This window comes from Lynx canadensis, chromosome B1, assembly GCF_007474595.2.
Source record: "Lynx canadensis isolate LIC74 chromosome B1, mLynCan4.pri.v2, whole genome shotgun sequence".
Classification (NCBI taxonomy): domain Eukaryota; kingdom Metazoa; phylum Chordata; class Mammalia; order Carnivora; family Felidae; genus Lynx; species Lynx canadensis.
In genome coordinates, this window is record NC_044306.2 from 138182980 (window position 1) to 138388693 (window position 205714).

General features: G+C 43.9%; 1 protein-coding gene and 1 pseudogene across 1 annotated transcript; one reads left to right on the plus strand and one right to left on the minus strand.

Moving 5' to 3' along the window:
- Positions 1-1456: 1456 nt before the first annotated feature.
- SCD5 (stearoyl-CoA desaturase 5) lies at positions 1457-155272 on the plus strand. The gene is made up of 5 exons (XM_030313585.1): positions 1457-1964; positions 94077-94207; positions 116414-116619; positions 150482-150714; positions 154576-155272. The coding sequence occupies exons 1-5, from the start codon at positions 1733-1735 to the stop codon at positions 154764-154766; spliced, it is 993 nt and encodes a 330-aa protein (XP_030169445.1). The 5' UTR covers positions 1457-1732; the 3' UTR covers positions 154767-155272.
- Positions 155273-161407: 6135 nt separating this feature from the next.
- On the minus strand, positions 161408-161822 carry LOC115513038 (annotated as a pseudogene).
- Positions 161823-205714: the final 43892 nt, after the last annotated feature.

The window sequence follows — 205714 nt, forward strand, 5'->3', positions numbered from 1 at the left end:
CTGAGCGGGGAGGGGCAGAGAGAAGGAGACACAGATCCAAAGCAGGCTCGAGGCTCTGAGCTGTCAGCACAGAGCCCAACGTGGGGCTCCAACTCATCAACCGTGATGAGATCATGACCTGAGCCAAAGTCTGACGCTCAACCGACTGAGCCACCCAGGCGCCCCATAAATCAGACGTTATTGTAAACTGGCTGATTGGACTGTTTCAGGTCTGCTAACAGTAAGATGCTCTTGTATGGCCCTTTCATGCAGCCAGTTCTTTGTAATTTTTCCCCCTCTCCTGGAATCTTGGAAAGGATGGGTAACCCCAAAATCAGCCTTATTTGTCAACATAATGGTACTCCTTCAAACTCACATTCATAGAATTGCAAGCTGGAAGAAAGAGTAAACATTAGTTCTGTTTCCCGGGTAAGAAAATTTGTGTCTGGAAAGCCAAGACGGGTCACACGACTCAGAACTAGAACTCAGAGCCCCTGATTTCCAGTCCTGAGCGCTTTTTCTTCGGCTACCACACGTGCAGTCTCACCTGCTCAGAACACGACCAGCTCACCCCGTCAGCATTTCTGTGCAATTAGGGCTCCCTCTGAACAGCTCTGAATTGTCTGCGAGAGAGGAATGAACAAACACAAGTTTTTCACGGGGTAATTTTCCTTGGAACGTTCTGGGTGATTTTTCTAAAGCCCCGTTCACAACGGTGCTGACTTTACGGTACTGTTCCATCAGCGGAGTCCGGAAGGGCGCTGATTAGTCCAGAGTTAGCCGTAAGCAGAGCTCCGCCGCGGATGGGCTGCGCGGTGGGCAGGGCACTGGTGGCTACTAAATCACGTATCATCTAAAAGGCACTAATTGAGTACCTACTGTGTGTGTGGTTGCGGCTGCCTGTTAAAAGTTGAGCAGCTGCCTCCATCCCTCCACTGGCCCAAGGAGCCAGTTGAACCTGCAGACGCGTGCGCTTCTGATTCTCATCTCGGATATGGCCTTAACCTGTGTTGCGAGCCCAGGCAAGTATTTTAAATCCGCCAACACGAGTGAACTGTGGCTTCAAAAAAAAAAACAAAAAAAAAACAAAAAAACAAAAAACAACAAAATAAAACAAAGTATTTTCAAAAGGGAAAGGTATTTTTTGGAACTGGAGAAGCACACAAAAACGACAAAAGTGCCGTGAGCCGCGCTGCAGGCTCCCTGGCGGGGGAGCCACATGCCCCCACCCTCGGGCGGAGGGGCCAAGCGCCTACCCCGCGCGCCCGCCCGTCGCGCTCACGGGAGCCCGGGGCAGCGGAGGCCAGGAGGGCGCCTTCCTCTTTAAGAGCCCCACAAGCCGTCCTGATTGGCTGTAGCTATGCAGGTCTTCCTTCCTCGACTCCCTCCTAGGGCTCCCTCCCGCTCCCTCTCCGCGCGCCCTCCCCCAACTCCGCGCCCCCTCCCGCCCCCTGCGCTCGCCTCCTCTTCCTCGCAGCGGAGTTTGGCCCCAGCAGCCGCCGCGGTGATTCGCCAGCAACAGATGCCGGGCGCCCAGATTGGCATCCTTAGTCCCCGCTGAGCGCCCGAAGAAGAGGGCAGGAACCAGAGAAGGGCCGAGAAGGCGGGGACGGGAGTGCAGAGACCACCCCTCCCCAACCCCAAAAGGCAGAAGCCCCCGCCCCCACCGGAGAGCTCCGCGCCGGCCAAGCGCTTGCCTGCTGCCGCTGCCGCTGCCGCTGCCGCTGCCTCGGGCGCCCACCTCTCCCCAGCCATGCCCGGCCCGGCCGCCGACGGGAGGCAGGTCCCCTTCCGCAACGCCAAGGAGGAGATCCGTGCGAGGATCGAAGTCTCGGAAGGCGGCGGCGACCCGCAGAGACTGGGCGGGCGCGGGCAGCGGCAGATCGTCGTCTGGAGGAACGTCGTCCTGATGAGCCTGCTCCACCTGGGGGCCGTGTACTCCCTGGCCCTTATCCCCAAAGCCAAGCTGCTCACCCTGCTCTGGGGTAAGTCCCGCCGGCGCCCCCTGTGCCCCGGGCGCCGTGGCGAGGCCACGGCGGGGCGCGCGGAGTCGCCGGCCGCCGCTCCGCTGCCGGTGGTGCGGGGAGCCCTGCCCGCACTCCGCTCGCTTCCCCCACGCGCCCGGCCCCTTTGCCCTGCAGTGGTCGGCCCTTGGGACGGGCTGCTATCTCAGTCCAGGTCTTTGCAACTTCTCCCTTCTCCGCTGTCTGGCTAAGTGGGCGCATTTGCCGACTCTTGGTCGACTCTCTTGGAGAGCGGGAGGGACCCGGAGTCCGGTCGGTCCACCGCTGGGTGCAGAGGCGCGCCGAGGGACGTGCTGGGCGCCGGCTGGCCGAGGCTTCCGGGGAGGGAGGACGGGCGGGATTGTTGTGTCGTCCGTGCTGGTCCCTGGGGTCCTCCTATCTGCCGCCTTTCAGGTTCTCAGTGTCCTCCGCGGGCCGCGGACCTTGGGGCCGAGTTAAGGACAAGAAAGGGAGTGGAGGAAGGTGGAGAGATCCGGCATAGGAACGGTCTTGATTCTCGCGCGTGAGATGGATGAAACCAGTTTCCCTCCTGTCCCCGCAAGGCTCCTGCCTCTGCCCCCTCCGTGATCTGCTATGTCCAGTTGCACTTACACGGTCCCAGAAGTTTCTTGGCGAGCAAACCGAGACCTTGGCGAGATCGCTCTGTCGCCAGCACAGAGCTCTGTGGCTGGGGAGAGCCTCCTCCAGGCCCTGACTTATTCTGGCAGGTGCGGGGCTGTCGCCGCATCTGTGACTCTCCCACCGCCGTTCTTCTTAGCCAACCCCCCCCCCGTACTTGTTGGCAGGGGAGGGAGCCCAAGAGTGGACCAGGGCACCCACCCACTCCTTGATCTCCTGGGCCCCTGAAACTCAGTGCCTGCCTTACACGACCCAAGTTGCTGGCCTCTGAACCACCTCGCAGAACCCCCCTGGCCCCAGTAATGGGTTTTGACTTCAATCACCTCAGAGGCAATAGCCAGGACAGAAGGTGCAGGCATTGATATCCCAGGCTGAGAACTTGATGAAGTTATCCAAGAAGCCCTTTCAGCTCCCATTTTGGGCATCTCCAAGGATCAGGGGCAGGAGAAGCACAACCTGCTTTTATTTCCAGAGGGGAAAACGAAGGAAGATAATAAGAAGACTTCTTTCTGCAAAGCTTATTTGGTACAGTGCCAGCTTCAGATGCCGAGGTTGATAAAGGGCCACTCTGGTTGCAAGCCTTCCCTTGAAACCCTATAGCCCCTGTTGGAAGCGAACCCATCTAGAATGGTGTAACTCTTAGGGGGTGTGACTGAGAGAGGGATGGTGAGAGGGGGGTCTTTGGGAATCCATGGAGCCTTTTCTCCCCCCTTTAAGTAAGCTCCACACCCAATGCACGCCCTCAGACTCACTACAAGGGGTCAAGAGCCACTTACTCCAACAACTGAGCCAGCCAGATGCTCCATGAAGCCTTTTGAAGTTCCGCAAAAGCCCTTGGCAACCCCCTGCTCATGCCTTCCCCAGTCAGTGCACCTCCTCAGTTCCTTCTTTTTCTTTCTTTCTTTCTTTCTTTCTTTCTTTCTTTCTTTCTTTCTTTCTTTCTTTCTTTCTTTCAAGAGAGAGTGAGCAAGCAGGGGAAGGGCAGAAGAGAGAGGGAAAGAGGGAATCACAAGCAGGCGCCATGCTCAGCTGGACCGGGGGTTAGATCTCAACCCCGTGAGATCATGACCTGAGCTGAAATAAGAATTGGATGCTTAACCAACTGAGCCACCCAGGCACCCTGCACCTCCTCAATTCTGTGTCCTTTCCACCATCGTCTTTGTGATCATGTATTGGTTTAATTCTCTATCCTCCTTCATCCCTTATCTCCAAGTGACTAGATTGTAAGATGCTCAGCCATTGCTTCGTGAACATACCCCCCACACTGCCATTTAAAGCCCTTACAGCCCCAGAGCCTCTGTGGAGCTCCTCTCTCCCTTTCCAGGGGTTCAGATTGTGCCATTGGACTTCAGAGTCCACCTGCCTCCAGGGGATTAAAGCTTAGTCTTAATAGCTGCAGTGTCAGAGCTCAGAGAGAAGTGAGCACTTAAAACATTTCCTTACATACCCGGAGCTCCGGAGGACCCACAGGCTCCACCCCCTACAGCCCCCAAGGCCTGCTGACCCTGGCACCCCACCAGGAGCCACAAGGACATGGCCTCCTCTCCAGGCTTGCCAAGTCACTTCTGCCTTTTCTAGGCTCTTCTCTGTAGTGAAGACAGAATCTTTGTTTCTGAACGACCTTGGCCGGAAGATGCCTCCCTCAGCCCCAAACTCCTTCAGCTTCCCCAGAAAAGCCCACACACTGCAGGAATCTGGTTTCCCTCTGTGGGTGATGTTGCCAACCCCACTCTTGTACCTTCCTGCATTGTCTTCTGCCTTAGCTACCTTTCATCAGCTCGGTTCTCTGAATCTTGATTCTCTCCCTACCTGTGCTTCATTGCATCACTAGAAAGAGAGAGAGAGAGACAGAGAGAAAGAAAGAAAGAGAGAGAAAGAGAGGGAGGGAGAAACAGAGAGAGAAAGAAGGAGGGAGTGAGGGAGAGAGAAGGATGGGGGGAGAGAGAAAGAAAAGAAAAAAAGGGCATGTAGTGGTGGCTGTTGTGGTTTCACAGTCCAAAATTTTGACTTAGAAACGTTCTAAACAAATGAATCTTATCTGATGGACATTTTGTGAGAGAAGAAGGAGAGACAGAGATGAGCTAAGATTTGTTGTGCTGATCACTATGATAGATAGGGTTATTTTCAGTGAAAGCCCTGGGGTCTTGAGCCACAAATTTCCCCCACTGGATACCCTGTTTCACCCACTTCTGCTACTGGCTCTATCCAGCTTTAGGGCTGAGTTCATGCGCTAACGGGCTGCTCATCGGCTTCAGGGACCTAAGTTGTCAAGGAAATTGGCTTAGCCCATCCATTGCTTGCCACCCTTCATCCCAGGTGAGGTTGCCCTGGGAACAAGAGGCATTGATGCAGTGCACCCAGCAGGGACTGTATGTTAGGTGTGCAGCGTGATTTGTGGAGTGGGAGAATGTCCTCCATGAAAGGTCCATCCAGTTATCCTGCCCAGCCTCCTATGTTGCCTAACCCCCTACCCTTTTATGACTCTCCTTGGGACCAGAGCGAGTTGTTTCCCTTCTTCTCCTTGCAGTTTCCTAAGTGGGCAGCCTACCAGGACAGAATGCTCTTGGTGCCACAGGTCCTGAGGGATGAGTTAACAAGTTGATTCAAGGACAGAACACAAACTCCAACTGAGTTGGAGAAAAATCTTCACCTGCAGGCCTGAGCTCACAAAAGTGCCTGCTTTGAGAGTTTTTGGCCAAAGGCGCAGTTAGTCCATTACCTGAGTCCCAACATGAGTGGGACAGAAGAGTGAGTGGCAGGAGTCATGGTATTAAGAGTCCCGGGCTCCTTTCCAGAAGGCTTTGGCTTCGCCTGTCTCTGGGCATTCTGCTGTTGGTTTCTCTCTAAGTGTCACTGAGTCCCCTAAGTGTGTTTCATGGTGACATCATAGCTTTTGTGTCCTCTTGGGACAACTTCAGTGGAAGTATGAGGCATGCGAACAGTAATTAGCCCTGTAACCCTGCTCCCTTCCTCCATCCAGTCCTGGGGCAAACCATTGAGGCTATTCCGGATTCCCTGGTGCCCTTGCTGGAGCTTCTGGACTCTCTGAAGTGGGGTTTAGCCTATGGGGAGGAAGCTAGCCTATGGGGGGGAAGCTGGGAGGGGGCAGGGATTAACAAAGCACTCCGGGGGGCGGGGCGAAGGGAGCATTGGGAGAGGCTGGGGTTTGGAGAGTGCTGGTCCACCAATCAAATTCTGTGCAATTCCGAGAGTTGCCCAAAGATGAGCTGTCTTCTGTCAGGCATTGAGTAAACTCACTCCACGACTTGGGATCCTCTTGATGTCTTTGTTGGGTTGTGCTTCTTTTTCTATCAAGTCCCTACAGTTGTCACAGAGCCCCAAGAAGGTGTGACTTCAGACTTCTGGCTTGCCTCCGTATTTTCTAGGGGGAGTGTGTCTCAGGAGAGAGAGACCTATCTGAGCAAGAATCCTTGCTTTCCTACTTACCAGCTACATGACCTTGGACAAATTAACATCTCTAAACTCCATTTTTCGCACCTGTAAAATGGGTATATTAATACCTCTTGCTCTAAATTTGAGAGGCGTGTAAATCATAGCATGGTACCTTGCTCTTGGTTGGTGTTCAATAATTATTAGCTGCCATTATTATTGGTCCTGATATTGGCTCTTTTTCTTTAATAGAAGGGAAAAAGGTCCTCCTACAGCACAATGAATTCTGCAATGCTGGCACAGAACTTGGCTTTGTTGCCTCTCTTGTATGGAAAAGAGTGCTTTGGCTTTGGAAACAAAGGTTCTTTCTCAAAATTCCCAAAGAGAAATGAACACATCCCTTCTAGTCTTTCCTCCCTCCCCCATTCCCTTCTCTTTGATTCTGTCTTCCTCCTATTTTCCTCCAAAAGGTCACTATTCTGTAGATAAGAATCTTTTTGTTTAGCTGACAACTCACCTGGTCTTTGGCGTTTTCTTTAGGGTTTTTTGAGCACAGCCCAATCATTTCTAAATCTCTAACAAGTCTCAGTTTTGACTTGTGTTTTTTTTTTCCCTCCCATCCCGGTCTTCTTGAGTCATGTTAAAAAAAAAAAAAAAAAAAAAACTTTAATGCTCATTAAACTACTAAAAAAACGAAAAATGAAAAAGAGTCTTCCTTTTTTTAAATCTGTAATTCCCAGCCCATTGTTGCAACTGTTGCATTTTTAATAAATGGGCAAGCTCTAAGAGCCTTACCCAAGGCTGGCGTGCAGCAAAACAGGAGAGAAGACAGTCTGCTTTTGCTGGCTTAATAGTCCCGCCAAGTATAAATATAGGTTTGAGGTTAACATTATTAACTCAGTTTTTTCTAAAGCTGGTCAAGGTCCCTGCAGACTGTACTGTGATCTGGAAATGAGAAAGAGTGCTACAGAGTAGAAACCAGGGCTGGAATGAATGTGCTGCCCCTAGTTCAGCCTCATACATGTCCCCTTCCAGTTTGTGAGCCTCGGCTTCCTTGTCTGTGAAAGGGGGGCGGTGATACTGAGCTGAAAGTTGTTTTCAGAACTGGGGCACATAGGAAAGTGCCTGCCAGAGAGTAGACACTCAGTGCTGCCTGCTGTTATTACCTCCCACGATGGGGGCCAGTGTCATGAAATCTGCACTGGCTTCATCGTCTGTCTGGGACTTGGAGCACTTGGGGCTCAAATGTAAAAAGCACATCCTTTATTTATTTATTTTAAATTTGTTTTAATGTTTATTTTTGAGAGAGAGAGAGAGAGAGCACAAGGAGGGGAGGAGCAGAGAGAGAGGGAGACATAGATTCCAAAGCAGGCTCCAGGCTCCGAGCTGTCAGCACAGAGTCTGACGCGGGGCTCAAACCCATGAACCGCGAGATCATGACCTGAGCCGAAGTGGGACGCTTAACCCACTGAGCCACCCAAGCGCTCCACGGCACAGCCTTTAAATCCAAATGTTCCATCATGACCTTGCTGTAACATTTTTGTTCTTGCCTTGTCTAGTTTTGTGTATGATATAAAATTATAATAATTGCCTGGAAAAGCCATTGATGGATTTACAAAAGGATGACATAGCCATGGTTAGGATTTTGCAAAACACAGTGATGTCTTTGGGTGACATTATTCTCAATGAGTGTGTATTTTGACATTCTTTAGTTTCTGGCATGCAGTCTACCTGTCCCTGCTGTCTCATGTATGGTTTCTTAGCCCTGAGGTTAAGAGTATGGGCTTTGGAGTGAGGGTCTGGGATCAAAACCCAGCCCCCAGGGGCACCTGGATGGCTCAGTTGGTTGAGTGTCTGACTTTTAGTTTGTGCTCAGCTCATGATCTCACAGTTTGTGGGTTCAAGCCCTGCATTGTGCTCTGCGCTGACAGTGCAGAGCCTGCTTGGGATTCTCTCTTTCCCTCTCTCTCTCTGCTCCTACCAGCCCTAAACATAAATAAATAAACTTAAAGAAAAAAGCCTCCCAAGTTCAGCCTTGGGCAGATGACTACCTTCCCGAAGCTTAGTGTCCCCAGGTGTGCAGTGAGGTTAATTACTAGGACAACAGTATTGCAGCTGGAGGGAAATGAAACAATGCAGTAAAGAACTTGGCCTGACCTGTGATGAGCACAGGGTGATGTGTGAAAGTGTTGAATCAGGGGTGCCTGTCATGATCTCACAGTTTGTGGGTTTGAGCCCCACGTCGGGCTAGCTGATAGCTTGGAGCCTAGAGCCTGCTTTGGATCCTCTGTCCCCTTCTCTCTCTGCCCCTCCCTCCCTCCCTCCCTCCCTCCCTCCCTCCCTCCCTCCCTCCCTCCCTCTCTCTCTCTCTCTCTCTCAAAAATAAATAAACATTAAAAATTTTTAAAAAAAGAAAGTGTTGAATCACTATATTGTATACCTGAAACTAATATAATGTTGTATATTAACTACCGGAGTTAAAAAAACAAAAAGAAAAAGAAAAAGAAAAAAAGAACTTGGCCTGCAAGCAGCACAGAGGAAATGTTATCCCTGTGCCTGGGCCCACATTCCCTTACTGCTTCCCTTATCTCCTTCCCTCTGTTTAGTTCATCCTTTGGAGGCTGGACCTTGTTCCAGCACCCTCATTGTCAGAAAGCCTTGGTCATGGGGTCAAGGCTGTTGCCTCTGATTTTATTTCGTCAGGCAATGGGGTGGTGGCCCCACAACAGGTACTGGCTGTGTCCCCCCCAGAAATGCCCATCCTTTGTTCATTATGTGTGCCAGTGGCCACGAGAGAGGTCCTCACAGTTGTACATGCAGTCACATACTCATCCATCCACGAATTCATTCATTTTTTTCCATTCCAGTGATTGTCAAAACAGGCTGCACGTCAGAATCACTTGGGGATCCTTTGCAATTTTTGGAAGCCTCAGCCCTCACCCAGAATTGGAATCTCTAGGAGTGATGCCCTGGCTTCTTCCTCTCCTCTCCTCCCCTCCCCTCCCTTCTCTTCCCCTCCCCTCCCCTCCCCTCCCCTCCCCTCCCCTTCTCTTCTCTTCTTTTCCATTTGGATATTTCTGATGCACAGCCGGGCTGAGAACCATTATTTAATTCCCTTGTTGGATAATGTTTATGACTCACCCATTACCTACCAGGCGTTGGCTCTATCCCTGACTTCATGGCACTTAGAGGCCAACTGGAGAGACGGACAGGTGCACCGTATGCCAAGGCAGCATTAGTTACAGAGTGCTGGCCTGGGGAAGCTGGGGAGGCTCCCCACAGGAAGAGATGGCTGCACTGAGCCTGGCAGGAGGCCCAAGGCTGGGGCTGGCTGGTGGAGGGGTTTGGGTGAGATGGCATTGGGGGGAGGGGTGAGGAGAGACAGAGAAGGCCGGTTCAAGGACCTGATGGTCCAGTGAGGCTGGAGGTGGTCAGGGGCCAGATGCAGGGCAAGGAAGATTCCTGGGGATTAGCAGGATGGGGCATGTGGAGAGGCTGCCCTCAACCTCTCCCTGACTTTCGCCTTCTCCTCTCAGCCCATCACACGCACCAACAATTCCTGCTATGATCGAATGGTCTGGAGTGAAATTTTTAGGCCAGACACTTGCCGGTGGGATAAGTGAGTCTGAAGTTTTCCAGGAAAGACCCTGGGGCAGCCACCTAGAGCAGGTGGGCAGTGGAGCACGGCTGGCCCTCAGGCTGTCCAGAGCTGAGGGGAGGCAAGGAGTAACATCTCGGCTGGGCATCTGATTTCAGACTCAAAGGTACTGTTCCGAGACTCGTTTACGAAAACGCCTGAGTACAAGAGTACAGGCAAACCAGACCCAGCGTGCCGTCCTCCACTCCCCTCCCTGTTCTCTACTCTTCCTTGTTTCTGGAAGGTGCATATGTATGGGGATGGGGGACGGTGTCCTTGCCTCACTTTCTCCCTTGAAGGCGAGTTTAAACGGCTGGTTCTCACTAGCCCTCATTTCAGGTTAGTCCTCTTTCTGACATCCTGCTCCCCATTTCGCAGCTTACTAGGATAGGTTAGAGGGCTCTGTGGGCCAGCAGCAGGGTCACCAGGGGCTTGTTAGAAATAAAGTCTTTGGGGCCCCTGATGGCTCAGTCGGTTAAGCATCTGACTTCGGCTCAGGTCATGATCTCATGGTTTGTGAATCTGAGCCCTGTGTCGGGTGAGCCCTGCTTCTCCCCACCACCCCCTGCCCTTCGTGGGATTCTCTGTCTCTCTGTCCCTCACTCACTTATATCCTCACTCTCAAAAAAAGAAAGAAAGACAGCTGTTCAGACCCCATTCTGGACCTACTGAGTCAGGACCTGCCTCTTTATCTTTTTAATTTTTTTTTAATGTTTATTTATTTTTGAGAGAGAGAGAGAGAACACAAGTGGGGAGGGGCAGAGAGAGAGGGAGACACAGAATCTGAAGCAGGCTCCAGGCTCTCGGCTGTCAGCACAGAGCCTGACACAGGGCTCGAACCCATGAACCGTGAGATCATGACCTGAGCTAAAGTCGGACTGACTGAGCCACTCAGGTGCCCCAAGGCCTGCCTCTTAATAAGATGTCCAGTTGATTCATCTCCACGCTACAGTTAGAGAAGTGCGCCCTTAAGTGCAGCCACAGGCTGAATGTCCAGAGGAGCCGGATGGACGCGAGTGGGATTTGCCAGCTCTTCCTTCTTCCTCTTAATGGCCTCCTCCCCTCACCCTCTCCTCCTCCCCTTCTGCCTCCTTGTAGCTTATTTTAGAACATGTCAGGATCCTGCTTCTCTTGCCAACAAAAGGCTGTTGCTAAAATCTTTCAGCCGGCAGAAGCAATGTTTAATTCATGGGCTAGAAAATTAATTTTATTTTCATGAATAGAACTGGGGAAAAATAACAGGAAGGCTCTGTGCACAGCCCTTGGGGATTCAGCTTGTCTATTTAACAGATGAACTGGTAAAGGTGAAGAGGCCTCAGGGGAGGGCTGTCTTCCACAAAATTATGAAGTAAATCGGATCAGTTAGGATGCTTTTGGCCACAGCACAAAACTCAAGTTTAAGTGGCTTAAATGATAAGGAAAATTTCTAATTTCAACTGATAATAAATCCTGAGGTAGGGTACTTCTGAGGTAGGGCACTCCTGTCATCAAATGGCAGGTTTTATTTCTGCCATGGTGGCCATGTCAAATTTAGTTTTCCTCCTGGTTACAAGATGGCTGCCAGAGTGCCAGGCAGCACATGGAGTTACAATGTCCTACAGAAGAAGAAAGAGGATATCCCCTCCTGATGTCTCAACAGAGAGATCTTTCCTGGGCACCTCACACCTGATGTCTCCTCCAGTCTCACTTGCAGGATTGTGTCCCAAGTCCCTTGTTAAGCCAGTCATTGGCAGAGGATTACTCAAGGTTGGCCACCAAGCCACATGTGGTAGGGGTGGAAGGAGTGGGGATTAAGAGGCAAGCAAGATCCAGGCCCTGCTTGAAGGAAGAAGATGGCTTGGCTGCTCGGACAGCCAACACCTTTACTCCAGGGACTTCCTTCACCTTTTGTCTTGACTTTCCCTCTTTGGTGTCACCTCCATTCCCTGGAAAGGCTCTGGTTTCATATGGTAGCCTTTTCTCTCTCCTCTGTTTCCCACCCCCTGAACTTTTCTCAAATCCTGCTGTCATTACAGTGATTTGTAAAAGTCTGCCTTTTCCGTGAGGCTTTGACCTCTTCCATGACACCCCTGCCTCCCCAGGACCAGGCACACAGCCTCTGCTCACATATCAGTGTTGGGTGAATGGATGAAGGAATAAATGAAGGAGTTTAGGCACTGTGTGGCCTTTCCTTCTAACAGAAGATAAAGTTTTATCCTTTAACTTTAAAAATGTCTTTTTCCCCAGGGGCGCCTGGGTGGCTCAGTCGGTTAAGTGTTCGACTCTTGATTTCGGTTCAGGTCTTGATCTCACAGTTCGCGGGTTCGAGCCCTGCATTTGGCTCTGCGCTGACAGTGCAGAGCCTGCTTGGGATTTTCTCTTTCCCCCTCTCTCTGCCCCTCCCTGCTTCTGCTCTTTTTCTCTCAAAATAAATAAATAAAAATACATGTTTTTTCCTCTTGATGCCTGGGTGGCTCAATCAGTTGAGCATCGGACTCTTGATTTCGGCTCAGGTCATGATCTCACGGTTTGTGAGTTTGAACCCTGCCTCAGGCTCTGAGCTGACAGCGTGAAGCCTGCTTGGGATTCTCAACCCACCCCCTCCCTCTCTGCCCCTCCCCCGCTTGTGTGCTCACACATGCATGTGCACATGTGTTCTCTAAATAAACAAACTTTTTAAAAAAATGCTTTTTCCCTTGTTAGAGAACTTTCCCTGTGATTTGGGGGTAAGGATTGTGAAGCAAGAAGCCTCTCTCAATGCCCCAGAGGTCAGCCTGTCCCCCTGTACGTGTGTCCGTGCAGTGAGTCACCCAGACCTCACTCGGAACTCGCAGAGCTCTCTGTTGCTGTGCTGGATTTTTATGGGGGGTGAGGTGGGGCTGGGGAGATTTTCTCTGGGCATGGAATTGTTAAATCCCCCCTGAGAGAACTGAATTAAAAAGAAGATGGAAAATGCGTGATTTAGAATGTTTTTTTGTTTGTTGTTTGTTTTAATTTGAGAGAGAGAGAGAGAGATCATGAGCAGGGGAGAGAGAGGGGGAGAGAGAGAGAAAAATCTTAGGTGGGGCCTGATGCAGGGCTTGATCCCAGGACTCTGGGATTTTTTTTTTTTTTTCAACGTTTATTTATTTTTGGGACAGAGAGAGACAGAGCATGAACGGGGGAGGGGCAGAGAGAGAGGGAGACACAGAATCGGAAACAGGCTCCAGGCTCTGAGCCATCAGCCCAGAGCCTGACGCGGGGCTCGAACTCCCGGACCGCGAGATCGTGACCTGGCTGAAGTCGGACGCTTAACCGACTGCGCCACCCAGGCGCCCCTGGGACTCTGGGATCTTGACCTGAGCTGAAATTAAGAGTCGGACCCTCAACCAACTGAGCCACCCAGGCGCCCATAGAATGTTTTTTAACCAAGGTTTTCCATGGTGACATACTTTCCCCTGAGAAGTAGTTTTCTTGGTTGGTTATTTTCTTCATCTTTCAGGTGACACAGAACCTCAGTGATGAAGTCATGTCCAGATTTCTGTTCTCTTGCTTCAGATTTTACTTAAAAGGGCCTTTAAAAGTCCACTTAACCTCACCCAGCAGGTACTTTGTATTTGCACAAACAACCTAGAAAGAACTATCTTACACTTAAGGAGAAATTGCTCACTGTGGGATCAAGGAAACAAAGCCATAGCTTTTGGCTAGAGATTTTGGAAAACCATGTTTTAAAGTGCTCCTGGGGAGAATGTCTAGAGCAGGGATGCAGTGTAGCCATTGTATAAAACCCGCCGAACACTGCATGTGAAGTGCCTACTTAAGGTAAGTGCTCAATCGATGGTCTGCGGGTGGTTTTTGGATGTCTTAGAAGCTGTGTTAGAGGCTGGCTGGTCATTACTCTCCATACACGTAGGTGATGCTGATGTGGTAATCAAGGTCTTGTGGGATTGTGGACGTTTTCTGAGATTGCCCTTAAAGTGGGGGGGGGGGGGGAGGGGAATCCAATACCAATGGACTTGGAGATGAAATGGGACAAGAAAAGAGTTTAGAAGTCAGGTTTAAATTTATTTTCTTCCTGTCATCCAACACTTGCAATTTGATTGTGTTGATTTTAGCTTGGTTCCCTGAAGAGACAATGGCTTGTAAGTGCAACCTGTGACTGGCACAAACCCTTACTGGGAGAGGCATAACCCTTGTACAGGGGCTGAACACCCTGCCACAGGCACCCATCCGGGAAAAATAAGTAAATACTACATGAGGTCTGCCATTATGTTCACCTGCTAAGAAGACAGCTGTCTTATATTAAGTAAAATAATTGCTACAGGAAAAAAAAAAAGCGACCTGTGACCCAGATGGGAAGGTCACCTCCTTAGCATTCTCCACCTCATCATCAAAAAGCATTTATCAAGCAAGCGGCTAATTACTTATGGTCTTGAACCAGGCACTGTGTAAACCAAAACAAACCAAAACAAACAAAAACTAAGTTTCTACCCTCATACCTTTTATAATTCAAAGGAACAGCTGTGATTTTTCCCAGTACAGTAACCAACTTAATGTTCTCTCAGCTTGGGTATATAATGGAAAATACTGTTACTTCTTTAAAAGGCCCATGCATGAAATTACAAATAAATTTCTAAAATTTAACTGTTTCATGAAGTAGCTTGTCATTCACTCCTCTAATAAATATGTTCATGAGAAGCCTTCGCAGATGGTTACACCATAGCTCATCCCTATTCTCAGCCTATGACTCACTTGAGTGTCCCCGAAAGCATTTGTTTTGCCCTGAAGGCTCTATAAGCAAAAGGAGATGTTTATTAGCAAGTGTGAACAATGCCCACATGTCTCCCCTCTCTATCTCCCACCCCCAAATCCATTGTGTGGGGCTCAGTAGTTCTTGAGAAGTGGGTGAGTCATTTAACATTTTTGAGCTATACTCCAATTACTCCAGTGTCTTGACTCCATCTGACTCTCTGGGAAGAGTTAAGTCACTACCCTCTGAGTATAGACTGGCTATGAACCCAAATTTAGAATACCCCCATGAAGATTGGAATACACAACAGTTATTAGAGCTAAAATTCCTTCAGTTGGTATTCAGCTGGTATTCAATAAGTGTATACTATACTGAGTACTGGTGCCTTTTGTGGTACTCCTGGAACTCCCAACAATCCAGGAGCTTAAGGGTCAATGCCTGGCCCAGCTGCAGGGCTGAAAATCTCTGCCCATTCTGATTGGTTGGGCTGGTTGGTGCCATGTGGCCTGCCCAATATTTTCAATATTACCTCTGCATGTGCATCCTCTTGTTATATATCACATGATCCATATAATCTCTTGCTTCTTTCTCACAATTCTATTCTTTTTTTTTTTTAATTTTTTTTAACGTTTTATTTATTTTTGAGACAGAGAGAGAGCATGAACGGGGGAGGGGCAGAGAGAGAGGGAGACACAGAATCAGAAGCAGGCTCCAGGCTCTGAGCCATCAGCCCAGAGCCCGACGCGGGGCTCGAACTCACGGACCGCGAGATCGTGACCTGAGCTGAAGTCGGACGCTTAACCGACTGAGCCACCCAGGCGCCCCTCTCACAATTCTATTCTAACTGAATGAGAACTTTAGAAAAATCAGTCTGTCGCTATGGTTTAAATTTATATCCCCCAAACCATGTAAGGACAGGCGTTCAAGCCCAATGTAAATTCTGGAGTTTTAAGTAACACACCTTTCCTAATAAAAAACTCTTTTCGGGGGCTCCTGGGTGGCTCAGTCTGTTAAGCATCAGACTTCGGCCCAGGTCATGATCTCACAGTTTGTGAGTTCAGGCCTCATGTCAGGCTCTGTGCTGAGAGCCTGGAGCCTGCTTCAGATTCTGTGTCTCCCTCTCTTTCTGCCCCTCCCCCACTCATATTCTGTCTCTCTCTCTCTCTCTCTCTCTCTCTCTCAAAAAATAAACAAAAATTAGAAAAAACCCTCCTTTGGTAATGAGGGCAATGTGTGTCTGAAAGGCTATTTTTCTTTTATTTTATAACTGCTTCTTTGTAAGATTTCTCCCCTAAAAAATATTAATTGTACTATCAGAAAAAAATAACATTGCCAAACTCAGATTGTGGAGTCATTTCCTTTCAGTGCTGGGGGTTGGCAGGACAAGACATGCAGGGCGGCACCACAAATCCAGGGGGCACCTCCCAGCTCATGCCTCACTGCCCACAATGTTGTAAATGGTGCTAGGCTCTCAGGCTAGCCTGCTGGTGCCCCTCAAGCCATACCTGGGACAAGGTACAGGGAATTGACTCCTTCTCGCTGACACCCCCTACTGGCCTGGGATTTTTTTTTTTTTCCATGTAACTTTTTGCTTTGATATGTGATGTCAGACACACTGAAGAGTTCTAAGACAGTGCAGGGAACTCCTGTATACTCCACCCAGACTCAGCAATTTATGTCTTGCCTCTTCTTTCTTTGTCATTTTCCATATGTGTTTGTGTCCACATATATGTGTGTGTTATTTCTCGGAGCCATTTGAGAAGACTTTGGAGGCATCATGCCCTTTTATCTCTAACTGCCTCAGCACGTATTTCGTACGCATAACAAATATAACCACAGTACAGCTACCAAAACGAGGAATTTAACCTTAGCATTATCTCACCCACGGTGGATAGACAAATGTCATTAGGTCCTAGTAATGTCCTTTGTAACTTTCTTTTTTCCTTCGGATTAGATTGAAGCAAATTTCAGACACTTGTATGTATAAATATCAGAGTATTGAGTATTAGTTGGGGTAATTCTGACTACATCATCCACATGGAAAACTGAGGGAGCTACTCTTCCCCTACCTACTGCCCCAGCTCTCTGGGGGAAGACAGCTTTGAGAGGCTGTTTTCAAAAGCAGAAAGGGGTAGAAAGTGAGACACAGGCATAGGAGATGGGCCTTTCAGTACTCTCTGTGTGGTCTGCAGACTGTCTGCATTGGAGTCCTGTGAGTTGCTCACTGAATGTGCAGATTTGGGGGCTTCACCAGACCTGCAGAACCAGGACCTCTGGGAGCTGGACCCAGGGGTCTGCATTTAACAGGCACCACAGGTGGCCCTTACACCCTGTGGGTTGGAGGTGCTGTCCAAGGGGCAGGTGGCCCGGGGGTGACGCACTTTAACATCGCATCCCCCTGCCTCAGAGTTGTCGTGTGGCCTCCCTATTGTATTGCTTGAAATTCCACTAGCCCAAGATTCCTTAGGGTTGATAAGAGGCAGCATTTTAGGAATGTGAATAGCTTGCAGACAGCTCCCCCTAGGAATCCACACGTTCCTGTGAATTGCTTTCAGAACACGTCTAACATGGGTCAGACCGCCTAGGAGAGCTGGGTTTCTCCACTGGGAGCCTAGAGAGGAAGGAAGGCGGATATAGAGGATATAGTACCTGGAAGGCTTGGTGGGGGTGGAGCAGGCTTGTGTTGTGGGCCGGGGTGAGGATAGGTGCTTTGATCCTGCCTTAGGTGCCTGGGGGAAGAGCTGTTTGGAAGAGGTGAAGAAAACCCCTGGAGAAAGACCCAAACAGCCTTAGGCAGACACCTTCACCTGCCCGGGAGTGCCCCAAGCCTCCTTTTGTGGGGACTCCTGTGAGGACTCAATTAGGTGCAGCAGCGGCCTGCCCAGCATCAGTGCCCCTGCAGCCCCACCCCTACCCCAGGCACCGACCACCATCACTCCCAGAACCAACAAGCACGTTGGGGCTGTGAGTCCACTGTACAGATATGTCTGGGTCGAGCACGCTTGTTCATTCCTCATACAGAGGCCACAGGAGCCCCTCAATAAGACCCCTTTCATCTCTGAGGGTCGGCAGCTTTACCATCATCATTTCCGGAAGAGCACACACTTCTCAGGTCCGTCATGCCCCTGCTTCTTGGCGGTTGGAGACACGGTGCGGCTGTCCTGGGGCAAGACACGTTTTAGTGGACATCCTGGACCCAGGCTCCTCTGCTGCCTGAGATACAAGGACCTTGGTAAAGGTTTCAGACCCACCAACAAATGAGAATGAGGGGGAAAGACACTGGGCTCTCGATGTTAACAGTGCACCTGAGGGGGGCCGAGGGGTTAATCCTAACCTGCATCCTGTAAATGTGGCTGCGTGACTTAGGTGGTCTTACTGGGGGTGGGGGTGGGGGGCGGGCAGCAAGGGCCTGTGACCTTTCTCACCGAGGACCCTAATCCAAATGGATATTTCAGTTCCTCCTGCTGTTGGATCTTCCCCTTCCTTTCTCTTGGAAAGGAGATGTGCTTTCCAAATCCCTTTTTCTTTTAGCGTGAGTGCTTCTCAGGAAGCCGGTGCTGGTTTAGATGTCAGGGCTCACTCAGCCTTCCATGAGCGCCCCCACCAGTTTCTCTCATTCAGTGATGCCAGCGCAAAGAGGCAGGCAGGAGCTTCCGAACTCAGCCAGGCTGGCTTCTCAGGACTGAGTCTTCCTAGGGAAGAACTGTAAAGCACTAAATGCAAATCTCCCCTTGGCCCTCTGCCCAGAGTGCACCTGACGTATGGCAGCGGTCGCTGGGGAAGCGGAGGCCCACGCTGGCCTCCCAGACCTCCTGGGTCTGCCAGGTGCTTCTTTAGTCTACAGGTTGGAGGGAAGATTTTGGACTCAAATAAAATAAATTTTAGCTGAAGGGCTATCTCCTAAGTCTCCCTGGCCAGCGCCATTCCTAGTGGATAACAATTGGGTTTTTGAAAAAAATGTATTTTGAAGTGCAAAAGAGGTTCTCCAGGCACCCTTGTGAGGATGCTAAATATGCACATTAGCGTTTTTATCTGTGCTCAAGTTCAGGAACAATGAGGGAATACTTCTGAGATGTCCTTTTCTGCACCTGCTTGGAGACGGTGGGCTGGGAGATTTCGATGTCTAATTAAATTCCATTTCCCACACATGTGGGGACATGGGCCTAGGGCTGGCCAGGTGCTCGGAACACAAAGGTTAGCAAGCGGTCCTTCCTACCCATGGGATGCTGGGGATCTAGAAAGGGAGAAGACCTAGGCCAGCTAAGATTCAGAGAGATGAATGCCAGGACAGAAGCAGGCCGGGATGCAGGGATGAGCTGTACTAGGGGGCGCTGTAACTCTTAGTTCACACAGCAGAACCCTAGGGAGTTGTTTTTGTTTATTTAATTTATTTGTTTTTGAGAGAGAGAGTGCAAGCGGAGGAGGAGCAGGGAGGGGGGGCAGAGGATCTGAAGCAGGCTCTGCCCTGTCAGCACAGAGCCCGATGTGGGGCTGGAACTCGTGAACCACAAAATCATGACCCGAGCCTAAGTCGGACACTTAACGGACTGAGCCACCCAGGCACACCAGGGCCATGATGTCTTAACTGCAGTTCTGAAGAACAACAATAACATTTTGAAAACAAAGTTCTCTCACAACTGATGTGGAGGGATAACTTGATCCAATGAACTCATTTGGTAGCAAAATGTGACCTAAACTATGTAGTCTGAATACTCACGTTCTTGTGTTTGATGACAGACTCATTATATGCCTTTGTGCTCTATTACTTTTCTAAAATCTGAAAAATTCTGAATTTTGACGCACGTCTGACCCTAGGGCTTTGCTAAGAGACTGTCCACTTGTCCTGGTATCATCTGTATTTTGGATTTGAGGAAGCAGAATGTAGGGAGGACTCATTTGCCCAAGATCACAGAATTGGCAAGGGGTGGTAAGGGCTTGTGCGAAGGTTCTTCTGACTGCCGAGCCCTGCCGGGCACCCCCAGGTGACACTATCTTGAGAAACACTGACTTCCTACACAGCAGAGATTTGGGCGCCGGACGTGGGCACATCTCTGGAGCGGGGGTGGGTGAGGATAGCAGTGCCCACAGGTACATGCCTGGTGGCAGAGATCTGTCCTCTTGGTGACAGTGACGGGGATATGGGCTTCCATCTCTCCCCTTGGCCGGGGCTCAGCCACCCTCACTCCGGTGGTAGTCAGGCACTACATAACAGGGCATGATGCTTTTGTGTCTCTCTGCCGGCAGGGCTGCTATTGCCTTGTCCAGAAGCCACCCCCTGCTCATTTCTCATGTCTCCTTTCCCCAGTTCCTCATTCGTCTCTCATCTTATTCCCATCACTGGCTTCTGGTCTATGACCCTGAAGGTCTCTTGGACCAGTGGGAAGGAGGTACAGGTACTTAGAAGTGATTCTGGAGTTTTGTAGGTCGGAGCCAGGGTCTGCCTAATGTGCGGCAGGAAGTAGGTAGCCCATGGTGAGAAGTGATTTTAGGACACAGGCCCGAAGCGGCCCTCAGATTGCCTCCCTCAGCTGGCCTAGCAATTAGAGCGGGGGTTCCAGCCTGGGGCTGGATGCTTCAGGGGCTTCACGAGCTGAAATAGATTTTGTGCATGTTGGATTCCCAACGGAGCCTGTGACTTTAAAAAGGTTAAGTGCTGCTGGTTCTAGAGTGAGCCACATTAAACATGCCAGCATTTCCTAAAAGGATAAATAGTATGTGTTTATGTATTATCATCCATTATTCCTCTGTGTATCTGTAGTCAATATAATCACTTTCGTGCTATATCTAATACATAGAATCATTTAGCTTTGATAGGATGAAGGGAAAACTTGGGAGCTTCTGGCTTTAGTAGGTCTTTACAGGGTAGGTCTTAATGGAGTCCCTCCCAAATGAGGGATCTACTTGGATTGTGGGACAACCCAAGGACAAAGAACAAAGGATGTTTTTCATCTTTTCACTGAATTCACACTTTTGCCATGGTGTCCTCATTGTGAGGGGAGCAGCGATGGTACTCCTGAGGGCCTTTCCCTGCCGCTACTTAGCTCTGTTTGTTAAAAACACTCTGGTGATGGGGCGCCTGGGTGGCTCAGTTGGTTAGGCATCCGACTTTGGCTCAGGTCATGACCTCTCAGTCCATGAGTTCGAGCCCCATGTCAGGCTCTGTGCTGACAGCTCAGAGCCTGGAGCCTGTTTCAGCTTCTGTGTCTCTCTCTCTCTCTCTCTGACCCTCCTCCATTCATGCTCTGTCTCAAAAATAAATAAACATTATTAAAAAAAACCACTCTGGTGATAAGAATCCTAGGGACCCAGTGTATTAACTCTTTATGTAACAAATTATCACAAAGTTGATGACTTACAGCAGTACAAATTTACTGTCGTACAGTTCTATCGATTAGCAGTCTAACCCAGGTCTCACTGGGCTAAGGTAAAGAAGTCAACAGGGCTGCTTTCAGAAGGCTGTATGGGAGGGGCGTCTGGGTGGCTCAGTCAGTTAAGCAACTGACTTTGGCTCAGGTCATGATCTCACATTTCGTGAGTTTGAGCCCTGTGTCGGCCTCTGTGCTGTCTGCTTTGGATTCTGTGTCTCCTTCTCCCTCTGCCTTTCCCCCACTCTTGCTCTGTCTCCCTCTCTCTCTCTCTCTCAAAATTAAACATTAAAAAAATTATTTTTAAAAAAAGGACAAGCTCTCCTCGAAGGAAGGTCAAATATAACTGAACATTTCTGTCCAGGTGGTACCTATAATAACCAGAAGAACGAATGCAGATTAGTTTTCTTTGGTGTCTGGGTGTGATAGGCAGACTAATGGCCTCCCAAAGATGTCCCCAGGGATATCCCTGTCCTAGTCCCTGGTACCTGAGAATATGTTACATTACATAGCAAAAGGGAAGTAAGTTTGCAGATGGAATTAAAGTTGCTAATCAGGTGACTTTTTATTTTTAATTTTTTAAAGTTTATTTATTTTTGAGAGAGAGAAAGAAAGAGAAACACATTGTGAGCAGGGGAGGGACAGAGAGAGGGAGACACAATCTGATGCAGGCTCCAGGCTCTGAGCTGTCAGTGCAGAACCTGACACAGGACTCAAACTCACGAAATGTGAGATCATGACCTGAGCTGAAATCAGACACTTAACCAACTGAGCCACCCAGGCGCCCCTAGGAGAGCTCGTCCTTGTGATGGGCATATCAAAGGGTCATTGAAGTTGCAAGTTCCCTCCTTATCCTCAGATGGCCTGCAGATGGCCTGGCCATCTCACAGATTATGGCCCACTTGCTACAAACAGCTCCCAGCCCTCCTAGGGACCTTCCGGAGGACATCTGCCAACGCTAATATTTGACCATCCACCTCCGACCAGTCCCTGGGGTGACATATACCCCAGGAGCCAGCTTAGGGTATTAAAGCCATCTTTTTTTCTTTTCTTTTTTTTTTTTTTTTAAATTGGGGATGGGGCTTGGGAGACGTTCTTGGCCTGCCTGGAATATCCCTTATGATTGTGTGCACAGTTTGTTAGCAGGCATGAGAGGATAGAGATGGGAAAACAGAACAACTAGCAATGACAATAGCAACAGAAATAGTTGCAAAATTATGCAAGAAAATACGGGGGGTGGGGGAAGAGCCCCTGGTAATTTACCCATGAGTCACATAAAAATGATAGTAAGTAAGACCTTGAGAGAGAAAAGGGATCTGTCTCAAGGGGGCAGTATCAGCTTGGGGGGAGCGGCTTTGTCTTGATGAGGAGATATTATTGGCTAATTCCATGGATTTGAGGCTTTTGTTTTGGTTCCGTTGGGTTTCAAACACTTGTTGGGAAAGCATCCTTCACTGTGACTGTGGAGTCGTGGCCCTGCATGAGGCAGTGAGGTGGGGATAGGGAAGATAGGGAGAGGTGGCCAGGAAGCTTTCCTGGAAGCAGGACCAGCTACATAATTTGCAGGGCCCTGTGCAAAATGAAAATACAGGGCCCACGTGCAACACTTGTTAAGGATTTTAAGATGGTGACAGCTAAGTGTTTAACCAAGCATGGGACCCATCTAAGTGTGAGGCCTTGTGTTCTTGCACTGGCCATGCCCCTGTCAGGAAATAACATACCCTATGGATGTCCTTGGCACTCTGATATCACGAATGGTGTCCGAAGCCTGTCTCCCAGGGAACCACCAGGACCATGGGCCTTGGCGCTGAGACCTCACTTTCTTATCACACAACTTGTCTTGATTGAACTGGATATTTATTTGGTGCTTTTGAAAGGTTCCATTTTGGGGAGAGCTCCCGTTTCAAGGGCGGGAAGGGAGAGGGGGCTGAGGAGGAGAAACTTGGAACCCAGAGCCTTCCTTTCCTGGCTGTGGGACCAGCAACTTAGATCCTCCCATCTCAGTTCTTCATCTGTAGAGTCGTGATCACCTTCCTGACTCCAAAGTGACATCGTGAGGCTTATTGCTTAAGGTGCTCTGAGAGATATTCCAGGACTGTGCCTGGCATCGAGGGGTTACCAGGAGGACCCTCCAGACTTCTGCTCATCAAACAGGTCGCTGGCCAGAACTAATGGTCGAGAGGTCTGTAGAAGAGCCAGGGCACAGCAGCTGAGCACCAACCTGGTTCAGTATGGTTAACTAGATGCTCCGGTTCCCCAGATTTCCCTTCAGAGCCCTCAGCACACGGATACCCACACCTACACCTGTGGATGCGCTTTCCTCTGCAGGACCCGAGAGCTGCTGAGCCAGACACCTGAGCTTGCACAGCACCTGCCCACCCAGAATCCATGCCTACAGGTAGCTCCCAACCCAGCCCCAGGGAGACAGGGAGGGGACCGGGGGAGGGAAGCCATGTGGGAGGAAAAACAGGCAACTGTGGTCCAGTGAATTCAGGGGATGGCCACAAACTCACCCCAGTCAGTGCTTGCCACCCCTTTTCCAGCAGTCAGGTTACCCAGGCAGTGCTGACAAGAGGCAGACGCCATGGCTCTGTCTCTATCTCTTCTGCCTGCCCTGCCCCGGCTCAGCCTGAGGTGCTAATGGCCAGTCAAGAGGCAGGCTGTGGGAGGGAAGGAAGGAGCCAAGGGTCCAAACCCTTTGGCCTAGAGAATTTGGAATGTGCCAAAGGAAATACTGGCTGCTGCAGAGAGCTGGCCCATGGGGGGTCCAGGCAGCCAGGCTGCGCCAGGGGTGGTCAGGGCACATGGCTTTAGTGACCTCCCCATCCCACTTGCCACCTCTGAAGCTGACAAGTTCTTCTCTTCTCAAAGCTGATATCCTCTCTCTCATTCTCTTTTTTTTTTTTTTTATGAGTAGGCTTCACACCCTGACACGGAGCCCAATGCAGGGCTTGAACTCACAACTGTGAGATCAAGACCTGAGCTGAGATCAAGGGTCAGATGCTCAAGTGACTGAGCCACCCAGGCACCCCTGATAGGCTGATTTTTAATTGGAATCCTGGGAGGACAGAGTGGATAGAGAAGTAGGCAGGGTAGGAGAGAAGCAGAATACGAAGACCGGTTCTAGTTAACAGTTGCCTCAGGCAATAAAATTTCTTTTATTTACTGGGAGAAGCAAGGGAGTGCCTGAGACCCCTGTGTTTCTGAAGCATTTTATTTTACATCTAATAAATTAAGCAATAACGCGTTCATTGGAGGCAGCCTAGAAAATACAAGCATGCAAAAGAAAAAAAAATTGCCTGTATCCCCCTTCCCCAATGTAGAGATGTGAACATTTGGGGCCATATCCTTCTAGACTTTTTTCTCTATACAGAGCTGTAGTCTCACTCTCAGCAATTATACCATAACCCTGTTTTGTCATGAGCTTCTTTCACTTGTTGACGTGTCATAGACATATTTCATGTCCGCAGATGGGGATCACAGATTATTTTAAATGGCATACAGTATTCTGGAGTTTGGATGTACTTATCCCCTATTGTTGGAAATTTAGGTGATTCTCTTGTTGAAGCTGTTCCTCTTAACAAACTCCATGTACATCCCCAATTGTTTCCTCAGAATAAAGTCCTAGATAGATTTCCATAGGATACATTTCTAGATGCATTTTTAAAGCTGTAGACCAAGAGTTCTCAACCAAGGTGACCCCTCTCTCACAGGGGACATTTGGCAATGTCTAGAGCCAGAGGGGAAGTTGCCACTAGCATCTAGTGGGTGGAGATGGGGTACCACAATTATTGGACAGCCTCTCCAACTATCAAGTCCAAAATGTTAGTTAGCACCAGGATTGGGAAACTTTGCTTTAGACACATGGATATTTTCTCCCAGCTTTATTGAGCTACAATTGATACATAATATTGTATAAGTTCAAGGTGGACAGTGTGTTAATTTGATACATGTATATACTGCAGAATGCTTATCACCATAGCATTAGTTAACACCTTCATCCTGTCACCTAGTTGCCATTTCTTTTGTGTGGTGAGGACATTGAAGATTCACTCTTAGTAACTTTCAAATATATTGAGAGTATTTTTGTCTCTAATCACTATGCTGTACATTAGATCCCCAGAACTTGTTACTGTTATAACTGGAAGTTTGTACCCTTTGACCAATATCCTCCCCCAACCACTCCCCCCAGCCCCTGGTAGCTACCACTTTACTGTCTCTCTGAGCTCTGACTTATTTCACTTAGCATCATGGCCTCAAGGTCCATCCAAGTTGTCTCTAACAACAGAATTTCCTTCTTTGTCATGGCTTAATAATCCTCCATCATGCACACACGCACACACACACACACACACACACACACACACAGATATTTTTATTCTTGGTAATATTTGTGGTGCTGGAACATCTAAGTCTCAGAGGAAAATGAGGTCTAGGTATTCAGTTTAATTGCAGCTCAACCAAAGCCAACCCAACCCATCCTGTCTTTCACTTGGAAAAGGAATTGAATACTCAAGCTGTTTTGGAGTAGGAAATAACTAATGTGAGCCACTTGGAGCCTGTCCTTGCATCCAGGAGAGAAAGGAGGGCAAGATGCCTTGGGAGGAGGTGTAGAACAGAAAGAGAAGCCGAGAGGGAAGGAATGGGAATGGGGGTGGTGCAGTGCTGGACAATGCACTCCTTGTTGCAATGAAAAGAGGATTGTATGCAGCTCTTTGGGGACCTGAAGGCTAGTTCCGGGCACTGAAGACCCAGGCAGGGAGAACACATGCCTTTGCAGAGTGCAGGAGGAGGGAGCAGCTCAGAAAGCCTCTCTTGTCTCTCTTGGAGTGGCATAGAGAGTGTGAAGTCCTGTGTTCCGGGGCGCTGGCCAGGGCCCACCCCACCAGAAATGAAAAACATCAGTGCTCCCCACACCATATATGCTGTGAGCTCTGAAATGTTGCCCTATCTATGAAGTCTCTTTCTCAGGTAAACGCCTTTGATTGAAACAGGCTACTTCATTTATTCATCTTTGGAAAGTCTTACAATCATTCATTCATAATACAAATACTTACCAAGTACTTACAAAGGCAGGTGCCATGAGAGGCAATGAATAAAATAGACACAGTCCTTGCCCTCATGGAGCATAGAACCTCTAACAATGCACCGAGCAGTATAAATGCTATGAAGAGGGACCTACAGGTGCTGTGGTGGGAACACAGAGTGGGAGCACCCCATCTAATGGGGGTGTGGGAGGTGGTGGAAGGGACTGATGTCAGGGAAACTTCTCATAAGAATTAATGTCTAAGTCAAGAACTGAAGGACCTATTGGAGTTTGCCAAAAGCAGAGCAATATAGATTTTGTCTGGAACTCTTTGAAAAACACAAAATGTTCTGGCCTCCCCAAGGCCATTACAATGTGGTTCTCCCTGAAGGAATGCAGGTGGAATATGCTTTCAAAAATCAAGGTCTTTCTCACTCATCTTTTTATCATTATGAATATTTCCATCATATAGAAAAGTGAGTTGAATAATAACAGCAAACCCTTTTACAGCTGCCACCCTGGTCCAAGGCCCCCTGGATGATGGATCCTCTCACAAAGTCTCCGAGCTGCTGCCCTTGACCCTTTTAGTCCATTCTCCACACAACACCCAGAGTTGTCCTGTTACAATGTAGCTCTGATCCTGTCTCTTCTCTGCTCGGAACCCTCCTACCCCTCCCATCTCACTCAGTCCCACTCACTCATAGTCCTACACGATGCCCTTCCCTGCGTGTGACCTCTCAGAGCTCAGTTCTGCCTCATCCCACCGGGCTTGCTGCAGTCTTACAGGCATTACAGGCACACTAGGTACAGTCCACTAGAGCCTGTTCCCTCTGCCTGGAACACTCCTCTCCCAGGTAGTGACAAGGCTTCCCACTCTGAAGTCTTGACTCCCTGTCACCTTCTCAGTGAGGTCTTTCTGGAAGACCGTGGAGGTAGGCAGAAAAATGCCCCCCACTACCAAGTCCCTATCCTAATCCCTGGAACCTGTGAATATATTCCCTTACAGAGCCAAAGGGACTTTGCAGATGTGGCTAAGTTTATCTTGAAATGAAGAGACTCTTCTGGGTTGTGTGGGTGGGCTCAATGTGATTACACAGGTCCTTATAAGTGAAAGAGAGAGACAGGAGAGTCAGAGTCCAAGAGATTCCGTGTGAGAAGGACTCAAACTGCTGCTGGCTTTTAAGTGGAGGAAGGACTATGGGCAACCTCTAGAAGCTGGAAAAGGCAAGGGAATGATTCTCCCCTAGAGCCTCTGGGAGGAATTCAGTCCTGCCAGCACATTGACTGTAACTCAGTGAAATCAGGTTGATCCTCTAACCTCTAGAAATATAAGATAGTAAATTTGTGTTGTTTTAAACCACTATGTTTGTGTCAACAACAGGAAACTGCTATAACCAAAGTACTTAAAACTGTACCCCAGTCTGCACCCTGGCACCCCTTATCACCCATCATTTCTTTATTTTTGTCCATAATACTTTTTACCAGTAAACATATTTTGTTTATTGCTTGTCTTACTACCTCCACCCCTAAGAATGTAGGCTCCATGAGGGCAAGAGTTCCTCTCTCTTTTGTTCACTATTGAGTTCTAGAACAGTACCTAGAACACAGTAGATATTCAGTGACATCCAGCTTTGTCATCCATTCATTTCTTAATTCAACCAACTTTGTTCATGATAGGACCTGGGAACTAGAGGCAGTCAAGATAGGTCCTTGCCCTTGAGAAGATGACTATCCGGGGAGAGAGACAGACACAGAAATATCTCTAATAAAAGGTAGTAAGTGCAATAGTTGAGTGACTACTAAGGTACTGTAAAAAACTCAGGGAGGGAATTAGTGATACATTCATGGATGGTATAGAGCAAGAAGTCATTCAATGGGTACTTATTGAACATCTACTTTTCATCAGCCCCTATGCTAAGTCCTGAGGACAGAGCAGTGAACAAGACCAATGTGGGCAGTCTCTAGAGGCATGTTGAGCAAATCATTTCTAAGACAGTGAAGGAAAGCCATAGGGAGCCCCTGAAGGATGAGTTCATGAAGGAGGGACCAGCATTCCAGATATGAGGAATGGCATGAGCAAAGGTATGGAGTTATGGAGGTGTTTAAGCAGTGGTGAGGGATTTGATCTGGTTCCAGGGAAGGTTTGTGTGGAAACTGAAACCAGAAAAAAAGGCAGGTGCGAGACCATGAAGAGCACATCATGCCCAAGTGTTTGGATCTGAAGAATGGGATCATTGATGTCATGAAGAATGGGAACCATTGAAGAAGTCTAAGCAGTGGAACCATATGATCAGATTTACAAAGATAGGTATGGTGGTAATGTGGAAGATGGACTATATTGGATGGAAAGTGGGAAGAAGGAAGACTAGCTAGGAGTTTGTCCATTTGAGCCCATTCTCGATTCTTCCTCACCCTAGTTTAAGCCCTGGAGACTGACTTGGATGGACTGCAGCAATGGTTCCTTTGCCTGTGGGCTTCTGGCTAGGGCCATGCAATTTCAAAGACAGAGGGAAGAGAGAGAGAGGTCAGGTATTTATTCTGATGGCTCCCGCTCTCCTGTACTGCACGATGGCTGAGGCTGTGGGCCCTTCTTGTAAGGCTACAGCTCCCAGCAGGCAGCTCCTCTCCTGGGCTACAGTGGCCTATGCCTTTCATGATTAGGCTGCAGTGGCTTCCCACCTTGCTAGTCCTTATGGTGCTTCAGCACCGTTGTTGGCTCTCTTGGCCCTGCCCACACCTTTGTCTTCTTAGTCACCCCTTTTAAGTGCACCATGTGTTTCCTGCTTGGACACTGACTGACCGACAAGTCTGATTCAGTGATCCAAGTAGGAGATCAATAGAGCCGGAGGAATTGTAACAGTAATGGGAGTGGAGACGAGGAAAAGACTTGAAAATTACAACTTCCTTTTGCTGAACCCCTACCAGATATAGGATACTGTATTAAGTGTTTTACATATTAACTCATTAACCTTTACAAAATGCCTTTGGGTTGGTTTCTATTTGTCAGCCCTATTTTACAGATAAGGAAATTGAGACCCAGAGAGGTTGCAAAAGTTGCCTAGGGTTCAACATGACAGATTGGCTCCAGCACCCTTCATCGGTCTACTGATCACTCTTTAGTCCTGTTTGTTCTGCCTGTGCAGAATTGATAGAAGAAAAGAGGATGGATCTGAGGTTCTCGGTTGAGGAAGTTGGAGGATTGTTGTGCCATGAACTGAGAAGTGAAATGCAGGAGAAGGAAAAGCTCTGGAGTGGAGACTTGAGTTTTGAAGTGTGAGGATGTTATTTTCAACCTAAGTGGAAGGTGCCTTTGAGACATCCTGCCCTGAGGGTATTGCTGACAAAATTGAACAAACCTCACAAAAGAGGCCCAACAAATCCCCTTGACGTCAGAGAATTTGGGGTAAGTGGCCTTGGTGATGGCAAGAGCTGTCACCCACTGACACTGCCTGCTCCAAAACCAGAAAATGCACCTTAGATGACAGAGGCTGGGCTGCCCTCAGAGCAGGACATGTTGCCCAGTGTTACTGGTCTTCCAGAGTGGCTTGCCTGCACGGGGCTGCCTGGCATGGTATGGGGGTTACCATCAGGGAGGAAGAGAGATTAGCCTTCTGGCCCCTCACATGTCCTGCTCCATCCAAGAACTATGGGATCATTCGACTTTACAGTCTGAAGCCAAGATCTGTAATGTGATTTTTTTTTTTATCAAGTCTGTGTCTAGACCTCCTGTCTACCTTCACTGGGCCTCATTTGACAAGTGCTCCAAGAGGAATACCAGGAGCCCTGAGATGGTGTCATGAGGGGCTTGCCTCAGGAAAACAGCCTTAGGGAGGAAGGGTTGGGGAAGATACTTCCCTTCATCAGAAGCAGCTGAAGGAAGGTGGTTGAATTAGTCTGTTTCCATGGGGCATAACAGAAACCAAAACAAATCAATTTCAGAGAAAGGTACGTATTAGCTTAAGTAGCTGGGAAGGTCTCATGGGAGAGATAGAAGAACTTCAGGAACCAAGATTTGAGACCCTGGCCACCAAGCCCCCTCTCAGGTTTGGTTGTTCCTGCCTGATTTCATCCTGCAGACAGGTACTCTCTGTGGGGTGGGAAGGATGGCCCCGATTTGCACTTTCTCAGCGTATTAACCTAAGCAGAAAGAGAAATCATTTTCTCAGAACTTATGTTTCATTCCCAGGGAAGGGCTCTGACTGCCATTTTAGGGTCATGTGGTAAAATGAAAAAAAAAAAAAAAGGCCACATGTTGCACTTGCCCTATTTCTCTGTCTCTTGAATCTGGGCATGGCCATGTGACTTGCTTTGGCCAATTGGTAATATGACACAAGTAGAGGCTTGAAAAGTGCTTGTGCATCGGAAGTAGGCTTTTGCTATTGGGAACCTTTCTGCCTCCATGTGAGGAGACATAGCCCAGCCTGTCAGAATATGAGAGATCACATGGAGAGAGACCTAGACATCCCAGTGGAGGCCCCAGACACAAGTGACGCCATCCTAGACCAGAAGACCCACCCAGACAACCCCCAGAATTGTGAGAAATGATAAATGGTTGTTGCTTTAAGTGGTTGAGTTTTGGGGAGGATAGTCTGTTCAGCAGTCAAAGCTAACTAATACAGGTAAGGTACCTGCTCAAGCATTATTGACAAAGGTGTGGGGTGCTACAGTTGGGCAGCTCAAGAGCCCACCCCAATGGCCAAGAAACTGTGCTCTGAATCCAAAGAAGGACTGTGGGAAAGCTTGCCTGGCTGGCCCAAAGGATGCCTCCCACTGTCCATTCTAGTGATGCATGAACAGAAAAGGCTTCAGCATCTTCCAACCTGCTCTTTCTCTTGTATTCTCAGTCTTTGTTAATGGTACCACCATCCACCTGGACAATCAAGACAAACTCTGAGAATTATCCTAGACTCTTTCCCTTCCTCAGCTTTCACCTTTGGCCACTACATTCTGCTGATTTTACCATCAGAATATCTTTTGGTTGTGTCCCTGGACATTCTTGCATTCTTCACAACCCAGGCTGGACTTAGATTCCTAGGAAACTTTTCTGAAACCCCAGGTTGAGCTAAATAATCTTCCTGAGTGCATATCTGTGCCTTGTATCTTAGCTCCTTAGATGGCCATTGTTTATTATGGGCATTTCTGCCTCCCTGGACTGGAAGCTTCCTGAGGATAGAATGTGGCAGGATGTGGTAGTGATCATGCAACACATGTGTGAACTGAATTCTCTGTTTTGTTTTGTTTTGTTTTGTTTTTTTTATTGACTTACTCAGACTCCAGGAAGAGTGAACTCAAAGCTTTTTGTGTCTGGGGGACTTGGGGGAAGTTGGCCGGTAGAGGACTGGCAATTAATGAAGAGCTTCAGGAACCATGATGTTGAGGTAGTCATAGAGCCATGCAATCTGATGGGCATAGGTTTGAAAGCTAACTCCTCCTCAGCCTCCCCAACCTGTGTGATCTTGTACGAGATATTTACTTTTCTGAGCCACTAGTCCCATATCTACAAAAACAGGATAATTGTATTTTCCTTTGGGGTGGTTGTGAAAGTCAAATGAGATAACAGCTATAGCATCTAACACATACCTATACCTATGTTATACCTCAGTGAAACTTAGTTTCTTTTCTTTCCTTCTGGAAATGTCACCTGCCTTGCAGTGTATTCCCCCAGAAGCAGAACCTGAAAGAAGGAGTTGAGCCCAAGTAGCTTATTTGGGAAGAGAACCCAAGAAGGGAGGTAAGTGAGATAGGAATGAGAAAGGAGTTAATGCAAGGTGTGTTAATAAATTGGCTGTCACTGTGGGAGACTGGGGCTCAGTCTCTCGGGTGAGAGCTGGAAGATTGTGCAGATTAGAACATGCTTGGAAGGGAGAAGAAGTGAAGGGTATTTATCCTCCAAACTCTGTCCATTTCAGCTGAGGGCTGCTTTCACAGACATTAATACCCGGCACATCCGTTCTGCTTTCTGTTCTGGGAAAAGTGCTCGGGTCAAAAATCAGAGGAGTTTGCAGTAAGAAGCCACGGGCACCTCTGTGGATGGTGAGAACCAAGGGGGCTCCGACCATGCCAGCTACCTTTCCCCTGAAAGAATATTCTTAATTCCCATATTTATTCTCATCCTTGCTCTGTAATCTTCTATAATGTAGTGAAACATTTATGGGTCTTGGAAAACATTGCCTACTTGGTTAATATCCTTTCCCCGAAATAGTCTGCTGCAATGCAATGGCATTTTATTAATTTATTAACCATCACATTCCTAGTAAGAGACGGGGTTGGAGCCGGAAGGTATCTTAGATATTCTTCTGACTCCGTTTTACAGTTAATCAAACTAGGGACCAGAAAGACATTGCCATGACAGCCTTAGGATGGTGGTTGGTAGTGGAACCCAGGAATGCTCACTCTAGACTCAGAAGGCCCTTCAGATAGTATCAGTCTAGTGTGAGTGAGGGGAGCCATTGGGCTCTTTGGAACCAATCAGGATCGAGAGGGTGTATGGTAAGCAGGAAGCATGAGACCCAGCCCTCAGCCTCCAGCTTCCATCAGACATCCTGGATTTCTCCTCTGTTTCATGCATTGAGGTTCTGCATAAGATTTTCTGTGAAGGACATTACTACTTAAAATACATAGGCCTAGTGAAGTTTAAACATGGACTCATTATTACCCAGCAAGTTGATTAAGAGTTGGGGTGAGAGCCTGAGCCTTCTACCTCTGTCCAGTACAAGTTCAGCTCTATCTCCACATCACACAGCCTCCTCTCATTAATCTTGCTTGACCTCTAATTTTCAAAAGCAAAACCATTGCCTTGGTGAAGCTAGGGGCAAAACTCATTTAAAAAAAGGTTTTGGGGCATCTGGGTGGCTCAGTCAGTTAAGCATCCGACTTCAGCTCAGGTCATGATCTCACACTCCGTGAGTTTGAGCCCCGCATCGGGCTCTGTGCTGACAGCTTGGAGCCTGGAGCCTGCTTCGGATTCTGTGTCTCCCTATCTCTGACGCTCTTTCTCTGTCTCAAAAATAAATAAATATTTAAAAAAAAAAAAGGATTCATCTTATCAAAGGATGACTTCATGTATCCAAAGCCCTCTCCCTACCATTTATTCTTCTTCCAAATGTACCTTTATTTTTGCACTTACCAAGAATCCCATGATACGCTTCTTGAGTCAGGATGCTAATCTTACTCTTCCCAGATTATCACAGTGTCTTCATAAAAAATACACTTCATTACAGATAATTCACATAACTACTGCTCTGATTTATAATGCCAAAACCACCAACCTTTGGAAGCCTTACCTTTAGCTTCCACCAAATAGCTTTATAAAAGATGACATCTTATTTTTTATTACTGTACTCTTCCTAATTATTGGTCAGAGTTTTCTATCTACTAGAGAATACCATTCCTTATTTGAAATGTTATTCCAATAGTTATTTTATGCCAATGTTAATTTTCCTCCATCAAGCAATAGTGTTTCCAGTTTGCCACAGCACTGCCATATAGAATGGGCCTTAGTGTCAAACAGATTTCAGATTCACAGATTTACCATGTAGATCTGTAATGTAATGTAATGTAATGTAATGTAATGTAATGTAATGTAATAATGTATAACCAGATATGGTATGTAACGAGTATCTATAATGTAATGATATGTATTCACTAGTTATTTATTTATTTATCTTTTAGAGAGAGAGAGAGAGAGAGAGAGAGAGAGCATGTGTGCAAGCAAGGGAGAGGGGCAGAGAGAGAGAGAAAGAGAGAGAGAGAGAATCTCAAGCAGGCTCAAAGCTCAGCACGGAACCTGTTGCCGGGCTCAGTTCCATGACCCTGGGATCATGACCTAAGCTGAAATCAAGAGTTGGATGCTCAACTGACTGAGCCACTGAGGCACCCCTCACTAGTTATTATTTTTATATAGGAGCAATTTTTGGTTAATCTCATTTAGCCAAATAAATGAGAAAAGTCTAATCTTTAAAGTATGGGGCTCTTTTCCTTGTAAGGTTGGCACTTGAGTCATATCATATACTAGAATTATTTTTCTTTCAAAAAGTGGACCTATGGGAGAATGTTTATGCAGCATGCTGTGGGTAACTGATGGAACTAGAGGGTCCTCTCTAGCCACGCATGTGGAGTTTACAGACTGATTGTTGCTGCTGACCTTCCTTTTGGTAAATTCCATCATTATCTTGTGCTGTGGGATTTCAGAGTGAATCTGTCATCCACGTGTCATTAGTTTTTAGTACCCACCAAAGAATGAAGAGGAAAAAATAATGTATCAAGGACTATTTTCACAAGAACAGAGAGAAGTAAGGGAAAAAGACAGAAGCCAGAGACAAGACCAAAATATGTAGAAACACTCTACCCAGCAAATCTCTGGAGAGAACGAACGTAGTAAGACTTCTACTTTCAGTCAAGATGGAGTAAGAGGAACTGGATTTACCCACCTGACAGAAACAAGTACAAAACCAGACAAAATATATGAAAGGGCAGTTTTCAGCAATTGGACATCAGGTGGCACAGGACAGAGGTCCCTGAAAAAGATACACAAATGAGGTGGGCCCTACTTCCAGAGAGAATTTTCAGGCTGTGGGGTAGGGAGTAGGGAATCTAGCCTAGCCATCTCTTTGAGCTGAGGATATGAAGCTAGGAATTCAGGGAGGCCAGTGTGGCCAGAGTTCACAGAGAAAAGTACCAGGGAGAAGAGTTCCACAGAGGGAAGATGAGCTCTAGAGATGTCAGAAAGTCTTCTCCAAATATTCTAAGTAAGTACTGATTAGTGCATGCATGTGAGGAAACTGCTTGAGGTCAGAGAAAGACCACCCCAAAGGGAGCAGAAGGAACAATCCCCAGAGCTCGCACAGGGCTGGGAATAGTTTGTGTTCCCACCAGCCGCAGTGGGAAGCCACATAATTCATGGGTCATTGGGTAGATTGCTCAGAGGTATTGCCACCTACCAAAGCTTCAAAAAAAAAAAAAAAAGTAAGACTTCAAGTATAGAGTTTCAGTTTTGCAAAATGAAAAGAGTTCTGGAGATTCATTGCGTAACACTGTACATATATTTAAAACTACTAAACCAGGGGTGCCTGGGTGGCTCAGTCAGTTAAGTGACCGACTTCAGCTCAGGTCATGATCTCACAGTTTGTGAGTTTGAGCCCCACGATGGGCTCTGTGCTGACAGCTTGGAGCCTGGAGCCTGCTTTGGATTCTGTGTCTCCCCCTCTCTCTGCACTGCTCTCCCCCACAGGCTCATGCTCTGTCTCTCTCTGTCTCTCAATATAAATAAATGTCAAAAAAATGTAAAACTACTAAACTGTTGTTAAGATGGTAAGTTTTATGTTATGTGTATTTCACTAAAATTAAAAGTAAACTAGCCCACACGAAACTAGCCCGCTAGGACGAAACTGTTTCAAGTAACTCAAGAATACTTATAGGACCATGAAAGTATCTAGTGTCCAACAGGCAATATTTGAAATGTCTGACATCCAATACAAAATTATGGGGCATACAAGAAGAAGGAAAATAAAACCCATAATGAGGAGAAAAGATAATAAAAAGAAACAGACTCCAAATGACCCTTCTGGTAGAATTATTAGACAGGAACATTAAAACTACATCATATGTGTTAAAGAAGATAGAAGAAAGATTGAGCATGAAATGTAGAGACATGGAAGATATTTTTTAAAAGACTCAAATTTCTAGAGATAAAACATACAGTATCTGAGATGAAAAATACATGAGGTGGGATTTATGTCAGAGTAGATACTGGAGAAGAAAATCTGTGAATCTAAGGACATAGAATAGAAACTATTGAAAGAATATAAACTGAAAGGAAAAAAGAACAGCAGCAGTGAGCTACGAGACAGTGTCAGGTGGCCTAATATGAGTATAATTGGAATCCACCAAGTGGGAATGGAAAAGAAAAATATTTGAAGAAATACTAGTCAAATTTTTCAAATTTGATCAAAACGAAAACCCCACTGATTCAAGTTTAACACAAGCTCAAGAAATATGAAAAAAATCCTGTATAAACATCAAAGCGAAAAATTTAAAAACCATAACAATGCAAAAATCTTAACGGTATGCAGTGAAAACATATCACATACCTAGGAACAAAGACAAGAAGGACAGCAAACTTCTTGTTGGAAACTATGCAAGACGAAATATGGTGGAGCGTCTTTAAAGTTCTGAAAGAAAAAAAAAACTATCAATTGAGAATGCTATATCTGAAAAAAAATATCTTTCAAACACAAGGGTAAAGTACTTTTATAGACATATAAAAACCTAGGGAATGTATTTCCAGCAGACCTGCACTACAGGAAATGTTAATGGAAGTTCTTCAGTTAGATGAACAATCTACCAGTGTGAAATCTGGATCGATATAAAGGAATACAATATCAGGTATGCTAAATATATGGGTAAATATAGAAGCCATTTTTCTTCTTTTATTTTTTTAATGTTTATTTATTTATTTTGAGAGAGAGAGAGAACAAGCAGGAGAGGGGCAGAGAGAGGGAGGGAGGGAGAGAATCCCAAGCAGGCTCCATGCTGTCAACACAGAGCCCCATGCAGGGGTCAGTCTCACAGTCTGTGGGATTATGATCTGAGCCAAAATCAAGAGTCAACTGCTCAAGTGACTGAGCCCCACCTTTTTCCTTATTTCAAAAATATTTAAAAAATTTTTTTAAATGTTTTTTTTTTATTTTTGATAGAGAAAGAGTGCAAGCAGGGGAGGGGCAGAAATAGAGGGAGACACAGAATCTGAAGGAGGCTCCAGGCTCTGAGCTGTCAGCACAGAGCCTGATGCAGGGCTCAAACCATGAACCGTGGGATCATGACCTGAGCTGAAGTCAGACACTCAACCGACTGAGCCACTCTGGCGTCCCTTGTTTCAAAAATATTTTTAAAAGATAATGAGTATTGAAAGTAAAAATAATCACAATGTTTCTGGAGTTTTCAACATATGTAGAAGTAATTACACAAAGGCCAAGAAGAGGCAATGCAATAGACTGTTTAAAGATTCTTCTATAATATGTGATGTTAATATTATTTAAGGGTAGATGAGGATAAGCTAGAGATGTATACTATGAATATTGAAAGAAAAAATCAAAGAGTTATTACTAATAAGTTAACAAAGAAGATAAAATGGAATCAGGAAAAATGTTCAATTAATTCAAAGTGGGTAGAAAAAGATTAATGAGAGAACAAAAAGCAGCTGCATAAATAGAAAATAAATAACAAAATGGCAGATTTAACCAGCCGTATTAATAATAGCACCAGATGTGAATGGTCTAAAGCAGGCTGTCCAATAGAACTTCCTGTAATGATGGAATGTTCTTTATCTATGCTCTCTGATACCTGGTCACGTGGCTATTGAGCACTTAAAATATGGCTCATGAACTGAATTTTAAATTTTATTAAATTTTAATTAAATTAAAATATCCACATGTGGTTAGTGGCCTATCAGACAGCACAGTTCTAAATAACTCAGTGAAAAGGCAGACATTGTCAGATTGGCTAAAAAGCAAAGCCCAGTCATGTGCTGGCAAAAGAAACCTTAAAATATGAAGACAAATAGTTTAAAAGTAAGAGGATGGAAAAAGATATATCATGCAAACATCAACCAATAAAGGTTGATTTATAATATCATAGTGGATATCAAGAAGACATAACCTCTCTGAAGACAAAAATTTTAGTGATCCTTAGTATTATGTTGTTGCTGTGGGAGCAGCTGAGGAAAAAATGTTTTAGTTTGCTAGAGCTTCTTTTTTTTTTTACTGTTTGTTTTATTTTTGAGAGACAGAGAGAGAGCATGAGTGGGGAAGGGGCAGAGAGAGAGGGAGACACAGAACTGGAAGCAGGCTCCAGGCTCTGAGCTGTTAGCACAGAGCCTGACGTGGGACTTGAACCCAGACTGTGAGATCATGACCTGAGCCGAGGTCAGACGCTTAACCGACTGAGCCACCCAGGTGCCCCAATTTTCTAGAGCTTCCATAACAAAATACCACAGACTGGGTGGCTTCAATGACAGAAATTAATTTTCTCACAGTTCTGGAGGCAGAAGTCCAAGTTCTGGGTGCCAGCAAGCTTGGTTTCTCTTGAGGCTTCTCTCTTTAGCTTGCAGATGGCCACTCTTTTGCTGCCTCTTCACATGGTCAACCTTCTATGTACATGCATCCCCGGGGTCTCTCTGTATGTCCAAATTTCTTCCTTTTATAAGGACATCAGATGGATTGTATTAGGGCCCACCTAACAACCTCATTTAACTTACTCAGCACTTTAAAGACCCCCCCCGTCTCCAAATACGATCATATTCTAAAGTACCGGGGTTAGAGCTTCAACATATAAATTATTTGGATGGGGACACAATTCAGCCTATATCAGCCAAGGACATTGCTTATCATAAATGTCCTTACAAGCACAGTATCTTTGGGCTTTCATGGTGTGGTATAATTATCTGGAGAAGACAGTGCCCTCCTGGCCTTATGATGACTACGAGGCAAGAATCAACCCAAGAGAGAAGGGGCCAAAGTTGTGGGGCTATGGTTCACCTCTCAAGAGAGTCACGGAGGACGCAAAAATGAAGAGGAAGGGAGTCGGGTCTACCCAGAATCTTGTGCTGCCTCTCTTGTTTCTCTTGAACCTTCTAACAACAAACTGCCTCTGAGATACTTTTGTTGCTGTTGTTGTTAAAATTACCATATATTTTCTCCTTCTCAATTAATGAAAAGAAGGCTTCAAGCAAACACTGTTTCTTCTGATGTGCAGAAGAAGAACCAATGAAAATGCTGATCCTTCCATAAGCCCACCAACTCTCCCATCCGTGGCAGGCTGCCTCCTGTTGCCATGACAACATTCATTCTCCGCTAGTGTGGAGATGATAGTTCTGGCTTCACTTCGTTATATGTTAGGAGACTGGAGCTAGTTCATCAAATTCAGCCCCAAAGGTGCAAGGTTTCTAGGTGAGGTTTGAAATTTGAAGGAGAGGAAAGAGGCTGCAGAAAGCTTCTGTGGGAGAGAAGGCTCCAGGGGCCCTGAGCTCCATGATCTGTAAAAGAAGTTAGAGCAAGTCTATAGAACAATTTAAAACCAGATGGTTTTCCTGAAATCACCATTGTGTTTCCATGGCAACCTCTCAGCTGACTCTGTCGGTTACTATACAGTGTTCTCTCTGTGTGGACAGAATCTTGGTGTCAGTTGGAGGGAGGGGACCCAGGGCAGAATAAATTGGACTAAACTTAGAAGGGAGAACACAAAATCTGGGTTAGCTATTAAGGAAGATTCTCCTGAGAGTCAGGCCTCAAGTCACTAGGGGGGGGATATCAGCGGTCACCTGCTCTCCTGATCTTTGTGGGAATCGTGGCAGCAGCTCTTTGGTTAGAAAGACCATGGCAGCTCCCCTCCTGCCTCCAGGCTTTGATAACCAGAGGCTGTAATTCATTCATTTGATAAAATATTTATAGATTACCTAGCATTGAATTCTACCAAAAGCATCCATCACGCTGGTGAAATGCACGCCTGCCACAGTGAATGCTGATTGCTTACATTTCCGGGGGTAGATCTGCAGCAAATAAAGGCTAATACTTCAAATCCTCCAAAGGGCCACTTGCTTCTTTTCACCCACACTCTTGTGGTGTGTGTGCTGTGCTTAGAGCACTGTGTTAGGTTTTGAAATTAGGAAAAGGAGTGAAACCAGGCAAAAGTCCTGCGCCTTGGGAGGCTTGTGGTCCAAATGGAAGGATGAACATTGGCATGACAAGAATAAATGGTAATGCAAGGTGGCATGGGCTTCAGATCACTGGTGCAGTCAAAAAGCTCCATAGGAACTCAAAAGGGCAGCCTTTCTTCTGGGGCTGGGGTGATCAGGGACAGGCTCAGGGACTTGATCTGGGCTGGAATGAAGGGCAGGGCTGGGGTCACGGGGAGGATCTTGAAAACAAATGAGTGAGGACAGTGGTGGGAGCGCCCAGTACTGAGACAGGAATGAAAGTTGATGGTTGTTCAGGGAAAGCGGCAGACTTCTGTGAGGACAGTGAAAATAAAATTGACAAGGGAGAGTCGGGGCTCAGGTTTTCAGGATTCTGAGGGGGCATGGCAGAGTGTAGACTTTATCATGTAGGCAGTGAGGGATTGTCAAAGGTTTTAGAGCAAGGGGGGTGTTGTTTTTTGCAAAGTAACGTTGCAGGATTCTTAATCTGGGAGCCCTGTATAGGATGGTTTGAAGGACGGAAGGAAGAGGCAGAAAGATTGGATGGGAAACTGCTTCAGAGGTTAGGATAGAGGTTGCGGGAATGGAAGAAATGAGTGGAGGCATGGATGGACCCCAGAGACACTGAGAAAGAATAGCTTCTCACTGACAGCATGCAGCAAAGGAGGCAGAGGAGAGTGTGAGGTTCAAGTCTGAGTCGGTAGGAAAGGAGTTTACACCTTGAAACGAAATGATGCTCACCAAGCCCTGTGTTAATCAAAAAGGTAAGAGGAAAATTCTTGCCCTAAAGTAGCTCACACCCTAGTTGGAAAAGATGAGTGTGATTAGGGGGTCTAAGATAAAAGCCTGTACGAAGTTCATTGAGGGGCTCACAGGAAGGACTTGTTAGTTCTGGGGAGGAGGAAGGACAGGAATGTCTTCACCAGGGAGGGTCTTGAGCTGAATGTTGTGGGGGGAGTTTGAGGAAGAAGTATACATTATATTTGACTTCAGAGTTTATTTTGAGGAGAAGCAGAACGCATAAGTGGGAAGCATCCATTCACTCATTCCTTCTTATGGAGGGACCTCCACAGGAGGTGGCCCCAAGGCAGGAACTCTAGGAAAAAAGAGGTGAATAAAGCTGTCTCCCTGTCTCGAGAAAGTGTTCATCTAGCAGGGGAAGAAACTGTTCATTCCAGGGGCATCTGGGTGGCTCAGTTGGTTAAGCGTCCAACTTCAGCTCAGGTCGGATCTCATGGTTCATGGGTTTGAGCCCCAGCTCAGGCTCTGTGCTCACGGCTCAGAGCCTGTATCTGTGTCTCCCTCTCCCTCTCTCCCTACCTGATTCATGCTCTGTCTCTCTTTCTCTAAAAAATAAACAAACATTAACCAGAAAAACATTTTTTAAATAAATAAACATTTTTAAAAAGTTAAAAAAAAAAAAAGACCGTTCATTCCAACATTCAGATTTCATGTGTTGAGACCCTCCTACTCATCAGGTGCTACCGTGGGTGCTGGAAATGCAGAAGGGAACAGAATGGACTAAATTCCCCCTCCTCACTGTTAAGAACTTACTCAAAAAGGTGAACCTGGGTGGCTCAGTCCATGAGCATCCGACTCTTGATTTTCGGCTCAGCTCATGATCCCAGGGTCATGGGATCGAGCCCCGAGTCAGGCTCTGCACTGAGTGTGGAGCCTGCTTGGGATTCTCTCTTTCCCTCTGCCCCTCTCCCTCACTAGCGCACTCTCTGGAAAAAAATAAAATAAAAATAAGAAATAAAAAAAAGAACTTACTCAAAAAGCCAGCAGAATTAGGCTAAGTAGTGAAAGACAGGTTCAAGGAAAGTGTAGAGGAAAAGAGCAGGGTTCTGCTGGGGCCATCGCCGAGAGGCCTGTGCTGTTGGGAAGGGAGAGGTGAATGGCAGTCTCATCACACAGCTGTTGCAGATGTAGACGTCGGTCGGGAGCAAGGGTCAGGTCAGACTGCGGAAGGAGTGCAGACATCCGTGTGTGCCTCGTGATTGTGAGGTGATGTGCTTGCTATTTCACAGTGGGGGCATCTTTGTAACTGTGGCGGCTGAAGCCAGGCATGGGCAGCCCTGTGTGTTCTGTGCCCATCGGGACCCCTCTCAGCGGAGCCTGGGGCTCTAGAAGTGCCGGTTCGTCTCACTGTGTTTACTCGGATGCTGATGGAAACTAGATCCTGTCACACTGATCCCAAGGCGTATTTACTGGTGTTACGGAATGGTCCCTGGAGAGAGAGAGTGGGGGTCTGATGGGTTGAATTGCTTCCCCATAAATTCATACGTTGAAATCTTAACCCCCGGTGCCTCAGAATGTGACTTTATTTGAGCGGGGCGGGGGGGGGGGGTCTTTACAAGGTCATCAAATTAAAACGAAGCCATTATGGTGGACCCTCATCAAGTATAATCAGTGTCCTTATACAAGGAGGAAATTTGGACACGGTCACACACACAGGGAGAACACGATATAAAGATGAAGGCAGAGGGGGAGGAGGACGCTTGTGTATGCTAGTGAACACCACAGATTGCCGGCAAGCCACCAGGAGCTAGGGGAGAGTCACGGGACACAGTCTCCCTCAGCGCCCTCGGTGGGACCAGTCCTGTCCACGCCTTCATTTCAGGTGTCTGGCCTGCAGAACTGAGACTGTAAGTTTCTGTTGGCGAAGCCCCCCAGTCTGGGTGCTTGGAAGGCAGCCCTTGCAAATGAATACAGAGGGTCAGTAACTATGAAGTCTTTCAGACCAGGAGCCTTTCGGGCCTGTTCCCACTGCTGACCATGCCACTGTCACAGTCTGTGAGGTCCCTTCCCTGATGTCGTTGAAATCGGCGTTTTCAGTATGGTCACTGAGAGTCTCGCTCAGAAAGTTTAGCTGTGACTGACTGGCCCTCAGCTCCTTCAGAGAATTGGTCAACATCTGTGTGTCCCCCTTTCCCAGCTCTTTCCTTTTCGGAGGATTCTTATTACTGAAAGTGGTAGAACCTCAGGATGTGCTCCGCCAGACAAGTGTTAGATTTGTGAGGAGGTCAGTTAAAAAAACAAAAATTCAGTACGGGTTCATGGGATTTACAAGGGGATATAGCGTTTAGTGAGCCGTGAGGGTTTTCACTTAAATTCCTGGCATGAAGGGCAGAGAATCATCTCCGATTACCATCAACAGCAGCTGTCTGTGCTGGGGCTGAGGTACAGGGAAGTCATGGAAACAGAGATTAGTTAAGCAGGTCTTCTGGGCAAAGTGCAGATCAATAACCTGTTGTTTGAAAGAGTTTGGCAAAGCCTGGCTCTGACAAGTTGATCTCCTGTAGAGACTGGCAGGTGGGTCCAGGGTTCTGTTGACTGTCTCCTCACCACCCCCACCACCCCCACTACCCCCCCCCCCCCCCCCCCCCCGCTCTCTGGCTTCTGCAGCGGGTGAGCAACTTGCTCCAGATTCACTGTTATCCTCCAGAATCCTCCAGAATGTCTCCACTTGCTCCTCACAGGACTGCTGTCACTAACCCTCTTGGGAATGGGACTCTACCTGCTGACTCAACTGTTTTCTCTTGTTTACTATGTTCTCTTGGTTGTTTTTTGTTTTTTGAAGTCTCAGAAGCAGCCAGATGAACATCATATCCAAGATTTTCTTGGCATTATCCGTTAAAGAATTCTGCACTGCAAAAGTGTTTGAAGCTGGTGGCCATCCCTTTTTTTTTTTTTTTTTTTGTATCCTATTGCTATTTTTTATTTGTCAGGACTTTGTTGCCCTGAAGTTTATATTGTTGCATCCACACAACTCCTGAAACAGAATGCTACCGGCACCAGTGACAGTCACAACAAAGTTTATTGCAATGAGAGGCAAGGCTGACCGATCGGGACCAACACTCTTGATAAGAGTGTGACCTCGAACAGCCGGGGTACAGAGTTTTTGTGGCCGATCACATCGTTTTATCATCACCTGGGAACAGAACAGAGGAACAGTTCCCAGATGAGTTAGAAACAGTTGCCGGATGAGGTGATTATTTTAGACTTTCTGCCGCTAAGTTGCAACCAGTGGATCTCCTTGACCTTGCCTCTGATGCTCTTTTCTTTGAGCTTTTGTTTCCTTCATTGGTGAAGCCTGATTTACAAGAGTATGAAGCGTAATTTACAAGAGTAAAGCAAGGCTGTTATCTCTTGACCTTCAGTGTCAGAACAAAGCTGTTATTTTTCAAGCTACAGTCTAGCCTTATACTACAATTTAACCCTTACAATATGTGTGCTTAGGATGTGCAAGGTACCGAGCTAAGGACTATGTGTTAATTGTGTCCATTCTTCATAATATCTCTGTGAAGGAGGTAGTACCACATCCCCATTTTGTAGATGAGATTCTACAAGGTAAGTGGCTCGGCCAAATTAGCCAGTACATGATGGTGCCAGGATATATGCCCAGCACTCTGGCTCCAGAGTCCATGCTTTTTTTTTTTTTTAATTTTTAAAAAATGTTTATTTACCCTTGAAGGAGAGAGATAGAAAGTGAGTGGTGGAGGGGCAGAGAGAGAGGGAGACACAGAATCCGAAGCAGGTTGCAGGCTCTGAGTTGTCAGCACAGAGCCTGATGCGGGGCTCGAACTCAACGATCTGTGAGATCATGACCTGAGTGAAGTTGGTTGCCCAACCAACTGAGCCACCCAGACGCCCCACCAGAGTCCATGCTTTTAACCACCACACATCAAAATAAGCACTTTGGGTTTGGATGGTTGTGCAGGGGGCATAAGGGTGCTTGGGATGAGTCCTGCCCTCAAGCTCCGGAAAATTTTAGTATGACTTGGTGGATGGACTGCAGGAGAAATGCACCAGGCTTTGGGAACCCAGAATGAGGAGCTTTCCCAGGGTTGGGTTCTGGAAAGCCTGTCTGAAGGAAATGATGACTAAACAGGGACCTATAGGACTTTCCCAGAGAGGATTCACCCAGACTAAGGCATAAAGACTTGAGACATCGAGATTGGGGCTGAGAATCAGTTCAGTGTAACTGGTTTGGAAGACAAGGGGATGGGAGGGAAGGTGGGGAGGAGCAGGATGGGGAAGGTGGTTAACATGACACTATAAGAAATTTGGATTTCCCCCATGTGGAGGTCGAGGTGCCATTGAAGGGTTTTGAGAACAAGAATGAAATGTTCGATTTCATGTTGTAGAAAGATCAATGAAGTGGCTCTGTGGAGGGTGGTTTGAGGGAGCAAGAGTACAGACAAGTATAGATAAGAGACCAGGAGGAAGGTGTTGTATGAATCCGTGTGAGAGGTGGTAAGGGTTTCAAGTAGGAAAGAGTGTGGGGGTGGGGAGGATTCTGAATTTGACAGATCGTGCATGTTGAGTGGATATGGGCTAGAGGAGCAGGAAGTCTCAGTCACCACCGAGTGTTTAGTATGTGTAAAATATGGTTCTAAATGTATGACATATTTTAACTCATTTACACCCACCACAACTTGGAGGGTTTATAGACGATGAAGATGACATACAAGGAGGCCCAGTACTTGGCCCAAGGGCACTGTCATGACCAGCAAGGAACAAACTGGGGCTGGGGTTGGTATTCTGGTTCTGTCACCTGCTCTCTTCATCACCATGCTGCACCACTCCTGAGTGAGCCCTGGGGGTAGGGAAAGGCATCTGGATGACAGGCCACCGCCACCACCGCCATCGCCTCCAGATGACCAAATGGATGGTGGCGCCATTGGCCAAAGACTCCAGATGGGAGCAGAGAAAGACACTGGACTCCATGCTACGCGTGTCTGTTGTGAGGTGCCTGTGGAGCTCCCAGTGGAGGAATCTAGCTTAGGCTCTTCCTCCAGGAGCCTCTCATCACTGAGCCATGGGGCTTAAGTCGTTATTCTGCTTTACATTTAGATGACAGGCTGATAAGAAAAAAATAATTCGGCGCTTCAGGTCCTAAAATCTCTCATAATCTAATGTGATTTCTCTCTGTTTCCAGTCTACTGACAGGATGGCAGATTAAAATGTGAAGGTTTGACAAAAAAATGATTTAGCTGTGCCAACCTTCAGTGTGTCAGGCATAAAATTACATTTAACATTGCATTACGCATTTGAAGACTTGTCATCATAAGGCTGGCCAGACAAATATGATTTAGAGGGTTAGGTTTTGAGAAATGAATGGGAGAAATAAAATATGAAATAAATTAATTGTAGAGATGACACATTAAAAAAACATATCTGATGGTGTTAAGCAGTCCTTTTATCACATTGTTTAAGATTGTCTCTCTTATTGGGGCACCTGGGTGGCTCAGTCTGTTAAGCATCCAACTCTTGATTTTGGCTCAGGTCATGATCTCTCGGTTTGTGAGTTCGAGCCCTGCATCGGGCTCTGAGCTTACAGTGTGGAGCCTGCTTGGGATTCTCTCTCTCTCACTCTCTCTCTGCCCCTCCTCTGCTCTTGCTTCCTCTCTCTCAAAATAAATAAATAAACTTAAAAAAAATTGCCTCCTTTATTGCCTATTTAACCAAGGGACTACGATGTGTTGGACAGGTTCTCCTCCTGAAATCTGGAAATTCAGTTGACCCCTCTATCCCCATCCTGACCACTCCTTTTCATCTCTTTCACATCCTAATTTTCTCCTTTCCTGAGCATTTGATCTGTGCAAACTCCACCCCTCCCCCCATTTTTCTTGTTAGCTGCATGGTTCGGGCTGGCTATGGACTACTTTCCAAGCTGTGAAGTTAAAGCTAAGATCTGGTTCTTTCCCTCCGGTCTACCTGACTGCACCCCTTACTCAGACCTGCCGGATCCTTCTGTTTTAGTCCCAGTCTCTGTCCATGGTGGAGTTTTGGTGTCTTACCCCAACCGCTCCTCTGTGCAAAGCCTTCAGAGGGCATCTGCTTGGATCTGTGTCCTGGCCTTCGAGGCTTGTCATGTCTGTCAGTATAAGGAGTGAAATATAGGTCAGCCTCACGGAGCCCGGTGTTAAAAATAAAAGCTTCATCCCTAGGCTCTGCGGGTTTGTAGGTTGGCGGGGGTTCCTGTCTTCCCACCACCTCCACTTCTCAATTACCTCTTGGAGCTTAGTTGACACTACCCTCCGTTGAAGAGGGAACCGGAAAATAGAGGAGGAGCTGAAATTCTCTCCTTTAGCCGACTCCATTCCAAAATGTGACAATGGCCTGAATGGAAGTCGTAGGTAGAAGCACTGAGCCTGTCTCCTCCCTGTGGTGAGGGGAGGAGTGCTGGCTGCTTCAGTCCCAGTTTCTGTGAAAGTGGGTCTGCAGTGGAGCCCGGCGAGGAGCCCGCTCCCTCCATGGACCACCCAGGAGGCTTCCTGAGCCGCAGCCATGTCACCAGGCCTTCCAGTGGAATGCCTCCAAATCGTTCCTAGTCCTTGCATTTGAGCTATCTCAGAAGGTTCAGCCGTTTCTCTCGGGTATCGAAATTCAGAAAGTGAAAAGCAGGGCCTTTGTGATTTATTTTTAATAACTACACATTTCTCTCCCCCTGAATTCTTGTTCTCTCTCCTCCTCCTCCTTCTATGCTGATTTTTCCATGTAAGTCCTTTTGCCTTCGTCCATTTTGCCCTTCGAACTGCCGGGAAGCAGGGAGATAAGCCTTTCCTCCACATGAAAACCCCCCAGCCTCGGAGAGTCTGAGTCTTTGAATAGATTTCCTCACGCCTGCCCCTATTCTTAGGTCTCATTTTTCAGGCTGGTCTGTGCTTGATAAGGAACTGCATTCTCTGTGAGAGGATCCCAAGGAGCAGGGACATTTGGGCTTTCCATATGCCATCTCTGCAGTGCCCTGGCAAAATCTCATGACCAACTTTTTTGCCCTCCACCTACAGGTGGTAGTCCACGGCTTTTTGAATTAAAGATGGCAGGCCCCAGTCATCCTCCAATGGAAGCTTTTCCCCAGGGCTTCGAGGAAATGGAGTATGCCCTGTCTTGTCTTTTAATTCCCCTGAGCTGGGTTTTCTCAGAGATTTTTGTCAGGGTGTTGTGTACTGGCTGCTTTGCCAGAGTGGGGGAAAAGAGTGAGCCAGCCAGGAGGGCAAATATGGTTGTTTCACACACACATGTGGTGGGTCAGACAGAGATGTAATGGTCATGTGGTTTTCTATGGCTATACTCCAAGCCAGAGTGAATGATTTCTCTGAGAGTACAGGACGGCTCAAAAGAGTAAATTTGGATGACCCTCTATGAGTGTAGCCTTCTTCACATGTCACTCAGCCCAAGAAGAGCCAGACTCCAGAGGGCACAGAAAGGAGACACTCCCACTGTGGGAGTCCAGCCTCTTGAGGAACCCTAGGGCACGTGGCTTGGTAGATTTGAATTCAGCCCTCCTACTAGCTTACTCTGTCACCTTGGCCTCTCTTCAGTTCTGTGTCTTCATCTGCAAAATGGGAGATTTGGACAGGAACAGTGCCACTCAGCCCTGGCTGCGTGACAGAACCTCTGGGAGCCTTTAAGCACACCAGCCTCCTGACATTGCTGATTAATTTGCTCTCAGGTGAGGGGGGGCCGACTGGGTAGCTTTTGAGGCTCCCTAGGTGATTCTCACGTGCAGCCAGGCCTGAGAAGTGCCACCTAGACCAGCGTCTTTCCCACTGGAGTGTGCTTGTGAGTCACGTGGGATCTTGTTGCAGGCACACTCTGATTCTGCAGGCTCCAGTGGGGCCAGAGGGTCTGGCCCTCCAGCAGGCTCCCGGGTGAGGCAGCTGGTGCTCATGCCCCATCCATCCACCCTCTGGTGGTAAAGGCCAGGTGGCGGCGGGGTGGGGTGGGGTGGAGGGTGGTCCTTCAAGTCTTTGCAGCTCTGATACTATAGTGTTTCTTGTGTGTGTGTGTGTGTGTGTGTGTGTGTGTGTGTGTGTGGTGTAGAAAAGGCAGGGAATAAGTGAAAGACATTTTGATGGTAGTGGGGAAGAGTTCCCTTTTGTCACTGGGGCAAAATGACATGGTCTTTGGGAACATGTGACTCAGTATTTGGTGGTAGAGTTCAACCATATCCATTTTCAACACTGGAGCAGGTGTATTTAGGGAGGAAAAGGAAGACAGAAATGGCAGTGTGCTTGTGTGTGTGTGTGTGTGTGTGTGTGTGTGTGAGAGAGAGAGAGAGAGAGAGAGAGAGAGAGAGAGAGAGAGAGAGACACGTAGGGGTGCTCACAGGGTGAATATTCCATCTTGAATGAATCTTAGGGGTTGGGAAGATCAAAGGGCGACAAATGTGTAAGCTTCTCTCAGTCCAGTTATGGTGAAGAGATGAGAAGAGGCAGTTTTATTCAGCTAGGATTTAAGGTAAAGCTCTTGCTTTTCAGAACTCAAAGCCCAAAGATTCCATTTCCTCAGCCCTGTCTTTTTCCTGTGCTAAGCAGCCATTTGCTCCAATTATTCTTGATTTATAGTGACAGCTTTTGGTTTATGCTGGGCTTCAAATCATCTGAACCTAGGAGCAGAAATAAAAGTTTGCCTTTCTTGGTCAGATCATTTCAGCTGGCTGCTTTTAAAAGGCTGTCTCCTTCCCCTCCCCATTCCCCCAGCCTTCCACCTCCCCATTCCCCCAGCCTTCCTGTGAGCTATAGATGCCATCTTGGAGTTGCAAGATTCTGTCTGACAGGGGCGTCTGGGAGGCTTAGTCGGTTGAGTGTCAGACTCTTGGTTTTGGCTCAGGTCATGATCTCACCGTTCAGTTTGTGTGTTCAAGCCTCGTGTCAGCTCTGCCCTGATAGTACAGAGCCTGCTTGGGTCTCTCTCTCTCTCTCTCTCTCTCTCTCTCTCTCTCTCTCTCTCTCTCTCTCTCTCTCCTTCCCTTCCTCCCTCTCTCTCTCCCTCCCCCTTTCTCTCAAAATTAATAAACAAAAAATTAAAAAAAGATTATGCCTGACTTCTGCACGATTACCTATATATTTTAAAGTCAAAGTCAGCCTCAGAGAATGTTGCCTACATTCTGTTTTCGGGGTGTTTTTTTTCCTAATTTTTATAGAGCTACCAATTGCCAAACAGGAGCAAATTCCTCTGGGTTAAAATTATGTTTAATTAAGATTTGATACTTCAGACTTTGCGGTGGTGATTCCCTTGCCCACATAATTATGGGGATTTCTTTTGGTTTAGAACAAGTCTCTAACAGAGGAGTATTTCTTGCTAAAATCCACACAGTCCAGGTTTTTGTCATTGTCCTGTTTTCAGTGGTTCCTCCAACTGGTGGTTTAGGGAAGAAGAATGTTTCTCTAATGAGGACATTTTCCAATTTTCCAATCTAGAGAAATAAGTGGGAATTAGCCCGGCAGAGAGAACACAGTAGTGAGAGAACACGTGATTTCAGCCAGCTAAAGATAGTTTGGGTAGTTTTTATGGGAACCAAGCAATCAATAATGAGATTTCTCCCAGGTAGTATTGTCTTTCATGTGGTATGAGTGGTTTCCTGACCCACTGTGGAAGGATGGGTATTCTAAATTATTTGTTCCAAAAGAATAAGGGATTTTCCTCCTGTCCCATCCTGCCCATGCCAAGGATGGGCCCTGTTGAGATGACTGTCTAGAGTTAGGCATTCACTGATGGCTCAGGACCTCAGAGTTAGCAGGGCCCAGTGGGGCAGAAGCTCATGGTTACAGGAGCCCAGTGCTCTGTCCAACTAACTCTGGACCGACTAACTCTGTCCAAGCTAACACAGTTTCCTCATGTTGTTTGCCATGACCTTAGAATTTGGAAGTCACAGAGGTAGTCCTTTATAGCAAAGTTCTTGTATAGATTATAAAATCAGTAGGTTGCCAGCGGCATTTTGAAAAATGAGATAGAAGAGAAGAGAAAGTCAGAATACATCACACAAATACGGGCTAGTGTTATTTAGTGAAACTTTGTGCGTGTGCTTCATGTGAATGCCGTATTCAGTGCTTTAGAATATATACTTGTAGGCCGAGGAGGCAAAGCTATTTCATTTTGTATTCCAACACTAATTGATTTGTAGTGGCTGGCTAGGATACTGTATTGAAAACAATTCAGAGGCAGTGTCTAGACTCAGAGAGAAAGTGCCATCATGGATTAGCAATGTTTTATATGGACTTACAGCAGGGGCATGGGGTCATGTGGTCTGTGTGTTTGCCATCCCTGTGGAAAACACGACGTAAGCAATAAAAGTAGCTGCCAGCAGGTGAATTACGGTGCTTAGTTATAACTGAATGTGCCAATAGGCTGGGTTTTCTTGGGTGGGACTAACCCCAGGAAATGGGAAATATGCATATGGGTGTTTGTGTATGTATACATGTATATGTGTGTGTCTATGTGTGTATGTATATGTGTACATATACTTAAAGCAATACTTTAAGGAAATACTTAAAGCAATACCAATAATCAGGCCCAATGTAAACATCCCCATAAAATATTGTTTTAAGTTTATTTATTTGAGAGAGAGCGAACAGGGGAGGGTCAGAGAGAGAGGGAGAGAGAGAATCCCAAGCAGGCTCCGTGCTGTTAGTGTGGAGCCCCACGTGGGGCTCTGTCTTCCAAGCCGTGAGATCGTGACCTGAGCTGAAATCCAGAGTCACACGCTTAATGGACTGAGCCACCCAGGTGCCCCGTAAGCATCCCCATAAAGAGCAGAATGCAGGTGTTCAGTCCTCAAGCTACTGTTCTCGCTCACACATTTGCTCATCTGCTTATACGTTAATTCTGCAGGTATTTGTTGCAGGCTTATTATATGCTTTATGGTATGCTTACATAGCTCTTAGCTAAGCAGTTAAGATGCTATGGAAAACATAGCATCAGACATCCTGAAGTCTGAAGACTGGCATGGGAGACCAATAGTGGCAGCGATGAATGAGTGCATGCAGTGGAAGGAGGAGAGTACAGAGCTGAGAGCACCGAACAGAGGCACGGACCTGGCCCCGGGCTTGCTGTCCACGCATGTTTTGCCACGGCTGGGCAACTCTGAGGAAGGCATATTCTTTGGTATTTGCTGCAGAGCTTTAGAAGAACCCGGGCCACAGAGCCCTCGGCCAAGAATAGCACTTGGGCCTGACACATGAGATCAGCACTGAGTGTAATACGGGCTTCTGAACGTCCACCCCCCCAGACCTTTTTATCAGAGCTTCCTCTTCTTCGCCTGAAATACTTTTCTTAAAACAGACTTAATTAACAGCCTTTTGATTTCACAACTTCTTTGCTACAAGCAGTTCTCTGGCAGCGGGCGGAAATAAAGCTATTCTCTGAGACTCAGGGGGCCCTACATGACTTCCCTGGATCTTTAACAACATTTTTCTAGAGGTAATTTTATTGGCTTCAGGGAATACTCTCACCCATTGTGCCCATCACATTCTCAGTCCTCACAAAGTGTGCTTATTTGCTTCCAATTCCAAATTTCTTCTTATCTTTTATGTATATGAACCAGTAATTTTTCTTGAGGGAGGGGAGGGGCAGAGGGAGAGGGAGAGAGAGAGAATCTTAAGCAGGCTCTGTGCCTAGCATGGAGCCCAGTGTGGGGCTTGATCTCAAATGACCTGAGCCAGAATCGAGAGTCGGACTCTTAACTGACTGAGCCACCCAGGCACCCCAGAACCAGTAATTTTTAAGCAGGTGTATTGGATATAATATTTCCTCATGTGTTACTCCCTCAGACTGTTACGTGCCTCTTCCTTGTCTCTGTGCACGCACCTGCCTTTAAACACAGAGAATGGGGAGGTGGGGCTCAGAGGTATCAGTGTGGGAGCCCACGGTTGTGCAGGGCCCTGGTCCCTTCTGGGTCCATCATGCACCAGCTCTGGCTCTCAGCCACCTCAGTTGACAATAACAACGAAAGGAAAGATTCTGTGGGCTGTGTGCCATCCTCTGAGCTGTGTGCTATTTTATGAAATCCTCACTATGGCTATATGAGGCAAATCCTATTGTTATTCCACTGACAGATGAGGAAACCAAGGCTGAGTGAAGTAACTTGCCACACTTACACAGCTAGTCAGTGTAGAACTGGGATTCAAACCCAGGAAATCTGATTCCGGAGTCCTTACTCTTAAGCCACTCTACTTGTTGCCTTCCTAAATAAACATAAAATATGCTGAAGGTCTAAAGCCTAAAGTCATTTTAGATGAGTAACTCCCAAATCAGCATGAGGCTAAAATGAACAATTTTAAATTTTTTTAATGTTTATTTATTTTTGAGGGACAGAAAGAGAGAGAGAGAGAGAGAGAGAAAGAGACAGACAGACTGCGAGCAGGGGAGGGGCAGAGAGAGGGAGACACCGAATCTGAAGCAGGCTCCAGGCTCTGAGCTGTCAGCACAGAGCCCTATGCGGGGCTTGAACTCACAAACCTAAGAGCGTGACCTGAGCTGAAGTCAGATGCGTAACTGACTGAGCCACCCAGGTGCGCCTAAAATGGACAGTTTTAAACAGCACATAAGGCAATTGTCTAATGTGTTCTCAGGCAGTGATTCCTAATATCTTAACATCACAGCTCTCCTGTTAAGCATGGGTCTGCTGCATGGTTGGATGGCTTAGAAGGATGATCAGTGTATCCTGTTGGCATTTGGGGCTTTTCCTCTGAGTCTAGCGTCACCTGCTGGCTTGTGCCCAGCAAGGTGGGTATATATTTTTGTAATATGAAGATTCTCAGCAGCTTCTAAGAATTGTTACCTTACTCTTCTGTTTATGTACATGTTTTGTTTCCTTAGATGGACTGTAAGCTTCGTGAGAACAGTGTCCTTCAATGACACACACACTGTAGCGAATAATACTTATTGACGACGGTGCTGATAATGACAGAAGCTACTGCTGTCTCTTCCTTCTGCCTTTTTTCACTGAAGAGTGTTGTTCACTGAACATGTGACCGTCTGCCCACTGTTCGGCCCACTTCTGCTGTCTAATGATGAAGTTAGCACCCTGAATTCTTCTTGTTTCTTCCTGTTTTGTTTTCTCCTCCCACTAACCTCTGTAAACTCACTTACACTGTTTCTTGGGTCTTAGAGTTGTTTGGGACCCTCTATAGCAGGGTTCATAGTATATATTATATCCAGCCATCTGCAGATTCAAGACCATATGTCTAAATTCCACATTGCTGGGATAACAAAGATACCTTGCAACTTTTTTGCCTATGTACCCCAGGGATTTCAGCAGATGCATTAATTCTCAGACGGGCAGATATTAAAAATAAATGTCATTGCCTATTGGTTATTTAAACTTATGTTTAAAATCCTGGCATCCTTGGCCTGGCAGAGCAGAAATGAATACAGCTGAATCTGATGTCCTCATCTAGCTGATCCCCTCCCCGCAGAGAATGGAAATACTGACAGTTCATCTTTGTGCCCTCTTACCCCCACTCCCTCCCCATGCCCTGTGCTTGCAGAGTCAAATTAGCTCTTAAACCTGAACTTGGGCACTTCTCCCACAAGCACATGTTTTCCTTTTGTTTTCTGGAAAGTGAATGAGTCTGTCTCCTCTTTTCTCTTCCCCTGGTTTGATTCAGTCGGAATTCTGTTTCCCATTTAAGACTTTGGAAATCAAATCCTTCTCTTTTACGTTAAAATGGGCTTGTGAAACTGATTAAATTCTTCCCAACCCTAATCCTTTAGTTCTTCTGTGGGACTACTCCTTCACATGGTAACATGAGCAAGAGCTTCCCCTCAAATCCCCAAGGAAGTTGTTTTTCCCCAGTAGTAATCTTCCTGTCTTCCACAATTTATTGAATTTGTCTTTTATAAGACTAGCTCCACGGTGGTCTTCGATAGCAGCTTTTCTTGCTGTCTTCCTGATTCCACAGGCGGAAACAGAACCTTTCAGATGGGTGCTGGTTTCCTTTTTTTTTTTTTTAATTTTTAAAAATGTTTATTTTTGAGAGACAGAGCATGAGTGGAGGAGGAGCAGAGAGAAAGGGAGACACAGAATCTGAAGCAGGCTCCAGGTTCTGAGCTGTCAGCACAGAGCCTGGTGCGGGTCTCGAACTCACGAACTGTGAGATCATGATCTGAGCCGAAATCAGACGTTTAACCGATTGAGCCACCCGGGCACCCCCTCTGGTTTCCTTATTTTACCCTGCTACTCCATGCTTCTGTCCTCGGTGCTGTCTCGTTTCCTCCTTGTGCCAGTGGCAGGAACGACGTGCCATGGGAAATGCCTTTATAGAGAGAGGGGTCCAAAGGCAGTTGGCCAAATGGCACATTGTTGGCCAGCCCGGTCCACTGATCATCCATATTTAATGTTTGCAATTGCAGGCAGCCTCGCAAGGGCTGGCATGACAATAATGATAATTGGCATCTATTTGAACATTTACCGTGTGCCAGCCACGATGTGAAATACTTGAATAAACATCTCATTTAATTTTCACGAAATCCTGTGAGGAAGCTAGTGTTATCACCCCTGTTTTATGGAAGAGGAAATTAAGCGAGGTTTGGAGAAGTTAAATAGCTTGTAAGTGGCACAGCTGAAATGCAGACCCAGCGGGTCTGGTTCTGAAACCCTTGCGGTAGTGAGTGAGTGAAGAGCCTGAGTCGGGGAGTCCAAGTTGGAATGCTGCCCTACCACGTACTAGCAGTGAGCCTCAGACGGTCCTTGATGTTCTCCTCACCTGTCATCGTAAATAGTACCATCAAGCTTTCTGAACCGTTGTGAAAAGTATGATTCATGGTTATGAAGGGCTTAGCACTGTGCTTGGCACGTGGTAGGTACTCAGTCTATGGTAACTATTATAACTACTCTTACTTCTATTTGGATATCATTAACTCTTCCCCATTTACTGTGTCCTGTCTTCCTCAACGGTATCTTTTCTTCTTGAAATATATTTTAGTCTCTTGCCTCTACCTTACCAGTCACCTTTTGTTTGTCCAGATTTCTGTGGAACATGAAAAAGTATATGAAAGGAGGACTTGTGGTATAGCGTGGAATCGTCAGTTGGTATAGCTGACACTCTTAAAAGCGAAGATGGGAATTCTGATTGATCCGAAGAGAGGAAATTCAAGTTCAAGTTTAAATTTAAACTGATGATCCATTCTAGTGAACCAAAATATGTCATCACGGTCTCAGATGAAAGCCAGAAGGCAAGAAAAAAGGCAAAGCATACAGCAGAGAATGAAAGTTCTCTCCAGGAAAGAGGTATTTATAGCATCTCGATGCAACAAAAGCACTTTCAATTTTCATTCACTGAAAAGTACTCTTCGGCTTAAAGAGAGCTCTAGCCTGGTCATCTGCGATATCCTTTTGGATCATTTCCTCCGGTTCTCATTTTCCTGAAATTGGCATTGCTTCCATAATGTTCTGATCCCCATACAATGGCAAACACTCCTTCCCCCCATTCTCCTCATGGACTGCTCAGCACGTCTGACTCCAATTGTCGTAGGAACTCTATTCTGGTCTCTCAGCTTGTGGGCAACAGTTTCACAAAGCAATTCTTACCAGTAATGAAAACTCATATAGCCAGGCATAGTTCTATGCCCTTTGTAGGTATTTAGCCATTTAATTTTCACAATACCCTTAGGAGGTATGTACTGTTAGCATTCCCATTTTGCGCACAAACTGAAGCATAGATTTAGCAACTTGCCTCGGGTTGTATGACTGGTATTTGGTCCTATGGAGCCTGTATTTAGTGCCTACCTTCTTAACCACCACTTTGTACTGCCTCTTACTTATCTCATTTATATGCAATACTTTCTGATACTTTCTATTCTACTCTATGTTTTATTATTTTATTTTATTATTTTTAAACTTTATTTATTTTGAGAGAGACAGAGGCAGTGCAAGTGGCGGAGGGGCAGACAGAGAGAGGAAGAGAGAGAGAATCCCAAGCAGGCTTAGCACTGTCAGTGCAGAGCCTGACACTGGGCTTGAACCCGTGAAACCCCAAGATAGTGACCTGAACCAAACCAAGAGTCAGACGCTTAACCGCTTAACGGACTGAGCCATCCAGGTTCCTCTATTGTTTTGTTTTTTAAATGGTGTCTGGGAGTGGCTCGCAAAATGCTTTTACAATTCTAATGGTACGAAGTTTGAAAACCCTTGGCCGGACCTCCCCTGTTGTGAGATGGACACATCAGGTTGTTTCGGCTGGGTGCCTGAAACATTCTATCCGTATCTCCCCTGGTTCTGGTGCCGTGCTCACCCAGCTACCCAGTGCTTAGGATTTGGACGCTGACAGAGGTCTGCCTGCCGGGAAAGAATGCATTGATTCTTGAGTATCCTCATGAATTAGTAAACTGTCATTTTGGTTTAGGCTGTGAGGCTGGATAATGTGAATCTGCCCCCAAGAAACGGGTCTTGCGAATGGAGTCGCTGGATCAGAGTCGGTGCCAGTGAGGCTGAAGACTGTGCCTTGAACCTTGACAAAATCTTCAAGGTCCATGCTGTGACACCTTTTGTAGGACAGCCTGCAGGTTTCTCCCAGGGGTGGTGGTTCCCAGCACTGAGCAGGGTTTTAAGCTTCCATGGCACCGAGCACTGTCTGTTCCGTGGTCAGAAAGAGAGCCCAGCACCCTTTTCTTCATCAGTACACGTCCTCGTTGACTCGCATATTTGTGAGAAAAGAAACTGATGCTCTTTTCCCACCTGAGCTCTATTATACTACATGAATAAATGCAGTGCATCCCCTGCAAATAATTGATTGAAATGTGATCCCTTTCTCTCTCAGCCCAGCCAGTCTCCCTCCTAAGACGATATCCAGTGGGGCCATGTCTTCATATATTATGCATCTGTGTGATTATGCATTAATTTCTTGAGAACTAGCAAGTGATACCTAAATTTTTCAAGCATGTTTGGTTATGCTAAATAATTGATTGCATCTTTTATTTATAAAAATTTACTTGCTGGAAGTTCTGACATAGGTTCTGCCAACCCATCTTCCCTATTGGATTTCAGCTTCCCGGCATGAAGTCCAAAAACTCACCAACAGATTTCAGTCTTTGAAAGCTTTTAGGCAAGTAGCCAGATGAAGTCCTGCATTCCAGACAAGTGAGACTGGCCTTACGCCAACAGACACCTGTGCTGACCTCTTCCCACGGTCATGGGGAGAAAGCTTGCCAGGGCCTTAAGCACCTGGAAAGACCTGTTTCCAAGTTTGTAGCCTCAATGTCTTCTCTGTCCTAACCGATGAGCAGCTAGGGACTTTCTGGACCTGGTTGAATGTAATCACATGATGAGATAAGTTATAAGCCCACATAGTTTGTACGAGTAGGAGGATAATGTGATCAAAGAGACATATGGGTAACTGGGAAAAAGAGAATTGCACAAAGATAACTTTTTCATCCCTAGGAACTGTATTCCTGAGAAACGGTGAATAGACAAAATATGTAATTAGCATGTCCAACAAATACAATTAACGAGTTAATAAAAATATTATTCCCCCTCCATTGCCGTTTTAAATTTTATTTAATAGGGGAAGTTTGATGTGAAAACTCAGTAGGCCTATGACTTTTCAACTCATACTTTAAAATTTTTTTTTAGTATTTATTTTTGAGAGAGAGAGAGCATGAGCAGGGGAGGGGCAGAGAGAGGGAGACACAGAATCTGAAGCAGGCTCTAAGCTGTCAGCAAAGATCCCGACAGGGGGCTCGAACCCATGGACCATGAGATCATGACTTGAGCCGAAGTCATATGCTTAACCTTAACCAACTAAGCCACCCAGGTGCCCTGACTTTTCAACTCATTCTTAGGAAATCGATAGGACTTGTGTCATTCTAAGTTGAACTCTGTCTCAAGTCAGAAATCAGAACGTCTAGCCCAAGATGAGGGTTAAGCCTTGAACCTGATTTAATGTCAATTCCCCTCCTCCTCCCCATCTCTAGCCCGCATCAGGCTGGGGGGCTGGTGTGGGAAGGGGTGGTGGGTAGCTGGTGGCCTCTCTGTGGTCTCTGCCTTCTGCTTTTCTCCTGCCTGTACTTCTCAGTTTGCTAGCTAGTTTCTGGACTTCCAGGATTGGGGGGCAGGTAGGGAGTTCGGGACAAGGGAATTAGCAAGGTGGGTTTCCCACTCTCCAAGCCTGGCCAGTGTTTGATGTGGACCCTTTCCCTTGTTGGGTGTTGTGGTGGGTTCTTCAGAGACCCCCACTATTGGCCATCCCTCCTGCAATTCTCGGGGCATGTGAAGATGTATCTTTATTCTAGGAGGTCCCTCTGGATTTCTTTCTAAGACCCTAGCAATCCAATGCCCACTTCCAGTTTTTTGCTGCTGGCATCTCTCTGCCTCTCTAGGTGGTCCTATGAGACAGCACCCAAGCTGACCACATGCCAGCTCTCTCTTCTGAGTGACCACAATTGGTCCACAGGACACACTCTACCCAAGAAACCCCACAAAACCAGATCAGTCCCCCGTGCCCCTCCACCCCACTGTCACAGCCCACTGTCAGTGTCAAAAGCACAAAGCTGGGACCCATCATGTGCTGTTTCCTGACTGTATTTCAAGACACTCCAGATGGTCCACATAAGCCTGCTTCACCGGGCTTGAGATGAAGGAGATGCACCTGTAGCCCTTCTCTCCTTGGGGTGTTAAGGGGACATTCACAGCTCATTAACAGCTCTTTACAAAAACAAACAAACAAACAAAAAAAAAAACAACCTCTTTACCTGTGTTTCCCCGCCACATCACCCTCCGACCCCTTTTCATATCCTTGAGCTGAGTGAGGCATCCAAGAATGAAGCAGCCAGGTCTCAAAATGTCCTTTGTGAATTCTGGATGAGGGGGCTTGTTCCACATTCACGCGGGTATCTGATATCTCTCATACTGGTGCCTTAGCTAAAGCAGAGGCAGAAAGAATCCCATCCTAGTATCTTATTCCATAAACAATAGAGAAAAAGGTAAAAGTGTGCATTTCAGTTGTCTAGTGCTGCTTAGCACCCTGAAACTGAGTGGTTGAAAACACCACTGGTATATCATTTCTCGTGCTTCTGTGGGTCGGCTGGGTCACTCGTCCGCTGGTTTCACGGCCTGCTTCTGCAGCTGCACTGAGCTGGAGGGTCAGCCATCACTCCCGTGGCTGGCATTTAGTGCTGACTGGTGGCAGGGTGCCTCAGGCCATGTTCTTATGGCTTCTCATTATCTGGTAGGCTAAACAAGCTTCCTTTCATGGTGATCTGGGCAACATTTCAAGAGACCCGAGCAGAAGCTCTAAGGCCTGGAGGCCTCGGCTCTGGAAATCACACAGCATCACTATCATACACTTTGTTGGCCAAAGCAAAACCACAAGACCAGCCTAAACTCAGTAGGTGGGAAGAAAAGACTCTGACATTAGCATTTACAGTCTTTGGCTCTCCCCGTTCACTCACTACAGGGCTTTCTGTCTCGGCCAGCTCGAGCAGATGTGGGGTGGAGGGTTAGGGGAGGGATTAAAATCAGTCTCCGTTGGTTTGATGGGCTTCTATTTGAAAGGATGGAAAGGAAGGGAAAAGATCCAGAAGGTAAGAGCCAGGGGAAGAAAGCAGAGCCAACCGAGGGGTGCTTTGGGGAAGCATTCCAGGGGGATGGACCACAGGCTGGGAACCAGGAGCCCTTGGTGTAGAGAACAGGCCAGGCTGGTTTTTCCATTCATGACGGTAGAGGCAGTCAATATCTCTGTGTGAATTGGGGGAGGGGGGTGAGATCTTCTGGAACTTAATGTGAAAACGGACTTTACCATAGATTGGATTCCTCCTCTCCCACCTGCCCTCTTGGACACATTTTCCACCCCCCATTTTTCCTCTCCTCTGATATGTTCATAGGGAAGGTGAGTCCCAGGAGAGGTGCGGGGTACTGGCAAACAGCCCTGTCCTCAGGTGTGAGGCTTCAGGAAGAGGTGAATGGGAGAAGCTAGGAGACCCAGGCGATTGGCTGCCCTATTGCTGTGCTGGGGGCTGCAGATTCGATGCTCAGAATTTTCATTTTTTAAAACCATTTCTAAAGCCTTGAAATGTCATTGTGTTATGTGTGTTTATCTAGAGTCTAAATGGAAAGGGCCTGTGTTTCCCATCAGATGCCCCAGGAGGAAGGGAACAGAGGCTGATGACATTGGAAGGGCAGGTCACTTTGCCGAGAAGTGAAGTGCTTGGGGCTGGTTTTTCAGCTACAGAGGTGAGCAGGCCCACACAGCACATAGCTGACGCTGATAAGCATCCTTGGGGGGAAGCACAGAACCTTTACCTGCCTTATATTTTAGACGAACACACAAAATCCATAGAGTTTATTTTTCACTTTCAGAGAATGGATATATGCCTGCCTTTAAGAGACTATACCTTACTTTAAAAGAAAAGCATTTTTTATGAAAAAAAAAATTGTGGCTTTTCATGATCACACAGGCCTTGATACCTGCCCCAGCCCCCACCACCTGACTCTTCCCTAAATTATTCTGTAATCCTCCTGCCCTCTGTAAAACCTTTGCCTCTCTGAATCTTAAGCACATTTCTCTCAGCGGACACATGGCGATACATACTTTAGAGAAGAGCTGGGTGAGTGAGGGGCATGCATGAACCGCGTCCCCCTTTGCTAGCCTTTCCCACAGTCCCCACAGCCACCGCCCCCGCCCCCCCCCCCCCCCAAGGACCAGCAGGCTGGAGTGCTGAGCCAGTGACCACGACCTCACTGCCAAGCGGCTGCCGGTAGGGGGTATTGTGTCTACACCTGTAGCCACGGGTATGCTGACACCACCAGGCTTCTTAGATTGTTAGACAATTAAAGTTGGAGTGGATGTTAGAAATCATGTCAACCACGGGTTTTCTTTGCCCATGAGGAACTTCTGGTTCAAAGAGATGAGTCAGTGGTAAAGCCGGGCCAAAACACAGGCCTCTTGACTTCCACGCTGGGATCCCTACCCTCTGTCCTCCTCCACCTCTGCCCCTGGTGTGATCTCAGGTATCTTACCAGTGTTGAAAGGAACACAGCTTGCATGTGGAATTATTAGAAAAGAACAGGAGATGGTAAGGTGGTTGGTGCTGTTTGCCTGGGAAATCACAAGTTAGGGCTTTTTGCATTTGGCTTCATAGGAATGGTCAGCTTTTAACTAGTAGTTGTTTGTTTTTTTTAATAGTTAAAAATAGCACACTTGTGGCAAAAGTTATAATTTATTACAAACAATCAAGACGCATACCCATACTATGAGAGGCAAGATGTTAGAGAGTGTCAGTCCGGTCTGTTATCATCAGCTGGGTGACCATAGCCAGGCTTTTAAACATCACTTTTCCTCATCTGTAAAATGGGATAATAGTGGTAGTGAAAACTAAAAGAGATAAGGTATTTAAGTGATTATCTTAGGTCATGGCATATTCTAAGTGTTCAGTAAGTGTTAATAATAATAGTAACAATAATAATGGTAACTCTTTGGCACCTCAACTTTGGAACTACAATGTAGTTGTGTCTACCGCAGAGGAGAAATGCCCCTTCCCCTCACCATGTGTATGTAGCTCTTCAGATATGTAGCTCTTCAGAGTAGCTTCTCTACCACCAGTCTGTCCTCTCCAGAGACCCAAAGTTGTGGCCAGGAGTTAGCCTGGTTGGGAGAGTGGGGATGGAGAGGTGGGGGGCATCAGTGTGTGGCTGCATAATCTAAGCTTGTGGTGAGAAAGAATTGAGTGAGAGAGGAAGCGTGCTGAGACGCCTTCTTCCTCACCTTGGGATCCTTCTTATAGGTAAAAAAAAAAAAAAAAAAAAGCCAAGGGATAGACAGCAACAAATTTTTTTTTAAACAGAAATCTTTTGGCCATTTTTAAAATTAATTAATTAATTACTTTTTAAATTTACATCCAAGTTAGTTAGCACATAGTGCAACAATGATTTTAGGAGTAGATTCCAGTGATTCATCCCCTATCTACAACAGTCTGTGCTCATCCCAACAAGTGTCTTCCTTAATGCCCCTTACCCATTTAGCCTATCACCCCTCCCACAACCCCTCCAGCAACCCTGTTTGTTCTCTATATTTTAAGTCTCTTATGTTTTGTCCCCTCCCTGTTTTTATATTATTTTTGCTTCCCTTCCCTTATGTTCATCTGTTTTGTATCTTAAATTCCTTATATGAGTGAAGTCATATGATTATCTGTCTTTGACTGACTAATTTCTTTTAGCATAATACCTTCTAGTTCCATCCACGTAGTTGCAAATGACAAGATTTCATTCTTTTTGATTGCCGAGTAATACTTCACTATATATATATACCACATCTTCTTTATCCATTCATACATCGGTGGCCATTTGGGCTCTTTCCATACTTTGGCTCTTGTCGATAGCACTGCTATAAACCTTAGGATGTGTGTGCCCCTTCGAAACAGCATACCTATATCCCTTGGATAAATGCCTAGTAGTGCAATTGCTAGGTCAGAGGGTAGTTCTATTTTTAATTTTTTGAGGAACCTCCATACTGTTTTCCAGAGTGGCTGCACCAGTTTGCATTCCCACCAGCAGTGCAAAAGAGATCCTCTTTCTCCGCATCCTCGCCAACATCTGTTGTTGCCTGAGTTGTTCATGTTAGGCATTCTGACAGGTGTGAGATGGTATCCCATTGAGGTTTTGATTTGTATTTCCCTAATGATGAGTGATGTTGAGCATTTTTTTCATGTGTCTGTTAGTCTTTTGGCCATTTTTGAAAATCAAATAACTTGTGCAATGTTTAGCATTTCTTGTACAGTTCTTAATTATTGTTGTTGTTTTACAATTTTGTGTGATGCCCGCAAAAGGTAGATATATTCCTAGATGGTGGATATCCTTTGAACCAACTAAATTGGCCTTATGTCCATTCTGTAACATATTTCAAACACGTAAGTTTTGTTTTAAGTTAATCTTATCCTGTCTATGACCTGGTTTTCTTCCCCTGCCATCCTACCCCCGTGTGCCATAGATTCATCTTCACTTTGGTTCTTCTTCCCTTTTCAGAATCTGACCCAGTAGTCACAGAAAGTTTTGCAATCAGTAAACGATACCCTACCAGAAAGGTATCGTATAAATCAGAGATGCCCAGAAAGGCAAATATGAAAACAGTTTCTCTGATTTTTTTTTTTTCCTAGGAGCACCTGATACAGCATTGAACAATTGCTGGGTATATTTGACAAATCGGGAACTGAGTTCATTAGGGAGTTGGGGAACTTAAAATCAGGCTGCCTGCAGGAAAATGTATGAAGGGATTATGCCATGCAGCCACCAGTAATTAAAGCACCAGGAACCCGGGCTGAATGGACGATCTTCCGCCTGAATGGAACCTGCATGGACTGAGCAAAACTTTCTTGAGTCACAGTGACTTAGGAGGGAAATCGTTTGTTATAAACAGAATGGATGGAAAAAAATGAACATCCAGAATCTCTAGGGAATGAAACTAAATCCACAAGGGCAATACTATTTCTACTGCATTCGTGGTCAAAGAAAATCTGAGCATGTCCTTCACACAAGAGGCAATAGAAATAGAAAACAAATCTGTGGAAAAGAATTCATCCTCCCTAGTAATTATAGGAACTTAAAGCACAAAGTCACGCAATGCCAGTTAAACTGGTAAAAGCAAATTATGATTACAAAATCAAAATCTGGCAAGGCTTTTGAGAAAGCTGTATTCTCCTAGTAACATAAATTAATACAATATTTCTGGAAAGCAACATGGCAAAGCGTAATGAGCCATGAAATATCACATCCTTGGGCCTGGTAAACATATGCTTGAGACCGTATTCTGAATAAATAACTAAAAAAAAAGAAAAATCATGGGGCAGAGAAGAGACAAAAAGAAAAAAATGGAAAAAATACCAAAAAATGATGAAATAAAAGCATATTATGATATATAATGAAACATAGTATTACTATTAAGAATGTTACATTTGTGTATGATGAAAGGAATAGAAATGTTGATATAAAATAATGCTAAGTGAAAAATAGTTAAGCCCAAATTTTGTGAATATTGACTATAAGTATGTTAAAAAAAAAAAAAGACCAAGCAACAATGAAACTAAAAAGACATTATTCACTTTCGTTACATGGCAGCGTGAGAAGTGAATTTGATTTTTCTGTTGCTTTGACATTTGTGTTTATCTTTCTAAAAAAACAATTTTAGGGGCTCAGTTAAGTGACTGACTTCAGCTCAGGTCATGATCTCACAGTTTGTGAGTTCGAGCCACACGTCGGGCTCTGTGCTGACAGCTCAGAGCCTGGTGCCTGCTTTGTATTCTCTCTCTCTCTCTCTCTCTCTCTCTCTCTCTGCCCCTCCCCCACTAGTGCTCTGTCTCTCTCAAAAATAAATATGCATATAAGAAATAAAATAAATAAAAAACACAATTTTAAAGGCTGCTCTCTATTTAATTTCTATTTAATATAAGATTTAATATATAATTTATCAAGGACAGAAGCACAGTAAATTCTTATCCCTTTGTCATGTGGTTTCTGACAGCTGCCCAGATCTTAAACATGAGCTGGAATAGCACAGAAACTGCATCTCCTCACTGCACAGATCCTCTGCTGATTACACAGAGGGGGTATGTGATTACCAAGAGCCTTGAGTGACTGTAGGAGAAAATCACGGCAAATTAGCTATCTGGTTGGCTCATCTGATGCCAGAGCCTTATCTACTTGGACCCGGTGGTTGGATCATTTTGGCGTTTCTGGAAGAGAGGGAGGCCAGTCTGGGAGAGAGGAAGAGGCAAAGTGTTGGCTCCTTTCTCCACTTGTAAGACTCTCCCTCCTTAATTAAGTCAATACATTTCAGCATCCTAGGTGCCCTTTACCTTTGCGCCTGGTCCTTCTTGCCCCACAGGCTTGGCATCCTCTGATGGTTATTTTTGCTGTCTTATCCACCTTGAAGAGCAACAATAACCCTAATAAAATAGAGTCACATATTTCCTCTAAATAGCTAGATGTTCTTAAGGGTTTAGATTCAGACTTCATTTTATTGACTAGTGGCCGTTTTTCTTCTTGTCCTTGCTCCTGTGTAAGCAGGGCACTGAATCTCGTAGGTCCCACTTTATTTGCTTCTTTGATGCAGCAAACATCTGTGATTCTCTGTACTTTGACATAGAATTCTGCTTACACCAGGCAGTTCTCAGAGTTAGAGGTGGTGGCCTAGGTCAACACCATCTGCTTTCACGGGAAGATGAAATATGTGCCTGAGACCCAGAATGAAGAGATTCACATCTCCTCCCTCAGTTGTGCACAAAATGCTTCATTAGTGTGTGCTTTTCCAGCAAAGGGGAGAAGGGGCAGGGGCCTGAATGAGTGTTTACCTGAGGAGTTGTCACAGAATTCTCAGGCTGGTGTTCCCAAGTTCTTTTTCTCCCTCTCTTCTCCTTCCTATATGTGTCTTGCTTTTTTCCACCCCTCTACAAATTAGAGGCCTTCAAGATAATAAGGTGACATTTACTGAGTGTGTGTTATGCATCAGGCACAATTATGTATATTAACCAGTTTAATCTTTACGACTGCCCTATGGGGTAGATGGGCACAGTTATTATCCTCATCGTACAGCTGAGGAAACAGACACAGAAAATCTAAGTTACTTGTCCAAGTTCACAACGTGGTGGAACCAAGCTTTAAACCCAAGCATTTGGCCCGAAGTGGTTTTTGGCCACTGAGCTGTATAATGCATTGGGAGAGTGAGCCAGGCTGAGCTTGCCCATATTCCGGGAGGAGATCACTGAAGCCAAGTGAGGAGTCAGTGAAGGGGTGTGTGTGTGTGTGTGTGTGTGTGTGTGTGTGTGTGTGTGTAGCCTGACCTGTCATTCTGTTATTTACTCTGACGACACCAAGTTGCCTAACCCTCTGTTCTCAGTTTTCTCATTTGTAAAATTGCAAGAATATGAATAGTACTTAACTCTGCCGAGAGTTGTTGTGATGAGTAAGTGTGTTAATAAAATCCTTAGGGGCCGGTGCAGAGTTACTATGCTTAACGTCAGCCATTATCATCACCACCATCATCGTTCATGCCGGTGTTTAGGACCCACTGCCCCACCTCCCAGACTAGTGGTGATGAAAGTAGCATTTCTTTTTTTTTTTTTTAATTAAAAAAATTTTTTTTTTCTAACGTTTATTTATCTTTGAGACAGAGAGAGACAGAGCATGAACAGGGGAGGGGCAGAGAGAGAGGGAAACACAGAATCTGAAACAGGCTCCAGGCTCTGAGCTGTCAGCACAGAGCCCGACACAGGGCTCGAACTCACGGACCGTGAGATCATGACCTGAGCCAAAGTCAGACACTTAACTGACCAAGCCACCCAGGCGCCCGGAAAGTAGCATTTCTAACAAGCCCAGGTGCTGCCGCTGCTTCTTATCCGGGAACCACACCCAGAACGAGGAGGAGGATCTGTTTCCCAGTGACTGGAGTTCTGTTTCTCTCCAGGAGCTCAGTCCCTGAAGTACTTGCGCTTGCTGACTGTGCCTAGAGTGGGGGGACCCGGGGACTGTGCCTCCGCTGGCAGGGCTGGCGGTGATCAGTGAAAGATGTTGTCTCTGAACCTAGCCAGGGGCCCCGGCTTCAGCAGGATCTGACCGTGATATCTCAGCCAGAAGGGGACTCGAGCCGGTGAGATGACCGGGCTATCATTTGTTGAGCACGTGAGAGGCATGGAGACCCCTGGACGAGTGGCTCCATGACTGAAATCAGCAGGTCACTCTGGAAGTAATAGGAGAGGGGAGAAAAGAATCTTCCTCCTGAGCAGAAAATGTTCTTGGAGCAAAAATGGAAATGAGGAAGGTTGAGTGAGGAGAGGAGGGGGAGGGGCCCTAATTTACAACACTTACTGTTGGAAATGTGGGGTTTGTAAGAAGCAAAAGCTGGAGGCACCTTGGTCTGAACCAGGGAGATGACAGCTCTTCTTTTCCGAAGTCAAAGGGGTACAAGAGAGGAAGGCGGGAACTGCAGTCATTTTGCTACCAAGGGAGGGAAGGGAGTGAGGAATAAGTTGGCGTGTTTCGGGCCGGGCGGAGGGCTTATGTTTGTGTGGTTGTGAGGTCTGAATTCTCTCCAGCTCACTCTGTCTTGGTGGATAGAGTGTGACAGGGCTCCCGGTCCAGGGCTCCGAACCATGGAATCCACCCTCGTGGAACCCGCGCTGCCTCCTTGCACCTGGAGAGGCTCTGCGTGGGAAGCGGATGAGCTTTGAAAATAAACGTTCCACTTGTAGGCTGCAAGACCGGAGCTGGGATGTGACTCCAAGTCCCAGACCACGTGTCCCCCAGATGCATTCCCTGCTTTTAGTTGCTGCAGCGGTGCTGGCAGCTGCAGTGAGCTCTCACAGCCCCAAGCCTGTCCCACTGTGCTCACAGCAAGTCTCATTGCACTGAGGCTGAAAGGCTTTGAGAAAGTTACCTCTGGATTAGGAGGAGGGAAGGGGAGGGAGCTGGTGCTCTCTCCAGGTGACCTGCTCTGCACTCACGGCCCCTGCAAGGTTCCTCAAAGCTATCCTAGCCAGGCTAGACCCATGCCAGGCCTTGGCCCAGGAGCTGTGTCCTGCACCTTGGATTCCTGATGGAGGCAAAAGAAGTGCTGGTGCCAACTACAACCAGCTGGCCAGCAGAAGTCGCCCAGGAGAACTCTGCCGTGTCCTCCACATCCTGTCCCCCGATTTTGTTCTCAAGAATGGCAGGCTTGGTGGGTACTCCGCATATCAATCACGGAGCTGAAAATGAAAATGAAATGAAAGGGTTGAAAAGCACCGAAACATCCTGATGGAGTGAGCATCCCAGACTGGTAGTCAGTGGGTCTGGGGGCCTCCTTGCACCCCAAACGGGAAGGGTAAGCTTGCTTTGAGGAACCTTCCCGAGAAGAAGCAGTATCTCTCAAGAGAGTGAGCTCTTTGTGTACAATCAGACAGTGGCGTGTTGAAAATTCTTTCTCTTAAACATATCCCTTCCGTCCTTCCTACTTCCACTACTTCCAAGAATGCTTACTATTCCATTGGCGAACTTTTCTTTACTTGGACTTGCCAGATGTACAACTGTGTGCTGCTGCTTTTGGAGGTGGGGTGAAATCCAGAGCTGACCGCTGCTTTCAGGGAGCTTACAGTGGAGCTTCTCAGACGAGGTTATAGATGCAAGGAAAGATACCTGACTAGGACTCTCTGCATTCCTAACCTGGTATTCAGCAGCCACCTGCCCAACCTCCAACTTGGCCCAACCTCCGTGCTCCCCAAAATGATCCCCTTGGTTCTCCTCACCCCCTGAGGTGCAGCTTCTCTCTTCAGGAAACCCTACTCCACCCTTCCAGCCTCAAACGAATCCCTCTGCCTTCTGAACAGCAACCTGCTCATCTTCACAGACTTGGCCACTTATCACATCTTTGGGATGGATACCTCTTGGTGGATTGGATTCTTTAATTTCAGTGTGACAGTGTCAGCTTTTGGAAACTCAGAGCTGGTTCTTTCCCTTATGAGGTGGACTGGTGAGGTCTGGATCAAAGAGCTGTGGCTCCCTTGGCCCTTCTCCAAGTACTTCTGTGCCTTTCTCCCTCCCCTCTGCCTGGGAAAGTCCCATTCGTTATCAAAAACCCAGGTCAGAAACCACATCCTCTCTGCAGCCTCTGACTCCTCCTCCTCCTCCCTACAGGAGTCACTACTGCCTGTAGCGCTTCTTCTTCCTTTGGGTTTGCCATCTTAATCCTGGGGCCCTAAAGGTCTCATCTTGAGAGATGAAATCCCCCTCAGTATTTCTTCCTGGGACCGGGGCTTCTAGAGCTGGTGAGCAAGTCAGGTCCCCTTTGGCATCCTCACATCTGTGTTGTGCTAGGGAATAACAATTGGCTTTATTTTTATTTCAAAGACTGTTTCTCTGAGATGCACCTTTTGGCTTGAGATGTGACCTTTGCAAGCGACATTTTTGGACAATGGGGATGGAAATAGTCTTCACTCTGGAAGCTGGAGCTTATGTCCTACTGGCTACAGAAGTGTCTTAAACATAGAAACATGCATTGTAAATGGGAACAATAAACAGTGGTTGTCAACCTTGCCTACGCTTTGGAATTGCCTGGAGAGCTTTAAAAATATCACGGCTGGGCCCCACCCCCAGGTCCTGATTTAACTGGTCTGGGGTGTAGCCTGGGCTCCTGAGACTTTTGAAAGCTTCCTAAGTGATTCTGATGTGCCACCCAGGTTGAGAACAACTGCTGAGCTGGGCCGCCTGATGACTATTTGCAGGAAGAGGAGACTCTTAATTAGCATCTATAGGGGGCATGCAATGCCAGGGAAGAATTCTGAGAATTAAAATAAGTCATTAAAGGGGAAAAAAAGGACAGATAGGCAAAACAAGACCTGCACAAGTAAATTCAGGATAAGGATTCCTTTTTTTTTTTTTTTTTTTAATCTTCGTGTCCAACGTGGGGCTTGAACTCATGACCCAGAGATCAAGAGTCCCATGCTATACTGACTGAGCCAGCCAGGTGCCCCTGGGATGAGGGTTCTTAAAACAGCCTATTCTACTAGACTAGTGGAAGACAGGGAAAAGATTTAGAGGAGACAAAGGAAATAGGTAGTTTTGCTCATCGAAAAGCTCAAGGCTGAAGAGGGGAGGCCCAAGGGAAGCTGGACCTTCCAAGACACAGGGAAACACAAGTTGGTAAGGGATTTACCTGTGAAACCAGAATGGTTTTGACTGGCTGTCCATGGGGATGTCCAAGGAGCAGACAGGAAAAACCATTACTTCTCAAAAGAATCAAAAGGGAACCAAAGCCTGGAGCAGCCCCTATCTCTGGGAGATGAAAGTAAAACTGTTCACAGAGGCCATAACCCCTGATATGGGGGAGACCACAACCCATGGGTGGAGCCTGTGCACTCAAAGAGGGTAAGGACAAGGGCCTCAGAGCATTTGAAATATATTCAACTCCTTGCCAGTGGGCCAGGATACACAGCTCTCCAAGGGTGCCATCCTCACTGTGCTCTACGTGGATGGCATCCCTTCATGGAATATTCCAGGTTGTACCTTCAGCAGTTGGGCAGCACTTGGCCTTGTCCACCACATGTCATTCTTGCACCCAAATCCCCACGTCTCATAGCGGAGCTTGCGGTTTCATTTGAATCCAAGGATCAGGAATTCAGAATTGGGTGCGTCTGCCTGATGGGGAAATCTCTCCTCCTTGGATGGGAACCCAAGAGCCTCAAGATGTGAGATGGGGTGACCCTAACACACCCCTTTGTTATCCTTTGATGATTGTGAAGAAAAATAGACCTTACTCCATTAGAGACAGGATACCCTCCACCTAGTAGGATGAGCCTAGCAGCAACAATGCGTGCTCTTCCGAACTTTACAAATGCAGGGATGCCTGGGTGACTGTTGGTTGAACATCCGTCTTCGGCTCAGGTCATGATCCTGTGGTTCGTGGGTTCAAGCCCCATATTGGTCTCTGTGCTACAGCTCAGAGCCTGGAGTCTGCTTCCGATTCTGTGCCTTCCTCTCTCTCTGCCCCTCCCCTGCTCACAGTCTATCTCTCTGTCTCTCGAAAATAAACAAACGTTAAAAATAGAGCATGAAAAATAGGCAGAAGGTTTATTTGAACAAATTAGCTGAGAACAAATTTGTTTATTTGAACAAATAGCTGAGAACTTCCTAACCTGGGGAAGGAAACAGACACCTGAGTCCAAGAGGCACAGAGAACTCCCTTCAAAATCAGCAAAAACAGGTCAACACTATGACATCTCATAGTGAAACTGGCAAAATACAAAGAGAGAATTCTTAAAGCAGCGAGGAACAAACAGGCCTTAACCTTTAAAGGTAGACACATAAGGGTAGTAGCAGACCCTTCCACTGAAACTTGGCAGGCCAGAAGCGAGTGGCAGGAAACAGTGAATGTGCTGAATAGGAAAAATATGCAGCCAAGAATCTTTATCCAGCAAAGCTGTCCTTCAGAATAGAAGGAGAGATAAAGCCTTTCCCAGAGAAACAAAAACTAAAGGAGTTCATGACCACTCTGCGAGTGGAATGCTACAAAGACTACAAAGGATCAGAGACATCACCACAAGCACAAAACCTACAGATAACAGAATGGCACTAAATTCATATCTTTCAATAATCACTCTGAATGCAAATGGACTAAATGCCCCAATCAAAAGACAGGGTTTCAGAATGGAGAGAAAAACAAGATCCATCTATATGCTATCTACAAGAGACTCATTTTAGACCTGAGGACACCTATAGATTGAAAGTGAAGGGATGGAGAACCATCCATCATGGTAATGGATGCCAAAAGAAAGCCAAAGTAGCCATACTTATATCAGACAAACCAGATTTTAAAACAAAGACTGTAACAAGAGATGAAGAAGGGTATTATATGGTACTTAAGGGGTCTATCCATCAAGAGCTAACAATTATAAATACTTATACCCCCAATTTGTAAGCACCCAAATACATAAATCAATTAATCACCAACATAAGCAAATTCATTGATAATAATACTATTATTGTAGGAGAATTTAATACTCTACTTACAACAATAGATCATCTAAGCAGAAACACAACAAGGAAACAAAGTCTCTGAATAACATACTGGACTAGATGGACTTGCTTACTTTCATCCTAAAGTAGCAAATACACATTCTTCTTGAATGCACATGGAGCATTATCTAGAATAGATCACATATTTAGTCACAATTCAGTCCTCAACAGGTACAAAAAGATTGAGATCATACCATGCATATTTTCAGATCACAATGCTATGAAACTTGAAATCAGCCACGAGAAAAAATTTGGAAAGCCCTTAAATACATGGAGGTTAAAAGAACACCTTACTAAAGAGTGAATGGGTTAACCAGGAAATTAAAGAAGAAATTAAAAAAATACACGGAAGCAAATGAAAATGAAAACACGACAGTCCAAAACCTTTGGGATGCAGCAAAAGTAGTCCTAAGAGGAAATTCAGGCCTGTTTCAAGAAGCAAGAAAGGTCCCAAATTTACATCTTAACTTTACACCTAAAGGAGCTAGGAAGAGAGCAGCAAATAAAGCCTAAAGCCAGCAGAAGAAGGGAAATAATAAAGATTAGAGCAGAAATAAATGATATAGAATCCAAAAAAAAGTATAACAGATCAATGCAACTAAGAGATGGTTTTTTGAAAGACTAAACAAAATTGATAAACCCCTAGCCAGACTTCTCAAAAAGAAAAGAGAGAGGACCAAAGTAAATAAAATCACAAATGAAAGAGATCACAACCAACACCACAGAAAAACAAGCAATTATAAGTGAATACTATGAAAAATTATATGCCAACAAACTGGACAATCTGGAAGAAATGGACAAATTCCTGGACACTCACACACTACCAAAACTCAAACAGGAAGAAATAGAAAATTCGAACAGGATCATAACCAGCAAAGAAATAGAATCAGTTATCAAAAATCTCCCAAAAAGAAATTAAAGAAGAGTTAATACTCTTTCTCCTCACACTGTTTCAAAAAATAGAAATGGAAGGAAAACTTCTAAACTCTATGAGGCCAGCATTACCTTGATTCTAAAACCAGAAAAAGACCCCACTAAAAAGGAGAATTACAGGCCAATATCCCTGATGAACCTGGATGCAGAAATTCTCAACAAGATACTAGGACATTGAATTCAACAGTACATCAAAAGAATTATTCACCATGATCAAGCAGGATTTATTCCTGGGCTACAAGGCTGGTTTAATATTCACATATCAGTCAATGTGATACACCACATTAATAAAGGATAAGAACCCATATAATCCTCCCAATATATGCAGAAAAAAACATTTGACAAAATACAACATCTTTCTTGATAAAAACCCTCAAGAAAGTAGGGATAGGATGAACATAACTCAACATCATAAAAGCCATATATGAAAAGCCCACAGCTAATATCATCTCAATGAAATAATTAAATAATGATATCTCAATGAAATAATGATATTTCTCAATGGAGAAAAACTGAGAGCTTTCCCCCCGAGATCAGGAACATGACAGGGATGTGTACTCTCACCACTATTGTTCAACATAGGACTAGAAGTCCTAGCCTCAACAATCAGACAACAAAAAGAAAAAAAGGCATTCAAATCGTCAAGGAAGAAGTCAAACTTTCACTTTTCACAGATGACATGATACTCTACATGAGAAACCTGAAAGACTTCACCAAAAAACTGCTAGAGCTGATACATGAATTAAGCAAAGTCACAGGATATAAAATCAATGTACAGAAATCAGTTGCATTTCTATAAACCAATAATGAAGCAGCAGAAAGGGATATTAAGGCATTGATCCCATTTACAATTGCACTAAAAACCGTAAGACACCTAGGAATACACCTAACCAGAGGTAAAATATCTGTATGCTGAAAGTTACAGAAAGTTTATGAAAGAGATTGAAGAAGACACAAAGAAACGGAAAAGCATTCCACCCTCATGGATTGAAAGAACAAATATTGTGAAAATGTTGATACTACCCAAAGCAATTTATACATATAATGCAATCCCTATCAAAATAACACAGCATTTTCTACAGAGCTAGAACAAACAATCCTAAAATTTGTATGGAACCATAAAAGACTCCAAATAGGCAAAGTAATGTTGAAAAAGAAAACCAAAGCTGGAGGTATCACAATTCTGGACTTTAAGCTGTATTACAAAGCTGTGATCATCAAGACAGTACGCTTTTGGCACAAAAACAGACACGTAGATTAATGCAATAAAATAGAGAACGCAGAAACAGACCCATAAATATATGGCCAACAAATCTTTGACCAAACAGGAAAGAATATCCAATGGAAAAAAGTCTCTTCAGCAAATAGTGATGGGAAAACTGAACAATGACATGTAGAAGAATGAAACTGGACTACTTTCTTATACCATACACTAAAATGGATGAAAGACCTAAATGTGAGACAGGAAACCATCAAAATCTTACAGGACAAACAGGCAGCAACGTCTTTGACCTCAGCCACAGCGACTTCTTACTTGACATGTCTCTGGAAGCAAGGGAAATAAAAGCAAAATGAACTATTGGGACTTCATCAAGATAAAAAAACATCTGCACAGCAAAGGAAATAATCAACAAAACTAAAAAGCAACTGACAGAATGAGAGAAGACATTTGCAAATGACATATCAAATAAGGAGTTAGTATCCAAAATTTATAAAGAACTTACCAAACTCAGCATCCCCCCCAAAAACAAATAACCCAGTGAAGAAATGGGCAGAAGACATGAATAGACCCTTTTCCAAAGAAGACATCCAGATGGCCAAGAGACACATGAAAAGATGCTCAACATCACTCATCATCAGGGAAGTAGAAATCAAGACCACAATGAGATACCACCTCACACCTGTCAGAATGACTAGAATGAACAACTCGGGAAACAACAGATGCTGGTAAGGATGCAGAGAAAGAAGAACCCTTTTGCACTGTTGCTGGGAATGCAAACTGGTGCAGCCACTCTGGAAAACAGTATGGAGGTTACTCAAAAAGTTAAAAATAGAACTACCCTACAACCCAGCAATTGCACTGCTAGGTATTTATACAAAGGATACAAAAATGCTGATTTGAAGGGGCACATGCACCCCAGTGTTTATAGCAGCACTATTGACAATAGCCAAAATATGGAAAGAGCCCAACTGTCCATTGACTGATGAATGGATAAAGAAGATGTGGTATGTACACACACACACACACACACACACACACACACACACACACTGGAATTCTACTCAGCAATGGAAAAGAATGAAATCTTGCTATTTGCAACAACGTGGCTAGAACTAGAGGGGATTATGCTAAGTGAAACCAGTCATAGGAAGACAAATATCATATGATTTCATTCATATGTGGAATTTGAGAAACACAACAGATGAACATAGGGAAAGGGAAAGAATAATAAGATAAGAACAGAGACGGAGGCAAACTGTAAGAGACTCTAATACAGAAGACAAATTGAGGATTGCTGGAGGGTGTTGGGTGGGGGAGAGATGGGCTAAATGCATGATGGGCATTAAGGAGGGCACTTGTTGAGATGAGCACTGGGTGTTATATGTAAGTGATGAATCACAGGGTTCTACTCCTAAGGCCAAGACTACACTGTATGTTAACTAACTTGAATTTATAAAAAAAAAAATAAATGTAAAAAAAGGCACCTGATGTCAAGTTCTTCCACTGTTACTGATGCTAAGTTTCATCTCTTGGTAAAGTGCCAGATTCCTCCATGGTAAAATGTGATTTTCCCCTTCACAGCTAGTAGGCAGTCTGGAGGGTGATGCTTTGACACAATGGGAATATCCTGCTTCCTGGCAATCCTTTGACCTAATGATTTTAGCATCTGTATTCATTCGCAAGTGCTGCTCTCATAAGTACCACAGATTTGGGGGTTAGCCAGCAGGAATTTATAATTCATGGTTCTAGATGGTAGCAGCCTGAAATCAAGGTGTTGGCGGGATTGGTTCCTGCTAAAGGCTGTGAGGGCAGCATCCGGTCCAGGCGCCTCTCTCCTTGGCTTGTAGATGACTGTCTCCTCGTGTCATCTCACATCCCCTTCCCTCTCTGGGTGCCTGGTCCAAATCTCCTCTTCTTATAAGCACCCTGGTCCCATTGTACTAAAGCCCACCCTAATGAACTCCTTTTAACTTGAATCTGTCTGCAAAGACCCTATCTCCAAATAAGGTCACATTCAGGGGGCAGTGGGGGTCCAGACGTCAACATAAGAATTTGAGGAGGAGGGAACACAATTCAACCCACAGCAGCATCCATTGATGATTCTCACTGGAATCCATTATTTATTGGGGTCTTAGTTTGGGTTCCCTGGGAAACAGATTCTGGGAGGCAGATTTGTGTGCTGGCTTCTCAGGGACTGTGCTTGGTGACATCCATGAGAGACTAAGAGAAGCAAGACTGGGCAGAGAGAGAAGATGACGTTCACCACAGCTGCAACAGAGACCTCAGTCTACACTGCAGGCAGCTGTATATCTGGATGGGTCTTCATGGATATTACAAATTGAGGCAAAGGGCCAGGCCTTTGTGCCCCTTTATCAACTAAACATTAGACACAGCCTCCCACCAGGGAAGGACAAGACCTTGGGCTTGCCAGCTTCCTCCATGAGGGCAGTGCCCAGAGAAAGGCTCAGCCGTGAGCTTTCGGACACCAATAGTGCGGGCAGTTGGGGGTTGAGTGTCCGGGCCATGAAGCTGAGGCAGGAACCACAGTGCCTGGACAACTGGGGATGGCAGAGGGTGATTTTCCTCCAAAATCTCCATTTGTTACCTGGCGCTTTTCCAAAAAGAAGAGCTTTTTCTCATCAACTGCAATGAATTATATACTCCTTTCTAAAAATATGGGGAAAATCTTAAATGCTTACATTTTTCCCGTTTAATCACCATTTTCCAAGTAAGGAGTTGATATAATTCAGCTCTGTTCAGAGTGGCATTATTACTTTTGCCAAGGTGGACCCCCTTCTGCCATAAAAACATCAGAAGTTACATTTTGCAACTGTGTTGGTATAAAGAGAAATACAACCTAGGTCTGGGTTCATTATCATGTATTTCATGTTATATTCTCTTGTTTTCCTTTGGAAGGAAATGTACTATGGGCTTTCAGCACTGTGTCTACTCTACCTAATGCATAACTTAGTCCAGGTTATGCTCCATCCAGATCCAGATCAGGGGCCAGGCAAGCAGTAATTGAAGAAGGTTGATTCTGAGTGCATATAGGTGCATGGGGTCAGTGGGGGTGACTGTTTAAGGGGAAGGGGCATTTAGCTCTAGTAGAAAATGGCCATGTAGGAAAGTGAGGTGGCCTGATACATCTTTCCATTTTTCCAGAGAAGCCAGAAATAGAGACTTTTGAAAATTTGAAATTATTTATTTTTAATTGTTGGCTCAGTTTTTTAAAAAAGTCTTTGGGCTGATTGTAGCGGAAGGAGTTGGCTAGCCATGGGCCTCCCTGGGGAGAGATGCTGACCGTTCTCATACTCGGTACCTTGCAGAAAACCCGGTACGTGGAAGGTACTTGTTTGCTCAGAAACAAGTGAATGGATACTTACATTTTGCTAAGGCAACCTGTTAAAATCAGGTTGGCTTTTATGCATCAAAACCAGGGAAGATCAGAAAACCAGGTCCTGGATTATGCTGCAAAGAAAAAACAAATCTTTCCTGGGTTATTCACAGCAACTTACAGACTTGCCAAGAATAAAAATGTGTGAAGAAAACCCTTGAAACCAGAGTTCATGAACTAGGTCAGGCTGCCTCAGTGATGCAGTCACTAACCAGACAATCAAAGGGGATTTCTTACTATGTTGATAGAATGCTTTATTATTCAATTAAAATTTTTTTTCCTACTTAAGGCAGATTCATTACTGTGGTAAAAAGACTGTGTTTTGTTATTTTTTCCTTTGGGGGCACCGAGTACACCTTACCACCAGGAGTTTTTCATCTATGTCCTTGGCCTGTGGTTGCTAGGTGGGGGAGGTTGGGTCAGAATCCACTGGGTTCATGCCAAGCCCCGGGAAGGACCCTTCTCTGGTCAGAAGAGAGCATGAGGAGAATGAGGAGAGCCTTGAAGGGAATGGGGACAGAAAGCAGTACCTCCCAGGGGGCTTTCCATTGACTTTTTTTACCAGCTCTTTTGGCTTAGACATAAAGGCAGCAGTGGCGCCCTGTCAGAGCTTTCCCCCAAGATGCTCCTCCAGGGCTCGGCCCTCTGAGGGTCTGGGTCTCCCAGTCTTTATGCTTCATTGCTGAGAAGGTGCCTAACTCCTGCCTAAACTTCCGGGTCCTAGGCTCCAACCACTAGCTGTCTTGATTTCCTTAGAGAAATTGCTTGTTAGGAAAAAGAGAGAGAGAAGGATGATGATCCATAGTTACCCAGATATTTCAGACGATGAGGGCAGAAATTATCCTTTTTTTTGCCACTTCCCCCAAATTGATTAGTTTGGGTCATGATTTTAATCTTAGTCTTCCTTCAGAAGGACCAACGTTTTTGACATTGTCCTTGCTCATTTATGGTCAGAGACATTAATGAGCGTGTACATAGCTATAGCAAAATGTATGTATGCACACCTCCCTCCCCTCCCCCCATAAACACACTTACTGCCCAAGAGAAAATCACAACCAAATAATTAATGGAAAAGGAAATTCAGTGTATCCATAGTGCAGTAAATTATTCTCTTTGTGCGCAATTATCTGTAATTCTAATTTCAGTAATTGTGTTTGATTTTAATTGTTTGAGAGAAAGAGAGATGGATGATGGGAGTTATCCTGAATCATAAACCCCGAATGAGTTTGCTCTTCTAAATTCACCTCAGAGAACCTGGGAGGGCTGAGGATCAGGGTAGGAAAAAGAGTCTCTGCTGGGACCTGAGGCATTCTTTCCCCTGAAGTCCCTGCTTCCTGGTCACCCAGCCTCAGCCTTGCAAGGGTAGCCTAGTGATCAGAGTAATGGTGTTTGGGGGAGCTTGGGTGGCTCAGTTGGTTAAGATCCAACTCTTGATTTCAGCTCAGGTCATGATCTCATGGCTTATGGGTTCCAGCCCCACGTTGGGGTCTGTACTGACAGCACGGAACCTGCTTTGGATTCTCTCTCTCCCTCTCTCTCTGCCCTCCCCTGCTTGTGCTCTCTCTCTCTCTCTCTCAACATAAATAAATAAACTAAAAAAAAAAAAAGAATAATGGTGTTTTCAGTAATGGTTATTGAGATATTACTGTTTACTAAATGCTTTATATACATTTTCATTTGTCTTAAACCGTTTGAGATAGTCTTTTATTTTGTTGGTTTGTTTGCTTCACAGATAAGAGAGCTGAGACAAAGAAAGTGTAAGGTAACATCCTGCCCCATCCCCCCCACCCCCCAGCTAGGAAATGGCAGGTGGGCAATTCAGTTACCTGTGCGTCTCCTCACTTCGTGAAAGGAGCCCGTACCTCCTCCATGAGTTGTTCCAGTGAGCTCTGAGTCTCACGCCTAATAAATGATTCCCACCCACCCCCACACCGAAAAAAGCTTTGCATCAGTTGAGGGAGAGGAAGAGCTTTGAGGAAGAGAGCAAGAGGACATAAAGGAAGCAGGAAGCCACTTGGAAGGGTAGAGAGATCCAAGTCTAAATTACTTTGTGTTCTTGAACAGCTGTCTCTCAAGGATTTGCTTTGGTGTCATACTGAATACTTATAGATAATAAAATAATAAAATAACTTTGATTTTTGCTTGTTTTGTGGGTTTTTTTTGCATTTTTACTAAAATATTAAGCAATTGACCACTCCAGATAAAGCTCTTCTAACACTTGTGTGGCCGCTCCTACTAGACGCCAGACATTTTCAAAAGTGGACTGGAAGCAGAACGGTATAAGTCTGACATTTTCTCTCTTTTTAAAAAAAAAGTTTTAATATTTATTTTTTGAGAGGGAGAGACAGAGTGCAAGCGGGGGGGGGGGGGTGGAGAGAGAGGGAGACACAGAATCTCAAGCAGGCTCCAGGCTCTGAGCTGTCAGCACAGAGCCTGATGCGGGGCTCAAACTCAGGAACCGTGAGATCATGACCTGAGCCAAAGTCAGAAGCTCAACCAACTCAGCCACCCAGGCACCCCATAGTCTGACATTTTTTTAAGAATAGAGGAAAATAACTCATCCCCTTCCTTTCCCCAATCTTTCAGTTTGGTCAACTTGTTTTACAGACTTCCCTTCAGGAAGAAGGCTGTCAGCACCATTCTATGATGATTAAGAGCCATTAACATTCTGTTTAACAAATGCTTACTCCTATCAAGGGATATTTTTGCTTTAATGAGACTTCTTCCCACACTGATATGTGAAGGTAGGGCCCAAAGGCACAAATGATCTTCAGTCTTGGTTCTTTTTTTTTTTTTTTTTAAGTTTTATTTATTTATTTATTTATTTAGAGAGAAAGTATGAGCAGGGGAGGGGCAGAGAGAGAGAGGGAGAGAGAGAATCCCAAGCAGGCTCTGCACTATTAGCACAGAGCCTAATGTGGGGCTTGAACTCACAAACCGTGAGGTCATGACCTAAGCAGAAATCAAGGGTCAGACACTTAACTGACTGAGCCACCCAGGCACCCCTTCAGTCTTGGTTCTTTTAGCAGCTCAGTTCTTGTGTTTTTATATTACAGAACTGTTTTTGTGATGCTTTGAAAGCAATCCTTGTCTCATCCTTTAGTACACTTAAGTATACTTTTCTCCACTCCGTACCTGAAAAAGACAGAAAGCAGGAAAAGAAGGAAGGAAGGGAGGAAGAACGTGTGTAGGGCATGCTTCCATCTGGGCTCTGTCACTAGAAAACCTTTTGCCCACATCACTAAACCAAGAGAGAAGCTAGGTTTCCTTGGTTGTAAATGAGTCTCCGCAGGGATCCCCCCTGCCTTGCAACTCAAAGTGTGGTCCTCCGGGCAGCAGCAGTGGTGTCACCTGGGAGCTGGTTGCACGTGCGGAATCTGTGGCCCCACCCAGACCTACTAGAGTTGTATCTGCAGTTTAACAAGATCCGCAAGTGATTTGTGGGCACATTGATTTGAGAGGCGCTGTCTTTGTCCATCGCCCCCATAGCAGGCTATGTAACAGGATCACCCAGGGGGAGCCCCCCGAGTTGCCTTGTCAGTGTGAGGCCCTAGGATACATGTATAGAGTTTAGAGCTCTTCGGGTAATCTGAGGCAGCTAGCCCAGTCCAGGAGCCCACCGTGCCTCATATAGAGGCTAGCCCCCCAGGGCACAGGGCAGTGTGAGAGGGGAGGGTGTGTCTGCCTTGGCACATGGAGGGAATCCTGCACATTTTCTCTACTCTCACCCACTAGACCATCTTCCACGATGATTTCTTGTCTGTCTTTCTAAATTTGATCACATGAAATCCTTTCTGGGAACCCTACTGTTCTCGTGATCAGATATATTCTATGTCTCAGCATCATACATAAGTCCCTTTCTGGTCGGGCCCCTGTCTGATTTTCTTTTCTTTTCTTTTTGTTTCATTTCTTTTCTTTTCTTTTTTTAAAAATTTTTAATGTTTATTCATTTTTGAAAGACAGAGAGAGACAGAACACAAGCAGGAGTGGGGCAGAGAGAGAGGGAGACAGAATCTGAAGCAGGCTCAGGTGGGGCTCTAACTCACGAACAGTGAGATCATGACCTGAGCCAAAGTCAGACGCTCAACTGACTGAGCCACCCAGGGGCTCCTTTTCTCTTGGCTCCTTTTCTCTTCTCTTCTTTCTCTTCTCTTCTCTTCTCTTCTCTTCTCTTCTCTTCTCTTCTCTTCTCTTCTCTTCTCTCTCCTCTCCTCTCCTCTCCTCTGCTCCCCTCCCCTCCCCTCCCCTCCCCTCCTCTCTTCTCCTCTTCTGTTTTCCTCTTCTCTTCTCTTCTCTTCTCTTCTCTTCTCTTCTCTTCTCTTCTCTTCTCTTCTTTTCCTTTTCAGAGAGAGAGCACGAGTGCGAGCTGGGAGGGGCAGAGGGGGATGGAGGATTGGAGGCAGGCTCTGTGCTGTCAGAGAGAGAGGTCTGACCTGAGCCCAAGTCTGATGCTCTACTGACTGAGCCACCCAGGTGCCCCCCTGTCTGATTTTCTTATTTCATTGTACTCCCCCAACTCTCCTTCCCACCAGGAGCCAAACCAAATCCCTCTGCTTGAATTCACTGAGCCTTCACACCTCCAGCCTTTCCTGGTGCCATTCCTCCTACCCTCAGGAGCTGCCATGGTACGGGGTGCCTCTCCTTCATTGTTCCCCTCACCCCGTGATGGTGTGTTTAGTACCCATCTAGAAACTGCCCACAAGTGAAGAGACCAATTCTGTCTTGTCTGGACCTGGGTAAGAACAGTTTTGGCTGGGGGTGGGGATGGGGAAGAAGGACAAAAACTTAGTGGGCGTAAGAGAGAATGGGCAGTGAAGAACTATAATCTCCTATAAAGAGACCAATCTATCCAGTAAGCTTTTCTGGGAAGGGAGCAGGGAAATGGAAAGGATCTAGGTGGGGAATTGGAGTCAAGAGAAGTGTTTTGGTGTTTTGTACATGAGAGAAATAGCAGTGTGGTTGTAGGCTGGTGGGAATGATGTAGAGGGAGGGTATTTCTTGATGACACAGAGAGGAGAGGAGAGTTGCAGAGCAACAGAGTAGAATGGAGTGGATAAGATGCACAAGGAAGGCCAACCAGCCTTAAAGGGAGTGTGGATTGGCCTCTGTAGTAATAGAGAAATCTGGGGGTCACAGGCTGAGATGCTGGAGGGTGGACTGAAGAGATTTTGGTATTTTCAATGAAATCAGAAGCAAAGCTATCAGATCAGGGGCTGGGGGGAAGGGATGTGTTGGGGATGAGGGGATTGGAGCAGGTATGAAACTGATGTCCAGGCAAGAGACAGCACATATGGACCAGGGAGATGTAATGATCGCTGAGTAATATTACATCCAAGTGAAGCTAGTGGTCATGAGTTTTAAAGTGAGACCAATCAGCATGGTTGTGTATCTTTCTCTGGCTAAATTAGTTGCACAGGCACGAGAACACATGTTCCCTGCCCTCCCGGAGATTATGTTTTAGAAGGGAAGATGGCATTAGATCAATAATTCCTTGTTTATTACAATGTGATGGCTGCTGTATTGAAAAACACAGAAGGCAAGAGAGCATCCAACATGGATACCTGGCCTGGCCTGAGTGCCTGAAGTGAGTCCTGTATGTTTGGAATGAGGTACTAGAAAAGACTTAAATTCTTGCCTTTTTTTTTTTTTTTTTTTGGGAGAGAGCGAGCGATCAGGGGAGGAGCAAAGAGAGAGAGACACACACATAGAGAGAGAATCCCAAGCAGGCTCCGAGCTGTCAGCACGGAACCCAATACAGGGCTTGAACTCACGAACCATGAGATCATGACCTGAGACAAAACCAAGGGTCGGACGCTTAACCGATTGAACCACGCAGGTTCCCTGTTTTTGTTTTTGTTTTAAATTACAAATAGTGTGGTACAGTAGCAGAGTCATAATGAGTTACCCAACAATTTTGTGTTTCTTAGTGATCTGCTGTGACTGTCATTCTGTCATATAAGCCATAAACCAATGAGGAAAAGTAACATTTACTCAGAACTTTAGAGCATGTTAAGTGGGCCTAATTGAAGGCAGGAAGGATACTTGAGGAAAATAGGCAGTACATGTAAGATGCATGAAATATATCTTCTCTCTCTTGTTCCATTCGCTTTCTGTTAAATCTTCCTAGAAGATGCTGGCAGTTGCTTAAACATTCATGCCATGGGAAGAGAGAACATATCTTCTTCCGGTCCATGTGGAGCACAAGAGAAGGAGGTTTAGTGGAGGGAGATGGGAATTGCAAAGAGGGGCTGGTGGATATTGTAAATCTAACAGAAGTAGAAGGTTTTAACAGTAAACAGAAACCTTTTGCTTTTCAGCCTGTAAGACCCTGTGAAAATGTTCTGCTTTCGAGAGAGCTGTTGAAATAGCACCTAGGAGAAATTTGCCTCAGGATCTTGAAACCTATAAACCCAAACCTTTAAGGGAAGATGTCGGGTCTAGTTGAAATTCTTTGTTAATACCATTTGGTGAGATGAGTGGCCATGGAGGGCCTTGTTCTGTCCCTGGCAGCCCCATATCAGGACCTCTCTCTCAGGGCTTGGCCAGTCAGCAAAACACGCTGGGACCCTAGACCAGTAGCATCAACACCGCCCGTGAACCCTTCACAGACCCACTGAATCAGAATCTCTGGGACGGGGCCCAGCATCTGCATGTAAACATGATCGCCTGGTGATATGTGTAGCACATTAAAGTTGGAGAAGCAGTGACCTAAAATACTATCGATCTTTCATCCCAGTCCTTTGTTGTCAGCCTATTTGTTAAATAATTTCAGAGATAAATTACTCCTACAGCTCCCAATGAAACCAAAGAGGTTTAAAGAAGCAAGGGCAGGTGCAGTCACACCGGGAGAATGAACAAGAAGTCTTCCAGGATCTCTGCTAAGAGTAGAGCAGGATTCTCTACCTTCGCACTGCTGCCATTTGGTAATGATAATTCTTTGTTGGCGGGAGAGTCTGGGCACTTAGGCAGCATCCCTGGCCTCTATGCACTGGATGCCAGGAGCGCCCTTCAAGTTTGGGTTTGTGACAACTAATAATGCCTAAAGACTTTGCTCAATGTCCCTTGGGGGGTGAGGAGACAAAATCACCCACCCCCTTGAGAAAGCACGGGCTTAGAGTGATAAGGAGTGTAGGTGTCTTCGGAGGGGGTTATCAGGAAAGGGAATATTTTACAGAGGCAGTGGAGTGGCGTTCCTAAGAGGGGCAATAATATGTGCCAGTGCTCACTGCTCACCAGGCATGGCGTGCATTTTGCATGCTCACCTCTTTTCATCTTTATAACACGTTTGTTGTGAAGCAGGTACTATTTTACCCACTTTATGGATGGAGGAACCAAGGTTTAGAGATTGTCACACTGATAAGTGATATGCAAGGGATTCGGTCCCAGGTTCATTTCATTATTTTTTAAAATGTTTATTTATTTTTGAGAGGGGGGGAGGTTCAGAGAGATGGGGGACAGAGGATCTGAAGCAAGCTCTGTGTGGACAGCAGAGAGCCTGATGTGGGGCTCGAACCTCTGAACCATGAGATGATGACCTGAGCTGAAGTTGAACGCTTAACTGACTGAGCCACCCAGGCCCCCTCCCAGGTTCATTTTAACCATAATGCTACCATAATTGCCAATCGTATACATGTATGTGTACATATATGTATATGTATCTTTTATATGTATTCCTTATCTGTGTCTCTGCATCTATGGGTCTGCTGGCCTCTTAACTATCTTCTGAATCTAGGAAGGACTGGAGAGGAGAAACAGCCATTTACTGGCCAGAGCCCCAAACTGACTTTCAAAGCACTTGAGCAGGCTGGCAAGGCAGGTATCCAAGCACAGTATCTTCTCCGTGGCAGCTTCCGCCCCTCCCCCAGGAGCCTTCACCCTGCTTGTTTGCTCTGATTGCAACCTCTCCCCTCCCCTTGGTGGAAGTCAATTCGTTGGTGCTAATCACATCTTCCTGCAGCTTTCTGCAGCAGGAGCCCTGCTGTACACCCCGCCCCCTAGCCGGGTGCCTAGATATCAGAGTCCCCACTGTCTGGAACCTGGTGGGGACAGCTCACACCATCAAAGGGAGCCACTGGGAGGGGAATGCTGACAAGACCAGAGTTCACATGAAAGGGCAGCCTGGGCTTGCCTATCCTGAGAGTCACTTAGAATTTATGGGGCCCCGAGGCCCCTCTGGAGCCCCTGGCTCTGCATAGGGTCAGCGTCTGGGTGGGTTAGAGAGAGCACCTAGCCCTCACTGGATCTCAGCTGCTCCATTTGTAAATTGAGGGGATGGGACCAGATGGTCTTCTAGGGTGTACCTCATAGGGCAGTGGTTTCTCAGCTCTGGTTGTGCATCAGAATCACCTCTGGAGAGAGATGCTGGCTCTCCTGGCCTTCATCTCGAATTCACTCTGCTCTGTGGACTGCAGCATGTAAAAGCCCAAGACACTGCAATGCACAGCCAGGGCTGAGAACCACTGCATCAAGGGCTTGGGGCTGGACTGATGTAGTGTTGGGGCCCTAGCTCTGTCCTGAGATCCCCAGGCATTTACTTAACGTCTGGGCCTCAGTTTTGCAACTCTGTAAAATGGGGGTTATGATGTCTACCTCGTGGAAGTAAAGCAATAAAATTAGGTATATTGGCAAAGTGATGGTCCATGGCAGGCATTCAGTGTGAGCAGGCTCCCTTCTCCAGCCTCCTTCTGACACTCTGTTAGACAGTGCTATGCATTTGTTTTTAAAAATTTTTAATGTTTATTTATTTTTGAGACAGAGACAGAGCGTGAACAGGGGAGGGGCAGAGAGAGAGAGGGAGACACAGAATCTGAAACAGGCTTCAGGCTCTGAGCTGTCAGCACGGAGCCCGATGCGGGGCCTGAACTCACGAACCGTAAGATCATGACCTGAGCTGAAGTCAGACCTTAACCGACTGAGCCACCCAGGCGCCCCTGTGCATTTGTTTTTAAAGAGGAATTTTTATTTTTATTATTTTTATTATTTTTATTTTTTAAAAAATGTTTATTTTTGAGAGAGAGAGAGAGAGAGAGAGAGAGAGAACATGTGTGAGCAGGGAGGGGCAGAGAGAGAGGGAGACAGAGGATCTGAAGTGGGTTCCTCACTGACAGCAGAGAGCAGGATGAACTCACGAACTGTGAGATCGTGACCTGAGCCAAAGTCAAATGCTTAACTGACTGAGCCACCCAGGTGCCCCTAAAGAGGAATTTTTATATTGTGCGTTGGTTTAGGAAATTAAGGGAACCAAACTTCCTTCTGCACTCTGTTCCCAAATATTGATCTTTTCATTCGATCACTGCTGTAATAGGAGTTGTAATGATCTTATGTATGCAGAGTATTTGAAAGTGAACAAAGGAAGATTGTTTTAAAGGACACCTGGGTAGCTCAGTCAGTTGAGTGTCTGACTTCAGCTCAGCTCAGGTCATGGTCTTGCTGTTCTTGAGTTCGAGCCCCGTGTTAGGTGCTGTGCTGACAGCCCAGAGCCTGGACCCTGCTTCGGATTCTGTGTCTCCCTCTCTCTCTGCCCTTCCTCCACTCACAGTCTTTCAAAAATAAATAAACATTAAAAAAACCGAGAAGATTGTTTTAAGAAGTATTAGAGGGACTGATCTGGTGTGGTGACTGGTTTACCCTCCTCTACTCTCCATGCATTTTCTAAGTACTTCATGCTGAACACCCTTTAATAGCTTCCCTTGGCCTGAGCCCAGCGTCCAGTCACCTCAGTGCAGCAAATAAGACCTATTTGGCCCTATATTTAAATCTCTTTAACTTTTTTTGACCTCCCCTTCCCCTCTCACCCTGGACTTCAAACACATGCTTTTAAAAATTGTGGTAAAATATACATAACAAAATTTATTATTTTAACCATTTTAAGCGTGCAATTAACTGCATTCGCAATGTCGTGCAAACACCACCACTATCCATCTCCAGAACTTTTTCATCATCCCAAACTGAAACTCTGTACCCATTGAACAACTCCTCATCCCCCCCCCCCCCCCCCCCCCCGCTTCCTCCATCCCCTGGTAACTTTTATTCTACTTTCTGTCTTCATGAATTTGCCTCTTCTAAGTACCTCATGTAAGTGGCTTTATAAATTTCTTTTTGTGTCTAGTTGATTTCACTTAGCATAATGTTTTCAAAGTTCATCCATGTTCTGTGGCATGGGTCAGAATTCCATTCCACTTGACATTCAAATAACATTCCATTGTGTATACGTCACATTTTGTTTATCCATACATCTGTTCATGGACTTTCGGGGTTGTTCTCACCCTTTGGTGAAAAAGTACCTGTTTTCAACTCTTTGGGGGTATATACCCAGAAGTGGAATTGCTGGACCACTTGGTAACTTTATGTTTAACTTTTTGAGGAACCACCAAACTTTTCCCTGGTGGCTGAATCATTTTTCATTCCCACCAGCAATTCACAAGGGTTCCAATTTCTCTACATTCTCCGCCAACACTTGTTATTTTCTGTTTTTGTTTGGTTCTAGTAGCCATCTGAGCGGGTGTGAGGTGGTCAGATACAGGCTTCTTGTCAGAGCCCCTTCCCCAGCCCAGGTCTGTGCATTTGTGGGTCCCCCTGCCTGAATCTTGCCTTCTCCTCATCCTTCAGGGGTTAACTTAATTTTCGCTTCTACTGCGAAGTCCTGTCTGATCCCCCAAACTAAATGATCTCCTATCTATCTATCTATCTATCTATCTATCTATCTATCTATTTATTTATAATCTCTACACCCGATGTGGGGCTTGAACTCATGACCCTGAGATCAAGAGTTACATGTTCTTCCAACTGAACCAGCCAGACACCCCTGAATTATCCGTCTTTTAATCTCTTTTTACATTATGCTGTTTGTGTCCTCTGCAGCACTTGCCATAATTTATAATTATACAGTAAGTAATTTACTTTTCAAACTCCTATTGACTCCAGGAGGCAAAAGCTCGTGTTTGTGGTCACCTTGTAGACCCAGTTCTAAGCTCAGTGCATGGTCTATAATAGGAGCTCAATAAACTGTCTCATGAAGTCTTGAGTTGCCTGGAGTTGCCAAGGCAAGATGAGGCTGAACTGGATGCAGAATTATGGTGAGGGTGATTTTAGAAGTGAACTTGCCGGTTGGTAAAGGCAAAACACAAAGCAAGGGTCTTGACTTTCAGCTTATTTTCTGAGCTAAGAAGTCTTGATGCATTTAGGCTCCTCCCATTAGAATTAAGGCAACCCTGAGAAGTCAAGCAGCCAGCAGGGGTGTGGAATGTGGGCTCTTCCTGCCTTAGATTGTGTCCTGGCTGCATCACTTTCTGTCTTGTTGCCTTCATCTGTAAGATAGAGATCATATTACCCACCCACTTGAGGTGAGTATTCAAAGACTAACTAGGTATAAATTTAGAAACACGGAATGGCACCTGGAAAGTTCTTGGTCAATAGTAGTTGCTACTATTATTTAGTAGCTTTCACTCCAGTGCTAGAGGGACATAGATCATGCACAGTTAAAGAGTTCCGCTAACTGCCTCCTCTGTCTAGTGCTCACAGATGGGTCTCAAAGGGAGCTGTCCACCTCTCCCTCTGGTCAGGTCCGGAATTAAGGGAGTTTTAATTTTTGGTTCTTAACATCTCTCCAGGACTGTTCTCTGGTTGTGTGGTCCAAAGGGGGTCACTACAATAATTCTCTAAACATTGTTCCAATAGAGTACTCAGGATAGATGGGAGGCTCTGCCTTCCACCCTGGAAACCAAAGGGGCTGCGGGTACTCTCTCTTTTGTTGCTGGCAGCTGGGGCTGGCCTTGTGATCTGAGCATGGACAAATAGGTGCTTCTGCCTTGGAATCTTGGGTCTTGATATATTCAGGCATAGGCCAAGGGTCAAATAGGGACTCTTCTTGGCAGCTGTGGAAGATTTAAGAGACCACAGTATGACATGAGTGTCCAGTGGTGCCCAGTGTCCAGGGGTGATGATGCCTGTGGTGGCATCCTAGGCAAATGGTTGATATTTGTTTGTTTTGTTTTGTTTTGTTTTGTGTCATGTCTATTTTATTCTGCATTTAGAAAATATACATAATTACAAAGTCTATTAGGAATTCAGTAATAGTTTTTTTTAATGACTGCTTTATTAAGTTTTTACTCATGGCATACAACTCATCTATTGGCTTTTAGTATATTCACAGAATTGTGCAACCATTACCAAAATCAATTTTAGAACATTTTTATCACTCTTCACACCAATCCCCCCCATACCCATTAACAGTCACTCCCCTCCTCCCTCCCTGCCCTCCCAGCTCTTCACAACATGAATCTACTTTCTGTCCCTATAGACAGCAAACTGTTATTTTTTTTTAAAGTTTATTTATTTATTTTGAGAGAGAGAGCATGTGAGCGGAGAGGGGCAGAGAGAGAGAGAAGGAGAGATAGTGAATCCCAAGCAGGCTCCACACTGCCAGTGCAGAGCCTGATGCAGGGCTCGAACTCAAAAACCATGAAATCCTGACCTTAGCTGAAATCAAGAATCAGGCACTTAACCTACTGAGCCACAGACACCCTAACAGCAAACTGTTCTTAAACCAGGATTTAAAGTATACCTTCCTTCCCTTGAGGTAAGGTTTCTACTTAAGTCTTGCATTACTATTGCCACAGAACAAATCACCCCAAAATTTATCAACCTAAAGCAACATACATTTATTTTATCACAGTTTTTGTGAAGCAGGAATCCAGGTACCACTGGTGCTGGGCCCTCTGCCCCAGGATCTCTCACAAGGCAGCAGTGTGTTGACCCAGGCTGCTGTCTTATCTGAACGCTTGACTGGGGAAGGATCTGCTTCCAAGTTCACTAACACTGTTGTTGAGAGGACTCAGTTCCTTGAGGATTATTGGACTAAAGTCTCATTTCCTCACTAGCTGTTGGCTGGAGGCCACCCTCCCTTCCTTGCCACATGGGTCATCCCAATGTGGTGACTTACTCTATCAAAGCCAACATAAGAGATAATCTGCTAGCAAAACAGAAGTCACAATCTTCTGTGACCTCATCATGGAACTGATGTTCCCTCAATGTTTCTACATTCTATTGGTTAGGAGCAAGTTACTAAAGGGGAAGAAATTACGCAAGGCGTGAATATCAGGAGGCAGGGAGCATTGGGGCCATTTTGGAGGCTCTGTACCAAAACTGTCCTGCAAATGTCCTGCAACCCACCCCCCCCAAGTATGAGATCTGTAGGCTATTTAATATCTTTTTAATACATTTTTAAAATTATTTTTAATGTTTATTTTTTGAGAGAAAAAGAGACACAGGGTGCTAATGGGGGAGGGTCAGAGAGATAGGAAGACACAGAATCTGAGGTGGGCTCCAGGCTCTGAGCTGTCAGCACAGAGCCTGACACAGGGCTCAAACTCACGAAAGGTGAGATCACACCTGAGCTGAAGTGGGATGCTTAATGGACTGAGCCACCCAGGCATCTCTACATTCTTTTTTTACTTGAGATAGCCTGAATTGGTGACTCTTCTTTCCATCCAGACCAATATAGGTGTTTGCTACTTACTATTCTGTAATATTGTGATTCTGAATTCTGTTGATCTAGTTCCTTTCTCTGTGAGGTGTGAGCTACTTGATAAAATTATTGACCCTGCTTGTTACTCCTTTTCCCCCCAAAGTTATCAACTCTGTTTCTGAGTAGTTGACTGTCTCAGAGCCAACTAGGCAGCATCCATCTGAAAACTAGTTTGGATATCAATCTCCACAAAGATCATAGAAAAGAGGTTAAAAACCTCTTAAATTAGCCCTATCAAAATAGGAAAACTGAGCCCTGTCAATATAACAGTCTCATATTCAGGTAAGGGTTTTTGTAGTTTGTCCTCATTTGGGCTATGGCCAGAGGTTGCTTTCTTCCCCAGAGGTTCTGCAGAATTTTAGTATCAGAAATCCAGGGACACTTGGGTGGCTCAGTCAGTTAAGCGTCTGACTTCTGCTCAGGTCATGATCTTGGGGTCCATGGGTCCGAGCCCTGTGTCAGACTCTGTGGTGACAGATCAGAGCCTGGAGCCTGCTTCAGATTCTGTGTCTCCCTCTCTCTCTGCCCCTCCCCTGCTCATGCTCTGTCTGTCTGTCTGTCTCTCTCTCTCTCTCTCAAAATAATAAATAAACATTAAAAAAAAAAGAAATCCAGAGCAAACTAGCAACAAGAAAAGGGAATTTGTCACCTCACATAACTAGGAGAAATACCAGGGAGGCTCACAGCATCAAAAGAACTGTAGAGCTCTGGGGGCTGCAACCAGTGGCCCGGGGCAGGCAGCTCTCCTCTCAGCTCTTATTGGCATCTCCATCATCTTCATGTCTCACTTACTTGGCCTCATTCTCTACTATTGTAATCATGCCTGGATATGTGACCTTTAGTCTTTGAGCCAGAAGAGAGAGAAAGTTTAGGTCAGCTGTTTATTCCAGGGCCAGGAAGATAGAGTCATATGCTAGGCCAGGCCTGGGTTACATGGCCACATTCTTGTTGCCAGAAGAAGGACCATGAAAAACCAATAGCCACTACTGCCCAGCTCAGATCAACCATGTAAGTGATCCCTGAAATAGTGGAGATCCCATACTGGGAAACATTGTCTGTGATAAGGCCCTGTCTGGGAACCATGCGTTGAATGGATTCTTTTTTTGGCCAATGTTTTTCATTGTCCAGTGTCTTAGTCCACTGGCAAAATAGAGTCACATTGAATTTTTCTGTTATATTTTCTTATTCCCTAACTACTTGACAGCTGGGAAAAAATTATTGGTAGAGACATGAAGGCCAGGGATGACATGGAAAATAGCTGTCTGTTTCATAGACTCATGACCAAGATTAAATTATAATAACAAAAGAGGCCACAACTTTTTATATACTGTTATTTTTTGTGATTTATGGGCAGATTGTCGTTTTTTGTTTTTAACCTTTCAAGTAAGGAATGATTTGTCAAGTTTATGAAAAGCACATGCATTCAGAGACTCATTAATCTTAGTGCCAAGGGTAAGTCTTGTTTTTAGACCCATATAAATATGGATTGAGGTCAAGATCAGACTTGACCTTTGGGAGATGTAATATGGTTCTACTTTTGAATACATATATTGACACTGAAGTTACCCTAGTAATTCTTCTAGACAAGTGCTATAATAGTCTCCCTAAAAACTCGTCTTGTCCTGGTACCATTCACAGTTGATCAGGGATGTTCTGACAGCCACTCACTTGTTCTTTGCCAGATCTTTATGGAGGGCCTTGTATGTGCTAAGTGCTAGAAGCAATTGTGTGGGATAATATGCCTGATCCTACCTACTTATAGCTAGGTTTAGAGTTCTCCCCTCAAGTAAGGAAGAAGCTCACTTTTAAATTTAGACTGGAATCCAGTATTAAGGATGGTAGTGGGGTGTAAAGAAGTAAAGATAAAACTTACTTGATGTCTCCCAGAGGGATAGGGGAGTGTGGGGTCAGGAACTTGGTTCTTGGTTCAGACAGACTAGAGATTGACTCTTAGCAAAGACACCTCCTAGCTTTGTGACACTGGGAAATTAGTTAACTTCTTTAAGCCTTGGTTTTCTCATCTGTAAAATGGGATTAATAATAATATAAACCCTATAGGATTGTTTGATGTGTTTTTAATAAGATAATCCAAGTAAGACATTTAGCATCGTGTGGGCATATTGCTTTAAAAGCACTAAAGTAGTTGTAATAATCTCAGGAATAATAATTTATTGGGGGGTCCCTGTGTCCCCTTTATACCACACTTTTTTTTAACAGTTTTTTTTAAGTTTATTTATTTTGAGAGAGAGAGAGGGAGGGAGGGAGGGAGGGACGGGCAGAGAGAGAGAGAATCTCAAGCAGGCTCTGCACTGTCAGCACAGAGCCCGAAGCAGGGCTTGATCTCACAAACCATGAGATCATGACCCGAGCAGAGATCAAGAGTTGGTCGCGTGACTAAGCCACCCAGGCACCCCTACACAGGCTTTTATAAACTCTCCCAGGTCTTGGTATAAAAAGTAATCCACCCCCACCACTGGCCAGGCAGCATGGGGTCTCTTGGCAGAGGCTTTGGAACAAGGCTGACTTGGGTATATAGGCAGGATTTAACTCTCAGAGATCCGGTTCCTCAACTGTAAAATGAGACATTACAACATGTCATGAGGATTAAAGATAATATATTTAAGTGTGTGGTAGATAATAAGCTCCACTGTAGGCTGGCTTTAAAAAAATTCCCCACCTGGCCATCTTTGCCATCCCGGGTCATAGCGATGGTGTAAGTGGGGATCTCTAGAAGGCAAATCTCAGTTGTCCCTATTGTCATTTTTATTCTCATTTTCACTGGTCCTGAGCCAGACTTCACTGCTTTTAGATCTGGCCTGATTTCCTTCAAACAAAGGCCTATGAAGCCATGATAATGGCACTGCCATTTAGAAATATGGTCTTCATATAACACACTTCCTAGCACAGGTGCCAGTCAAGAGGCAACATAAACATCAATCTTAGCTCTACAGAGAATGAGCATGTAAGACTGAGTTACAAATACACACTAACGTGATTAAGACTTTGCATCAAGACTGGCAAGAAACATTAGCAAATAAAAGATTTGTTTGATAGAGAAAAATTAATGTTCAAAGGTCAAAGTTTCCTGAGGAAAGTTTTCACCACTTCTGCCTGGTACTGAAAAACTACAAATCAATAAAAAGTCTGCATTTCCCCAAGTTATCGATTCTTCCTTCACATTGCAGATTGTTCTAACACCATTTCCCATGGGTCTATGCAGAAGAGAAAAAAGCATAGGGGAAAAAAGCTTGTGTAGGAGCTTGGTGACATTTACTGACATTTTCCCTGCTTGTGTCTTACAGCGTACTTCTGCTTCCTCCTATCTGCTCTGGGTGTGACAGCTGGTGCCCATCGCTTGTGGAGCCACAGGTCCTACAAAGCCAAGCTGCCTCTGAGGATATTTCTGGCTGTTGCCAACTCCATGGCTTTCCAGGTGGGCAATGGAGGGTCCTCTCTGCCTTAGGGACCCAGCACAGATGGCACTGTGGGTGGAGGCACAGACCTGCTCCCTGTGGACTGATCATTCCTTCACTTCCATTCCAGGCTCAGTAATCAGGTCCCTAAGCATTCCCCTTCTGTCCCAAATTTCTATCTCCTTGTAGCTTTAGATATGGTAAAATGTTCCCTAGGGGCTTTGTGCCCCTAGGAATACTAAACCACAGAGGAGGAATGAGATTCCTCCACCCAAAACGCATGCCCCGAAACCCTCAACATTTGTCCGGCTCTACCCATGGCCAAGTTCTGTGCTGAGCATGCTATCTGCATATTGCGTTTGACCCTCATAGTAACCCCATGAGCTAGGTGTCATATGTGTCCCCATTTTACAGATGAGGAACTAAAGCTTAATGAGGTTAAAGAACTTGCCAAATTACGTGGCTGAAAGTGGTATATCCTGGATATATGCCCTGGATGCAAATGCAGATCTGACTTGAAAGCCATTCATTGCTCCTAGAAAACATACCCTATCATTTTGTGGTAGAGGTCTATTAAATTTGGTGCTGGAAGACAGGATTTTAGCCCTACTCTGATGGTTGCTGGCAATCACTTACTCATCTTCAGTTTCTTCATCTATAAAAATAAGAATATGACTTCACTCCCATAGTTGTTATGAAATCATTAAAAATTGCAGGGAAGTATAAAAATGTAAGAGAGTCATCACTGCATTAGGATTGGGCCATATCCTTTAGGACTATTCCAGTTGTAGAACATTCCCCACCACCTTGGGCACTTTCTGAACTGCTGGATTTTGAGTTGATTATGAATTTTTGTTTTCCCAGCTCCTCATCTGATCCAGGTAGGGTGGATGGGAACAACGTGCTTTCAAAGTTTCTGCCAATATATGAATACAGGTGATTCCAGGCTCCATGTATTTTCACCCATTGGGAAGAAATGGTGATTTGCAAAATGGCTTTAGGGTTCAGGGAAACAGGCAACCTTCAAACATGCAAGTCACGTGGCTATCTCCGCAGTGGGCCTCCCATCCCTACAAGACAACCTGACCCTGAGCATTTCTCCAAGTTGCTCTCATGTCTAAGGGTTCATTTCCCTATTTCCCTCCCACAGTTTGAGCCTTCATAAAGCACATAGGATATAACACAATAGACCTTAGGGAACACAATTCATATTATGGATATCTCTTGGTTATAATTCAAGCAGTCGGGAATTACTACCAGGTCCTGGAGAAAAAGCTATTGTGCACAGAAGAGCATTTGGCAAATTCTTATTTTCATGTTCTTTTGTTCATCATCGGCAATATGAACTACACCACACTTTGTTTTGACTTCAACCATCTTAGTTTAATGTTGTGCTTTGTTTATCATAACAATGAGTTATGATAATGATAATCTAGAAACTCATTGACTTGGGCCTTAGATGCTATTTAGGACTTAACTCTGTAATTTTCATTTGTTTTGTTTGAGCAGTTTATTATTTCTAACCTTCAATTACACACTCATGTAGTTACAAAGCACCTCCATTATTAAAATTTTTTTCCAACCTAAACAACCTGAAATTGAGAACATAAAATTCTTATTTCCCTTTTCCCAATGAAACTATTTACTTACAACTCAATTTTTGATGACCTGAGTTTCCTCAGCATAACATCACATAACAGAACATCACACTGTGATTTTAACTTGACATTGGGGAGAAAACACATTCTAGAGGAAGTACCCAGGTCCTGGAATAAATTCTTGGCACTGCTATTTGCTACATGTGGGTTTTTGTGCAATTCCCTCTTCCTTTGTCTGTGAAGGAGGGGGGAAATAAATAATATTTACCTCACAGTTTGTTGGAAGGATGAAATAATGAATAAAAAATGCCCAACTTACAGTTGCATTCAGTGAATATTGTTCTCTCTCTTCTTTATGAGAATTGGTGTACTGTCTCATTCATTCATTCATTCATTTCTGTGTTATGGTGCCTGGCACATAGAAGGCACTCTGAGAGTTTGTTAAAGAAATGAGAAATGAATTAATACTTTCAAGAAGTATTTTTGGAAACAATCAAATTTGAACTGTGCCTACTTCTTTCAGGCTCACATTGTGGTGGATTCCCCCCCCCCCCAATCATTTAACAAATATTTATTGAGTACTTACTCTATGCCAGGCACTGAGCTAGGCACAGTGGGTATAATGTTAGCAAACACAGTCCCAAGCCTTGTCTTCGTATAGCTTTCCATCTAGTGGAATATTAGAATTCCCACAATTTCCCGGTGGAAATGTCAGTACTTCATGGGTCTGGGGTTTATAACAACATCATAGACCTAGGTGAAAGGTATCTGTAAGGTCAGCATAGGGCCAGCTTCCGTACAGTGCAAAACTGTGTCAATGGGAAAGAGTACAGTCCATCCAGACCACTTAACCCTGGGGAGAGAAGAACCTAGGAAAGTAAAAATGTGCTATGATCTGTCCATGTAGGGTACAGATCTGCAACCCTGATTTAATGCAGAGTCATTGATTTAGCTTCCCTTTGATGTCCTCATGGGTTTTTGAAGATAATTTCAAAGGTTCTCCTGTGCTTTACTCCATCAGAATGGTCATGCCTTTGGCCATAATGGACGAGTCATGCCATGGTTATCTGTATTTGAAGACAATGAGCAGGGCTTTTGCTAGAACCTGCAAGCGAGATCTTCAAGAACAATCTTCTTAAAATTGGGGCTTAAACATTTGAAACTTCCTATTCTCTTTCTTCTGTAGAAGATGTATGCACATGGGGCAGGGGTGATAGTGGGAAGGTGTTTTAGTCTGAAAGATGAAGACAGGGGAGGAATGATAGACAAGGAGCTATGATAATCCTCTGTCCCTTTCATTCAGCAGACACCCCCTGAGCTCCTCTCTGGCCCATTCTCCTTCCATATCAGTAGGATGCCAGTCAACCTAAATATGGGGTGCAAATTCCTTGTAATTTTCTGCTAGTTAAATATGGACCCAGGTGAGATATTTCTACCATCCAATGGTACCCAAGAGTTTAGCTTTCACAAGCACTAGCCAGGGCTTTGGATTTGTGCTTTCACATTCATGCACACACCGCTTCTGGGTGCAACTGGGTCTCTCATGAGCTTAGCCAAATAGCACCTGTTAGATGTTGCAGCCTCCTCTCTGCCCATGATTACTCATCAGATCCTAGTAAAGACGCACTGGGTTTTGAGCTGGAAGGGAGTTAGTCTAACTCCTCTTATTTTGCAATAAAGGGTCAAGAGTAGTATAGAGAGGCCCAGAGAATGTCAGTGACTTGTGAAAGGTCACATAGCAAGTTAGTGGGTGGACCAGAGGGAAACCTGTCTCCTGACCCTCAGGCCAGGGATGCTTTAGGCTCATCTCTGGGTGTTCTTGTGTGATGTTCAACAGTGTGATCTGTGAACAGCTTCTAGTTGGCTCTTGTTTTTGTATCCACTGTGACATCTTGTTTTTTAATTGGTATATTTAAACTATTCACATTTAAAGCGATTACTGATATAGTTGGAGTAACATCTACCCTGTTTCTGTTTGCTACTCATTACCCTTGTTCTTTGTGCCTTTTTTGTCTTCCCTAGTTTTAACTGCACATTTTACATGATTTTCTTTTCCTCTCCCCTTTTAGCATATCAACTATACTTCTTTTTACAGTTGTGTAATGGTTGCTTTAGAGTGTGTAATACACATTTAGAACTAATCCAAATCCACTTTCAAATAACATTATGGCACTTCGCAGCAACCTTATAACAGAGCATTTCCAATTCTTCCTTCCTATCTCTTATGACATTGCTGTCATTCATTTCACTTATCCATGAGCTCTAATCAACAAATACATTGTTGCTACTATTATTTTGAACCAACTGTTATCTGTCAGATCGATTAATAAGAAAAATTGAAGTTTTGTTTTACTTTCATTTTTTCACTCTCTAATGCTCTTCTTTCTTTATGTAGATCTGGGTTTCTAACCTATGCCATTTTCCTTCTCTAAAAAAATTCTTCTATCATTTCTTGCAAGGCAGGTCTACGAATGACAAATTCTCTCAGGTTTTGTTTGTCTGAGAAAGTCTTTATTTCTCCCTCACTTTTGGTGAATAACTTTGTTGGATATGGAATTCTAGGTTTCGAGGGTTTTCTTTCAACACATTAAATAATTTATTTCACTTTCTTCTTGCTTTCATGTTTTTTAAGATACATCTTAATAAATAAATAAATCTTAATAAATAGTGTACCTCTATAGGGAAGATATTTTTCCCTCTGGCTTCTTTCATTATTTTCTCTTTGCTTTTAATTCTCTGCAGTCTGAATATGATATGCCTATATATATATATACATATATATGTGTGTGTGTGTGTGTGTGTGTGTGTGTGTGTATATATATATATATATATATATATATATATATATATAATTGCTATTCATCCTGCTTAGTGTTATCTGAGATTCCTGGATCTATGGTTTGGTGACTGTCACTAATTTTGGAAAAATTTTCAGCTATTATTACTTCAAATATTCCTGCTGTTTGTTCCTTCTTTTCTCTCTCTTTATTTCTTCCCCTTGTGGTATTCTAATTATACATTTGTTATACCTGTTATAATTGTCCTATGGTTCCTAGATATTCTATCTCTTCTTTTTGCATTTCAGCTTGGGAAGTTGCTATTTATGTATCTTCAAGATCACTGACTCTTTCTTTAGCCATGTCCAGTATTGGTGAGCCCATCAAAGGCATTTTTCTTCATTTGTTACAGTTTTTCTGACTTCCAGCATTTTTCTTTCATATTTTCTTAGAGTTTCCATCTCTCTGCTTATATTACCCATCTGTTCTTGCATGGTGTCCACTTTTTCTTTTAAAGCTCTTAGCATGTTAACCATAGTTGTTTTAGATTTCCAGTCTGATATTCCAACATCTCTGCCATATGTGGAATCTAATTCTGATGCTTGCTTTTTCTTTCTAGATGGGATTTTTTGCCTTTTAGCATACTTTGTAACTTTTTGTCGGAAGCTGGAGATGATGTACTGGGTAAGAGGAACTGAGGAAATAGGGGTTTAGTGTGAAGTTTTATGTTTACCTGGCTAGGAATTGGGCTGTGTGCTTACTATGCACTCTAGCTACGGTGTCAGGGGCTAAAGTTTCCTCTGGTATCCTTTTTTTTTCTCTCCTGTATTGTCTTTGGGTTTTCCTAGAGATTTCTTCTTAAATGAGGCTTAAGGCTCAGCTCTTTCAGTTGAGGTCCTGTCATCATACAGGAGCACTATTGACATAGAGATGAAGGGACTAGTTCTCAGTCTCTGAGCCTGAGGTGAGTATTTCCCCTCCCCAGGTCAGTTAGGCTTTGGTAAAACCCCGGTTGATTAGGATCTGGTAAAATAGTTTCTCTTGAGGATGGGTCTTGAAAAGAGAACAGGGAGCACTGTGTGTATTTCAGAATGATTACTTTTCTCTTCCACCTGCTGGGAGAACCAGCTGTTCACAGTGAGAACCTGATAGGGCTCCTGGAGGTAAAACTTATGAAAGTTGGGGCCCCCTAGTCCTGGACCTTCGTGTTTTTAACTCTCAAACTTGTCCACACTAAGACTTGAGCAGTTCATCAATTACGGTTTAAAGGTGCCTGCCCATCTTGGCACCAGCTGCGGGCTTTTGTTCCTGAGTTTCTGCCTCTGGGAGGCAGTGATTCTCTGTAACGGCCTGTTTATCTCTCTAGTTTTTGGGGGCAGTAGTTTGCCCTGCGGCCTCACTTCTCTGATGCATCTAAGACGAGTTGTTGATTTTCAGTTCATTTGGATTTTTGTTGTTGTTGTTGCAAGGATGGGGAGTGACGGACTACTTCCAAGCTCTTTGCATGTCGGACCAGAAGGTGGAAGTTGGTGTGATTTGTAAATGGACCAAACTTTGTCTCTAAATATGTCAGATAAATCACATGGTCATGGGCCGTAAACTTTGGCAAGTCTAAACTCTGCAACAATAAAACAAAACAATTATCTAGAGCTACTACATACCGTCACTTCACTAAGTGCTTTATATGGTCTTCTGACAATACCCCTAAAAGGTAGATACTGTTATTTGTTTCATTTGATACGTGGGGAAATGGAAAGAAAAGAGCTTACATAACCTGTCCAAGGACACACGTACTGAAATGACACAACGGGAATTTTAAGTGCAGAGGCTCGACTCCGGAGGTCCCGCTCTCACTGCAACACTCCAGTGCCTCTCCCAGGATCAAAGGATATGTTTATCCTTTCATTCAGCAGATAGATGGACTAAGCATTCTTCCAGGCACTGGAGAACACGACAGACAGGCGGACAGGTCCCTGTCCTCATAGAGTATATATTTCAGTGGGAAAGAGAGCAAATAAACAAGTGAGCGAATGAGTCAAGAATGGTACTCAAAAGGGAGAGAAGAAGGTGAAGAATTTATTTTTTTATTTTATTTTATTTTTTTTTAATTTTTTTTTCCACGTTTATTTATTTTTGGGACAGAGAGAGACAGAGCATGAACGGGGGAGGGGCAGAGAGAGAGGGAGACACAGAATCGGAAACAGGCTCCAGGCTCTGAGCCATCAGCCCAGAGCCCGACGCGGGGCTCGAACTCACGGACAGTGAGATCGTGACCTGGCTGAAGTCGGACGCTTAACCGACTGCGCCACCCAGGCGCCCCGAAGGTGAAGAATTTAAACACAGCGATGTGACAGAGTGCCAGGGCAGTGGCTTCTTTGGAGAGGCTGGTGAGAGAAGTCCTTGCTAAAGAGGTGACATTAGAGCTGAGACCTGAGGGAGACAACTGGTAGGGGAAGGGGGATCCAGATGGGAGGAGGAGCCAAAGCAAAGATGGGAACAAGAATGGTGTATACAAGGAAGAGAAAGGTGGCCAGTGTGGCTGGTCCACGTGGGTGTGGGAGACAGTTACTGAAGAGATTATAGAGAGGGGGATGAACGCCACATCAGTGCAGGGCTCCGTCAGGTATAGCAAGGAGGTTGGATGCTGTTCTAAATGCCATGGCAAGGCACTCCGGAACTTTAGGAGGGGCAACAACATGGCCTCATATGTTTTAGTGACATGATTAAGCCTCAGACCATAGTCATGAGACCCTGGAGGTGTTGTGGTGGATTCAGGATCATAGACCAGTCCCCAAGGCTGGGTCTGTGTGGATGTGCATAAGAAGGAGAGGGACCTGCATATGAAGCAGTGACCTCGCTGCCAGCTCAGGGTGTTAGCAACAGCCCCTGGTGGCAGTAGGGTGGGAGAATAAAACATCAGAACACTTACTGCAGGCTCAAGAATCCTTACCTTTACGTGGCTCTCTGGGCAGGCTCTAACTCTGTCTGCAGAGATCCTGTTTCAGTATTTTCCACCTTTCCTAACCATGAGTCTGCACCTCAGACATACAGCCTTTCTGCTGCACGAAACAAGTTCGCCTTCCTCCTTTCAAGTTGGGTAGACGTTGTTGGTTTCCTTCCAGTGTAAACAGGGAGTAGCAGAAGTGGCCCTGACCCAGATGCCGTGAGGTTTCTCCACGTGCTTTTGGAAGATGCTTGCATATTGCCTCACGTTGTCTCCACCGCTGTCAGCCCACCTGGACACGTGTGGAAGCCATGACGGAAGGGCAAACAGCTCAGTTTTCTTTGAGCAACCTCGCTGTTCGTGATGTTGGTGACTTATGGAATCATCAGAGCATTGTTGTCGTATGCATACCGTTCTGTAACTCCATCCGTATTGGCAAGGCTCTCCTACCGATGACGATGACGGGCTGGAGGCGGGAGGGGAGGGAGAGAGAGAGAGAAGAAACTTCTGAGGTGGCCGAAGGAGGCACTGCATCTTCTGCGTGTCCTTACCTGGTAGGATTTCCTACCAGGAAAAATGTACCTTGTAAGGCAGAGGTCAAAATGGCTCCTGCCCTAAGATGCCTCACCTCCTTCCTTGTGGATCTAGGTCAGTGAGAGCTGGGGAGAGGAGTGAAATGAACCTCAAGGGAATGAAAAGGTGATAGCCTGGGATGGCCTGAGAAAAGGGAGTCATTCCACAGATGCGTGTACGAGCCAGAGGGCTAGCCTGCCTGTCACATTGCCCTACCCCACATCGAGCAGCCACTCCCCATGCAGTCTTGCCCTCTGTACAGCGGTGTCTTCCTAAGCATTTCAAGGTGATTACATTTTTATAAAGAAAAAGATGTATACTTTAAAGGCACCCAGAGAGTTTTTATTCAAAGAAATAGTTGGTAAAGTAGAGGGTATTTTTGCAAACATGTAGCTATCAGATTTTATATATTCGTTTGGCTCCGCATCTATATTGGAAGAAATTACACTTGTTGAAGATGAATTCCACATGCAGGCCTGTCAATATAGAATCTATTCTGAAACATATTTTCAAGCTAAGTGTTTCATTCTGCCTGTTTCTCATAAGGAAGTTTTTCGGAGGAGGCACTCAGACCAGGCACCTCCTTAACCGGGCCCTTTTTCCCCCACCACTCTCTTCCTCTCTTAGAACCCACCAGAAGGTTGGAGTGGGAGGAGGGGCTCAGAAGCTGAGTCTAATCCTTTGTCTAACAGCTGAAGAAACTGAGGCCCAAATGTCTGAGCTGATTTTTGTTTATTTCTCCGCATTGTCTCGAAAATTCTGTATAGGTGTCGAAGGACACTGTGTCGCGATTCAATACCTTGATGAGCTATTTCTTCCCAGACCTGCCACCGAACATTTGGGCTGAGCTAGTACTGAGTTGTCACTCCTTACTCTTTATTCCCACTGCTCTCCTGCCAAACACTCCACGTTGTTGCTTTCTAGGTTTCCCTACCCACTGATTATTTTGCATTTTGGATGATTTCTCTTCCAGCTGCCTTCATTTGCATTTTTCCTAAATCAAATCTCATTGTGATAATTTCTATTCGTATTTCCAACCTCTTTTTAGATCCATCTGTGTTATTTTCCTGTCCTCAATGATGTCTGCAGCACCTCCTAATTTGGTAACGACCAAAAAACGTTATCAACAAAATGTGTATGCCTTGCCTCTCAGTCATTAATGAAGATGCTAAATAAAACTAGATCTCTCAGGCACATCGGGACCTTCCATGCACTCCCTCCCCTGCCCCCTCCCCCTCATTAGATAATTGAGCTGTTTCTCATCTCTTGTCCTTGTTTATCAAAGTTCAGACTTTCAATCATCCTGTCATAGTTCCTGCTAGTGCCAATCAGAGCTCTTGTCCCAGCAGTGTTTCAGGGATGCTATTTCACATGCTTTATTAAGCTCCAAAGGTACAATGGCTACAGGAGCCACTGAATCAACAATTTTAATTAATGGTAAAATTGTTATACTTTTATATGCTAGAGGAAATTTCTAGCCTTGCTTTTAAAAACTCTTAGAAGACAGACACATTTGATTATCTTCATCTTCTCCAGTTGACTCCTCTATGGCTTTTTGTGTAAATCTGCTAGTTAAGTCCTTTCTAATTTAAAGGTGCATAAACCCCTGTGTGCTTCTGAGGAATACAAGAGATGTACAAGAAATGGCCCTTGTCATAAAGAGCTGACAGTCTGAGAGAGCCCGCTAGCCTTTTGTGTGATAAAAGGGGACTTTTACAAGACAGTGTGGAGTTAAATTGCTCCAAAGCTTCATCCTGACTCTTAGGGCTGCCGAAATATGAATACGGGCTAGGGTACTGGGATAAAACCTAATGCAGAAATGGAGTTAGACCTTTACAGGTGAGAAGGATTTACGTAGGCAAGGAAGAAAGGGAAAAGTAGGGGCGCCTGGGTGGCTCAGTCGGTTAAGCGTCCGACTTCAGCTCAGGTCACGATCTCGCGGTCCGCGAATTCGAGCCCCGCGTCGGACTCTGGGCTGATGGCTCGGAGCCTGGAGCCTGCTTCCGATTCTGTGTCTCCCTCTCTCTCTGCCCCTCCCCCATTCATGCTGTGTCTCTCTCTCTGTCTCAAAAATAAATAAACGTTAAAAAAAAATTGAAAGGGAAAAGTAGGGGAAAGACTTGAGCACAGGTGGAGAGAGAGGAGTGATAGTGGCATGCTGGAGGGGGTCCCCGCAGAGTAGAAAGTTGGTCTGACTGGAGAAAGAAACTGACTGCCATAGCAGGCTGCAAGCCCAGCTACCTGCAGGACGTCTCTCCCTCGACGTCTCTCCCTGGACGTCTCTTAGGCCTCCCCAAACCAATGTGCCCAAAACCAAAGTCATGACTCTACCGTCTCCCCCTCGACCACTTCTAGTTTTCCCTGCCAGAAATCTGGGCGTCATTCATGACTGCTTCATGTCCCTCATCATCCCTCACTGCTCTCTTTTAGCCAATCTCTTCAAGTTCCACTTTCTAGGTAATATCTTGCATCTGCACACCTCTCCTCTGTGCTCCCCTCTGGTCCAAGCCACCACCATTTCTTGCTTACACTACTGCAAATGCTTCATAAACTAGTCTTCCTCCTGCAACACGTGCCCCTCTCTGTACTGCAGCCAGACAGAAGTTATCGAAAATGAAACCACTCTCTAGCAAAAATAATAAAAATAACAATAATAATAATAATCTTTTGGTGGCTTAGCGTTGCATTTGGAATGAAATCCAGCCTTGTTGTGATGGCCTCAAAGGCCCTGAGTGATCAGGCTTTTGCATCGCAATACCCGCTTTCCACCCCAAGCACACTTCACTACAATTCTGACACTAAGTCCCTGAGCTGGCAGCAGATCCCACAAGGTAAAGCCTCAGCCCTCCGCATGGCCACCTCCACTTCAGGTGACAGCCACAAGTAGGGTTTCCTGGCCCTTGTGCCTTTCACCAACTGGCTACAAACTCCCACAATTCCCTCAGGTTTGATAATTCACCAGAACAATTCAGAACTCAAGAAAGTGTTGTACTTCTCATTACAGTTTTAATTATAAAGGATCTGATTATCTGATTAGAAAATCAAGACCAACCAATGGGAGAGACACATAGGGCAAGGTGTGAGGGTCCCTCGGGCAGAGCTTCTATGCCTTCTCCCGGTGGAATCAAGGTGTGCTACCTTCCCCGCACATCAGTGCCTTCATCAGTCAAGAAGCTCCTCTAAGCCTGTGTCCAGAGTTTTTACTGGAGTTTCATTACAGGGGTATGGTTGATTAAATCACTGGTCACATGGTTGAACCCAGTCTCCAGTACCCCTCCCCTCCCAAAGTGCCAACCCTCTAGTCACCTGGTGGGTCTTTTTGGTGACCAGCATGATCCTGAAGCTATCTGGGGGCCCACCACAGTCACCCCATTAGCATAATAAGGAAACCTTTTATCACTCCGGAAATTCTAAGGGTTTGTAAAGCTCTGTGCCAGGAACCACTGGGGACAAAGACCAGATATATTCTTTATTACACCACAATACCTCTCAGACTTCACTCTTGCCCCATCTCCTTGCACACAACATGCCGGTCTCCTACTTCCTGGATCCTGCCCAGTCCTTCCCTCTGCCCCAGATAGCTCCCTTCTCCCTTCCATCCACCTCTTCCCAGCCTGCGGATTACCTGATAAGAAAGTCCTTGCCTATCTTCCTGTCCCTTCATTATCTCCCATACATTTGCTTCATAGCACCAATCTGAGTCTGAAATGATTTTATTTATGTTGACTCCTTTAACTTTATGTTTGTCTCCTCCATACAATATAAACTCCTTGAGGATAGAGCCTTGATTGTCCTGTTTCTTATCTCCTAGCACATACCAACAGTCAGTAAATATTTGTCCAATTAAAGAATAAATGAAGTGGGAAAGATAAGGATGATCAGACCAGTTGAAGCTCTTTGATTGTCAGAAGAAGAAGTGTTTAGGCTTGGTGAGAAAAGTAGCGCGGAGAGGTTGTTGGATAATAAACAAGAGGATGATAGGTATTTGGGGAGTATGAATATGGAGAGGATGGTCACAATGTACCACATGTATTGCCCAAGGGGAAAGGACTGAAGGCCCTATGAGCCAGAAGGCTATTACAGGAGTCAAGCAGACTGACAAAAGCCTGAATGGGGTGGCAGGGTAGAAATGGAATGGAAGGAGAAAATCTGAGATTTTTAAAGGTGCCCTTGACATTTTTCTTTGCAGTTGTGACTTCTCATTTTGAAATAATTTCGAACTTACAAAACACTTGCAAAAATACCATGAAGAATCCTGGATACCCTTTACCCAGACTCACTAATTATTGACATTATTGCCTCATTTGCTTTATTACTCTCTTTCCTTTTCCATATGTGTGTATATGCATTCTTCTGCGTTCCTTTTTTTTTTTTAATCATTTGAGACTGCTATAAACATCATACCTTTTCATTCCTAAAGACTTCACTTTGTAGTTCCTAATAGGAAAGACATTTTGTAAGAACACAGAACATGGACCAAAATCAGGGGATTTAATGTTGATAAAATGCTATATCCGTGATCCTAGCCCAAGAACCTGTTCTGGATCCTGTATTACAATGAGTTGTGATGACCCTTTAGTCTCCTTCCAAGTAGAATATTCCCTCAGTCTTCCCTTGATTTTATGACATTGACATTTTTGAAATGCATAGACTAGCTATTTTGTAGAGGGTCTCCCATTTTGGTTTGCTCATGTTTTCTCTTACTTACATTCTGTGCATTTTTGTCGGGAATGCATTAATAATCCTGTGTCCTGAGCATCAAATAAGAAGCATATGATATCGCTTTGTCATTATACCATTATAGGTAGTATGAACTTTGATCGCTTAGTTAAGGTGGTGTTTACTCAGTGTCTCCTGTAAGATGACTATTTTTCCTTTTGTAATTAATAAGTGATTTATGCTGAGATATTATAAGCCTATGTAAATATTTTTCCTCCATCAACCTTTTACCTAGTAGTTTCAGCACACATGGGTGATTCTTGCTGGAATCAACTATTGCCATGGCACCTGCAAAACAATGATTTTCACACTCCATGATTTCTTCTACCTATTTATTTATTTATTCATGGATTTTTATTTTATGAAATGGTTTTTAACTCATTACTGTTAGTCATCTTAATGCCTCCAATTATTTATCAAATTATCCCAGTTTGTTCAGTGGGAGGCACTACAAGTGGACTCCTATGTCTTTTTTCATACATTCCCATCATGTCTTGAGCAATTCTTGACTTTCTGGCACAACAAAATATACCACATTCCTCTTGTACTTTTCCTGCCTTAGGCCTGACATTGGCCATATCATCAAAGTACCGACTCCTTTTAATGCGAAGTGATATTTAAAAAGCAAGATCTATGGGGCGCCTGGGTGGCGCAGTCGGTTAAGCGTCCGACTTCAGCCAGGTCACGATCTCGCGGTCCGTGAGTTCGAGCCCCGCGTCGGGCTCTGGGCTGATGGCTCAGAGCCTGGAGCCTGTTTCCGATTCTGTGTCTCCCTCTCTCTCTGCCCCTCCCCCGTTCATGCTCTGTCTCTCTCTGTCCCAAAAATAAATAAACGTTGAAAAAAAAATTTAAAAAAAAAAAATAAAAAAAAAATAAAAAGCAAGATCTAGGAGCAAGGTGTATCCTTGGCTACTGGGCTGTCATTATTATCAAAGCCCTTTCTTCCTGAAATTTTGACTCATTGAGGGAAGGAGATATAGCTCAGGAGACTAGCACAGTGGTCACATCACTGACCAAAAATACCTCCCAAAATCAAATTGGAAAGATTCACAGGAGGTCAATTTGTCTACCAAGAGGACTTCCCAAGCCATTTTTAGAATGTGTGTTAAAAATGTGTTTCTCGGGGCACCTGGGTGGCTCAGTTGGTTGAGCGTCTGACTTCGGCTTAGGTCATGATCTCTCAGTTTGTGAGTTCGAGCCCTGCGTCGGGCTCTGTGCTGACAGCTCAGAGCCTGGAGCCTGCTTCGGATTCTGTGTCTCCCTCTCTCTCTGCCCCTCTCCCACTCATGCTCTGTCTCTCTCTGTCTCAGAAATAAATAAACATTTAAAAAAATGTGTTTCTCATTGTAAGAGATTTAAACAACGGAGTAATAAAAGAAAACATAAAACACCCCTTTCCTTCTTTGCACTTTTTTTTTTAATTAATTTATTTATTTATTTATATATGAAATTTATTGACAAATTGGTTTCCATTCAACACCCAGTGCTCATCCCAAAAGGTGCCCTACTCAATACCCATCACCCACCCTCTCCTCCCCCCCCCCCCCCCCCCACCCTCAGTTTGTTCTCAGTTTTTAACAGTCTCATGCTTTGGCTCTCTCCTACTCTAACGTCCTTTTTTTTTTTTTTTTTTTTTTCCTTCCCCTCCCCCATGGGTTCCTGTTAAGTTTCTCAGGATCCACATAAGAGTGAAACCATATGGTATCTGTCTTTCTCTGTATGGCTTATTTCACTTAGCATCACACTCTCCAGTTCCATCCACGTTGCTACAAAAGGCCATATTTCATTTTTTCTCATTGCCACGTAGTATTCCATTGTGTATATAAACCACAATTTCTTTATCCATTCATCAGTTGATGGACATTTAGGCTCTTTCCATAATTTGGCTATTGTTGAGAGTGCTGCTATGAACATTGGGGTACAAGTGCCCCTATGCATCAGTACTCCTGTATCCCTTGGATAAATTCCTAGCAGTGCTATTGCTGGGTCATAGGGTAGGTCTATTTTTAATTTTCTGAGGAACCTCCACACTGCTTTCCAGAGCGGCTGCACCAATTTGCATTCCCACCAACAGTGCAAGAGGGTTCCCGTTTCTCCACATCCTCTCCAGCATCTATAGTCTCCTGATTTGTTCATTTTGGCCACTCTGACTGGCGTGAGGTGATACCTGAGTGTGGTTTTAATTTGTATTTCCCTGATAAGGAGCGACGCTGAACATCTTTTCATGTGCCTGTTGGCCATCTGGATGTCTTCTTTAGAGAAGTGTCTATTCATGTTTTCTGCCCATTTCTTCACTGGGTTATTTGTTTTTCGGGTGTGGAGTTTGGTGAGCTCTTTATAGATTTTAGATACTAGCCCTTTGTCCGATATGTCATTTGCAAATATCTTTTCCCATTCCGTTGGTTGCCTTTTAGTTTTGTTGGTTGTTTCCTTTGCTGTGCAGAAGCTTTTTATCTTCATAAGGTCCCAGTAATTCACTTTTGCTTTTAATTCCCTTGCCTTTGGGGATGTGTCGAGGAAGAGATTGCTACGGCTGAGGTCAGAGAGGTCTTTTCCTGCTTTCTCCTCTAAGGTTTTGATGGTTTCCTGTCTCACATTTAGGTCCTTTATCCATTTTGAGTTTATTTTTGTAAATGGTGTGAGAAAGTGGTCTAGTTTCAACCTTCTGCATGTTGCTGTCCAGTTCTCCCAGCACCATTTGTTAAAGAGGCTGTCTTTTTTCCATTGGATGTTCTTTCCTGCTTTGTCAAAGATGAGTTGGCCATACGTTTGTGGGTCTAGTTCTGGGGTTTCTATTCTATTCCATTGGTCTGTGTGTCTGTTTTTGTGCCATCCTTCTTTGCAATCTTTAAGTTTTGTCAGCACTTTTTAAATCATGAAAGTTGGCTTTCAACTCTTAACCATCTTATAAAACCTCCCCAGGCCAGGGTGCCTGGGTGGCTCAGTTGGTTAAGCATCTGACTTCAGCTCAGGTCATGATCTCTCAGAGTAGCTCAGGTCATGATCTCACCCTCTGTGAGTTCAAGCCCTGCATCGGGCTCTGTGCTGACAGCTCAGAGCCTGGAGCCTGCTTCAGATTCTGTGTCTCCCCTCTCTCTGACCCTCCCCTGCTCATGCTCTGTGTCTCTCTGTCTCAAAAATAAATGAAAACATTAAAAAAAATTTTTTTAAATAAAAAAACCTCCCCAGGCCAAGTGCCACCTGAAGGCTGGTCGGCAGGTGGTAACTTGTTCTCCGGAAGCTACAGTTTGCCAGGTGGTATAGACTTCTGCCAGGCCCTTCTTGGGGACTTTCTGGGTTCTTCTTACAGATTGTCAGTGTTATCTGGAGGGATATCAGTGCTGACCCAGTATCAACAATGGGGAAAGCACTGAGTGTTCTTCACTGTTTGAATAGTACAATGTTGTCATCTGAACTGGAGGAGATTAAATTCAGACCCCAGAGACTGAGATAAAGTCTATTTCAAATGAGCTTTATGGGCCCTAAAGAGTGGAGGCAGCAGTGTCTTCTCTTCTCTGATCCCCTTGGTAGAATGACTCTTTTTCCAGATAAGATGCCATGCATTCGCAAGACTCTCTCTCTCTCTCTCTCTTTCTCTCTCTCTCTCTCTCTCTCTGTCTCTGTCTCTCTCTCCTCTAAAACCTGACTGTCGGAGCTGACATGTTGGTCCTAGTTTGTTTTTCACTACTGACTAGAAACAAAGATGTGTTACAGACACAGACGGAATTCCCTTTGGCTCTGTGTTGAGGCCACCTGGTAAATTTCCCCTTTTGGAACAATTGAGGTAGGGGACAGAACGACCTCAGTGGTGTCTGTTCAGAAGCACACATCTGTTTGCAGCTAGGCTGGGGGAAAGCTGATCGACGCTTCTGGTCTCAGATCTGTTGACTGGGACAAGCTAAAAATACAGTTTACATTTAGCCTTCATCTTGCTAACCAGTGGAAATTATGCAGGCTTCAAAAGACAGGCTCCCCTATTGCCATTTTAGAGGACTAGATTCGAGAATTATTTTGATCATAAAAGGAAGTTGGGGAAAAGTAGTTCTGATAGAGCGTGTTGTTTCATAATCTGCTTCGGTGGAGCTTTTGAGATTGATTACCTTTGCTCAAGTCCCAGATAATACTCAAAGGCCGTGCTTATGAAGGAAAAAATCACCACACGATCAATTTCAATTTCCACAGTCTCAGCAGGGACCCTGTTCAGGGACGTTACCTATGACGGAGAGTGAAGTATTAAAGGTACAAGACACAGGGTGCACTTCAGCAAGGGCACCGTCACACTGATTGAGGTGTGGTTGGTTGATGCGTGCTAAGAAGAACAAAAGATAGAAGAAGAACGGTGTGAAGATGTGGAACTGACCAGATTACTAGACAAATCTTACTCTTTCATGTAGTTTTTCCTAACATGGAGCTAATGGCAGAAGCTGGGTTGTTTAGATTCAGGAGGATAGAAATGTTTTTAAAAAAATCTGTTTACCCCATATTCCAAAAATCAAAACAAAACAAAACAAAAACCTCGTTTATTATAACAATTTAGAAAATACAGGCAAACTAAAAGAAAAATTTTGAAAATACCTGCCATGCCATCTCCTAGAGAGAACCACTCTAAAACAGGTTGACTTACACACTTCCTTTATTTTTTCTATCTTTACACACACATTTTGATTAAAATTGTACTTATTATTTTGAAAACTATTTTCTCTTAACTGTTTTCCCTTTCATCACTCCATGTCAATGTTACAGTAACCTTTTGTTGTTGTTGTTGACTGGTTTTTATTTCAAAACCAAGAGATGCTTTTGTTAAAAATTTCAGAGTATAAAGTAAAATATAAAAGTTTCTCCTCATCTCCTCCCTCCCAGTCTCACTCCCCTGAGGTAACCCTCAGGTTTTTCTCTTAATAGTTATCTCCAGAAACTTCCTATGTACACACACACGAATGTATCACAAGGTACTCAGTCAAATCCCATTATGTGGAAATTCAGGGTTTTTCCAGTTTTCACTGCATCTCTGTGGTTAAATCTTTGCATGCAACTGTGATTATTTCCTTAAGATAAGTTCTAGAAAACAAATTTCTAGGGGCGCCTGGATGTCTAGAAAACCAAGCATCTGACTTGGTTTCAGCTTAGGTCATGATCTCACAGTTTTGTGGGTTCGAGCCCCTCATCAGGCTCTGCGCTGGCAGCATGGAGCCTGTTTGGGATTCTTTGTCTCCCTCTCTGTTTGCGCCTCTCCCATTCGAGCTGTCTCCGTGTCTCTCAAAAATAAATAAACTTAACAAAAAAGTTAGAAAACAAATTGCTAAATTGAAAGACACAATTTTAGTGCTTTTGATATGTGCAGCCCGTTTGCCCTTCACATGGCTTGTGACAATTTGACACTCTTCCCGGTAAACAACACTGAACTTTTTTAAGCTTTTAAAAGTATAACACCCATATAGAAAAGTGGACAAGCCCTAAGTTGGAACTGCACTATTCAATATGGTAGCCACTAAACACATGTGACTGCTGAGCACTTGAAATGTAGCCAGTCTGAATTGAGGTACACTAGAAGTGTAAAAAGAAACACTCACTTTCAAAGAATTGGTGCCAAAACATAATGGAAAATGTCTCATTAATAATTTTATGCTAATAATATATTGAAATGATATTTCGGATGTATTAAGCAAAATATATTATTAAAGTTAATTTTACTTGTGTCTTCTCACTTTTTTAATGTGACTACCAGGGAAGTTTTCGTTATATATATTCTTGTATTATATTTCTCTTGGACAACACAAAGTAAGACATAGTATGGCTCCTCAGATAACAAAACCTACCACCTGAGCCATTCACTCCTCATTTGCTTCTCTTCCCCTGCCTGGTCTTCTCCAGCGCCCCCAGCTTCCTGTGCCTCAGTTATACCGGGGGCTCTTAGAACTAATGTAGCACTCTTTGCCAGGAATGATCAATTCTTTGCCAGGAATGATCAATAAACTCGATAAAAGTGAGCGTCCACTTATGAAGGTAATGAGGTGGCAGATTAAGACAGTACCGTAAGGTATAAACTCTGAGTCGCAAAGGGAATCATTTGTCAATTGATTTGTTAGGATGTGTAAGTATTTAGGCTTCAGAAATTGCCACTGAGTTTAATATCATTTCCTACCGAAATGTGCACACGGGGCACAGACAGAATACACATACTCGAGAGTCAGTTCATTGATGGAAGTTCGCTATCCTTCTACGCCTCAATTTTGTTTTTCTTTCCCGTGAAGTGAGGATGATGGAGTAAGGCACATAGTTCCAGACAAGAGTAGTCAGCACTTTGTAAACTCTAGGGGCTGAAGAGATTACCAGGAGATTGCTGGGGCTGTGGGAGCAGCTAGTGGCTGTTTTCTCTCACTCTCCGCCTCCTGAGGTTTGCTCACCCTTCCCATCAGCCCTCCACTTGCCCTTCCACATATATTAACCGTACCAAACACACCCTAGGTACACACAGCTTTTCATCAAATACAAATGCCATTCACAGGTTGGCTCCCATTCCCAATCCCTCCAGGATAGAAGCAAAATGCAGATAAGGAGGAGGAAAAAGGCCCTTGGGTAAGCATACAAATCTTGCTCGCTTCTGCCCTGTTGTTGGCTTACATCTTGTCCTTTGGATCACTTTTTCATTGGACTCTGCTTTAGCAAAACAATAAGAGAAGATTTTTTTAAAACAATAAGAACAAAACAATAACAGAAGATTTTTTAAAAAATTCATCTTAAAGTATTTTGGGCTCGATGATATGCTCGGACATTTGGAATCTGGCCAAAACCCTTGCTTCATTTCACTGTTGCAGGCTAAGTGGCCTCTTTTGGGAAGATATCCAGGTAAGAGGAGTTAAAGCAAATAAACATCTCTGTTCCGACCTGTCTTCACCATTCTTTTGTTGTGATTGTATTATGCTTAGTTGTGTGAGAATAATGTTTCTAGTTCTTCAGAAGCCTCTACTCAGAGTTTTTATAAAATTGCATTGTGATAAAGAACAAATATAATCTTTTAACAAGGAAAATGAAAGTTCTCTGTAAAAGACTTCCTCCCTCTAAATTTAGAGAATAAAGGAAATACCTTGTTGAAAGAGAGTGAACCAAGAATTGAAGGAGCACTATCTTTTTTCCATTACTGTTTTGACCTATTCAATGAACTTCAGCAAAATTCTTCTAAGCCTTAATTTTGCTGTCTGTGAATTGGGGACAGAGTATTCCCCTCTCTTCCTACGTTCATTTGGACATTGCAATAAACTAATGCAAAAGGAATAAATTATGCCTTGGGCTGCAGTGGTCTTCACTGACATTTGAAATTCCGTTCTAACTCCAGATTCTATGGTTATAAATAATAAATACTTTCTCTTTCCAACCACTGTGTTTAAATACTCTGGTAAAATCTAAAGACTTCTTTCTTTTTTTTTTTAAACGTTTATTTATTTTTTTTAAATTTTTTTTTCAACGTTTATTTATTTTTTGGGACAGAGAGAAACAGAGCATGAACGGGGGAGGGCAGAGAGAGAGAGGGAGACACAGAATCGGAAACAGGGTCCAGACTCTGAGCTGTCAGCACAGAGATGCGGGGCTTGAACTCACAGACTGCAAGATCATGATCTGAGCTGAAGTCGGACGCTCAACCGACTGAGCCACCAGGTGCCCTTAAAAGACTTCTTTCTTATCTCACGAAGCCAGGCTATAATTTTTGCCTTGCACAGACTACCAAGAACCTCTTTTCTCTTTTTATAGTCAAAGCTGAGCACATAACTCTTAAGGTCTTTCTATCTCCCCTCTCTTTGTCCTATTACCCAAGGATGAAGCAAATTGAGAAGCTTTCAGGGGTGCTATTGGATAAACAAAGTTGAGTAACCTTCCAGCAGCATTGGATGAGCCAGAGACTCAATGAACCCCCTTTTGGTTAAAGAAACTATTGGAACTTTGAGAATAAAACAGTTCCCTCTCTTCTCATCAACAGGATGAAGCCAATACCTGTAAAATGGCAGATTTCTAGTGAAAACATAACTATGTCCTGAATAGTATGGTATAAAAACATTATGATCTTTTTTTAAAACAAAGGGGCTTATGCACTACATAAATTTATTTTTATTTTATTTTTTAAGTTTGTTTATTTTGAGAGAGAGAGAAAGCACGAGTCGGGGAGGGGCAGAGAGAGAGCAGAAAAGAGGGAATCCGAAGCAGGCTCCACACTGTCAGAATAGAGCCAGATGAGGGATTCAGACTCACGAATCGCGAGATCATGACCTGAGCCTAAATCAAGAGTTGGACACTTAACTGAGCCACCCAGGCACCCCTATAAAGTTATTTTTATTTTCAGACTAGTTTTCCTATCAAAAGCACTACTTCCCAGAATAATTTGCCTGCTCAAAGTTTTGAAAACATTGTCTGCGAAAAACAAAACTGAGTATAAACTGAAAGTCTATAGATACCACTGGCCCATGGGTACTGATAAAGTGTCATTAATAATATCAGCCTAAATGACATTGGTTGGTGCCCTTGATAGCTCACCCAGGACCTCCAGTCTCTGGACACCCTTCTTCTGTCTCCCATCATAGGGCGGTCAATAGGATGTGTCCCCCATGTGTGCCTTGGTTTGGCAGAATCTGCTAGACAATGCTTCTCTTTGCCTGGGCACCAGAGTCTCTCTTGGGATTCCACTAAGCACAGCCTGTACCTTAAGCATTTCTTCTCCTATGGCCAAGTACATCAGATTCCTCAAGGAACCAAAATCACTTCCCCTCCCTTCCTGTGACACACTGTTAGAGCACTCCTCAAACAGTATTATTTGTGTCTTGGTATTTTGCAGAGATTTGGTGAAGTAGCTTTTGGGTTTTTACTTACTGGCTTCCTGCTCTCTGTAAGTTGGATATGAAGGCTATTAAAGAATGAGATGGGGGCACCTGGGTGGCTCAGTCGGTTGAGCGTCCGACTTCAGCTCAGGTCATTATCTCGCAGTTTGTGAGTTCGAGCCCCGCGTTGGGCTCTGTGCTGACAGCTCAGAGCCTGGAGCTTGTTTCAGATTCTGTGTCTCCCTCTCTCTCTGACCCTCCCCGTTCATGCTCTGCCTCTCTCTGTCTCAAAAATAAATAAACGTTAAAAAAAATAAAAAAAAATAATAATTAAAAAAAAAAAAAAAAAAAAAACGAGAAGGAGGCCAGAGAGATTCAGGCCAAGAACCAGCCTTCTTTCATACTCAAGATTGCCCCTCTCCTCTGACAACAAGACTTCATCTTGAGACTGGATCTCTCTTTTCTTGATATGAATGCTCTCCCAGGAGATTTCAGTAACCCCCACCAGAACGTTCAGGTTTCCCCTCTCATTCACTCAACAAGCCTGGATCTCCTGCAGCAGGCACATCTCAAACACAAGCGAAGATTCCTACTAAGTGAAGATTTCCTCTTATTTTCATGGAAATCATCCCAGACCAACCCCAGGGATTGAAATTGAGGCGAAGAGGTTGTGGGTTGAGGATGGGAGCAAAGTAGAAGTCAGTGGTGAGGATGGTAGGGGGGTGGGGGTGAGGCATAGAGGGAGGCTAAGTTTTCAAGAAGGCGCCAGGGTGCTTTGTCTCTTCACTCAGGGTCTGTGTTCTCTCTGCAGAATGACATCTTCGAGTGGTCCAGGGACCACCGAGTCCACCACAAGTACTCAGAGACCGATGCTGACCCACACAATGCCCGCCGGGGCTTCTTCTTCTCTCATATCGGGTGGCTCCTTGTTCGCAAACATCCAGATGTCATTGAGAAGGGGAGAAAACTTGACCTCACTGACCTGCTGGCTGATCCTGTGGTCCGATTCCAGAGAAAGTAAGTGAACAGACACCATAGACTTGTCCCTCGGGGACAGGACCAAGAGACAGAGCACAATGGAGTGCAATAATACCCCCAAGTAATTCTCCTCATACCACTTACTCTCTTATTAGGATTTATCTCTGTTTATTTATTTTCTTTTGCTCATTAAGTCTTCCCTATTTACACAATTGTTTTAATTTTAATTTTAAATGGATTTCCTTTATGCCCAAATGTCATTTCCTTCAGACCAACCCACATGACTGATTTCATGGAATCTTTTTCTGTAGTTCCCTACTCCCCCATTAGAGTTTCCCTGGGGTGGTGGGGAGGGCGGGGAGAACTTACTTCATTTTAGTGATCCTTGACTCCAACAGCATTGGACTCTATCCAGGTATACTTCTTTGTTCTCCTGGAATTCTCTTATAGTGATGGCTCTCTTCCCCTGACTCCTAGAAATGTTACACGAGTAGATTTTCTGCAGAGGAAATGTGATCATGTAACAGAGAGCCTCAAAATGCTTGTGTGCACTAATGGTGTTAGCTGAGCGTATTCAGCCAGTCAGCATTTACAGGATAAATCTACTCTCAACAGGCACATGGAGAAAATCACTTGTAATTGTGCTGGCAGATAGAGTGGCTATTTTTCACCTTTACCAGGAAGCTGGCATAGACTATGTCCATGTTGGTCTGGATCTGCAAAGTTGGCAACTATGAGAGCATTTATAAATGGGCTTTTTGCCCCAAAGTAATGAATTTATGTGCAAAGAGAGACAATTTATGAATTACACTCTGGCTAGAGTCTTGATATAATATGGTGAAAACGTGGTTACCAGAGGCCATCTCCACTGACAAGCAAGAGTCATATTTGAGACCTTATCTGAATAGAAACTCCTGAAAACAGAAATGGAGGCTGTGCCTTTGTCTGACACAAACGATTCTTGCATGAAAGGAAGTACGGCTTAGAATTGTGCTCACTTTCCCCCCGGCCTCCCTCTTTACATTGGAGTGGGCAGCAGCACATAGTGAGAAAATGGCGGACCGTGGAGATAGACTGCCTAGGATCAAACTTTGTGGCTCCTCCATGTGCTAGTAAAGACTGGCTCTTGACCATTATCTCCTACAGTTCTTATGAGCACATAATGGAAAAAAAATGTATGGGAAATGCCTGGCTCATAGTTAAGAGCTTAGATCAGTGATTATTATTATTCCACAGGCAGTTGCTAGTTCAGAGGACTCAGTGTGTTTCCATCCCCTGCTTCTGTTGGTTTCTCCAGAGGGTCACTGTGTGCCTCAACACAGCTCTTTCTGGTGGACACACCCAGTATCAGTAGCCAAAAGTTCTCTAGCAGAAAATAACAAGAGGTTTTTGATGAACAATTAAATGATTTATTCGTTTTGATTTTTCACCATAAACATAAAGTCTTAAAAATCATTAAAGAAAATCTGCAAAATTCAGAACAGTGGAAAGAAAATAATTCAAGTCCTAACACATAAACACAGCCACAATTAATAATCTGTAGTGTATCTTTCCATATTTTGTCCACATATCTGATATATTTCACATGATGACAAGCATACTGCATATGTAATTTTATGTCTTGCTTTTGAACTTCAGATTATGTTGGAGGCACCATTGTTGAAGGCTGTGTGAGTTCACTAGTTGAGTGTCACGGTTTATTTAACGATCACTCTGCAGCTGAATATGTGTGTCGTTTCCAATTCTGTGATATAAATGATGTTGCTATATAATTAGTAATGCTTTGGGACAATCAGGCCTTAGATTAATTTGAAGAGCTCAGATGAGAAGGCAAAGGATCTTCTATTTTATTAATGAGAACTGGGCTGAGTATAATAGTCTGGGTTTCTCTCACCATAAAAATGGAAGATCTTTTTCCTTAAAAATGTGGTAATTTGATTCATTAGATTTGTACTCATGGCACTTATGTCCAAAGACTATTTCTAAATGCAAGCAGAACAGACTATTTCAGCATGTTCCCTAAATAGTTACCTGAGAATATCTTTCCTCACCAGCCCAGTGACCAAAGGGGGTTGTAGCTATCCATCCACTCATATCATCCAGTCATATCATCATTTCGTATATACCATTGAGCTCCTGCTAAGAATTGGTGTTGAGGATACAACCTTCAAGATTGGCAGCTGTATCCCCCAGATTTGCAGACCAGCAGGGATCCCACAAATAAATGTACAGACAGTTATACCCTTGTGAGAGAAGTATTGTAAAAGCGTGCCACAGGAACACAATACGGGCTGGTGAGGGTGAGGGAGGGCCTAGGAAAGAAACTAGCTTCTAAGCCAAGACCTGAAAGATGACAAGAAGTTAGATGAAGATGGGGGAAAGGATATTTAATATATCTGTCGATACATAGAACTATATAGAGCCATTGAACTTTAGAACAGGGAGGGACTTTGTAAATCATTTAGCTCATGCCTTCCATTTCTCCTATGGGAAAACTAATAAACAAAATATAGATAGAAGGTTGGGGATAGAAGTACTGCCTTGGTCTTTTGGGGCTGCTATAACAAAAATACCATAGACTAGGTAACTTAGACAGCTACATTTATTTCTCACAGTTTTGCAGGCTGGGAAGTCCAAAATCAAGGTGCCACAGATTTGGTGTCTAGTGAGAGCTCTCTTCATGCTTCATAGACAGCCTCCTTCCTGCTGTTTCTACACATGGAAGAAGGGGGGAAGGAGCTCTCTGGGGGTCTCTTTTGTAAGGACACTAATCCCATTTGTGAGGCCTCCACCCTCATGACCTAATCACCCCCCAAAGGCCCACCTCCTAATGCCATTGCACTGGGAATTAGGTTTCAACGTGTGAATTTTGGGGGGACACAAATATTACCCTGTGGCAAGCACCTACATCTCAAATTATTTGCTCCGTGTTCTTTTGATTATACCTTGCTGTTTGAAAAGGGTTACAACAGTTCTCTTAAGTGTAGGTGAGTACTCATGTTCATTGGTAATTATCCAGCCTGGAGAACACAGAGATCCATAATCTGAAATAAGGCTTAGAATCACTGCACTAAAGGAGAGAGCTTCCAGAATACACAGAGGTAGTACAAGGGTTTGGGTATTTTCAAGTCTGTGAAGCCAGCTTTATTGGTTCTGCCAGTCAGACTATATGGAGGCAACAGATTCCTTAAAGAATGAGTCCTTGCACTTGGGGTATAAGCTGGAGGAGGGATGGACCCTGTCATTGGCAGGACTGCCACATCAAGTCTAAGTCCTTGCTACCCTTAGCTGAATGGGAGACTCCTTGCATAACAGAGATTCGGCCCTGGGTCACTTTGATAGTACACCTTATAGAGTTGATCTCCTTGTCAGAATCCTCACCTGCTCCTCTATGGTTCTCTGAGGGCACCAGGCTCTGTTCTGGTTTTGATCCCCAGGGTTTGTAGCTAATTCACTAATGTTAGTGCTGCTCCAGCACTAATATTGCAGTTGGTTGATAAACTTGTGCTCAGCCATCCTCATGACAGTTTACCAAATAAAAGCTTGCCTTGTCAGAGAGCCAGGCTTGATCAACTTTCCATTATACAGTATAACAAAAGAGAGAAGATAGTGGCATTAAACATAACAGGAGGACAACACAGTTCAAGCTATAATTCTAGACTTTTCCTCTAAAGAAAATTTTACCAAGGCTATGATAACAAGTAGTTAACTGGACTGCTTCAAGTTTTGCTCTGCTGCCTGGTTGTGAGTGACAAAATGGCAGGCATTAGGAGGTGAGAGGGAGAGAAGCTAGTGGTATCACATTCAGACTTTGGCAACTGAGCCCTGCCTGAGGTTCTATGCCTACAAGAGCTGTGCTTTTCCCTACAGGGTGAGGAGATCACAGGGCAGAGGCACATACCACCTGGAATCTTCTCCCACTTGTATACGTTGCCTTGGGCTCCAAGGAACCTAGATTTCCCTGTCCAAATGGCTCTGAGCCTACTTCCAGAACCTACACTGGCCTCTCCAGGGCTCTGTCCTCCTGGTAGAGATGTGTACACCCTAGTCCTGAACAGTGGCCAAGAGGCAGTGTTAGCCTGGAGATGAGTTTGGCTGTCCATAGAAAGAGGATAGAACTAGGGGTGGAAAGAGAATGGGGCAGATCACAGGCTAAGGGCCTCCACCTCTGTTCCTGGTCTGGGCCCTACGAATATCAGGGTGAGCCTTGAAGGGGGCCACTCATAAGACTGGCAGTAGGTCTGTCAGTTAGGAATTGTGTTTGGCCAAAACAGAATAGAAGTTTATTTCCGTCACATATAAAAGAATTGTGAAGGCCCAGGTTATGGTAGCAACAGTGCCAGTTGAAAACCAGATTCTTTGATCTTTCTGCTCCACCAACCTTAGCATGTGACTTTCATTCTTTCATTTTAAGGTCCAATGTGACCACTAGAGCCCTAATCAGAAGGAAGGTGAGGGTGAGGGGTAACACTGCTCACCTGAGTCAGTCACCTATAAGGAGCTTTCCCAGGAGCCACATACAGCCTATCCACGCACCTCTCATTAACCATGTCAGGAAATGTAGTTTCTTGGTTGATGCCTTACACCCTTGCATAAATTCCTGGTTTTGTTACCATGGAAGAAAGTACGAATTGGTATGAGGTAGGCTCTCCCGTAGGTACTTAATTACTTAAGCAAAATAACTAGGCATCACAAGTGGCTCAGTCTGACAACGTTTTCATTATAAAGCAAGTGAGTGGCCTTTCTGCCACCATTTTCTAAGCAGAAACTGGAATCTCACATCATTTTTCCGAGATGGCAGAATGAGGATAAAAATCCAGGGGCGCCTGGGTGGCGCAGTCGGTTAAGCGTCCGACTTCAGCCAGGTCACGATCTCGCGCTCCGTGAGTTCGAGCCCCGCGTCGGGCTCTGGGCTGATGGCTCGGAGCCTGGAGCCTGTTTCCGATTCTGTGTCTCCCTCTCTCTCTGCCCCTCCCCCGTTCATGCTCTGTCTCTCTCTGTCCCAAAAATAAATAAACTTTGAAAAAAAAAAAAAATCCAGAGGCTGTTCTTCCTAATGCTTTGCTTATCCCATTGATTCCCATATTAGATAAGAAATTCCCTTAGAAGTAGCATGCAGACAATGTCATGTGTATTTTTGAAGGAGTTAACAAGGATACTAAGCCAGACACATGAAAACAAGGTCCTTGCCTCATTGCCATAGTATGGGATTAGCTAAGAGAAAAATGGTTGGAGTGATTCAGAAAGGTAAAGCACTTCTGTTTTGAAACCCTGGAAAGGTATGAAAATGTGTAAATTTTGCCTTTCCAATAAGATTGACACTTGAATGGCTAGAATCTATTTAAGACCTCCTTCACTTCAATTTCCCCCTGGTCTGTTATCATTAGTCTTTTTCTTTCTTCAACAATAGCATCACATCTCTCAGTGACATCCTCCTTTTTGTGTCTTTATGTCAATCCTCTGTCCAAACCCCACATGTATTTCTGTGTTGGTGACATCAAATTGCCAGGGCAGAGCAGTCAGACAAGTCTACAATTGACTTATTTTCACTTCTCTATCTCATCCCCTCATCTTCCATGTGGGGGATCCCCTAGGGACTGGGATGAGTCATCTGGGAATTTACAACCAACATAATCCCATCTCAGTTGACAAAATCCATTGCTTTTTCATCAGGGTTCCTGTGGGGCCCCCAGGGAGTCTCTTTCTATTCTGAGTCCATTTTCCTTGGGGACCTACCCTACTTGTTGCTAAGTTAATAGAACAGCTCTTCTCTAGATATTAGTGACGCTGAGTGGCTGAGTACATTCAAGGCCTTAGTTGGTTAGTTGCAATTTGTGGAAAACTCTACAGAAAATGATCCCCAAATGAGAGGACCTGGATGATGAGATATTCAAACATCTAGTCATGTGGGTGATATTCGGGGACATGGAAGCAGTGCCTTTTAAGCACAACCACCCTCTGCTACTCCTTTGCACATCAATTACCCTTAGTTTGATCACTGCCCGTCTCACTTGGGCCCTTAATGGTCCTGCAACAGTAAAACCAAACTGGCTCCAAGGTGAACATCACTTGTTTATGCTATATGCAGATCCCAGCTCTTTGGTACACTCTGTGCCAACTCACACCTTAATAATGTAAGCCATGAGAAAATGAACAACTCAGGAAACAACAGATTTTGGTGAGGATGTGGAGAAAGGGAAACACTTTTGCGCTGCTGGTGAGAATACAAACCAGTGAAGCCACTCTGGAAAACGGTATGGAGGTTCCCCCCAAAATTAAAAACAGAGCTACCCTACAACCCAGCAATTATGCTACTAGTTATTTATCTAAAGGATACAAAAATGCTGATTCAAAGGGGCACAGGCACCCTCAATGTTTACAGCAGCACTACCAACAATAGCCAAATTATGGAAAGAGCTCAAATGTCCATCAACTGATGAATGGATAAAGAAGACGTGGTGTATATATACAAGGGAATATTACAAATATTCAAAAAGAATGAAATCTTGCCGTTTGCAGCAACATGGATGGAACTAGAATGTATTATGCTAAGTAAAATAAGTCAGAGAAAGATAAATATATGATTTCACTCACATGTGGAATTTAAGAAACAAAATAGATGAACATAGAGGAAGGGAAGGAAAATTAAGATAAAAACAGAGAGGGAGGCAAATCATACTCTTATGATACTCTTTTAAATACAGAGAACAAACTGAGGGTTGTTGGGTGGGGAAGGTTGCGGGGGTGGGCTAAATGTGTGATGGGCATTAAGGAGAGCACTTGCTGGGATGAGCACTGGGTGTTATATATAAGTGATGAATCACTGAATTCTACTCCTGAAACCGTTATTATACTATATGTTAACTAACTTGGATTTACATAAAATTTAAAAATAAAAACAAAAATAAATAATGTAAGTGATGAGGCACATGGTGTTTCTCAGGATTCAGCTTTCTTCTCGTTTCTGCATATATCACTTTTCATTCAAGAACTATATTTTGAGCACCCACTATATACCAGAAATTGTTCTAGGTGCAGGGGATGGAACAGTCCACAGGAGAACCAGATTCTGGAAAATATTTGCTCCCTCTTTCTAGAGTTCCCCCATTTGGGTTTGGGGATGTGCGAGAGGATGCCCCCACCATACATCTGCCCCCCTGCCTGACTGGGCCTCTCTCTCCACAGAAAGATACTTTTGCTGCTCCCCTTTCCATTTCTCTTGTTACTCAGTCCCTGTTCCATGAATCTGTTTTGGTTCACTTCCTCTTGTCTATTTGCCTCTTTCTGTCCTCACAGTCTTTGTCTCTTCACCTGCCGGAGGGCTTTGTTCCTGCCTTTGTGCCCTTCTCTGCATGAGTACATTTTCCCTCATCAGTCACACTGTGTTCTCCAAGCCATGAAGTTCTTCCTCTTGCATAGTTTTATTAGAGAATAAAAGCCATTTAGCCAATTGTTCAGGCAGACTTTTTCTTCTTTTTGGAGGGAGATGAGGAATTTTTGTCCTCTTGTATTCTTTCCTCATGTCATGATCTTGTTCTGATTTATTCTTTCCATACATTACTTCTGCATGTAAATATTCTCTCTTCATGAATCTTGGCTTCCATTTCTGAGGGGTAGTCTATCTTTGGTTAACAGCTTGAGCCCTGGAATCTTCTCTCCCATTCTGTCCTCATCTCAAATCATTGCATTTTGTCTTGGGGCTGTGAAAGTTTTGAGGATGAAATAATTTTTCTTTGAATAGTGTTCCCTGCATCCAGCTGTAGTTGCCAGAAGTTAAAATTATGAATCTCTAAGTTCCAAGGAAGATGATCAAATCAGCTAAAGAAGTGTAAACTGTATTTAATTAGATTCCTTTTGTTAAAAGTCAATGGAAGAGGTACAACATCCTTTACTCTTCTTCTTAAACCTTTGGCCTTTCTAAAGCAACTGATTGCTATAGCCAAAGAACCAAATTATACTCTAGGATACAAGACTGAGATGGTCCAGTATTGAAGCTGTAGCATTAACACCAAAATTTCCCTATTTTAGTGGTTAAAAATTTAGGTGAGAGAGAAACCAGTGTGGCATATAATTCAATGACTAATTTTGACTTTTTAAAAATTTCCAGGTCAAAATGTTATTTGTTTGCCTGTGTAAGAGGTACTTTTCCTATGAGAACTTTATGAAAACTTCCTCTCTCTCTCTCTCTCTCTCTCTCTCTCTCTCTCTCTCTCTCTCTCTCTCCGTGTGTGTGTGTGTGTGTGTGTGTGTGCATGCACATAAAAATACATCAACTGTATTGTCATTTTTCTTTCCCCACACTGACCATTCCATTTCTATGTGAAATTCCCCTGGCAAGATGAGGAGACAGTTTCTCAAATGTCTGGAATCTGAATACATCATTGACTAGCATGTTAGACATATTAACTAACAGGTGTCAGTGGATTCTGGAACTGCTGTTTATAAAGTGTTATCTTAGCTTCATTGTTGATGGCAGCGAAGGTGACTTCATGCATCTTTGATATACTTCCGTAGTCAATAATAACTACCATTTACTAACTGCCTATTATGCACTGTCTTTTCACACATTATCTCTGATCCTTTCAATAACTGTATCATGTAGATGATGGTATCTGGATTCTGGACTTGAATTCTAAATATTCTGGCTCCCTGTGGCCTCAATTAACCATGTCAAAAAAGAATAGCAGATGTTTGCACTAATTTATTCTCTCTAGTAAAATATTCGTTGCTACCAAAGCTGCAAAGAAATCTTAGCTAAGTTTTAATGTAAAAATTAAGTAATTATGTAGTAGTTAAGGCAAGATTAAATTTTATGAAAGACATTTTTGTGGAAGTATAAATTCTCAGTAATACTTAGATATCATCAATTCTTGGCTCTCTTTTGAGACCACGTAGAGAATAATCTTTTAATATTTTCTTGGAATAAAAAGTCCTTCAGTCATGTATGTGGTTCCAGCTCCAAGGCTTTATCCAGTAGGGAGAGAACCAATACTCTTATAAGAGGCTTTTATTTAATACTTATTTATTCTCTTAAAAGTTAGATGTATTACCAATGGATTATGCCATCAGAGAAAAAGACCGTTTTTGCCTTTTCATTGTCTCTTTTTTATGAGAAAGGTAAAAAAGTGGAGAAAGATTTTCATAACAGAAAACTTATCTTCTAGTTATTATTTTCTCCAACGATTACCTTATAAAATTTTTCTAACCTCAGAGCTTGGGATCCAAATACCACCTTTAAAAAATAATTAAGACAGAACATAAGAATAAAATTCTCTTTTTAGTACAAAATATCATAAAAGTTAATTGTAGAAAATTTAGAAAATGCAAGTAAGCTTCATAAAGGATAAAATCATTTGTAATCCTTCCACTTAGAAAACATCAGTTAAAATTTTGCTGTATATCCTTCTAAAGTTCTTTTTAATGAACTATGCTCTGCTTTCTTTTTACAAGACTTTATTTATACCCTATATATTATTTCAAGGTAATTAAATAAGAAAAATATATTTAATATTTGCCTTCTTTATTTCACCTCTAGCCTCATGGTTTTCTGAGTGTGTGTCCTAATTTCCATTTGATATCATCTTTCTGCCTGAAGAACTACCTTTAACAGTTCTTGTGGCACAGGTCTATTGGCAATACATTCTCAGCTTTGCTTATCTGAGGTCTTTATTTTATCTTCATTTTTGAAAGATATTTTTACTGGACATAAAATTCTACATTGGCAAGTTTTTTCTTACAGATTTTAAAAGATGTCAATCCCTTGTCTTATGCTTTGCATGGTCTCTGAGAAGTCTGCTGTGATTCTTCTTATTATTCCTCTGCATGTGATGTTTCTTTTTTCTCACTGTCTTCAAGAATTTTTCTTTGTCATTGCTTTTCAGAAATTGACTCTGATGTGTCTAGGCTTTTTTGGTTTTGTTTGTTTATTTTGCGAGGAAGCGGTTATCTTGCTCAAGATTCTTTGGGCTTCTTGGATCTGTGACTTGTTTTCTTTCATAAATTTTGGAAAATTCTTGGTTGTTAGCTCTCCAGACTATTTTTGGCCTTGTTTTCTCTCTCCTTCCACAGGAACTCTAATGACACCTATGTTATACCATTTGATGTTGTTCCACAGCTCTTAGAGACACTGTTTTATTTAATTCACTCCTTTTTATCTTATATTTCCATTTGCATAATTTCTATTGACCTATCTCCAAGTTCACTAATTCTTTCCTTAGCTATATCTTGTCTGCCAATGAACCCATCAAAAGAATTCTTTATCTCTGATACTGTTTTTTAAGTATAGCATTTGCACTTCTATATCTTCTATCTCTCTGATGATATCTCCCATCTGTTCATGCATATTGTCCATTTTTTCACTAGATCTCTTAAATGTGTTAATTATAGTGAAAGTCCCTGATAGTTGCAACAGCTGAATCATCTTTGAGTCTGGTTCTATTAATTGCTTTATCTCTAGACAGTGTTTTTTTTTTCCTTGCATTTTTATGTGATTTATAATTTTTAATTATATGCTGGACATGTCTACAAGAATAGAAATACTAAGGTAAATATAATTTATGTTTAAGAATGGCCACACCTAGGGGCACCTGGGTGGCTCAGTCGGTTAAGCGTCTGACTTCAGCTCAGGTCATGATCTCACGGTTCGTGAGTTCAAGCCCCATGTTGGGCTCTGTGCTGACAGCTCAGAGCCTGGAGCCTGCTTCAGATTCTGTGTCTCCCTCTCTCTCTCTCTGCCCCTTCCCCACTCATGCTCTCTCTCTCTCTCTCTCTCTCTCAAAAATAAATGAACATTAAAAAAAAATTTTTTTTAAATGGCCACACCTATTCTTCTTTCAGGCCATTAATATGGGTGAAGGGGATGGGAAAAGGTGGAGGTTGAGTCAATGAGTTAGGAGTTAAGTTAGATTTGGGTTTAGTGTACCAAAGACTTTGGTGGAGAGCTGCTATTATCAAATGCTTAGAGTAGACCCTGGAGTACCAGAGAGTATTTCTAAGTATTAATGCTTTTGCTTTCAGCTTTCAGCTGTCCTTGCATACCTGTGCCACAGAGGACATCTCTCTCTGTGGTCTTGCCCTTATCTGAACTAGGGGAGACTTCTATTGCTTGCTTGTCTATGCATGTCTTAATGTGGGGGGCTGGGATTTCTTTGCTGTTTTAGTCCCATATCAGACTTAGGCAAGCTCTGTGCCTGAACCTTGGAGTTAATACTTCTTGAGCATTTTTTCATCTTCCCCAACAATAGGAGATCTCTGCTTTGAAGCAGTGCAAGATCCTGGGCATAAGCCAGGTTTTTGCTTCCACCTCTGCTTCAACAGCAATGACTCTGCCTATGTCTGGGAGTGGGGGGGAGTTTCCTACTCCTCCCTCAAAACAAGCAGGTTTTGTTTCTCTTGTTCTTCCAGAAGTATTGGACTTTTGCCTAGTCTTAGAGGCAAAAGGTTTTCTGCCCTCCCCCAGCAGCTTAAGACTTTGGCTTTGTAAGAGAAGTCTCTGGGGAAGAGGTCAAGGCTTTGTGCTTGTCATTTGGTGGCAGCTGGTCACATCCTGCATGTCTATACAGTGGAGAGGAGCTCTCTCCAATCTCCTACTTTGCCTCTGACTTTTTTGTGAACACTTAATGCAGGTCTAGAGAAAAGACCTGGAAGGTGAGTGCAAATTCCCTTGTGTCTGAAGCTCTAAGCTATTCCAAAGTGACAAATTAGCCCACACTTGGCCTTTAAGGATTTTAGATAAATTTTTAGCTAATTTCTTCTCATCTATTAATATGGTGGCCCCATCCTTCCTTATGCTCTGCCAAGTGAAGAAGTTCATGGATGGGCTTACCACTCTTTGGAATTCAATTCACTTAGTTGCCTTGTGACCTCAATTCTCTGATGGGCTCTAGAAAAGTTATTATTTTGTATATTGCCCACCTTTTCTTATTGTTCTGATGGAAACAATGTTCTCTTATGACTTTCTACATCCTAAGTGGAAGAAGAACTCTGTGTCCTGTTTTATAGGACCTACAGTTTTTGCCTAATGGAATCCTGTGAAATCTTTCCAGTTTTAGTGCCTACTTAATATTTCATTGTGAAGACAGGTCATTAATTCTGATGAACATTGAAGGATTTTCACCTTTTTTATCATTAAAACAATGGTGAGATGAATAACTTTATACATAAATTTTTTATCATAGCTATGATATTTTCCTTTGGCTAAAATCAGAAGAGCTGAGTCAAATAATATGTAAATTTCTCAGCTTGTGATACTCATAGTCATAATGGATTTGCAGATCTTTGATTATTAGTGAGACTAAATATGTGGTCATGTGTTTTTTGCCATTTGCCTTTTAGAGGGGACATGCAGTTATTTTCCTCACAACTCCAAATCCACTGTTGGTCAAGGACAAAGGTACTATCTTTTCATTTCCTTCCTCCATTTTTGTTGAAGAAGAAAATCTTACAAAGTGAGATGCCAAAGCCCACTTTCCTACCCTGAATCCTTCTGCCCTTCCTGGAACAGGAAGGTAGAACAGCCACAAATGAGTCTGATGTCTACAAGGCAAATTAACACATGGAACATTTACATATTTCTTGTTCCTACTATCCCTGGTACTCTTAGCTGGGATATATTACTTGATAAGTAATAACAGTCATTTTAGTGCTGTTTTGCTTCATGGAAGACTCTCTTTCTAAAGAATCCAGCAACGACTAAGCTAGAAAGAGAGTAATATAGGAGAAGTTGTTTAAACAAGAGGAATCTGAAGGCACAAATGCATATATTTAAAGTAAGAAATAAATTGTTTACCTGGAAACAAATCCATTACTTACTGTCCAACTTGTAGTTCTTACCATGAAATGATTTACGAGGTTAACGTCCCTGTGACAGCTATTTTGTGAAAACTTTTAATGAGGCTGAGTCCCTTTTTAAAATTGAAAGAGTATGATTCATACATATTTGTGAAATTCAAGTGCATTTTCTTTGTTACTGATGCAAACTGCTAATGGCAGTATATTATGGGGACCCCTTGTCAGTTGACAGTTGAAGTGAAAATATTGTCTTCAGTAATGAATTTGTTGATAGCTGTTCTATTACCCAAAATGAATATTTAGATTGTTCATGTGCAGGTTGTCATGTCAGAGCTATTAGGGAGATTTTTCTTTGACACAATTTATTCTAATTCCTCACTCTTCATTTCACCATGTTATATCTTATTGAACATGTCAAGGTATGATTAGGTTGAGAGATAGGTTTTGTTACAGCCACACTTTGCACAGGAGCACCGGAGAAATTACACTAAACAACCCTGGTTAGAATTCTCGACCATTTTCTCTATTCCTTGTTGGTACAAAGGATTTCCAGAGACAAGGAAGGGTCCTTAACCAGGAGGCTGCACTGCAAGATGTTTTGTGAATTGCATCAAAAATACATATTGAAAAGTAACCCTTTCGGGGGGTGTCCTGTTTGGCTTCATTATATACTCACTGAAACCACCCTTCAAAGTGCCTCTTAATGCTGTATGCCCCTTCTGGGCCCCTGCAGATATTTGGAAGGTCAAAAGAGAAACACACAACAATGGGACTTGGTGATATTATATAAAGTAACACTGGTGGCATTATGTATATTGTATGTATTTTTGACATTATATAAAATAATAGATGTGCATTCAAAAATCAAGCCATTTTTAACTGTGTGACACATATATAAAATTATAATGTATATTGCATTGGATTATTTATTCATTCATTAATTTGGTTGACACAAAGAGGCAGCTATGTATGGAGAAGTAAAATAGCAACTTGGAATCAAAAGAACCCACGTTTGGAATTCTCCAAGATTTCATTTCCACAGCCATAAAATGGTGATAGTGGTGATATATATCTTACAGAATGATTGAGTGAATAAATTAGTTAATGTATGTGAAAGTGTCCATCACAGAGGAGACGTGCAATAAATATTTGTGCAGTTAACCACACATAAGGCACTATATGGAAGCTACTCCATTCAAGAAGACCTTAGTTCTAAAACCCTGTTCAGGTGTCCATTTTTTTTGTAAGTTCAAAGTGACCAAGAAAGGTTTAAGTTACCAGTTTCCAGATGCATCTCCATAAATAAAAACATAAGTGGGCCCTTCAAAGCTTTCACCCAGGAGTGCTGTTCTCTTCCATACATTCTATTCAACGTTTCTCCCCAAACGTGGACCTCTTATGGCTGCATCACCCTCCTTTGCCAACACGAGATTTTGCTGATTTTGATGGGCCCTAAACCCAGCAACTTTGAACCTACAGAGACACCCTTACCTCACAGCAGACTCGTCAACACTTTCCACCAACCCTAGGATTAGGTTCACTCATAACTCCTGGCCTTCACCAGGACTGACAAAGTTTAGGCCAAAGGATATCTCTCGTTGCTGCTACCATTTAACCACAACCCCCAAAACTTGCCTTTTTCATTCCACCAATACCTGTTCCTTCCTTTTTGATCAATATTTAGTCCTTGGCCTTCAGGGTTCTTCCAGCTCTGCCAGGAGCACCTGTAGCATTAAGCATTCGCTCGCCACTTTCAGTCCTGAAAAATTATCTCCACTTTTGTTTCCGTCAAAATTGTGTGTCTCTTTTTTGCAACTTTTGACAAAAGTCACTACTTTTGTGCTTTTCAAACTGATGATGTTATTGATATTCATAAAGTAGCTCAGAACTGAGCGCCAATCCAGCCAGCATCCCCCTGACTAACAGACCATGTGTGGCAGAATGATTGCTTGTGGCTGCTAATACCATCCGCTGGTGGTGGGTAGAGTGGATGCACTTTCTTACCCTGCTTTCTCCGTACTGTGAACCTCCTTAAATGGCCAAGTTGTAAGTAGAGGCATTTCTGTATTAAGGGAAATGGAAGATATAAAGAGAAGAAAAGGGATAGTCCTTGCTTTTATTAATCATATCATTTAATTGGGAAGAAAAGACACACACTTATAAAATAGCCAGAGGCTTCCAAGTCCGTATATGAAAGTAGCTGAGAGAATTCACAGTAAAGGAGAGAAGGATAGAATGAGGTTCTTGAGGTCTGCATGGTTCATGACCTTCTCCTGATGCTCTCATTCTCCCAGAACAGTCTATCCCTTTGTTACCACTTCTTTTACATCTTCCAGTAAATGTTTATAGTTTTCTAAATATAGATCTTCTATGTTTCTTGTTAGGTTTATTCCTACATATTCTGTAATTTTTGTGGTTATTGTTAATAGGAATCACTGTTTTTATCCCAGTGAGAGGGACAGGGAGTGGATACCCAGACACCTCATCTCCCCTCCCTCAAAATCCCAGTGGACAGCGGAAACTGTCAAGGAGTCCCCGACTTTTTGCAAGCACCACCGGGCACTGCACCTGGAGAGGATGCCATTGAGGTTGTTGCCCAAAGGCAGAGGGCTCCAATGGAGACCCCCATCCTATCAGCTATCTGCTGACTTAATGAACCTTAGAAATTAAAAACCCGCCTTCCTCCCTCCTTGCTTTTTCTTTCTTTTTTTTAAGTTCAAATTTTTAAATGTTTATTTTTGAGAGAGAGCGCAGGGGAGGGGCAGAGAGAGAGGGAGATCCAGAATCCAAAACAACTTCCAGGCTCTGAGCTGTCAGCCCAGAGCCTGGTGCAGGGCTTGAACTCACAAACTGCAAGATCATGACCTAAGCCCAAGTCGGATGCTTAACCCACTGAGCCACCCAGGCACCCCCCTCCTTGCTTTTTCTTAAAGAAATGGTTCCACGGATTCAGAAAATGAAAAAATGAATGAATGAGAGCATAGGTGAATCCTCCCTTCCTGGGGAGCATATCTCATTGCTAAGGGTGTTCAAAGAGTCCAATTCTTGAGTCTAAAAAACTGAAAATTATAAAAATTTAAAAGGATGAATTCCTGGTGAAAGAAAAACCAAAGACTACTGTCAGCCCACTAGCTGAGGAAACGCTTGTCAGAAATCAGCTTTGAACTGTCTCCCTGTCCAAGTCACTTACTTCTCCTCACATTACCTATTTTCATATAAAACAATAACAAATCTGTCACACAGATACAAAGACTCTTAGTGCTGAGATAATGTGATTTGTCAAAACATGCTCATTGACTCAACTGAAGTGTGCTATCTCTTCTGACATTTGGCTCTCTGTTATAAACCTACTCTTATCTTGTCTTTCATTTTAAAACAGAGAAAAACAATTACTCAGAAGTCCTAACTATCAAGAGATTGAGACAAACCCCATATATCTACATATATATGTTTCAGGATAAATGAACAGGCTTTCAAATTCTGTCCAACTAAGAACCTGGATTTTTAGGATAATGAAAACTTTCATTTATAGTCAGAGAACCAGTATTTGTTTTAATGGATTGAGAAAGCAACACATCATGGGTGACTTAATAACTAACCCTTCAGGGGCGCCTCGGTGGCTCAGTCGGTTAAGCGTCTGACTTCGGCTCAGGTCATGATCTCAGGGTTCATGAGTTCAAGCCCTGCGTCAGGCTCTGTGCTGACAGCTCAGAGCCTGGAGCCTGCTTCAGATTCTGTGTCTCCCTCTCTCTCTGCCCCTCCCCCACTCACACTCTGTCTCTCTCTCTCTGTCTCACAAATAAATAAACATTAAAAAAAAAAAACCTAACCCTTCAAGGCACGAATGAGATATGAAGAGTCTCAGAATCCCAGGTGGTGATGAGGGGTTTCTGGAAAGCCAAGTGCTTCCAGAGAAAAAGAGGAATAGAAATTGGGAAAGCCCTTCTCGTGAGAGTGCCCATGCACAGAGAGATTTTGTAAACTGTGATAGCTCTGTTTAATATGCAGTCATAATTCTTTTTCTCTGTGCTCTCTGTGCCGTTGCTCCTTATTATCGGTACCAAGTACTACCAGGAAAAGAGAAAGAAGAGTGGGGAGATTGCAACGTAAGCCATTCAAAGTTTGGATTGAAAATTTGGGTCCAAGTTGTCTTGCCAGAAAGGATGATAACCAGGAGACCAGAGATCTTTCTCTTGTAGCTGTTGGCCTGCATCCTCCATCACTGCAGGTAGCCGTGAGCTGACACTGCCTGGCATGCAAATAGAGAAAACATTTACTTTTAGGTGATTCCTCTCAGGTTCTCAGAATCTTTTTGCTCTTGAAAATACAAAATTCTTTTTTTTTATTTTTTTATTTTTTTTTTATTTTATTTTTTTTAATTTTTTTTTTCAACATTTATTTATTTTTGGGACAGAGAGAGACAGAGCATGAACGGGGGAGGGGCAGAGAGAGAGGGAGACACAGAATCGGAAACAGGCTCCAGGCTCTGAGCCATCAGCCCAGAGCTCGACGCGGGGCTCGAACTCCCGGACCGCGAGATCGTGACCTGGCTGAAGTCGGACGCTTAACCGACTGCGCCACCCAGGCGCCCCCAAAATTCTTTTTTTTTAATGTTTATTTTTGAGAGAGAGAGAGAGACAGAGTCAGAGCATGAGTCGGGGAGGGGCAAAGAGAGAGTGAGGCACAGAATCCGAAGCAAGCTTCAGGCTCTGAGCTGTCAGCACAGAGCCTGATGAGGGGCTCAAACCCACGAACTGAGAGATCATGACCTGAGCCGAAGTCGGACACTTAACCGACTGAGCCACCTAGGTTCCCAGAAAATACAAAATTCTAATAAGCTCAATGATCTTGTTTCAGGCCTACATCTAATTTTAGAATAACAATAATAGCTTCCAGTTGTTATTTTTTTATTACTCTCTAACATCCTTTATCGTATAGATTTCAGCATAGCAATTACTCGCAATGTATCAGACTCTGTTCTCTGCCTATATAACTCGGATCTCTCTTATCCTTACAAATGATGGAATCTGAGCCTCTGAGAAGCTGACTCAGGAATTATTTTGTAAACGGAATTTAAGCAAAGTCTGTCCGAGTCCAAAGCACGTGCTCTTTCTACTAAGCTATGTTGTAATAGTATAGGGAGTATCATCTTTCTTCTTCCTCTGCTTCATCCTATTGCCCGCTTACTTTGCACGTGTGTTTTTTATTCATTGCAGTTCTGAGTTATTGAGAATAAGAAATTACACATACCTGTGAGCCAGAGTCGTCTCCTGCTTAAAACTTTTTCAAGACTTCCCCTTGGGAAAAGTTACAACTGTCTGTTATCTCCCTGGCGTGCTTACGTTAGGCCTTGATACTTCCTGCCTTGTACTTCACTCTGTAACTATGCCAGTCCCCTCACAAGTCAGGCTGTTCTGTGATACTGCCTTTGCTTCTGTTATTTCTCTGGCCTAGATCCTTGCTACTTAACATGTAGTCCTGGGAACAGCACCATCAGTGTCACCTGGGAGCTTGTTAGAAATGCAGGATGCAAGCCCCACCCCAGACCCCAAGTGATTCAGATGCACCATGATTGTTTGAGAAGCACTGATCTAGAATGTTCTTTTTCTCCTAGACAGCCTTTACTCATTCTTCAAAATTCACATCCAGGAAGCTGAGGTCAGCGGTTCAAGGACCCTCAGCGGGGAAGGGGGGGTGCTATCTGGGGGGGAGGGCTCCCCTAAGTCCCTTTTAGGAGGTCTGTGAGGTCCTCCCTTTTCTGACTGCATGTCTGTGTGAGGCAGTTTCTCCATAGACTTCCGCCAAAACAAAATATTGCAGCAGAACCACGGCAGAAGCAGGTGGGTCAATCCAGTCGCTTCCATGAAGCCAGATATTAGAGATTTGCCATTATGTACAATAAAGCCATTCTTTACACTAAAACTTTTTTGTGTTTTGGAAAATATAGTTACTTTTCATAAAAATGTCCCTTATGTTAACATGGAGTAGGTTCATTATTATTTTAATGAATCAATCAGTTTTGCATTTATTTTATATTAACAGATACATTTATGTTTTACATATACTATTTGATATTATATAGTGCATGTAATATTATTAACATCAAATATTTAACAAATCATAAAACATTTCTCAGCTTTAAGTTCCCATACAGTAAATGTTGGTAGGTATATCCCCCACAAACAAAAGCTCTTTGGAGCTCTCAATAATATTTAAAATATTTTAAAGCGTCCTGAGACCAAAGAGTTTGAGGTCCATTGTCCTAGAATGAGCTAAGGACCCCTTCTCGTCAGGTCTACAGAATCATGGGCCTACCACACCTTTCTGCTTATCATGTTGTATGAAAATGATCCACTTGTATGTCTCTCGCATTGGACCCAAAGCTCTTGAGGATGGTGACTATGTCCTATTCATCTTTCTATTTCATGAGATTACTGAAATACCTAGCACCCCCCAAAATCCTTTCTGGACTGAGGAGTGTGTTTACTATCCAGTTTGTGGAGAGTGCTGGACAGCTCACAGCTGAGAACCAGCATTTGGGGTGATCATTTGTGTATGATGCTGTAACCCTCAGTTGCTGAAGTAAGTGGCACCTGGACTCACCCAGCCAGCCCTAGTGCCTTCCATTCCCTCACAGTATGGCTCCACAGCCGGGGGCATACCTCCCAGGGTGAGGGTAGGGAAGTTCCATGAGCACACTGCCCATTGGTGCAGTGTCTCATCACACCAACAGTGATCCTATCCAAGACTGGTGCTGCCTCTGACCCTGAAAGAGCACTACAGAAACATAGATGGTGCAACAAGAGACCGATTTGGCCGTGTCTTCTGGGATCTGACCTTGGCCAAATCCAGTGTGAGAGGAGGAGGAAGGAAATGGGTCTTCCCTACAGCAGAATCCTGCCTCAGACCAATTTCTACCACAATTAGCAATTAGGGACAAAGATAGCCATGCATGCATTGGAAGCTCGGTGAAGCCCCACTTGCTGCTCTTTTGGACATGCCAGTAAGCTCTGTGCATGGAAGGTGTGTTGAGGTAGTATCACCTTCTTGTCAGACTCCAGCAACAGAATTCTGTCAGTGGTTGGGCACAGGATGGAGCAAAGCCTTCAGTGACACCACTCTGAAGAATATAGGCTGTCGAGAGGTAGCAGTATAGTATTTCTACACAACACACGTATTTCAACCACTATTTTACAAACTCTTTGGAGGTGATTGGAGATAAAAATAGTTGAAGCCTGTAATGGACCTCTGGCTTATGAACTCATTAGAGTTAGTCAAATGCTAACTAAGCATGCCTCAAATGTGGATTCCTGATTAGGTAGGGTACTTCAAATGTTAGTGAACTGCCCATAGAGTGATGAATAAAATACACACACACATACACTGAAAACTATAGAAAGTTTATGAAAAAAATTGAAGAAGACACAAAAAAAAAAAAATGGAAAAAAATTCCATGCTCCTGGGTAGAAAGAACAAATGTTGTTAAAATGTTGATACTACCCAAAGCAATCTACATATTCAACACAATCCCTATCAAAATAACACCAGCATTCTTCACAGAGCTAGAGCAATCCCGAACCTTGTATGGAACCAGAAAAGACCCCAAATAGCCAAAGCAATCTTGAAAAAGAAAACCAAAGCGGGAGGCATCACAATCCCAGGCTTCAAGCTATACTACAATGCTGTAATCATCAAGACAGTATGGTACTGGCACAAGAACAGACACTCAGATCAATGGAACAGAATAGAGAACCCAGAAATGGACCCACAAATGTGTGGCCAACTAATCTTTGACAAAGCAGGAAAGAATATCCAATGGAATAAAGACAGTCTTCTCAGCAAGTGGTGCTGGGAAAACTGGACAGCGACATGCAGAAGAATGAACCTGGGCCACTTTCTTACACCATACACAAAAATAAACTCAAAATGCATGAAAGACCTAAATGTAAGACAGGAAGCCATCAAAATCCTCGAGGAGAAAGCAGGCAAAAACCTCTTTGATCTTGGCCACAGCAACTTCTTACTCAACACATCTCCAGAGGCAAGGGAAACAAAAGCAAAAATTAACTACTGGGACCTCAACAAAATAAAAACTTCTGCACAGAGAAGGAAACAATCAGCAAAACTAAAAGGAGATATTTGCAAGTGACATATCAGATAAAGGGTTAGTATCCAAAATCTATAAAGAACTTATCAAACTCACCACCCTAAAAGCAAATAATCCAGTCAAGAAATGGGCCAAAGACATGAATAGACACTTCTCCAAAGAAGACATCCAGATGGCCAACTGACACATGAAAAAATGCTCAACATCACTCATCATCAGGGAAATACAAATCAAAATCACAATGAGATACCACCTTATACCTGTCAGAATGGCTAACATTAACAACTCAGGCAACAACAGATGTTGGCAAGAATGTGGAAAGAGAGGATCTCTTTTGCACTGCTGGTGGGAATGCAAACTGGTGCAGCCACTCTGGAAAACAGTATGGAGGTTCCTCAAAAAAATTAAAAATAGAACTACCCTCTGACCCAGCAATTGCACTACTAGGTATTTATCCAAGGGATACAGGTGTGCTGTTTTGAAGGGGCACATGCACTCCAAGGTTTATAGCAGCACTACCAACAATAGCCAAAGTATGGAAAGAGCCCAAATGTCCATTGATGGATGAATGGATAAAGAAGATGTAGTGTGTATACACACACACACACACACACACACACACACACACACACACACTGGAGTATTACTCAGCAATCAAAAAGAATGAAATCTTGCCATTTGCAACTATGGAACTAGAGGGTATTACGCTAAGCAAAATTAGTCAGAGAAAGACAAATATCATATGAGTTCACTCATATGAGGACTTTAAGACACAGAAAAGATGAACATAAGGGAAGGGAAGCAAAAATAATATAAAAACAGGGAGGGGGACAAAACATAAGAGACTCTTAAATATGGAGAACAAACAGAGGGTTACTGGAGGGGTTGTGGGAGGCGGATGGGCTAAATGGTAAGAGGCACTAAGGAATCTACTCCTGAAATCATTGTTGCCCTATATGCTAACTAATTTGGATGTAAATTAAAAAATTAAAATTATGAAAGTACACAAAAAAATAAAATTAAAAATTTTTTTTAAAAACCAAAGAAATAAAAACAAAAAATACACACACACACATACCATGCATCCCTACCTCACACTGTTTATACAGAAGTGTCTTCAAGGAAATCACAGGCAGCATAATGATATCATTAAGTTCAAATACACAGAGTGCAGTGGAAACTAAATACACTCGTGTCTCACCAGTCAGAAACTAAGCCGTCCAGTACTTGGAATTAATGGGAATAAAACTAAGGACCTATAAATAAACAAAGAGAATCTTCACTGGAGATAGTGCCAGGTTCACATTGTTTCATGGAATTCTCTAAACTCCATAGTGAATGGTCCACCCTCTACCTCCACAGAAAGAGATCTTTGAAGAAATGTCACATTGCTAATGATTTTGCATTTTGAGTTTCGGTACAGGTGACCCTCTTCAGCTCTCACCCAGAGCCTGTGTGTTCTTCATTTCACGCAAGTTGAACAAACCCAGCTGTCTGGTTTTCACACCCTTTGCAGATTGAGAGAAACAAATTAGAAGGTGACAGAGAAGCTACTGCAGGAGAGAACACTGACAAACACAAGTGACAGCTTATCGGTGTACCTGAAAATGAGGGAGGGATCAGCAAGATTTAATAAGTGAAGGTAGAATCCAGCTGTTTTATTTTTTTTAATTTTTTAATGTTTATTTGTTTTTGAGAGAGAGAGACAGACACACAGAGCACAAGCAGGGGAGGGGCAGAAAGAGGGAGACACAGAATCTGAACCAGGCTCCAGGCTCCGAGCTGTCAGCACAGCACAGGCAGGGCTTGAACTCACAAACCATGAGACCATGACCTGAGCTGAAGTCAGTCACTTAACTGACTGAGCCATCCAGGTGCCCCAATGTAGAAACCAGTTCTTACAATGACTCTTCACACCTCAATGGACTCTGTGAACAGAACATAGATCACACACCTATGTTCCAAAACTCATTGCATCAGACACCTGCAGGTTAGACACCACTGTCTCAACCCGCTCTGTCCTGGGGCTCTTGCCTACATGTTCTGCACAGCCGTTTATGCACTCCAACTAGCTTTGGGTAGGTTCATCCCTACAGGATGTCACGTTGCACTGTGTGTGCCTCCTGCCTTAAGGCATCCCTGCTGGTGCTAGGGATAATCCTAAAGTTCGTGTGGTGGGGGGCGGAGGTGGGGGGCAATGGGAGCAGGTTGCTGGGAGACACATTCTTCCCACATCCTGCTCTTAGAGAGAATGTTCTGAGGCTCAGTCATCCATATGGTCTTTTGGAGGATGGTCCCACCAGGCTGAGATATCAAGCAGTGGCTGGCTCAGTCACACACACTCCTATCAGCTCCCCCACATTCTGTTTTCCTTGGACTGAGCTCCTTTTATAAATTAGTAGCATATAAGCTTTTGTTTTAAGCCCTGCCTTCTGGGGAATCCAGTATAAGACACTCATCACCACCAAGGAAGGTCAAGTTTTGTTCCATAAACTGATTAGGAAGGCAGAAAAATGGATAGTGATTTTCACATACAATTTTTTTTTAAGTTGGTGTAGTTGAACACATACACCGTCAGCTTGTCAGACAACTCAACTATCTAAAACGATCATCTTCTTGAGTCTTTACAGCACAGTTGTAGTGATGGGATGTTAAATAATGCAGTAACCCTAGTTGAAAGGAAACGTATCAGGGTAGGCTTTCTAGAAGAAATCAATTTGAGCTGAGTTTTGAAGGCCTGGGGAGTTTTGAAAGGACATTGCAGCTTGAATTTAGGAAATGTGCTAGAAAGCATGCATTGTGCTCAAGGGTCCTGGCTTTCAAATGTGAAATGAAGAAGCCATGCGTATATCAGTCTGTTCATTCTCAACAAGAAAAACGGTCAGCCCACCTAATCAGTTCAGCAGCAACAGTTGATATTGATGATGAAAGTGGTTGAAATGACTCCACTGGCTCCTTTTCTGCCCAGAGACTGGCTGCCCGTGAATAGCTTATCATTGATGAGAGTTTGGAATTAAACTTGCTCCCTTGGGTGGGGGTGGAAAGTTGAACTCTGTCAGTAGGTCACCACCCTTTCTGCACAAGGTCCACATATGTGGGCTAGAATGATTAGGGAAGTGCACACGGGCACACACACACACACACACACACATATCTAGTGCCACTGTAATCCCTTTTAACATTTTACTGCTAAAAAAGTAGGCAGGGCAATCTCATTTTTAAAAGTACTATTCTTTAAATTTTTTAAATCGACCCTTCCTTGAAGTGAATTAGGTTTTCTTAAGTCCTAAGCCAAATTCTAAAGTAAACAAAGAAAATCAAAGTTCATCAACAACCTCATCAAATGTCTGGGGTCTTGAAAACCGAGTATCCTTCTAGAATTTGCTGAAAGCTGTGGACTTTGAACCCCAGCAAATGGAAATACACAAACGCGTTTGCACACAATTTCACAGGCCCCAGATTAAGAAACGTGGTTATGTTTCTTCCTGCGGTGCTCACTTTATCTCAGGCGGCAAGGATGAAAATGGAACACAGTTTTAAAGGTGAGAGAAAATGGCAAGGCAGCAACAACTTAGTTTAAAAAATTATTCTGTACACAATTTTAAGTGTTCATTTTAGTCATGCGATTCTACATACCGTCAGGAATTAGTCTGTGTTCCAATGACTTACTGAGAACAATTGAGAACTAATCATGAAGGGAGGGAAGCAGGTGAGTGGGAGGAAGGGCAGAGAAAGACAAAGACAGAGACCAAGAGCCCGGAGAGAGAACAGAACATCGGTCTAATGAACTTAAACTTGTATTGAGACAACTAGAGAAGCTCTAAGTAGCAAACCATTAGGAGGATGGAACTGACCTAATTGCTTTTGCCAAAGACAGATGGCTCCTTGGCCTCATTCCTTCTGGCGCAGGTCAACGATTCAGCTGCTTACTGGGCACCTGCTGTGTTAACGAGCATTTTGTGTTCAAGAAACTGAGGGAGATATGACTTGGATCAAGACAATTCCTGCCCACAAAGAACTTGCCATCTACTTACTATGATGGAATCAAAGCTTTGAAAAAGGAAAGAGGCCTTTTAACCCTCCTTACTCGGTCTCCACAATCAGCATGCCTGGGTCTTTTCTTTAAGCACTTCATTGTTAGTGAGGTACAAATAATGCTCTTTGTGTTGAAATTCTGAAACGATTGTGTTTATCTTTTAAGCTGCTGCTCAGCGAATGAATGCAAACCGTTTGTACAAAGACAGATTAAATTCGAGTGGATGGATGCAACTAACCTCCATATTCAGACCTCAAAAGCAAATAAAGCGGAAGGTCACAGAGAAAATAAAAACACGTCTTTTGCCCACTGCGTCTCAAGTTTCCAACAGAGTCGTTTTCATGGAGTAGTCGTTCCCCATCTCTGCTTCCTTCATGGGGCAGAAGAGGCATCCAGAAGATGATGATTATGCATCTAGATAGTCCAATTAGAAGATTTTTTTCTATGGGAATGCTTTTCATGAAGTAGCACAGGGGAAGTAATGTCAAGACTAATTGAGGGTCAGAGCCACATCTAGACTGATTAAGACTTGCAGAGCACACTTCAAATGCAGTCATCATGAGCTGTCTCACCTAAAGCCACTGCAACATCAGAGAGGTAAAATCAAGAGGTAAAATCACAACAGCAGAGCCCATTTTCAACCTAAACAATTCAAAGAGCCTGGAAGATTTTCTCAAACATTCCAAAGAGCTCCCCCATCAGGAGGCTTCCACCTTTGGGTCTGGTCTGCATCCAAATGAATCACATCTTTCCCCTCCCTGTGGGCAATGCCAGAGGGGGACAAAGCAGGGTGGAGAGAGTGTTCCATCCATTCCATTTACAAACTGCCAGGGCATATTATCTGCCCCCTAAATGAATGCTGAGTAAGCAGCCAGATGATTTTGCCTGGTTCCCTACAAGAGGCAAAAGTTGTAGGGAAAATGAATTTCTGGCTAGGCTTTAAGTGAAATCACAAAACCAAACAAGTTTAATCAGGATGCCAGTGACAGCTCATTGCTCATCATTAGGATATGTTTGTGAGGCTGTAATTCCTCCTCCACCCGTGGTGATATTTGCTTCTTTTCACGTTTCCTCAGGCCAGCCCCCCTCAGAAGTCAGCAGTAGACAGATATTTCCCCTTCCTTCGTGCTCTCATGATTTTCCCTCTGGAGATCTCACACGCCACTGGCTCTGGACCGCTGTGCTTAGGTTAGTCAAGCAATAGGAAATGCTTGCAGGCAGAGAACAGCAATTTCTTTTTCATCTAAAGAAAAAAGGGTTTTAGGATGCTTAGCACACCCAGATTTGGGAACCGTGAGAGAGAAAAAAAGAAAGAAATCCCAAATCCTTTCTTCTCCATAGAATAAGTTTTTTGTCTGAAGTCTATTTTTAGTTTAGTTTAGTTTTAATTTTAGTTTTAGTTTTAGTTTTTTTAGAGAATGAGAGAGGGAGAACACAAGCAGTGGAAAGGGGCAGAGAGAGAGAGAGAGAATCTTAAGCAGGCTCCACGCCTGAGATGGGGCTCAATCCCAGACCTGAGCCAAAATCAAGAGTTGGACGCTCAAACAACTGAGCTACCCAAGCACCCCAAGTCTATTTTTAATGTTTCAGTTCTCTTTATTGTGATCCAGTTTATTGAAATAAGGATTTTCAAAGCATTGACAAAGTTGCAAGATGAGGGCCCATATCTTCATTTGTGTCCTACCACTGAAACTTACTTGGACTGGAGCGTCATGGTGTGTGATGGTGTTTGATTGTGTGTGTGAATGGACTTCTTATCTTGAGCTAAATGCAGAAAACCATCTTCCCGCTGTGGAATTCGTGTGATGAGGAATTGTGAGATGGTGGGAATGGGACGGGTTCCAACATCTGCTGTAGGTCTGTTCTGATAAGACGTCACTTAAAAAAAAATTTTTAAGCTTATTTATTTACTTCAAGAGACAGAGAGAGAGTGATCAGGGGAGTGACAGAGAGAGAGGGAGAGAGAGAATCCCAAGCAGACTCTACGCTGCCAGTGCAGAGCCTGACTCAGGGCTTGAACTCACAAACCACGAGATCATGACCTGAGCTGAAACCAAGAGTCAGACACTTAACCGACTGAACCACCCAGGCACCCCTAAGCTGTCACTTTAAAGTGATAGAAAGGTGCTCCAGGGCTGCGTGTAGAGTGAGCTTGAGTACTTTGGCTTTTGTGTTTTGTACTCAAACCCACGGTCCTCTGGTTTCAAATCTGTGGTAGAGAACTACTCTTCCTTAGGTCGTTCTTGGATTCACACCAACCCTTCTCTCTAGTCCTTACCCATTATCTTGTTCTCCCTTGATGATATTAGGAATCTTCTCCTATCTCAGGGTCTGAGTGTTCACAGGAAGGCAGGAAATTACCCACCTTCTAAACCAAGGCCAAACCTGTTAGATTGGCTGTTGTCTAAAATATTGCCAGTGTTTTGCCATATTTGGCAGCTCAGAGCATGACTTAGAAGCTCATGCTCAGAAATCATTCTGTTAAACTGGAGCCGCAACACCTCACAGTGGAAATTTGTTGGAAGCTGGGGTTTGGGGCGCAGATAAGCACAGATGTCTCTAATCAAGTTGTTGGCTTCATAGTCGCAATCCTGTGTTGCACCAATCCAAGAGATAAGTATCTCATGAAGGACCCCAAAGCAGGCTACACATTTACTGTGTGGTTTGTGTTGTTTTTTGGAAAACTGGGCATTTTATCTCTCTTGCTTTGTGCCCTACTGAGTCTCCGTAGTGTTTTTATGTTCCTGAGAAGCTAAGAATCATTTACTTAGTTGTCCCACAAATACGTAGGAGTGCCTGCTTCTGTGCAAGCCCCTGTGCTAGGCTCTGGAGCGTGCCTTTTTGCTGGACTCTGCTGGCCCAGCAGTGTATCCATGTCGCAGGGCAGGTTACCTCAGAAGCTGGCTCTGAGGTGGATATTACATCACAAGAAGTGTAATGGAGAGAGTCTTTGGGGTCAACACCTGTGGAAGAAGTGATGGATACGGGATTGGGCAAAGGAAGAATCTGGGCCCCGATTGGTCCCAACAAAGGCCTCGGCCTACCTTACTGTGGGCTTTGAAGTTGGGGTGACATTTAGAGTCATTGAGAGGTGAAGCAGTGGGATCAGGCCTGGGCAATGGACTACTCCCCTTATGTAAGGTTAGTCACTGGATAGGGTTGTTAGGAGAGGGCGTGACCTAGGGCAGGACGGCTCTTTCTAGCAGAGGCAGCACGGCCAGCGACTCTCAACTGAAAGGAGATCCAGATGGCATGAGTGTCCACTACAGATACTAGAATGCGTTCAGCTACCCCACAGAAGGTCCCGACTCAGCTGGCTCGTTCCAGAATAGGACATCGGGGATAAAACCACTCTGGGGTTCGTTGGTTCCGTGGCTCATTCAAGGAACCTTTCCATCTTTCTGCTCTGTCAGCCTAAGGGGTTTGCTTTGTTTTTCAGTCTTCTTCCTGGTCTTTGTTCACGGTCACAGATGGCTGTAGTAGGTCCTGGTGTCACTGTGAAAAAAGAGAGTCCATCTCTGCCCATGTGTTCTTTCTGTGGTTAAGAAAACACTCCCTCATCTCACTCTTTTTTATTGTGGTGAAATATACACAACATAGTATTTATTGTTTTAACCATAAGTGTACAATTCTGTGGCATTAAGTACATTCACAATGTTGTATAACCATCAGTGATATCTATACCCCAAATTTTTTCATCATTCCCCACAAAAACTCCATACCCATGAAACAGGGACTTCCCTTTCTCCATCCCCTTCCTTCCAGCTCCTAGGAACATCTACTCTATTTTCTGTCTTCATGAATTTGCCTATTCTAGGTACCTCATATAAGTGGAATTATAACAGTATCTGTCCTCTGTGTCTAGTTTATTTCCCTAAACATGTTTCCAAGGTCCATCCATCCATGCATGTTATAGCATATATGAAAACTTTGTTCCTTTTTATGGTGGAATAATATTCCATTGTGTATACATATATATAACATTTTGTTTATCTACTCATCTATTAATGGAAACTTGGCCTGTTTCCACCTTTTGGCTAGTCTGGATAACGCTTCTATGAACATTAGTGTACAGATATATGTTGAAATCCCTGCTTCGCATTCTTCTGAACATATACCTAGGAGTTGAATCACTGGGTCGTATGATAATTCGATGTTTAACCTTTTGAGAAACTGTTTTCTATAGCAGCTGCGTCATTTGGCATTCCTACCAGCAATGCATAAAGGTTCCAATTTCTCTACATCTTTACCAACATTTGTTATTTCCCTTTAAAAAAATTATACCCATTTCCCCTCATATCTTATTGACCGCTATTGGCTAATTCCCAAATTAATTATTGGGAAGGTGAATGAGATCACCACTGATTGCTCCAAGCCAATCAGGACTCACGTCCTGGGTAGAGTCCACATTCCCTGAAAGACATGGCTGCAGGGAGAACAGCTCAATATCTGAACAAAATCAGGATATTCCAACAAGAAAGAAAGGATGGGGGTGGATTATAGGGAGGCTACCGTCAATGTCTGTCTGCAATGGAGAGACTTTAAAAATATCAATGTCCGGAACAGAAATTCTGATTCGATTGAGCTGGTCTGCCGTGGGTTCCCACATCAGTCATTTTTAAATGTTCACCCGGTTGATTCAAATGTGCATTCATGGCTGAGGCCTCACCTCAAACCACTTACTACACCAGCAAGTATGAAGCTGAGAAGTACAACATGCAACAGGAACACTGGGTAGGGGCACCCTGCCTGCTCTGGTGGACGGAGGAAATTCCCCCCAGAGGAAGTGATGTTTAGACTGATATTTGGAAACATCAAGTAAGCCAGGCCAAGAGTGTCATAGACACAGGGGACATAGAAAAGGTGGTTCCTGAGGAATGGGAAGAAGTTCAGTCCAGCTGGAATGTAGTATCTTTACTCAAATATGTGTAACTCTTAGGACAATGGCCAGATTCCACACTCTGGCCTGGTTTACTTCTGGGTAAGTTTACCCATCCCCTGTGTCCTGTTCTTGGTAAGCCAAGTAAGTAGCAAGATGCCTATGCTTTGTACAACCAGTATGACCTTGAGGAAGTCCCATGACCTCTCTGGAGCTCCAGAAATGTCCTACAAATAAATAAGTTCCTTACAGGGATGGAGGAACTTCCACCTTGGGTGGTGAGATGGGCTAAAATGGGTGATGGGCATTAAGGAGGGCACTTGTTGGGATGAGCACTGGGTGTTATAGGTAAGTGATAAATCACTGGGTTCTACTCCTGAAACCAGTACTACACTGTATGTTAACTAATTTGGATTTAAATAAAATTTAAAAGTAAATAAATAATAGATAGATAGATAGATAGATATCTCACAAGGCTATTGTGGAACTCAGATGAAAAAAATGTTTGTATGTGAGTGTCATACATTAATATGCTAATGAATTCCAAATTTCTGTTCCTGTCAAACCTCTCTCTAGAGCACCCTCTGATCTCCAGACCTGAATATCAAGCTGTCTACTTGACCTCGCCCCTTGAATGTGTAGTGGGCATTTCCCACCTGACATGTGTAAGATCTAGCTTCTCATATGCTGCTCGAAACCAGCACCCCCTCCATGCTTCCTCCTATTGGCTAATGACATCTCCATCCTTAATATCATCCTTGACTCCTTTCTCTCCAACATTCAGTCTGGTAACAAGTCCTGTCACTCTATTTTCAAAATATATCCAGAATTTGACTATTTTTCACACCCACCACCCCTTTTCTGGTCCAAGCCAACATCTTCTCCTGCCCGGATTTTGTGGCAGCCTCCTAATTACTCTCCCTGCTTCTGCCCCTCCTCCCACAGTCCATTCTCAACACAACATTCGGGGTGACCTATAAGTCAGGTCACCCTGCTCCTTCAGTCCAAACCTGCCCAAGGCTCCATCTCACTCAGAGTAAAGGTTGAAACCCTTTTGATGATCTCTCACACCTTCTGTGACTCAACCCACCATTTTTCTCTTATTTTCTACATTCTCCCCTTCGTTCACCTGCTTCAGCCCCAACTCTCTTGCTTGTCCCTGAATATGCCAGGAACACCCTGCTGCAGGGCCTTTGTACTTGTGGTTTCCTCTGCCTGGAAATTTCTGCCCCATTTAGCCACATGGTTAACTTCTCACTTCTTTCATATCTTTACTCAAAAGCCATAATGTCACTAAGTCCTTCCCTCAACACCTTATTTTAAATTTCAGCACTTGCCCTTGGCTTCATATTCTCCTTCTCTGCTTTATTTTTATCTTAGTATTTACACTAACATGTTTTATATATTATTTATTTATATTGTTTATTAGCTCTCTCCCCTGCCAGAATATACATATGTGCAAATTTTTATATGGTATATACATAATACATGTATTTATCAAATCTTCCTACCAGAATACCCCTGCTCACCAAGGGCAGGGATTTTGTCTGATTTGTTCACTTTATATCTCTAGTACCAGGACAGAACCTGGTACATAGTGGGAACTCAGTAAATTTGTTAATACCACGTTTTACAGAAGAGAAACCTGGGGCTCGGTGCAATTAAATAATTTACTCAAGATACCACAGTAGGAAATGGCAAAGTTGGGGAGTTTACCATTCTACAATGCTTTACAACATAAAAACACCTCCTCCCGTCCCTCCACATGCTGACCACCAGTTCCCCAGTGCCTTGCCCAGTATCTGCGTGCTTTACCCAGATCCCCTCTTCAGCTGATGCTCCCACCTCACAGCCACTGTCCTCTCTGGGAATTGCCCTTGCCCACATGGAACTGCCCTACACCCTGCACCCTGAGGCCAAAGCCTGGATGATGCAGGTATACCTTTCAATTTGGGACAACTCTAAAGGGTCATCCTTTAGAGCTCCCTGTTGGATCTGCTGAAACTCATTGTGGATGAGCTGCCTCAGTCCTACCTGCCTTCCTCCCTTCCTTACAAGTATCTCTCACGACCAGTCTCCAAAATCCTTCTGCATGTGACTCTAGGGAGCCTAATCTAAGACCACCAATCCCTTCATTGCCTGTTGCCATAGCCCACTCATCTGACCTCCTAAGTACCCTCTTTCCACTAAAATTCAGCCATCTTGTATCCCAGTGACTTGAAAATGGGTGCTGATGGGTTAACACATTGCCCAAGAGAAGCAAATTTTATGGGAACTGACACATGCAGCTAGCAATCTGCAAAACACACTTACACACATGATTTCATTTGCAAAAGCAGAATAGCATGATAGTCTCTGAAGTGTTTCTGCCTGGATCTGAATCTTGGTCCTACCACTTCTTAGTCTTGTGACCTTGCCCAGCTACATAATCTTTCCATTGCTATGTAGAATGGTGATAATAATGGTCGCTTCCTCCTAGAGTTTTTATTAGAATTAAATGAGTCAGTACATGGAAAGGTCTCAGAATAGCTGTGACACATAATATGCACATAGTATACATTAGTTATTAGATCCTCACAAGACCCCTAGAGGTATTATAATTACTACCTGTGTTGGACACCTCTTGTGCCCCACCTCCTACTCTCTGCCCATCTTTTCATTCCAGCTGTTGCTGCAGCCACTTGCTGGCTCAGGTGTAACCAACAGCACCTTGCTCAGCTGGACTGCTTATTTCTTATTTCCTGTCTGGTTGCTTTGCCACTTCCACCTGAGATGCTTCCAGAAATGCACTCAGCCATTCTGACCTGAGCAAACGTGGAAAGGTGAGGGAGCTAATATCCCATGTGACATCCTTTGACCAGGAGGGAGTTGGAACCAATGGGAAAATATCCCTTCTTTCTTTCCTTGAGAGAATAACTCTGAGGTATAATCTGTCCCATCATGGTCCAAGTTCAGGTGTCCAAAGCATGGGCACCCCTGGCTTGGCATTCCTTCCTTCCCTGTCTCACTCTTCCCAAAATAGACTATCCACATACAAGCCTTCATGCTGTGCTCTTTGTGGAATCATCTAACTGTGCATAAGAGGAGAGTGAAAGGGAAAAAAAAGACTTGTACAACATCCAGAATCAGATCTAGACTCAAGTTCAAGTCTTCTACCTCCTGAATGACATTCCCTCACACTGCCACCTCCCATTTCATACATATGCACCTTAACATTGGCCTTCTGGAAGCTCGATTAGCCAGTGTGAGGCCAGGGAGGAAAGAGCTATGAACTCGTATCACAGTCCCTTTCCTGTGCCTGCATAGAGCTGGTTCCACATGGCTAGAGGGTGGGGAACAGTGGTTCCACCTGACTGAAACCTGGGATAGGGATTGTGTCGAATTTGTCTTTGTATCATCAGTATTCATGGTGTGGCAAATAGTAAGTGCTCAGTAAATGTTTCCTGTATACATAGGTCTGGAAATCAAACTGTTGATGGTTTCTTCTTAAAGATTACTTTTTATGTGGTCATGCTTGTTCTTATACTATTGTTTATTTTTTCTGCTGACCTGGAATGTAATCACCAGTGAACAGAGAACATTTTTGAGAGGGGATTGGATTGTTTACCTTTTTACCAGGCTACATTAGTACAAAATAATGTGCCTGGAAATTATTCAAGAAATACATATTCCTTGAAATCATTTAGGAAAGAAAACCTGAGTACCAAGTTGATTGACTGGTCAAAGAAGTAGCTAGGAGTTGTCGAACTGGTGACCTATAGGAGAAATGTAGCTCTGAGATACCCGGATTTCACCAGCACAGCATGGATTGTTTTATGTTGAAATTCTTCCGAAGTATGCTACAGGTCCTACCACTTTCCATAGCATTCTACCCATCCTAATTCTCAAATTTGGGTTACTTGTGTTGCCTTGTAGGTATATGGGTTTGTGACCCTTGTACAGAGCAACACACAACAGGGTACTTCTTATCCAGAAAGAGTTGAAGGAATTGATGGGCACAATTCCTGGCTTTTCCTGTATGTAGCTTGTTCATCTCATTTCTGCCACCATCAACAGGTGCCTGATGGTAGTGTAATGTCCTGCCTTCCAGGTACTATAAGATCACTGTGGTGCTCATGTGCTTTGTGATCCCCACGCTGGTACCCTGGTGTGCCTGGGAAGAGAGTCTGTGGAACTCCTATTTCTTGGCCTCCATCCTCCGCTATACCATCTCACTCAACATCAGCTGGCTGGTCAACAGTGCTGCCCACATGTATGGAAACCGGCCCTACGACAAGCACATCAGCCCTCGGCAGAACCCACTCGTCACCCTGGGTGCCATTGGTGAGTAGGGGTGTGAGAGCCAATGGGGAGCATGGCAGCTCAGATTTTCTTAACCTTCCAAAGGTTTTCTGGACTCTGTAAAGAGAGGCAGTGGAATGGAGTCAGGTGGGATGAACTTGGGCTTCGGTATTAGAATCCTGGTTCTTGGGCAAGTCACCTAATCATTCTGATTTAGAGTTTTCTCATCTGTGAAATGGGAAGAGTGATGCTTACTTCATAGGGATGTTATGAAGATAGATACTATATGTAAACTGCTATATGCAATATAGATATGCTGTAAGATAGATACTATATGTAAACTGCTTAGTAAAATGTCTGTCATATAGTAAGTGATCAATAATTAGGAGCTATTTATTTTTACCGTGAAATTTTTCCTAATGGAGGAGTAGCAGCTGGCTTTTCTCTCAAACTGCCCTGACCATTCAGCTGTCCAGTCATTTGACCGACTGTAAGAAAAAAGGCCTTCAGAGAGATGGGAAGAAACAAGAGTGTGGCATCTCATGGTGCCACAGAATGGTTCGGAGCGAGGCCGCTGGATTCTGACAACTGGTTGAGTCTTGGTTCCTTCACTTACTCTCTGAGAGAGTTATCTGGCTCCTCCGCACCTTGTGTCTTCTCCTGTAAAGTGAAGATAATCATAGCATTCACCTGCTTCCTGGGGTCACCAAAGGGTTAGATGAGCTAATACATAGTCTTTGCAACAGTGCTTAGCATGAAATAAGTGCTTAGTTTGTGACTAGCCTTATGGTCTTAGGAAGTTACTTGTCCCTTCTGTACATTTACATCCTCATTTTTAAAATGGGGAGAATCATAGCAGCTAGCTCAGAGATCTGAGGACTATAGGTGTTAATACCCATTAAAGCACTGAGCACTGTGGCTGAAACATAGTAAGTAATAAATGGACATTAGCTGTATCTTTCTAGAAGTAACTCAAGCTTCTTGGTAAGCTGAGCCTTGAGCATTGAGATCGGCCCCAGGAAGGGAAGGCCCTGTGGCTAAGTAGCAATGGTCTCTGCATCACCTAGCAAAGAGTTTCTCCCACCACATTGTTAGGCTCGGACCCCATGTTGACAACAGCAATCTGAGGTGGAATAAGCACCCAAATTTAACTATGGGACCAACCAGCTAAGCAGAGAGAAAAGTGTCTTGGAAGGAGTTTCTGATGCTTCTACTTCTTCCTGGACTGCAGTGAGGGGGGCCATATCCAGTGTTGACCCTGAGAGCAGACAGCAAGGGGACAAGATGGACTGTTACCATCTGATGTGGGGATGGTGGACCAGAAAACCCAAGGAATGTGACCATGGCACTGGCCTTGAAGAGCTGGGTACTGGTTTTAAGTCCACCCAGGTCAACACGGGGCTCCTAGTCAGTTTTCTTCATTAAGGTCCTGGAAAGGCTCCCGTTACACTGAACTGTGTGATAGATGGCGGGTACGCACAGGTTCTCAGAACAGTGTCTGCTTCTGAAAATAGCAGGGGAGACTCCTCTATACTACACTGTAGTGCAGGAAAAACACTAAAAATTATGAGGGTGAAAGGAGCAGGGTAAAGAAGACCTAAATTAAAAAGAAGACTGCAGGGGCGCCTGGGTGGCTCAATCGGTTGGACATCCGACTTGGGTTCAGGTCATGATCTCACGGTTTGTGAGTTCAAACCCCGCGTAGGGCACTGTGCTGACAGCTCAGAGCCTGGAGCCTGCTTCAGATTCTGTCTCCCTCTCTCTCTGCCCCTCCCCTGCTCATGCTCTGTCTCTCTCTTTCTCTCTCTCCCTCTCTCTTTCTCTCAAAAATGAATAAACATAAAAAATTAAAAAAAGAAAACTGCAAACCACAGTTCCATCCACCTGATATATTCATTACAGAGCAAGATCCTTCGGCTGTGGTCAATAGAAGAACTACATGATGACCAGGGCCTATTTAAGAAGTGAAGGAGAAATCTGGCAGTTCCTCAAATGGTTAAAAATAGTTATCATGTGATCCAACAACTCCACTCCCAGATTCATACACAAAGAGAAATAAAAATGTATGTCCACACAAAAACTTGTATATGACTGTCCATAGCAATATTATTTGTAATAGCCAAAAAGCAGAAATAATCCAATAGTCTGTCAATTGATGGATGGATAAATACAGTATGGCACATCCATACAACGGAATACTATCTGGCAATAAAAGGAAATGAAGTACTGATATCTGCTACAACCTTGAAAGCATGATGCTAAGTGAAAGCAGCTAGTCACAAAAGGCTACATATTGTATGATTTTGTTTGTATGAAATGATCAGAATAAGCAAATCTACAGAGATTATATTAGGGTTGTCCAGAGAAACAGAATCAGTACATGTATGTATATGTATATATATGTTATACATACACTATTCAGTTTTTATATATATTGTAATATATATTATATGTTCCTCATCATAAATCCCCGTATATATAGGGAAACAGTACAATATCTATATAAATATAAATAGGTATATATTTGTAGGACATAAATAGGTAGCCTCCTGTTTCGTGTGTATATATATGTATGTATACATATATACACATATGTATATATGTATGTGTGTGTGTGTGTGTGTGTGTGTATGCATAGGGAAAGAAGGAGGGGAGGGGGGAGGGGAAGAGGGGAGGGGAGAGAGATTTATTATGAGGAGCTGGCTCACATGATTAGGGGAGCTGAGAAATCCCACAATCTGCCGTCTGCAAGCTGGAGACTCAGGAAAGCCGGTGATATGATTAAATTGGAGTCCAGAGGCCCAAGAACCAGGGGAGCAGATGATGTAAATCCCAGTCTGAGGGCAAGGGAAGAAGAGATAGATCCAGTTCAGTCAGTGAGTCAGAAAAAAACGGGCAAATTCCTCTTCCTCCACCATTTGTTCTGTTCAGGCCCTTAACGGATTGAGTGATGCCCACCCCCACTGGCGAGGGTAATCTGCTTTACTGAGTTCACTGATTCAAATGCTCATCTCATCCAGAAACACCCCCACAGACACACCACACAGAGATGTTTAATCCGGGCATGCCTCGGCCAGCCAGTCTGACACATAAAATTAACCATGACAGAGAAAGAAAGTAGGGCTGGAGGGATGGGGGGGGATGGTTGGGGGATGACAGTTCAGGAGTGTGGAGCTTCCTTTTAGGTAATGAAAGTGTTATAAAATTCATCGTGGTGATGGATGCCCAACTCTGTGAAAATACTAAAAAGCATTAAATTGTACTTCAAATGGATGAATTATATGGTGAATTATATCTCAATAAAGCTGTTTAAAAAAGTCAAATGAAAGAATCCCTGAGATCCCTCCTGAAAACACCTTAATTTAAAAAAAAAAAAAAAAAGAGTAAGAGAGGAAAAGCTATTCGCTGGTGGGCAGGTGGGGGGTGGTGGTGGAATAATATATGGGCAGATTTGGGACATGTAAAAGTCCAGCTCCTCAGTTTACTTACCTATCTGAACAGGGCTCCTCTGGGTCATCCAGGCTCTCCCAACAAGTCTTCCTTTAATCACTCCAGCCCACAGAGGCTATTTTCCTTTTATGAACATACATCAAAAGGAGGATCTGTTATCAGTCATTTAGCATTGAGCTTACTAAGTACAGCTCCGAAATCATGGTAGTTGTTCATACAGGGAAATTAATCTTGTGACTCTGCGCTGATAACCTTTTTTTTTTTTTTAATCTGTTCAGATTTAGTCTAGCCAACTAAGTAAATTCTTCCTAAGGGCAGACACCAAGTCTTCTGCTGCCCAGAGAGCCTGACATAGTGCCTTGCACATGGTAGACTCTCAGCAGACGAGGGGGGAAAATAAATCTGTGCAGAGAGGTGGGGAGGGGTTATTTCAATACCCACTTTGTCTTCTAGGTGAAGGCTTCCACAATTACCACCACACCTTTCCCTTTGACTACTCTGCGAGTGAATTTGGCTTAAATTTCAACCCAACCACTTGGTTCATTGACCTCATGTGCTGGCTGGGACTGGCCACTGACCGCAAACGAGCAACCAAGCCAATGATCAAGGCCCGAAAAGCCAGGACTGGAGACGGCAGCACTTGAACCTGGAACTGGCATCCAACATGTTTGCCATTGATACCTTAGTTCATGGCTTATGTTCCTATAGTTCTCTTGTTCATTGGATGTGGGAGGGGGTAGAGGCTGGGGAGGGAAAGGAATCTATGTGGTTTGGGAACTTTTCGTTTGTCTCAAAATAATGTCAAGATATAACTATCAATGAAAAAAAGTTTTTAGCATCAATGTAACTATGATTTTAACATTAGAGTGTGAACATGTGATTTAATCGTTGTAGCTACAATATGTCAAACACACATGGTCATGTGCTTGAATGTGATGTTAACCCTGACAGGATGAAGGAATTTAATATTCTTTCAGTGTGATTCAGGAGAGCATTTGCTTTCTTTTCTACCAGTTAACCCAGCACTGTTTTTAAACACATTATCTGAAGGTAGAAGACAAAAGAGAGGGTCTAAGTAACTAAAGAATGTTTCTGTTTTGTAATTACTGTGCCTGTGTGTTTGTTGTTTTTTAAATAAGAGAATTGAGGGGCGCCTGGGTGGCTCAGTCGGTTAAGCGTCTGACTTCGGCTCAGGTCACGATCTCACGGTCCGTGAGTTCGAGCCCCACGTCGGGCTCTGGGCTGATGGCTCACAGCCTGGAGCCTGCTTCCGATTCTGTGTCTCCCTCTCTCTCTGCCCCTCCCCCGTTCATGCTCTGTCTCTCTCTGTCTCAAAAATAAATAAAATAAACATTAAAAAAAAATTTAAATAAGAGAATTGAAAACTTTCAAAAATGACAGCAAATGGCCCTCTTATTTTCTTGCCCTGTTTACAGCTTGTTAATGTTCCACTGTCTTTGCTTCCAAAGAGATCTGTTCACTGCCCGGCTAGTTTTGTGTCCCGATTATGGCCAGCCGACCCTATAAATCAGTACCTGTTTAGGTGTTTGATTCCGTTCTCTTTGCTATTGTCATTTTAAAGGTGTATAACGCAGATGTGCCAGACATAAAATTAAGCTCAAATTAAGCTCTCATTTAAATGTTTAAACATCTAATTTATATTCTAATTGATCCCAGCCACTGATGCATGTACTTTAGCTACTACTGCTAAATAAGCATATTAATTTTCCACACTAGGCCGTCAGATCTTAATAACCGACAGTTATCTAGAACTCAGTGTGTACTAATGTTTCCCCTGCATGCAGCCTTCATTGATTTTGCAGCAAAATATAAAGTGATCATTATGTAGCTTCTGAAGTAAAAAAAATGTTGTGTGTTAAGTTGCCTTGTAAAGAGCATGTTGAATTAATGGGACCGCGTGCCCTTTGTTTTAGTTGTTAGAGCAAAAGAAAGATGTTGGAGCACTTCGAAGATAGATCTTTTCGGGAAAGGTGGGAATTTGGAATTTTAATTTAAAATGTTTGAAAAAGAAGTGATGCCAACCGGAAATTGTCACAATGAAATTCTTCATCCAGCAGGTGTTTATTTGCCATTAATAATGTGTACACTATGAGTGATTTACAATAAATGATTATTAATTCATTGGTGTTCTTGACCAGGTACTTAAATGTTGTGCAGAGGATGTTCTCTCAGGGGTACCTGAAGCTCCATGATAACCACGTGATTCCCATTTGATTCGAGCACTGGACTAACAACACCCCTAAGACCAGGCCTCCTGTTTCCCATCAGCCTTATGCCAGAGGGAAAATTGACTTTTTTTTTTTTTTTTGGAATGCTTAACCCTCAGTGGTGTCGTTCCCCACTTCTCACTCACCAACACTGTCATTTGTATTGCTTCCAGCTGACAAATGGGAACCTTTATTCCTACCTGTCACCCAAAAGAACATGAAGGACATCTTCCTTCCCTGACCCCACCAGGCCCCAGTAGTGATGACCAGGGGCACGGGCGATGGGCTCATCTCTCCCTCTAGTCCTGCCCCCCAACTTTTCCCTCGTGCTGCCCTTTGGCCTTGAAGCACCTGTGCCCCTGCCATCAGATACAGACTTCTGAGCCTTCCTGCAGTTGAGTGGGATTCCAGCCATTGGACCCTTTGAATATGACTGTGTGTTTTCTATCTGCTTCATATTGCAGCCACACATTGCTGAGACCTTGTATGGAGTATTGATAGAGTGTGACTGTATCCCAAGACCTAAAATGACCTCAATTAGAAGTATTTCTGTGAATCTTTGACCCCTTAAATGTACTAAACTTAATTGCTTGTCCATTAATAGAAAAGGCTACATTTGGAAAAACTGTTTGAAATCTTCTCACAAAAGGAGGACATTCCCCAGGTGGTCAAAAGAAATCCAGAACCTCACTCCTCTGAACCTGAGTGCCACATATATATCTGCAATAGTGCCAATGAATGAGGATTGGGATGATTTTGTTGACAGAGTGGCTAGATGAAGGTCAGATCACTCTAGAGTCTTCCATATTAACATTCCCTGCAGCTCTTAGTAGCATCTAAGGGGGTGGTGTTTCCCTAGACTATCCAAGGTGGCCTTAGAGAGGTTGGTCCTGCCCTTGATCTCCCGTGTCCTACAAGGCCTATTTCAGAAGCATCCACCCATGCATCCCGGTGAGGGGAGACAAGGGGAAGAGATCCATGTATGTCATGGCAGCTACATGGAGCTAGCCTGATATGGCAGAGTCAACTCAAGTGTTCTACTAGCCGGCTGTGTGGCCTTGAGAAAACCAGTCTTTCTGGATCCAGTTTTCTCCTCTACAAAGAGAGAGGATGAAACCAGACTCTGGCTAAGGTTCCACCAAGCCCTAATGGTCACCAACAGCAACAGAGATAGGAACGTGCCTGATTTGGGATTTGAAACACCTCTCAAGTTGTGCCCATCCTTTTTGGAATCTGGGAGGTCAAAAGTGAGGGGGAAATAATTGAGTCTGAGTGAGAGAACACAGACTGAGGCTGAAAAGAATGTTCTTGGTAAAAAAACAAAACAAAACAAAAAAAACATGCATGTGTTTCATTTATTTTCAAAATATAATGAAACAACAAAAGTGAACTTAATCCATGAAAAACAATTTAATGAAAGAAAGTACTGTAAAAAGCTTTGGCTTGGTGGTGTAGTAGAAATAGCACTGGACTGGAGTTCAAGATTTCAGTTTGAATTCTCCTCCCTTTTTTTAATTGAGGTATAATTGACATACAACACAATATTCATTTCAAGTGTACAACATAATGATTTGATATTTGTATATATTGCAAAAAAAAGGAGGGGGGCACCCGGCTGGCTAAGTCTGTGTATACTCCAAAAGGATCACCACAGTAATAAGTCTTGTTAACATCTTTCACCATTTGTAGTTAGAAATTTTTTTCTTATGAGAACTTTTAAGATCTACTTTCTTAGCAACTTTTCAAATATGATATACAATATTCTTAGTTATAGTCACCATACTGTACATCCCCATGATATTTATTTTATAACTAGAAGTATATATCATTTGACTACCTTCACCATTTTGTCAACCCCCATGCCCCACCAATCTGTTCTCTGTTATCTATGAGTTCATTGGGTTTTTTTTCTTAGATTGTACATGTAAGAGAGATCATATGGTGTTTGTGTTTCTCTGTCTCACATTTCAATTAGCATAATGTTCTCAAGTTCCATCCATATTGTCACAAATGGCAAGATTTCAAATTGTAACTCATGACCTAACTTGGTGTGTTACCTAGAGTCACATGATCTACCGACTGAGCCAGCCAGGTGCCCTGAGCATGTGACTCTTGATCTCCAAGTCATGTATTCAAGCCTCACCTTCTGGGTAGAGCTTATTTTAAATAAATAAATAAATAAATAAAGCACTTGAAAACAGCAGATGCGAAAAGGGCCCTCTGATCTCCCTTTTTCTCCCTAAAAGCAAGAGATGAAACTCTGATGTGAGAGCTGCCTTCTCTATATCAGGAGGAAAGAAACATTCTTCTCACCAGAGATAGGGAGAAGGCACCAAGAGAATCAGTGCAAACAAACCTTGTTCAAGTAACTCTTAGCTTCCTTTAGCATCCCCATATATTTTTGGCACTCTCTCACAATTAATACTCTTTGTCCAATGTGGCACATAAGCACTTGGGCCCAACCACTTTTTGGGTCTTCATTTTCCCATGAAGGCTCCCATGAGCATGTAATAATAAAATCTGTATGCTCTTCTCTCATTAATGTCTTAATGTCAACTTAATTCTCGGACCCAGCCTGACCCTGAGAGGCTAGAAGGAAAGTTCCACCTCCTCTACAATGGAGCCTCAGCTAGCCCTTCTGTAAAGGAACTGGACTGGATTAGATTGTCCCGCCCAGTTCGCCAGCTGGGAGTCGTTCCCCTCCGTGTGAAGAAACCCAGCACACCCACAGGCCTTTTGTCCAGTCCCCCGAGAGTCCTTCTGAACCTTGGCTTCCTTCCTGTGCCTTCACACTCTCATCAGAGGACAAGCCTTACTTGCTTTTCTTCTTATCAGGAGCTGGGATAGAAGACCCAGAGAGGGAAGAGGCTGAAGCTAATGGATAAGAATGAGCTTTGCGGATTATCTGTGACGTTCATTTATCCATGTCACTCCAGTCCTCAATTATAGAAGACACTGGAAGCCAGCTGACTTCTCAGTGGCTGCTCATGTGAAACAAGGAAGCAAAGAAATATCCTAACCTTTATAAGCCCCCCCTTTTTTTTAATTTCCCCATTTTTAGTTCAAGGTATTTGTCAAAATCCTTTCCTTCCCTTTCCTCGACGTCAAGGAACTGCTATAAATGACCTGGAAACTTTGCTCCTGCTCTCTCTCCTTGGGCTAGGGAGTTCATAACCATCCCACCCCCACCCCAGGAATGTTCCTGACTTGTAAATTTGCAAATCAGAGGCAAGAGGAAGGAAAGCGCTGGCCTGCGGCTGCTGGGGGATGGGGGGGGGAGGGGGAATGCAGGCAAGGCTGCAAGCCTGTGTTCCAGCAGCTACTGTGGCTGAGTGACAGTCTTTTCACTTGCTTTTGCTCTCCCGTGACGCCTCTGCCTGGGCAGCTGGGAGACCAGTCAGCACAGGCAGACTGCCTCACTTCCCATGGGTTAAAGAGGAAAAGACCAGCAGACAGCTGCCCCAGTTAGCTAGGGCCAGGAGGCCTATGTCCTGAGAAAGTCTCCGTCCTTACAGCTCCAGGCCTACAGTTACTATGCAAAAAAGTTGACTTGGCCTTTGACGGTTGAAATCCCTGCAACTCAGGATTTACTAAATCTATGTCCCTGTCCTTCCCTTTTTTGATCCTCTGCAAGGCTACTTTTCATGTCATTGAGAGAAATCTCCAAAGTTGCTTTTCTGATAGAAGCACTGACTGCTGGGTGGAGTCACCAAATCCTATGCTGTCGATGGACAAAGTAGCCTGGGTCCCACTGGAGCAGGGCATGGTTGTATTTTTATTATCAGATTTCTTAAAAGCTGGTTCTCACAGTGTATGGATCATAAAACAGAAGAGGTGTTTGTAGAGGGCACTCCTTTTTTCCAGGCTGTATGACAAGGTCATGTGTGAGGGTGGCGGAGAGAGGGAAGGGGCGACCCTCTCTGGTACATGTTGTGATCATTGTGATCACTGAGTGAGGACGAACTGTCAAACTGGGATATCCAGTGTCTCAAAGGAAGAGTGAATCATCAGTGTAGATGATGACTTTCCAGTGCCAGCAAGCAGGCTTCTCACACTTCAGGTGGAGGGATCCAGAAGACCCACTCACTTCTCTCCCAGTCCCAAAATTGCTGCCTGTGAATGCAACAACGCATTTCTCTGAATTTAAAAGCCCAGCGTCACAAAGTTCTTCCAGATATGCCAACCAATGAGCACGTGTGTGTGCACTGTTCTCTACAGGCCCTGCTGGATCGAGCAATTTGTAACACAAGGCAAATCAGCTTGTTAGCGAGAATGTACACACAGACGCTCCATAGCCAACCAAGGTGAAAAATGATCTCAAAGTGGATCTTTTGCCCTTTATGGATTCAGGTCACTATTTTTAAAAGTGAAGACCTTGGTTTTGCCTTTACGTGGGAAGTTTTAAGCAATGATATATTGGACTCTTTCCAACCACCTTTTAAAGTCTATTTGAAGCCAGGGGCTTGGGTCAGTTTCAAGACACTGAAAGGGACAGGCCTTTTTTTTTTTTTTTTTTTTAATTAGAAACATTATTTATTTCTGCTTCTTTCATACATCTTATTGTGCATGAAACAGTCTGGCATACATATCTGAAATAATGTACTGTTTAAAGGCAAAGCATCATAAGTAAAGCTGATCATCTCTCCAGAGTTCTCTCAGCCCATGGGATCTTGCTTCGTGATTTTACATTAATTTTTGAAAGTCAGAAATGTCATTTCCAAAACACATTAAGGGAGCTGTAAAAAGTAATCACTTTATTCAATATTATAGTTGTGGAAATGGAGTATATTTTCTCTAAGAAATGAAAAACTAAGAAGAAAATGCCACTTAACATCAGTGGTAGGTCAGTAAAGGCCAGAGGGAGAAAATACTGTGATAAGTTTGTCTCTTTGAGACCAAGAAGACATTCTAGTTCAAGCTTTAACATGCTTCCTATGTTTTCACTAGATGCTTCTTTTCTGCCGCTTTTCATTCTTTTCCATAGTTCACATCACAGGATTGGTACAGCCTTTAAAACTTCATTAACAGGAGCAAATCCAATATCCACTGATCTCTTCTCAAAAGGCATTTGAATCCATCAGATAGCCTGGCAGTTTCATTCTCATGAATACCCTAGCCATGAAAGCACTCAACCGGACACAGACGAATCCAATGAATAGAAGGAGAAATCTTACTGAGGTTTGGAATGTCTGGTGCATTTGATCGGTCCAGGATTATGAATCCTAAACCTCCTGCTGTAAATAGGAAGTTAGATGTGAGTCCTTCCATAATATATTGTCCATTTACTCTGTGGGCCAAGAAAGCTACTGGCCTCTGATGTCCATGTTCATCGGTCATAGAGCCAATACTTTGAAGTTTAACAATAACGTCATAAAGCATTCCTCCCGTGATGAGGACATAAGACACCACCACCTTCAACTTCAGCTGGGGGCATTCAAGCGCTAAGATCGGGACCTAGTACAAAGTCTCCATCTTGGTGGCAGCAGGGGTGGCTCTCTGGACAGGACATTTTGATGTGTTTATTTATATATATATTTTTTACATTATTTGGCTCTGTGGCCTACATTTACACAACCCAGGGATGGTTAGATTGTTACTTTGTTGGGAGATAAACAGCCTAAGGAGAAACATGCAAAACTTCCACTTCTGCATCTATGTCACCGCTGAAACAAATGATTACTTAGGTCCCTTCTTTGATCAAAAACTACAGGAATTAATAGCAAGCAAGCTTAGAAAATGTCAGATTCTGCTCTACCCAAGCAAAACATGTGGTTGGAAGCCATCCCAATATTGTATCCTTATAAAAGAAAAAAAAAAAAGGAAGAGACTGCAGGCCACAGTAGTCTTAGAAAATTGCCTCTGTCGAAGCAAAGTAAACACTGTAGATGGAAAAGCAGAATCCTGAGGCTGGTTGATTTTTCTGGAATGCCATTGCAATGGCTAAATATTTCTCAACAATTGTGGGAGGTGGGGGTTGTTTTGTTTTGTATTGTTTTGTTTTTAAGTTTCCATTTGAGGGATGGCCTTAAATTGAGCATTGCTGTGTCCAAAAGTTCCAGCATTATAAATCTTGGAAAGAAGAACAAACGTCAAAATAAGGTCACCAACCATCACATGCCATAATGATTTGGCTGCCAAAGATTCACACTCTGTGTTAGAACTACGCTGAGTGTGCACAGAGATAATTTAAACCTTCCCAACAAGTTTGTCTTGTTCATCTGATTGATAGAATCTGATTGTAACATTCGGTCGGTTGTTTTTCCATTTGCTTTAAATTCAGCACTGCCACAGAAGACAGAAAGAGAAAATGGGACAGCCTGAAGAGGTGTAAAAATATAATTACTTTTTTGAAAGTACGCATATTTATCTATTTTTCTGCTACCCCCTTTTCACTTGGCTTTCCCACTCTAAATAGATGAGTGCTCCTGGGCTGGTGTATATATAGCACTTACAGGCTACTTTTAATTGAGAAGAACATCCTTTATTACAGTTTCTAGGCCACTTATCATAATGCATTTTACTAATTTCTTTTGCATAAAAAACAAAATCAAATGAAAGCACATCAGACTTGAAAGACCACTGGCATTACCATAGAACCTCAGCAAACCAGCCCACAAATAACACCTCAAGTCACTGCAATTTCACTCAACCCACCACCTTTAGAAAAAAATAATGACCAAAATAAGAAAAAGAAAAAAATCTTCATCAGGAAAGTATTTTCCCAAACTACACCTAGTTTTGACTATAATTGGCTCGATTTTATAAATCTATTACAATGGCATCAAAAAATGATGCACAAAGAATTCGCAACTCACATTTAAGAGCCATGCAAACCGTGCTGGTCTTGATTGCCAAGTGTTTTCGCAATCCACAGAACAGGGTCAGAGAGAGGAGAGGTTCTTGATAGGTGTTAACGAATGATTGGAAGAACAGATGGATAGATAGATGGATAGATGGATACATGGATGGATGGAAGGATGGTGAATGGATGGATGCATGGGTGGATGGATACAATGTAGTGCAATGCAGAAAGAACCCTATTTAGCGTTGCTGGGTCTTAGCTTTGTAACTTGTTCCTTTGTTTGCCCTGTTAAATGTGAGACCCCAGGAAGGCAAGCCCCTGTCTGTCTTGGGCACAATTGTACCGTAAGCTCCCATTAGAGAGCTTGCCATGTAAGCACGACCTCTAAAATTTTGGTTGAGCTGTCATTGTGTATGAACACAGGTAGGCCCTACTTTCACCAACGGTTGAACCAGAAATCCAAACTTACAAAAGTCAAAAAAAAAAAAAAAGACAATTCTTAATTTTACAAAAGTATTTGGTACAGATTTCCTTTCATAAGCAGGCTTTGAAAACATGGCTCAACTTTTAAAAGTCTTCACCAACTTAAAACATTTTTTTCATGTTTATTGATTTTTGGGAGTGACAGAGACAGAGCATCAGCAGGGGAGGGGCAGAGAGAGAGAGGGAAACACAGAATCCGAAGCAGGCTCCGGGCTCTGAGCTGTCAGCACAGAGCCCAATGAGGGGCTCGTACTCACAGACCGAGAGATCATGACCTGAGCTGAAGTCAGACACTTAACCGACTGAGCCACCCAGGCGCCCCCTTCACCAACTTTTAAGAAATACATGTGGTGGGAGACACAAGGTGCACCTAAGTTTGTGAAGACTGTCCAATCACAGAGCCACTCTGAGATGGTTAGAGTTAGAAAGTTGCACGTCCGCTCTGAGGAGTCGCCCATGAAGCCACAAGAACAAGATCATGTAAGAAGGGAAACAGGCCAAGACGGTGTTAGGGGCTGACCCCTGACTGCATATGGAGAGAGAATCTTTAAAGAGGTGTTGAAGGTAAGCCTTGTCTCAACTGGGTCTTTCTCTTCATTTTGCACTGTAAGTGACTCCACAGAGAGGGCTGCCTTCAAACTAGCATCACATCACCAAAGAATGTTTTTTGCCTTTCTTCTTAATAATCAACAGGAATTTACTTAGTTTCCACCATAGGGAAGGCATAGGATGGAGCACTGTGGGGAGATAGATGGATCTTGTTTCTGGCTCTTAAGAAGGAGACAAGTTCACCTGGAAGGTAAGGAATCAAACCTTCCCCATCTCCCATCCCATTATCCAAGTACAATCACATCACTTGGGCATTTTTTCACAATAATTTTTTTAAATTTTTTAATTTTATTTGAGAGAGAAAGAGCATGCGCAAGAAGTGGGGGAAAGGGGCAGAGGGAGAGAGAGAGAATCTTAAGCAGGCTCCACACTCAGCATGGAGCCCATCGTGGGGCTTGATCCCTGGGATTATAACCTGAGCCTAAATCAAGAGTCAGACATTCAACCGAGTCACCCAGGCGCCCTTCACACAGCTTTTCTAAATGTTGTAGATAAATAAGTGACTTAGTAAGTTCTAAGCCTGCACTTAAGAATTTGGACATATTACATGGGGGGTGGGAGAGGGAGGTGGTCAGTGTTATAGACAAAAGGAGTCACATTCTTTCACTGAATATAGGCCAAGCATCATCAAGCAATTAAATACATTATTTCCCTTTAATAGAAGCCCAAATCAAATGTCTCACTCAGTCAAACTAAGTTAGGAGAGAAACCATCTGTCAGCTTCAGGTTCAGCTCCAGAAGACCTGTTTTGAATACCATTGGCTGAGGCTTGAATCATTAACAAATTATCTTAACTGCTTGTTGCCAAAAGTAATTTGCCCAGCATTGTCCACTACTCGGAAGCAGAAGTAATGTTTCCTGTGGCTGTGAACGTCTGTGAAATAACATCACGAGATAAATGCCTACAGGCTGCTGGAGAAAGTAAGCTGATAACAGAGGAGGCTTCTGTAGGAAGTGATAAGAAAGACCTTAGGGGCCAAGTGTACAGATGGCCACAGGTCACTCTGCAAAGCACCAAGACCTCCGAAAGATGGGCAGAACTGGGGAATATGGACTGCGTACACAAGTTTATAAGTAATCTGGGAGTGTCACTGGATTCAGATTCTGGTCCTTTCATCAGCTCTGATGTGAGAACTAAAAAAGTAGAACAGAGTGTGTGTGCATGTGTGTGATATGTGTGCATGAGGACTCTTGATCTCTCTCTCTCTCTCCTCTCTTCTCTCCCCTCTCCTCCCCCTCCTCTCCTTTCCCTCTTAATCTCTCCTCCTCCTCTTCATTCTTCTCCTCCTCTTCCTCCTACTTCCCCTGCTCCTCCCCCTCCTCCTTCTCTTCCTCCTCCTTCTCCTCCCCTTTATTCTTTTTCCCTTCTTCCTCTTCTTCCTCTTCTTCTTGTCCTCCTCCTCCTTCTTCTCCCTCTCCTTCTCCATCTCCCTGTCCTCTCTCTCTCCTCCCCTCCCTCCCTCCCTTCCTCAACTTCCAGTAAATTACTTGCTTGTTCCTAAGGCCCTTGCTTTTGCAAGAGGAGCTGCTGAGGGGGTGGGGAGTAATCCGGAAGCTCCAGTGATTCTGGGAGGCAGACAGCTGGGAGAAGCACAGCCAGGCAACCTCTTTCCCTGCCTCATGCCTTCTCCAAGGCTGGATTCTCTCTCCCTTAGAGACTTCGTTTCTCCTCTTTGTCTGCCCTTGGATGCTCAGGGGCATTTTATTTGCCCCTCAACCCTGCTCTCTGCTCAGAGAGGCTGTCAGGCATGCATCATATCAGTGAGCTGGCATGGAGAATGAGAAGCACCAGCAGGATGGAGGGAGGAGGGGAGGTCTGGGTATTTATTTCCAGATTCTCTCCCTGCAGACTGGATGCCCCTGAACCGACAGTCATGATCCTGTCTGTGTCCTTGGAGCTAAAAGAGTAATGGTGACCCTCTCTGATCAACTCTATTGCTTGTGGTTGTTCAACACTCAACCTGGGCTTTTGGGAGTAGCCCATAAGACAGCCGTGGAAGTGCACCTGTCAGATCTTCTCTCAAGAAAGAACTTGCTGTACCTGAACAAAGTCACGGTGAACTGATGGCCCTCACACCTCAGAACCTGTTGCTTGGTTGTTTGCTTGCCATGCATGGTTGCCACTATTTCTGCCCAAAAAGAGAGACTCCGTTAACTGGCAGGCTCCCAGCCCCCATTGGGCCTGCTACAACTCTGTCAGATCTGAATCGTGCTCTGAGTCTCCTCTGCCCAATTGTACTTTTTCCCTCTTTTCTTTTATAGGTATCAAATCCAGGGGCGCCTGGGTGGCTCAGGTGGTTGAGTGTCCCATTTCGGCTCAGGTCATGATCTCAGCATTTATGGCTTCGAGCCCCGCGTGGGGCTCTATATTAACAGCTCAGAGCCTGGAGCCTCTTCGGATTCTGTGTCTCCCTCTCTCTCTGTCTTTCCCCCACTCACACTCTGTGTGTGTCTCTCTCTCTCTCAAAATAAATACACACAATAATTTTTAAAAATGTTTATAGGTATCCAATCTGCATCAGAGAATGAAGTCTTTCCCTGTTCATTCCTGCTTCCCCCTTGTTATCCTCCACAGGCATAACCCCCACAAATCAACTACACCCCTAACTCTTGCCCCAGCATCTGCTTTCTGGGAAATCCAACTAACACAGGCCTATTTAATTTTTTTTATGTTTATTTGTTATTTTTGAAAGATAGGACTATAGGGAACAAGCAGTGGTTGTAATAAGTGCAGGTCCCTGGCTTTTCTCAACAGAACCTTAGAAAAATGCTTTTAATCTTAATCAATTGGAAGAAAACATCCAAAGTCACTGAAGCAGTGAGACGAAAATAGCATCAGAAAGACTTTAAGTCGGGGCGCCTGCGTGGCTCATTCGGTGAAGCATCTGACTTCAGCTCAGGTCATGATATCGCCGCAGTCTGTGCGTTCGAGTCCTGCATCAGACTCTGTGCTGACAGCTCAGAGCCTGGAGCCTGCTTCCGATTCTGCGTCTCCCTCTCTCTCTGCCCCTCCCCCACTCACGCTCTGTCTCTCTCCATCTCTCAAAAATGCATAAATGTTTAAAAAAATTTAAGAAAGGCCCTAAGTCTTTTCATAAACCTTGGAACTTAAACTTGTTACTAACTGGGAACTGGGCTATTTGGCTGTTTCGGGCCAATCTGTGCTGTACAGATTAAGAAGTGGGGGTTTTCAGCAGACAGGATGATTCTGAATTGCCTAGGTTGGGACAGGGGATGTCTAACACACTTTTGGGAGACATCTTGGTTAGTAATTCCTATACTTGCAGCTCTGTACACATTTTCTAATTCTCTTAAGATAGGATGAGTGCCACAAAATCTCAAAAACAAAATTAACTTCCTTATAAAAAGCAAATGTCATGGAGAACCTGAACATCAAGGCTACATTTTTGACGATTGTTCTAATTTCAAGAATTTCGGCCTCTTGACAAAAATACACTTATGATCACACTGTATCTTTCCTTCGGGATTCAGAAAATGTGATCCTATTGTTCACGCAGCATTTTTAGGAGAGGGAAAGAAACAGTGGGAGGAGAAGTATGGCTGTAATGTTCTTCCAAATATTCTTCAAGAAACTTCCGAAATGCTAAGATTCATTCCTATCATCTCAGTGACTGGATCGTTTTGTGTAATAAATGAAGCTCAGTGGTTCTCTACCAGTGGCCCTCGCCTCCCAATCCTTAGGTGTGTGGTTATCTCTTCATTTTCTTTTGGGTCCTCCAAGAGCAAGACACCAAAATGGAATTAGGTATATGGGAGGTTGAGGGAGAGAAATGCCTGTGAAGATAAAGCGGGGGAGGGAGCAGCAATAATGGGGGAGAAGCTTCCAACCAGGACACAGGTCTGACATCTGTGAAAGGAGAGCAGGAAGGGTTGAGACGAAAGAGCTTCCGACTGCAACATCATTCTGAGAGAATCCAGGTCAGGTCATGGGAAAGTCCCTGAGCCAAAATTGCCCCTCAGAGGGATCTTGTGTCTGGCAGAAATGGCCCAGAGCAAACGTTCCTTCTGCATCCAACTTCCATCCTCTCAATACATTTGTCCAAATCCCCTATAATCGACAGGCCCCCTAAAATGCCGGCATTGGCTCTCTGCAGACCTTTCTTCCTGCGTCCTTGACTGCTTGCTTTCTCTTTCCTCCAGATCCTGGCCTCACGATTAGCCCATTTGCTCCTATTTCTTCAACCCCCCAGGTAAGAAGTAACAGCAGGAGCACAAAACAGTGCAGTGGGGGTTGGTGTCAACAAAATGTGTGAACCAGGGATGTTTTGTGACGTGGGCAAGACCACTTACAGAGGACTCGTGGGCTATGCTGAAAGCTTGGCCTTTATCACAGCAGCTAGGTGTGGGCCTCTGAAAGGAATGAATCAGGAGACGACATCCATTGTCATTTAAGGAATTAATCAGGACCTGACAGATTCACATCTCAGTTGTGTGACACTGGGGACAGCATGTAGAGGGAGTTTCGGGGAGGAGGGACTGGAACTGAGGCCCGGACAAGGCCTGTTAGCAGATCATGGCAGCGGGCCCGGGAGAGTTGAGAGTGAGGATTGTGAAGCAGAGACCCAGCACCAAGACTGAAGAGTGAAGATGGCAGTGGGATGTGAGTGTCTTAGAGCCCCGCACCCCAGGCTCGGCGGCTGGCTAGCCCTGCCTCGCTTCCCCTCAGGCAGCTCGTGCTCCACATCTCTCACGGATGACCGTGTGTCCCTCCCTCCAGAATCTGTTCTCTACTGCTTGGGACTCGAAGTCCACTCCACCTCTCCCCGTGCCTGCAGGGTATCGGTCAGATCTCCACAATTCTACCTGATAAACATCTCTACGGCGTCCTGAGCATCCTGTCCTCCATCAGGCTTGCCTGGACCACTAGCACCCTCTCGTTGGTCTGCCCACCTCCACTCCTGCATCTCCGATTCATCCTTCATGCTGCTCTCAGTCACTTATGTTGTTCCTAGGATCAAAATCTTTCAGTGGCTTTCATCCGCTGCAAGAAGGACACAAACCCTTTATTACTGCATATGAGACCCCACCCCCACCCCTCTTTGCCTGCAGTGTTATCATCTAGCAATACAAACGTGTAATTCCTCAAACACCCCGTTTCTTTCATATACTAGGCGGTCCATCAACAGCATGCCTAGCTTCCTTGCAAATCTAGCACTCTCCCATTCATTCTTTAAAACCTGCCGCACCAGATTCTCTCTGAACTCTTTCTTGTACTGCTGCTTATGTTAATTTGTATTATAATTACTTCTTCCCAACTATCATGTAAATATCATGAGAGCAGGGATCACGAATATCTTGTTTTTGAACATTCAATCTAAGACTTAGCATAATTCTTGGTACATAATAAATGCTCAATAAATATTTATTGAATGAATAAATACAAATTTTTGTCTCCTCCAATAGACCATAAAGATTTTTTTTGTAAGTTCTATGCCCAGTGTGGGACTTGAACTCACAATCCCAAAATCAAAAGTCACTGACCCCCTCTACTGATTGATCCAGCCAGGTACCCCATAGACTACAAGCCTTTTGAGGGCAGGGACTGAATCATATTCATCTCTGCATGCTCCCTAATAATTTTGTTAGTACAAAGTTGCTGAGCTAGGAAAGCTGATTTACTAATTTCTTACTATATAGGAAACAAAAATATTTTTCCAAGTTCCTTGTTCCATTTAAAAGATGACTTTAGGGAATAACTAAGTTCAGAATAGAGTCAAATGATGGAGTATTACGGATTTTCCCTAAACAAAACAAATGAGAAATTGTCTGTTTTAAAACCCTTACATTAGAAGACAATGGCTTAAGGGAAGAAAGTTCTAAAAACTGTCCTGAAAGAAACATTTAAAATTTTATACGGAGAGGGTGAGGATTCTCTTATTCCTTGAGTCTTACATTGACATCAGTAGAGAAATGGAGACTATGGATAATATTCAGACCACAATTTTCCTCTTTGCAGAGTTGAAAATCTGGGTAGTGTTCCTGACTCAGACTTTCATTCGGACATCATTTTAAATCCACATACAAAAGTCTCTGGGGGTGACAAATTGTACACAATCTTACTGAACTGTTAGGTGGCACATGATTTAAAACCCAGGTGGTGAACAAAATGATGGTATCATTTTTCCAGCACCTCATCGCAAGATGTAAAACATTTCCCCCAATTACCAAGCGATTATTCATTTTAATCAAGGTAAAGCTATAATAAGGTGTGGAACAAAGCCCCCATCACACAGCCGTTCTCCGGGAGTTGGGGACTGGCAGGATGAACTCAGGAGACCAGCCTGGTGGTCCAGGTTGCCTTGACAACCGCTCCCATAGAACCAGGCTTCAAAGACAGACTCAAACAAAGCAACGAGGAAGACTAATTGACCATCAGGCTCTACTATCTAAAAATGGGACAGTGATTTGATGACACTGTGTGAACATTTCTAAATGTAAGTGAATATTTGGGTGGGCATGTGTTTTAAACCTCACTTTTATCACCGTTGTTTTTTTGTGGAATTCCCCTTCTCTTTTCTCAGTTCCAAAATAAGAAACCACCTTTCGAAGAGGATAACAACCCCAGTTGAATGACAACCTTGGAAAATCTAACCTAGAAAATAATTATTTCTCATTTAAAACCCAAACTCCCCCCCCCCCACGAAAGCAGGAGGGAGCCAGCCAGAGATAAGAGGCAGAGGAAAGGGAGCTGTGTGAGATTTAATCGCAGCTCTTTAAGAAAATCTCCTTGTGTGTGTGTGTGGGGGGGGGGGAGTGGATGCCTCAACAATCCTGGCATGCTACCAAACACTAGAAAATTAGTTCATAGTCCAAACTGTCACAGAAATGCAAGCACAAGAAGGCGACAGTTTACAGCGTCAGCCTCTTTGCCATTTGTTTGCAGAACACAGATATCTCAGCGAGCAGATCCAGGTGCAGAAAGAAACCTGTGTACAAATGGTAGAAAATTTGAAAAGGGGACAGAGATGCAACGAACGGCAATAAGGATAAACAGCACGAAAGAACCAAATCTGTTGGAACAGAAGAAACCTTTGAGGCGTTATAATAGAACTACTAAGCCAATTGTGGCCACCCAAATAAGAGAGACCAGAAAAGCAATTACTCCAACCCTGAGGAATAAATACAGAAAATAAGACGCCAGAGAGCACAAACCAAAATAAAGACTTAAATTAACAAAAGTACTCTAAGAAGTCACCTTTCCCTTGTCTTGTTTTCTCCTCGGTATTTTAGATGCCTTTCCCCCGAATGTGCAATTATCTCAGCAGAATGGAATAAGAAATGAAATTGCAGTGCACACACCCACTGCAGTGGATGGGGGCAGACACAGAAATTGAGGGCAGAAGGGCAGTTGCTAAGCACTAGCTTGTCAGTCGCCTCTGTGGCCTGTAATGCAGAAGATTCAACAGGTCCTTGAAACACGGAGCCTAAGAAAAGCACTGTGAATTATTTCCTCTTATGTTCTTCAACTTCAACAACAGCACGATAACAGCAAATCCACAAAAAGTTACACTCCTCTCACTGGGGGGGGGGGTGGGGGGGGTGGCGGGGGAAGTGGGATGTCCAGAGTAGTCAACCACTTCTGTTGTGTGATTCGACCTGGTGACTTTCTAACGTGGTTTGGGAGGCCAAAGGTGAGTTTGCAGCCCGCAGTCAGGTCAGCGTGGCTGGCTGCCCTCACGGCATCCTCATCGCAGCCAGAAGTGCTTTCTCTCCAACTGAGTGTGAGGATGGTACATGGTGACAGATTAGAGCTCACAACCTTTGCCGTCTACCAAGGCATGACTACGGTCCAGTCATGTCAGGGAATGATTGATTCCCTTCAAATAGAAATAATTGGGGGTGCCTGGCAGGCTCAGTCGGTCGGGCGCCCGACTTCAGCTCAGGTCATGATCTTGTGGTTTGTGGGTTCAAGTCCCGCGTCAGGCTCTGTGCTACAGCTTGGAGCCCGGAGACTGCTTTGGATTCTGTGTCTCCTCTCTCTCTGCCCCTCCCCTGCTCATACTCTATGTCTATCTCTCTCTCTCAAAAATAAATAAACCTTAAAAAAAATTTTTTAATAAAAATAATTTGAGTTACCTTTTGTTTTTAATTATAAGCAGTACATTAATTCCTTATTGGTGAAGGTATGGAGAAATGACTGCTCCCTAAATTTTTGGTGATACAAGCTTCCTGGAAGAAAATGAGGTTATGTGTATCGATATTTAAAGGGAAGTACAACTGGCCCATGAACAACATGGGAGTTAGGGCTCCTGACCCCCTGCATGGTTGAAAATCGGCATAGAACTTTTGACTCCCCCAAAACGTGACTACTAATAGCCTACTATGGACTTTGAAGCCTTACTGATAACATAAATAGTCAATTAACACATATTCTGTATGTAAATAAAAATAAATAAATGTAAATAAATAAAGTAAGCTAGAGAAAAGAAAATGATATAAGAAAATCATAAGAGAAAATACATCTGCAATACTGTACTGTATTGGAAAAGATCTTCATGTCAATGGATCTGTGCAGTTCAAACTCATGTTATTTAAGGGTCAACTGTAATTAGAGAAGCAGCTGTAACTATAATCTGTCCATTTCTCATCAGCCACTGCCACGTCCCTGGTCTAGGCCTCTCACCTGCTTTTCCAAACTTGAATCCAGGTTGATGACCCCTGACTCTTCAGTCTGTACTCAAGAAACAGATGACACCACACTTCTTGTCACACCCTCTGATGACTTCTCCTCTTCTTTAAATAAAAACCAACACCTTACAACAGCCTTACAAGGCCTCCTCCTCCCATTTCCTACTCCCAAATATTTCAGACTTCATCTTTTGCTTCTTTTCTCTTTGTTGGTTCCACTCCAGCTAGATCAGCCTCCGTGCAGTTCCTGAACTCACCAGGTATGCTTCTGCCCCAGGGCCTTTGTACTTGTTCCCTTATCCTGGAAAGCTCACGCCCACTCTGTCCTACCTCCACCCCATTTTCATCAACTTCAAATCTTTTCTCAAAAGCCATCCTCTTGGTGAGGCTTGTTTTTTGTTTGTTTGTTTGTTTGGGGGTTTTTTGCCCACCCTAACATCTCAATGTTCCCTCACTTCCTATTCTCTTTCCTACTAACTTTTCTCCCCAGCATTTATCAACCTATCACCCTCTGATATGCTGTATAGTTGACAGCTTTTGTTTAAATATCATGTAGAAGAGTGACCCCCCATAACTCTGGGACACCTAGGGAGTAACCAGGCAGCTGATCTCTGAGTTATAGGAACTAATAAAAGAATTTATAAATGCCATTAAAAAATTAATTTGCTTGCTTTTTATGAACTCTCCCTGTAGAAAGAGTTATAATTGATATTTATATATGTCGTGACTAATATCTCCGGAAGGGAAAAACAATTAGCCACTATGAAAGACAATCATTCATTAATTCGAGGTCTTCTTGTGTCTTCCTGATGGGGATCATATCCTGGTGTTAGATGGGCTCTGGATCTTTCTGCAAAATATGAGACATAAAAAATGTAAATTCTTATGTGCAAATTAAAACATACTATAACTAGGGTACCTGGGTGTCTCAGTCGGTTAAGTGTCCGACTTAAGCTCAGGTCATGATCTCACGGTTTGTGGGTTCCAGCCCTGCATCAGGTTCCATGCTGACAGCTCAGAGCCTGGAGGCTGCTTTGGATTCTGTGTCTCCTTTCTCTGTTCCTCCCCTGCTTGCTCTCTCTCTCTCTCAAAAATAAATAAACATTAAAAAAACAAAATAAATAAAATAAAATCAAACATACTATAACTAATACAGACATCTTCTTAAAATCCTATTTAAAGAATTTAACCATTTGCTTTTCTGGATAACTAAACTGTATAACTTCAGCCACAGCATTACCCCTATTTTGTTAATTTTACAGTACTATGACTGATATATTCTTGTTTATAGCTTTCATTAATTGTAAACGTCTCAAACCCAAAGTGTATGTGTGTGTGGCAGGGAAGGAATCTTCTCTTTCCCTTAGTCTATCTGGCAGTCAGGAACTCAGTACACAAATATTTCCAGATGTGTGCTGATGCTCAGGGTGCAGCACTGGGCGAGCTGCATAAGGACCCCTCCGGCATAATGAAGACAGAGGTTGGTAGAGAGCTGTGAGTGTTATGAAAGTGAGCAGAATGAGCCCTTGGAGTGTGCGACAGAGAGGGTCCCTCGGGTGGAGAGGTCAGGAAACACTTCTCTGAGAAGTGAGATTTAATTCTTGAATTTTCTTAGCAAAGGCAATGGAGAAGGAAGGACTTTTCAGACGGAGGGAACAGTATGTGCAGAGAAATACTCTAATGGAGCAAAAGGATGAAGTGTTCCAGAAGCAGAAAGAAAACCTGTAAGACTACAAAGGTGGACACGGTTGGAGTCCGGGTGAGGACTATTAGACTTGATCCTAAGGGTAAATGGAAGGCAGGAGAGTCTCCTATCAGAGGCTGGTTTGATCTGTGTGCCCTGTGGTCAGTCTCTGCAGCCTTTTGATTTTCTGACCATGTCCTTGCCTAATTGCTGTGCCGTTAAGTAAGAACAATTCCAGACTCGTTTTCCAGGACTTTAGGGGAACACATTAAATCCATTTTACTATCTATCATGTTTATTTGTAGGATATGAAATAGATTTTCAATAACACTTAAAGAACCTGCTAAGTAAGTATTTAGGAAAAAAGTTCTATTTCACCTGTAGTACCTATACTCTTCCATGTTCTCCTACCAGACTCCATGCGAGGCAGTATGGGATAGCACTTAGAAGAGCATGGATTCTGGAGCTTGGGCTCAAAGTCCAGCTCAGTCACTTACCTCCTGGGCAGTGAACCTGGGCAGGTCACTTAATTTCTCTGAGCCTTGGTTCCATCATTTGTGAAACAGGAGATAATAATAGGACCTCCTAGGCAGGGTAGCCACATAACTAATTACCCAAACTGTACGTTTGGTAGACAGAAGGGGGTGGTAGCATAGGCTGATGTGTGCAGAGCACTTAGAATGGTGTCCAGCGCATAGTAAGCCTGGCTATTGTCATTACTGAGATGCTTTCATTTATTCCGAAGAAGACTAGAATCGCCAGGTGATTGTAAACATCGACGTGGTTGGAAGGGACAATTGAGAATGTTTAAAACTCCATGAAACGGTGTCAGACTCGAACGTACCGTAACTTGAAGAGGATTATCTTTTCACTGAGAACTAAGCAAAGAAATAATAAATAAATAAATAAATAAATAAATGCAAACTACAGCTGTGCTTAGAAAAACAAATACCTTTAGTGGACAGTATTGGTTAAATGCTAATACAAGTACTTTTTAAAATGGGATTTAAAACCATCTGACTTACAGATCTGGGTGTTAGTCTGTCGGAAGCATCCATCAGGCGTGCATTTCACTTAGTTCTGATTATTAAAATAATAATTACTGGTTATAGAAACTTTGAAAATGAAAAAAAAGGAAATGAAAGTCATTCATTCTCCTTCCACTAAAAGTCACCACCACTCACATTTTGCCATGTGCTCTTGCATGCAATATGCCACTTTTCTATATGCTTTCTCTTACGCACACACATGTAGGTAGATAGGCCTATCATCTATCTATCTATCTATCTATCATCTTTTCAATATTCAGATCATTCTATAAACGCATGTGTATTAGTTTCCTGGGACTGCCAAAACCAAAGTACCACAAACTGGGTGTCTTCAAAAAAAAAAGAAATTTATTCTCTCAGTTCTGGAGGCTAGAAGCCTGAAATCAAAATATTGGCAGGACCACGCTCCCTTTGAAGAGCCTGGGAAAGGGTCCTTCCTTGACTCTTCCAGCTTCTGGTGGTGACCAGTGGTCCCTGGCTTCCTAACTTGTGGCGGCATCACTCTGGCCTCCGCCTCTGTCTTCATGTGGCCTCTTGCCCTGTGTGTCTGTGTCTCTGTATGCTCTCATGGCCTTTGTGCAAGGACACCAGTCACTGGATTGAAGGCCCAGCTTAGTCCACTATGACCACATCTTAACTAATTCCATCTGCAAATACCTTATTTTCAAACAAAGTCGTATTCCGAGGTTTCATATGGACTTGAATATTTGGGGGACACCATTCATCCCCCACACAGCATGTGATGAAGATATATGGCTGTCCCATGTAAGATGCATTATGGTCCCTCATCCTGTGGTAGCCCAAAACAAAATATTTGAGTCTCCTCTTACCAAGTCCAACATAGTTTCCCTCCATACTTCCCCCTAGGAATGTCTGCTTACTTTCTGGGGTAGGGCAGGATGTTTCTGACATCATCCAGGACCCAGGGAGGATAATCCAGTCTCCCTAGAATCATGGAGACTATGGTCTGGATTTAGCCACTTCACAGTGTGAAGTTTGACCTAAGAGTTGGCCACCAGACGGCCCCATTTTGTAAGGTCAGCATTCACACAGCCACTTCCTGAGCACATGCCTGTCTCCTAAGGAACTGCCCTAGCATAGACTCATGTTTTCATACTTATGGGCCTAGAGTGATCACTGGCACTTGTTCGCACAGTACACAACACACTACCAGTCCTACTTCTTTCCACACTCAAGGTGATTTCATTACAAAAGACCCTTTGCCTTAACCTGACCATGAGCCTCAGGTTAGGGCCCTCGCAATCTACCCCAAAAGATTTCTCTAATGTTGAGTTTCAGGGATAAGTTATTGGAGTCCTGTCAGTTTCCCTTCAGAAGACCCCTGGGCTCCTTGGGCAAATGAGAGCACCTCCTTCCTGGAACGATTTGCACTAGGAGGCACTGAGAGAGATACCTGGGCTCAGTCACACAAAACGTACTGTCCTTCCCTCAGGCAACAGCCGCCCGACTGTCTTCTTACATTTCAGAACAAGTTAAGGACTACTAAATAATTCTTCCCGTAAAAAGGAAAGTATGTGTCAGGAGGCTGGTGTTCTATAGACCTAGAGGTATCTGGCATAATTTTAATGTCCCCCCCCAACTACCATCACCATGTGCTGCTTTTGAAAGTTAGCATCACATCATAATTTGCATACCACCCTCTCACAGAGATATACTATAACTTAGTTAACTGTTCCCATATTTTGATACATTTAAGGTGATTTCCTATCCTTAAATAACTTGGCTAAAAATCCCCATCCTCTTAATGAGTATTTATTATGCATTTTCAGGTGTCAGTCAATATTTTTGGCCCAAAGAATCCAAAGGTCTTGTTTCTGAGGAGCTCACACTTTTGTGACAGAGAAGGAAGACAGGAAACCAGTACATGTGAAATGTATGCCCTCATAATTGCAATGAAGAGCAATAAGGCAGAGCAAGGTGGTGGAGTCACAAGGGTTGCTATTCCAGATGGGATGAGTGGGAGGGGCCTTATCGAAAAGCTGGTTATGATACACGTGCCCATTCTGGTGAACTGGATCGGTTCTTTAAAAAGCGCAGCAACATTCACATGAAGGTCTGTCTTTTTTGTTTTTATTGCTTGCTGGTTTCCTAACTGCATCACATATGAATGTAAATGAATTGGAGATCTTTCCATTAAGTGAGAGCACCACTTACATCAACATGAGTGCAGTTTGCACCCGCAAATAATGAATAAACTGGATTTAAAAGGTAACGGCTGCTCAAAAAACTACGATTAGTATTATGCCTAGTTGATGAAATATGGTGAGTGGCCAGATGAAAGGAGACATAGAAAGCTATGAAAAGCGGCCGCCAAACCATGTTCAGTTTTGATACGACTGCATCTATTTGTAACCTATTCTTTTTTCTGAAGCGATTTGACGCCCTTTGCCCTTCAATAGTTTTGTCAACAAAATTGGTGCCAAATGAAGACCAGCAGAACTACCTAGACTCTAAAGTGAGTCTTTCACAACTTATTACAACTTACTTACTACAAAGACCCACTCTGCCTTCAAAATGCTGTCTTGGATATCACATACTTAAATGTTTTTGTTACACTAACAACCAAGCTCTTCACCATTTTATACTTTAGTTCGGTCATGCTGCAACATTTTAAGTAACCAGATGTTTAAATGTCCTGCACTTAATTTTATTTTCATTTGTTTTGTTTGTTGTTTTTGAGAGAGAGAGAGAGAGAGAGAGAGAAATTGTGTGCAAGCGGGGAGGGGGCAGAGAGAGAGAGAGAGAGAGGGAGAAAGAGAACTTTAAGCAGGCCCCACACCCAGTGCAGAACTGAATCTCATTACCATGAGATCATGACCTGAGCGGAAACCAAGAGTCGTATGCTTAACTGACTGACCCACCCAGGTGCCTCCCTGCACTTAATTTTTAAAGTGTGTGTGTGTGTGTGTTCTGGTTATTGTCTAGTGTCGTCTAACAAATAACCCCAAAACTTCAGGGTTTAAAACAGCAATCATTTTACTGTGCTCACTTCCTGTGTAATAGGAATTTGGGCACGGTTTTGACTGGACAGTTCTTATGCCATTTGGTGCAACGACTACATCATTCGGTAGTATGCACCGAGGTTGTCACTGGGGTGGGTTGGCAGGTCCAGAAGAGCTTCATTCACATGCTTGACTCCTTGGTGGGGAAGACTGCCAGCACAGAGCCAAACACAAGGCTAGAACCCGTGAACTGCAAGATCATGACCTGAGCCAAAACCAAGGGTCAGTCGCTTAACTCAGGCACCCCAACCTATATTATTTTAAATCAAACCTCAAACATATATTAATTCATCCATTAATGCTAAGTTGTAAAGTGACATGATGAACAAATGACAGAACAACTTTTAGAGGGAAAATCTATTCATTTCAAAGGCTTTTCTTTTATTAGTACCAAGTTGTTCTTACCTCTTAGAAGATGCCTTCTTGGGGTGCCAGAGTGGTTCAGTTCATTAAGCATCGACTCTTGATTTTGGCTCAGGTCATTTTCTCACAGTTTCATGAGTTCGAGCCCCGGGACAGGCTCTGCTCTGACCGCACTGAGCCTGCTCAAGATTCTCTCTCTCTGTCTGCCCCTCTCTCCCACTTGCGCTCTCTCTGTCTCTCTCAAAATAAATAAATAAACATTAAAAAAAAAGATGATGACTTCCTTCCAAGAAATCACTAAGTATTTGAACAGCAAAGAGCATCCACTTCCCTATGTAGCTTCTGATGAGACACGATCTGGACGAGGAGTCAGGAGACCTGGGTTAGTGTCTCAGCCACTGACCAGCTATGTGATAGTAGCTAAGTTGTACTGACTCCTCACTTGCAAGTCCACCTCCATCATTTCCATTCTGTTGTTATTCCTGTTTTACAGATAGGCTTGGGAAGGGTCAGCAACCTGCCCAGGATCAAAGAATGGCAGAGGTAGGATCTTACCCAAATCATTTTGAGGCTCCATTTTCTTCTCCATCCAATGGAGTCCCAGATTCAACCTGTTTCACTGAAGAATAATATATTAAATGCTCAACAAACCCCTCTGAAAAAATTTCGAATTCTAATCACAAAAGCTTTTGAATCGATAACCCATTTTTATGGCTCAAAAATCCAAACAATATAAAATGGTGAAGAATCTGTCTCACACTCTTATTCCTGTTTATCTTACTCTCCTTCCCATTCTGTACAAGAAACCATCCAATTATTATGTACTTACGCAAATCAATGAATAATGGGAATAGTGCATTCTTATGTTCCCCTTTCTTCATATGTTCAGTCTCTATGGAAGATAATCCTGTGCCAGCAAATAGAGTTTCCTTGTCCTTTTTGGTAGCTGCCTAGTACCTTATGGTGTAGGTGTAGAATTGTTTATTTAACAAGTTCCCTATTGATGGACATTAGATTTGTTTCCCAATCTTTTGCTATTGCAGACAACACAAGCACAGAATTTTATTTTTGTGGAAAAAAAAGGTACGGAGTTCCTATGTGCTTATATTATAAGAGGAATAGTCAATAGGAAAAACTCTTAGTTCCCTGTTTTGTTCAGTGCTGTCATTCCTTACCCATTTTTGTTATTTAACACAAGACGAATTTTGTCAGGCTCAACTTAAAGAACATTTACCTTCTGGGGCGCCTGGGTGGCTCAGTTGGTTAAGCGTCTGACTCTTGTTTTCAGCTGAGGTCATGATCTCATGGTTTTGTGAGTTCAAAATCATGGGGTGAGATTCACCCCAATTGGGCTCTGTGCTGATGGTGCAGAACCTGCTTGGGATTCTCTCTCTCCCTTTCTCTCTTTCCCTCTTCTGCTCACGCTGTCTCTGTCTCTCTCTAAGTAAATAAATAAACTTAAAAATTAAAAAAAAAAAAAAGAACCTATACCCTCTAATGGTGTCTTCTTATCAGGAAGACCCGAGGGACCAGAGAATTAGAGCCCCGTGGATGTATCACTGTCACTGTCACTTTTTACTAATCTTGTCCTGGGTTTGCTTATTTTAAAACTCTGCCTATACAACTAGATCCTTGTGAACATATTGGTCCAAGATCTTATTTATTAGAAGAACAGCTTCTAGAAAAATGTATCTTGGGATATGTGTTTCCTTTATCACAGTCCATACAATTATAAACCTATGCTGGATTGAGAAACGACATAATCCAGAGATGTCCACGATTGCTGACACAATTGAGGGAGGTAGGAAGCAAAATCCAAGGCAAAAGGCAGGTAGCTCATGATTTTAGGAGAACAGCTTCTCCCTATTTTCTTCTCTACTCTGTCCCAGATGAGGAGGAGATTCTAGAACTCCTTTTAAGTAGGTTGACTGTGTTGTGGCCTAAGTGGGTGTTATCAAAAACATCCCCAGATTTCCTTCACCCCTCTTCTCTCTGTCCCTGTGTGAAAGTCTTCACTTTTACTTCTCTTTGTTACTGCCTAAAATTCCACCAATTACAGATTCACTTGGGTTAAAAGCACCTCATTTAAGAGGTAAATATCTTCAGTCATTCATGACTTAGAGTAAATTTACTTACTCAATTACCCTGTCCTGGTACCCAGTGTGGGTCAGCCTTGTACTGAGGGCTGGAAGGCAGGGATGGGAGGAGGGGGGACGTGGGCAATGAGGTGGGATAGTCATGGTAATTTTGGAATGGGGTTGGGAGAAACTAGTGGGAAGGGTGCGGCGGGGGAAAGACTCTGGGATGCCAGAATTGAAGAACACTTCTGATCTCATCACTCGAAGGGGAAGAAGTGGAGAAGAGAGGCATGCAGAAGTCTGCTGGGCCCCAAAGAGGCATTGTCCTTTCTGCAATCTTTCCCAAGAATATCCCTGCTTATTGGGACACAATTACCAAGAATGCATCAATTGCTTCCTCAGGATCTTTCCTCTGTATTGTTTATTTGTGTTTACTATTCCAACTGTAAGTTGGAATCTAGAGATGGCGGAACAAGGTACAATCAGAAAGTGACTACTGGTATATGTGGTTGTTTGGTTGGTAATATCCTCACTATCCTATTGGCACTGTGGTTTAGCCACAGAGTATTTTGTTTCATGGTTTGAATTTCAAAATTCTCAAACATATCATTACGCCCACAGCAAGAACATGAAGAAACAACTTAAACTAGAGCAAAGATGTTTTTTAAGGGATGGAGTGAAGGGAAGAAAAGCAGTACACACATTTTCAAAGAACAAAGTTAACAATTTCCAACATGATTCAACAGCACAGAATCTCAGCTTCAAGCACATCTCAGTTCCCCATCCTCTCCTTTCCAAAGACTCCCCAAATGGCCTCAAGTCTTTAACAGAAGGTGCCAAGCTGCCCTATAAATGGCAAAGCCGCCTAATGCAACATCTGTGTTTTGACAGATCAACTTCTAGGAATCAGGGGGAGAAACATCGTGTAACACCATGTGCAATGAACCCTTCGTGAGCCTGACAGACATTAAGCAATAATGTGTCCTGCTTCCCAAACTTCACCTGTCAGACTTTTTGTTTTTAATTTTGTTTGGTTTTGTTTTGATATCCGCATATATTCTCTGGTCTTCTTTGGGTTTTCACTCCTCTTCTGCGGCTCCTGGCCATAGCAAATACTGTACACAATCCTATCCTCCATCCTCTCCCCACATACCATAAATAGTATTTCTCCAACATCGACTCAATTTCTATTTTATATTTACATTGTACCTCATTCTCATGTCCCTTCTGGAAGACCCCCTGGCTGAGTTGCAGGAGAACAGATGGTGGCAAGTGCTTGTGGAGTATTTTAAGTAGCACTTGGACTCCTGTGGAGAACACGGGCCAAACTTCCGATGGCTTCTGACCAGGACTGCTTGGGTAAACTTGCTAATGGCATTTAACTTTCCTGTGCCTTGGTTTTTTCTTCTGTAAAATGAAATTCTAAGAAGTATATCACTTAAAAATAGTACTTAACATATAGCAATTTTGCACGTACCATCTCATTTGATCCTAAAATAACCCTGTTAGGGTGGGTATTTCTATCCACAAGCCAATTTGACCAGGTTTGCTGCAAATGTTCCTGATTCCGGGCCCTGGTAGGTGCCACAGACACTATTGGTTCCTCTACGCTTTTCCTTCCTTGCCAACAGAATTCTCATCTTCCAGGTGTCCCTCCCTTGGGATAAAAGACCCTCATCTAGCTCAGTGGTAAGCCCTGAACAACCCAAGTCAATCGTGACTTTATACTCTTTGCTAACGATTGTTCTTGAGGTGGCATATGACCCAGTTGTAGCTAATGAAACAGGAGATCAGGTCTGCTGGGGGGCTTCTGGGAAAGTCTTCTGGATCTAAGAAAGACACAGGTATGAGACATTCCTTCCAGACCTCAAGCCTGGGGTAGAGGCCTAGAACTGTGGAAGCCATCTTGTGACTATGTAGGGAACTAGCCCGGAAGAAAGTCAACAAGTTAGGATAACAGAGGGAAAAGACAGAAGAACAAAAGACTTTGATGATGGAGCCACTGAATTAAGCAAGCCTAGATACACCTACTTTAGGCCTCCATGTTCTGCATGGTATGTTTGAGTATTTTGGCTCCAAAGAGACCACTGAACCTGCACCCATATAAATTTAGTACTCACCTAAGGTCCCAAGCAACCTTGCCTGTGCATTAAAATCACCCTGGGGACGGGTGGCTCAGTTGGTTGAGTGTCCAACTTTGTCTCAGGTCATGATCTCACAGTTTGTGAGGTCGAGCCCCACATCGGGCTCGCTGCTGTCAGCGCAGACCCTGCTTTGGATCCTCTGCCCCCCTCTCTCTGCCCCTCCCCCACTTGTATTCTTTCAAAAGTAAACATTTTTTTAAAAGAGGTTTAAAAAAAATCACCTGGGGAGATTCAAGACATGCTGGCCTTCACAGAGGTTCTGACACAATTGGTCTAGGCTAGGGTCTGCAATTTGATACTTTTTAAAAGTTTTCCAAGCAATTTTAAAGTGAGCACCATTGGTCTAAAGACTCCAAAGGACACAAAAGATATATTTTAGGATACTTTTTCCTTCTTACCACTGTCCTGCCTCTCACCCCTCCCTCCCCCATCATGTTCTCAGCATCTCTCAAACAGGGAGATTATGCATCCTGGCTTGGCTGGGACAATCCTAGTTTATAACTGTTGCCATGATATAATTATCAGTTGCAAGCCCCCTTACCTTAAGAGATATCCTAATTTGCATGATTGGTCCCCTTACTTAAAAGGACTGTTGGAGCTAGTTTAATCAAGACTCTTAACACCTTTTCCCAATTTTGGATAAGTGCATGCCTATTCCAGGGTTGATAGGAGGCTTAAATTTGCAAAGAATTCCATTGGCTTGCTGAAGTTTATAATAAGTGCTTCAGTCCCAACCCTGGAGGCTTTCAATTTCAGGTGGAAGACTGAAGGTTGCAAGAGAATCTCAGATGTCTTGTAGAAAGTTAAGTATTTCCTGAATTATTCTTAGGTGCTAAGCTATTTGTGTGCATGTAGTCCCATCTGAAGGAAGGGGAATGATCTAAATGATTTCCCTAGCTTCCCCCAAACCCCAGGATGTTCCGATAATGCACATTCTGCTGTAGCCCTTCAGAATTGGAAGAGGAAATTACACTATGAGAGCTGCTGAAGCAGAAGAGATCTCTTAATTTAAGATGCTGGAATGATATTCAAAGTGGAGAGCTGAAGCATGGAGCAAAGCAAGTTGAGAGGTAGGGAAAGCAAAACCAAGGGAAAGATACTGAGTTGTTTTGCTATGACCTAATGAAGGTTTCAAACCTTGTGCAGGATTAGCTAAGGCACTTTGGAAATCGTGCAGATTAGATGTGGGCATCAGAGGGGGTCAGCCCTGTCTACCAGGGCAGCCAAATGGAGTCCGAATTTCACAGAGATCTGTCAAATCTTTGGGGGTGGGAAACAAACAGGATTTGGAGGATTGCTAGTTGGGCTCCAGGAAGTTACAATAAAAACTTGTAAACAGGAAGGGGCCATCAGAGCTACCCTCATTCTCTCAGGGAATACCTTAGATGTTTAGAAAGATCTAGATCACTCTGTGGGAGGGCAAAGCTAAAGGGCCTGAGGACTCACTAGAAACACTGGTCAGTTTTTAAAGAAAAGGAATTCTTTAGAATAAGATAATGAAAGGTGCCATGTAAACTCCTGGGCTCTCTGACACAAGTCAAGAAGGAATTAGAAACTGGAAGAGCAAGTTTCTTGCTGTTGCCCCAGAAGCAAGCGATCTCTCCTCTACCTCTAGGAGAGAAGCAGGGTCAACTTTAAGAATTGTTTCCATTATATACTGCTGTGTAACAAACTATCTCAAAACATAGGGGCTTAAAACAAGAACCATTTCTTAGGTCAAGATTAGGCTGGAACACTTTGCCTTTGCTCCATGTAGCATCTTCTAGGACAGCGTGGCTGACTGTGGATCTATTTTCAAGCTGGCCCACTCCCAGAGCTGGCAGGTTGGGGCTGGCTGTCGGCTGAGAACTCAGCTGGGCCTAGAAGCCAGGGGCCTTGATTCTTTTCCACATGAACCTGTGGCTCCAAGTGGCTGTTTAGGAACCCTCACAGCATGGAGGCTGGGATCCAAGAGGGACAAATGAAGCTGACAGTCTTGGGGCACTTGGCTGGCTCAGTCAGTGGAGCGAGTGACTCCTGATCTTGGGGTTGTGAGTTCGAGCCCCACGTTGGGTGTGGAGATTACTTAAAAAAAAAAAAAAAAGAAGTTAACAGTCTTATTAAAGGCAAGTGTCTGAATGGGACAGCATCACTTTTGTTGTATTCTGTTGATCAAAGCAGTCACAGGCCCAGCCCATATGCAGAGGGGTGAAGAAATACGTCCCACCTCTCAGTGATGAAAGTGACAAAGACCTTGCCGCCATCTTTAATACACTTCATGAGCCCTGGAAAAGGTCAGCCCTAACATGTCAGAACAAATGGCTATCGAAGGAGAACTTGCAGGTTGTCAATGAGAAAGTGTCTGGTCCTACAAGGAGGAAGGAAAAAGAAACTTGGAAAGTTTAATATTTTTGGCGATTTGCTGAGGAGGAAGAAGAGACAAAGGTGATTTTTATTATCATTGCTATTGTAATTCACACTTCTGGTCTTGTTCCTAAATCTGTGCAGCCAGGGAAAGAATGCATACATATCTATACCCCAAAGCTTCAGAATTTAAGGTTAACGTATGACTTAAGCTATTTAATTCAAAAATATTAATTATAATATTTACTAACTTGAATGCTTACTTAAAATATTTACTACGTCCAAGAGAGTGTAATGCATGTTATATTAACTATCAAGTTTTACAAAACAAGATTTCTGTTCTCAAGGAGCTTTCAGTTGACTTAGCAAGCTTTGGTCAAGCATGTGCCAGATACCGTGGGAGGCGCTACCAGCTTGCAGATACAAAAATAGAAAACACCACTGCGGGGCGCCTGGGTGGCTCAGTGGGTTAAGCGTCCGACTTCGGCTCGGGTCACGATCTCATGGTCTGTGAGTTCGATCCCCTCGTCGGGCTCTGTGCTGACAGCTCAGGGCCTGGAGCCTGCTTCGGATTCTGTGTCTCCCTCTCTCTCTCTGCTCCTCCCCCGTTCGTGCTCTCTCTCTGTCTCAAAAATAAAAATAAACATTAAAAAAAAAAAGAAAACACCACTGCATCTACCTTCACACAGTTCAGAGTATAGTAGGGGAAAAAGATATGAACGTAATATTATCATGTCACATAATAAACCTGGCTTACGCTCTGTAAAAGATAAATAATATATGTGTATAATACAAAAAATGAAAATATACAATCCAAAGTGTTAATTATAAGATTGAGGGGACCTTTCTTCTTTATACTTTGTTTTAAAAATTAACATTACTTAAACAATTTTTTTAATTTATTATTTATTTTGAGAGAGAAAGAGAGCACTTGAGCAGGGGAGGGCAGAGAGAGAGAGAGAGAGAGAGAGAGAGAGAGAATCCCAAGCAGGCTCCATGCTGTCAAGGCAGAGCCCAATGTGGGGCTCAATCTCACGAACTGTGAGATTATGACCTGAGCTGAAATCAAGAGTTGGACCCTTAATTGACTGAGCCACCCAGGCGCCTCAGCATTACTTTTAAGACAGAAAAATGATTTTTTTTTTATCAGTTCTCAGAACTGAGATGAAGTCTCTAGTTCCTCTTGGAAAGAGTAAAGAGAAGTTCACATCAACCTCTTGGAGGAGGTGACATCAAAGTCATGGCTTGAAGGGTGAATAGAAGTTGTGGCTATTATTTGTATTTTGGGGAGTGTAAACTTGACTAACCTTCTTACCTGGGGGAAGTTCTTTATTGTGTGTGGTCCTGTTGGGTCCATAGAACTGTGTCCCCTCAAGGGAAGTCAGAGAGGTAAGAGGCTCCGTTTATGCTTCTTTTCTTCTGGAAGTCAGAGCATGAGTGCAAAACCTGGGTTTAGTCAGACTCCTTCCCAGGATATTGAATTTAGAGCTGGAGGAGTGAAGACAGGATGGAAAGAATTCATTTGTAGGAGATTTGGAATGGTGCAATGGTGGTGACAGTGGTGGCTAATGGCAGCAATGGCAACAGTGGTAGCAGAATCCTGTTAGATAAACAGCTGTATTTCTTGCTCTTGGTCCTCCTCGGTTCCTTCTTTCTGTCTGTATTCTAATCTTGGTTCCTTAGCCTCCCATTATTTTGTGAGTCCCAAAAACTTTTCCAGAAAATCCCCCAAAAAGAGTCAAACTTGGGTTGTGTTGTTTGAAGTGACTGAATGACACAGGAGTTAGCTAGGCAGGGGAGGACGGTAGGTGAGAGAATCACAGTGTATGCAAGACAGAGAAGGCTGAAAGAGTACGGGTAGCACCATCTAGAAGGAGCAGCCAGACGTACACAAATATATATATGGTAGGAAAAAAGTACATGCTAATAAATACTTTGGGGGTGCAGAGGAAGGCATAATCACCTCCTGCTGGGTGTATTAGCAAAGATGTGGTGAAAGTTAGCTTGATCATGGGAGAAGAGGAGAGAAAAGAGTAGTTATTCCAGGCAGAAGAAAAGCATATACTCATTGAAAATATCCATACATGGGGCGCCTGGGTGGCTCTGTCGGTTGGGCATCCGACTTCAGCTCAGGTCATGCTCTCAAGGCTCATGAGTTCAAGCCCCGTGTCAGGCTCTGTGCTGACAGCTTAGAGCCTGGAGCCTGCTTCAGATTCTGTGTCTCCCTCTCTCTGCCCCTCCCCTGTTCATGCCCTGTCTCTCTCTCTCTCTCTCTCTCTCTCTCAAAAATAAATAAACATTAAAAAAAGTTAAAGAAATATCCATGCATATTTAGGAATCCAGTAGTAACGTAGTTTAATTTAGCAGCAGCATGGAGGAGAAGCAAAGCAGCCCGTAAGGTTGGTGTGTACTAAACTCTACTGACATTTTGTGCTGGGACATAGACTTTGGACTCTACTCGGTAGGTAATAGAGAGACAAGGAAGGTTTGTGAGCAGTGGGTGCCGTCATGCAAGTGGCACTTTAAGATGCTAAATCTGGCGGCCATGGATGGAATGGACAGTTAGGAAGCTGCCGCAATAACTTGGGATAAGTTGCGAATGTCCGGAATCAGGCTGAAGGCAACGGGAATGGAAAGGACAATGTACAAAACATAAATAAGGATTTGTAAGCTGACGGCTTCTCTGCTTAAAAAAATTCTAAGAAGCTAGCTTTAAACACGCATATGCACACAATCACTCTGTTTATAAATGGGCTATATTTACATATATAGAGTATAACACACCACATATGCTGGCTGTAATTCTCTCTAACTAATAGAGCAGTGAATTTGTTCTATACATTATGCAAAACAAATAAAATAAATATAGCCAGGCAAAAATGCTCTGTATCATTCCATGGAAGTGGGTGCATGGGGTGCATACATGTGTGTGCGTAAGTGTGTGTGTGCGTGTGTGTGTGTGTGTGTGTGTGTGTGCGTGGACTCAGAATGCAGTATGCAGCAAAAAGCTTAGACTATACATGGAATTCTCAAATTCCTCTGCGGAATCACAGTTTTCTGTAACTCTGTTCTTTTTTTTTTTTTTTTTTATATGAAGTTTATTGACAAATTGGTTTCCATACAACACCCAGTGCTCATCCCAAAAGGTGCCCTCCTCAATACCCATCACCCACCCTCCCCTCCCTCCCACCCCCTATCAACCCTCAGTTTGTTCTCAGTTTTTAACAGTCTCTTATGCTTTGGCTCTCTCCCACTCTAACGTCCTTTTTTTTTTTTTTTTTTTTTTTTTCCTTCCCCTCCCCCATGGGTTCCTGTTAAGTTTCTCAGGATCCACATAAGAGTGAAACCATATGGTATCTGTCTTTCTCTGTATGGCTTATTTCACTTAGCATCACACTCTCCAGTTCCATCCACGTTGCTACAAAAGGCCATATTTCATTTTTTCTCATTGCCACGTAGTATTCCATTGTGTATATAAACCACAATTTCTTTATCCATTCATCAGTTGATGGACATTTAGGCTCTTTCCATAATTTGGCTATTGTTGAGAGTGCTGCTATGAACATTGGGGTACAAGTGCCCCTATGCATCAGTACTCCTGTATCCCTTGGATAAATTCCTAGCAGTGCTATTGCTGGGTCATAGGGTAGGTCTATTTTTAATTTTCTGAGGAACCTCCACACTGCTTTCCAGAGCGGCTGCACCAATTTGCATTCCCACCAACAGTGCAAGAGGGTTCCCGTTTCTCCACATCCTCTCCAGCATCTATAGTCTCCTGATTTGTTCATTTTGGCCACTCTGACTGGCGTGAGGTGATACCTGAGTGTGGTTTTGATTTGTATTTCCCTGATAAGGAGCGACGCTGAACATCTTTTCATGTGCCTGTTGGCCATCTGGATGTCTTCTTTAGAGAAGTGTCTATTCATGTTTTCTGCCCATTTCTTCACTGGGTTATTTGTTTTTCGGGTGTGGAGTTTGGTGAGCTCTTTATAGATTTTAGATACTAGCCCTTTGTCCGATATGTCATTTGCAAATATCTTTTCCCATTCCGTTGGTTGCCTTTTAGTTTTGTTGGTTGTTTCCTTTGCTGTGCAGAAGCTTTTTATCTTCATAAGGTCCCAGTAATTCACTTTTGCTTTTAATTCCCTTGCCTTTGGGGATGTGTCAAGTAAGAGATTGCTACGGCTGAGGTCAGAGAGGTCTTTTCCTGCTTTCTCCTCTAAGGTTCTGATGGTTTCCTGTCTCACATTTAGGTCCTTTATCCATTTTGAGTTTATTTTTGTAAATGGTGTGAGAAAGTGATCTAGTTTCAACCTTCTGCATGTTGCTGTCCAGTTCTCCCAGCACCATTTGTTAAAGAGGCTGTCTTTTTTCCATTGGATGTTCTTTCCTGCTTTGTCAAAGATGAGTTGGCCATATGTTTGTGGGTCTAGTTCTGGGGTTTCTATTCTATTCCATTGGTCTGTGTGTCTGTTTTTGTGCCAATACCATGCTGTCTTGATGATGACAGCTTTGTAGTAGAGGCTGAAGTCTGGGATTGTGATGCCTCCTGCTTTGGTCTTCTTCTTCAAAATTCCTTTGGCTATTCGGGGCCTTTTGTGGTTCCATATGAATTTTAGGATTGCTTGTTCTAGTTTCGAGAAGAATGCTGGTGCAATTTTGATTGGGATTGCATTGAATGTGTAGATAGCTTTGGGTAGTATTGACATTTTGACAATATTTATTTTTCCAATCCATGAGCAGGGAATGTCTTTCCATTTCTTTAAATCTTCTTCAATTGCCTTCATAAGCTTTCTATAGTTTTCAGCATACAGATCCTTTACATCTTTGGTTAGATTTATTCCTAGGTATTTTATGCTTCTTGGTGCAATTGTAAATGGGATCATTTTCTTTATTTGTCTTTCTGTTGCTTCATTGTTAGTGTATAAGAATGCAACTGATTTCTGGACATTGATTTTGTATCCTGCAACTTTGCTGAATTCATGTATCAGTTCTAGCAGACTTTTGGTGGAGTCTATCGGATTTTCCATGTATAATATCATGTCATCTGCAAAAAGCGAAAGCTTGACTTCATCTTTGCCAATTTTGATGCCTTTGATTTCCTTTTGTTGTCTGATTGCTGATGCTAGAACTTCCAGCACTATGTTAAACAACAACGGTGAGAGTGGGCATCCCTGTCGTGTTCCTGATCTCAGGGAAAAAGCTCTCAGTTTTTCCCCGTTGAGGATGATGTTAGCTGTGGGCTTTTCATAAATGGCTTTTATGATCTTTAAGTATGTTCCTTCTATCCCGACTTTCTCAAGGGTTTTTATTAAGAAAGGGTGCTGGATTTTGTCAAAGGCCTTTTCTGCATCGATTGACAGGATCATATGGTTCTTCTCTTTTTTTTTGTTAATGTGATGGATCACGTTGATTGATTTGCGAATGTTGAACCAGCCCTGCATCCCAGGAATGAATCCCACTTGATCATGGTGAATAATTCTTTTTATATGCTGTTGAATTCGATTTGCTAGTATCTTATTGAGAATTTTTGCATCCATATTCATCAGGGATATTGGCCTGTAGTTCTCTTTTTTTACTGGGTCTCTGTCTGGTTTAGGAATCAAAGTAATACTGGCTTCATAGAATGAGTCTGGAAGTTTTCCTTCCCTTTCTATTTCTTGGAATAGCTTGAGAAGGATAGGTATTATCTCTGCTTTAAACGTCTGGTAGAACTCCCCTGGGAAGCCATCTGGTCCTGGACTCTTATTTGTTGGGAGATTTTTGATAACCGATTCAATTTCTTCGCTGGTTATGGGTCTGTTCAAGCTTTCTATTTCCTCCTGATTGAGTTTTGGAAGAGTGTGGGTGTTTAGGAATTTGTCCATTTCTTCCAGGTTGTCCAATTTGTTGGCATATAATTTTTCATAGTATTCCCTGATAATTGTTTGTATCTCTGAGGGATTGGTTGTAATAATTCCATTTTCATTCATGATTTTATCTATTTGGGTCATCTCCCTTTTCTTTTTGAGAAGCCTGGCTAGAGGTTTGTCAATTTTGTTTATTTTTTCAAAAAACCAACTCTTGGTTTCGTTGATCTGCTCTACAGTTTTTTTAGATTCTATATTGTTTATTTCTGCTCTGATCTTTATTATTTCTCTTCTTCTGCTGGGTTTAGGCTGCCTTTGCTGTTCTGCTTCTATTTCCTTTAGGTGTGCTGTTAGATTTTGTATTTGGGATTTTTCTTGTTTCTTGAGATAGGCCTGGATTGCAATGTATTTTCCTCTCAGGACTGCCTTCGCTGCGTCCCAAAGCATTTGGATTGTTGTATTTTCATTTTCGTTTGTTTCCATATATTTTTTGATTTCTTCTCTAATTGCCTGGTTGACCCACTCATTCGTTAGTAGGGTGTTCTTTAACCTCCATGCTTTTGGAGGTTTTCCAGACTTTTTCCTGTGGTTGATTTCAAGCTTCATAGCATTGTGGTCTGAAAGTATGCATGGTATAATTTCAATTCTTGTAAACTTATGAAGGGCTGTTTTGTGACCCAGTATATGATCTATCTTGGAGAATGTTCCATGTGCACTCGAGAAGAAAGTATATTCTGTTGCTTTGGGATGCAGAGTTCTAAATATATCTGTCAAGTCCATCTGATCCAGTGTCTCATTCAGGGCCCTTGTTTCTTTATTGACTGTGTGTCTAGATGATCTATCCATTTCTGTAAGTGGGGTGTTAAAGTCCCCTGCAATTACCACATTCTTATCAATAAGGTTGCTTCTGTTTATGAGTAATTGTTTTATATATTTGGGGGCTCCGGTATTCGGCGCATAGACATTTATAATTGTTAGCTCTTCCTGATGGATAGACCCTGTAACTATTATATAATGTCCTTCTTCATCTCTTGTTACAGCCTTTAATTTAAAGTCTAGTTTGTCTGATATAAGTATGGCTATTCCAGCTTTCTTCTGGCTTCCAGTAGCATGATAAATAGTTCTCCATCCCCTCATTCTGAATCTAAAGGTGTCCTCAGGTCTAAAATGAGTCTCTTGTAGACAGCAAATAGATGGGTCTTGTTTTTTTATCCATTCTGATACCCTATGTCTTTTGGTTGGCGCATTTAATCCGTTTACATTCAGTGTTATTATAGAAAGATACGGGTTTAGAGTCATTGTGATGTCTGTATGTTTTATGCTTGTAGTGATGTCTCTGGTACTTTGTCTCACAGGGTCCCCCTTAGGATCTCTTGTAGGGCTGGTTTAGTGGTGACAAATTCCTTCAGTTTTTGTTTGTTTGGGAAGACCTTTATCTCTCCTTCTATTCTAAATGACAGACTTGCTGGATAAAGGATTCTGGGCTGCATATTTTTGCTATCTAGCACCCTGAAAATCTCGTGCCAATTCTTTCTGGCCTGCCAAGTTTCAAAAGAGAGATCAGTCACGAGTCTTATAGGTCTCCCTTTATATGTGAGGGCACGTTTACCCCTTGCTGCTTTCAGAATTTTCTCTTTATCCTTGTATTTTGCCAGTTTCACTATGATATGTCGTGCAGAAGATCGATTCAAGTTACGTCTGAAGGGAGTTCTCTGTGCCTCTTGGATTTCAATGCCTTTTTCCTTCCCCAGTTCAGGGAAGTTCTCAGCTATGATTTCTTCAAGTACCCCTTCAGCACCTTTCCCTCTCTCTTCCTCCTCTGGGATACCAATTATGCGTATATTATTTCTTTTTAGTGTATCACTTAGTTCTCTAATTTTCCCCTCATACTCCTGGATTTTTTTATCTCTCTTTTTCTCAGCTTCCTCTTTTTCCATAACTTTATCTTCTAGTTCACCTATTCTCTCCTCTGCCTCTTCCATCCGAGCCGTGGTGGTTTGCATTTTGTTTTCCATTTCCTTTAAAGCGTTTTTCAGCTCCTCGTGACTGTTCCTTAGTCCCCTGATGTCTGTAGCAAGAGATTCTCTGCTGTCCTGTATGCTGTTTTCCAGCCCAGCGATTAATTTTATGACTATTATTCTAAATTCACTTTCTGTTATATTATTTAAATCCTTTTTGATCAGCTCATTAGCTGTTGTTATTTCCTGGAGATTCTTCTGAGGGGAATTCTTCCGCTTGGTCATTTTGGATAGTCCCTGGTGTGGTGAGGGCCTGCAGGGCACTTCCCCTGTGCTGTGGTGTATAACTGGAGTTGGTGGGCGGGGCCGCAGTCCGACCTGATGTCTGCCCCCAGCCCACCGCTGGGGCCACAGTCAGACTGGTGTGTGCCTTCTCTTCCCCTCTCCTAGGGGCGGGATTCACTGTGGGGTGGCGTGGCCCGTCTGGGCTACTTGCACACTGCCAGGCTTGTGATGCTGGGGATCTGGCGTATTAGCTGGGGTGGGAAGGCAAGGTGCACGGCGGGAGGGGGGGCAGGCTTAGCTCGCTTCTCCTTAGGTGATCCACTTCAGGAGGGGCCCTGTGGCAGCCGGAGGGAGTCAAATCGCTGCCGGAGGTTTGGCTCCGCAGAAGCACAGAGCTGGGTGTTCGCGCGGAGCGAGCAATTTCCCTGGCCGGAGCCGGTTCCCTTTGGGATTTTGGCTGGGGGATGGGCGGGGGAGATGGCGCTGGCTAGCGCCTTTGTTCCCGGCCAAACTGAGCTCTGTCGTCCGGGGGCTCCGCAGCTCACCCTCCCTTTGTCCTCCAGCCTTCCCGCTTTCCGAGCAGAGCTGTTAACTTATGACCTCCCAGACGCTAAGTCGCGCTTGCTGTCTGAACACAGTCCGTCAGGCCCCTCCGCTTTTGCAAGCCGGACTCGGGGGCTCTGCTTGGCCGGCGAGCCGCCCCTCCGCCCCGGCTCCCTCCCGCCAGTCCGTGGAGCGCGCACCGCCTCGCCGCCCTTCCTACCCTCTTCCGTGGGCCTCTCGTCTGCACTTGGGTCCGGTGACTCTGTTCTGCTAATCCTCTGGCGGTTTTCTGGGTTATTTAGGCAGGTGTAGGTGGAATCTAAGTGATCAGCAGGACGCGCGGTGAGCCCAGCGTCCTCCTACGCCGCCATCTTCCCAGAATCCCTAAAATCAGTATCTGTAACTCTGTTCTTATTGCAGTCTGGGTTAGTGATAAACACAAGGGACCATAGCCAGAGTAGGTGAGACTTCATTGGGTCTGAATATAGAAGAAACCCCTGATAGTTCCAAGGACAGTGAAGTCCAAAAGGTTTCTTAACAAATACAGTGAGCTAAGGCAATTATATGATAGGCTGAGATTCAATTTGCAACCCTCCTCCTGCTATCCAATCAAGTCTATTGATTCTACCGCCTAATTATATTTGAAATCTGCACCCTACCTCACTGTCACCCCCAAAGTCAACTCAAAAGCACCTTCCTGACTGTGGAGTCCTAGTCAGAGTTAGGTCTTCCGCTTTCTCACAAAGAAGAGATGTTGGCCAACTTGTCTGCTTTCATGATACCCCCTTGCCAGGAAGTCTGTCCCCAGGGCCCTTTCTGAGTAAGTGGACAATAGGCTTCATGACTCTGCCCTCAGCTACATTCTGACCTGACTCAGGACTCACCTAATATATTCTCTTTCTCAGGGATTTGAAATTAGGACCCAGTGACTCAAATTAACTGTAAGTGTTGGATCTGAAGGTCACGTAGGGTCTGGAGCTTCTGGAGCTTGGTATCATCTGAGGGAAGCCATGGTGAACCATGTGAAAACAGAGCAATGGGATTAGTCTATTGGGAGAGGGAGAGAGAGAGGAATAGGTGTGCCAAGGGAAGTGGAGATGCCAGTCCCCATTACCCTAGAAAGGATAAGAAACGTATATATGAGAGAGAGACAGAGAGAGGGAGGGAGATGGTGAGACTATTAGCTACTGTAGTTCCTGAGGTGTTTTTTTTTTTTAAGATTTTATTTTTAAGCAATCTCAATGTGGAGCTCGAACTCACAACCCCGAGATCAAGAGTGTGGCATGCTCCACTAACTGAGCCAGCCAGGCACCCCTAGTTCCAAAGGAATTTTATATCTAGGAATTGCAGTTCTTATATCTTGAGGGGCCAAGATGTGCTTCCTCCTTGGGTTCTATGATATTTCCCCGTATCCTTATAATGAGCCCTTCTTGATCTCAGCCAGTTTGAAGTCATTCCTATTCTGTGCCCCCAAACATGCCCTAATTAACCATCCCACAGCATTTATTCTGTGCTCCATCTTGGCATTTACCATATTATACTGTAGCTGGTTATTTGCTGTTTCCCTTCCCTATTGGGCTTTGAATTCCTTTGAAGGCAAGAACAGTGTCCTGTTCATCTTTTGGATCCCCAGCACTTGGGAGAGTGACTAGCATATAGCAGATATTCAGTAAACGTTTAAAAAGTATTTTTTAGAGTTAGGGGTCAACTCTTTCACAACTTGTGTTGACTCCACCTTATTGTAACTATTTTTCCACTGGGTTCTGACCACATTGACATTACACACAGGCAATTGCTTTTGAGCTGTTCTGCGAGTCTCAGAGTGTGGTCCTAGGAGCTGGGAAATACCAGACTCCTGGCCACAAGGGACCTTGAGAGGCTGTCATTCTATGAAAACCTGAGATACTTCCACAGTGGAAGATCGGCCACACTTTTTTATTAAAAAACAGTTTAACTGCACAGGCCTACACACAATATTGTAGAAATATTAATAAAAAGCCAAAATTTTAAAAATTTACCCATAAGAGCATCACTGCAGTAAAGTAACCTGTTTTCATATGTTCACACCCCCTTCTAGCCCTTGTTGGCATGTCTTTATATAACTTTTACAGGGTCATGGTGATTATCTAGATAAAATTATTTTTCTTTTTCACTTAATTCATCATAACTATTTTCCATGGCCCTCAAAGAATTCTCTTTCTGGTGATGGAGAGAGCCCTATTCAACAGAAAAAATGGGCATGTACCATGGTGAAATAATATATCATAGAGAAGAACGAACTGCTATGGAAGCCCTGACTGACTTTGTCTAGGGGTGTTTAACTCGCCATATCTCTTTCTAAAGAATGCATATGCTCCCTGCCTCCAGCAGTGCGCGTGAGTATGCCTTGCAACCTCCCAGCCTCAGGTCATTACGAAAGACATTCAAAGAAGAAGATTTGCAGCTCCGCTAATAGGAATAAGTATCATTCACTGAATTCCTATCATGTTCCAGTGGTTTATGTATCTAATAAAATGTATGGCTCTAATAACATTCCCTTCACAACAGTACGAGGTCGTTGTTACTTCCCATTAGCCAGAATACGAACTGCCCCAGATTAGGTACGGAACCAAACTCTCCTGTGGATAGGATAGCACTACAGCTAGGAGAATCCTTGTCAAACTGAAATCCTCTTGTCTCTGGGGATGCAACACAGGTAGTCTCTATTCCCTGTAAATGCCATGGCTGCTTTCCAGCAAGGGGCTTACAGGAAAGTCTTATATTGTTCTTAAAGCCTTTAGAACCCAGTTTTAAGCTTTTTCAAGGTATTCTTCCTCTCTTCTTCAACCCACCCTCTCAGACTCTCTTCCCAACACTCATGGCCACCTTTATGGGTTAAAGCACTGTTGTTTCAGCAGATGGTATTTGGATCATCATCCGGAAGCCCACTCTACTACAGCTCTGCCCCTGGAGTACTTGCATGGACACCGTGGTAGATGAGACCACATTCCTTGGCTTCTTTTCACAGGTCAGGGTGATCTTTATAGACGGTAATGCTGGTCCTTTCTTCTTTGACATCTCTATTTCCAGTGACTGCAGTAACTGCACTCACATTTCAGTACATAAGACTTTATCCGTGTACAAACACACAAACATTCTCATAAATGATTCCTAGGTAAGGAATTATTAGCAATGAAACTGCATCTAAATAGGAAAAAGAAGCTGTCTTTGACTAGGCTCCCAAGAAGCAGTCCCTGAGACAGGGGTTCATGAGCAAGGGACTTAGGAAGCAGATACTCTCATGAGAAGCCAGTGAAGGAAGCAGGACAGGGAAGTGAAAAACGCTGAGCGAGAGTGTGATCTCAGGTGCCTGTTCTGCTTCTGCCTGATATCCAGGGGGGCTCTGGAGGGTTAACTACACCTCAGAGTTTGTCTCCATCCAAACAAGGGACTTTGACTTTGGTACTCCTGAGCAGTGAATCACTGACTTTGTGCCACTTATGGAGATGTAAAACTATGTGCACTTTCGGCTCTCTGGGCTGGGGCAAAGCTGACCCACTAGCCCTGAGGAGTCCTCTGAAGAAGGTCACAGGTGCCAGATACTAGGAGAGAAGCAGGCAGAAGTAGGGGGATAGGTGCATGGAACCTGTAAAAGGCATTCCGCTTAGTAGAGAGTCTGCTCCAGAAGTCCATTGGGTAAGAGGCAATCTCTGGAAATAGATCTGGATTTGCATTCCAACTGCACTAATGGTAGATGTGCAGCCTGTCTCTCCTTGGTTATCTCCTTTGTAAAATGAGAATAACATCTTCTGGAGGAGGTGTAAAGATTCAAGATGTTTTATTTGGAAGATTATTTTGTTGACTGTCATAAGCAGGTCAATAAATGGTAGCTATTAGTTCTGATTTGATATAAAGATAACTTTTAAAATGTAGTCAGCTCTGGGGAACCATATACCCAAAAAAATCTTTTCTCCTATTGTGAAGTGTGCATAAATTGTATAGAGACATTGTATATATTTTTTCCATCACTTCACCTGTGTAGATAATTCCTTCTTTTTGGGAGGGCCATCAGTCTGGAAATCAGAAATAAGCCTCTTTTAAGCATGCAAACAGGAAGAAACTTCATTCTTGCTCACCAGTGCTTTTTATTTTTAGCTTTTTATGACGAAAATCTTTGAACATTTACAGAAAGAGATAAGAAAGCATAACGAAAGCTTGGAGAGTTATAATGAATCCAGTTTCAACAATTATAAGCTCATGGTCAATCTTGTTTCATCTATGCCCCACCATTTCCCTCCTCCCCATATTATTTTGGAGCAAACACTAGATTTTGTATCATTTCACCCATGAATATTTCAACATGTATCTCTAAAAGGCAAGGACTCTTTTTTAACTTTAATCTTTAAATTTACATACAGTAAAACTTCCCTTTTGTAGAATGGATAGTTCTAAAAATGTTAACACATGGATAGATTCACGTAACCATCATTATAAGATACAGAATAGTCCCGTCACCCCTAGAGGATTCTTTTTTTTTTTTTTTGATCTGTAACCACAATACCACTATCACACCTTTAAAAATTTGACAATAACAGTGGCATCTGGCTGGCTCACTTGGTAGAGCATGTGACTCTTGATTTTGGGATCATGAGTTCAAGCCCCGCAGTAGGCATAGAGCTTCTTAAAAAAACTTGACAATAATATATACACTTTTAAGGATAAATATAGTCCTATTTCTCTACAATCATGAGATAACACACACAGAATCCCTTTTGCAAAAGAAATGTATAGGCATTCATATGTATCATACATAGAACATGTTCTAAGCATCCTTCACCCTTGTCGCTGACAAGAGGTTCAAACAAACATGACCCTTTGTAACAATTCATTCATTGTCTTTTGCAACAACAACCTTCCTGCCTAGTACAGATCACTTTCTTTGATAACATTGCATAACATCTTCAGTTCTCCCATTTACTAGAACTATCTACCTTAACATGACTGTTTAGATGTATAGAAGAGTGGAATTGCCTTCACCGGTTTAAGTGAATGAAACAGAGTCTTTTTTTTTTTTTCTGAAATAACTCAAATACCACCTTTATTTTTTTAAGAAAATAGTTTAGAATCTGAGATCTCGAAGGGAACTCAAAAGCCATTCACTTGGATTTTCCCATTTCATGATCGAGAAAAGTCAGCTCAGAGAAGTTTAAAAATGTATTGAAGGTACACAGCTGGTTAGGAAAAGAGCTGGCACCAGAACATGATCTCCTGATCTTGAGGGCTCTTTCCCTTATGCCATATTGTTGGCTGTCCTGTTTCCTTCATTATGCTGTCACCTGAGTGTGGGCTCCATCACCAGCTGCATAGCCATATGCTCTGAACGGCAATGAGGAATATTTTCAGCTAAAACAAACAAACAAATAGGTGTTTAGGAAATGCCCAGAAAAGGCAAATCTATAGAGACAGAAAGCAAATTAGTGGCTGCTACAGTTGTAAGAATGGGGATCACCTGCACACCGGTGCAAGGAATCTTTGTGGGGTGATGGAAATGTTCTAACACTGGTTTGTAGTGGTGATGGCACAACTCTGCAAATTTACTAAAACTGTATACGTGGGTGTACTTTATGGTGCCTAAATTAAATTGTACCTCAATAAACCTGTTTAAAAAAACATTTACATACAGATATTTAATTATCTCTTATAATGAGAGGTCAGAAAGAAGGTGATTCCCAGCTTGGTTCAGCAGCAACACAATGTCATCAGACTCACGTTTTTATTGCGTTTTTAGTTTACCATCCTGAGCATGTCAGCATTTTGTCCTCATGTTCATCCTCTCATGGTCCCAACCTGGCCTTTGCAACTCCACGTACACAACAAGAAGAAAAATGGCATCAGTGAGTTCTTAGCTGCTGCCAGTCTCATTTTAAGAGGGGATCCCTCAGGGCACCTGGGTGACTCAGTCAAGCATCCGACTTTGGCTCAGGTCATGATCTCACGGTTTGTGAGTTCCAGCCCTATGTCGGGCTCTGTGCTGACAGTTCAGAGCCTGAAACCTGCTTCAGGTTCTGTGTCTCCCTCTCTCCCTGTCCCTCCTCCACTCGTGCTCTGTCTCCCTTTCTCTCTCAAAAATAAACATTAAAAAAAATTTTGGGGGTGCCTGGGTGGCTCAGTCGGTTGAGCGACCGACTTCTGCTCAGGTCATGATCTCACGGTTTGTGAGTTCCAGCCCTATGTCGGGCTCTGTGCTGACAGCTCAGAGCCTGGAGCCTGCTTCAGATTCGGTGTCTCCCTCTCTCTCTGCCCCTCCCCCACTCATGCTCTGTCTCTCTCTGTCTCAGAAATAAATAAACATTAAAAAATTTAAAAAAAAATTTTTTAAGAGGAGATCCCCCCAATTGACTTCTTCTGGTCTCTCATTGGGCAGAAGCAGGTCACATGCTCCCTATATGCAAAAAAGGTTGAGGATGTGTAAATACTAAATGGACATGAAGTTATCAAGATTGGCTTAGTGCTAGGGTTGGCCACGTTGCCTTTCTGAACCATAAAGAAGTTGGCCAGAAAAAGGCGGGGAGGGTTGAGATAGATATGGAGTGAGGTGCCAAGAGTGTCTGCCACGCCAGGAGACTCCAAATGTGCTAAATACGGTATTATTTGTTCAGAGTTTTTATAGCATAATGGTTAAGAGCACAGACTCTGGAGAGACTGCTGGGATTCAGTTCCAGCCCCACCCAGCTCACTGTGTGACCTTAGGTGAGTTAATTATCCACTCTGTGCCCCTGTTGACTTCACTGTAAACTGGGGATACTAACACCTACTTGGGGCACCTGGGTGGCTCAGTAGATTAAGCGTCCAACTTCTACTCAGGTCATGATCTCACCGTTCATGGGCTCGAGTTCCGCATCAGGCTCTGTGCTAACAGCTCAGAGCCTGAAGCCTGCTTTGGATTCTGTGTCTCCCTTTCTCTCTGCCCCTCCCCTGCTCACGCTCTGTCTCTCTCTCTCTTTAAAAAAATAAATAAACATTTAAAAATAATAATAATAACACCTACTCCATACAGTTATATGAGATCTAAATGAGTTGATCCATGTAAAGTGCTTAGCACAATGCCTGACATGTAGTAAGCACTGAGGAGTGATTTTTTTATGTATGTGTGTGGTTACATGAAAATGTGTTATCGTGGCATGCCTCTTATTCCACAAATATTTATTGAATATTTAATATGTACCGGGTAGCGAGCTAGACACTTAGGTAAAACTATGAACAAGATAGACTGCTTCATGACCTTGCTGAGAGTAGATTCTTATGGGAGAAACCAATAATAAATAAGTTAATAAATAAACAAGATCATTATAGATTGTAATAAGTGTTGTGAAGGAAATAAACAAGGTGGTGAGACAGAGCAGAGAAAGAGCAACTGTCTTAAATGGGGCAAATAAGGAAGAATTCCATAAGATAAAGGGGAGATTGCATTAATTAACATTTTCTTTCAAGTATTATGCAGACACATGCCTGTGTATACAACAGAAATAGGAGTAGAGCTGCTCTTACAGAATAAGAAATTGGTTCCATTGCTCTAGTCTGCAAATTTTGGGAATGAGGAGGGGGCAGGAGTCTTCTTAAACTCCCATGAGGCTGGTTTAGGGGTAGCTCCATGGGATGGCAACAGCAATGGTTGGGGAGAAGGCCACCGTGGCCCCACCAATTGCAGCTAAACCAAGGCCAGAACCCTCCCCCACCACTGCCACCAAGGACAGTCGATGGTTGTTTGGTGACAGTGATATTCCCTCCCCTTTTAGTGTTAGAAGATTTAATTAACCGCCCAAGACTGCTCTTGATTTTTAATCAGGTTTGTCTGTGTAAATCTGTTAATAGAAAAGGACAGGGGATATCACAGCGACTTGCATCAGCTCCAGACTGCATGTGTGATGCGTGACCCTATATCTAAAATCACAGTCTGTGAGAGTTAGATCATCTAAGGTCCAAAACTTTAATTTACAGCGGAGACCCGGAGAATTTGGCTAGCCCAAGGTGACACAACCAGCTGATGGCATAAGAACCGACTTGTACTGTTCCCTGAGTTGTATGTTCCCTGACAGGAGGTTGCTGGGTGGAGTTTAATTGAATTGACTCCACTCCCGCAGGGGCCTCCTTCTCACCCAGCACTTGGGGGCCTGTCAAGCCTATTTATAATGCAAGATGGCCTCTTGCCAAGTTGTGCTTGTGAATCCTGAACTTAAACCTAGACTCACGAACCCACAAGTAGGGGGAGAGCAGACTGAGCCAGCGAAACGTTGAAGACAGCTTTAAAACAAGGATTGTTTTGTTACTTTCAAATACTGATCTAGAGTGACAGAGACAGTTAGCAAAGGGCAGCGGAGGAGAGGCCCAGCCAGCACCCCCAGGGGAAAGATCTGGTCAGCCTGCCTCTTGGAAGCTCAGAACTCTGTGGGTTTGGAAGCACTGTATGAAGGGAGACTGGGCAGCTGGCACTGTGGAGATGGGATCTGCAGAGACCAGGGACTGAGATTGTCAGGCAGTAGTGTTGGACGCCTACCTTTCAATTAGTGCATTTGAAGGAGAAAAAGGTGAGAAAGATAATAAAGTGTGTATATGCAGTGCTGAGCAGCAGGTAAAGATTGGGCAGACTCACGCATTGGGGGCTGTGGTCTGAGACTGCAAGGCCTGGTTCTCAGGAACCTGTTCAGAAATGAACAGTCTGAGATTTGTTACTAATTTTGTCCTAGGAGACAGGCAGGCCCCAGGAGAGTTTGGAATTCCAGGGTGGATCAGATCTTGTACTGACAGGCCCCGCTCACCTTCTTTCACAGGACACTGTGGTTTGAACGAAGGTGGACGCAGCCTTTAAAGAGGAAAGGTTAAAAAGAGATGTGGGAGAAGGTAACAAAGAGCCTGGAGATAAGAGAGGACTTTGTTAGCAAGGGGCCAGTCCCAGCTTTCTAAGGGGGCGGGGCGGGGGGAGAGATGGGAGTGTTTTACAATTCAGTGAGCAGTAATTGAGCACTTGCTCTGTGTGTCAAGATGTGTGCAAGGATACTGGGGTATCTAAAGTTTGTTTATTATTTATTTTGAGAGAGAGAGAGAGAGAGAGAGAGAGAGAGTAAGCAGGGTAGAGGCAGAGAAAGAAGAGAGAGAGAGAATCCCAAGCAGTTTCTGCAGTGTCAGCGCCGAGCCCTAAGTGGGGCTCGAACTTACAAAATCAAGAGTCAGACGCTTAATGGACTGAGCCACCCAGGCGCCCCTCTACTGGGGTATCTAAGGTGACTGAGGTACTAAGGTGAACAAAGCAGAAGCCCTCTTTTCACTGGCACCAGCTCTAGTCTGAGTGTATGTGTCTGGAACTCACTTCTTTCTTCGGATCAATTGGTTCTATTCATCTCACTTCATCTTCAGAAGCATGGGGCCCGCCACAGCCCCAAGGTGTGTGTGTGTGTGTGTGTGTGTGTGTGGAGAAAGGAAGGGTTGTACTGGCAATTCATGGAATATTATAAAGTTGTTTAAAAAATAACTTAGCTCAACTCACCTTTTCTGAGGCCAGTATTACCCTGATGCCAAAACCAGACAAAGACTTCACAAGAGTTATAGATGACTATACTTTGTTAAAAGTTCTTATTCATTTCATGTGTTTACTTTATTTTTCTGCACGGTAGTTTTGTTCCTTCAAATGCACTAACGTATCTTTGTGGATATGCTTGTGTTAACATGGCCTTAAATCCAATTCTGTTTCACAAATGCTGATTCACCATTACCATATACAAGGCATTGTATAGCTGACTATGAGAGCGTTCACCACACCACGTTGAAGCCCTCTGGTTATGAGTCTGACTGCCCCACCACACAGTAAGTCCTTGAAGGCAGCATTTTTCTGTAACTCATGCTGTGTCCCCAGCACTTTGCATAGGCCATTTCCATAGGAGTAAGCATTCGATACACGTTTGGAGAATTGTATGTCAAAATCTATACACAACTTAATTTTTTTTAACTTTTTAATGTTTATTTATTTTGAAGGAGAGAGAGACAGAAACAGGACATGAGCCGGGGAGGGGCAGAGAGAGAGAGAGAGACACACACACACACAGAATCCGAAGCGGGCTCCAGGCTCCAAGCTGTCAGCACAGACCCCTATGCGGGGCTCAAACTTACCAGCCATGAGATCGTGACCTGAGTGGAAGTAGGATGCTTAACCGACTCAGCCACCCAGGCGCCCCACAACTTTATTTTTTTATGTTTATTTATTTTTGAGAGGGAGAGAGAGTGGGGGAGGAGCAGAGAAAGAGAGGGGCACAGAGGGTCTGAAGTGGGCTCTGTACTGACAGCAGTGAGCCCCATGTGGGGCTTGAACTCACCAACCTGAAGACAGACACTTAACCAACTGAGTCACCCAGGTGCCCCCGTACACAACTTTAATAGAAGGCTGAACATGCGAGAATGCCAGTAGGGGAACGGGGATGGGGAGATGCATTTGAGGTGGATTTAGGTGATGGATTGGGGGGAGGGACAATGTAATGGGAAATTAGGCTGGGAAGTGGTTAGAATCAGACTGCAGCAAGCCCTAAAGGCCATGCTAGAGGGCTATAATCTAGTTTTGTACCCAGTGGAAAGATGGAAGTGGGACAGTGGAAGATCATTTTCATGTTAGATTTTAGAAAGAAAAATTTTTGAAAAGCCCATATGTGTATCAGTTAGGGGGTTTTCCATTGGGAGTAACAGAAAACCTGATTCCAATGAACTTACAAAAGGGACTTTGATGGTTGTGTTGGCATCATGTTCAGACTGGCCTGTCTCATGGTTGCAAGATTGTTGTCACCATAGCTATTTGCTATTTCTCTCAGCCTTTAATGAAAAATGCAAAGTTTCATTCTGATTAGACCAATTTAGGTCTCACTCCCCCATGCACACATTCTTGAGCCAGAGCCAGAGAAATAGGATTAAACTGATTGGCTTAGGCCAATCGAGGCCACCTCTATGGCAAGAGTGGATCCGTCCACCCAATTATGGCTACTGCCCAGTAGGAAAGGGTATTTGGAAAGCTGAGAAAGCAACCAATAACGTTCACTGTACTATAACAAAATAAATGTCTAAGAGTAGGGAAGAAATTTGTGAAAAGGAATGGCATGGGACAATTTGCCTGACTTTATTAAAATTATCAAAGTGCAACGGTATTGGCACAAAGAACCCAGAAATAAATCCAAGTTGACATTAAAATTAGTCCATGACAGGGGTGCCTGGGTAGCTCAGTTGGTTAAGCCTCGGACTTCAGCTCAGGTCGTGATCTCACGGTTTGTGGGTTCAAGCCCCGAGTCAGGCTCTGTGCGAACAGCTTGGAGCCTGGACCCTGCTTTGGATTCTGTGTCTCCCTCTCTCTCTGCCCCTCTTCTGCTCACGCTCTCTCTCTCTCTCTCTCTCTCTCTCTTTCTCTCAAAAATAAACATTAAAAAACATTTTTTAAATTAAAAAAAAATTAGTCCGTGACAAAGGTGGTAATTTGATGATGGCTTATTTAAT

Excerpts from the sequence above, each read along its gene's own strand:
- SCD5 (XM_030313585.1), top strand. The coding sequence starts at position 1,733 with ATGCCCGGCCCGGCCGCCGACGGGAGGCAGGTCCCCTTCCGCAACGCC. Across the intron at positions 1,965-94,076 it reads GCTGCTCACCCTGCTCTGGG|CGTACTTCTGCTTCCTCCTA; the intron begins GTAAGTCCCGCC and ends TGTGTCTTACAG. Across the intron at positions 94,208-116,413 it reads CCAACTCCATGGCTTTCCAG|AATGACATCTTCGAGTGGTC; the intron begins GTGGGCAATGGA and ends TTCTCTCTGCAG.